At 43.5% G+C, this 288,358-nt stretch overlaps 4 protein-coding genes across 11 annotated transcripts in view; 1 reads left to right on the forward strand and 3 right to left on the reverse strand.

The window, feature by feature from the left end:
* Window positions 1-15,553, reverse strand: part of VMP1 (vacuole membrane protein 1) — a 229,023-nt gene extending 213,470 nt beyond the window's left edge. The window contains exons 1-2 of one of the 2 annotated variants that reach the window (XM_068268760.1): window positions 15,342-15,553; window positions 7,008-7,088 (exon numbers count right to left, since the gene is read on the reverse strand). The gene's annotated coding sequence lies outside the window, so the exon portion shown is untranslated. The remainder of the gene's footprint in view (window positions 1-7,007; window positions 7,089-15,341) is intronic. The other variant, XM_068268759.1, reaches the window with a different exon arrangement.
* On the forward strand, window positions 15,313-41,174 carry PTRH2 (peptidyl-tRNA hydrolase 2). Of its 2 annotated transcripts, none has more exons than XM_068268764.1 (2): window positions 15,313-15,671; window positions 40,564-41,174. In XM_068268764.1, the coding sequence occupies exon 2, from the start codon at window positions 40,623-40,625 to the stop codon at window positions 41,136-41,138; it is 516 nt and encodes a 171-aa protein (XP_068124865.1). In that variant the 5' UTR covers window positions 15,313-15,671; window positions 40,564-40,622; the 3' UTR covers window positions 41,139-41,174. The 2 variants fall into 2 exon arrangements, with proteins under 2 accessions (XP_068124865.1, XP_068124864.1); XM_068268763.1 differs by having other exon boundaries at window positions 15,315-15,682.
* A 25,382-nt stretch (window positions 41,175-66,556) lies between these two features.
* On the reverse strand, window positions 66,557-213,732 carry CLTC (clathrin heavy chain). 2 transcript variants are annotated; one of them, XM_068268765.1, is made up of 33 exons: window positions 213,233-213,732; window positions 151,872-152,079; window positions 140,512-140,780; window positions 136,605-136,766; window positions 133,418-133,531; window positions 130,969-131,142; window positions 130,423-130,620; window positions 129,574-129,774; window positions 128,385-128,537; window positions 123,113-123,235; window positions 122,169-122,306; window positions 121,891-122,055; window positions 120,934-121,114; window positions 120,030-120,193; window positions 116,434-116,559; window positions 114,029-114,171; window positions 112,144-112,378; window positions 110,897-111,019; window positions 110,500-110,645; window positions 110,137-110,320; window positions 109,868-110,060; window positions 107,846-108,003; window positions 106,759-106,923; window positions 104,476-104,583; window positions 104,188-104,355; window positions 103,926-104,075; window positions 103,531-103,662; window positions 103,268-103,378; window positions 102,271-102,441; window positions 99,798-100,019; window positions 85,184-85,204; window positions 69,506-69,581; window positions 66,557-67,753 (listed from the first exon to the last, which is right to left on the reverse strand). In XM_068268765.1, exons 1-33 carry the CDS (start codon window positions 213,272-213,274, stop codon window positions 67,626-67,628), a joined length of 5,052 nt encoding a protein of 1,683 aa, XP_068124866.1. In that variant the 5' UTR covers window positions 213,275-213,732; the 3' UTR covers window positions 66,557-67,625. The 2 variants fall into 2 exon arrangements, with proteins under 2 accessions (XP_068124866.1, XP_068124867.1); XM_068268766.1 differs by lacking the exon at window positions 85,184-85,204 and having other exon boundaries at window positions 213,233-213,731.
* A 38,034-nt stretch (window positions 213,733-251,766) lies between these two features.
* The window catches only part of DHX40 (DEAH-box helicase 40), a 96,358-nt gene continuing 59,766 nt past the window's right edge, over window positions 251,767-288,358 (reverse strand). For 4 of the 5 annotated variants that reach the window (XM_068268768.1, XM_068268769.1, XM_068268767.1 and 1 more), the window contains 5 exons: window positions 276,620-276,728; window positions 274,329-274,423; window positions 267,477-267,546; window positions 264,996-265,224; window positions 251,767-252,401 (listed from right to left, as the gene is read on the reverse strand). In XM_068268768.1, the coding sequence (XP_068124869.1) occupies window positions 252,274-252,401; window positions 264,996-265,224; window positions 267,477-267,546; window positions 274,329-274,423; window positions 276,620-276,728 (631 nt within the window). In that variant the 3' untranslated portion in view covers window positions 251,767-252,273. Of the gene's footprint in view, window positions 252,402-264,995; window positions 265,225-267,476; window positions 267,547-270,311; window positions 270,389-274,328; window positions 274,424-276,619; window positions 276,729-288,358 lie in introns of those variants that run through there. The other variant, XM_068268772.1, reaches the window with a different exon arrangement.

Below are 288,358 nucleotides of genomic sequence, written 5' to 3' on the forward strand. Positions count from 1 at the left end.
AACCAGGGCTGTGGAGTCGGAGTAATTTTGGGTGCCTGGAGTCGGGAAAAAAAATGCTCCGACTCCTAATGAATTTAAACTGAAAATATGATAAAATGTTCTATTTCTCAGATAATAGTCATTATAAATAATTTATACATACAGTAATAGCTGTGCTTAGTCCACAAACATGAAATAAACCAATCAAAATTAGTTACTTATTAGTTAATAAAGCAGTCCCCATATTTTTTAAAGTCAGATATACACATCTGATTGTGACTGTATATATGATGTGTACACAGGAATCTCTTACATATACGAAATAACATCTATGCTGTAAGTATAAAGGCTAAAGTGTAGCTGTGTCACTAATAGAGATGGTCAATGAGATGGAAAGAATTCTGTGTTGATTCTGATTTATGCAAATGTACGCACTTTCTTTGCTCATGAAATCAAATAATTTGATATGTTGTTAAAATTTGGTTTGGGGATTATGAATTAAATGGTACATGAGAAGGATGAAAAGTAAAGTTTTTTATACATACCTGGGGCTTATTCCAGCCCCCTTCAGGCTAATCAATCCCTCGCTGTCCACCTCCACCACCTGGATCTTCTGCTATGAGTCCCGGTAATTCAGCCAGTCAGCGTAGTTTGGCCGCGTGCCGCTTCCACAGCCAGGAGCTTCTGCACCTGCTCAATAGTGCTGCGCAGGTGTAGTACGCTCCCAGCAGCGGAGTGTGTGCATGCGCACTACGCCAGACTGGCTCAAGTACCTGGACTCATAGCAGAAAATCCAGGTGGCGGAGGAGGACAGCGAGGGACTGATTAGCCTGAAGGGGGCTGGAGTAAGCCCCAGGTATGTATAAAACTTTAATTTCATTTGTCTCAGGTTTACTTTGTTACACAGTAGTACTATACTCTACATATGCACTCTCCACAGAGCTGCAGGGAATCCACTGAGAATGTTGTGCACATTGAACACAGAGGTGTTGTCTATCACCCATAAACCTTGTTCAGATTGTACATGAAGAATGTGTAATAAAGAATCTCCTTATTCCCCTGCAGAGTACCTGCACATTATTGTTACATGTACCCACAGTTACATTGCCTAGGGCCTGATAGATGTTCTTTGATCCGGTCTGTACCTTTTACAAGTACTCTTACCAAGGACTAGTTTTAGTCTATGACTAAACTAAAGGGAATAAATATGGCAGTCTCTATATCCTTCTCACTTCAGTTGTCCTTTAAAATTCCTAAGCGTTGACAGTTAAGAGACGAATTTCATGTTACATACTTGCAATCAACAATATTGTAATATGCAAATTAGAGGAGTCTGAGTCGTGGAGTCGGAGGAATCCTAAACTGAGGAGTCGGAGTCGGTGGATTTTTGTACCGACTCCACAGCCCTGCTGGAAACAACATTAGACTTATGTCTCTGCTCCTAATGTTTTATTTCTTAGCTGTACTACACATACAAATCATCATAATTTTTTTTTTACGCTTCAGTGTCTCTTTAAGAGATGCATTTCACGCTACATACTTTCAATCAACAAGATTGTAATATGCAAATTAGAGGAGTCTGAGTCGAGGAGTCGGTGGAATCCAAGCCTAAGGAGTCGGAGGATTTTTGTACCGACTCCAAAGCCCTGGTAAATATCGAACACTTATGCTTAATTAACCAAATGCGTTAATCTTTGTAAATTGCAATTTCTTGACATTTCACATAAGTCCATAGTTTACCTCACTAGTGGGTAATTTTGCTTTTCAGTGCAGTAATATGTTAAGTGAATTGGCATTTGTCAAGTTGATCGGTAAAATCAGCTGTTTTGTGCATTACCGAATGTGGCTTTAAAGAAATGTCCTATTTGCTACTGTATTGCACTAACTGGTTCCTGAAGTCCATATTCCTGCTACACATTACATTTTGATTGCCCAATCACTGGCCAATTTTACCACCTGCATGAGGGCCAACCAATTTTGGACACTGAACAGATTGTGTAGGTAAGCTTGCAAACTACATGGAAGTGGTAAAATTATCCAATCAGAATTGGAGGTGTGTACCAAGCTTAAAGTGAACCTTAACTGAGTAAAATTATTTGAAACAAACACATGATGTACCTGCAAATGAATAATACGTTCTTACCTCGCCTTCAGTTCCTCTCAAAAGCTCAGCATTTTCTTCTTACTACGATTCCTTCCAGTTCTGACAATATTTTGTCAGAACTGAAATATATTAGTTGCTGTCAGTTATATACCAGTGGCATTCAGTTATAACTGAAAGCACAACTGATAAGCAAGGTAATGTCCATGTTTCCCTTTGGTTCAAGCGGGCAATATTACAGTATAATAGTGTGCTGACCAGGAAGCGGTTATGGGGTAATGGCCATTTTCAAAATGGAGGCCGGAAAATTATATTGACCACAGTGGACAAACAGGATGCAGGATAGGAGAAAGATTGAGGAGCAGATTACACGGGAGGCAAGTATGACGTGTGTATGTTTATTTTGACTTTTCATTTTCAGTTCAGGCTTGCTTTAACCACTTAGGACTCACCCTTTACCCCCCCCTTAACCTCCTGAGCGGTATGGACGAGCTCAGCTCGTCCATCACCGCCGGAGGCTGCCGCTCAGGCCCTGCTGGGCCGATTTTCTTCAAATAAAAAGCAGCACACGCAGCCGGCACTTTGCCAGCCGCGTGTGCTGCCTGATCGCCGCCGCTCTGCGGCGATCCGCCGCGAGCAGCGGCGAAAGAGGGTTCCCCCAGCCGCCCGAGCCCTGCGCAGCCGGACCAATCAGTTCCGGCCAGTGCTAAGGGCTGGATCGGAGGCGGCTGACGTCAGGACGTCGGCTGACGTCCATGACGTCACTCCGCTCGTCGCCATGGCGACGAGGAAAGCCAAACAAGTAAGGCTGCTCATTGCGGCCTTCCTTGTTTATTCTGGGCGCCGGAGGCGATCGGAAGAACGCCTCCGGAGCGCCCTCTAGTGGGCTTTCATGCAGCCAACTTTCAGTTGGCTGCATGAAATAGTTTTTTTTTCAATTAAAAAAAAACCCTCCCGCAGCCTCCCTGGCGATCTCAATAGAACGCCGGGGAGGTTAAGGACCAGCGCTGATTTCTAAGATCTGTTCTGGGTGGGCTCTACAGCCCCCAGCACAGATCAAATAAAAGGCAGAGCGACCAGATCGATGTGCTGGGGGGGTCTGATCGCTCCTGCATGCGTGTGGGTGGTGGGGGGGGCACCTCAAAGCCCCCTCCACCGCAGGATTCCCCCTCTCCCTCTTCTCCCTCCCTGCCCTGGAGATCGGAGGCTGCACAGGAACGGATCTGTCCTGTGCAGCCTCTAACAGGCTCCTGCCTGTCATGTGACAGCGATCCCCGTCCGCTGATTGGCCAGGGATCGCTGATCTAGTACAACGCTGTTAGCAGCGTTGTAAAAATGTAAACAAAGCGGATTATTTCTGCTAGTGTTTACATTTAGCCTGCGAGCCGCGATCGGCAGCCCGCAGGCTATTCACGGAGCCCCCCGCCGTGAATTGACAGGAAGCAGCCGCTCGCGCGAGCGGCTGTTTCCTGATTAATTAGCCTGCAGCCGGCGACGCAGATGTGCGTCGCTGGTCCTGCAGCTACCACTTTGCTGACGCGCGTTATGAGCGGGCGGTCGGCAAGTGGTTAAGGTCTCTTTTACACGGGAGGCTGAACTGCACGCTTGTCATTCAGTTCAGCCTCTTGACAGCCAGCTACCTGGTACCTTTCCAGCTTTAAGTTAATGCTGCTAAACTGCAGTGTTTGTAACCCCATGTGTGTCAAGTCACATTTGAGTGTGGCCACCTCTCCACTGCCCTTGTCAAACACTACTAAGCACACCCCCCCTGATGCAGGGAAGCAGCTGACAGGCGGTAAATTTACTGCCTTCAGCAACCCTTGTGAAAGAGGCCTTACTTTGGTGAACCACGCTTTCCTTCATCTGCAGCAGGCCCCAAGGGCAAGAATAGTGCCTGGTAGCTGGCTGTCAAAATGCAGGGCCTGCTCGAGCTATTAAAGCAGACACGTGTTGAGTTTAACTATGTAAAGAGTAATTGCTTTAAAAGCTTGTCTGGGATTAAAGGCCCATACAGACGTCGGATTTTTCCGGACGGGTCTTTTGAACGTCCCGTCGTTCAGTCGTCCGCACGACAAATCAGGCGTGTGTACAGACTGTCGTTTGCGTGATAAGACTGAGTTTGAGCCATCCGCCAGGCGGATCGTTTAAACTCAGTCTTATCACGCGAACAACAGTCTGTACACACACCTGATTTGGCGTGCGGACGACTGAACGACGGGACGTTCAAACGACCCGTCGTTCGGAAAAATCAGACGTCTGTATGGGCCTTTAGGATCACAAGTCAATATATTAATCTGTCCACATTTAAGGCTAAAGACTGTGAATTCACTGCCTGTCAGCTGCTCTCATGCCTCAGTCAGGCTTTCCAGATTCCTCTCACATGCCATGAAGATAATTTAATTGGTTCCCCCAAAAACTGGCTTAAAGTGAACCTTAAGCCAGAAAAAAAAATGAGTTTTACTCACCTGGGGCTTCTACCAGCCTCCTGCAGCAGTCCTGTGCCCTCGCAGTCACTCACTAATCCTCTGGTCCCCTGCTGCCAGCTAGTTTCGTTTTTGCCGACAGGCCCGTCAGGACTGGCCACACGTAGCTTTTTCTGCATTCCCGACTGTAATTAGCGCTATTGCGGGCCGCAACGCGTACAAAATATCTATGTGTGCGTAATGCGGCAACACGTATTTTTGTACGCGTTGCGGCCCGCAATAAAGCTAATTACAGTCGGGAATGCGGAAAAAGCTACGCGTGGCCAGTCCTGACGGGCCTGTCGGCAAAAACGAAACTAGCTGGCAGTGGGGGACCAGAGGATTAGTGAGTGGCTGCGAGGGCACAGGACTGCTGCAGGGGGCTGGTAGAAGCCACAGGAGAGAAAAACTCATTTTTTTTTTCTGGCTTAAGTGTCTCTTTAAGATGATGACAGGGTGATAGGGTGATTAGATGGTAGGCAGGAGTTACTGTGAGTTACTCTGAGGGACAGGTAGTGACAAGACGATATACCCTGTAAAGTGCTGCAGAATATGTCAGCACTGTATGAATACACAGTAATAACCATAGTAAATTTGATTTACTTGATTCAGGGAACGACTGATGCCATGAGCCTAACCACACAGGTTTTTAGTCTATGAAAGACGACTTAAAGAAGGGATTATGAAAGCTATATATATGCCAGATATATATTCTAAAATAACACTCATTTCCTAGATACCATCTGATCTTCTGTAGATATGGTCAATAAGACAGTAATAATTCCAGCTTGCATGCAGCTAGAATGTGAGCTAATCTACCGGTAAATCACCAGGAAGTGCATCCAGACAATATACTTTTCATATCATTTGTATGTGAGCTAGAACTAGCATCTCATTGAGCATCTCTGATCCTTTGGCTTTGTCATTTCAGCCACACTCCTTTAACAAGAACGAAGGTTTGGCATAAGTAATCATGAAAGTCTGAACAGGTGATTGGCATACTCATTCCAAGCCAGTGACTCAAAGTCCTCAAATTGGCATTGTTACACAAACCAGAGCATTTTAGGAGAACAATTCCATCGTTCATAGTCTCTCAGTATATGCCCTACAATGAAATGTTATCCTGAAAAAAGCAATTCCTGACCAGGTGTTCTAAACTAGCAATGACTGAACATAAAACTGGGCAGATTTATTACAGTCCTCTGCTCTTGAGATCAGAGAACATCCTACAAACCTGGCCTGGATATATTAACAAATGACGTCACATGTTAGCATCCCTCTTGTCACGTGTTTACAACCTTCTTTAAGAGATTAAGCTGGAAACACAATGGCTGCACTGTGGGACAGAGATAATCAATGAGATGCAAATATTTCAGGTTTGTAAGCAAAAAGCATCCAGCTTGAACGTGAGCCTCACAAACGCTACAGCTACTGAGCTCGTCAAGCAGCCCGCTTGCCGCGCGCAAACTCAGAATACATGATTCTCAAATATCATTACCACTGTAGGTGTGTGTATATAAATGTACAACCACCAATTCATTAGACTTTCAGGATCCCTCATAATGATCCAAAAAATAGTTTCATGTTTTTGCCCAAAGGATTTTTTATATTTTTGTCATTTCACAGATTTGTTTTTAATAAATCTAGGTTTTCACAACCACTTATATCCTCAAATGATCACCAGACATGTGAGAAAACAGAGGACTACCCTCCCAGTTTCTTCATACTGCATGTGAAAAGAAAAACAAACAAGTAACCTACATAGCTTAAGGAAGTGTCATGAATACCTTCATGTACGCCTCCTTATTTAATTCTATCAATTAAAGTTCTTGTGAGGTTTACCTACTTAGTAATAGAGTCAAGAGCAGAGTACAATAAGTGTGGCATACCAAGAATGACGACAGTAAGAACCGTATTTTAAAAATCATGATAGAATCTCGCAGGGTATGGGATATGACCTACTTCTAGAATCACTGCTCTAAAAACAGAACAGGTGCACTGGAATAAACAACCTAATCCCCAGCAATTCAGAGATAAATCAAATCAAATGTAGTAATGTAATATTTGACTAGACAGTTTGCCTTGCTCTACTCTGTGTGTGAACACCACTGGGCTGAACAGAGGACTAATCTGATTTGGAAATCTAATGACTGATAAATGTTATGTAATTGAATAGTTTCCAAATCTGAATAGACTCCGATTTCTGGCCACTATTCTGTTTCTTGTAAAGCAAAATACATAAACATAAAGACCTGAAGTCCGGTTTCAGCTCAATGCTTCTAAAATGTACAATGTTCATGGGGAAGATTTTCCACAACATGAACAGGAGAATGCGTGTATGTACAATAGAAGAAAACTTCCTACCACCAGCTGTGACACAACCCAGATACAGCATAAAAAGAGATTTATTAACTTAACATAACACTGCAGTGACCAAAGTTTTACATGAAAAGCAGAGTTAGTACCTGCTAACGATGTTTTCAACAATCCTTCAGGGCAAGGTGAGACGTCGCCCCTCCCAGACGCAGGAACAGACAGCACTTCCCCTATAAAAGAATCAAATGGTTAGTCCACCCTCAGTGCGTTTAGACAAGTACCCGACAGGTGAACAATCCACTAACCCACAATCAGTGCCACTATCTGACAAGACAACAACACCCGGGTGGGATCGTTGCCCTGAAGGATTGTTGAAAACATCGTTAGCAGGTACTAACTCTGCTTTTTCCCCACAATCCTTCAGGGCAAGGTGAGACGATAAACAAGTAATATAACCTTAGGGTGGGACCACTGCTTGAAGAATTTTTCTCCCAAACGCTTGGTCATGAGCAGATAATGCGTCAATCCGGTAGTGGCGAATGAACGTAGAAAACGTTGACCATGTCGCCGCCTTGCAAATTTGTTCAGGAGATGCCCCTGCTCTATTTGCCCATGAAGCCGCCATGGCCCTAGTCGAATGTGCCTTAAAGGAAGCTGGCGGATCAACATTCATAACCTTATAAGCCTCAATAATTGCTAATTTAATCCAATTAGCTATAGTCGATTTAGAAGCTGCCTGGCCTGAATTTTTACCTGTATGTAAAATGAATAATGCATCTGACTTTCTGATATCCGCCGTTCTGGCCAGATATTCTAATACACATCTTCTAACATCTAAGTAATGGAAACTCTGTTCTTTCTCATTCCTCGGATTCACACAAAAGGTTGGTAACACAATATCCTGGGACCTGTGAAATTTTGACATCACCTTAGGACAAAATTTTGGATCTGTCTGAAGTACCAACCTGTCCTGAAAATCTTGAAAGTAAGGACTTTTAATTGACAGGGACTGAATCTCACTAACTCGCCTCGCCGTAGTAATTGCTATTAAGAAAACTACCTTATAAGTAAGAACTTTAAGCGTACAATCTCTTAGTGGTTCAAAAGGAGCCTTGACTAGACCCTGCAGAACCACAGACAGATCCCAAGGAGACACGTATGGTTTGAAAACGGGAAGTTTTCTTGCAACTGCTTTCATAAATCTTACAATTAAAGGAGAGGTAGAAATAGGCACACCAGAGAACGCAGTAAGCGCTGCCATTTGTACTCTCAGAGTACTGACCGACACGTTCTTTTCCCAACCTTCCTGGAGAAAATCCAGAATTGCTGGGATAGACATGCTATCAAACTTAGAGTTTTTCAGCCAGACATGAAAAACTTTCCAATACTTTAAATAAATTTTCCTTGTTACCTCCTTGCGGCTTCCAATCAATGTTGAGGCTGCTTTATCTGACACCCCCATGCCCTTTAACAAAGTCAGTTCAGGATCCATACCGCCAGATTCAGTCGATCTGGATGTGGATGCCACAGATCTCCTTGGACCAACAAATCTGGTCTGAGGGGCAGTAACCACGGTTGTTCCACCGTGAACCTTTTCATTACCGCAAACCAAGATCTTCTTGGCCAAACAGGAGCTATCAGAATCATTTTCCTTCGGTCCTTCCTCCATTTCTCCAGCACTGCCGGGATCATGTTCAGGGGAGGAAAAACATAAATCAAGTCCCACTGGTAATTGAACGCATTTATCCCTAATGCATTGTCTGTTGGATTCAACGAGAAATAACTTTGTATCTGCGCATTCTCTTGAGACGCTAGCAGGTCTACTGACGGAACACCCCATCTTTCCGTGATCAGCAGAAAGACTTGTTTGTTCAGTGACCATTCTGAGGCTAGAATTTTGTTTCTGCTCAACTTGTCCGCATCTAAATTCAAAGTGCCCCTGAGATGAACCGCTCTCAAGGACAACACATTCTCTTCTGCCCAGAATAAAATCTCTGCCGCAGCTTCCTGTAATAACCGGGACCTCGTGCCTCCCTGTTTGTTTATGAATGCTACTGTCGTAACATTGTCTGACTGCACTAATACGTGTGTCTTGAATATTATCTCTTTTGCCTGAGTCAGTGCCAAACCCACAGCTTTCAATTCTCTCAAATTCGAAGAGCTCTGGGACTCCTGTCTTGACCATCTGCCCTGAAATGCTGCATGGTCCACATGAGCACCCCATCCCCACGAACTTGCGTCCGTGGTTAGAATCTTCTCTGTTGGATATTTCCACAGATTGCCTTTCAGTAGATTGGAGTCCTCCAACCACCACTGCAGCGATGACTTCACTAGTGTTGGAATGGACACCCTGAAGTCCAGACTCCGAGGTTGTCCATCCCAATTTTCCAACAGGAAATTTTGAAGCTTCCTGAGATGCGACAATGCCCACGGTACAGCCACCATTGTTGATGACATTATTCCCAACACCTGTGAAATCATTCTTAATGAAGGTCGCCATTCTTTTTGAAGGGTCAGAATTGCATTTTTTAATTTTTCCCCTTTTTCCTTTGGAAGATAGAACTTTTGATCCAGCGCATCTATCGAAATGCCCAAGAACAACATTCTTTGGTTTGGTAGTAGGCATGATTTTTCTTGATTTATTATCCAACCTAATGACTGCAGATGATCTGAAACCGCCTGCAGGTGATTCTTTAATTCTGCCACTGAATTGCCCATTATCAAAAGGTCGTCTAGATAAGGAATTACCATGATCGACCTTTCTCTTAAAGGAATCAAAGCTTCCCCCAGAATTTTTGTGAACATTCTTGGTGCGGAAGTGATCCCAAACGGGAGGCATAGGAATTGAAACTGCATCAGTATTCCATTTACCTGAAGGGCAAACCTTAAGAATTTTTGGGATCGTTTGTGAATTGGCACATGCCAATAAGCATCCCTGAGGTCTAATGAGACCATGAATGCCTCCGGAAATAATAGTTCCCTTATGGTGAATATTGATTCCATCCTGAACTTCTTCTTCCTGATAAACGGGTTCAGTTTCTTTAAATTTAGAATCAAACGAAATTTCCCTGATTGCTTTTTCACCAGAAAAATCGTTGAATAAAACCCCTCTCTTTGTTCCTTCTTTGGAACCCTGCCAATTACATTCTGCTTTAACATGTTCTCTATAATGTTCAACATTTCTGGAACTAAACTTAAGTCTTTTGGCGGTCTTGAGATCACAAACCTTGAGGGAGGGGGTGAGGCAAACTCGATTTGGTAACCAAATCTGATTGTTTGCCGAATAAATGGACTTTTCACCCACTTTGACCAAGTGTGGCAAAAATATTTTAGTCTTCCCCCGACCGCCTGATACGAGTCATTGTGGTTTTGACTGCCCCTCTGATGGCTTCGATCTGAATCCTCCTCTTGTGGATTTATCACTAAACCACCTTTTATTCCCTTTTTGATCTTTGTATGACCCTTTTTGGTTTGCCGCTGGCTTGCGAAAATATTTCTTATTAGACACTTTTTGTTTCTTTGGAAATGTCTTCTTCTTATTAGAAGTTCTTTCCAACGCTAGATCTAAATCTGGCCCAAATAACAGATCTCCTGAAAAGGGGACTCCACATAATCTATTTTTGGATGCTAAATTACCATCCCAAGTCTTGAGCCACAAGGCTCTCCGAGAAACATTTACCAGGGCAGTAGACCTGGCTGTAAATCTAATAGTCTCTGCGGAAGCATCCGCCAGATAATTTGCCGCCTTATTCAGAATCGTAATTGATTCCATCAGCTGCTCTACTGAAGCCCCTGCTAAAATATTTGCCTTGAGCTGGTTAATCCACAGCTCCAATGTTCTAGCCACACATGTTGAAGCTATAGCTGGTCTAAAGGTAGCCGCATTCGCTTCCCATGTTCTTTTAAGGTAGGCATCAATCTTTTTGTCTGCAGGATCTTTAAGATCCCCTAGATCCTCAAATGCCAAATCGCCCTGTTTCGACACCTGCGAAAAAGGAGAGTCCAATTTTGGACATTTGTCCCATAACGCCGAATCCTCACTCGTAAAAGGAAATCTGCGTTTCAATGCTTTGGAAATAAACAGCCTCTTTTCTGGATCCTTCCATTCTTTCAGAATTGTCTGTTTGATAGCATTATGCACCGGAAACGTGAGACCTTTCTTTTCCTCCATACCTTTATATAATTGGTCATGAAGGGATAAAGAAACCGCTGCCTCATTGTTTAATTCCAGTGTTTCATTAATCGCCGCGATCAGAGCTTCGGTATCTTCAACCCGAAACCTGAACCGGGAAGGCATATCAATTTCTACCTCTTTTGAATCTGAATCAGCTGAACTTTCATTCACATCCAACTGCTCCTGACTTTCCCCCTCAATCGCTGGAGTCACAGATACAGTACTCTGAGATGTAGAAGCTGCAGCTACAGACAAAGAGGATTTAAATGAAGCTAATGAAGAATTTATCTCTTCTCTAAAAGCTTGCAAGGTCTCTTGGACCGACGGCCCACCTTGTTCCCCCAAAATCTTATCAGTGCATTGCTGACATAAAGTTTTGGCATAGGGCAATGGCAATTTCACATTACATACAGGGCATCTCTTATAAGTAGGAGGAGGCCTCACTGCTTCAGTTGTTTTGGCCTGCAATAACATACAAAGCAGTATAAGATACAGATAGCCCAATAAATATGCATGCAATCCCCAGAAAGAGACCCTCTGCCTCACCTTCTGGGCGGCTAGATTACCCTCAGTCTTATCAGCGGCAGACATCATGCAACGATATCCTGCCCAAAGACTGCAGTCTGTCCACTGCAGAGTAACAAAAAAACGCCGCCACCAGCCTGCACGCGCTCTTTCCTTTAAACACTTCCGCCCACGGACGTCACGCAAGGCGGAACTGGAGCCGGAACCGGAAGTGACAGAAGACCCGGACCAACAGGCTCAAGAGGCAGCCTCCGGCATACCCGCCGGAAACTACGCCTCCACCAGCCTCATGCAAATCTACCTCCGCATCCAGCACACGTGACTCACCAGCGTCCGGTCCTCTCCCGCTCCGACTCCTCCATAGGCGGAAAGGAAAGCCGTGCCTTCCACTCTTGCTCCACCACATTCGGCTGAGAAAGGTAGGCAACCTCACAGACACAGCCCAGTGTGAGGTGAAGGCGAGACGACCTCAGTACCATCGTCTCCGCCACCCTAGGAAATAACACCTGCAGCCCAGCACACAGGCTTAATCCCAAGGGGAGATGCCGACCTGCCTGGACGCAGGAACAAACAGCACTGAGGGTGGACTAACCATTTGATTCTTTTATAGGGGAAGTGCTGTCTGTTCCTGCGTCTGGGAGGGGCGACGTCTCACCTTGCCCTGAAGGATTGTGGGGAAAACCTGAAGCCCGAGACACCTGGGATTTGCCATCTTTAAAAATGCCAGTTACTTGGCTGCCATGCTGATATTTTTGTTTTAGTAAAATCAAACCCTTGGGGCAGCCTTGCGGCCAGTGAAGTTGGAGTTGAGTTGTTCTGCCTAGATTAAGCATATTTGAACTGACATGACATGGGGACTGAAGTACATACTGGTGGCAATATTGGCAATCGCAGGCAACACACAGCACCAGCACCGTACCGCGCATTTAGCACAAACCGCAGTATTTGGGTTAAGCAACTATCGTAACGCATGCATTAATAATAATTGTGAAGAAACACCCTCTCATTTTCTAAACAACCAGTTTCTGGGAGTTAGATTGTAGAGTCTGTGCCCGTGCTCCCATTCATCTATCAGAAGACAGAATTTAAAAAAATGGTATCGATCAGAAAGCTCATGTCTGTCCTGGCGAAACTTTTGCATTACTTCAGCCAGATGGGCACAAGTAAATATCATAAATAGTTCTATCAACTTGCCATTCTTCTGTACTGGAAATGCAAGTTGGATTCTCTGGATGCTCCCCTATGACTGACATGTAAGAAGAAAAGTCTTGAATTGTTGAACACCTTTTTTTGAACCTTCAGTTTTGAATATCACTTCAAGATAAGATAACTCTGACCATGAATGCCAGTTTACAGAGCTGGGAAGCTCATGTCAAGTCAATAGTACTCAAGAATCATTGGGCCCCTCAAAAAGAACATTTATTCTCAAACCACAGAATATACTGTATGCTTAAAAAGCTCTTTAAGCAACACAGAATTTACTGAATGTAATGCAGGTGGAGAAGTGGTGCCTACATCTACATATATTTTCACAGATTAGTGCAAAGTGGGGACTACCATCAGATTGGTTTCCCAACAACATAAATGCTCGGGTGTCTGGATTCTTTTCACTGGGCATCTGATGGGTTTCAGAGACAGTGGATGCATTCTTCAAGGACTGGGGGTTGGGATTTGGCTTTGTCCTTCCTCCCCTCAATCAGAGGGGTTGTGAGAAAGATTGTTATCAATCAAACGAAGGCAATTCATAATGCCCGAATACTTCTTTTTCTGGCAGTGGGAAATCCAGAGACCATACCACAGCAAGAAGATCTGTTGTATGAAAAGCTGGTGTATCGTCCTAAAGTCAGTTGCCTGAGACTGAAAGCTCTGAGTTTGTATGGCAAGCCCTCTGAAATAGAGGATTATTAGAATAGCCTGTCAACATCCCACACAACAATTCAGAACATGTATGTGGCTTTAGTGTTAGCCTGGGCTGGTGGGTAGTTGAAATATTCCCCTGTGGCCAAACAGCCTTATATCTGCCACATCATTCAAAGTGAAAACTTTTTGCAGAATTTCACTTAGTAGGTAAGAGATTAATGTATTCTCATGTGCATACTTCAATACAGAAAACAACAGAAGAAAACCTATTCCAAAAGGAATAAAATAACAGGCTCTGTACTACTCACTCTCAGGTTCCTTTAGGCTCCATTAACAATGACTGTAGCTGGACTGTTTAACAAGCACTAGGAAAACCATGCACAGCACTGTTTGCAAGCGCCAGGAAAGGGGGCATGACGCTGTACAGGCATGTTACAAGTCTGCAGGTTAATGACGTGTGTGTGTGTGTGTGTGTGTGTGTGTGTGTGTGTGTGTGTGTGTGTGTGTGTGTGTGTGTGGTGGAGACAGAATGACAATGACTGGTGCACAACACAGTGACTTCTTGCGGGTGGGGCGAGTGTCCAGAAAATACGAATGAGGGCTGTTTGGGCATCGCTAAAGATCTGCCATGCAGCATCTTTAGGCAACCACTGTACACATGCTCGGCCACCACAGCAGAGTTAAACCTATCATGTGTATGTAGCTATGTGCTGGGTATACTGATTTGATTTTTGTCAGTCAACTGTAAGATGGAAAAACCGCTTGGAAATCTAATGCCTGGTACCCACCATGCAATTGTAGTCAAATAAATCGGTCAAATTATTTTATGACAGATCTAATCTGATTTCCGATCACTTCTATACAAAACCGATCAGAAAAAACATTTGTAAATCAGATTGGACCTGTCAGAAATGGTGTATTCGACCCATCTATCTGACAGAAAATTGCATGGTGTGTACTAGGCATAACGTTAGCAAATATGTTCCTCAATACAGCCGATAATTTTGTTAGTAATTGTCATGTTTGGTCACTAAAGACCAACCTCCATTGTTCTTTTATAATCTCATCAGCAGGGCACCTCTTGCTTGTAATCCTCCCATCCCCCTCCACAAAACAGCAGTGATTCTACTATGACTGTTCCCTGAACGCTCAGAAAATCTTTTCAGGCGAGAAATCCTGAAAGTGTATTTGCCCACACAGAAAAAATTGGAAAGCAACAACCAACCGTTACGCTTTTTGTGTTCATGATTAAATAATCCCATGAAATAACAACCAGGTGCTAAAACGTAAAAGAAAAAGACCAACTTAATGAGCTGGGAGATTAGAGACTATTCATTGATGTACTCATAGTCCTTACCAAGATTTGTGAATTTCCATGATCCGATTTCTTTACTGGCTGGCATGACGTCTTAAAGGTGCACATTACTGGTACAATTTTTAGTTAACGATCATATTTTCAATCAGTTTATTAAGATCCTATTGCATGAAGACAGTGAAGCTGATGGGGCCCATCAATTGATCCCGAACAATCACATTATCGATCGTTTCCTTATAGAACTAATCAATTCGCTTGGTGGACTTTTCAAATGATATGATCAGAACTGCAAGTTGGATTCGTTAGTGGTGTGGATCGATAAAATCCTTCCTTTCAGTCTGAATAATTGTATCAAAAATATGATCGTTCGCTAAAAATTGTACTGTTAATGGATACCTTTAGGAACCCTGACTATTAAATAGCTGATCACAGGCAACCCAGAGATATACATCGACCACAGGCTGTGTGTACAGCAGTTTTTGCCTGGCTGAAGGATGACGCAGCCCCTGTCTGCAGTACCACGATGGTAGACTCTCCACTACATGCCACCTCACAACGACCAATCCCTGATCAGCCTACTGTCACCCCGATACACCGGCATTCACTCACCTCTCCTCCTGCCTCCCGGCCGTCTCACTTGTGATCTGTCATACACACTCACACACCGGGTCACTCCGCCGGAAGCCGCGTCACCCAGACCTTCACCTCCCCCTGACGTCATCATCCACCGACATCTGTCAAGAACGAAGCGAAAAATGATTGTGATTTGCTCGGGTGTTACCGGAGTAACCGCATCAGTTAGTTTAGCTATGGGTTTCCTGAAACAAAGCGACAGTGTGCTCCGCGAAGGAGAGACGGAACAGGAACGTAGCGACAACTTGAACATGACGTCATCTGAGCCCGACACCTGAATCAGGAAGTAGTGAGAGAAGACAGCGTGTGAGTGCTGGGTGAGAGAGCTGCCCTACTGCCTCTGTCTATCTATATGACTTCTATTTTATTTGCATCCTTTATTCGCTTATACGTGTTACTATTATTATTTAGGTCTGAAAGGGGGAGCTTAGGAGTTTGGCATAGCGTATGGCCACGGGAGGGGAGGGGGTTGAGTAGCTAGAAATCACCGAGCTGTAGAATAGCAAACCTTTTCATCTCTTTGTATTTGTCTTCTTATTGTAACGTTTTAAATTTATAGTATATTGCTTACACAATTTTCTGAAGCACTTTATATTGTAAATGGAATTGTGTTGAACAGTCCTCATCCAGTGAGCATAATTGCATTACCTCTAAAACCCAGTTCACAGTCCACATTATTATTATTATTATTTATTGTAGTTATAAAGCGCCAACATATTACGCAGCGCTGAACATTAATTTAGGTTACAGACAATATTTAGGGGTGACATACAGCAATATGACAATACAGGAATAATAGAAAACCAGATCACACAGCACAGTATGAGTACAAGGTAATGCTTAGTCAGTCACTGGATTGAGCATGGAGATTAGGCAAGTTAGGTTCACTCAGATGCATAGCATGGGTTCACAGTAATGGAGGTGCATGATCAGGTAGGACACAAAAGGAGGAGGACCCTGCCCAAAGGCTTACAATCTAGAGGGAGAGGTAAGGACACGAACGGTAGGGGACCAGAGTTCAGCTGTAGGTTTAGAGCACTTGTGAGGGGTAGTAGGCCAGAGTGAAAAGGTGAGTTTTGAGGGCTTTCTTGAAGATGTTGAAGGAGGTAGGGAGTTCCATAGTGTTGGAGCAGCTCTTGAGAAGTCCTGGAGGCGTGCATGGGACTGGGTGATGCGGGGGGCGGTTAGGCGAAGTTCATTGGAAGAGCGGAGTGAGCGGCTAGGTGTGTACCTCTGAGTAAGATCGGAAATGTAGGTTGGACAGGTTTTGTGGACAGATTTGTAGGTCAGACACAGTATCTTGAATTTGATTCTGGACTGGATAGGAAGCCAGTGGAGGGATTCTAGGAGGGGATCTGCCGTGGTGGAGCGATGGGAGCAGTGGATAATTCTGGCTGCCGCATTCATGTTGGACTGCAGTGGGGCTGTTCGGGTCATAGGGAGACCAGACAGCAGGGCATTGCAGTAGTCAAGGCGGGAAATTATGAGGGCATGGATGAGGAGTTTGGTGGTGGCAGAGGTCAGGAAAGGGCGAATCTTACAGATGTTACGAAGGTGGAAGTTGCAGGACTTTGTGAGGATTTGGATGTGGGAAGTGAGGGAGAGTGCGGAGTCCAGGGTGACACCCAGACAACGGGCTTGAGAGGTAGGGCGAATGGTAGTGTGGTTAACAGTGACATGCACATCTGGGAGGTTCGTGGATGGCCGGGGTGGGAAGATCATAAATTCCGTTTTGTCTAGATTTAGTTTCAGGAACCTAGCGGACATCCAGGAGGAGATGGCTGATAGGCAGGAGGAGACCTTGTCCATGGTAGTGGTGGATATGTCAGGGGTGTGGAGGTAGATCTGGGTGTCATCTGCATACAGATGATAGTTAAAACCCATGGAGGAGATAACCTTGCCAATGGAGGATGTGTATAGGGTGAACAGTAGGGGGCCAAAGACCGAACCTTGGGGGACTCCCACCGAGAGGTGGTTGGGGTTGGACGAGGACTCATTGAAGGCGGTCGTGAAGGAGCGGTTGGAGAGGTAGGATGAAAGCCAGAACAGGGCGAGATCGTGAATGCCCAAGGACTGGAGGGACTGGAGGAGTAGGGGATGATCTACTGTGTCAAAAGCTGCTGAAAGGTCAAGGAGGAGGAGAATGGAGTATTTACCTTCAGCTTTAGCTAAGGCAAGGTCATTGACCACTTTGGTGAGAGCAGTTTCGGTTGAGTGGGCAGGCCGAAATCCAGATTGCAGTGGGTCTAGGATTGAGTTGGCATTGAGGTACTGGGTCAGGCGTTTGTGAACCAGACGCTCCAGGAGTTTTGAGGCAAAGGGGAGGAGGGAGATAGGACGGTAGTTGGAGGGTAGCGAGGGGTCGAGGGAGGGTTTCTTGAGCAGGGGTAGTACAGTGGCCTGCTTGAAGTCTGAGGGGAAGGTGCCTGTGGATAGGGAGAGGTTGAACAGGGTAGTGAGGACTGGGGCCAATTCCGTGAAGTGAGGCTGGAGTAAATCAGAAGGGATGGGGTCAAGGGGCAAAGTAGTGGTATGGGAAGTCTGCAGTAGGTGGTTGACTTCCGAGGTGGTAGTAGGAGTGAAGGTTGTGAGGGGAGGATAGGGTGGAGGAGGAGCTGGTTGGGAGGGGGTGGGAGGTGAAGATTGGATATTTCTTGGCGGATGGAGACAATTTTGTTGGTGAAGTGGGTGGCTAAATCTGTGGCAGAGAGGGAGGAAACTGAGGGTGGGGGGTGGGTTTAAGCAGGGAGTTGAAAGTGGCAAAAAGACGCCGGGGATTGGAAGCTTGTGCTCCGATGAGCTTGGTAAAGTATTCCTGCTTCGCATGAGCAAGGGCAGTGTGGAACTGCAGCAGGTTGGTCTTGTACTGTAGGAAATCCTGGTTAAGTCTAGTTTTTCTCCATTTCCGTTCAGTGGCGCGTGTTTTCCTCTGGAGGTTGCGAGTATGGGTAGTGCGCCAGGGCTGGGGGTTAGGGGGTCGGTGGCGGCGAAATATTGGTGGAGCAGCTTTCTCTAGGGCTGATGAGAGAGTTTGGTGATACTGAGCTGCAGCAAGATTTGGACAGGTTAGGGTGGGGAGAGTGGAGGAGAGGGCATGGAGGGGGTCAGCAAGGACGCTAGGGTTGAGCTTGCGTAGGTCTCGCTGCCATCGACCAGGTGGGAGGGTGGCTAATTTGGAGGTGCCTTTCCGTGAGGAGGTTGAAGGTGAGAAGGTGATGGTCTGAGGGTGGAAAGGGTGCGATGTCAAGGTCTGCAATGGTGGTAGATTTAGTGAATATAAGGTCGAGAGTATGACCTGCAGTGTGAGTGGGGGTGTTGGCGTGTTGTACTAGTCCAAGTGAGTTGGCAATGGTGAGTAGCCGGGTCACAGCGGAGCTCTGGGCTTCATCGATGGGAATATTGAAATCCCCAAGGATGATGGTGGGGAGGTCAGAGGAGAGGATGTGAGGGAGCCAGGAGGCAAGGTCATCGAGAAATTGTGGGGTGGAGCCCGGAGGGCGGTATAAGACCGCAACAATGGCAGGGAGGGGGTGGTAGAGGCGGATGGTGTGGGCCTCAAATTATGTGAATTGTAGAGAGGTAGGTGGGGTGAGGACACGGAAGGTGCAGGATGGTGAGAGGAGCAGACCCACCCCTCCCCCGGTCCTATTGTCTGGTCTGGGGGTGTGACTGAGGTGAAGCCCCCCGTAGGAGAGGGCAGCCTCTGCGGCAGAGTCAGAGGAGGTGAGCCATGTCTCAGTGAGTGCGAGGATGGTGAGGGATTTGGAGAGGAAAAGGTCGTGGACTGCTGTAAGTTTATTGCGGACGGATCTGGCATTCCAGAGACCGCAGGGTAGGGGGAGTATGTGTTTGTGGGTGGGATGGATGGAAATAAGGTTGGAGCGAGGATGGGTGTTGAGGTTATTTGTGGACAGAGGGCTGTGAAGTGTATGAAGCAGGTCAGCAGGGGATGCTTGTCTGGCAGCAGGCTGTGGCCCAGGATTGGGTGATATATCACCAGCTGCAAGTAAGAGTAGGAGGGAGAGAGTGAGCAAATGTGAATGGGATTTAAATGTTTGTGAGGTTTTTGAGCTGCTGGAGGGAGAGAGAGATTTCAGGAGAGCTAAGTAATGTTCATGAGAAGCTGAGTAATGTGAGGAAAGCAGAGCAGGTGAAATGAATATGGAGTGTGGTACACTGGGAGGGTGCATATTGCAATGCAACTTGTAGATGTTTGCAGACAGGCAGAACATAAGAAAAGGTGCAGTAAGCATGGTAATGGTCTCTGATCATAACCAGGAAGTTTCCAACCACTAAACAGTTTATATGAGTATGCAGTTAATGCAAGCAAACCTGTGTAAATAAAGAAGCAGAGTCTACTTGGCTGTGCAACATATGTCCAGCAGTGGCATTTGTAGCAATAGCATTGGAGGCAGTTGTGGATGCCGAGTAGTAGTTTCCAGCAGAGTCCTGTGGCTGTTGAATCCTGTTTGAATTCCTGGGTGAATGCTTGGTAAATTCTTAGTAAGTTGTAAAGCACTTTGTAATAAATGGCACTTCGGAATTAAATGGCACAAGTGACCTAGGCCACGAGTGACCAAGCTCCAGCACTTAAATAGGTATGGTAGCTGCTATGGCTGAATTAGAAGTGATTCTCAATTAGAAATTGGGAAAACCGTTCAGCTGAGGATGGGAGTGGCTACCAAAAACCAGGCCTGCTGCAATAAATAATTACTGCTCACTGGGCCGGAACACAAAGGATTCACAAATGTAATCTGGGAATTTACTAACACTGCTGAACTACTTAAATTTATATTTAACAATCTTAATAGCAGTGTATGTAGCAAGCATACCAATATACCACATAATGAGTTTCGTGTTTCTAAAGGCGCCCATTCATTACTCCAGGCAGCAATTCTTAATCTTTTTACCCTGGAGGAACCCTGCAAATAGCTTTTTGATCTCAAACCCTGCAAATGTTTTTGAGGATATGTGCACATTATTATTATAGCAGACCCAAATCAAACATTTTTTTTTAATTCAAAATATTTAGTTGCACCACTCTGACACATACAAAGATAAATAAACACTCCTTCAAGCCTATGGCCCGGTTTACATTAGCATTTTTTTGCGGAGCCGGTCATACTAATCTGGCCATCAGGATCAGGAAAAACTGTCCGTTTTTACAGCCAGTGTGCTGTAAACTGCCAGTGTTCTATTTGTTACTATGTAGCTGCAAAACCTTACGTTTCCGTTCCGTTGAGCAAAACAGTCTGGAAAATTAGGGCCTGCAGCATTTTTTTTGTCTGTTCAGAGGAACGGACCCCGGACCCGTACACAGGGCTGTGGAGTCGGAGTCGTGGAGTCGGGCAATTTTGGGTGCCTGGAGTCGGAGTCGGGAAAAAATGCACCGACCCCGACTCCGACTCCTAATGAATTTGTAACTGTAATTAAAATAGAAAATATGATAAAATGTTCTATTTCTCAGATAATAGTCATTACAAATAATGTATATATACACTATATATACACTAATAGCCGTGCTTAGTCCACAAAAATGAAATAAACCAATCAAAATTAGTTACTTGTGCTGCTTCAATAAAGCAGTCCCCGTATTTTTAAGGTCAGACATACATATCTGATTGTGACTGTATATATGATGTGTACACAGGAATCTCTTATATATACTAAATAACATCTATGCTGTAAGAATAAAGCCTGATGTGTAGCTGTGTCACTAATAGAGATGGTCAACGAGATGGAAATAATTCTGCATTGATGCTGATTTATGCAAATGTATGCACTCCCTTTGCTGATGAAATCAAATAATTTGATATGTTGTTAAAATTTGGTTTGGGGGCTACAAATTAAAGGGTACCTGAAACGGATGAAAAGTAAAGTTTTATACATACCTGGGGCTTCCTCCAGCCCCCTTCAGGCTAATCAGTCCCTCGCTGTCCTCCACCACCCGGATCTTCTGCTATGAGTCCTGGTAATTCAGCCAGTCAACGCTGTCCAGCCGCATGCCGATCCCACAGCCAGGAACATTCTGCACCTGCGCAATAGTACTGCACAGGTGTAGTATGCTCCTGGCGGCGGAGTGTGTGCATGCGCACTACGCCTGACTGGCTCAAGTACCTGGACTCATAGCAGAAGATCCAGGTGGTGGAGGAGGACAAAGAGGGACTGATTATCCTGAAGGCGGCTGGAGGAAGCCCCAGGTATGTATAAAACTTTAATTTCATCTGTCTCAGGTTTACTTTGTTACACAGTAGTACTATACTCTACATATGCACTCCCCACAGAGCTGCAGGGAATCCACTGAGAATGCTGTGCACATTGAACACAGGGGTGTTGTCTGTCACCCATAAACCTTGTTCAGATTGTGCATGAAGAATGTGTAATAGAGGAAGAATCTCCTCATTCCCCTGCAGAGCACCTGCACATCACTCTTACATGTACCCACAGTCACATTGCCTAGGGCCTGACAGATGTTCTTTGTTCCGGTCTGTACCTTTTACAAGTACTCTTACCAAGGACTAGTTTTAGTCTAAAGGGAATAAATATAGTAGTCTACATATCCTTCTCACTTCAGTTGTCTTGTAAAATTCCTAAGCGTTGGCAGTTAAGAGACGAATTTCATGTTACATACTTTTAATCAACAAAATTGTAATATGCAAATTAGAGGAGTCGGAGTCGAGGAGTCGGAGTCGGTGGAATCCTAAACTGAGGAGTCGGAGTCGGTGGATTTTTGGACCGACTCCACAGCCCTGCCCGTACAGCCGGTTCCGTTTGCAAATGCAGATGTGAACCGAGCCTATGAGTATTTCAGTGCATGCTTTTCACCCTTCTCTTTTCATAACTAGGGTTATACAGGGGGCAGCCATTAGCAATTCCTCCTTTGCCGGACACCACCTACTCCACCAGTCTGCTGGATTTTGTCCCGGCAATATGAAAGGAAGGGAGGGGTTCCTCCAATAAATGTAAAATATTTTATATTTGTCATCATGCAGCTGAAAAAAAGGCTGCTATTTATTATTATAATTTTAGAAAATAGATTTTATTTCTGAAATCTTGTATTTTTAATTTGGGTTTACTTTAATGCTTCATTTTACAGTACCCCCTATTATCTAGTATACTCTCTATTATACTTCCCCCAACTCCTACAATGGGAAAAATGCCAAGGAACCCCTGCAGAGTACTCAAGGAACCCTGGTTGAGAAAGCCTGCTCTGAGGCATCAGTATTCGTCAGATTCAGTCATAATGTTTGAATCTACCTGGTATTACGTGGCCACCCGATTGTAATATTGATTGATTTCCAGCCAGAAACTATCAATTCAGCATGCTGGAAAAAAATTACTTGGAAGGGATCAGTCTGGTGCGCTTCAGTAGCGGCATGTGTAATGTGTATCCTCCGGATCCATGGTGAGTGAGTATCCTCCATTGTCCCGTATCGTCTCTGCATAGCCACTGGGCGTCTACCATGTGACCTGAGGTACAGGCGTCACCGGCAGCAATAGAGAGAAAACACTGGGAAAGGCATGATGGTATATTGATGGGCTCCACTGCTTCCACACTCCCCATGGGCCAAGGAGTACATATTACATGGGGGGAGACCTGGGAGGCAGCTGTGCAGATTTCAAATAGATTTCATGCTAAAATTTGTTGCACTAAGCTGGCAGCAATAAATCCCTCTCCATTCACATTTGATTAGAGATAAATCTATTTGATGGTTGAAACTACTATCTTTCTGCCACTGTATGTACCTTAAGGCAGTGCAAATATACTACGGAGTGTAGAAATAATTTCCACTTGTGTGCAGAGGTGGCTCTGCTTAAAGGGACTCTGAGTAGTGCCTGTGGGTATACCTTTAAGCATACCCACAACAAATTAATTATATCCTCACACCTACCGGCATGATGTTTGTAATTGTATCCCCCTGGGTTCCTTGTATTTCATTGCATTGCACTGAATGGAGCTGCCGACACTGGGGAAAGTGTCGTCCTGCATAATACAAAACTGAATAAGGATCCCAAGATGGCAGCCACGAATTCGATCGCAAAAATAACGAAAACTAAAAGGTAGGGTGGCGGTTTATATATCATTGGAAAGAGGAGAAAGAGCGCTTCAAAATTAGGCATCTTTCCATAGTTACTGCACTGCTCGGAGTCCCTTTAATTTGAACTAACGATTTCTTAAATAAATCCTCTTCACACGTCATTTAATTCAGCTGAAGTAAGGTAACCACTTGTTTAAGGAGAAAATATCTAGTGTAGTTTTTTTCCTGTTGACAATTTCTATTAGATTTAAAGTGAATCTTAACCACTTCCTCCACTGCTACAGTATATCTACGTCAGCTGTGGCACCCTCCAAGCCACAATGACGTAGATATACTGACTTGTTTGCAGCCCTGCTGTGCACGATCGGGTGCGCTTCAGAGCGCACCCCCCCAGCACTGTCAGCTGCATTACTAATTGGCGAAAGGGAACATGTTCCCTTACAGCCAATTAGTCCACCCCCCTCCCATGAACGATCGCTGCAGTAGTCAACTGCAGCGATCCTTCATCTGTCCCCCTCCATGCATAAATAGTTAAAAAAAAAATCCTCCAGCAAGCAGCCTCCCTCACCTTACCTCATTCCTGCGACTATCCTGAAGCCCGAGCCTCCGATCCCCGCTCTGCAGTCAGCCCTGCTATGCCGAATATCTGGGTCCTGGCTTGATGACGGCATCTGGCTATCAATCCTGGGGGACATCTAGCTAACTGGGGGGGGGGGGAGTGTCTAATAGCAAGGCGCATCTGGTTACCCGGGGGGGGGGGGGAGATAATCTAAAACGGGGGGCACATTTGGCTATGATGGGGGGCCGGTGCTAATCCTGGGGGCACATCTGGCTATAATTAGGGGCGCATCTGACGATCTATGCTTGGGGTGGCAAATGCAGGGGACACATCTGTCTATACTGGGGAGGGGCTTATATTGGGTACATATCTGACTATCCTGGGGGGGGCTGATATTGGGGACACATCTGGCTATCTATTCTGGGGGACATAATACTAGTGGCATGGTTTTTATGACAGTAGCACTTTTTATTTTTTAGCTGGAACCGATAAAAACTGAGAAATCATGCATTTTTAATTTTTTTCCCTCTTTTTTTTTCCCATTAAAATGAATAGAAAAGAACTATTTTCTTAGTACAAAATACCCCCCAATAAAAGCCTAGTTTGTCTTGAAAAAAAAACTGTATATAGATCATTTAAGTGTCATGAGTAGGGATAAAGTTATTGCTGATTAACTAGGGTCATGGCTAAAACATCAAAACGGCTCTGGTTCATAAGGGGGAAACAAGGTCTGGATGCAATGTGGTCAAGCCCCATCTACACTATACGATTCTTTGTGGGATTCGATTACGATTCTATTTACGATCTGATTAAATCTGACATGTCCGATCGGGATTCTATTCATTTCGATTTGCCATTGTTTTGCAATGGCAAATTGAATCAAATCGAATCCCGATCGGAAATGTTGGATTTAATCGGATCGTAAATAGAATCATAATAGAATCGCACAAAGAATCGTATCATGTAGATTGGGCTTATGAATAAAGGGTTAAAAACACTTTTCCAGTCATATCAAAAACCATACCTTAAGGCTGTAGACACACTGGGTGCATTCTTTCTGACCATCAGAGCTTTGTGGGCGCTCTTTAAAAAATGCTCTCATTGACGTGCATTAAAATTGCAGTAAAATTGCCACGATTGCGATTTAAAAAAAGAAAATCACAATCACAGCAATTTCACTGTGATCTTACCACAATTTTAATGCAAGTCAATGAGAACAGTTTTTAACCATCTTAGCGGTATGGACGAGCTCAGCTCGTCCATCACCGCCGATGGCTGCCGCTCAGGCCCTGCTGGGCCGATTTTGTTGAAATAAAAAGCAGTACACGCAGCCGGCACGTTGCCAGCCGCGTGTGCTGCCTGATCGCCGCCGCTCTGCGGCGATCCGCCGCTATCAGCGGCGAAAGAGGGTCCCCCCAGCCGCCTGAGCCCTGCGCAGCCGGAACAAATAGTTCCGGCCAGCGCTAAGGGCTGGATCGGAGGCGGCTGACGTCCATGACGTCACTCCGCTCGTCGACATGGCGACGAAGTAAGCAAAACACGGAAGGCCGCTCATTGCGGCCTTCCGTGTTACTTCTGGCCGCCGGAGGCGATCAGAAGAACGCCTCCGGAGCGCCCTCTAGTGGGCTTTCATGCAGCCAACTTTCAGTTGGCTGCATGAAATAGTTTTTTTTTTATTTAAAAAAAACCCTCCCGCAGCCGCCCTGGCGATCTTAATAGAACGCCAGGGTGGTTAAAAAGCACCCACAAAGCTCTGATGGTCAGAAAAGCTCTCAGAAAGCGCTCTGAGGGCCCATTCACACTAGTGCAATTAGCGTGCGATTCCCGCTAATTGCCTAAGAGCTGGAGCCTTTTAAAACTGTAGTGCTATTCTAACTAATGGCAGTGATCTTACTGCCGCGATTGGCACAGATCGCAGGTGTTTTGCAATTAGCGCCAATCACAAAAAGCATTACCTGCAGCATTTTTGCCGCGATTCTGGATCGATCGCAGTACAGTGCTTAATAAAGCATTGCAGCATAGTGCTTCATAAAGCATTGCAGCACAGTGCTTCATAAAGCATTGCAGTACAGTGCTTCATAAAGCATTGCAGTACAGTGCTTCATAAAGCATTGCAGTACAGTGCTTCATAAAGCATTGCAGTACAGTGCTTCATAAAGCATCGCAGTACAGTGCTTCATAAAGCATCGCAGTACAGTGCTTCATAAAGCATCGCAGTACAGTGCTTCATAAAGCATCGCAGTACAGTGCTTCATAAAGCATCGCAGTACAGTGCTTCATAAAGCATCGCAGTACAGTGCTTCATAAAGCATCGCAGTACAGTGCTTCATAAAGTGATCGCGGAAGTGTACAGTGATTTTACCTCGCTAAGCGATAGCATTTTGCCTTTTTTAACTACTTCGCGACTGCTCCACGCCGATTGGCGTGAGCAGCGCGGCAGCCCCAGGACCACTCCACGCTGATTGGCGTGAATGCAGAGAATGCTGCAAAATCACTTAGTAAAATGTTTCAATACGCTAAGCGATTTTTAGCCCTTAAGGTGCCCCAAATTCTATGCATCTCCCGAAAAGGTAGCCATATAATGTAAATTATTTGAAAGAAACCATCCACATGCATTTAGTTATTGCTTCACTTCAACAGTAAAGGCCCGTTCACACGCTCAGTTAATGTTGCCTAAATACCTCGGCAGGGCCGAGGTGGTGCAGACACGTTGCCCGGTTCTTTTCTGTGTGGAGTTGGGGGGGGGGGGGGGGGGGGGAGGGGGGGGTTGGTAAATAGCTTGTTCCCGGAGGAGACCGCAATGGAGCACTATGACGATAAACTGTAAAATTTAAAAGGCATATGTACACTTATAAATGAAAATGCGTCTTAGTGTGAAAAATATTGCAAATAACTTTCTATGTAGCTGTGACTTATAATAAGTGTTATTAATTAGATGGCTCTGAATTCTGACCAACATGTTTTGATTTGTACTTGTCCATCTCCTTATGGGGGGTTCACAAGGTTCCTTAAAGTGAATGTTTACCACTTTAAAAATCAAAAAGTCAGATACTCACCTAAGGAGAGGGAAGGCTCGGTCCAAATGAGCCTTCCCTCTCCTCTCCCGGTGCCCGGTCCCGTGCAGGATCCCCCGTAGCAGTATTCAACCAGTTCGGTCAAATACTGCCACTTCTGCAGCCGAAGGGAGCTTTCGGAAGCCTTCGGGAGCACTCGGGCTCCCGAAGACGGGCCGCTCCATACTACGCATGCGCGAGCGCCCTCAATGACGCACTTGCGCGTGCGTAGTATGGAGCGGCCCGTCTTCGGAAGCCCGAGTGCTCCCGAAGACCTCCGAAGTCCCTGCGGCGGCGGACGCGAACGGGGGAGCCAGCGCAGCATTGAGGGCACCGGAAGAGGAGAGGGAAGGCTCATTAGGACCGAGCCTTCCCTCTCCTTAGGTGAGTATCTGACTTTTTGATTTTTAAAGTGGTGACCATTGGCTTTAAGGTTTTGCTTATTTTTAAAAGCACTTACTAAATGGCAGTTGCTCGGTTCAACTGCCAGAATTGTGCATAAGTTGGACTACGGTTATCAAAGACATGATCTGGTTTTGTTGTGAGCTCCATGTATGTCATACCAGTTATCTATTGTGCAGCGCTGCGTAATAAGCTGGCACTTTATAAATACAATAAATATATAAATAAATACATACATACACTTCAAACTTACGTCTTTGGTGCACACGGGAAGCTGAAGTGGCTTTAAAGGAGAACTGTAGAGAGAGGTGTATGGACGCTGCCATATTTATTTCCATTTAAGCTATACCAGTTACCTGGCTATCCTACTGATCCTCTGCCTCTAAAACTTTCAGCAATAGACCCTGGACAAGCATGCAGCAGATCAAGTTTTTCTGATAATTTTGACAGATACAAGATTAGCTGCATGCTTGTTTCTGGTGCGATTCAGCCACCACTTCAGCCAAATAGATCAGCAGGGCTGCCAGGCAACTGGTATTGCTTAAAAGGAAATAAATATGGCAGCCTCCATATACCTCTAACTACAGTTCTCCTTTAATGATAAGTGATATCCTTTAATTATGGAGGATGTGGAAGTTTAGTGCAACAAATAGGAGCTTATAACTCCTGAATCCCTTGGGACCTGATGCACTAAAAGGTGGTAAAGTTGCCGTGCACAGGAAGAGCGCATCAATCTTACCAGTACGAACGCCGGGGGAGCACTGCGCGTTAACCAATAGTCAAGGATATACAGTTAGCACATAATGCCTGGTACACGCTACTGTGGCGGAACGGTGGCATAGTGGTTAGCACTCTCACCTTGCATTGCTGGGTCCCAAGTTCAGACCCCAGCCAGGGCACTATCTGCATGAAGTTTGTATGTTCTTCTTGTGTCTGTGGGTTTCCTCAGGGCACTCCGGTTTCCTCCCACATACCAAAAACATACATATGTTAATTGGCTTCCCCTAAATTGGCCATAGTCTACAATACATACACTACAGGTTACATATTATGGTAGGGATTAGATTGTGAGCCCCTCTGAGAGATAGTTAAGTAACAAGACAATATATACTCTGCACAGCGCTGTGGAAGATGTCAGCGCTATATAAATACTAAATAATGATAATAAAAAAATGTACCCACAGCCAGCTTGATCGGGGATCTCCAACAACAAATGATTGTTCCCTGATCCACCTGGCCAAATCTGCAAGTGTCTTGGCGGAAATGAACAATTGTGGCAAATTACCGCAAAAGTCAATGGGGGTCAGAACGATATGCTCCAACATGGCGGTCATTTAAAAATGACCCTGGGTGTCCTGCACTGTGAAGAGTCGTTTAACAAATTTTCGTTACTGTCACATGATATAATGAAAAAAAAATTTGCTGCTGAAAAAATCGTATGAAATATCATTTCACGGGTGTGGACCTTTATAGAGAGCTGTGGTGAGTAAGGCACCATTTCCACTAGGGCAGAATCTGCAGTGTTTCCCCGCAGGTGAGTCGTACGGTGAAATGCTGCTTATGTGCCCAATAACTTGCCATCCAGATCACATGCCGTTGTGGATCTGGATGGCAAGTTGCTGATTTTTGCAGTACGTACCAGAATCCCTAGCCACGGCTAAATGATCTGGATGCGTACCATTGCTTCAAGTCCTGGAGTGTGTCTTGCAAGACGCATGCCGGCTATTGGAAACCAGCCCTCTCCTTTGATTATTCAGCAAAGACCCTTTGAATAAGGAAATTTCCATTTACTGGCTAACTCAATAGACTGAAGATGCAAGCTTGCAAAACCTCTTAGGTTTGTATATTTGATTAAAGCAGAACGACATTCAAAATTTCTCTCTATTACAATAAATTAACCACACTGTTATCAATTTTACAAACACTTAAAGAGACACTTAAGCCAGGAATAAAAAATTAGTTTTACTTGCCTGGGGCTTCTACCAGCCCCCTCCAGCCGTCCCGTGCCCTCGCAGTCACTCACTGAGCATCAGGTCCCCCGCCGCCAGCTAGTTTTGTTTTCACCGACAGGCCTGGCCATGAGTATTTTTCTTTGCTTTCCCGTCAGCAATAGTGTCCTGCACCTGTGCAGAACACTATTGAGGACGGGAACATGAAGAAGGATATGCGTGGGCAGGCCTGCGCAGAAAGCCCGCCGACTCCCTGTCAGTGAAAATGAATCTAGCTGGCGGCAGGGGACCGGAGGCTCCGTGAATGACTGCAAGGGCACGGGACGGCTGCAGGGGTCGGTAGAAGCCCCAGGTAAATTTTTTTTTATTCCTGGCTTAAGTGTCCTTTTAAAGTGGACCTGAACTCTTGCACAGGACTGAAGAAATACATAGAGAAATGCACCATGTATGTATTTAGAGAGTTTAGCCTGTTTAAGTCTCCCTCATTTGTGTTTAATAACAAGTTGTAATCTGATCTCTCCCTGTGTCACATGACTGCCTATGGCAGATAAGGCAATTTGAAAGTACAGCAGATTAACAATATGTCTGCTTGCATGAATCAGGAAGTAGAAACAGTGCAGATTTATTTTAGGATTTGTATCAGGTGTAACAAAGAAATGTTTTTTTATTAGGTTATTATACTTTTACATATCTTTTAGAGTAGAGAGGACGTTCTGAGTTCAGGTCCGCTTTAAAATATGCCTAAAAGGGTTAAAGGACAAATGAAGTGAGAGGAATATGGAGGCGGCCATATTTATTTCCTTTTAAACAATACCTGTTGCTTGGCAGCCCTGCTGATCTATTTGGCTGCAGTAGTGTCTGAATAACACCAGTAACAAGCATGCAGCTAATCTTGTCAGATCTGACAATAATGGCCTCAATTCACTAAGATCATGCTGGAGATAATAAGGCAAGAGAAAACTTACCTCCACACAGTAAGAGAGTTATCTTATCTCTTCATTCCTTACGTTACCTCTTCTGTAGTTAATTTACCTCCTCTGTAGTTGTTACCACCTAGTTATTTTCACACGCAGTTAATGAACAGCCTGCCTTTAACTCTGGAGTTATTTTAAGATTTAAAGAGTTAACTTAAAGACAGAAGAGTTAACTTTAGGTTTGCCTGAGGTAAAATACTACATGCCTTATCACCATGGTAACAACTCTAGAAGAGTTATTAAAGACAGGAGATAAGCCTAGTGAATTGAGGCCAATGTCAGAAACACCTGATTTGCTGCATGCTTGATCAGGGTCTAAGGCCACATACAGACATCAGACCATAGTCTTTGGAAAATGAAAGATCACAGACCAATCTTACCACCCTTCATGTAGTATGAGAGCCATACCTTCACAGTCTTTTCTATGGAGCTGAACTCCACATCAGAAAAAAATCATTGCAAGATGCTGCACACACAGATGCTGTACAGACACAAAAGATCAGTATCTGCAAAAGATCTGTTCCTGCCAAAAATCCATTCCTCCAAATTGCAATGATAGTCTATGAGATCTCCAGATCATCATACACACATGATTTAACTGACATTCATCTGCAGATCTGAAAATCCATCCTGGTGGATCTGATCTGCAAACTTTTTAACATCAGGAAACATACAGTAAATAGGAATAATGTAGGTTGCTGCCCTCTAGTGGTTTATCCTGAAGATGCATTGAGAATAGGTTGCTGCCAAACATCGAATCTGCACAGTGTACTCCCTGTATGTGGAACTTAATTAATAGCACTTTCTTTGACAGTTGTATTTTGACACATTAGTTAAGTTATACAATGGCCTCAATTCACCAGTGGTTACCGACCTATTTATCTCATGGGAGGTAATTTACCTCCTGTGATATCTCCAAATAGCAATCCTCCAGAAGTATAGGGTGAAATATCCACAGAGAGAAATCCATGCGATAAATGTTCAATCAATAGGCGATAGCTAGTCGTTATTTTTTTCTCAAAATCACAATTCACCAGGGAAAAAAGGGGGTGTGGCCATTCATTATTTTTTCATCTATTTATCCCCTGAATGTACCTGGAGATGTGTGGTTTTTCTCACAGCTGCTGCTGCAGCTAGTTTACTAGCAGCACACAGTAACAGCTTATACTGTACATATTTCAGGCACCAGAGAGCAGCCCATTTACACTATTTAGCATATTAAGCATTATTAACCTCCTTGGCGGTGCCAGGCAGCGCTAAGGGGTGGATCAGGACTCCCAGTGACGCCCCGACGTCGGTGATGTCATCTCGCCCTGTCGCCATGGCGACGGGGGAAGCCCTCCAGGAAATCCCGTTCTTTGATCGCTGAAGGCGATCGAAGCGGGCGGGGGAATTCCGCTGAGCAGCGGCTATCATGTAGCGAGCCCTGGGCTCGCTACATGATTTAAAAAAAGAAAACTGCTGCGCTGCCTCCTGGCGGAATTTTTTAGACCGCCAGGAGGGTTAAAGGGACTCCGAGCAGTGCAGAAACTATGGAAAGATGCATACCATTTTGAAGCTCTCTTTCTCCTCTTTCCAACGATATATAAACCGCCGCTCTACGCCTTTTAGTTTTTGCAATCAAAATCGCGGCCACCGCGAAAATATCGAAAACTAAGCTAGTAAGGAGTACCTTTAAGCATTTACAACATTAAGTGGATGAGTGAAACGAAGGAGGACTCTGGATACATTTTTCATCGGGAGGGAGTGTGAAAATGTATCCAAATACCTCCTCCGTTTTACCCATCCACTTAATATTGTAAATGCTTAATATTGCTTAGTATGCTTAATATGCAGAACGGAGGGAGGGATTTGTAATGGAAGGAGAGGGTCAAAAAACAGGGAGGGAAACCCTCTGCGGTCACATGCTGGTAATAACCTCCTCCTTCTACCCACAATCCTTTACTTACAGCATCCAGAGAGGCAGAGTATCACATGCAAATCACTAATGCCGCATAACTATCGACCGCTTATCGCACGGTTTTCGCATCCATATAGCTCCATTATCGCACCATTATCGGCTGCTACCGAACACTCCCCTCTCTATCCTCTCACAGTGGTGAATTGCAAACAAACTGTTAAAATACCGCATGAGATAAAATACCGACTTTTTATCTCTTACTAACTCTTCTCTGGTGAATTGAGGCCATTGTTGCTGTTATTTTCATTTGAAGGACCACTCAAACAAGTAGGCAGCTAAAAAGGTTTTGGACTAATCCATTGCCTCATGGGGGATTCTCAGGGTTTTCTTTGTTTTCAAAAGCATTTCCTGACCGGCTGTTGCTAAGTCTAACTGACAAAATAGTGTGCAAGTGAGTTGGGAGGCAGGCTGGTATCTTACTATTTTGGCATTTAAACTGCCATTCAGGAAATGCTTTTGAAAACAAAACCATGAGAATCCCCTATGAGGAGATAGACTTGTCGAAAACCTGTAGTTTCTGTCAGTCTGTAACGGCTTACTTTTTCCGCTGGAGTGGTCCTTTAAATTACAGTAATGCCTTCTTAAAGCCAAAAACCACCATTTGATAGTGTAGTGGGCAAGTACCTACAGTAAATCTAGCACTACTTGTGTAATGAAATGAAACTTTTGCAACTAAAAATTATATTCTAAAATTTGCGTAACCTGAAGTAGCCCAAAATAATGACTAGACAATCAGCTCAATGTGTACTACTCTTGCTTGGCTGCATTACGCTGCTGAGACTGCAGAGGGCAGGGCACAGAAAGAGGATTATGGTCAGAGACTATTGCAGTCTGCTGTTTGAAAGTCCAGGTTCTAGCCCAGGCATGGGCAAACTTTAGCCCTCCAGCTGTTAAGGAACTACAAGTCCCACAATGCATTGCAGGAGTCTGACAGCCACAGTCATGACTCATAAAGGCAAATGCATTTGTGGGACTTGTAGTTCTGTAAAGGCTGGAGGGCCGAGTTTGGCCATGCCTGTTCTAGCCCCATACACACGCTCAACAGCGGTCTTTCATGCAGCACAATTATCAAACAACTTTTGTTGTGTAACAAGTTGAACAACCAAAAAAAGTTGCTTGCTATTGTTCAAAGAACTGATAAGACGTCAATCCAACAGTTGGATGGGAGTTTTTTTAGACACTTTCTAGTGTACCATTGCTGTGGTTGTGGAGAGGTATCTTTTTGGATCATTTTGCAAGTATTGAAAGTCATAGCTGGGAGTAGTACTGGAAAGGTATTTTCTAATAACACTAAAGTGATAATCCATTCTCAATGGAAATACAACTGTTGGAATGAGAGCTAGGTAGCAAAATGGCTAAAGGTGACTTTCAGAAAAATTAATATTCAAATTTTAAGTGTGTTTCCATTGGCTACTTATCACACTAGCTTCTATTATCCTAGCTTTGTCAGTTATTTCAGCTGAGAATTCATAAGGGAGTCACGTTACAAGGAAATTGAAGAAACTTCCTTTTTTGCATTATGCTCTGATTTGATGCTTGGAAATGCACACACTATAACTGCATTGTTCTTTACTGTTCATCTCCCATTGTGGCCCACTGCAGAGCTCTGGTACAGGAAGAAAAAGCAAAGGGAGATGGCAATAAAACCTTAAAGGACAACTGTAGCCAGAGGGATATGGAGGCTGCCATATTATTTCCTTCTAAATAATACCAGTTACCTGGCTATCCTGCTGATCCTCTGCCTCTTACTTTTAGCCATAGACCTTGAACAAGCATGCAGCAGATCAGGTGTTTCTGACATTGTCAGATCTGACAAGATTAGCTGCATGCTTGTTTCTGGTGTGATTCAGATACTACTGCAGCCAAATAGATCAGCAGGGCTACCAGGCAACTGGTATTGTTTAAAAGGAAATAACTATAGCAGCCTCCATATTCTTCTCACTACAGTTGTCCTTTAAGGCTGGGTTTCTCAGTAGGACATTGTGGTGCTGCGTTATAAAGTCTTATAGTGCAGCTTATCGCACTGCAATAAAAAGTCTATGCGATGTTAGTGTCACAGTGTAGTGCAGTGCGTTACCTTTAAACGCACGTTACCAGGTACAGGAAAGCATACTTTTCATTGCCTGTATGCTTCACTGTACCTACTTAATGCAACGATAATGCAGCATTAACCACTTAACGACCGCCCACTGCACAGGGGCGGTCGGAAAGTGGATGCCGCAAGGACCAGCTCATGCACAGAGGCGGCGGTCCTTGTACGGGCATGGGCGGAGCAATCGCGTCATCCGTGACGCGATCCTCCGCCGGGGATCGATGGCCGGGGATTTAGCCTCCAGCCCGCCGGCCAATTAGCAGCGCCGGCGGGCGGAGGAATACAGAAATCCGCCAATGAATGCGTATAAGGCACTTTGTTAGGTAAACAAAGTGCCTTATACATGCTTCCTCCTCGCCTTGTGGTCTAAGGGCTCGTTCCCACTGTTGCGACGCGATTTCGCCGGCATTCCGACGCTTGTAAAAACGCATGCGGATGCGTTTCCACATGCGTTTTTACCCGCGATTTCGCGTGCGATTTCGCATGGCAGGGTGTCATGCGAAATTAACCATGACACTGCCAGGGCAAAATAAAATTAAAAAAGGTGCGAAATCGCACGCGAAATCGCGGGTAAAAATGCATGTAACAAATGCATGCGTTTTTACTATTAAATACATTAGCGGCGATTCGCACGGATTCCCGACGCAGGCAAAATCGTTGGCTCTTTTGTGCGTTTCTTTACCGCTGAAAAAAACGCACCTCAACAACGCTACAGTGGAAACAGGCCCATCCACTTGCATTACATGTGCGGATCTGCATGCGTTGGACGCATGCAGATTCGCGATAGTGGGAACGAGCCCTCATTGTTCCAGAGACCACCAGCGAGGAGGAAGCTATAGTGAGTATACACCACACTTTTATTTTTCAAGCAGCCCCCCTGATCTCCCACCCCAGCCTTAAGACCCCCCCTGATCACCCCTGCCAGCACCCTTGCACCCCTCTAAACCCCCCCCCCCCCACACCTGTCACTAACTATCGACGCTATCCCTTAGATTAGGTCCCTAACTGCCTCCTAATCACCCCTGATCCCCCCCCCCTACCTTTAGATCACCCCCAGACCCCATCCCAGACTACCCCCCTGTATACTGTATACATCTGTATACAGCTAGCTTACCCCCTGATCCCCCTCTGATCACCTGTCTATCACCTGTCCATCACCCCTCAGCACCCCCACCCATCAGAGCAGACCCTAACTGCCCCGCGGGGGCAACCGATCACCTGCCCAGACCCTCGATTGCCCTCAGACCCCCCTCCTGATTACATCCCCTGCGCATTGTTTACATCTGTCCACCCCAGCAATCACTAACTGATCTTCGATCAGTAACCCCCTGTGACTGCCTCTCATTAGATCAGGACTCAGTCTGCCCCGTGCGGGCTCCTGATCAACCCCCCACCCCCTCAAATCGCCCTCAGACCCCCCCCCCCCAATCACCTTCCGAGTGCATTGTATTTGAGTGTGCTGTGATTGTATTCGATTGTGCTGCAATTGTATTTGATTGTCCCGTGATCTGCTTCGTTTGTCCCATGATTGTTTGATTGCCTCTGAGACCCCACTTCCCGCCACCCCCAACTCCACCCTCCCCCCCACCACCTCCAACCACCACCTTCCGAGTGCATCAGATTTTCTTGTGCTGTGATTGGATTCGATTGTGCTGTAATTGTATTTGATTGTCCCGTGATCGGCTTTGATTGTCCCATGATTGTTTGATTGCCTCTGAGACCCCACTCGCCACCACCCCCAAACCCCCCCCCCCCCCCCCCCCCACCCCAGATCATCCCCCTGTTACTATCCTAGTGATCTAAAAACAGTGATCCGTGAAAACTGACACTTTTTTAGTATCACTAGTGTTAGCAGTTAGGCCAGTTAGCTAGGCCCTTTTGTTAGGGTCAGTTAGTGCCCAGCACACTGCACCGCATTCACCGATTAGTCGCCGATTAGCGCCATCACTGTCGCTAATCAGCATTGGTACTATATAGTATCTAGTGATCATTCCTGATCGCAGATAGATCTATAGCAGTACATTAGGGTCACCTTAGTGTAGGCTCCACTAAAAACGCAGTGTTTACCCGATCAGGCCTGATCGTTCGCCCGCACTTGCGTTCAGCCGCCCCACTGTAGTGACAGATTTTTTTTTTCTGATCACTGCAAAAACACTGTACACTAGCTGTGGCGCTGTAAAGATCAGTTTTGATTTTTTTTTTTTTTGTATCAAAACTCAGTGACCACAGCTTTCTACCTCTCAAATACTCCCTTTTGCTAGGTAGGTGCTCTTTTTTTCTGGGTAGTCTCGGAGGAAAACCCCATAAATTTAGCAGTCCACAATGGCAAGAAGGGGGATTGCCGATGAGGAGGTATACAGGTACATGGATAGTAAATAATTTGGGTTCAGCGCTCAGGAAGACAGTCTCTGATACAATCACTTGTAAACACATATAGGGGGAGTATGCCATGCACCGCTCCCCCTCAAGTTGAATAAACTCACCGGATCCGCTGGCCAGATTGGGCCCGTCAGCGCATGTGGGGTGTAGGCCACCCCTCAGCCACCTCGGCAACCTCAGCTGGGCACTTGTAATTCTGAGCGAGACACTGCTCTGTCCAGCGTTGGAATAATAGTCCAGTGAATTGAACCTGTACCTATATTCATTATATTGCGATTACAGCAGCTAGCCAGACAGTGGAAGACAGCCAAGGAGCCAGTGCAATTTATAATAGACCTGATAACGTGACTTCCGGTAGATGCAGCATTCCAGCCAGGACAAGGAAGATGTCCTGGCTGGAATGCTGCATCTACCGGAAGTCACGTTATCAGGTCTATTATAAATTGCACTGGCTCCGCAGTGTTCTCCCCAAGCTCTTTTAGCCGGGTGCTACACCCGGCTAGATTTGGTGACCACCCGGCTGTCATCGGCTCACCTCCTCACCACCTCCTATGCTGTAAGTAGAGTTGCCCTGCATTTTCATCTCGCCCCACCCGGCTAATTTTTCCTCCCACCCGGCTACTATTTCATGCCACCCGGCTGGAAAATAATTCTGGGGAGAACACTGGGCTCCTTGGCTGTCTTCCACTGTCTGGCTAGCTGCTGTAATCGCAATATAATGAATATAGGTACAGGTTCAATTCACTGGACTATTATTCCAACGCTGGACAGAGCAGTGTCTCGCTCAGAATTACAAGTGCCCAGCTGAGGTTGCCGAGGTGGCTGAGGGGTGGCCTACACCCCACATGCGCTGACGGGCCCAATCTGGCCAGCGGATCCGGTGAGTTTATTCAACTTGAGGGGGAGCGGTGCGTGGCATACTCCCCCTATATGTGTTTACAAGTGATTGTATCAGAGACTGTCTTCCTGAGCGCTGAACCCAAATTATTTACTATTCACGTTTGGCTTCCTACAGAAAGCAGGGAGCGCTCCACCTAATGAACTGGGTGTCTGATCAGTTTCATCAACTTTAATAACTGCTTTTGGTTCACCTGTGCAGTTTTGATCCTATCTAGGCTGTGTTCGAAGCAGCCACGTCCAGTGAGCGCTATTATATGTTTGTGGTTATAAAGGTACATGGACCAGTCAGATGAGAGTGTTTGGGAAGACTCAGCCGAAGAATCATCCGGGTCCGAATTTAAACCTGTGGAAAGCAGTGGTTCTCTGACCGAAAGTGATGAGGAGGTTTTGGTCCCGGCTAGAGCCAGGCGTACCAGACCCCATGTCGTTAGACCGCAGGTGGCGCAGAACCGCCTCAAGGGCAGCAGGGTGGTGCTAGTGATGATGAGAGTTTTCTTGGTAAAGCAGGCACCAGCAGCGCAGCATCTCCTGGACTTAGTACCAGTACTTCCGTAGACCCTGGTGAAGTGGTGAGCGCCAGCATGGAAGTTGAAACTGGTACGGTGGCACGTGCAGTAGTACCCCCGTCGCAGCCACCAAGAAGAAGACGGGCCCGTAGTACCCATAGACTCCCAGAGGTGCTGGCAAATCCAGATTGGCAATCCCCTGATTCCGCCGCACCCGTAGTGCCCCCTTTCACCGCCCAGTCTGGAGTCTAGATGGCGACCGCTCATCTAGGAACGGCCCTAGACTTTTTGCAGCTGTTCATCACCCAGGTTCTCTTGGACTTAATTGTGGTTGAGACCAACCGTAAAGCCACACAATTCATCACCGAGCACCCGGAGAGCAGCTATGCCAAGCCTTTCCCGTGGAAACCAGTCCAAGTCTCCGAACTTAAAAAATCTTTTTGGCCCTTATCCTTCACTTGGGACTAATGAAACAGAATGTATTGCGGTCGTTTTGCTAGCTGCGTGCAGTTTCCGATCGCCGCCGCCGATTCGCCGCTGCCCGCCGCGCCGCCCCCCTCCAGACCCCTTGCGCAGCCTGGCCAATCAGTGCCAGGCAGCGCTGAGGGGTGGATCGGGATTTCCCTCTGACGTCCATGACGTCGGTGACGTCATCCCGCCCGGTCGCCATGGCGACCGGGGAAGCCCAGCAGGAATGTACGTACTGGACATTAGATAGTCATATGTCCAGCAGTATTCTTTAAGTATGGTCGTTCATGCGCTCTGATGGTTATTTAATACGTCTATGTACTAATATTATCTTATAACATGACAGAGGCAGCCGCCGTGGGCCACTTTGTTGGACGAATTTTGGCTGCCTTAGCTGTTATGGGTTATATATATTTAACTTTAGTTTATATTTATTTATATGTTTTGTTGATTTATGTTTTTCGAAGATGTTATGAACTCCGCCTATCTCTGTCCCACCCCGCCCCTTCGGCCTCCCATTTGGGGGCGCATCACAGAGGGTACATGTCGGAAGAAACTTCTTCCGCCTTTGCCGAGATGGAGTGCATTTGCGCTCCTGTGGTGTGCGTCCAGGCGTCACCGCCCTCTTGCGCGGGATGCTGACGTGGGAGTATGTGGGGGGCATGGCCGGGATTTGAGACGAGTGCGGCCACTACAAGAACGCCGTTATGGCGTCTCCTAAGCATGCTCTCCGCTGTCTGCCTTTGAAAAGGCCGTTAGTGAACGGCGAAACATGTCAGGCCATTGAACAGCGTGCCAGCCCCACCAACGTGCCACTTGGGACCATCTACCATGATTGATTTTGCCAAACTACAGCAGGACTGGTAATTTATGCATTATAATCCATGATTTTGTGGCTGGATTTTGACTATAAGGTTTGGACCCTTTGCTGGCATAGCAGGACTTGCTATCTACAATTGCTTGCTACACTATCTTGCATATGCTTTGGATTGCCTCCATATTCTGCCATTGCTGCTATTGAGCACTGAATCTTTGCTGGACCTTCATTGCCTGGTGCAGAAGGCTACAGATGCTGCTGCCTGCATGTATAACCATCATTAACCTGAAGCTGTGAATACAACACGCACTAACAGCATGACCAGCTTTCTCTGCTGATAACATTGCTTTATTTACCTCTGCTGGTTTATCTGCCCCTGCGAGTGGGGGGTACAGCTTCATGAACTTTAAATAGCTGGACTAATCCTACATCTTGCTTACAGCTTCTGTTCTATCCATCATTCACCTATGGATGTTATAATTGCCCCTGTGAGTGAGGGGTTACATTTTGTGGCATATCTGGAGTTGTCATCTTGCATTGCACATTCATGAACTGACATTATTGCTGTGAATGGAGGATCTTTTTTGACAATGATTCCATGCATGTGTGTGTTCCTTTAACAAGAATCAGCCAGCTATAATTATTTAATGAAGATTTTTCCAGTTTTTCAGCTTCACAGTTTTTTGGGGACTGCAGCCCCTCAAATCATAACGGATAATTGAAGTCCTAGTGGCATGTTGTGGTGGAGTGGCTATGTATTTTAATAATTTGAGTGTCATAGGGTTTATATGGGTTTTGGTTTCGTTTTAGGATTTTGTATGTTATTATTAATAAATATATTTGTACATTTTTCATGCACCCAAGAGCCAATTCTTATATATATTGTTGGCAGGATGCATGAGAAGTTATTATTACACTGAGGATTATTGCTATTGTATTTATATATTTTTCCTATCGACTTTTAGTCTCCTTTTTGAGTAGTTTATATAGTACCTTTACTAATAACTGTATAGTGATATTAAAAAAATGTATACATGCAGACTTGGAAAATAAGTGTTGGGTTGGCTTTAATTCTCCATTTTTTTCCTTTCTTTGTTTAGCTTTCAGGGGTGCATTGCTTTTGGCTAGCATAACTGCCAGATAAAACCGATCATCAAGAATGGATTACATTAGTAACCCCGGCACACTGACACTGGCAGCAGGAATCGCATGCGGTGTTTTACTAGGCTGGAGCCTGCGGGGTCGCTATGGCCGTTCTGGGAACATTACAAGACTGGCAGCAAATGATGTGGGAAGTGAAGCAAGTGTGATGGGAGAGAGCGGCGAGTTCAAGATGGTACTGGTTGTCCGGAATGATCTGAAGATGGGAAAGGGAAAAGTTGCTGCCCAGTGTTCACATGCAGCAGTTTCAGCATACAAGCAGCTACATAAGAGAAATCCAGAATTGCTAAAGCAGTGGGAGTATTGTGGGCAGCCCAAGGTAGTGCTGAAAGCTCCAGATGAAGATGCATTGGTTGAGCTCCTCACTCATGCAAAGCAGCTGGGACTGACCATCAGCCTCATCCAGGATGCAGGCCGTACACAGATTGCACCCGGCTCAAGAACTGTCCTTGGTGTAGGGCCTGGACCAGGAGACTTAATTGATAAAGTCACTGGACACTTAAAACTTTATTGATGCTGCTGTCAAAATAAAAGTGTAATGACAGATTTATTATTGGCTGGCTGGTTTATAGCTTGTAATAAATACAAGACACATGGAGACAAAGGTTCATATGTAGTACATTCTACATGTCACAGTCTATGGACAGTTTCTTCTACCTTGGTTTGCCTCAAGATCTGTAGAATACAGTAGAATCCCTTTATAGTAAACTCCAAGGGACCTGGCCAAGTTATTTACTAAAGCAGAAGTTTACCATATCAGAATTGGTCATGCATTTTATATTTATATAGACTTATTTGCTGGGACCTGCCAAATTGCAGCATTTAGTATCACGGCCCATGTCACATTTGACACACTGCAGCACCACCTGCGTCTCATGTCGCGTCTGAAGACTGCAACCAACATGCTCAGATGCAACTTCGTGGGGGAGGGGGCAACCTGTGCAGCACTAGCAAGCTCCCTGGCCGGTTGAACAGGAGCAGCAGAATTCACTGCCTTCAGTTGTTCGCAGAAAGGTCTTAGCGGTATTTAACAACTTAAAGGAGCACTGCAGCTAACTTTAGGCTATTAGGATTTTCCTAGTAGCATGTTTCTCATAGAAAGCGCAAAACAGTGCTGTTTACAAAAGTCATCTGGATAAGATTTATAGTGCACATACTGCACTACATAGTGTATACACACGCACTACTAAAGAGAACGACGGGTCCGTCGGACCCTCGCGCTGGGCGGTCGTTCTCCCGATAGTAGTGCGTGTGTACAGTCTGTCTGCAGACTGATGAGGCTGTTTCCTGAACGATCCGCTGAAACAGCCTCGTCAGTCTGTAGACAGACTGTACACACGCACTACTGTCGGGAGAACGACCGCCCAGCGGGAGGGTCTGACGGACCAGTCGTTCTCTTTAGTAGTGCGTGTGTACGCACCTATACAGTCACCAAGACAAGGTATTCATTAGGCTGTGAGATAACAGCTATCTCCTCTTGTCAGCTCAAAGCCCAGTTATTGTAATGCTGTGAAAGGTGTTGGGTAAATAAACAGGCAACCTGCCTATTTACCTAGGACATTCTACAGCATGGTACTTGGTGCTGAATGAACTTGCTCTAAAGCAGAATAAAACCCAGCATTTCTTTGCTCTAAAACAGGGGTCTCGCTGGCAAAAGCTTCCTTCTAGTTCGCTTCAGTGCTCCCAAGTAATCCGCCGCATCCCCGCCGCTAAACAAGGGCTGCAGAGCCCCCAAATCGCCCGGGGGGCTATCCGCTGGCATTTCCTGGAAGGGGCAGAGCTTTCAGCTCTGCCCCTCCTGACGTCAATCGCCGCCTCTCCCCGCCCCTCTCAGTGAAGGAAGAGTGTGAGGGGCGGGCAGAGGCGGCGATGCGCCGCGATTGTGAAATTCCTTATGCGGCCCAGCCTCATCCTGACTTTGCCTCCTGCGGCCCCCAGGTAATTTGAGTTTGAGACCCCTGCTCTAAAAGATTATTTACAGCATATTATATACTAGCACCATTTTTTTTTTTTTTTTTTTTTTACTAGAACAGCAATCAACTGGTTAAACACAGGACTTACAAGCTCCCTGCAGGGAAAGCTGGACGCATAGGAACTGGAGATAACATTATCTTGTGTTTACTTAATTGTATCAAGTGAGGAATGTAAACAATTCTCTGACTGTGCTCTTGAACACAGACAGACACTCAGAAAGCATTTCTGGGGACATTACAACATGAATAAACCGGTTATGAATAAAATGCAAAGGCAGCTTTCAGAGCAAAAAAATTGTTCTTTGGGAACTTGTAATTCCTAAATGAATAATTATACTTCTGCACAAAAGCAAATATAAGCATATGGCATATAAAAAGTAGGAAAACATGTTTTTATTGAATATTATGTCAAGAGTATTATACCGCTTTAAGGTGGCCATAAACTTATAGAATTGCAGCAGATTCGACTATCCGATTTCTTTCAGATGCCTGTGAAGTCGAATCTGACGTGTGCCACACACTAGGAACAGATTTCATTCTGAAATCGATCTAAATGCATTATTGTACCATTAGATCCAATGCAACTCTATAGGCCATCGATTTGTTGCCAGTAGCAGATCGACCTAGATTTTCCATCCTGTCAGAAAAAAATCGATCAAAACTGTCCGCAAATTGATCGATTTGATAGAATAGATTTCTGATTGATTCCATAGAATTGCTCAATGGCTGAAATAGACCAGTGTATGGGTCCCTTTAGGAGAACCAGGCTTCGAGCTGACAGAGATGAGAAAGATATTAGCTGTTATCACACAGCTTAGCTTCCTTTGCCTTGGTGATGGCTGTATCTGCATCTGAGCTATAAATTATGCAGACGACCTTTGTAAACAAAAACACCATCTAATGTGTTGCTCTTTCTAATAGAAACATGCTACTAGGGAAATCCCCATAGCCTATATTTTGCTGTAGTGCCCCTTTAAGAAAAATGCTAGGGCAATGTAAACTCCATTGGTGTCAGTGAAACCAGTGCACTCTACAGACCTAGTGCTGGCCTCTCTAAAAATCCTGCATTGCAGTGGCAGAGACTAGTGATTTTATTTCTGTAGGAACATGCCAGTCAATGTCAGCTAAAAAGGCAAAGCAACTCCTGTAAAATTAACTACCATAAAAATGTCTTAATTTTAAGGACCCGTTCTCAGTTTTTATGTTTAGTTTTATATGGACATTTTGTTCAGAGCTACATTTACTAAGTGTAAAGGTGCGTACACACATGCGACTATAGTCGTTTGTAACGATCGTTCCCCGATCTTTACCAACGACAATCGTTACAAAAAACGAACCACCGACTATTAAGGCAAACGACGAACGAGCCAAATCGCTACAAAAGAAAGTTCTGTCTCGGCGGATTTTAACCAACGACGATCGTTTGCAAAAGTAGTACATCGTTGGAAACGATCGTTCGTACTAGGCTTGACATGCGCATTTCACTATTTCTCTGTGAAACTTCATTTTTATGCGCAGGCGCAATAGTTGCTTTACGTGATGTAACGTTCGTTCTAACGATCAGATCGTTACACACCTTTTAAAACTATCTTTATTTAGGTCGTTCTTTCATCAATTAAAAGTTCGTTCGTCGTTCTCAACGAACGATCGTTGTCGCATGTGTGTACGTAGCATTAGAGTGGCAACAAGCAATGTTTGGTGAAATCTTTCTAATACGTGTATTTGGAGTTTGCGCAGCATTTATCATTCATTGTGTTTCACAATGGAAGCTGAATGGCAGTTCCCAGTACTGAGTGAAGGACCAAAAAAAGGGGGGGGGGGCGAATCATCAGCAACCTCTGCCTGCTCTTCCCCTTCCAGTCTGCAGTCATGAATACTGCAGAGACAGGCAATGAGATGCTAATAATTCAAGTGTGAAAATTGTATGTAGCTTGGAATAGCGGCAGATTTGCTTTAAAATATACTCATACACACAAGATTTGGAGAACAATTAGAAACATTTAATTCTGATTGAAAAGTAATATTTAAAATAAAAATGTGTATTGTGTTTGTGGCCAGCTTTTAGGCTGGAATTGCAGAACTCACAGTAAAGGCTACAGAGTGTGTTTACAAGCTTATGTTCTCTACAGAAAGCTGTACCAGAATAGTGACTGACACACTGGTTTGAAAGGGGTGTTGGTTGTATCCTAGAGCATATAAAGCACCTGTGGGCACATACATTCAAAAATGGTGCTGGCATATTTGGGCACAGGATGAAGCCAAAGACAGATTACCTTGCTTTAGCCAAACTCCTGCCCGCACTAAATACCATTCCCTCACTGAGTTGTTGCATCTCAGGAGAAAATGTAATTCGGCCTCCAGCTATTTGCCAGCAGCTTAACTTTTTTTTTTTGCCAATTTAAGCTCCAGCTATCACCAGAATTAGTCACTGAGCTCCACTATAGATGTAGAGACTAGAGGGATTATTTTGCTTGTAAAGTCTTTTATCAATTAAGTGTTACATAAGTAATTTATGAGAAGTTTTGTGAATAGAGCCCATTGTCATTAGGGGCAAATAGAAAAATATTTTAACTTAACCACTTGAGGACCGTGGGCCTAAAGGGGCTCATTGGACTTTGGGCCCCTTAGCGCAGTTAGGCTGCAAAAAAGTGCCATACATGTGGTATTGCCGTACTCAGGAGAAGTAGTATAATGTGTTTTGGGGTGTATTTTTACACATACCCATGCTGGGTGGGAGAAATACCTCTGTAAATGACAATTGTTTGATTTTTTTTTTTTTTACACACAATTGTCCATTTACAGAGAGATTTCTCCCACCCAGCATGGGTATGTGTAAAAATACACCCCAAAACACATTATACTACTACTCCTGAGTACGGCGATACCACATGTGTGGCACTTTTTTGCACCCTAACTGCGCTAAGGGGCCCAAAGTCCAATGAGTACCTTTAGGATTTCACAGATCATTTTTGTTTCAAGACTACTCCTCACGGTTTAGGGCCCCTAAAATGCCAGGGCAGTATAGGAACCCCACTAATGACCCCATTTTAGAAAGAAGACATCCCAAGGTATTCCGTTAGGAGTATGGTGAGTTCATAGAAGATTTTTTTTTTTTGTCACAAGTTAGTGGAAATTGATTTTAATAGTTTTTTTTCACAAAGTGTCATTTTCCGCTAACTTGTGACAAAAAATAAAATCTTCTATGAACTCACCATACTCCTAACGGAATACCTTTGGGTGTCTTCTTCTAGAATGGGGTCATTTGTGGGGTTCCTATGCTGTCCTGACATTTTAGGGGCCCTTAACCGTGAGGAGTAGTCTTGAAACCAAATGTCGCAAAATGACCTGTGAAATCCTAAAGGTACTCATTGGACTTTAAGCCCATTAGCGTACTTAGGGTGTAAAAAAGTGCCACACATGTGGTACCGCCGTACTCAGGAGAAGTAGTATAATGTGTTTTGGGGTGTATTTTTACACATACCCATGCTGGGTGGGAGAAATATCTCTGTAAATGACAATTGTTTGATTTTTTTTTTTTTTTACACACAATTGTCCATTTACAGAGAGATTTCTCCCACCCAGCATGGGTATGTGTAAAAATACACCCCAAAAAACATTATACTACTTTTCCTGAGTACGGCAGTACCACATGTGTGCCACTTTTTTGCAGCCTAGGTGCGCTAAGGGGCCCAACGTCCTATTCACAGGTCATTTCGAGGCATTTGTTTTCTAGACTACTCCTCACGGTTTAGGCCCCCTAAAATGCCAGGGCAGTATAGGAACCCCACAAGTGACCCCATTTTAAGAAGAAGACACCCCAAGGTATTCCGTTAGGTGTATGGCGAGTTCATAGAAGATTTTATTTTTTGTCACAAGTTAGTGAAAATGACACTTTGTGGAAAAAAACCCAATAAAAATCAATTTCCGCTAACTTTTGACAAAAAAATCTTCTATGAACTCGTCATACACCTAACAGAATACATTGGGGTGTCTTTTTTTCTAAAATGGGTAAGAAAAAATGGCCACAAGCTCAAACTGCAATGCTTGTATATACCAGGGAGTCGACCAGTCTGCACCTGGATCCAGACGAGGTACAAAGATTCAATATGAAAAGAAGGAAGTGACTGGGTCTCCACCTGAATTTAAGCCGCAATGGCTATGTTTATTTAATCCATAGTTGATAAAACACACACGACGTTTCGGCCTGCGGCCTTTATCAACACTTGATAAAGGCCGTAGGCCGAAACGTCGTGTGTGTTTTATCAACTATGGATTAAATAAACATAGCCATTGCGGCTTAAATCCAGGTGGAGACCCAGTCACTTCCTTCTTTTCATATTTTTTCTAAAATGGGGTCACTTTGTGGGGTTCCTATACCACCCTGGCATTTTACGGGCCCAAAAACGTGAATAGTCTGGAAACCAAATGTCTCAAAATGACTGTTCAGGGGTATAAGCATCTGCAAATTTTGATGACAGGTGGTCTATGAGGGGGCGAATTTTGTGGAACCGGTCATAAGCAGGGTGGCCTTTTAGATGACAGGTTGTATTGGGCCTGATCTGATGGATAGGAGTGCTAGGGGGGTGACAGGAGGTGATTGATGGGTGTCTCAGGGGGTGGTTAGAGGGGAAAATAGATGCAATCAATGCACTGGGGAGGTGATCGGAAGGGGGTCTGAGGGGGATCTGAGGGTTTGGCTGAGTGATCAGGAGCCCACACGGGGCAAATTAGGGCCTGATCTGATGGGTAGGTGTGCTAGGGGGTGACAGGAGGTGATTGATGGGTGTCTCAAGGTGTGATTAGAGGGGGGAATAGATGCAAGCAATGCACTGGCGAGGTGATCAGGGCTGGGGTCTGAGGGTGTGGGCGGGTGATTGAGTGCCTTAGGGGCAGATAGGGGTTTAATCTGATAGGTAACAGTGACAGGGGGTGATTGATGGGTAATTAGTGGGTGTTTAGGGTAGAGAACAGATGTAAACACTGCACTTGGGAGGTGATCTGACGTCGGATCTGCAGGCGATCTATTGGTGTGGGTGGGTGATCAGATTGCCCGCAAGGGGCAGGTTAGGGGCTGATTGATGGGTGGCAGTGACAGGGGGTGATTGATGGGTGATTGACAGGTGATCAGGGGGATAGATGCAAACAGTACACAGGGGGGGGGGGTCTGGGGAGAATCTGAGGGGTGATCAGGAGGGGGCAGGGGGGGGGGGGATAAAAAAAAAATAGCGTTGACAGATAGTGACAGGGAGTGATTGATGGGTGATTGGGTGCAAACAGGGGTCTGGGGGGTGGGCAGGGGGGGGGGTCTGAGGGGTGCTGTGGGCGATCTGGGGGGGAAATCAGTGTGCTTGGGTGCGACACCGGGTGGCTGCAGCCTGCCCTGGTGGTCCCTCGGACATTGGGACCACCAGGGCAGGAGGCAGCCTGTATAATACACTTTGTAAACATTGCAAAGTGTATTATACACTTTGTATGCGGCGATCCGGGTGCTAGTAACCCGCCGGCGCTTCCGAACGGCCGGCGGGTTACAGCGCGAGGTGGGCGGAGCCAGTCCCCGGCGGCCGATCGCGTCACGAATGACCCATGCCCCTATAAGGACCGCCGCCATTTGTCAATACGGCGGTCCTTGCGGGGTCCACTTCCCGGCCGCCAATTGTCTATACGGCGGTCGGGAAGTGGTTAAGCTGCACTATTATTGTGCCATTGTCCCTTTACCCATATGTTACTGGGCAACAAGAAACCATCTTTTCTAATGCCAGTGTCGCATTCAAATGTCTGCAAACACCAAATATGTGCAGATGACAGGCAGATATGAGGGCTCGTTTCCACTATTGCGGTGCGGAATCGCCTGGATTCCACCGCTGATGAAATAGCATGCGGATGCGATTCCCCATGCGTTTTTGCCGCGAATTCGCATAGGTGAGGGTATATGTGATTTTACCCATGTCACTGCCTGTGTGAATTTACATTGGTACCTATGAGAATTCGTAGCAAAAAACGCATGGGGAAATTGCATGCGATTCGCATGCATTCCACTCGCAGGCGAATTCTGCGGCTTTTTTTCGTTTTTTTCACCGCTGAAAAAACGCACCTCAACAAAGCTACAGTGGAAACAGGCCCATCCACTTGCATTACATGTGTGAATCCACATGCGTGCGGATTCATGATAGTGGAAACGAGCCCTGAATGATGTCCAGATATTAATAACGATATGCAGATATGATGTTTTTGTGCTACATCTTTTTTTTATGAGATTCAAGAAAAGCTGATTTTATTTTGGGCATGTTGCAGACTTTTTTTTGGGGTGAAATTTCTCAGATCCGTTGACCCCGTCTCCTGCACTGCCCTCATTCAGGTAGTTTTGTATGTTGAGTCAGGTGCTTTTCTCCTCATTGGGAAGGCAGATGCTGATGACATGCAGCTATTGCCAATAATAGGAAAATAATGATATGCAGATATTACCAATGATTCCCATACTGATGACATGCAGACAAAATAGGCAGATATCACCAATGACAGGAGAGAATACTAAAAATAAACATGTCAATAACCTGCAGATATTACCAATGACAAGGTGTCAATCACAGGCATAAATACTGGTGAAAGACAGTTTCCAGTGGAAAGCAGGTAATGATCAGTGGGTTCTAGTGGCAGGAAATTAGTGATTATTAGTTACAGTTAGCAGGTTGATTGATTTTAAAGGCAGGTAGTAGGAGGCAAATACTGACTGAGTATGCTTATTAGCCTCTACTTCTCAACCCACTCATTGTCATTGGGCATGATTCACAAAGCATTGCTCACCTTATCTAGGTTACTTTTGTAATCTCCCAAAGAGCAAAAATCAGGAGGGTGCTCAAGCACCCCCTGGCGTGAACTGACTTCAGGCGTCTAAGAGGCGCCGAGTCAGTTCACAGCGGCAGCTCGAAGTGGCAGAGTAGGGCTACGGTAAGATGGCTTCCGAAAGCCCTGCTCTGCAGACTTCAAGTCTGCAGTGCAGGGCTTCGGGCGGCTATTTTCCCGTAGCCCTGCTCTCAGCATGCAGGCAGGCAGGAAGGAAGGAAGTCATGTCGGGAAGAAAGAGGATCGTGGGAGCTGCGCGCCACAAGGTCGGGACAGGAGGTCTTCTGACTGTAGGTGAGTAAATGGGTTTTTCTTTTTCAACAGGTGGTGCTGCTGATTGGGGTCAGATCTGCTGAGGATTGTGCATATTGGGGTCAGATCTGCTGAGGATTGTGCATATTGGGGTCACATCTGCTAAGGATTGTGCATATTGGGGCAGATCTGCCAAATTATTGAACGTGTTTTTGTTCAAATCTGCTAACATTACATTATTTTCTTGAGAAAACCTGCACAATTATTTGAATTTTCTCAGGAAAGGGTCACCAAAACTTGGGCCCTCTCTTTGTGTTGCACCTTTAAAGTGAACCCGAGGTGAGAATAATGTTGAGGCTGCCATATTTATCTCCTTTTAAGCAATACCAGCTGCCTGCCTGCCGTGTTGGTCCTCTGTCTCTAATTCTTTTAACCATAGACCCTGAATAAACATGCAGCAGGTCAGGGGTTTCTGACAATTGTCAGAACTGACAAGATTAGATGCATGCTTGTTTCTGGTGTAATTCAGTTCACTACTGCAGCCAAGTAGATCAGCAGGGCTGCCAGGACACTAGAATTGTTTAAAAGGAAATAAATATGGCAGCCTCCATATCACTTTCACCCCAAGTTCACTTTAAAGGAGAACTGTAGTGAGAGGGATATGGAGGCTGCCATATTTATTTCCTTTTAAGCAATACCAGTTGCCTGGCAGCCCTGATGGTCTATTTGCCTAAAGAAGTGTCTGAATCACACCAGAAACAAGCATGCAGCTAATCTTGTCATATCGGTCTAAATTTGTCAGAAACACCTGATCTGCTGCATGCTTGTTCAGGGCCTATGGCTGAAAGTATTAGAGGCAGAGGATTAGCTGAATAGCCAGACAACTGGTATTGCTTAAAAGGAAATAAATATGGCAGCCTCCATATACCTCTCACTACAGTTCTCCTTTAACCAATTAGCATTCCTGGACGTGAGTTTCACGTCATGCTCTGTCCCTGCCTGCATTCCCAGACGTGAAACTCACGTCCTGCAGTCTAAGCAGCGCTGTGCGCGCCCGCGCGATCCTCTCATTGGTGCATGTGAACAGAAGTTCACAGAACCAATGAGATCGTTTTTACTGTGAATGACAGCTGCCATAGCCAATGGCAGCTCTCATTCACACTGTGACAATGTAAACATTACATTGTTGCCACCTAAAGCTGCTGAAGCCTCAGATCTCTCGTCAGTGTGAGATCTGAGGTGGAGCAGCTTGTGTGCAGAGCTGTGTGAGCTGTGTGATCCACTAGTGAAAATAAATTATATTTGATTGCTGTTTTTAACCCCTTCCCAGCCTAACTATCCCTTGTGTGTTCAGTACACTGTACTGATCACACTGTACTAATCTAGCTGATCTAGCTGTCCTAGGCCCTTTTTATACTGCCCCCCTCCCCCCCCCCCCTATTAGTGTTTTAGTTTGCTGACCCCTTATTGATCAGTTGATCGTCATATGATCATCTGATCTTCTGATCTCATCTCTCTCCCCCTCACATCACCGTCCTCTCTTCTACTTCCATCTCCAGCACTTTCCTCATCCTCATTTAACCTGCTGGGCGGTCTGGACGAGCTCAGCTCGTCCAGTACCGCCGGAGCCTGCCGCTCAGGCCCTGCTGGGCCGATTTGGCTGAAATAAAAAGCAGCACACGCAGCCGGCACTTTGCCAGCCGCGTGTGCTGCCTGATCGCCGCCGCTCTGCGGCGATCCGCCGCGAGCAGCGGCGAAAGAGGGTCCCCCCAGCCGCCTGAGCCCAGCGTAGCCGGAACAAAAAGTTCCGGCCAGCGCTAAGGGCTGGATCGGAGGCGGCTGACGTCAGGACGTCGGCTGACGTCGATGACGTCACTCCGCTCGTCGCTATGGCGACGATGTAAGCAAAACAAGGAAGGCCGCTCATTGCGGCCTTCCTTGTTTATTCTGGGCGCCGGAGGCGATCGGAAGAACGCCTCCGGAGCGCCCTCTAGTGGGCTTTCATGCAGCCAACTTTCAGTTGGCTGCATGAAATAGTTTTTTTTTTATTAAAAAAAAACCCTCCCGCAGCCTGCCTGGCGATCTTAATAGAACGCCAGGCAGGTTAAAAAAAAATAAAAAATCTTTCTATCTATTATCTCTTTATCTTGTTCTGTACCCTATTTATAAAAAATGGCAAAGAGGCGATACACAGAACAGGAGATCGTTGCCTTGATGGAAATCAGCGGCAGCGACGAAGAATCTGACGGCGAAGAATGGCTGCCGGTTGAACATTCCGACCCGCTGTCAGACGGCGACTCCAGCTCTGATGAAGGTGAAGGGCCATCAGAGCAGGCAAGAGTTGCTACTGTGCATCCTGTTGTCACTGCATCAGTTCCCAGTGGCAGCGACTCTGAGACACAGGCGTCATCAGATCGCAGAGGAGGGAGCACAGCAGGCACTAGTGCTCCAGCGGCAGGCAGCCAGCAGCAGAGTCCTCAGGAACCCATGGACATTTTAGATGGCACTAGTGCTCCAGGGGCTAGCAGCCAGCAGCAAAGTCAGCAGGTACCACTGGACATGTCACACCTACTGTGGGTACCGCCAAACATGCAAGCACCCCAAATCCCTGCTTTCATTGCAAACAGTGGCTTAATGGTTGACATGACAGGGAATATGTCACCAGTCGATGTTTTCCAGCAATTCGTCAATGACGATTTTTTGCAATTTATTGTCGAGCAGACAAATTTGTATGCCGCTCAATTCATTGAGTCCCACCCCAGGTCCACTTATACCCGGAAATGGACACCAACAAACTTGTCGGAGTTGAAAGTGTTTCTAGGCCTAACTTTCAACATGGGGCTAACAAAAAAAAAAAAAATCGCAACTCGCAATGTACTGGAGTACAAATCCCATACACCACACCCCTCTGTACTCATCAACTATGCCAAAGCTGCGTTATCAGATGATCATGAGATTTCTGCATTTCAATGACAATAGTCAAAACAAGAGTCCAGACAATGCAGGCAGAGACTGGCTTTTTAAATTAAGGCGGCTTATAAATCACCTTAATTTAAAATTCAGTGAAATTTGTGTGCCTGGAAGAGAAATTGCAATTGACGAATCTCTAATGCCATTTCATGGCCGGCTTGGATTCAAACAGTTCATCCCCAGTAAACGAGCCAGGTATGGGGTAAAGCTCTATAAGCTTTGCGAAAGCGGATCAGGGTACACCTTTGCATTTCGCATCTATGAGGGGCGAGATAGCATGCTACAGCCAGAGGGGTGCCCAGCAGATATGGGAGCCAATGGAAAAATTGTGGTGGACCTCATGACCCCCTTACTAAATAAGGGGTATCATCTATTTGTAGACAATTTCTACACCAGCTTGCCACTTTTTAAATTTCTTTTTTCGGCTGACACCGTTGCCTGTGGTACCATCAGGGCAAACCGAAAAGGCTTTCCGCAAGAAGTCCTGAAAAAAAAATTGAAAAAGGGGGAGACTTGTAGTCTGCGCAGCAATGAAGTCCTGGCACTAAAATACAAGGACAAAAAAAGATGTGCTTATGCTTTCCACCATGCACACAGAGGGCACAGTGTTAGTGACGTCTCGCCGATCAGAGACTGTCAAGCCTATTGCGATTGATGACTACAACAAGCATATGGGAGCAGTGGATCTGTCCGACCAGATGTTGGCCCCATATTTGGTAGCTAGAAAAACTAAATCCTGGTACAAGAAGGTAGGGATTTATTTGCTACAAATGGCAATGTTCAACGCCCATGTGGCATACAGAAAAGCAGGCAATACCGGGTCATACCTGCAGTTCCAGGAACAGATCATTGCATCTTTCCTTTTTGGATCTGGCACAACACCAGTACGCAGTGACCAATCCCAATGCGAAGACATCATCAGACTCTGCGACAGGCACTTTATGGAAGCACTCCCTCCTAATCCCCTGAAAAAATATCCTCAGAAGAGGTGCAAAGTGTGTGCCAAACATCAAATAAGAAAGGACACAAGATATTACTGTCCAGATTGTCCCTCCAACCCAGGCCTCTGCTTTACTCCGTGTTATAAAATATACCATACGGTCACCAATTATTAGAACCATGCCTATCTCCAAAAAAAAATTCTGTAGGCACCAGCTCTATTTGAAAAAAAAAAATGTTTCCAAAAATAAAGAAAATAGACCAGGGGCAGCCTAAGGCATGTGCCATTAATTAAGGGCCACCATTCCCAGCGGGCCACCACATTATATTCTTATTTTTACAGTTGGTCATTGTTTATGACTGTATTTTGTTCATGTTTTTTTTTTTATGTTGCAGTTATACACATAAATGAATATCACACAATAAAAAAAGTGTAAAAGAAAAGTAAAAAGACAAAAAAAGTAAAAAAAAAAAAAAAGAGCTAGGCATTGCTGCTACCTCCACGTGGTGCCTGGTGGAAACAGCGAAAGCTGGCAAAATGCAGTGGATATTTCATTTCATTTTATATTTGATTTATCAGCACTTAGTGGCTATGCAGTCTCTGCGGTGGATGTTGCCATTTGCCCTGCATAGGATACTATATGGACAATGGCGGATGAAGGGGCCACAAATTTTCTGCTGCTCCTGCACAGGCTGAATATAATGGTTAACCACTTCCCGACCGCCCACTACACAGGGGCGGCGGGGAAGTGGAGCCCTTCAGGACGGCCTCACCCACAGAGGCGGCGGTCCATTTAAGGGCATGGGCGGAGCGATCGCGTCATCCGTGACGCGATCCTCCGCCGGCGCCTGTCACCGCTCGCTCGCCGCAACATCCCGCCGGCTATACGGAAGCGCCGGCGGGATGTTAACCCAGCGATCGCCGCATACAAAGTGTATAATACACTTTGTAATGTTTACAAAGTGTATTATACAGGCTGCCTCCTGCCCTGGTGGTCCCAGTGTCCGAGGGACCACCAGGGCAGGCTGCAGCCACCCTAGTCTGCACCCAAGCACACTGATTTCTCCCTCCCCTGCCCCAGATCGCCCACAGCACCCATCAGACCCCCCCCTGCCCACCCCCCAGACCCCTGTTTGCACCCAATCACCCCCCTAATCACCCATCAATCACTCCCTGTCACTATCTGTCAACGCTATTTTTTTTTTTATCCCCCCCCCCTGCTCCCTGCCCCCTCCTGATCACCCCCCACCCCTCAGATTCTCCCCAGACCACCCCCCCCGTTTACTGTATGCATCTATCCCCCTGATCACCTGTCAATCACCCGTCAATCACCCCCTGTCACTGCCACCCATCAGCCAGCCCCTAACCTGCCCCTTGCGGGCAATCTGATCACCCCCCCACACCAATAGATCGCCCGCAGATCCGACATCAGATCACCACCCAAGCGCAGTGTTTCCATCTATTCTCTCCTCTAAACACCCACTAATTACCCATCAATCACCCATCAATCACCCCCTATCACCACCTGTCACTGTTACCTATCAGATCAGACCCTAATCTGCCCCTTGCGGGCACCCAATCACCTGCCTACACGCTCAGATTGCCCTCAGACCCCCCCTTATCAATTCGCCAGTGCATTAATTACATCTGTTATTCCCTGTAATAACCCACTGATCACCTGTCAATCACCTGCCAATCACCTATCACCCATCAATCACCCCCTGTCACTGCCACCCATCAATCAGCCCCTAACCTGCCCCTTGCGGGCAATCTGATCACCCACCCACACCATTAGATCGCCCGCAAACCCGCCGTCAGATTACCTCCCAAATGTATCGTTTACATCTGTTATCTTCTCTAAACACCCACTAATTACCCATCAATCACCCATCAATCACCCCCTATCACTTTTACCTATCAGATCAGACCCTAATCTGCCCCTTGCGGGCACCCAATCACCCTCCCACACGCTCAGATTGCCCTCTGACCCCCCCCCCCTTATCAATTCGCCAGTGCATTAATTACATCTGTCCTTCCCTGTAATAACCCACTGATCACCTGTCAATCACCTGCCAATCACCTATCACCCATCAATCACCCCGTCACTGCCACCCAACAATCAGCCCCTAACCTGCCCCTTGCGGGCAAACTGATCACCCACCCACACCAATAGATCGCCCGCAGATCCGACATCAGATCACCACCCAAGCGCAGTGTTTCCATCTATTCTCTCCTCTAAACACCCACTAATTACCCATCAATCACCCATCAATCACCCCCTATCACCACCTGTCACTGTTACCCATCAGATCAGACCCTAATCTGCCCCTTGCGGGCACCCAATCGCCCGCCTACAATCTCAGATTGCCCTCAGACCCCCCCTTATCAATTCGCCAGTGCAATATTTACATCTGTTCTCCCCTGTAATAACCCACTGATTACCTGTCAATCACCTATCAATCACCCATCAATCACCCCCTGTCACTGACACCCATCAATCACCCGCTGTCACTGACACCCATCAATCAGCCCCTAACCTGCCCCTTGCGGGCAAACTGATCACCCACCCACACCAATAGATCGCCCGCAGATCCGACAACAGATCACCACCCAAGCGCAGTGTTTCCATCTATTCTCTACCCTAAACACCCACTAATTACCCATCAATCACCCCCTGTCACTGCTACCTATCAGATTAGACCCCTATCTGCCCCTAGGGCACTCAATCACCCGCCCACACCCTCAGAATGCCCTCAGACCCCAGCCCTGATCACCTCGCCAGTGCATTGCTTGCATCTATTCTCCCCTCTAATCACACCTTGAGACACCCATCAATCACCTCCTGTCACCCCCTAGCACACCTACCCATCAGATCAGGCCCCAATTTGCCCCGTGTGGGCTCCTGATCACTCGGCCAAACCCTCAGACCCCCTTCCGATCACCTCCCCAGTGCATTGATTGCATCTATTTTCCCCTCTAACCACCCCCTGAGACACCCATCAATCACCTCCTGTCACCCCCCTAGCACTCCTATCCATCAGATCAGGCCCAATACAACCTGTCATCTAAAAGGCCACCCTGCTTATGACCGGTTCCACAAAATTCACCCCCTCATAGACCACCTGTCATCAAAATTTGCAGATGCTTATACCCCTGAACAGTCATTTTGAGACATTTGGTTTCCAGACTACTCACGGTTTTGGGCCTGTAAAATGCCAGGGCGGTATAGGAACCCCACAAGTGACCCCATTTTAGAAAAAAAAGACACCCCAAGGTATTATGTTAGGTGTATGACGAGTTCATAGAAGATTTTATTTTTTGTCAAAAGTTAGCGGAAAATAATTTTTATTGGGTTTTTTTCACAAAGTGTCATTTTTCACTAACTTGTGACAAAAAATAAAATCTTCTATGAACTTGCCATACACCTAACGGAATACCTTGGGGTGTCTTCTTTCTAAAATGGGGTCACTTGTGGGGTTCCTATACTGCCCTGGCATTTTAGGGGCCCTAAACCGCGAGGAGTAGTCTAGAAAACAAATGCTTCAAAATGACCTGTGAATAGGACATTGGGCCCCTTAGCACACCTAGGCTGCAAAAAAGTGTCACACATGTGGTACCGCCGTACTCAGGAAAAGTAGTATAATGTGTTTTGGGGTGTATTTTTACACATACCCATGCTGGGTGGGAGAAATTTCTATGTAAATGGACAATTGTGTGTAAAAAAATCAAACAATTGTCATTTACAGAGATATTTCTCCCACTTAGCATGGGTATGTGTAAAAATACACCCCAAAACGCATTATACTACTTCTCCTGAGTACAGCGGTACCACATGTGTGGCACTTTTTTACACCCTAAGTACGCTAAGGGGCCCAAAGTCCAATGAGTACCTTTAGGATTTCACAGGTCATTTTGCGACATTTGGTTTCAAGACTACTCCTCACGGTTTAGGGCCCCTAAAATGCCAGGGCAGTATAGGAACCCCACAAATGACCCCATTCTAGAAAGAAGACACCCAAAGGTATTCCGTACGGAGTATGGTGAGTTCATAGAAGATTTTATTTTTTGTCACAAGTTAGCGGAAAATGACACTTTGTGAAAAAAAACTATTAAAATCAATTTCCGCTAACTTGTGACAAAAAAATAAAAACTTCTATGAACTCACCATACTCCTAACGGAATACCTTGGGGTGTCTTCTTTCTAAAATGGGGTCATTAGTGGGGTTCCTATACTGCCCTGGCATTTTAGGGGCCCTAAACCGTGAGGAGTAGTCTTGAAACAAAAATGACCTGTGAAATCCTAAAGGTACTCATTGGACTTTATGCCCCTTAGTGCAGTTAGGGTGCAAAAAAGTGCCACACATGTGGTATCGCCGTACTCAGGAGAAGTAGTATAATGTGTTTTGGGGTGTATTTTTACACATACCCATGCTGGGTGGGAGAAATACCTCTGTAAATGACAATCTTTTGATTTTTTTACACACAATTGTCCATTTACAGAGGTATTTCTCCCACCCAGCATGGGTATGTGTAAAAATACACCTCAAAACACATTGTACTGCTTCTCCCGAGTATGGCGATACCACATGTGTGGCACTTTTTTGCACCCTAACTGCGCTAAAGGGCCCAAAGTCCAATGAGTACCTTTAGGATTTCACAGGTCATTTTGAGAAATTTCGTTTCAAGACTACTCCTCACGGTTTAGGGCCCCTAAAATGCCAGGGCAGTATAGGAACCCCACAAATGACCCCATTTTAGAAAGAAGACACCCCAAGGTATTCCGTTAGGAGTATGGTGAGTTCATAGAAGTTTTTATTTTTTGTCAAAAGTTAGCGGAAATTGATTTTAATTGTGTTTTTTCACAAAGTGTCATTTTCCGCTAACTTGTGACAAAAAATAAAATCTTGAACTCGCCATACTACTAACGGAATACCTTGGGGTGTCTTCTTTCTAAAATGGGGTCATTTGTGGGGTTCCTATACTGCCCTGGCATTTTAGGGGCCCTAAACCGTGAGGAGTAGTCTTGAAACAAATTTCTCAAAATGACCTGTGAAATCCTAAAGGTACTCATTGGACTTTGGGCCCTTTAGCGCAGTTAGGGTGCAAAAAAGTGCCACACATGTGGTATCGCCGTACTCAGGAGAAGTAGTATAATGTGTTTTGTGGTGTATTTTTACACATACCCATGCTGAGTGGGAGAAATATCTCTGTAAATGGACAATTGTGTGTAAAAAATATTAACAAATTGTCATTTACAGAGATATTTCTCCCACCCAGCATGGGTATGTGTAAAAATACACCCCAAAACACATTATACTACTTCTCCTGAGTATGGCAATACCACATGTGTGGCACTTTTTTGCAGCCTAACTGCGCTAAGGGGTCCAAAGTCCAATGAGCACCTTTAGGCTTTACAGGGGTGCTTACAATTTAGCACCCCCCAAAATGTCAGGACAGTAAACACACCCCACAAATGATCCCATTTTGGAAAGTAGACCCTTCAAGGTATTCAGAGAGGGGCATGGTGAGTCCGTGGCAGATTTCATTTTTTTTTGTCGCAAGTTAGAAGAAATGGAAACTTTTTTTTTTTTTTTTTTTTCTCACAAAGTGTCATTTTCCGCTTACTTGTGACAAAAAATAATATCTTCTATGAACTCACTATGCCTCTCAGTGAATACTTTGGGATGTCTTCTTTCCAAAATGGGGTCATTTGGGGGGTATTTATACTATCCTGGAATTCTAGCCCCTCATGAAACATGACAGGGGGTCAGAAAAGTCAGAGATGCTTGAAAATGGGAAAATTCACTTTTTGCACCATAGTTTGTAAACGCTATAACTTTTACCCAAACCAATAAATATACACTGAATGGTTTTTTTTTTATCAAAAACATGTTTGTCCACATTTTTCGCGCTGCATGTATACAGAAATTTTACTTTATTTGAAAAATGTCAGCACAGAAAGTTAAAAAAATCATTTTTTTGCCAAAATTCATGTCTTTTTTGATGAATATAATAAAAAGTAAAAATCGCAGGAGCAATCAAATAGCCCCAAAAGAAAGCTGTATTAGTGACAAGAAAAGGAGCCAAAATTCATTTAGGTGGTAGGTTGTATGAGCGAGCAATAAACCGTGAAAGCTGCAGTGGTCTGAATGGAAAAAAAGTGGCCGGTCCTTAAGGGGTAGAAAGCCCTAGGTCCTAAAGTGGTTAACTACATGATCATCTAGTAACAAAATAAGGCCTATGGCACATCATTTTCATCGTGAGAAGCTGAAGAATACATTTTCCAGTGTTTTATTTTAGTGGCACCTGTCACTTTCAAAATGCTTAGCGACAAACTGTCACCAACAGTCAAAAAAATATTTATTTTCAAACAAGTGGTCACACTTGTGCAATTTTCAGCAAAACCACAAAAATGTAACGGACACAATATACCCATCTTTGTATAGCCCTGGATCTCTACTTTTCAAAATGGTGGCACTTGTAGTACTTATTTTCTGTTCTGACACACATAGGACTCTGTGAAGGAAGCGTGACGCTATAAAAAGGAAAGCAAAAAAAATGCCCTTCAAAAATCCAAATACGCAGGTCTCTTATAAAGGCCCACTACGTGGTCAGCTAGTAACAAAATAAGGCCTGTGGCACATCATTTTAACCAGGAAGGGCCAAAGAACATTTTTTGAAGTGTTTTATATCAAAATCACTTGTCATGTGAAAATTAGGCAGGGTGAAAAGTGACAAAAATGTATATTTTCTGCTTTTACATCTGTTTTTCCTTGTCATATGCATATGAAATAAAATAATTGCTTGGAAACAATATTACCGAGAGATAGCCTAGATTGTCCTGAAAAAAACACCACGTTTCAATTAGATAGCATAAGTAATTAAAAAGTTATTACTGTATTAAAAGCAACACAGCTGAGTATCAAAATTGTCAGGAATCTGAAGGGGGTAAAAACCCAGGAATGCGAAGTGGTTAAATTACAGTTAGCCCCACCTTCATCTGGTCATGACCATATCCATTTTTGCCACAGCACGCCGCAGGTTGTAGCCACACCCATTCATCAGCTACCCCAGGAAATTGGTCCAGCACCTGCATAGCACCCCCTAAAAAAAAATTCCTGGAGCCGCCACTGGCAAAAATATAATTAAAGGTAAAAGTAATATTTAAATGAAATTAATGAGGAACTTTGAATGATTATTTTGGGCTTGTAAATGAGCAGAAAAGTTATCTTTATCATTTAGGTGATCAGTCATTTATGAGCATTGTAAATAGAGCCCATTGTCCTTGGTGGTGGTAGTGGGCTGGATTATGCAGTAGGAAACAGCACCTGTTACATTATCTTACTGGCCACCCTCCTCTTATGCACCATCCTCCCTTTGGGCCTGTTTCCACTACACGCAGATTGGATGCAGAAAAACTGAGTACAATGAATGCCTATGGAAAATCTGCATCAGAAAAATCGCGTTTAGTGGAAACAGGTCCATAGACATTCATTGGAGTCAGTTTTTCTGCATCCAATCTGCGTGTAGTGGAAACAGGCCCTTAGGCTTAGCCACACTACAAGCACTTTTCTGAGCGCTTGTGGTTGCTTTCTGAGCGCTTTTTTAAAAATCGTTCCCATTCACTTTAGTAAAAAAAAAAAATCACAATTTTACACAATCACATCGATTTTTACCACGATTTTGATGAAAGTGAATGGGAGCAATTTTTAGAAAGCGCTAATCAATCACAAGCGCTTAGTGTGGCTGAGCCATTATTCCTGTCAGGGAGGGTACAGGCCTGGATGGCTTTAGGCTACAAATAGCCCCGGGTCAAATAGTATATTTTATGGCTATACCTCTAATATATTTTATGGCGGTGCCTCACCCACAATTGACATTCAGAAGACATGAATTTGTATCAACATAAATATATAGCTTGAAAAGACTAAGAGCACTATAGTAATTTGCTAGCAAAAAGAACTTGGGATCATGCAACAGATTAGACTCCATAGCAACCCAGTCTTAACATATCTAGGCGAGTATAGGAACACTGGCAAAGACTGAAAGCTAGTTCATGGTGCTCAGTTGCATTTCAGAATAATTCTCCATGTCAACTCACTGCCCATACAATTCTGAGACTGTTCACAGTACTGTGTTGTAATATATTGCATTCTAATCTGCTGCATGATGGCTTTGTATTAACCACTTGAGGACCCACCCTTTACCCCCCCCCCCCTTAAAGAACAGCGTTGAATTCTGTGATCTGTGCTGGGTGGGCTCTACAGCCCCCAGCACAGATCAAACACCAGGCAGAGAGATCAGATCACCCCCCTTTTTTCCCCACTAGGGGGATGATGTGCTGGGGGGGTCTGATCTCTCCTGCCTGCGTGTGGCTGGCGGGGGGGGCACCTCAAAGCCCCCCTCTGCGGCGAAATTCCGCTTCCTCCTCTCCTACCTGGCCCCCTGGTGATCGGGGCTGCACAGGACGCTATCCGTCCTGTGCAGCCTGTGACAGGACGTCCCCTGTCACATGGCGGCGATCCCCGGCCGCTGATTGGCCGGGGATCGCCGATCTGCCTTACGGCGCTGCTGCGCAGCAGCGCCGTACAATGTAAACAAAGCGGATTATTTCCGCTTGTGTTTATATTTAGCCTGCGAGCCGCGATCGCGGTCCGCAGGCTATTCACGGAGCCCCCCGCCGTGAATTGACAGGAAGCGGCTGCTTCCTGATTAATTAGCCTGCAGCCGGCGACTCAGAACTGCGTCGCTGGTCCTGCAGCTGCCACTTTGCCGACGCGCGGTAGGCAAGTGGTTAAAGTCAATGTCCAGTCTCCATTGCAGTTCACACTCCTAACATGTGCATTCTGCAACTGACCACTGTGAACCTAGCCTGAAGTATATAGGATACCCAAAGCCTGCAACTAATTTGTGGCATAGTCTACAGAATGTTTAAGTACCTTACAAAATGTGTACAAGTGTAACCAAGACAACTTCTGCTGTTTTGTTTTTTATACTTTATGAATTAAAAAATTTCAAGAGTGGCAAATGGTGTCAAAAAACCAATTTTTCTCAAATTTTATGTTAACCTTTTCCAAGCCTATGAAGCCTGTGTTTCTACTATACAGGGAGTGCAGAATTATTAGGCAAATGAGTATTTTGACCACATCATCCTCTTTATGCATGTTGTCTTACTCCAAGCTGTATAGGCTCGAAAGCCTACTACCAATTAAGCATATTAGGTGATGTGCATCTCTGTAATGAGAAGGGGTGTGGTCTAATGACATCAACACCCTAGATCAGGTGTGCATAATTATTAGGCAACTTACTTTCCTTTGGCAAAATGGGTCAAAAGAAGGACTTGACAGGCTCAGAAAAGTCAAAAATAGTGAGATATCTTGCAGAGGGATGCAGCACTCTTAAAATTGCAAAGCTTCTGAAGCATGATCACCGAACAATCAAGCGTTTCATTCAAAATAGTCAACAGGGTCGCAAGAAGCATGTGGAAAAACCAAGGCGCAAAATAACTGCCCATGAACTGAGAAAAGTCAAGCGTGCAGCTGCCAAGATGCCACTTGCCACCAGTTTGGCCAGATTTCAGAGCTGCAACCTCACTGGAGTGCCCAAAAGCACAAGGTGTGCAATACTCAGAGACATGGCCAAGGTAAGAAAGGCTGAAAGATGACCACCACTGAACAAGACACACAAGCTGAAACGTCAAGACTGGGCCAAGAAATATCTCAAGACTGATTTTTCTAAGGTTTTATGGACTGATGAAATGAGAGTGAGTCTTGATGGGCCAGATGGATGGGCCCGTGGCTGGATTGGTAAAGGGCAGTAAGCTCCAGTCCGACTCTACTGGTTTGGGCTGGTATCATCAAAGATGAGCTTGTGGGGCCTTTTTGGGTTGAGGATGGAGTCAAGCTCAACTCCCAGTCCTACTGCCAGTTTCTGGAAGACACCTTCTTCAAGCAGTGGTACAGGAAGAAGTCTGCATCCTTCAAGAAAAACATGATTTTCATGCAGGACAATGCTCCATCACATGCGTCCAAGTACTCCACAGCGTGGCTGGCAAGAAAGGGTATAAAAGAAGAAAAACTAATGACATGGCCTCCTTGTTCACCTGATCTGAACCCCATTGAGAACCTGTGGTCAATCATAAAATGTGAGATTTACAAGGAGGGAAACCAGTACACCTCTCTGAACAGTGTCTGGGAGGCTGTGGTTGCTGCTGCACGCAATGTTGATGGTGAACAGATCAAAAACACTGGCAGAATCCATGGATGGCAGGCTTTTGAGTGTCCTTGCAAAGCAAGGTGGCTATATTGGTCACTGATTTGTTTTTGAATGTCAGAAATGTATATTTGTGAATGTTGAGATGTTATATTGGTTTCACTGATAAAAATAAATAATTGAAATATGTATATATTTGTTTTTGTTAAGTTGCCTGATAATTATGCACAGTAATAGCCAACTGCACACACAGATATCCCCCTAAAAAAGCTAAAACTAAAAACTACTTTCAAAAATATTCAGCTATGATATTAATGTTTTTTAGGTTCATGAAGAACATGGTTGTTCAATAATAAAATTATTCCTCAAAAATACAACTTGCCTAATAATTCTGCACTCCCTGTATACTTGGCCTTAAGATGTGTGCGCACCTCTAATGACTGCCACCTGTGGTGATCAGAGATGATTGCTAGGGCAACAGTTCGGTGTCCCAATGCTGTACAGATTTATCGCTCTGCCATTGCCTAGTAATGCATCTGTACAGTATCAGGGGCCCCTGAACTGTCATACTAGTGATCAGATCTACTTGCTACAGAAGCGCAGTCTGTGGATAATGGTCCGCTTCATTCCCAACTAGTAATGCATCAAGGCGTATGCAGTATCATTTTAACCAGGAAGAGCAAAGGAATATATTTTGAGGTGTTTTATAGCAGTAGTATGTGTTACGTAAATACTGAAGGGAGAAATATGAAGAATTTTTTTTCCACATTGTCCATTTTCCACTGTAAAATGGCTATAAAATACAATACATTTAGGGGAAAAGATTACCAGAAATAAAAAAACAACAACCTAGGAATGCATAGTGGTTAATACATCCATAACATTAATTTGAAAACAACCCACACTTTACATCACTTTTTCACCAGTGTGTAATACTTGAATAAAAGTGAAAAGTATTATTACGCACACAGTATTGTATATAACTAACTGCAGTGAAAACATTCTGATGTTCACGTTAATTAAAAAGTCACTTCATAAAATACAACTACAGAAGTGACAGCTATGGCCAACAATGCTCTCCACATTCAACAATGGCTTTTATCAATTTCGGGTTAATGTGTACAGAAGCAGTGATATAGTCACAGTTTTCACCCAGATCAGATGCTTGTTGCATTATTACTAATGCTTCTATAAAAAGTTCTCGCCTACTGGTTTTACTTGTTGAGTTGCATTTGAAGCACAACTTTACTGTGTTTCATAGAATTGGATAATCGAGAAGAACAGTCCTAATGTATGCCACCATTAAGACAGCCAACATACACAGGTTTCAGAAATCTCTTTGCATTCAGTGCATATCCATGCATTGATTTGCAGCATTATACCTGCAAAGCAAACTCATCAGCTGATGGCAGACTAAAGTCAAAGCCTATGCACATAATACAGAAAGGAAATAATTTAAAATGAAATAGCTCCTATTAAATGTGTATCACAGATACTCTGCCTAAGCATGCTTCCGATCCTTATGTAGCATTTTCCTAAAATTTAGAAACATGAATTACAAAAACTTTATTTCTAATGTGTTGATCTGCTGCTGCTGGAAGGAAGTCTCCATGAGCAAAGTCAACAGACCTGGTGACTGGTAACTTAGTCCCAAGTTTTCTCCAAGGTGTGACCATCTGTTTTTTTTTATGCATTGCAGCAAAATAAGGACCTCATTGTAATTCCAAAGCTTGTCTATAAAACCAAGCAAACTATTTACTTTGTTGTACAGTATTTATATTTCACTAACTAAAAGCTAAATTTTAGTACTAAATGCATATCACAAACGTTAAAATGATCACTGCATTCTTTTTAATGCATTACAGAGTTCTACTTTCAGGGTAACCTGGATAGTGATGGTTACGCCTAGGAGAGGGATACACCTAGGGCTGAGGTCCTCACACATTTTTGCCACCGCTTAAATTAATTGATGGGACTGAATCAGAAAAGGTGTGGTCCATCAGGTAGAACTCAAATCTCCATTTCTCTGTCCATCTTAAACACTGGCCTGGATCTGGTCATCAAGGCCTAGAGTTCAACACCTGTGGCCTAGGAGAACCTCATGGAGAAGCATGCGATTGGTTCATCAATTCATCAGTAGATAGATTTCTAAGGCCCATATGCAAATAACTTTTTCACCTTCGATATCTCCTAGTAGACAATTTTCATCTTCTCTTTAAACTACGTTTTCAGCATTTTACAGTTAAAAAAGCACCCAAAAGTTGATGAAAAAGTGCTATCTAATTTATTTTGAGAATTTTCTTGCTTGCTGGTGGCTTAAAAGGCATTTTATGACAAAGTGTGAAAATATCACCTAGGAGAAAACTCGAATTGCATATGGGCCCAAGTCTCTTATTTGCTAGTCATGATCATGTGCTAAAGCAGGATATGATCACAGCAAATCAGAGCTTTGCAAATCTATCACCTGAACAAATTGATTGCCGCTCTATGACTTCTCCTAAATGTGACCATCATTAACCCTGGAGTAAATGGGCTGCCATATTTTAAATAGACATAATAGCACCTTTCATGGTCACATTATTTAACATTAAATTAAAAGCAATAGCAAAGCTTTTTATTATACATGACCTAAATCAGTCCTAAAACCAGCAGTCTGTCCAGTACCTGGGTTTTAGAGGTCCTGAGAATGAATAACAGAACGAGAATCCTTCTGTGGCAATAACAAAAGAGACATGACAACTAATATTGTATAATATGTCCACAGTTCAGTATTTTTATTTCATGTATTTTTTTAATCTGTCATCTCAAATTGCACAAACAAAACTGAACAGCATTTTATTTTATTTTTTTAATGTTGTTGCTTAAATTCTCTCCTCTGTACACTCAAAACAGTGACCTAAGAACACCACAATATCCAACATACACAAACCGCGGGGAGAAGAAGGGTAGTACACAGACTGGAATTATGGTGCCTTTTTTCGTTCCTGAATGAAATGGTCCCACAAAAAAAGCACAGGATACAGCACAACATAGGGCCATCTGTTCATCATGGAGTGAGCTACACACACTAGCATTATCTATATGCGCAAATGAATATTCCCTTACGTGATGCAATGTTGTTCTGTATGTTGCAAAAATTAATCTTTTTAAGAGTCGCACAAGAAAAGTGGTATAGAATATGGAGATTAGTGTTCTTTTGTCATCGGCAGTCTTGCATGTGGAAATAGAAACTTTTTTTCTTCAGAATATACAAGTAGATTTATATGCATTTAGATAAGACAGTACTTAAGCTGCTTACATACATCAATTCTGAGAGATTTAATATTAACTTTTCTAACACTACAGAGTGCAAATCAGAGATTTCTTCACAATAGATTGTTAGCTCTGTTAACCCCTTTGCTGCCAGTGTTTCCACACCATATATTTTTTAGAAGGTATTGCAGGTCCTGGTAGGGGTTCAGAGGATTGCATTAACCTCTACAATAGCCAAGGCTTCCAAAGCTACACTAAGCACACGTGGCCCCAAATACTGAAGAGGTTACAAGCAGCCCTCAATAAAAGAAAAATAAAAAAAAAATAGAAAGCCCACTTAAAGCATTGAAATACTATGCCCATCAAAATAAAAAAAAATCAAATGTGAAAAATATGGAATGCGAACGAAATAAGTAAAGGTGGTATGATCCAAATGCTGTAGAAAATAAAACGGTCCTTCATGAAACAAAGGGATTCTGGCGCCTTTCCTGCTATGGGTCAAGAGGTGGAAGGACGGTGGAATTTCATTAAGAAAATAGCCCAGGTTCAGAGGTTCCAATTTTTACATGCCATATCCAAATCCAGGTTGGGGTGGCGCATAGGCAGGTGCAGCAGTATAGCCGTAGCCAAATGCAGCTTGTGGAGGTACGGCAACACTGGGGCCTGCTGTTAACATTAGCTGGGGCTGGCCTACAGAGAGAATGAGGAAAAGAAAATTAAGCAGTGCATCACTATACCCATATCTTGCATTCTAAGCAACCATATATCTAAGTTAAAAGTACTACCATAGTGAAAAATGCAGAATGCAATCTAATTTTTTTTCTATGTAGCTGTCACAGTGTGTAAGAATCTGACAACTCTGACAGGTACTGTAATAGTCCATCTTCTCACAGATTCAAAGAATACCCCACGAGGAGAATGACTAGTCCAAAACCTGCTAGATTTTTACTACCTACTGCAAGTAGCAACAAAACTTAAAGGGAATGTCCAAGCAAAATAAAAAAATGAGTTTCACTTACCTGGGGCTTCTACCAGCCCCATGCAGCCATCCTGTGCCCTCGTAGTCACTCACTGCTGCTCCAGTCCCCCGCTGGCAGCTTGCCGATCTCGGAGGTCGGCGGGACGCATTGCGTACATTTTTATGCATTCCCGCTAGTCCAGGAACATTAACACATACATTTTTACGCATTACTGGTTCAATGCGTAAAACTTTACGCATTGAACTAGTAACGCGTAAAAATGTATGTGTTAATGTTCCTGCACTAGCGGGAATGCGTAAAAATGTATGCAATGTGGCCTGCCGACCTCCTAGGTCGGCAAGCTGCCAGTGGGGGACTGGAGCAGCAGTGAGTGACTACGAGGGCACAGGATGGCTGCATGGGGCTGGTAGAAGACCCAGGTAAGTGAAACTCATTTTTTTATTTTGCTTGAACCTTCCCTTTAAGGGAACCTGAAATGAGAGGTATATGTAAGCAGCCATATTTATTTCCTTTTAAACAATACCAGTTACCCAACTGCCCTGCTTTTCATTCTGGCATCAGCAGGGTTTTAATCAAACACCTGAAACTAGTATGCAATTAATGTCAATTTTTTGTCAGAAACACCGGATCTGCTGCATGCTTGTGAGTCTATGGCTAAAAGTATTAAAGAGGCAGAGGATCAACAGGACTTCAAGGTAACTGGTATTGTAAAAAATGAAATGTCAGCCTCCATATCCCTCTTACCTCAGGTTCTCTTTAAGTTATGGGCAACCAGAACCACCAAGAGTTTATGTAGCAGACTAAAATGAAACTAATAGCATTCTCCTAAAACACTACAAAGTGCAGTATTGATTTAAGATAAACAGTAATTACATGTTATTACAATAAAAACCCCAAATGCATCACTTCAGCCCAGTGCGACTGCATGGTTCTGCACAATGAGTGTTGCCAGTAGTTTCAGTGAATGGCTTTTATGCTTGGCATACACGGTACGTTTATTCCCACTAAATCGAGCCGCTGGCTTGATTCCGGCAGGTCCTCGCGGGCGCCTGGATTGATTCCCGCTCGTCCCCGCGGGCGCTTCTTATCTTCTGCTCGTTTTCTTCTATTGTCCTGCCCGCAGTATCTAGCAGGGAATCGATCCAGCGGGTGATCGGGCATGTCTGATTTTATCAGCGGCTCGATTCAGCGGGAATAAATGTACCGTGTATTCCCAGTATTAGGTTTATACATACACACAAAAATAAGTGTTCTGGGACTACAAAAAAAGTTAAGTGGGTACCCTTTAATCCTGCTCTAGAGCACATATACCCCAAGTGTGGCACTAGAATCACTTACGTGGCTCTCAATCCTCTTGGCTAATACACAATGGCCCAATAAATGTGTGCTAAGCAGTGGGGGTCTATTAGACATCTACAAAGAGGTCCATAGGGTTCTGATTATCAATTCAAGAATAAATTACCATAAACAATGGGCTGTGTCTCTGTTGCTTGCTCCTCTTCTTTTCTTAATGATTCAGAGGCATCTAGCTTGTCGACCTTGAGAAAAATAGGGGGTAAAAAAAAGACAAACATAAAAATCATATTAGCAAAAAAGTAACAAAAGTAACTAAATTGTGGAAAAGCCTTACATATTCCCCTCATGAAGAGAATGTCATTTTCTACCTATAATATGCTGCCATACAAGGCATTAAATACCAGTGCTTAACAATATCACTTATGAAATAAGTGTATGTACATCATTTGAGAAATTTGCTAAAGTCACTTGCAATTTACTAACAAAAAAACCTTACCAGTTTTTAACTTGCATGTTAACATTTAATGTATACAATACTGTACACCGACTGGATTGCTGTATAATGTAAACATGGGGACAAACTGTTGCTAGCTTATTCATGCATTATTTCATACAGAAAGATTTAGTGGGACATCTGGGCTGTAGTTCTCTCTACTACTAACAACTAACCAAGCACTGCAAAGCTGTCATATGTATGTGCAAGAGTTTCCAGGTATGTGTACTCCTACTGCTCTGCAGTAATAAAGTGAGTAAAAGCTGGAGTGACCTGCAAGTGATTCTCAAATACTGTACAGTCATGTTAATAGTTTAAATCACAGCAGGACAAGGATAATCTTAAAAGCATTGTAAACAAGGATAAACCATTTTATGAAAACAAGAAAATGGCAAGTTGCAGTTATTAAAAAAAAGTGCTCCCTGACCTCTGTCCAAAGTCAAATTCTTCATTATGCCTGGTCATGCCTCATGTATGCTCCACTGTGATGCTTGAAATGAACCAAGTCAGCAGAATTCCCCAGACAAGAATTCACCACAAGAACTAGAACACTGGGCCCTCAGAATGAGGCAGGTAAAGGTGTTATGAGTCAAAGTGCGTTCTCTTCATAGCTGGCTGACCATTGTCTGACTCCAGTATGGTGATGAGGAAGAATTGTAATTGCAAAAGTGCTGGAAGACTCCACCTAAACAATTTGTGTACGTGTTCCTGCACCATATGCAGGCAGAGAAGTCTACTCAGCTGTTAGCATGTTATGGAGGTTAATGATAATCATACCATAAAACAATGCTGGACTATCACACTACAGCAGCCTGTACCTCTTGACTAGAAATGGCCCAGCAGGATGCAAACATAAGGCTATGCTGCAAAAGGTCATGCTACAAAATTTCAACATGCTTATTTGTAGGACAAGCATTTTGCAGAACAAAATTTGCTACTGAAAGCCATATCCACACATTTACTGAATACTGGGCAAAGCTTGGTTAGTTCTTTACTGTTCACATGAGTCAAACCAACACTTATTTCATTACACAATATTTAGAGTCCAAGGTTGGTTAGCATACCAGAGAATTTGCAGGAGTATTTTTTCCTCAATGCATGTGTCAACACAGAATTTACACATGCATTGAGGAATAAATACTCCTGCAAATTGTCTCTGGTGTGCTAGCCAATCTTGGGCTGTTTACTTTACTGGATGTTGCTTTGCATCCTGGCTACCCACCCAACTACTGACGGCAAGGCATGCTTCTTCCAAACCCTCTACTTCATTACATTCAGTATTGTGCAATATTCTTTTTTACACTGGACTTTTACTCAAATTTAATCCACTTTACCTTAAAATTCAGGAAAAAAAAAGTATGGAAACACTTAAAATATATAAATAACTACAACCATGGCTTCCTCCAACAGGAGTTGAGGTGACCAATGCCAAGGCAGTGTACATGTGGTCCTCTTGTAGGATTTAGGTCCATGGTTTATAGGCAACTTTGTTGTGGTGACTAGTTACTGCAGCTGGTTATTAGCAGCTGGGACATTAGCTATGGATAGTAATTTATCAGCAAAAGTGGTTGCAGGCTGCCTGGAGGTAGAATCTCTACAGGATAGATAAATATGTCAAATTTTGTTTATGTGACAAGCCACAGCAGCAAGTGTCGCCCAGGCATGGACATTAAAGTGAGCCGGATTGCAGAACCTGTGAAGTAAATCTATAAAATTAGTATACATGTTGCCATCTTAGGATTGCTCTATTTCTGACTTCTGTTTAATTGTACCGTGACTTTAATGTAAGTCAATGGGAGCATTTTTTTTTTAAAAGCTCCCAGAAAGCGATCATGTCTAAAAAGCGCTTATAGTGTGTCTGAGCCCTTAGGCCTGAGATATGTGAATGATTTCTGCCTCTTCCTCAAAGCTGCTCCTATTGGCCAACTGTCCAATTTCTAGTTTTGCACTATGGGATTAGTGGCCACCAGACTTCAATTAACCTAGAATGGCTTTTTTGTGTGAGTGAGAAAACTGCACCTCTGAGCCTAGGAGGGGGACTTTTTGCCCATAGTAACCAGTCATATTTCTTAAAGAGACTCCGTAACAAAAATTGCATCCTGTTTTTTTATCATCCTACAAGTTCCAAAAGCTATTCTAATGTGTTCTGGCTTACTGCAGCACTTTCTACTATCACAGTCTCTGTAATAAATCAATGCATCTTTCCCCTGTCAGACTTGTCGGCCTGTGTCTGGAAGGCTGCCAAGTTCTTCAGTATTGTGGTTCTGCTATGAACTCCCCTTTCCAGGCCACTCTATGCACACTGCCTGTGTATTTTTTTTAGATTAGGGCAGCTTCTCCCTTCTCTCTTATCTTTTACAAGCTGGATAAATCATCCTCTGAGCTGACTGGGCTTTCACATACTGAGGAATTACAGACAAAGGCAAAGCTGTTTGCAGGAAGAAAGGAGCAGCCTGAAACTTCAGTGCATGAGAGCTGAAGGGGGAAAGAAACACACAAATGATCTCTTGAGATTCAAAAGAAAGGGTGTATACAGCCTGCTTGTGTATGGATGTATTTTCTATGTGTGGACATACTGTACATCAACCTACTTCCTGTTTTGGTGGCCATTTTGTTTGTTTATAAACAAATAAACTTTTTAAAACGGTTTTTAACCACTTTTAATGTGGCGGGGAGCAGCGAAATTGTGACAGAGGGTAATAGGAGATGTCCCCTAACGCACTGGTATGTTTATTTTTGTGCGATTTTAACAATACAGATTCTCTTTAAAGGAATACTATCGATTGAAACGACTTTTTTTTTAAATACTCTATATTAGTGTACACATTACCACTAGTGCTAGGGGCACTTTATTTATTCACCCAGGTCTCTCTCGCTATCCCTGCTTAAAAATTCATTTCTCACACAGCTCATACCGGTAGTAGTTTGGGTCACCCTGAGCTGCTTGGTTACTCTGTCACACAGCTCACAAATATATTTCACTGTGTCACTCACAGCATGCAGGAGACATGAGGAGAAATAGGCTGATCTGAGGTGGTAACAGGTAACTAAATGAGCTGGAATATTGCTGGAATATAACTAGCTATACCACGAGTCTGTGTTTACACTCAGACTGGCTGCCTGCTTGAGGTGATTCACTCCAGGCTGCATCCACTTTACAAGCTGCTGAGAGAGGCAGACCACTGTCTGCAATTAGCATTATTATTATCTTTATTAGTCAAGAGAAGCAAAGATAATAAACACACATTGCTAGAATCGTTAACCCCTTACCACCATAATAAGATTCTTTCAGCAAGGTGATAATTAAACTATAAATTGAGGAGTTGATAGCAACTCCCCTGTGCAGAGATATGGTCTAGCCCTCTGGGAGCTCAGTATTAGATACATTTTGTATCCAACACTGACGCCAAAACTGACGGAGGATTTTACAGCTGAGAGGAACAGCTGTGTGAGGAATCAAATTGCTCCTAGTACTTGCCCTAATGTGTGCTACAACATACAACATTTAAAAATAAATGCATACATCGATAGTATTCCTTTAAGTCAGTCCTGAGAGTTCAAAGCAGGACAAACATTTTAAAGGGGGCAAACAGATGTTCTCATATATAGGGAGAAGGTAAACGCAGTGCAGAGAGCCATAGACTTCCTGTCCTACCACGAAAACCATGAATTAAAACAAAATGTACTATAAACAAGAACTTGGCAAATACTAGGCAAATCCTTATGATTGTGCGCTATATCTATATGCATTCAGTTTAACCTGATGCTTGACACAGGTTTGCTTTAAAAGGGCACACAGTCCGTCACTTCAGTGGAATAGGTCACTGTTACAACCCCATAAATCATTTTTCAGCCGTTTCATAAATTATAGCTGAATTTTAAGATAAAGCTGCATTTAGAACCCAACTTAAGCCCATACTTTAACAGCATTCAGGAGTAGAGCTACATTCTACATAACATGGTAGATGCAGATAATTTCTTGTTTCTGTCACATGTCACTGCGAACAGGACAGAAAAGGAGAGAAAATCTGAGGTAAAAGAGCCATAAAGAAGCCTGATGCTCTACAATGAGGAATATGCAAAACCTCTGTCAAGCTTCTATATAACCAAATAACCTGGTTGGAGACATTACAGTCAACAGATGCATCCTCATTGGTGTCCTAAAACACATTAGACGTGATGGGGTAATGTGGGCAGAATTTCAAAATTCCAATTTCACCATAATCACAGATTTACAAGGGGGAATATGGTAATGGTGCAGTGACTAGTGGGACATGAGCCTCAAACACTGCTGATCACTTAACTCATGAGCTGTCTAATAATAAGGTAAGAAGTTTCCTCTTCAGATTATTTCCTTCCTTTTCTAGGGAAATTTGCATATTTCACAACATTTTTAATACCATAGAATATTGTACTTGTTGCCTGTGTTTCCAAAGGAGAGCCATCTCCTCTCTATTATCCAAAAAAAAAACCAAATCACTCAAATATTCAGTTTGAATTTTACAGGAGCAGCCTTTCAAAACACATTGAGGGGACCATTTATAAAGTGGTGAAACATACATCACTGCCATTCCCACCACATTGCAAACTGATCACATTTCAAAGTTCAGCCCATTTATGAAGCTAGGCACTTTGAAATGCAAAATGCACAGCAGTGGTAATTCCACCTCTAGATACAGCTGTGATATTCATGGGGCTAGAAATGCAGAGTTTGATCAACGTTTCTCACACAGGAGTCTCCCTGATAATGATTGTACAGTCTGCAGGATTTCAAGGACCTGTGTACTACACACATCCTAGCTGAATACTACCAGTAATATAGCACCCTACATTCAGGATGATTGCCATAGTAATGTGTAAACACTCTGGCCCAGCTTTCAGTTTTAGTTACGGTCCTGCCAAAAGTGTTTACATGTTATGTTGGCATCCCTCCTGCTTTGGAAGGTCAGAGTGTTTTATATTATAGGCTTTATTTTGGAAAACTGCATGCCGCATACAAAGCTATACAAATATGCAGGTACCTGCAAACTAGCAGTATGTGTAAGGAGAGAGATATATAGGAACTTTATTCATCTCTTGTAAAGGTTGTCTGACAGTTTTGCATTGTTGTCAATTGTATTTATGCATGTGAAAACCACATTCTAGTGTGTACTAGCCCATTGATTAGCATTAGTTGCAGTTTTCCTGTGCTGAAAAGGCACAGAAAAACTGATAAGTGGAGACAGGCCCTAACTGTGCATTAAATGTGCATAAAAATTAGGCCTGAAAGATAAATCGAATTTTAATCGAAATCGTGATTACCAATTTCAGGTTCGTCAAAGTGGCAATTTCTGCGATGACGTTATTTCCACATGGGTAAAGTTTGAAGAAGTGGCTTCAAACTTCCCTTAAGTCTCAGTGCGTGCAGCCCGCAGAATCGGCAGCGATGGACATACCTTTTGGCAGGAGTCGAATGCTTTCCATCCTCTCTCGCCGTCTGCCAAGCTCTTGTGCACGGCATACTTCCTGGTTCCTGTAGGTCACATGACATACAGGAAGTATGCCGTGCATTAGAGCCTGCAGGAGGCTAAGTTGATAGACGGGCAATGCTGGACTAGTGCTGGAAGGTATGCTCAGCACAGCTGAAGATTGGGGGACAGGGGGCACAGAGAGACCCAGAGGGTGCACAAAGAGAGAAAGGGGGACAGAGAGGCACAGAGGGGAACAAAGCTTGATTTGAAGGAAATTGTAAATCGAATCAAAGTCGTAATTTCAGACAGAAATGGCTCAATTAAATTTTTTCCTAAAATCATTCAGGCCTAATACAAACACCACCTTTCCATTTACTTAAGAAGTATAGTACTATTTCTCATCGATTTAAAGGTGCACAATTACAGTGACCCTGTAGTAAAGAGGAGTTTGGAGGTTGTCATATTTATTTCCTTTAAGTAATGATGTTACCTAGCTTTCTTGTTGACCTTTTAAAAAGAAATAAATATGGCAGTTTCCATATCCTTCTCACCACCGGGTCATTATAACTTAACACTGTGCACTGAATATATACAGGATCTTCTAAAAAAAATTAGCATATTGTGATAAAGTTCATTATTTTCTGTAATGTACTGATGACTTTCAAATATTTTGGATTCATTACACACAACTGAAGTAGTTCAAGCCTTTTATGGTTTTTCTTATTGATGATTTTGGCATACAGCTCATAAAAACCCAAATTTCCTATCTCAAAAAATTAGCATATTTCATCCGACCAATAAAAGAAAAAAAAGAGTTATTAAAACAAAAAAAGTCAACCTTCAAATAATTATGTTCAGTTATGCACTCAATACTTGGTCGGGAATCCTTTTGCAGAAATGACTGCTTCAATGCGGCATGGCATGGAGGCAATCAGCCTGTGGCACTACTCAGGTGTTATGGAGGCCCAGGATGCTTCGATAGCAGCCTTAAGCTCATCCAGAGTGTTGGGTCTTGCGTCTCAACTTTCTCTTCACAATCTCCCACAGATTCTCTATGGGGTTCAGGTCAGGAGAGTTGGCAGGCCAATTGAGCACAGTAATACCATGGTCAGTAAACCATTTACCAGTGGTTTTGGCACTGTGAGCAGGTGCCAGGTCATGTTGAAAAATGAAATCATCTCCATAAAGCTTTTCAGCAGATGGAAGCATGAAGTGCTCCAAAATCTGATAGCTAGCTGCATTGACCCTGCCCTTGATAAAACACAGTGGACCAACACCAGCAGTTGACATGGCACCCCAGACCATCACTGACTGTGGGTACTTGACACTGGACTTCAGGCATTTTGGCATTACCCTCTCCCCAGTCTTCCTCCAGACTCTGGCACCTTGATTTCCGAATGACATGTAAAAGTTGCTTTCATCCGAAAAAAAGTACTTTGGACCACTGAGCAACAGTCCAGTGCGGCTTCTCTGTAGCCCAGGTCAGGCGCTTCTGCCGCTATTTCTGGTTCAAAAGTGGGTTCATGCTTCCATCTGCTGAAAAGCTTTATGGAGATGAAGATTTCATTTTTCAGCATGACCTGGCACCTGCTCACAGTGCCAAAACCACTGGTAAATGGTTTACGGACCATGGTATTACTGTGCTCAATTGGCCTGCCAACTCTCCTGACCTGAACCCCATAGAGAATCTGTGGGATATTGTGAAGAGAAAGTTGAGAGATGCAAGACCCAACACTCTGGATGAGCTTAAGGCCACTATCAAAGCATCCTGGGCCTCCATAACACCTGAGCAGTGCCACAGGCTGATTGCCTCCATGCCACGCCGCATTGAAGCAGTCATTTCTGCAAAAGGATTCCCGACCAAGTATTGAGTGCATAACTGAACATAATTATTTGAAGGTTGACTTTTTTTTTTTTGTTTTAAAAACTTTTCTTTTATTGGTCGGATGAAATATGCTAATTTTTTAAGATAGGAAATTTGGGTTTTCAGGAGCTGTATGCCAAAATCATCAATATTAAAACAATAAAAGGCTTGAACTACTTCAGTTGTGTGTAATGAATCTAAAATATATGAAAGTCTAATGTTTAGCAGTACATTACAGAAAATAATGAACTTAATCACAATATGCTAATTTTTTTAGAAATATATATATATATATATATATATATATATATATATATAATGTATATATGTATGCATGTGTATGCATGCATGTATGTGTATGCATGCATGTATGTGTATGCATGCATGTATGTGTATGTATGCATGTATGTGTATGTATGCATGCATGCATGCATGCATGCATGCATGCATGTATGTATGCATGCATGCATGCATGTATGCATGCATGCATGTATGTATATGCGTGTGTGTGTGTGTGTGTGTGTGTGTGTGTGTGTGTGTGTGTGTGTGTGTGTGTGTGTGTGTGTGTGTGTGTGTGTGTGTGTGTGTGTGTGTGTGTGTGTGTGTGTGTGTGTGTGTGTGTGTGTGTGTGTGTATCTTCTCATTAAAATATTTTATATATAAAAGAAAATGCAAGGAAAATGTTCCTTCCTAACTGCAGTTTCATAAATAACTAGTGCTATTTGTATTTAATTTTTATAAGCAAAACCAATAAAAACAAGGATGCATTTGCTTTGTACATTTTTATGATGCTTTATAAATAGGTCCCTCTGTCATTTTGGCTGCTGTTGGGTTTCCATTTATTAGAATATATTCATGAATAATAGAGGTGTACTTAGACCGGGCATTATTTATGCAGGGTACATACAGTATACTGCTAAAATATAAGGTCATCATAAAATGTATGAACAATAAAGAACTGTATTGAAATCTCAGACTTTAACCATATTTGATCAAAGGACAACTGAAGCGAGAGGGATATGGAGGCTGCCATATTTCCTTTTAAACAAATACCAGGACCCATATGCAATTCACTTTTCCTCCCGAGTTATCTCCTAGGTGAGATTTTGAAACTTCTCAAAATGTCTTCTAAATCATCAGCACGCAAAAAAATGCTCAAAATTATTTTGCTAGTACCTTTTTCACCTACTTTTTCGAACTCTTTCCATTGGAAAGTGCTGAAATTGTATTCTAAATTGAAGATGAAAAATGATCTCCTAGGAGAAAACTCAGGTGAAAAAGTTAATTGCATATGGGCCCAGTTGCCTGCCAGCCCTGCTGATCTATTTGGCTGCAGTAGTGTCCCAATAAAACCAGAAAAAAGCATGCAGCTAATCTTGTCATAACTGATAATGTCAAAAGCATCTAACCTGCTACATGGTTGTTCAGGGTCCATGGCTAAAAGTAGTAGAGGCATAGGGTCAGCAGGGCAGCCAGACAACTGGTATTGCTACTTAAAAGGAAATAAATATGGCAGCCTCCATATCCCTATCACTTTAAGGTCATGCCTAGCAGAAGTGTGATGGACAATGTGCATTGGGGATAGTTTGACAGATCCCCCATAGTAATATAATTAATTAGAATTAAAAAGGAAAGGGAAACGTGTAAAAATACAAGTGTATAAGAGACATATGCATAGCCTTAGGTAGAAAAATATAATCAAGATGAATATTGCATAACAAACTTTTCTATTGTACATCAAAATAATTGTCAAGCCCCACTTGTAAATTAGCTTGGCAAGAGTTTCAGTCTTCCACCACTTCCTCACTCTCTACAGTGCTGTACATAAGAATGCATACATCTGATGAACAAGGAGCAGCTTGGATCATGAGTAGGGACGGAGGGGCTGGTGCACAACAGAGTGGTTCTGGAGCGTTTTTTAAAACCGCTTGGCTAATGAAAGTGAATGGGATGGCGCACACCACAGCAGGTCGTTTTTTCCACAAACGCAAAATCGGGGGCTGCAGCATTTTTTAGATTTCTGAGGCGTTTCTGCCTCAATGTTTAAAGTGGTCTAACACCCAGCATTTCAACTTTGCTTTAAAAGATTGCTTACAGCTTATAAACTATTATGCCAGATTTTTTTTTAGCAGAAATTCACTGAATGGATTAAACATGACATTTTAGTGCTGCATTTAGCTAGAAATCCTTCTCCGTGCTTGCTTGTTTAGTTACAAATGTATCTATCTACAATGTAACAAACAAACACTGCTCTGAGAGAACAAAGAGGGCTTCCCCGGCAGGCTTTTCAAAGGTCTATTTGTATAACAAATAAAGATACATTTGTAACTAAAAGATAAGTACGGATGCGGATTCCTAGTTAAATCCAACACTAAAATGTCATGTTTAACCCATTCAGTGAATTTCTGCTTAAAAAAAATCTGGCATAATAGTTTGTAAGCTGTAAGCAATCTTTTAAAGCAAAGTTGTAATGCTGGGTGTTAAACCGCTTTAAGTAAAAGAAAGTAGAAAGCCGCTCTGAAAAACGCTAGATCAGAGCGGTTTTCCAGGCGTTTTTGTTACAGTAGCTGTTCAGTAACCACTTTACTGTAACAATATCTGATATCTGCTACACAAAAACGCTAGGCATGATTAGAAAATGTCTCTAAACATGCCTAGAATTGCTCTGAAATCTGCTTCAAAAACCTCTAGCGGTTTTGAGGATGTGCTAGAGGTCTTTGGTGTGCACTGGGCCTAAGAAAGACGGAGAAGGCCATCTATGAGGTAGCTATGAACATTACCATCACTTCATATCAATGTTTAGGCAGTATAAATTTCATTGGAGTTAAAGGTTACCAAGCAGCATTTTTTTCTGCAGTTTGTCCTAGTTTCTAATAGCTGTAGGAGCTGCCATTTTTTATGCAATGCGCCACATTGTCAGCATGCATTTTTAATGTGCTATTGAGATGTCTCTAAAAGTGGTGCAAACCCTTGATGCATGTGTCAGGCTAAACTGTTAAGAGTTGCCTGACAATTTTCTTGATGTTATGCACAAATGTTAGTAATAGAATATTCATCTTGATTATTTTTTCAGTTAGATTTCATGCTTGTAAAGAGTCCATTGCAAACCCACATTTTTGTACTTTTTCCATTAGTCAGGAGGACCTATATTGCAGCGGAGGTGGTTTGTCAGAAAAATCTCCCAAATGCACATTGTTACAAACATATTTGTGTCTGGCTTGATTGTCAAACATCTACGGTATGTAGTTGACATTTAAGAGATTTAAAGGGCAACTGAAGTGAGAGGTATGTGGAGGCTGCCATATTTATTTCCTTTTATACAATACCAGTTGCTTGGCAGTCCTACTGGTCTATTAGGATGCATGTGGAAAGATCAAAAAAATTGAAAAAAATCGGCACTTAATGCTGGAATGGCAGAGTCTTTGAGGGGTCCTTGGCCTTACTCACTGTGCCTCAGGTAAAGACTTCAGCTATACAATAGGAAGGACAACAGGCCGGGCACCAACTGAGTTACTATGCCAATTTATTTCATCCCATCCAGTGAAAGATACAGTGCTTGCTGCCTCAGCTTGCGAAACGGCTGTTAGGCCTGCTACCTGATTTTTTTCTGTATCTGTCATTGGATGGGATGAAATAAATTGGCATAGTAACTCAGTTGGTGCCCGGCCTGTTGTCTTTCCTATTCTATTAGGATGCAGTAGTGTCTGAATAATACCAGAGACAAGCATGAAACTAATCTTTCACATTTGACAATGTCAGAAACACTTGATCTGCTGCATGCTTGTTCAGGGTTTATGGCTAAATGTATTAGAGGTAGAGGATTAGCAGGATAGCCAGGCAACTGGTATTGCTTAAAAGGAAAATTCATATGGCAGCCTCCATATCCCTCTCGCTTCAGTTGCCCTTTAAACAATTCTGTACAGTTCATACATTTTATGACAAATCAAAATTAATAAGGTTTGGATACTATCAATATATGCGTGTTGCAAGATTAGTTATTGGTCTAGGCCATTGATGGCTAACCTTGCCACTCCAGCTGTGGTGGAACTACAAGTCCCATGAGGCATTGCAATACAGCTCTAAGCATAACTCGGGGAGGCAGAGGCATGATGGGATTTGTAGCTTTGTCACAGCTGAAGTGCCAAAGTTAGCCATCACTGGTCTAGGCCATTCCTTTAAAGCAATTACTGTATATTCTTTGCAAACCTGATTTTCTAGGGGTTTTTTTTACACAGGGGAGAGGGTATTTACTGAGTATTATACAGCTTATACTAAAGAATGTCTAAACTAATTACAGTAGTTGCATATTCATCAATACTAATACAATTAAAAGTTGGATTCTCGGTAGCAAGGATGGAGGGGACATTTTTATGCCCTATTTTTCTTAAAAACGGAATTTCCCCTCTTCAGTAGTGCCTATCCAGCATGCAAGTCCTGTGTAAACATTATCAGGTCCCATTCTCACTACAGCAGCACAGCTGGCCAAGTTGCCTTATAGCATTAACAATGTTCTGTAGTTTTGGGGAAAATTACCATATGAAGTATAAAATGGAAACAAAGCGCCCACTTTCTGGTATAGCACATTCAAAATAAAGCCTACATGTGTATTTTTGCCAAATGGTGTATTCTAATTTGACACACAAATTGTTAAATGATGGAACACCCTGCTATCTTCACTGTTAGGCCAATGCATCACTCATTGGCCCTCCCCTTCACCCCCCACATCCAAAACATCTCTAGGGCTTGCAGTTTCTATTTACGCAACACCTCCAAGATCTGGCCCTTCATGACGCCAGACACTGCCAAACTCCTTGTCCATGCCCTTATCTCCTGCTTGGACTATTGCAACAGCCTCCTGCCCCCCCCCCCTCCCCGGCATGAATGCAGCAGCCATGCCAATTTACTCCGCCCACCATTCTGTCTCCATAGCCCCCCTATGCAAATCCCTTCACTGACTCAATCCGCTTCAAAATCAGCTTTAAGATCCCATGTTTGGCCTACAAATCTATCCACAAGTCCTGCCTGACCTACATTTCCGACCTGGTCAGCAGATACACAGCTGGTCACCCTCTTCGCTCCTCTAACAACCTCCTCCAACCACCCCACGCATCTCACACTCCCATGCACAACTACATCCTGTGGCATTCTCTCCCACTGCCCACCAGGCTTGCCCCCGCCTTCAACACCTTCAAACAAGCCCTCAAAACTCACCTCTTCAACGAGGCCTACCCCACTTCAACACTGCTCTAACTTTCTCTGCAGAGAACCTCTCGATACAGCCCCTCCTTTCATGTCACCTCCTAGATTGAAAGCCTTTGGCAGGGCCTTATCTCCTTGTGCATCATACTTCATTGTGCACTCTACCCAGAATAATGTGAACTTGTATTATTGGGACTACCAATCTAGTGTATGATCTTATTGCTTATTACCTGTACTGTGCTGTCGGTCACCCCTGTTATCGTCTGTAATCTTATATATTATACAGCACTGCGTAATATGTTGGCACTATATAAATCCAAATAATAATAGGTAACTGTGGCTTTGTTCATTTTATGTGCGGTACAAAGAGCACATATGCCAGCTGGACTGGTAAACTGCTGTATTTAGCCACAGTCTTATGCACTGTCCCTATAGGTCTGTTATAATATAGGGGAAAATATCAACTTATCAGGCTAGGAAAATATTACAAAACCTCAACAGGAGCCATCATATATCTGCAGGGAAAAAGCAAACAAAAAAACCACACAATGCAAACTTATTAAAGAGCAAAATAAAATAGTCTGCACATCTAAAAATGACTCTTCTCCATCCCTTTAAGGAGAAACCTGGCATGTTTTCGAAGTTGTCCATATAAATCGGATCCCAGCACAAGTTTGTGAACATGCTCTGTAAAAGGCTTTACCACAGAGGCTGCAGAGTGAAGGCCTGGTAAAACATGCACTTGATGTTTGCATGTTATGTGTAAAACTGTGCAGGAAAAGAAAAGGCAACAAAACAAGCGAAAAGTGGGGTCTGACCATGGATTTTGCCATACATGTTTCTAACATCACAAGCCCACAGCAATGCTGGTTCCAAGCTGCAAAAACATAGCAACGCATCTGCAAAGCAGTCAAACATGCTCAGTAGTGCAATACAAATACAGTCCAGTGTCTGTATTGTTTCACACAAGCACACCTCACACTTTAATTTAGGATGGTCAGACACAGAAGGACATTTTTCCTGATGTACTTCAAATAGTTATTTTCCCGCAGATCTGAACAATTGCCTTTACAGTACACCTGAACTGAGATGGCTATGGAGGTAGCTAGATTTATTTCCTTTTAAACGATGCACATTGCCTGGCTGTCCTGCTGATCCTCTGTCTCGGTTACCTATAGTCATAGACCCTGAACAAACATGCAGATCAGGTTCTCTGACTGAAGTCTGACTGGATTAGCCACATGCTTGTTTCAGGTGTGTGACTCAGACACTACGGATGCCAGAAAGATCTGTAGGGCTGCAAGGCAACTGGTATTATTTAAAAGGAAATAAATATGGCAGCCTCTCTATCCCTCTAAGTCCAGGTGTCCTGAGGTCTAAAAAGGTTTTAAATCAAATTCCAAACGCTCAGTAAATCACAATGTAGAAAAAAATCATCTAAATAAGTTTACAGTGGTGAAGCTTTGTACCCCAAGTGTTAAAAGGAATAGGTTAACAGCTGCTGCACGATCAAACAGGACTGGAAAAAAATACCCATCATGCCTTAATTTGTCAGCAGCGTAGTTGTGTGTAACCTGGATATCTGGTGTTTGGGCAACTATTAACATTGCTAATAAACAATGCATGAAATTGAACAATTCTCTGCTAAAGGGATAAGTGTACAGTCGACCCTACACCACAGTTGGCAACATACAAACATATGCACTGTGCTAAGGACAAGGGTTTCAGATATTAAACGTCTTTACATTTACAAAATGTGTTTAAGGAGAATTTGACTGGAGCCTCCATGATCCAAACCTTCCAAATTGTAAACAGAAAGTACATCATAAAATGACCTTCACCAATAAAACTTCTGACACAAAGTACACTAACAAGAATTTTTCAACAACAGCAGGAAAAAAATCACTTCTGTGACTATTTTTACCTACTGTCAGCAAATTAGTAAGACAAAAATATTAGGAAATGGATCACAGTTTAATGTCAGACTATAAAATTGGCCTCTCTGAAGGATATTTATATTTAAAGGAAAATCCAGAAATATGGAAAAACAGACAAACTGAACAAAAATAGTGGCCCTTTAGGTAGGTAAGGCAGTAATAAAATGTTTAATTCATAACCCTGCTAGTAGCAAAATTATTCTGTGTCTTCTTTCAGAATAAATGTTTTGTCTTACCCTTAAAGGTGAATGGGGAGGAAAAGGAAAAAAACAGTGGTAAAGATCATCTGATCCAGTGCTTCAGCAAGTCCTTAGAGTGGCATAACCCAGGTAAACAAAATTGTAGTGCGACTCACTACTCCATGTGTTAGCAAGACAAGACAATATTCTTTCGTAAAATGTATCTACTGCTATATATAAAAACACTATATCCAAATATTGGAAGCGTGCTGCACTTATGTAAAATGGTTGTATAAGGGTCACTTTTTAAAACAAAAGAAAGAATTGATACAGTCTTGATCTATTATGTTCTAACAGCTCTCAAACATACGTAAGCCTTTGTTGGGACTTGGTCCTACACAACTAAATCCTTTTTATCCTTCAGATCAGATAAAAGAAAAAAAAAGAGAGAGACCAGTTTTACATTAGGAACTGTGAACCAATGCCTTATACCTTTCCTCAATATAGATTAGCTGATTAGTAGTAAAACACTAAGAAACCTAGTACTAACTATTTTAGTTCTGCTATTAAATGCCAGCAGCGGCTCTTAGTGAATGCAGGTCAGGAAAGGAGGAAAGTAGCAGCAGTAGTAATAATTAAGGAAAGGGAAGTGGGAAACGCATGCAGATTCTTTAGACTTAGTCTTCCAGGTTTAAAGATGGAATACAAGAATCAACTTTCACCTTTTCCTTTAATGCATCAACCTGCAAAGGAATTCAGAGGGTGTAGCTTAGAAAATCAAATTTCACATTCAGCATAAAAAGGAAGAATAAGCAAAGAAAACAAACAAAAATTGTGGCGGTTAGAAAAGAGGGGGAAAAGTAAAAAATAAATAAAAACAAAACAACCAGAAAAAAAAAAGGAATAGAAATAAGTAAAACCCAGTACATAAATCAGTGGCTGCCTGGATATGTCAGTGAGGCCGACACATCAGACTAATGTTTTTTCATTCCCCAGGCTGAAGGCATGCATCATCGGGACAATACAAAAGCAGCTACATTTTGAATTTTACACAATCCCAGAGTACTGTACTGGATGGTGCACAAGGCTTGCAGGAAGGATTTCTGAGCCCAGATTTCTTTGCAGCCATCACATAAACCTTGCTGCTCTCAGTGAGGACATCATTTTACACCACTCACCAAGTATGGTCTTCATCTGACAGTCATAAAACTTCTATGGCACTTGATAGGATAGCACGCGAAACCTAAGAAAATATCTTGACCCAGGACGTGTTATCCAATTACTCTTTTAGTCACAGAACCACTTTGGGCTTATTATACAGCTGACCACCCAGGACTGTGGAGTTGGAGTAATTTTTGGGAACCTGTCTGAGATTTCATAAACTGAGGAGTCAGTCGGAGTATTTTTGTGCCGATTCCATAGCCCTGACAGGGCAGTTTTATTTTGCAGCCAAACACTGGTTCTTCAGGGGTAGCTGCATGTGCTTAGAATTTTCAGAAGTGGTCTATTTTAGAAGTGGGCCATATATCATTGTATGGATTTCTTCTATGTCATGTGACTTTGTAGTCTCTATCAAATCTGTATTGGCAACTAAGTTTTCATGCATAGAGGTAGGTTTATTATTAAAAGGACATATTTCACTCTACCTTTTGGCGCACTGGACCTCCACACTGTAGGAGCTTGCTTTGGGTTTGGTGATCAGTCTCTCTCTGCAGGCTCTGGTGCCGTACTAATAGTGCATTACATATGTAAAGCCTGGAACCCACTACAAATCACTATCGCTAATCACAATCGCTAGCATTTTGTATAAGCATTTTGGAAGCGATTTCATGAGCGATTTTGGTAAAGTTTTTAAAAAGTGTCAGCTTTTTTCCAGCAATTGTGTAGCGATCAGCGTTTTTATTTCTGATTGGTCCTTTCAATTAATTTCCTTTTTTTTTTACAGTGTGCAGTCATTTCAAACTGCTAGCAAAACCGCTCTGTGCAGGTTTTGATGAGCAATTATGCCAGCGTGTATATACTTTATATTGCAGAAACGCTAACGCTAACTGCTAAAAATGCTGCATGCCCTGCATTTTGGTAATCGCAATCGCTCCAGTGGAATTTGGCCCATCCATTAACATTAGCTGAGTATTTAGGGAAATCGCCCGCAGTTTGAATCGCTACCTAAACGCTCAGAAAATCACTCTAGTGGGTTCCAGCCCTAATACTGTTTTTGGAATATTGCTTGTACCACAAACAGTAATGCTCAACAGAAGATGCTGGCTATAGATAATTCTATTAAAATAACTACAAATAAAGTCTGTGTCTGAGCTACAGAGGTTGTGTTTATTTCTATTAACATTCTGATTTATTTAGTTACTATAAATTGCAGACTCAAAGGTATATTTGCAATAATACAAGTTCAGTGTACTTAAGCTTCCGTTTATAGTTGTACCAGAATAAAAGGTTTATCAACCAGTGGCTTCAGATGACGGACATGAATCCAGGGCCTACATAGAATGTTGAGATCCCCAGAGACCGTGATTATAGAAGCCCTGCTAGTTTTCCTGGAACCCCAATACTTTATTTGAGAATTTCTTCCAGTGCAGCACAGACACAGCTGAAAAGAAGTTACAGTTATGTAGACAACTGTATCTATTAATCCTCCACATTCCTCCTAAGCAGTAGAGCACGGCATTTTGATGGCTGCAAGATATCAATAAGGGCCTAGTCCTCAAGTTTATGCAAGTTCATGGCAAGTCATTGGAACTTACAGTTCACTCCTCTAGGAAAACTAATATTTAAGTAATAGAAACTTCGCTTAATTCTGAGCTATACAAAATCAACCTTCAATTTAAAGCGGACCTGAACTCAGAATGTCCTCTCTGCTCTAAAAGATACACAGCAGCATAATAACTTTTAAACAGAAAAAATTCTTTGTTACAGCTGATACAAATCCTAAAATAAATCTGCACTGTTTCTACTTCCTGATTCATGGAAGCAGACATATTGTTCACAGCCTGTGCTTTCAAATAAGCTTATCTGCCATAGGCAGTCATGTGACACAGGGGAGAGATCAGATTACAACTAGTGATTAGACACAAAGGAAGGGGGATTAGACAGGCTAAAACTCACTAAATACATACAGTGTGCATTTCTCTAGGTATTCCTTTTGTCCAGTGCAAGAGTTCAGGTCCACTTTAATGTTCTCTAAAGTGCTGCTGAAACTAGTGTTCATCAGCAGTGTGTAAGTTGAAAAAAAAATACACTCCCTCAGGCTAAAATCATGCACACAAGCAGGACTGCCACTGTGTGGCTAAAGACACTCCCTGACACCTGGGGAGTGACGCTCTACAATAAAAGAAGTTACATTGTGGACAGCAGTTTACGTATTTGTTTATGAAATTAAACATGACATCAGAAAGGAGATTCACCTTTACAATTTGTATAATTTCTTACAATAAGCTCAATTCACAACCAATGTATAGGCAAGCACAGTGGCCTTGTAGTTCACACTCTTGCAGTAATAGAATCTTGGTTTGGTTTTGCTACTCTTCGAGGACACTAGCTGGATGTTCTCATTTGTGTGAGATTCCTTAATTTAAAGGATACCCGAGGTGACATGTGACAGACATGGGTGTGTACAGTGCCTAGCACACAAAACTATGCAGTGTTCCTTTTTTTCTTTCTCTGCCTGAAAGAGTTAAACATCAGGTATGTAAGTGGCAGTTCCTGTCTGAGTCAGGATTGGGTCAGACTACAGTGTGACCCTCACTGATAAGAAATTACAACTTTAAAACACTTTCGTAGCAGAAAATGGCTTCTGAGAGCAAGAAAGTTTAGATACTTTACACAGCAAATCTGGCTACACACAGCTTCAACAGTTTATGATGATTTAATCCTGTGATACAATGAGAGCAGCCATGTTTGTCATCATTACACAGGTAATCTGTAACTGCACCTCCACCCCTCAACCTGTGAAAAATTCACTCCCCCCTCCCCTTTGCCTCTGAAATCTCTGACTAGTATCCTCCTACTGCCCAGACTGAGCTCCCATAAGCCCTTGCTACATGGGTCTGAGTGCCGTGGCGTTTTGCAGACGCTGTGTTTAGTTTATAGAAAATCTACATTATTAAAACAAAACAAAACCAAGTATTTGGCTTGAGGAATGCCCTATAATCTATATGGAAGGAACAATTATGTAATGAATAAAACTTTATCTCGGATCCACTTTAAAAAGTCATTTTTAGGAGAAGGAGGATAAATACAATTGTTTATTTCATTAATTTTCACCTCGGGTGTCCTTTAACTCCCCCATCCAAGAAATATATACTTATTGGTTACTTTGCCTTCCCCAAACTGGCCTTACAGTGTTGCCAAAAACCACATAATACCTTTGAAAACCAAGATATGTAAACTGCCCCATATACAGTACTGTGTAATATGTTAGCATCCCAGGAAATTACTTGAGGTATTTGAATTTTTTCTATTTTTTTGTCCTGGCAAAGAAGCAGTGCTGGATGTAAAAGTCCCAGCTTTTAAGATCACTTGCTCTCTGCAAGCAGGGAGGTTTCCTACCTCTCTAAAAGAAGGAATCATCAAGCCCCTTCTTAAAAAACCTTCCACGGATCCAGATGCTATGAGCAGCTACAGACCTGTCTCCAACCTCCCCTTCTTAGGTAAAGTTATTGAAAAGGCTGTCTATCTGCAACTTGAAACCAGGCTGTCAGTAAACAACATCCTGGACCCTCTACAATCTGGCTTTAAGAAACACCACAGCTGTGAAACAGCCCTCATCCAAGTCTGCAACGATCTGCTCATGGCAAGGGACAGAGGGGAATGCTCCATCCTAATCCTGTTGGATCTCTCAGCTGCTTTTGATACAGTTGACCATGAAATCCTGCTTAACAGACTGCAGGAGTACTGTGGCATCAGTGGATCAGTCCTCCAGTGGTTCAGATCATTCCTGACTGACAGAACACAGAGAGTATGCCTAGGACCTATAATGTCCAAACCTGCACCTCTACAATTCGGAGTGCCACAAGGATCAATCCTATCCCCTCTGCTGTTTGCAATCTACATGTTGCCACTCGGTACACTTATCCAACGACATGGCCTGACGTACCACTGCTACGCCGATGACACACAGCTATACCTGTCCTTTAAACCTGGTGGAACAGACCCTACCCCAAAAATAAACTCTTGCTTAGCTGAGCTTCAGGCATGGATGAATGATAACTGGTTGAAACTGAATGCTGACAAAACTGAGGTCCTGTTTGTCCAAAGCCAGTGCCCGCCATCAAAACAGCTCTATCCTAAAGCAACACCAATCAGGATTGGGAATTCAGACATAAACAGCTCCAACCTTGTGCGCAGCCTTGGCGTACTAATCGATGGGGAATTGAGTTTCAGAAACCAAATTTCATCTGTAGTTAAATCTTCCTTCTTTCATCTGAAGAACATTGCAAAGATTAAACATCTGATTCCCCCAGAGGATCTTCAAACCCTAGTCCACGCCTTCATCACATCACGGCTGGACTACTGCAATGCCCTTTATGCTGGCCTCCCCAAAAAGGACCTGCGTCGCCTGCAATTAGTGCAGAATGCTGCTGCCAGATTGCTAACAAACCAGCCTCGCCACTGTCACATTACACCGATCCTTCGCTCACTGCACTGGCTACCAGTAGAATGGAGAATACTCTTCAAGATTGGACTGCTGACATTCAAATCCCTGCACAATCTGGGCCCTGGATACATGAAGGACTTGCTGAAGCTGCACCACACCTCTCACAACCTCAGATCAGCAAGTTCTATAAACTTGGTCACTCCCAGAGTGCACCTCAAAAAATCTGGAGACAGAGCCTTCTGTCATGCTGCCCCTACTCTTTGGAACTCCCTACCACACCCAGTAAAGACAGCACCATCCCTGGAGCTATTCAAATCCAGACTGAAAAGCCACCTGTTTAGCCTGGCATTTCCAGATTTATAAAATTCTTCCTCTGTACCACGATGGTCAGAGCCATGCTTATGCGCTTTGAGTCCCACGGGAGAAAAGCGCTTTAAAAATGTTATTTGTTGTTGTTGTTGTTGTTGTTAGTCTAGTGGGGCTTTCAGGAGGCTGAGAGGGACAATCTGGATAACTGTACATTAGAAGTGCAGTTAGCCTTCTATACGATGACATGGGTGGAGGTGTGTGTTTGTGCGAGATTCATACATATACACATACATACATATACATACATACATATACACATACATACATACATATACACATACATACATACATACATATACACATACATACATACATACATATACACATACATACATATACACATACATACATACATACATATAGACATACATACATACATACATACATACATACATACATACATACATTGTACAGGACTCCAGGGATGGGTCCTGGACGGAAGATACATTTCCCCTATTTTTGGTTTTGGCTCCCTTTAGACAGGCAGTTGGGGAAGGAGTCCGGGGTAGTTTGCAACCCAGGGTTGCATGTTCTTTCATTTGTTAGGGCCCGGACTCTGGAATGGAAGGGAAATGGTTGGGCGGGCTCTTCCATTCCACCCCAGGGCTTGTCTGGAGATAGGCTTGATAAAATTAATGCCAGTACAGCAGGGGTTAACCTATTGCAGGAAGCAATATCTGCAAGGAGCTCTGGGAAAGGAGTGTGTGATTTTCCTGAGCAGGTGTGCATTGCTGATGAGCTGTGCAGGCTGCAGACAGTGTGTGTGTGGATCAGAGCTCCTGGCTGGACTTCCCAGTGTTACAAGGAAGGTAACCCTTTTGCTAAAAAGAAAAGAAATACGGAGGTGTGTCAGAAATTGAACTGTGTTTCTTGCAAAGACTTTTAAGTTTGGGTTGCTGAAGAAAGATGGACTTTTCCCTTATGTTGAATTGAACAATGAACTGCATAGTTTTGTTGGCTGAGTGAAGCTGCACTTTATTTTCTGTTTTTCTGGCGGATGCCTAACTTGTGTTGCAAGAACAAAACTGTTGTTTTTTTTCAACTTTATGGCTGCCTAAACTATGTGAAACTTGATCCCAGATCCCCTGAATATCACAATTGGTGTTTTTCGGATGCGGGCAGCAGCCATCACAGAGAAGTACATGTACTGTTTTCTAATTTAACATTTAAAGGCCTAGTGTGGTGCACACAATGGAGGAATTAGTGCGCCAATTAGCTCTGGCTACAGTGCAGATGCAGCAGAGTATGGCAGTGCAACAGCAAGCCACTGAGGCCCAACTGACAGCCCTGCGTGAATCTACCGCAGCGCAAGCGAATGCCTTGCGAGAGTCTACAGAGGCACAGTCTAAAATGTTGTCCGAGGCAGTGCAGCAGCTCGCTCAGGGGCGTGAAACAGCTGCTGTTACCCCTAGCAACCAGGCAACCATTCGGGCCAGTCATTTTTTGCAAAAACTGACACCCTCAGATGACACTGAAGCATTTCTTACCACGTTTGAGAGAACTGCAGAGCGAGAGGGATGGCCAAGAGAGCAATGGGCTGGCCTTATTGCACCTTTCTTAACAGGAGATCCACAAAAAGCATATTTTGATCTGCCTTCAGAGAAAGCTAAACGTTATGATGACTTAAAAGCAGAGATATTAGCCCGCCTTGGTGTTACTACAGCTGTCAGAGCGCAGAGAGTGCATAGCTGGAGGTACCAACCTGATCTACCCCCTAGGTCACAGATGCATGACCTTATACAGCTGGTGAGGAAGTGGTTGCAGCCGGAGACCTTGACAGGACCACAGATAGTGGAACGCATCGTCCTGGACCGGTATTTAAGGGCCCTTCCTGGACCGTTACAGCGCTGGGTGAGCCATGGGGACCCCAAGACTGCGGACCAGCTTGTAGATATGGTGGAAAGGTTCACTGTTGTAGAGGATCTGCTAGGACCTTCAAGGCCTAGGAACTACCCGGCTAACAGAGTGACAAAGACCTCCTCAGTGTCGGAAGGAGGAGCTACACGTTTTCCTGGCTCAAGCAGGGGATCTAGCAATAACAGCCCCCCTAAAGAGGGTGTTGTGTCCCGGAAGGCTGGCTTAACACAGTGCTGGAAGTGCCAAGCCTGGGGGCATGTGAGGGCACAATGCCCGTTGCAAGAAGAGCCAATGGAATGTGGAACTGTCCGTCGAGTATCATTTCATGCTCAAATAAATTGCACCGCACGCCCTGAGAATAAGGGGCAATTTGAATGCAGGGTTAATGTAAATGGTTTTCCTGCTCATGCTTTACTAGATTCAGGAAGCATGGTGACTCTGGTGCATACCCGGGTGGTGGGACAGGTCGATCCAATGGTACCCACCTTGCGGGTTATTTGTGTACATGGGGACACTAGGGCATATCCCTTGGTGGCTGTCTCCATTTCTACCATGTGTGGAACTATGACACAATGTGGGGGTGGTACCCTCCCTAATGTATGATGTTATAATAGGATGTGACTTCCCATTGTTTTCAGAGTTATGGAGCTTGATGCAGCATGATTCAACTATGGTGTTAAAAGAAGTAGAAATGAATGGTGATCCACTTGTACCTATGTCAGAAGGAGATCAAGTGGAATTACCCCTGCTAGAGTTGACAAACGAGTCTGAGTTAACCTCTAAGGGGGGGGGGGGAATATCCCCATTACAAGTTATGCTTGGGGAGGATGAAGGAGACCCCTCCACTGATACTGTTTATCCAGATTTGGAAGTGGGGAAAGGAGCTTTTGGTACAGCTCAAGTACAAGACCCCACTTTAGTACATGCCCGTCAGCAGGTAACTGTAATAAATGGGGTGCCTCAAGAACCTGGGGCTGAGAACAGATATCCCTATTTTTCAATGAATGATAATTTGCTGTATCGGGTAGCCAAGGTACGCTCTGATGTAATAGAGCAGCTTTTGGTTCCCCAACCTTACAGGCGAATGGTGTTGGATATGGCCCACAATGAGATTTTGGGAGGACACCTGGGTGCTGAAAAAACGGAGGCGCGGATTATGGACCGGTTTTACTGGCCAGGGCTTAAGGCAGATGTAAAAAAATACTGTAGTTCCTGCCCCATATGTCAGTTAACCGCTCCGGCTCCACACTTCCGAAGTCCCTTGGTGCCCCTACCCATAATCGAAGTTCCCTTTGAGCGGATTGCCATGGACTTAGTAGGCCCTCTAGTGAAATCAGCCAGGGGACACCAATACATACTAGTAGTACTAGATTATGCTACCAGATACCCAGAGGCCATCCCTTTAAGAAACCCTACTTCGAAAATCATTGCACGGGAACTGTTTCAGATGTTCTCAAGAACTTGTTTTCCTAAGGAGATCCTTACCGACCAGGGCACCCCATTTATGTCGAGGGTGATGGCAGACCTCTGCAAACTGTTTCAGATTAAGCAGTTGCGGACCTCTGTCTATCACCCCCAGACAGATGGGCTGGTCGAAAGGTTCAATAAAACCCTGAAGTCCATGCTAAAGAGGGTAGTACAACAGGACGGTAAAGATTGGGACTGTCTGCTACCTGCATTGATGTTTGCTTTCAGGGAGGTTCCTCAGGCATCCACGGGCTTCTCACCATTTGAGTTAGTGTATGGTCGGAGGCCACGTGGGTTGCTTGATCTTGTCAAAGAAACCTGGGAAAGTGAGGCCACGCCTCATAAAACAGTGGTTGAACATATCTCCCAAATGAGAGACAGAATCGATAAGGTGATGCCCTTGGTCCGGGAACATCTCCAGAGTGCTCAGGAAGCACAGAGAAAAGTGTACAATCGGTCAGCAAAGGTTAGACAGTTTCAAGTGGGTGATCGAGTGGCAGTCTTAATACCTACCATGGAAAGCAAGTTCCTGGCTAAATGGCAAGGGCCATTTGAAGTGGTGGAAAAAGTGGGAGACGTAAATTACAAAGTGTACCAACCTGGGAAAAGGAAGCCATATCAGATCTACCATGTAAACTTGTTAAAACCCTGGAGAGACCGGGAACCAGCACTGGCATTGGTAGGCCTAAGCCCTGAACCCCACAAAGGGATTGAGCATGTGAAAATATCCCCCACGTTGTCAGGGGCACAGTCCCAACAGGTGAGAGAGTTCTTGCAGAGAAACAAAGAAGTGTTTTCAGAACTGCCAGGCCTTACCCACGTTATAGAACATGACATTATCACTGAGCCTGGAGTCAAAGTACGTGTCAGGCCATACCGCATTCCCGAGGCCCGCAGGAAAGCAGTTTCAGACGAGGTTAAAAAAATGTTGGAAATGGATATAATTGAGGAATCGCAGAGTGACTGGTCGAGTCCCATCGTGCTGGTCCCAAAGCCCAATGGAACTCTGCGGTTTTGCAATGACTTCAGAAAATTGAATGAGGTGTCAAAATTTGATGCTTACCCCATGCCTCGAGTAGATGAGTTGATAGAAAGGCTAGGCCCAGCCCGGTTTATTACCACTCTGGATCTGACAAAGGGGTACTGGCAGATACCTCTATCCAAAAGTGCCAGGGAGAAAACCGCGTTCTCCACTCCAGATGGTCAGTTCCAGTACAAAAAAATGCCCTTTGGTCTTCACACTGCTCCCGCCACCTTTCAGAGAGCTATGGACAGGTTGCTTCGGCCTCATCAACGTTACACCTCTGTGTATCTTGATGATATTGTGATTTTTAGTAAGGACTGGGATTCCCATCTTCCCCGGGTGCAAGCTGTGTTAGACTCACTAAGAGAGGGAGGCTTCACAGTGAACCCTGAAAAGTGTGCCATTGGGATGGAGGAGGCTAAGTACCTGGGGTACATTGTGGGTAGAGGTTTGGTAAAACCCCAACTCAATAAAGTAGAGGCGATAAAAGACTGGCCCCGCCCCATTACAAAAAGACAGGTAAGGGCATTCCTTGGCATAGTTGGGTATTACCGGCGGTTTATACCCAACTTTTCCACTCTAGCAGCACCACTGACTGATCTGACTAAGGGTCGGAAGTCAGTCATGGTGAGCTGGAACACAGATGCAGAAAAGGCCTTTCTGGAGCTAAAGGCCACTTTGTGTCAGCACCCGATATTGGTTGCTGCAGATTTTTCAAGAGAATTTGTGGTACAGACTGATGCATCAGATGTTGGGCTGGGGGCTGTCCTGTCACAAATAGTGGGTGGTGAGGAGCATCCTGTGCTGTTTCTGAGTAGGAAGTTAACAGCAGCTGAAAGAAGGTATGCTGTGGTCGAATGGGAATGTTTGGCTATCAAGTGGGCCCTTGACTCGTTACGCTACTTTTTTATTAGGTAGGAAATTCCGGTTAGTTTCAGACCATGCTCCTTTGACTTGGATGATGAGAAACAAGGAAACCAATGCCAGGGTGACAAGGTGGTTCCTGTCCCTACAGGAATTTTCGTTTGTGGTAGAGCACAGACCCGGGAGACTGCATCAAAATGCTGATGCCCTCTCCCGAGTCCACTGTATGGTGTCTAGTGATGCCTCCACCTCCTCCGGGTTGAGGCAAAGGGGGGGGATATGTACAGGACTCCAGGGATGGGTCCTGGACGGAAGATACATTTCCCCTATTTTTGGTTTTGGCTCCCTTTAGACAGGCAGTTGGGGAAGGAGTCCGGGGTAGTTTGCAACCCAGGGTTGCATGTTCTTTCATTTGTTAGGGCCCGGACTCTGGAATGGAAGGGAAATGGTTGGGCGGGCTCTTCCATTCCACCCCAGGGCTTGTCTGGAGATAGGCTTGATAAAATTAATGCCAGTACAGCAGGGGTTAACCTATTGCAGGAAGCAATATCTGCAAGGAGCTCTGGGAAAGGAGTGTGTGATTTTCCTGAGCAGGTGTGCATTGCTGATGAGCTGTGCAGGCTGCAGACAGTGTGTGTGTGGATCAGAGCTCCTGGCTGGACTTCCCAGTGTTACAAGGAAGGTAACCCTCTTGCTAAAAAGAAAAGAAATACGGAGGTGTGTCAGAAATTGAACTGCGTTTCTTGCAAAGACTTTTAAGTTTGGGTTGCTGAAGAAAGATGGACTTTTCCCTTATGTTGAATTGAACAATGAACTGCATAGTTTTGTTGGCTGAGTGAAGCTGCACTTTATTTTCTGGTTTTCTGGCGGATGCCTAACTTGTGTTGCAAGAATAAACAAAACTGTTGTTTTTTTTCAACTTTATGGCTGCCTAAACTATGTGAAACTTGATCCCAGATCCCCTGAATATCACAACATATATACATACATACATATATACATACATACATACATATATATATATATATATATATATATATACATATACACACACACACACATATATATATATACGTACGTACGTACGTACGTACGTACGTACGTACGTGGGAACATTAGAGAAAACACATACCCTGCTCTCCGCTTCATCCTTCACTGCTCAGCCTGCTTGTTATCAGCCCTGATAAAATCCCCGACTGAGCATTCAGTCTGGCTTTGCTGAGGAATTTTTTATAGCCAAGTCATTAAAGCAGAGCCAGGCTTGGGCTCGAAAAGACAGAGAAGACAGACTCCGCTATGACTCCTGAGCAAAGCCAGACTGAATGCTCAGTCGGGGATTTCATCGGGGCGGGTAAAAAGCAAGCTGAAGAATGAAACAAAGCAGGGTAGGTGTTTTCTCTAATGTTCCCACTGATATATATGGTAAAATACATGAGGGTTCTTCATCTCTGGTTCACTTCAAGGCTGCTTGTCCTTTGCTGTCTCCCTGGGTGGCTCCGGCCCCCCGTATTTCTGCCCGAAAGACTAGCAGAGTCACGCTTCATCATGCATGCGTGGCCCGGCCAGGCACAGAACGCTCCCAACCTCTGGATCGTAACAAGAGAGTGTGCCTGGCTGAGCGTGCGCAACAAGTCCAGGCTTTCAGGCTGAATTACGGGGGAACCGGAGGCACCCAGGGAGGAAGCAAGGGACGAGCGGCCTTAAAGGGGCTTAAGGATGCTCCAGGTATGGTACCTGAGAAATTTCTCTTCTCAGGTACACTAAAGAGGATGTATGTTTTATTATATTCTGTATAAATGAAGTAGCGAACAACTTTTAACCAAATAGTTATGGAATATGTAATTATTTAATATTCTGCTGTGAGCAGGTGAAGTTTCAAACAAATCCTGACAAGAATTTCAAATTTAACTTTTTCAATGTACTGCTTTAGATTACTTTATAGTGAGCCAATACATTATTATGGATATTATAATAAACTTGTGCCATGTGTACAGTCGGGCAGAATTCAAGATTTTTTTATCCCTTGTTCTAAACAATAAAGAACTCCACCTGCTGCATGTAAACAGTACACAAGAATGATTTATGTCCAATACTACACAATTTGCTGGATGAAAACCTTTTTTAAAATTTTCTAAACAACATTTAAAGCACTAAATATATATATATATATATATATATATATATATATATATATATATATATATATATATATATATATATATATATATATATATATATATATATATATATATATATATATATATATATATATATATATATATCAAAGTTAAACTTTGCTTTGGAAGCTCTAAGAATGGGAAATGGCATGTACCAGTTCAGATAGACATATGAGAAGCGGATTCTAAAAAACAAATCCCAGGCTTGGTTCAAATTGAGCTGGACCACAAATGGTTTGTTTGGAGTGGAAAGTGCAGTGTCTGGTTTGAGTCCAGAGCAGATGCGTTTCCACCACGGCTTCTGTTGGAAAGGAGTCTGCTGTCCGGAAAAATTGTGGAGGTCGGATTTTTGTGTTACATTTATCGGAACAAATCAAACCGAACCCATTAACAACATAGGAACCCTTTACTGTTATTTTTTTTCCAATCTGTTGCAATCCAGAAAAAAGGGGTATTTTGTGTCGCAGTGTGAACCAGGCCTAAACCTTTGGAGTACTTTCTGAAACGGAGTATAATGCAGAAGCAATTTAGGCTGGATCCACACTTTTTTGCACGAGTTGTCTGACAGTTTTGCATTGCTGTCAAGTGTTTTTCTGCATGTTAAAAACGCATTCAAGTGTGAACTAGCCCACTGATTAGCATTGGTTCTCAGTGTTCCTGTGCAGAAAATGCACAGAAAAACTGACGAGTGGAGACAGGTCCTAAACGTGTACGGCTAAAAAAAAAAACTTCCAAAAGCCTTTCACACTAAAGCTAAATAGGTAAATGAGGCGCAAACAATTATGAGTCTACATCGAATTATGCAAATTTTGAATGCAATTTTAAGCAGATTGAATGAACTATCAAATTCCACCTTGGCCAGATTTGATTGGACAGTTTTGAAGCTCCATAAATGTGTATAATACATCAACTTGAAATATGCATCTCACTAAAGAGCCCTATAGCTCATCTGTTATATTTTTCAAAAAGTGAATTTAACAGGCAAGGTTGCACACTATGGTGCCTTATTTACCTTGCAAGTTTTTGATAAAAAAAAACAAAAACAAAAAGGTGCAGGGATTCCTGTCAGATACTGCTGCACCAGGACACCCCAATTTAAAAGAATGACTACCATATTTTCGCACCTGACCATAAGACGTATCTTGGCCAAATCCAGGGGAAAAAGAAAAAAAAAAACATTCTTAGCCTAGTGAGTCTTCAGGGACATCTTGTGGAACGTCTCTCCTCAAGCTGCCTACCTTCCTTACCAAACAGTGCTCCCCCCCGGCCACCCCAAAGGCCCTGTAGCTGCAGCCAGCACCAGGTCTTTTCCCCCTAGCACAACACTGCATACCCGTGGGGACCAGTAGCAGCAGATTTAGCCAGGTCTCTTGTCTCTCTTCCTCTCCCTTGCAAATTAACTGCAATCCCTACAACCCCTACAGAATATACACTGCGGAGCCCTCACAGCTCCAGAGTCCTCTCTGTCGTATGTCCTATCTCCTTGCTAGCACCCTCTAACACCGTGACCTCGGGAGCACATGAGAGTGCGCCACTAGAAAGGACAGTTTCAAAAGCTTCATTAATCTGTCCAAAACATTAAAATATTTAGACAGAAAGGTTTTTGTTTTTATTGCTACAACTCAATATAAACATGTTTTCACTTATTAGTTGGTCAGTGCAGACACTACCAGTTGCTGTGTGAATCATGCTCTCTGTTCATTTATCCTGAGTTTCAATCTAATCTTTCATGCCAAAGAAAATTCATTCACTCAAGTTAAAGAATAGTACTCCAATACATTGACAGCTATTTTCATTGCCATTCTCAGTTGTGTATGATGTGAGGGATTGTCTGCTTTTATAGTAAAGTGAAAATACTCAACTCTTATTTCTAAAGTAGTAGTGCAAATGAAGACCATCCCGTTACAATTTCTTCATGAAGCTTCTGGTCATGATTTTATTTTTTGGTAGGAAATGAGTTTACTACGTACCTTGCTTAAATATTCCCTCATAACTTGAATGAAGTAGGGCATAGCAAAGTCCATTATGTTATGTCTCCATGCGGTTTCCAGTACAACATCTGGCCGCAGCAGGTCATAGCATGTGAAGAGGCAAGCAGCAAAGCATTCTCTCTTCCCTTCCACTAAGAACCACTGCAGAAGCTCCTCTGCCAATTCTGTGTCTTTGGATTCGGAGGCATACTGCATAGCATCCTAAGAGAGAAAAACATTGGACACATTAGAAGAGGTAGACCGAAAGGGGGGGGGGGGGGGGGGACCCACACACACACCACACATCACAGCTGTAACATACTGCAGAATCCTCATCACTACACTACAAGTAGAGAAATATGTATATAAGATACTCATCAATAAAAATTCCAAAACACTTACATTAACAAATCCTACCCCTATGTATGTTGGGTACTAGGTAGTATGGTCTAATCAGTTATAAGAAATGATGGTAAAGCAGCTTCAAGAAACCTAATACTCTTTAAGGCTCATGTCCCACCAGTGACTTTGAAGCAAATAGCTGAAGGTCTGTACAATCACTGGGCATGAGCACATATGGTGCCATGAGCAAGTCACAAAATTCAGCCCCACACCCATATGACACCATAGAGCCTTGTACTTCCAAAGCTACCAGATTTTGTGAGGGCTTAGAATTGTAGATTTCTACTTGGGGAAAAAAATTCTGCAGGTAGAAGATGGCATTGCACATTGAGTGCAAAACACTAATTTAACCATTTTACTTTTCATTAGTTAGATTTTCAATGGTTAGATTCCAGTTAAATTAATGGATTCACCAGTTGTGTTTTTACTAGACATGCTATAGGCATTGTATGGTTTTAGGTAGTGGGAAAGTGTTAGAACATTATTATGATTATTAACCCATTCAGGTTCCGTCGTTTTCACGTGAGAAATGTTCACCTCCCATTCATTAGCCTATAACTTTATCACTACTTATCACAATGCACTGATCTATATCTTGTTTTTTCCGCCACCAATTAGGCTTTCTTTGGGGGGTACATTTTGCTAAGAGCCACTTTACTGTAAATGCATTTTAACAGGAAGAAGAAGAAAAAAATGGAAAAATTAATTATTTCTCAGTTTTCAGCCATTATAGTTTTAAAATAATACATGCCTCCATAATTAAAACTTGCGTATTGTATTTGTCCATATGTCCCGGTTATTACACCGTTAAAATTATGTCCCTATCACAATGTATGGCGACAATATTTTATTTGGAAATAAAGGTGCATTTTTTCCATTTTGCATCTATCACTATTTACAAGTTTAAAATAAAAAAATATAGAAATATTTCATCTTTACATTGATATTTAAAAAGTTTAGACCCTTAGGTAAATATTTACATGTTTTTTTTTATTGTAATGTTTTTTTTTTTTATACTAAACATTTTATTTGGGTACTTTTGGGAGGGTGGGAGGTAAACAATAGATTTATAATGTAAATGTGTGTTAATTCTGTTTTTTTTTTCAGGTGTAGTATTACTTTTTGGCCACAAGATGGCGGCCATGAGTTTGTTTACATGATGTCACTCTAAGCGTAGAAGGCGGCCAGAAAAGGCGCAGCTTCCGAGAGAAGCTGTCGCTTTTTCAGCGGGGGAGAGGAATCAATGATCGGGCTCCGTAGCCCGATACATTGATTCCTTGGCTACCGAATCCGCGGCCGGGAGTGCGCGTGCACGATCGGGGCGCGCGGTAGCGCGCATGGTTCCTGGACGTAGAAACTACGTCCAGGAACCAAAATAGGTTAATATAGCGCCAACATCACAGCTCTGTAGATTGTGTTGCCACTTAACTGTCCCTCAAAAGGGCTCACAATCTTATGTAAAGTTTTACACAACTGTCTGTGCACCCATTCAGAAGCATACTTTTTGCTTCATTATAGATGGGATTTCAATAGCTGGATAGACAAACTAAAAAGGAAGGGAGTTGAAAAACTGGATAATAACTTAACAGACGGAACAGTGGACAACCTATGAGCCTGCAATGTTACAATTCTGTGCTGTTATTAATCATTACTACATGGTAATGTACTTTACATAGTAGGGAACCCTTTTATTCATCTGTTCAGAGATAGTAATGAGAACACACATTTAGTAGATCACACAACTCCCGTTTGATATATGGCTAAGCTTGTAATCGTTTCAGGACTGTTCAGTGTCATTTTTTCTTTTTGCAATTGAAGCTACTACACTACCAATGAAATGCTGTACAGAAGATCAAGTGTACCAGCATAACATCTTCAGGCACTTGTGCAAAGTTGAAGTCGCTACCATAGAACAAATTATACTTCCTAAACTACAACTAATCAGGGCAGCAACAGCTTCAGTGACAAAGATGGTGGGCAAAAGATCAACATACAAATGTTCAACCATACTTAAAATTCAAGATATGCGATTTTTAAAATAGCACTGTAGCTCACAGTGTTAGGAACCCACCTTGTATAGTCTGTCCTTCTTGCATAGCTCCACACTCTGTTTCCAGCGATTGTTACCCTTGAAGAGGTATGCAGCAATCCTTCTGAATTCAATAAGCTCATGTTTCTCCAAGCGTTGAGCAAGGGAAATATTGTCAAAGTTGTCATATGCATCTATGGATGTGCGAAGTGCCTTAAAAATAAAATATTAATATTCAAGTGGAAATAGTCTGCCAATTAAAATACAATCTGGAATTATTGTGGTGAATAGGTGTTTGCATGTCAATTCTGGCACACTTCCGATAATGTGCATATGAAATGTTAGAATTTTGTAATTAAGGTCTCCAGTCACCAACCTCACCCTTCAATGAGCCTAACACCAGCCTAAAAGTTACTGGTTTAGGAAGAAATTACTTGTAGGAAGTAAAGCAGATATTAACCTCCCTAGAATTTCCACTGTTCCTCAGTGTCCTTCATTATTTTTCATGTGTGTTCTCCACCTGCACTATTGTGAGGTTTTGGTGATTGCTTGCAGCATCATCAAAAACCATTCATCCTGCTATTTTCAGTCACTGATACGATTGGGAATTGGCAGAGGGTAGCAGGTCTGTCAAAGTAGGAAAACCCTACCTTTACATTGTGCCAGCTTCAGAAAGAGGCAGGATTTTGGGACTATCTTTGAGGAAGTGACTGGACAAACTTCACCGAAGCAATAATGGCACAAAGGAGGAACTTGTGGCAGAAAAGAGAAGTAAACACCAGCAGGAAGGTCATTATGTGGCTTTCCCCATTTACGTTCACATAAGTTCAGCATTGCACTTAGGCCCCTTTAGTATCCCCAGCACTAGGCATCACATTAAACCTCCCTTTACACCAACCCTCCTAACTTATAGGGACAGTTCTATATCAGTGCCTAAAAATTACTTGATAAAAAGGACCACTAAAAAGTTAACCATGGCAAAAAACAAAACCAAAAAAAACCTGCCCTTAAAACTCTTCTATTGGCGAGGCTGTCTTACCTGGTAGTCCTCTTCTGTGATGAATAGGTTGTTCAGAGACTCATTCACTGATTTGTTATTATGGTTCTGTACTGAGCGAAGATATGGTTTTACCAGAGGAAGCTGTTTCACCTTAAACAAAGAACAGAACGTTAAATACAAACATTCTCAAAATCACTTTGAAAAACTTACTAAGCATTAAGCAAAAAAAAAAAAAGTAAAAAGTAAAATGCGCCTCTAGGTGGCAGCGCAATCAATAAGGAGTCAATGCCAGTGTGAATTACCTTGGAGAAGTAGTTGACAGCACGGGTGTGATCTAGTCTTGGGGACAGCACCATCAGGAGATCATTCAATAGCAATGGCTTAAATTCCAAGTAAAACTGTATTGCTCTGTAATACAGCTCAACATTGGCCACCTGTAAACAAGAACAAGCACATATTAGAGCAAATTGCCAGCCCAGTGAAATTATTTCATGCAGAGTAAGTGCTTCTAGCTCCTTCAGGCAATAAAGTTACCAAAATGTCTTAAAGAAAAATATCAATGTTTTCTGGATGAGGAAGACATACTATGTAGTAGGATTATAAACAAAATAAAGTCTTTACCCTTAGACTACATGGACAATAAGTAAACACTGATTATGACAATGTTAATACAGAAACCAGTAAAAGCGATACATACCTTAGTTATGATATCTTTAAATTGCCCTTCTTTCCATGCATCTGTAGGGTGGCTCATCATTGTGATAATAGCATTATCATACTCTTCGTATTTATCATATAAAAATACCAGTTCTGACCACAGGTGTGCTTGTTCAGCTGCCCTCAGCACCTGGAAATACAAGATTAACAATTATTACAAAAATTCAGGGTAAGGAATATGGTTTTCAATGACATTTCTATGAAGTATAAATTAGCAGGGCATATATAACAAGATTTATTACCTTGGGAATGTTGACTCTTGACCAGAATAGCTCCAAATGCTCCCTCATTTTCTGTGGCTTGAATTTAGAATACAGAATGGCCAGCTCTGTAAACATGCCCATGTGTGCACGCTCCAAGCCCAGGGCTGCTTCCAGCATTGTGATGAGCTCTTCAAAATAGCCACGATCCTAGGAGTAAAAAACAAACAATTGCTGAAAAAGCTGTAAGATGAAGAACCAACATAAAAATCACATTCAGATGGAAAGAAAGTCATAGGTTTATTAGGAATTGGTATAAATCATATTTACCTGATAGTAGTTTATAAGCTCCTCCAGTTCATCAGCATGTACCACAATGTGAAGACCACACATCTGAGCAAGACGGAACTCTTTACCATCAACGCAAGCAAAGCAAACCTGAAAGAGGAAAATAAAATTGAAAGTACTGAGCTTCTCACAATATTAATGCCATAAGCTATAAAATCACAACAAAATCAATGGGGAATTCAGGAACTGTCTGACTACATGTTCAAAAATAAGGAGCTTGACAGCTACACTGACCAGTACTAGTTATTGCTCCCGTTATTGCCTGATGAATCAGGTTTGATCCTGTGAAACGCGCTGCATTGTGGAGTGTATAAATACATTTCATTGTTGACTATTAAATCGACCAATTCGGTGTCTACTTACTCGGGAGTTAAGTCCACCACTACCTCCTTTTTTAAAGCGTTTATTAACGGTTTTACCCTGTTATTATAGACAATAAAAATAGTATTGTTCCACCCCTAAATATTTCAGCAAAACCGTTCCAAACACACAAACAATGGGGTTTTTATTGAACCAATATCTTATTTATTCTTCATTCACAGTGTCTTCCAATTGTGGACAAGACATATGGGTACAAATTCAGAGTTCCAATTCACATAAAAGACTGCCTGTAATTGGTGCCTCTTTTTCCTCCTTGCTACATTCTTGAGTCCACCCTTGGTGGAGGGGTGTTACCCATTTTCTCCTATCTACAGAGAACTATTTAATAACCTGAGTGGGGTCAGGTCCTAATGCTCCTCGCCAGCCTATACAGTGGTTGCCTTTGATGTAATCCACAGTTGTGAGTATAAGAGCAAACATTTTGTCTTTCTCCATAACCTGGTTATACTACATACTACACTATATTGGGCTCTATGTGTCCCTTTCTGTTTTCATCCTACAAATGTTAAAATAACTTCTTTAAGTGAGCCAGAGGTCTCTGAAAGGAAGGGGGGGAGGGGGGGGGGGGCAGCCACTATAAATTTCTGCCTGCAGTCTGAACTGATTTAGTAGGGTGTATGGATTTATGGTAAAGATCTGTTATAGGTCCACAGTGCCCGTGGGCAACTAACATTTGTTCATTATTGCAGGCATATTTGAAAAGGCTTTATAATCCTCATAACTTGTAAATTGCCTTTGCACATTTCGATTGCATTATTTAACATACACGCCAAAACATTTAGCCCACAAAAATGTATGGGCATTCTTATGGTTAAATGGATCTATGCTTAGCTATACATTGTTAAAGCGGTATTGTCACCATAAAAATCAAATTTCAACAGCAACTGGTCTAAGTGTATTAAGTGATAAAGATGCTAATCCTGCATTCAAAACTTTTTCTCTGTTATGGTTTGTAGTTATCACATACTTTAGGAGCACTGGCCCTAGTGCCAAACCGTGCCAAAAAGTTGAATGCTGGGAGTTCTTTTTATCTATAATATATTCCTCCTCTTCCATTTATTTCCCTGCCTAGCTGATCACTTGTTTTTACAAGCAAGGCTGAGGTGACTCAGTGATTGGATGTGTAAATAATAATAATAATAATAAAAAAAAAAAGACTCTGGGAGGAGGGCAGCTAATAAATACACAATGAGCAAGAGAAGGGGGGGGGGGGGGTACAAGAGTCAGGGAGGATATGATGTCAGCATTAAAGAGGAACTCCAGTGAAAATAATTTAATAAAAAAAGTGCTTCATTTTTACAATTATGTATAAATGATTTAGTCAGTGTTTGCTCATTGTAAAATCTTTCCTCTCCCAGATTCACATTCTGACATGTATTACATGGTGACATTGTTACTGTGGGCAAGTTATGTAGCTGTTTCTAGCTGCTCTGGCTGTTACAGACAGCTTTAAACAGCCATTTCCTGTCTGTGAACATTGTTACATTGTGGCAGTTTGCCAGGAGTACCGCGGTATTCAGAGCCTCTTGTGGGAGGGGTTTCAGCACAAAAATCAGTCACACAGCGCCCCCTGATGGTCTGTTTGTGAAAATCATTCTATTTCTCATGTAAAAGGGGGTATCAGCTACTGATTGGGATAAAGTTCAATTCTTGGTTGGAGTTTCTCTTTAAGCTTGGCAAGATGGCCACTGCCTAGAGTAGGATTCTCTGCTTTTCCTTTATAAAATTCACAGGAATAATTACGTGGATAGCACAATACATCTGTTATGTAAGTAGAAGTAGTATTTATCTAATTATATATGTGTTTTTTATTTCTAGGTTAGCATGGGTGTCGCTTGTTCTTTAACATTAATTGTAATGCATAGTGTATAAATTTGTTGTCACCTCTTTCCAAGTACGAGTGCTGTTCGCCTTTCTTGCACCATCCACAGCAGCCTGATATTCTCCCAGGTGAACAAGTGTTGATGCTAAGCGACCAAAATTGGAAACGTTGTTGTACAGGAGCTTAGCAGCATCATACATTTTTTCGTCGTAGCAGCGGTCACCAACCTAAAAAACATATGAAATGTCAAACACTTCAGTGCTGATATTAGCAAAGAAAAAAAATCCACAAGTCAGTATGGAGGAGAGCAAACTGAAGTAAAGCGAGAAACCACATCCATTCAATCCACTATACCTGTGATCCCTAAGTAGTCAACTCTCTTATAAAGTGAAGTCTGAAGCCAACACTATCAAGTTCATAATAGAAGTAAAGAACATCCCGTAAACTTAAATAATTCACTTTTTTGGACAGATTCTATGGGCTCTATTCACTAAGGGCAGGTTGGTAAAATCCTTTTGGTCAGTAAACAAATTTGTTATTTCACACTTTTTTTCCAAATTTACTAAATATTGTCTGCATGAGGCAGAGGTTCGGCAATTTACCGAACAAACATGCCTCAATTCGCTAAGCCCTGCTCAGTAAGTGTCACTAGACGAGTAGCAGGTCAGCGGTGAGGCAGGGATCTGTGTGTATGACTTGGGGGTTTTCTTTCCAGTGCATCTCTGACATCACTTTAGATGTGCTGCACCCACCAGGGGGAGCTCTTCTGTAAGCCAGAATACAGATTTTCACATGTAAAGGGATGCAGAAAAGCCTCCAAAAAGTTGACCTTCCTCCGCTCTTATACAGTGAAAGACCTCCAGAATCCCTATTGCATCAAATCAACTGAGAAGCAGTGCTGTACGACTCTTCCTATTGGCTGCCTGGCTGTCCATAAAGGCTGTCTATCAAGTTACCGCACAGAGAGCATGGAAAAAGTCAGTCATCGGCTGCTATGAGCTGGCAAAAAATATCAATCGCTTTTGCCCGATTTACTGAATGGGTTAATCTTTGTGAAATGCAATTTCTTGACTTTTCCTGAGGCAATTACCGCACAAGTCTGTAAAAACCCCTCCCCCCCCCCCCCAAAAAAAAACCGCCACAACTTACTTGTTGAATGTGTGCGTTGTTTGGTCCATTGATAAACTCCTCAAGCTCTGTGAGACGGTTGGTTTTAGCAAGAGCAAAGATGAGCTCTGTTTCCACGTAAGATTCCCTTGCCTTCTTCCTGGCCATCTGCAGATATTTAACCAGTTCTTCCCAATTTCCTACAACACATCAAAAAAAAATTACAGGTATTTCCAGTGAAGGTTAACTTAATGTGTGCATATGTATACATACATTCACCTAATCTAGCACAGACAACAAATATATTAGGACTGGCAGACCCAAGGCCGTTTGAAAACGGGCTCTAGGGTCTGTTTCTCGCCGCCGCATGTTACTGCACGCACACACCCACCGCACACCCAGCCGCCCGCTCACACGCCCGCCCGGCTCCCTGGCCCCGTCCTCCTGTCTCTGTTAAGCTGAGTCCGTGCTGCGCACATGCGCAGTAGCAAAAACCACAGTCCAAGCTACACAAGGACAGCGTGACGCAGGGAAACAGGGGTTTTATTATAGAGGATGCTTTGTGAATGAGAAAAATGCATGGTTGAGATAGAGCATTAAAGTAGCCACATATTGGACCACTACCCCCCCCCCCCCCAACTTGCAGTAAGGCTATACATATACATAGCACACAATCTTACTATCTCTGCTGCAGCACTGACTGTTTTCAGTAATGGGACTTGTCGAGGGCCATTGTGTTTTAGCTTGACTTTCTAGTTTGGAAGCAACACCATTTCCACCATGGTATCTAGCATGTCTCTGCCTATCCTTTAAAAGTCCCCTACCTGTGCCCTGGTGATACAATCTGGCCTCTGTACAACTGCTGCAGAAAGCCATCAATTACATCGAGGTGGGGTTTGGGGGATAACAGTCATGTCCATAGTCTGATTCGATTATGGTGACTTGCTAGGGCTCAAAGCCTAGTTTGTGACAGACAGGACTGCTGAGGTAATGAGGCTCCATTCTATACTTCCTTACAGTCAGACAAATAGTGACCCTACTTCAGAACAACAAAGTGTCATTCCAGAGAAAATTAAGCTTTGATCCCTCACTCTACATTTATACAATTCTGTATACAGTAAAAGCCCTTATATGCAGCATTCAGGCAAATTACACTCTCCCAACCAGATTACCTGGGTGCCATGGGGTTGTGTAATTAAACTCTCTCCTCATCAGCTATGCAGAGCAGCAGTGACTTACTAGAAAACCAGATGCTGCTCTCCTCTATGCTTCTTACAGCTGCTGGCCGGCAGTTCTGCTACATCCTCCGTTGGCTCCCGATGCAGGGAGCCTACGGAGAATGCAGCAGCACAGCTGGGGCTGTAAGAAGCAGAGAGGAGTATGGCATCCAGTTCTCTATTAAAGGGAAGGTTCAGGGTGGCTCTTAAAAAAATAAAAATGCCCATCCACTTACCTGGGGCTTCCTCCAGCCGTGGGCAGCCAGGACGTGCCCTCGGCGCCGCTCCGCAGGCTCCCGGTCCCCTCCGGTGGCCTACCCGACCTGGCCAGGCCGGCTGCCAGGTCGGGCTCTTCTGCGTTTCAAAATGCGCCTCACGGGGGCGCGCTGACGTCATCGGACGTCCTCCGGGCTGTACTGCGCAGGCGCAGTAGTTCTGCGCCTGCGCAGTACAGCCCGGAGGACGTCCGATGACGTCAGCGCGCCCCCGTGAGGCGCATTTTGAAACGCAGAAGAGCCCGACCTGGCAGCCGGCCTGGCCAGGTCGGCCACCGGAGGGGACCGGGAGCCTGCGGAGCGGCGCCGAGGGCACGTCCTGGCTGCCCACGGCTGGAGGAAGCCCCAGGTAAGTGGATGGGCATTTTTATTTTTTTTAAGAGCCACCCTGAACCTTCCCTTTAAGTTGCTCTGCATAGCTGGGAAAGGGGTTCTCACGCAACCAGAAGGTACAGTTATCTGGTATCAGGCAGTCTTGGATGTTGGGAGTTCATACAATTACTGTAATGTAGTGAAATAACTCATTCAGCTACAACAGTATAAACAAACTGAAAACAGGGAGTTTAACTTACCACTGGCATTGGCAGCCTGCACCACTTCCATATATGAAGAAGGATCATCGGCTTTAATATAGGAGTCAATAGCTTCTTTAACCATTCCTTTCTGCAGCTGTGCCTTAGCCAGTTGGCTCCAAACAGCTGGCTCATTGCAACGTTCAGCAAACTCATAAGCACGGTCCAGGTTTCCAATGTGCTCAATCAAGACCTAAGGAACAAGCAACGCTTATAAAAATGCATGAATATAAGAAACTAGGTTAAAGGAACAGTGGGTTGGTGCGTACCTGTACAGCAGATGTATTCACATCAAATTTCCTGAAAATGGCAAAAGCCTCCTCAAACAGTTCATTACTGATGGCAATGTTTGCAATGTCAGGAGCATCATAATTATCCAAGCGGTTAATGTATTCCATGACTCTAGTACGGTCAGCTTTTATGGCAGTCAGGATGAGCAGATTCTGAAGGTTTCTGTGAATGATGCCAGATTAATATAACATTAACCTCAGAAACCTCAATAGCAGCAATAACATAAGTGTTAAAAAGGAGTTTATCATGTACCTCAATCTCAATAGAAGAAAGTCACATTATAAAAAGGTTTGTAGTGCTGGCTTTCTCCACATAAACCTTTTTATTTTAAACCTTATTACCTATGTTCACTGAAGACAGAGTTGTCCAAAACAATCTTCTCCAAGAGCTCAATCAGCTCATTTGGTAAATCTGCTGTCATGAATGCTTTCACAGAGACTGACACCTCTTCTGGATCTTGGGTTTCTGGCAATGCTGTCTGTACAACCTGAATGAGAGGAGAATATAGTACATAAAATAGGGCACTTCTTCATGCAGGACTGACTCACTAATGGCCCCCATTAACTATACACACAGTCAAACCTGATTAGGAAGGCCTTTTTTATTTTCAGTGTTTTTTTTATTATTTAATCAATCATTAAATCTACTAAAACATCTAAAGGTGTATGGTATTTTTAAAACAAGCTCCCAGCCCAGCATCTTCCCCCTGCTTCCCAACCCTTTCATAACAGTACAAACCTGGTCAATCAGAGGCCTTCTGTATGGGTTGCTTTCTAATAGTACACTGCCCCACAATTCTGCATCTTTACGGCGTACCAGATACCTTGACAGGCTTTTGAAAAGGGAATTTTCATTGCAAACCTGTAGAGAAATCGTCCCGTTAGTTTACAACAAACATACAAGTTAGTATACGTGAATAAAAAGGAAAAAAAATAATGCCCTACCAAAATCCCAACTTTAGCTAAAACTTATTACATTTAGCTTTCTATAGATTGGAAGAATAAAAGGTCGCCCCATTAGGCCCAATAAATGGAGATTTCATTTATGGCCTCTCCTAGAAAAAACTAAATGGTTATAGAAGAGCTCTAGACGTGAGAAATTCCTCCATCAAGAGTCCACTAGAAGCCCTCTAATCTATCCAAAATAAATTATCTGGAGTTAGAGAACAATTACAGAAAAACAAAATCTGCAATTTCGGGCTCATATTTCCAGATATTACAGATCTTCTAGGTGTTCACGTGACGCTTCCAACTTTGCCCTCATCTTTACTAATGCCCGCTCAATGTTGGTATGGTGTCAGCTGTCCATAATCTTCCAAGAATGGATGTGGCTATGGATATCAATAGAAATGCTTGTCTTGTAACACTCACTCTTCTGAGATGACCTGCACAAATAATCCCCATCTCAACAGGATTGCCTGTAACAAGAGGAACAAAACACTGTGCAAAGGGATGTCCATATTAACATCCTTAATCACACTGTACAGCAGCACATACTGTATATAGGAACATCTGCCCAATTATAAACGTGACTAGATTTAGCTGTAAAGGAAACTACAAGTTGATAATATAAGGGAGTCTGCAATCTATTTCCTTTTAAAAACTTTCTGCAAATTGGGCACTTATACATGCCCTATTCGTGCAGCTTTTGTGCAAAGAGTTTATAAAAATCCAACGTTTGGACTAAATTGCACACAAGCATGGATTTGAACCCTTCAGCCCAAGGCATGAAGAGGTTAAAATACAAGCTGCCTGGCCGCTATGATGATCTTCACGCTCATTAAGTTTTAGCCCCACACCTGGAACAAGTAGGTAGCCAGTGAAATCAGAACCACCGATCTAAAGTTAGGGATTTGAAAGGCAAAATATCAGAAAGACTGCTATGCAAGTAGCAGTTCTAAAGAGAACCAGTAATGGCTCCTTTCATAATCCTCTTGGTTCTACACAAAAAAAAAAAAAACTAACAGAAACGGTCAATAAACATACATTGATTAGTTCCTGATCACACTGTCCTCGTTCATATGATACACAAGCCAGATGAGGATCTCTCTTTTCACAATACTTTCCGACAACCCGACTGTCATAATATGGGTTTTCTCGTAGGAAACGTTCTGGATTATTGTTGCTGTCTATGTAGATCTTTGCCAATGCATTGTGGGTGGCTGGCTCCTCACAACCCTCATGGATTCGGGATTCCAACCATGGCAGAAGCAGCTTCAACCTGCAAACACACAAAAGATTAAATAGATCATATGACTTTTGGCATGATCCTGTAGACTTATGCACATGCAATATTCTGTAATACAGGTGTTTAATAAAAGCATGGTATAAATCTTCTTTCATCTAACCCAGCCACATGAAACTGAGTTTTCATATGGCTGGAAGAGACAATAAAAAGGATAAGCAATAATGACTTTCTGAAACACTTGTTTCATGATACAGCACTGGGTTCATCAGCACGGGGCCACTATTAACACCATTTTCAACTTACATTTAAAGCAAGCCTACACTGAGGCCTGGGACCCACTAGCAGCACTTTTCTAAGCGCTTGTGATTTGAAAAGCTCTTGCTAATGTAATGCTATGGGCACAATCCCACTAGAGGTTTGTGATTTTCTAAAAATACCCCGTAGCATTACATTAGCAAGAGCTTTTCAAATCACAAAACGCTTAAAAAAGCACTGCTTGTGCTTTTCAGTCCCGATTGAAAATAAGCAGCCATTGCTGATCTCATTCCAAAAAAGTCAGTTGTCTGTCTGTCATGCTAGCCTTCTAGTTGAAAGAATGTCAACTGGGAACAACTGAATCTATAGTGGCAATACTAAATAGGTCTTTCCTAGAATCCCAAGGTTTTATTTTTGTACTTAAAGGTTAAAAAAAAAAAAAGGTTAAAATGTAAGACACAAAAAAAATACCCTACCATGTACCCTGAACAGCAAAACTTTGATGTTATTTAGCTCCCATAAAGACATAGCTTGAACTTTAAAACTTGCCATCTGTTACATGGTATTCCATGTGTGTATTTCTGTGCCAGAGAAATATTTGCAACCTGTAGTGAGGTGACCTACATTGCAGTAGCTCTGTTACATTGCAGTAATTGATTGTTTAAATGACAATTCTTAAATGACAACAAAAGAGAGAGGGATATGGAGGTTGCCATATTAGTTTCCTTTTTAACAATACCAGTTGCATGGCTGTCCTACTGATCCTCTGCCTCTAATACTTATAGCCACAGACCCTGAACAAGCATGCAGCAGATCAGGTGTTACTAACATTATTGTCAGATCTGACAAGATTAGCTGCATGCTTGTTTCTGGTGTTATTTTAGACACTGCTGCAGCAAATAGATCAGCAGGACAGCCATGCACTGGTATGGTTTTAAAGGAAATAAATATGGTAGCCTCTATATTCTTTTCACTTGTCTTAACCCTTACAATTGGAAAAAGGGAATACAGACAAGTTCTATATAGGCTCAGGGTTGTACATATACGTTTATCTCATGTCAACTGTCATTTCCAGTTTAAGTACACCAGAATTAAGAGATATGGCGGCCATTTCCTTTTAAACAATGCAAATTGCCTGGCTGTCCTGTTGATCTTTATGGCTTCAGTAGTGTGACTCACACAAACAAATCCAGTCAGACTTCAGTAAGAAACATGCAATCTGCATGCATGTTAAAGGTCCATAATTAAAAGTATTAAAGGCAGAAGATTAGCAGGACCGCCAGGAAATTTGCATTGTTTTAAAGGAAATAAATATGGCAGCCACCATATCCCTCTCACTTCAGGTGTCTTGAGTAGTTTATGAACCAGGCTCTAGTGCATCAAATCTTGCATAAAATGTGAAAAATGAATCAAATTGCTATAACGTACCGATTTCGTTTTTCTACCTCAGCAACAAGCTCATCAGTAGAGAATTGTCCCCTCACCACCAGGATAAGATTCTTGATCACATCTTCTGAGCAATCTACATCTAGGAGGCCACCAATAACCACAGGCAACCGACTTGGATTAACCTTTTAGAAAGCAGATTTTGTCAGCATATTACACTCTTAAACTTTGATTCTTTTTAAAATTCAATCAGCCTGGTTTGTTTAAAGAGCCTCTGAAGTCTCTGTTTTACTTTCTTTTTTTTTTTAAATCCTGTTCAGCTTTATATTTCAAATGGATTTGCCGCATTCCCACATCAGAACGAGTGTTTTATATCAGAGAAGTAGCCCAGCAAAGTTCCTGGGCTCTGCAGATCTCATTTCCGGGTAGAGGCAGAGCTTTACGCTGTAGCTCTGCAGAACTTTGCAGGTCTATTTCTCTGGTTTAAAACCCTCATTCTGCTGCGGGAATGCAGCAAATCCACTTGGAATATAATGCTGAACAGGATTAAATAAAAAAAGACAGGTAAAAAAACAACAAGACTTCAGAGTCTCTTTAACCCTATAGTGATAGTATAACTTTGATATTGAAAGAAATAAAACGCTCAAGATTGCATTAGCCGTTTAAAAAGGGAATTCCACATTTAACAGATTAAGTTAAAAATCACTATATGGAGGACTAATACTATTTACTGATGGGATACTACAGGTATACACCCCCGATTTTTTACCACAGTAACTTTATTATGGTATGTCAAGATCTTCAGCTTTTTTTCAGTGAAAGTCTACATTTGGAAACTGAAATGAAAAACCGGAGGTGCTTCAAGAGAGTTTACTAAACTTTCATTACAATGCCAATATGTTAATAATGCACAATTTTGTAAGTAAATGTATTTAAAAACTTGCATTTCCATTTACCTTGCAATCAGCTAGGATTCTGTAGACCGGTCAAATGATTGAAATGTAGTGTTTATTTTCAACCATGACAGTACAACATTTGGTTAACAGAAAGCCATATTTCCCATTCTCTGCTTGACTGAATAGACAATGTAGATTGTTTTTCAGTTACTGCCTCATTTATGGGCCTGGCGAGTATGCTTATGCACGAGTGTCTTATTATAAAGTTCTGTTTCATGAGGCTAAGATTTATTCTCTTTAGCGCCCTTTCACTCATAGCGCAGTCTGTTGTGCCACATAAAACTACCGCATGCCGTCACATAAGCTCTATGGTGCTATCACATTGAGCACAGCGAGTCCAGTCATGACGACGCAAGAGTATGTGCGTCACCCGCAAGTGTGAAAAAGTATGAAAGGTATGCCTCAATGTATGGTCGCACCTCAGCAGTAATGTGCGATACGGCCTTTCAGGACCGTTGCGGTGTGATGTATAATAACCGCACCACAAGGGAATGCATAAAATGTGGCGTCTTAAGGCTTATACACACATCAGACCATAGTCTTTGGAAAATAAAAGATCACAGACCAATTTTACCCCCTTCCATGTAGTATGAGAGCCATACCAACACAGTCTATTCTATGGAGCTGAACTCCCCATCAGATAGAATTCTTTGCAAGATGCTGCACACTAAGATGCTGTAGACATTCAAAAGATCAGTATCTGCAAAAGATCTGTTCCTGCAAAATGCCTTCATAGTCTATGATATCTGCAGATCTCATACACACCTTGTTTAACTGACATTCATCTACAGATCAGATCCACCAGAATGGATTTTCAGATCCACCAGGATGGATTTTCAGATCTGCAGATGATTGTCTGATCTGCAGATGAATGTTAGTTAAACAAGGTGTGTATGATGATCTGCAGATCTCATAGACTATCATTGCAATTTGCAGGAATGGATTTTTGGCAGGAACAGATCTTTTGCAGATACTGATCTTTTGTGTCTGTACAGCATCTGTGTGTGCAGCATCTTGCAAAGATTTTTTTCTGATGGGGAGTTCAGCTCCATAGAAAAGACTGTGAAGGTATGGCTCTCTTACTACATGAAGGGTGGTAAGATTGGTCTGTGATCTTTCATTTTCCAAAGACTATAGTCTGATGTGTATGAGTCTTTAGTCTAAAATCCCCTTTTAATATTTCATAGCACCAGCTGGTCAGTCACTTGTCCATGCTCTCACAGAGTGACAGACAAAAGGTAAGAATGATAAAGTTTGATAAAACCTGCAGTGTAAATAGCAACTGAAGGTTTGCATAACCTTTAACTAGTGTATCAGTGTGGCGTATCATCTGTAAAAGGTAGCTGAGCATTAGTGATAATTCAAATTAGGTGGTATTGCACATTTTTTTTTAAAAAAGCACAGCCTGTCGATTTGGCTTCTTAAAATTCATTTCTAATAGACAGTGTGAGAACTGGCACAGGATACATTTAAATTTGCATAAACACTTACCTTCTGTACATAGATCTCAATGTACTTCTGCAGATTGTTTCGGTACAGATACAACACCAGGTCATGGACAAAGTCAAAGCGGTCACACACAATAATGAGAGGGAGTTGGTCTGTAAGTTTGGCTTCCTAAAATGAGATCCAAACAAATCAAATGTAAAGAAAATCAGAACAGTCATTACCAAATACTAACCTAAATAAAATAACATTCATCTGGATGATACAATAAACTATAATAGTTTCTGTAAATTAGAACTAATTTTACAGTACATGTCTACTACCAATGCATGCTGTTAAAATGACTAGGTTTACCAGATGAATTTTTAGACTGGGGTTAGGCCTGAAATATTGTATGTTGGGACACACCACTAGCACTGCAACAATAGCATTGCACTCCGTAAAAAATAAAAAAAACCTGGCAAAATAAGCTTCCACATGACAATCCTACATACACAAATTACACCAAAAATACAGGCAAAAAGCCTGTATAATTTACCTTGTAAATGTCCTGCTCATTCCACAGGAAAAGCACAAAAAATAATAACTTCCATCAGGAAATTGTTGAAATACAGGAGGTTTCGAAATGGGCTGCTATAACTCGGTCTCAGAAAATTCCAAGCATTTTCTTTTTAAAAATGTATACAGTAACAGAGATCAATGTGCAGTACTAGTTATAGAGGGGCTCATGTAAGAATTCCAAAGCATTCCACTGTAGGGTATTTGTGGACAAGGACTGGCTAAGCAGCAGAAAACTTCTTCACCAGCTCTACCAAAGTATTTTAAAGGACAATTGTAGTGAGAAGAATATGGAGACTGCCATATTTATTTCCTCTAAAACAATACCAGTTTCCTGGCAGCCCTGCTGATCTATTTGGCTGAAGTAGTGTTGAATAAAACCAAAAACAGTGGCTAATCCTGTCAAATCTGCCAATAATGTCAAAAACACCTGATCTGCCACATGCTTGTTCAGAGTCTATGGCTAAAAGTATTAGAGGATCAGCAGGACAGCCAGGCAACTGGTATTATGGCAGACTCCATATCGCTCTCAAAGTTGTCTTTTAAAGGCAACCTGAGGTGAGAGAATTATTGAGGCTTAACTATATCCTTTTAAACAATGCAGATTAGCTGGCAGTCCTGCTGATCCTCTGCCTCTAAAGGTGCATACACGCACTACCAGCGGCAATGACTGGTCCGCCGGACTCTCCTGCTGGGCGTACTTTTAGCCGACAGTAGCGCGGGTGTAAACGCTGTTGGCGGACTGATAAGGCGGTTTCTGAATGATCCGCTCAGCAAATCGTTCAGATACAGCCATATTAGTCCGCCGACAGCGCGTACTCACGCACTACTGTCGGCTGAATGTCAGCCTACGGGAGGGCCCAGCGGACCCGGCGTTGCCACTGGTAGTGCGTGTGTGCGCATGCGCACCTTAGTGCCATAGACCCTGAAAAAGCATGCAAATCAGTCGCTCTGACTGAAGTCTGACTGGATTAGCTGCAGGCTCATCTCAAAAATAGGCGAAAATAGCCGATCTCAGTTGGGTTCGTTCTACTGCGCAGGAGACTTGCGCCTGCACAGTAGAGCAGACCCAACTGGTATCGGCTATTTCCGAGCGGAGAGCTGCTACTGCGCCTGTGTTGAAGCCGGGAAGGTAAATATTTTCATCCCTGCCATTCGGGGAGCTTTATCACTGCCGCCATGGGACACAGGAGGACTCCCAAGGTGAGTACCCCAGGGGCATTTTTTTTTTATCATTACAGGTCCGCTTTAAGCCACCCAGAGAAAAATCTCAAACTTGCCGTATAAAAGTATTGTGTCCCTACCTTTGCCCCGGCACCTCCATGGAGCTTTGTGGATTTTAATTTAAAAACTGGTACTCTAGGTGACAGATGAGGGCTAATGCAATAAAAATGCTTACTCCTCACACCTATAAAGAGGTTTTTCTTTGTTACTGTCCTGATTGACATTCCTGAGACACATACGGTTACGTCTATCTTGTCCTCACAGTAACTTGCAGTATGGTGAGTGAACAGATTATAGTATATCATTTCATAGTAAAATAAGCTGCTATTAAATTTAATAATGGTCAGAATTTCAATTATGATGGTTAATACTGTTTTTAGTTTGAATGGTAATTAATGTTACTATTCTGAAAACTGAAGAAAGAAAACTACAGATAAATGACTACACCCCTCTCGACAGAATCTATGACTGCTATATTCTTGATTTGCTACTGGGGAAAGATCAGTCAATTTCCATTTCCTTTGTAAAGGTGCATACACACATCAGACTATAGTCTTTGGAAAATGAAAGATCACAGACCAATCTTACCACCCTTCATGTAGTATGAGAGCCATACCTTCACAGTCTATTCTATGGAGCTGCACTCCCCATCAGAAAAAAAAAATCTTTGCAAGATGCTGCACACAAAGATGCTGTACACATGCAACAGATCAGTATCTGCAAAAGATCTGTTCCTACCAAAAATCCATTCCTGCAAATTGCAATGATAGTCTATGGGATCTGCAGATCATCATACACACATGATTCAACTGACATTCATCTGCAGATCAGATCCACCAGGATGGATTTTCAGATCTGCGGATGATTGCTTGATCTGCAGATGAATGTCAGTTAAATCATGTGTGTATGATGATCTGCAGATCTCAGACTATCGTTGCATTTTGCAGGAATGGATTTTTCATCTTTTGCAGATACTGATCTTTTGTGTCTGTACAGCATCTGTGTGTGAAGCATCTTGCAAAGATTTTTTTTCTGATAGGTAGTTCAGCTCCATAGAAAAGACTGTGTAGAGTATGGCTCTCATACTACATGAAGGGTGGTAAGATTGGTCTGTGATCTTTCATTTTCCAAAGACTATAGTCTGATGTGTGAATGCACCCTAAGGCCCCATACACACATCAGACCATAGTCTTTTGAAAATGAAAGATCACAGACCAATCTTACCACCCTTCATGTAGTATGAGAGCCATACCTTCACAGTCTTTTCTATGGAGCTGAACTCCACATCAGAAAAAAAATCATTGCAAGATGCTGCACACACAGATGCTGTACAGACACAAAAGATCAGTATCTGCAAAAGATCTGTTCCTGCCAAAAATCCATTCCTGCAAATTGCAATGATAGTCTATGAGATCTGCAGATCATCATACACACATGATTTAACTGACATTCATCTGCAGATCAGATCCACCAGGATGGATTTTCAGATCTGCAGATCTGCAGATGAATGTCAGATAAATCATGTGTGTATGATGATCTGCAGATCTCATAGACTATCATTGCAATTTGCAGGAATGGATTTTTGGCAGGAACAGATCTGTTGCAGATACTGATCTTTTGTGTCTGTACAGCATCTGTGTGTGCAGCATCTTGCAATGATTTTTTTCTGATGTGGAGTTCAGCTCCATAGAAAAGACTGTGTAGAGTATGGCTCTCATACTACATGAAGGGTGGTAAGATTGGTCTGTGATCTTTCATTTTCCAAAGACTATGGTCTGATGTCTGTATGTGGCCTTAGTATCCATGAGGCCAATTACAATTTCAACAATTTTAGTCAATTACTCATCAATATTAAATACCTTCAGGAAGTTCTTCACTCTCTCGGGATCATAACAATTGCTTTCTCTGCAGATTCTTTCAACTTCTTTGATTTGTCCAGTTTTGCAAGCTGCTTGAATGTATTTGAAGTGAACATCTGGGTCCTGGCTAAAGTTTACAATAGAACCCAAGAAATAGAAAAGACCTGGGAAGAGAAAATGTATTAAAAATATTTTAAAAAAGGAACCATACATTTATTTTAATTAAGTAAAGTTGATGTGCAGAAGTTAACAGCCAAATTAGGTTTTACAACAAAATTCATTCAGAAAGGACTGATGTCTTTTCTATAAATACAATGACTGAATATTGTGTCAGGCAGCAGGCTAAGAAAGCGGTTTACAAGAAGCTGCAAAATTCAGTGAATTTTCCCTTTATCTGTGCTATGTGCTGATATAACCAGCAAAATGGAGGAGGTAAACAAGTGGGAAACGAGAGGAGTAACCATGCAAACATACTCTATTGAGCAGGTCAGTAACTTCAAGTGGCTGATAATGACACAGCTGCTTGAAATATATTTGAAAGTTTGCTTGAGACAAAAATAATTAAAGCATTTATACTTACCTACGGGTTCCTTCTGCCCCTCACCAAGGGCTGTGGGTTCCCTTCACCTTCTTATCAGGATGCCCCAATCCTCCCCTGGCACCCCTGCCCCAAATCCCCCCCCCCCCCCCCATCGCCCCCTGCTTTCACGGTAATCTATTGTTACACCACCCTTAACATCTATTAGATCAGTCTATTTTTAAGTTTGGTTATATATACAGAGAGTTATCAAAAATGTAAGTGCTTCCCAAACAAGCCCTTTGAGACAAGTAAAAATGTGGACCTGCGTGTATAGTTGTTAAAATGAATTCCCTAGTTAAGGATAACATAAAATACCTCACATACCTTCAAAGCTCTTAAAGGACTCAAACAATTCAATGAGAGACAGAGTAGAAAGCTGTTCATGGTATTTGGAGGCTACTTGGACACAGATCTGTAGGTTTTGCCGAATGTTTGCAGACAACATTGCACGCAAGCACTCTAGAGAGTCTTCAACAGACAGGGAGCCAAAATAGTTCACAAGCCACTGGGAAGAAAAAAAAAAAAAGTTTGCTTAATTCATGGTGCTACTATTTTATTCAACTTTCAGTACAACATTGAGATATTTCCTTTTCACAACATTACCAAATGTCATAGTAGCAATTCACACAAGTGTGAGATTTTACATAAAGCTTGATTTAGAAAGAGATAAACGCATCAGAACACCTGATATGGTTACTATGCTTCAATCAGTGTCTGACCAAATTATCATCCATCAGCAAACCTGTGTTGCCACTGCTCCAACATTGCTGTGCCCTTTCCTGCCATGTCCACTCTACATAATGGAGGGAGATCTGTAGCTATGGTAAGTTTTATTTTCATCAAAATTAAGAAAAAAACAAACAATATCCACAAGATATCAATGGAATGTAACAGAGGTAAATGGGTACCCATAATAAACTGTAAACATACTTTAGTATATAGCCATTTACAGCACAATTGCCGCAGACCGGTGACCCTATAGGAGTGTATAGATTTCAACCCCTATTCTCCCCAGCCTATCTTCTCTGTAATCCAGACATACACTGTGCTCTCATAGACCTTTCCTATAAGTACAATGACCTGCATCCCAAACCACAACTTCAATTTTTCGGACAATTGCTGCACTACTAATTAAGCTTTGACCCATTACATAGAGGGGCATTTATTTGCAATGCTTGTTAGTTGGAAATCTTTAACTCAGCTTAAGATCGATCATGCTTACAAATGATCATTCACCAATGCAGTTTAGATTTTTCTATTTGAAATGGCATCGAGCCTTACCTCTGGATTGAGAAGATGAGTGTGGACAACAGCCCGTTTGATATCATACAGATCTGTGAAGTGTTCTAAAGCCCTCTGCAGCAGACCAGCCTTTTCACAAAGTTGGGCAATGTGAGCACGGTCGTAATGTGTAAACATTTGGTTGCCTAGTATAGCATCTGCTACCTAAAGAATGAGAAACATGATGAGAATTACTCAATCGCAACCGAAAAAAATGACAGTGTAAGCGATTCAAGTCCTAAAGGTTTATTGTACGGTTGACCTCTAGAGATGCATACCTGAGGAGCATGCATCAGGTTCATTTCAAGCAGGCGTGTCTGCAAAGGTCCTTCACTGGGACGGTTGTTTTTCAGGGCATCTAATAAAAATGCAGTGCACTGCTGAATAAGGTTGTATTCCATAAACACATCCACAATCTGTTAAGAGAAAAGATAAAGAATATCACACTTTATACTTCAATGACAGTCACTTTCAAAACGCTACAGCTTCACCACCCATTCAAGTCAACAATGATGTGAAAAAAAAAATCCTAAGATTTTAACTGAAAAATGCAAATATGACATTATCTTCAGCAATACTATATAGTTACAAACATGTATTTCATTCATAATTTAAAAAGGTTCATTTATCTAAAAACTACCCCACCCATGAACATTAAAATACATGTCTAATATTTAGAGGAAGTTAACACACTAACCAAGGTTTGTTGGGGAAAAAAAAGTAATTGAATAGGTGGAGGGTTAGGGCTTGTTCAGACTATACATGCTGCTGTGCGCATTTTGGCAGCATGTATAGTGTGCGACACGCAAGAACGGTAGAAGGGCATAGACAGCCCTTCTTCCGTTCCCATCATATGTGCTGCACAGAAGTGCAATGCGCTATCGCACTGCTGCATGCATTTTCGGGAATCGCAGCGCAGATCCCATTCACTGTAGCGAATGGGATCTGCAGCGCATAGTAGCGCAGTTGGCGTGCAATTATATGCGTTGCGATCGCACAGCCATCTGCGCTGAATGATGCGAATGAGGCCTTAGGGGAGGGACACAATGAATGTTGCGCTATGACTGATAAGTTGTTTCAATAGTTTCTAAATCATGGCTCCCTCTTTCTATTAAAAAAACAGATGCACTCATCCAGGTCACCTGTACCTATTTATAGGCCAGATGGCACTGTAATGTGCTTTCTTTAGATAAGTCTTAAGGTAGCTTTACAAAATACTTACTTGAGTGATATCTGCTAGAGGTTCCTCATCCTGCACTAACATTTGAGCAAACTGTTGTCCTTGGTCTGGGTTTATTCTCATGACATTTCTTAGAAGGAAAATCCAGTCAGGAGTGTAGCCAACCTGTAGGACAAATATATATATAAAAAAATGTTTAAAATAATGGACATGTTTGTTAACATTATATAATATGCAATACAAATGCAGAGCTAAAAAAAGCCATATCAATGAAAAAAGTGAAAAAAGTGAAAAACGAAGAGCAGCCTCTCAGATTATGAAAAAAAAAATCTGAGTTGCGCAATAAGTGACCAGTATCCGTTACATTTTTTCATGTATGAGATATATACAGACCTTTGAAACTTCTGATAAACTAAATGTCTGCTGAAATGAAGTCAATGTAGGCCCCACTGCAGTTTGCAGTCAGCTTAGTTTTTCCTGTTTCCATCGGAGCTCAGGCTAGAGCCAAAATGCAACCAGATCTCGAAACACCATACAGACATAGACCTACAATTATTGCCACGCTCTACAGAATTTGTACTTTTTAAAAGAAACCTGAAATCATAAAACAAGTCTCCTGTGCCACAGCAGATATCCATGGTGATAACACCAGTGGCTGGACTGTCCAGGGAGCTAGAGTGGAGAGACTTGGAGGGATTATGGAACTCAAATAATCAAAATTACTCAGGTAATATTTGAGGGCTTGGTTTATATTTGAATTAAATCTATCCATCCATCCATCCAATACAGTTTGTTATATACTCAGATTTATAGAGCTCAAGCTTACTTGAGAGTCCATACGTTTATTAGAACAGCATTTTGGTAGCAGATACAATAGTGCAAATTAAGGCAGAAATTAACCACTTGAGGACCGTGGGCTTTACTCCCTTAAGGACCAGACCCTTTTTTCCCATTCAGACCGCTGCAGCTTTCACGGTTTATTGCTCGCTCATACAACCTACCACCTAAATGAATTTTGGCTCCTTTTCTGGTAACTAATAAAGCTTTCTTTTGGTGCTATTTGATTGCTGCTGCGATTTTTACTTATTATATTCATCAAAAAAACACATGAATTTTGTCAAAAAAATGATTTTTTTAACTTTCTGTGCTGACATTTTTCAAATAAAGTAAAATTTCTGTATACATGCAGCACGAAAAATGTGGACAAACATGTTTTTGATAAAAAAAAAAAAAAACCCATTCAGCCTATATTTATTGGTTTGGGTAAAAGTTATAGCGTTTACAAACTATGGTGCAAAAAGTGAATTTTCCCATTTTGTAGCATCTATGACTCTTCTGACCACCTGTCATGTTTCATGAGGGGCTAGAATTCCAGGATAGTATAAATACCCCCCAAATGACCCCATTTTGGAAAGAAGACATCCCAAAGTATTCACTGAGAGGCATAGTGAGTTCATAGAAGATATTTTTTGTCACAAGTTAGCGGGAAATGACAGTTTGTGACAAGAAAAAAAAAGTTTCCATTTCTGCTAACTTGTGACCAAAAAAAAAAAAAAAAAAGAAATCTGCCACGGACTCACCATGCCCCTCTCTGAATACCTTGAAGTGTCTACTTTCCAAAATGGGGTCATTTGTGGGGTGTGTTTACTGTCCTGGCATTTTGGGGGTGCTAATTTGTAAGCACCCCTGTAAAGCCTAAAGGTGCTCATTGGACTTTGGGCCCCTTAGCGCAGTTAGGATGCAAAAAAGTGCCACACATGTGGTATTGCCGTACTCAGGAGAAGTAGTATAATGTGTTTTGGGGTGTATTTTTACACATACCTATGCTGGGTGGGAGAAATATCTCTGTAAATGACAATTGTTTGATTTTTTTTTACACACAATTGTCCATTTCCAGAGAGATTTCTCCCACCCAGCATGGGTATGTGTAAAAATACACCCCAAAACACATTATACTACTTCTCCTGAGTACGGCGATACCACATGTGTGGCACTTTTTTGCACCCTAACTGCGCTAAGGGGCCCAAAGTCCAATGAGTACCTTTAGGATTTCACAGGTCATTTTTGTTTCAAGACTACTCCTCACGGTTTAGGGCCCCTAAAAAGCCAGGGCAGTATAATTACCCCACTAATGACCCCATTTTAGAAAGAAGACACCCCAAGGTATTCCGTTAGGAGTATGGTGAGTTCATAGAAGATTTTATTTTTTATCACAAGTTAGCGGAAATTGATTTTAATTGTTTTTCACAAAGTGTCATTTTCCGCTAACTTGTGACAAAAAATAAAATCTTCTATGAACTCACCACACTCCTAACGGAATACCTTTGGGTGTCTTCTTTCTAGAATGGGGTCATTTGTGGGGTTCCTATACTGCCCTGGCATTTTAGGGGCCCTAAACCGTGAGGAGTAGTCTTGAAATCAAATGTCGCAAAATGACCTGTGAAATCCTAAAGGTACTCATTGGACTTTGGGCCCCTTAGCGCAGTTAGGGTGTAAAAAAGTGCCACACGTGGTACCGCCGTACTCCGGAGAAGTAGTATAATGTGTTTTGGGGTGTATTTTTACACATACCCATGCTGGGTGGAAGAAATATCTCTGTAAATGACAATTGTTTGATTTTTTTTTTTTACACACAATTGTCCATTTACAGAGAGATTTCTCCCACCCAGCATGGGTATGTGTAAAAATACACCCCAAAACACATATTACTTTTCCTGAGTACGGCAGTACCACGTGTGACACTTTTTTGCAGCCTAGGTGCGCTAAGGGGCCCAACGTCCTATTCACAGGTCATTTTGAGGCATTTGTTTTCTAGACTACTCCTCACGGTTTAGGGCCCCTAAAATGCCAGGGCAGTATAGGAACCCCCACAAGTGACCCCATTTTAGAAAGAAGACACCCCAAGGTATTCTGTTAGGTGTATGGCGAGTTCATAGAAGATTTTATTTTTTGTCACAAGTTAGTGAAAAATGACACTTTGTGAAAAAAAAATAAAAATAAAAATCAATTTCCGCTAACTTTTGACAAAAAATAAAATCTTCTATGAACTCGTCATAGACCTAACAGAATACCTTGGAGTGTCTTTTTTCTAAAATGGGGTCACTTGTGGGGTTCCTATACCGCCTTGGCATTTTACGGGCCCAAAACCGTGAGTAGTCTGGAAACCAAATGTCTCAAAATGACTGTTCAGGGGTATAAGCATCTGCAAATTTTGATGACAGGTGGTCTATGAGGGGGCAAATTTTGTGGAACCGGTCATAAGTAGGGTGGCCTTTTAGATGACAGGTTGTATTGGGCCTGATCTGATGGATAGGAGTGCTAGGGGGTGACAGGAGGTGATTGATGGGTGTCTCAGGGCGGTGGTTAGAGGGGAAAATAGATGCAATCAATGCACTGGGGAGGTGATCGGAAGGGGGTCTGAGGGGGATCTGAGGGTTTGGCCGAGTGATCAGGAGCCCACACGGGGCAAATTAGGGCCTGATCTGATGGGTAGGTGTGCTAGGGGGTGACAGGAGGTGATTGATGGGTGTCTCAAGGTGTGATTAGAGGGGGGAATAGATGCAAGCAATGCACTGGTGAGGTGATCAGGGCTGGGGTCTGAGGGCGTTCTGAGGGTGTGGGCGGGTGATTGAGTGCCCTAGGGGCAGATAGGGGTCTAATCTGATAGGTAGCAGTGACAGGGGGTGATTGATGGGTAATTAGTGGGTGTTTAGGGTAGAGAACAGATGTAAACAATGCACTTGGGAGATGATCTGACGTCGGATCTGCGAGTGATCTATTGGTGTGGGTGATCAGATTGCCCGCAGGGGGCAGGTTAGGGGCTGATTGATGGGTGGCAGTGACAGGGGGTGATTGACAGGTGATTGACAGGTGATCAGTGCATTATTACAGGGAAGAACAGATGTAAATATTGCACTGGCGAATTGATAAGAGGAGGTCTGAGGGCAATCTGAGCGTGTAGGCGGGTGATTGGGTGCCCGCAAGGGGCAGATTAGGGTCTGATCTGATGGGTAACAGTGACAGGTGGTGATAGGGGGTGATTGATGGGTGATTGACAGGTGATCAGGGGATAGATGCATACAGTACACAAGGGGGGGGGTCTGGGGAGAATCTGAGGGGTGGGGGTAATCAGGAGGGAGCAGGGGGCAGTTTAGGGCAGAAAAAAAAATAGCGTTGACAGATAGTGACAAGGAGTGATTGATGGGTGATTAGGGGGGTGATTGGGTGCAAACAGTGGTCTGGGCAGGGGTGGGTCTGAGGGGTGCTGTGGACGATCAGGGGCCCGGGGGGGGGGAACCAGTGTGCTTGGGTGCAGACTAGGGTGGCTGCAGCCTGCCCTGGTGGTCCCTTTGGACAAAAGGGACCACCAGGGCAGGAGGCAGCCTGTATAATACACTTTGTATACATTACAAAGTGTATTATACACTTTGTATGCGGCGATCCGGGTGCTAGTAACCCGCCGGCGCTTCCGAACGGCCGGCGGGTTACAGCGCGAGGGGGTCGGAGCCAGTCCCCGGCGGAGGATCGCGTCACAAATGACGCGATCACTCCGCCCATGACCGTACAAGGATCGCCGCCATTTGTACATGCGGCGGTCCTTGCGGGGTCCACTTCCCGGCCGCCATTTGTACATGCGGCGGTCCTTGCGGGGTCCACTTCCCGGCCGCCATTTGTACATGCGGCGGTCCTTGCGGGGTCCACTTCCCGGCCGCCATTTGTACATGCGGCGGTCCTTGCGGGGTCCACTTCCCGGCCGCCATTTGTACATGCGGCGGTCGGGAAGTGGTTAAGGGGGAAAAAAACCCAAATGTGGCCCCTTTTACAACTTAGCTGTGCAGCAATTGCACAGCAAGGGAGCCAGCCGCCACATCACTGCACAAATCTGTACTCATATGACCCTGGCACCACGGTGTCATATGCATAGCACTGCCCCTGGCTAAAGACATACTCCCTACAGGGCAGGAATTACATCGCTGGGATTCCTGTTGGTATGTGCATGGGCACCACGTTGCACTGCACTCCTGTTTTCCCTTACTGCATCACTCATTGACTTGCATTGCTGCATAATCTGTGCGGTGGGCACGGATCATGTGGCACCACGCTGCAGCGTTTGCGTCAGAATTGCAGCAGTATGGATACTTCCAGCGCACCGTGTCACATTGTGTGAAGTGTGCAAGTCTCCATAGACCTGCAACGCGCAAATGTAAAAGGGGCCTAACACTTGTTTTGGCTCTGTTAGCTATATATACATGCAGTGAGATATTGCTATAATTATTTCACTCTAGCATTGGCAAAAAGTAGCAACACAACTCACCTTCTTTGCATACAGAACAATTTTCTGAACCTGTCCAGTTTCTGCAAAGCACTGTATGACCTTGTTTGGAACATTGGCCCTCAGGTAAACACTTAAAGCAAGTGTAGGGTCCACAGATTTCACTAGATCTCCAAGTTCTTCTGAACACTCCAGCTGAATTATAAAACAGAAAGAAATTCAGAATACAGAACCAAGACACCCAAATATAAAAAATGTAATACAAACAAAGCTACTACATTTACGTTTGTAAATCGCAGCATTAGGAGTTTCAAATTTGCATACCAATACAGCAAAGACCATCATCCACATTAAAACAAATCTGTCATAACTTAACTGCATCAGTAATATATACTTATGTATAAGAGAAAACAACACTTTTTGGAGTATGATATAACAATGCAATGCTTTCTTCGTTTGAAACACCTGTGCATACATGAAAAACTATTTGACTAAAACAAATCTTTCAGGCAGAAGAAGAAAACCTCTAGCTCAATCCTAGACCTCTACTCTACCCAGTCTTTAGGTTACAAGAGCTAATTGCAGGCCAATAGTAATAGGGAGGAAATGGTAGAGCCTCTGAAAATTTGCTGTTGTAAAACAAAGTATTGCAGTAGCCGTTGTCAATCAATAACATTTCATTTCCTTTTCCTAAGGATATCCCTATAATAGGATATCCTTATTACTAAGGATAAATGTAAGAGCTTGGTTACAAGCACATAATAGGAATTTATAACAGAATGTGTAGAATATATCAGTCTGTAAAGTGTGGGATGAGTACCATTGGTCAGAAGGAACGTAAACGGGTTATGCCCAAAATATTGTGCTAGCTGGACAATGTAGTCTGTACCATTATGCTAAAAAAAAGTACAAGGAAAGAATTCTGAAGCGTTGAGTTTCAGATTGTACTTTGCAATTGGTGATCTAACTGGGATTGTAGATACTGTACTGTATAATCCAACAGAATTAGGTGTGAAGACATATCACCATTTGCATATTACTCACATGCATTAGATGTCCCATGTAGATAAATAAGCTGACAAAGTATTTAAATCTGCCCTTTCTAGTTTTTCAATATCTACTAAAGAAAACATTCACTAGCAACTTAAGTTGTTGAGTACCTTCTATTTTCCATATGAGTGGTAAAGCCTGATGGCAACAGACAAAAACACAGAACACTGCTGGTGAATACCTTGTCTTCCTTCAGCCACTTCTCCAGAAGCTGTTTGCGACCCTGTTGAAGCACAGGCCTACATAACTCCAGTGACTCATATTTATTCAGCTGACCCTGATCCAACAGAATGCCAAAGTACTGCAACAGTGGGGAGGTCTGGCCTGGCTGCGCTGGAACACTCTGAAATCGACGAATTGTGTCTGGAGTACGAAGAATGCCCTAAGGGGAAAAAAAAATGGAGTAAAAAAAAAAAAAAAAAAAAGTGGTCATATGGTCTATAACAAAACTATCAAAACAGGGTGGAAAAGATCTACTGATGATATTAAACTACATTTTTTTCAGTCAACAACTTAACTCTGAGGGGCTGTTCACACTAATTAGAATTGCAATTTCCTGTTCATTGCACATCTAATGTATTGCAACGGCATCACATCTGACATACATTTGTTATGTTTAGTGCATTTTGTGATTTTTCTAGGCATTTTTACATTACGTGGCAGTGATGCTTTTTTCCCTCAGTGTATGGTTTAAGTGTAAATTAACTTCATTGGTATGAACAGAAAACCAGCAATCTGAAAAACTGCATACAAAATGCCTACATCATATGCAAAATCACGGAGGGAGGGGTCTAGGGAAATTGCAGGACAAAACCGAAAAATCGTAAAATGCAGGACTGGACGTGCAGAAAGACCAATATGGAGTTTGCATGGATAAGTGTACATTCTAGTACTACACAAACCTCAAGTTGTATAAATCACAGAGCAAGACTTCTACAGTATTGTTTCCCAGAGTATCAGTCATTTGTTTTCATCAACATTTGTAAACTAAGGTGGAATGTAAACATTTCAAATCCAACAATCCCGTTACCTTTGGTGCATTTGCTGCCACCTTTGCTGCTTCTGAATAATTGCCCTGTGCAAACAGAGCATTAAATTTGCGAGCAAACAATTCTTCAGCTCCAGCCAGGTTGTTGCGGACAGCCATACGTAAAGCTAGATCAGGGTTCTGGAGAACATTGGTGATGTAGGGTATTATATTTTCCTCTTCTACACAAACAGAAAGAACCTGGAAGACATATTCATGAACTGCAAGTAAGTAAGAGTTATAACAATCCATTTTGTTACATTTAAAAAAAAGATCCATCAGCCACAATAACCTTCAGAAGGAAACATAAAATTTGCATCTCAAATCTAAAAACAATTCCTGACCATCTGTAACTAACTCACATGAGGAAAAGGAGACCAGAACATATACAAGGCCATACATATTAGTCTTGTCATTTCTTGCCAACTCGCAACAAAAATTTAACTTGCAGCATATTACCAAAACAAAAAAAACAAAAATCATGCTGAAAGGAATACTAGATGGCTTGTGCCTTGACAAAAAGTTACTATATACAGGATAAGATGTTACCTGTCCTTTACGGTTTACTCCTATAATCCCAGCTGTGGCTTCATGAGGTGCAGTGACAAATATGGTCTCTCCACTGATTCTGTTCATATAGATGCATGTGCCAGTTTCAAGGTCATAAAGATGAATGTATCCATATTTTGTAATCAAGAACACCACATCATGTTTCCCACTGATCTATAATAGAAGATGTACAGCTATGAGTATCCATTTACATTTAGAAGCAGAAAAAAAAAAAAAAAAAAAACTGCTACACAGTGTTTGGTTACAGCTTCTGAATTTGAGTATTCAACCACAATGCATTCAGAAACTGGAATCATTATTCAAGCCTGTCAAAAAATCAAGACAAACAAGTAAATATGCGTGCTAATGTAATAAACAAGAAAGCTGGAAAATATAGATTGCTGGAAAAACAGAAAAAAAATCTACCATATATACTCATGTATTAGCTGACCCACGTATAAAGCCAAGGTATCCACTTTCCCTCAGAAATCAGGAAAAAGTGATTGAGGGTAGGAAATGTAGTGGCAGCAATAACACCCACGTGAATTTCAACAACCACCCCTATGTGCAAGGCAAAAATCACTCCAGTATGGAACAGAATACTATACTGGTAATTTTATCTACAAGAGCACAAGCGCAGTTTTGAGGCTAACAGGTTGCTGCAAGCACACACAACTGATGTCACGCCTAGTTGCTCCCAGCACTGAGCTTACACAGACACAGGACAGTTGTCCCACCTTTTACTTTTGCCCTGCTCTCACAGCTGTCCCACCTACTTGATTCACCTAGCCAATGGGCGCAGCAGACATGGGACGATGCGTGAATGGAGGATGCAGTGATGCGCAAATGGAGAAGCACACATTGTTTAATATGGTTGAGCCCTCGCTCTCCTTTAATCCGATATGTAATGCATCCTGGCCACCCACGTGCAGGGGAAAGTGGGACCCGCAAGTGGCTGGATGCATGAGTTTAAGAGATCCTGTTCTGCTCTCCAGCCCAATCTCCAGAAGTGTGACTGCATGCCTGGCGTCCGATCCTGAACATAGGCTGCATCAGGAGTCAGGCTTGTCACTGGGGTGCACAAAACAGATGAGCCTGCACACAGAAACAGCCATACAGGAGTTGGTGACTCGCGTTTAAAGAGACTTTTGGGCACTTTTTTTGCTCTAAAATGTGGCTTATAAGCCAGTCTATAAAGTATATTCTACAATTCTCTCAGCCTTTTCATGAATATAAAAGTAAACATTTTTTTAAATGGGCTACCAAAAGAAATCTATGTTTGTCTCCATACACGGTGTGTATAGACAAAATAACTTCTAGAATTCATTTTCTGAATGAACCCATAATTGCTCCCTCAATAAAATACAGTTAGAGGAACTCTAGTGAAAATAATGTAATAAAAAAAATGTGCTTCATTTTTACAATAATTATGTATAAATGATTTAGTCAGTGTTTGCCCATTGTAAAATCTTTTAAATCCCTGATTTACATTCTGACACTTAGCATATGGTGACATTTTTACTGTTGGCAGGTGTTGTAGCTGCTGCTTGCTTTTTTGGCAGTTGGAAACCGCTGTAAACAGCTATTTCCTACAATGCAGCAAGGTTCACAGACAGAAAACTGCCAGGAGTACCACGGTCCTCAGAGTTTCTTGTGGGAGGGGTTTCACCACAATATCAGTCATACAGCGCACCCGGATGGTCTGTTTGTGAAAAGGATATAGATTTCTCATGTAAAAGGGGGTATCAGCTACTGATTGGGAGAAAGTTCAATTCTTGGTCGGAGTTTCTCTTTAAGTTTTACTCCCATGCAGAGATTCAAGCTCCTAGTCAACTGCCAATGGCTTAAAACATTTTTTCCCCATCAACGGTAGGCTGTACACCATAATTCAGGAGTGCCATAGCTGCTACAAGCTTGCCCTGCCTCTCTCTGATATACAAACTCCCCACCCATAGGGTTCTAATCATTACTTACACATCTGTGGCCTGTAATCTACTCATCAGTATAATTATGATCCCAGAAATATACTTCCTTACTGTCTATGCCCAGATCACAGCACAACATGCAGATAGGTCAATCATAGATTATAGGATTCAGATCACAGATCAGCATGTAAAGCTTAGAAATTTAGCATTTAGATTGACCCATGATTAACACTGCAATTTTGAGTTCACAGTTGCGTAGTGGATACCACTCTTGCCTTGAAGCACTGGGATAATTTAATTGGCCTACTCCGAAAACTGGCCTTTGGACTATGATGGAACTAAGACTATGGTATGGATTAGATTGCGAGCTCATGTGAGGGACAATAGCGCTACAGAAGAGGTCAGCGCTAACTAAACACAAAATACATACATAGATTTACATTGCAGAATGGCAACCCTTGCTCTGGTTATAAAGGTATGAAACAGCCACAGTTTTGAAGGCGTTCTATAAGAAAAGAACATACCTGCATTGCTACAGGAAAGTCATTCTGGGCTTCTGGCGGAAAGAACACATCTACAGCTTTCTTTGGGAAAGGCTGGTTTCCAGTAGGTGGGGTTCCAACTTCAATAATATGCAACTGGAAGTTAAGAGAAATTAGACAATTATACAACACTTAGATAAACTTCAGAAAACCAGTTCATATGTGTATGAAGAAAGCCATCTTAGCCCCATTTAGACATACAAGTAATAATTTACTATCTGCAAGATATCAATTCTTTGTTAGCTTCTACAATGTACTGAAAACAGCAACCTGAACTGTACATAGGGGAAAAGTAGATTATTGGGGAATAGAGGACTTCTTTCCACTTCTCTGTAATTGCGTGTGTATGAATGTGATGAAAACCCAGCCACCGTCCCTCCCAAATGTGATATGTGCCCCTCGGTGCCCGTGAATTAAAATACTTTACCACCTGTTAGTGTTTGCTGTACGTCCGCATTTGGGTTTCCTGTGACAACCTGCATATAGCACGTGGGGCACATGTATGGAGTCACGCACACGCCCCATGTACTATAAGTCCGGCAGCAATGTTGGCACCAATGCGCAGTTGGGGGGGGCAGCATCACAAAATTGATGAGGAATTTCTATGAAGTGTATGGGCGGTCGATAGAACTGTCTGTTGGTCGATTGCCCACCAAATCTTTTGATGTATTGCCACCTTAAATCAAACAATAGACTACAGGAGACAGGACTATCTAGATATGCTCAAGTTAAAGAGAACCTGTACTGAGTAAAAATATTTAAAATAAACACGAGGTAACTTCAAATGAAAATTACAGAGTTACCTTGTCATCAGTTCCTCTCAGAAGCTCACTATTTTCTTCTGACAATAATCCCTTCCAGTTCTGACAATATTTTGTCAGATCTGAAATATATCAGTTGCTGTCAGTAAAATATCAGTTGCTGTCAGTTATAGCTGAGAGGAAAACTGATGTACCAGGCAATGTCCATGTTTCCCTATGGCTCAAGTGGGCGATGTTACAGTTTAACTGTGTGCTGACCAGAAAGCTGTTATGGGTAATGGCTATTTTCAAAATGGAGGACGGAAAATTCCCTTGATCATAGTGAACAAATAGGCCACAGGACAGGAGAAAGACACTGAGGAGTAGACTACATGGAAGGTAAGTATGACTTGTGTATGCCTATTTTGAATTTTATTTTCAGTACAGGTTTTCTTTAAGCATACACTGATCAGTTGGTGATAAGCAAACTACATCTACCCGATACTGTTTACTTGCCAGGTCTACCACCTTGCAAGATTAGATGTTAGAAACAAGATAAATTATGCTATAAAAAAAAAAAAAAAAAAAAAAAAAAAAAAGATTTCAGAAGACTCCAATATTTATAGCACCACTGCAGCCATTAGCTCCGTACGGATATACTTTGCATGGTGTTACTACACTGTGCTACCTTTTCCATCACTCTTTTTGATATTTTGATCAAATATTGATTGTAGATTCCCTCTGTTTTCATACAATTTGCTTTTTACATTTTTACTGAATCAAGCATCTACAATAATTTACTCACAAACATGTACAGCATATACCTAACTGGAACTTCCAGCTAGCAAAAGCTTTTGTAGCTTCACAGAGATGAGCTTACTGTATATGCTCCTGTAACACACATTTGACACGTATGCTGTCAGAGTTGTGTACCAGAGCTACAGAAACAAAGCACTAGCTGGGCAGTTTTCTCAAATGCTTGCTGTCCTCAGCCTTACATTTAGTCATGTATGGACACACCTTTCTTTCAAAGCAGCCTTTAAGTGAATTCATGCTGTAACAAAATTACACACTGAAGTGGAGACTAAATTAAGATCTGAAATTATGATCTTACTTTGTTTAGATCTACAAATATGATAGCGAGTCTAGGTACTTACCATCACATTTGTAGATAAAAGTGTGGGCATCACCTACATGCATAATTCAAATGTCTTCTTGTTGCTGTGCTTAACAGTTTACATTTGAAATGATTTGCATAGTATATATTTGCCAAGCAGGCAAAATAAACATTGGAAAAGTAAGAGGACGTCATCTTCTACAAGTTGGTCATATGCATACTGCAATGCAACTGCTATAGTAATGTAAAAATAATAATGCTAAAAGTATATTCTGTTCTTTATATATGCCTTTAAAGGGAAGGTTCAGGGAGGGTGGGGAAAAAATAAAAATCAATTTCCACTTACCTGGGGCTTCCTCCAGCCCGTGGCAGGCAGGAGGTGCCCTCGCCGCCGCTCCGCAGGCTCCCGGTGGTCTCCGGTGGCCGACCCGACCTGGCCAGGCCGGCTGCCAGGCCGGGCTCTTCTGCGCTCCAAGTCCTTGTACTTCTGCGTCCCACGCCGGCGCTCTGACGTCATCGGACGTCCGCCGGGCTGTACTGCGCATGCGCAGAACTACTGCGCATGCGCAGTACAGCCCGGCGGACGTCCGATGACGTCAGAGCGCCGGCGTGGGACGCAGAAGTACAAGGACTTGGAGCGCAGAAGAGCCCGACCTGGCAGCCGGCCTGGCCAGGTCGGGTCGGCCACCGGAGACCACCGGGAGCCTGCGGAGCGGCGGCGAGGGCACCTCCTGCCTGCCACGGGCTGGAGGAAGCCCCAGGTAAGTGGAAATTGATTTTTATTTTTTCCCCACCCTCCCTGAACCTTCCCTTTAAAGAGTACCAGAGACCTCGTACATCAAAGATTTGACACTTACCCGGGGCTTCCTCCCGCGGTCTGCCGTTCAGTTGCGATCAGCCCCAGTAACAGGCTCAGTCGGGTCCAGTCTGGGTGTTCTGCGCATGTTTGGACCTCTCAAACATGCGCAGTAAACCTGGACTGACATGACTTAGCCAGTTACCAGGGCTGATCACGGCTGAACGGCAGACCACGGGAGTACGGCGTGGGACTCAGAAGTATTTATAGGACGGGAGGAAGCCCCATGTAAGTATCAAATCTTTATGTACGAGGTCTCTGGTTTCCTTGAAAAGTGAACCCATTACTAAAATTCACACTTCAAATCAACCAACAAAGCACTTGTTAAGAGTGACTGTAACCATCTTTTCTGGCTGCATAAGATCTGTTTAATTTGCATCTTCTTTCATAACCTTGAGCTGAATAAATTCATGCTGATTTTTTGTGATGAGTTTGCCAAAGTTAGATAGAAATTACCTTTCCTCCAGCTTGTCCTCTAACTGCAAAGCAGAACAGGGTAGATTCTTCAGCATTCCCCTCCATTTTGAACTGAGCGAAACTGGCTGCATGTCCTTCAATAGGCTGAGACACTTTTCTGTCCACAGAGTACAGCTGCATCGCTCCAACTACACGGTTTTGCTACAAAACGGGGAAAAAAAATACAAATGGTCAGTCATTTTTCTGCATGAAAAATAGTTATATAATATATGGATTAGAAATTATTCAAACTCTAGATTTGATCGAAAAAACAAAGATAAACACTGGAAGTTGCAGAGATTTGGTAAAAAGCCATACCTTCTGCAACTGGGAAATTTTCTGACAACAAAAGAGGACACAGAGAGGAACTTGTGAACACCAGAGGTTGTTTTAAAATGTTTTTAAAAAGTCTGCTCTACAAAAGAACTAAAGGGAACTAACATAGTATTGTATATCAGTTAACATACCCAAGAAGAAAAGTTGAATGAAAAATAAGTGTAAAGCTCCCAGTTTATTGCGGACACAAAAAGCACCAGGGAAGAAAAAGCTGGATCTGTTACTAGTGGGTGGCTGTGGCAAGGGCAATGATGCAGCCTCTATGAGATGGCTAGAAGTGGAGCCTGGAAAGTGGCACAGCTTTGGTTTGAGAAATGGAGTAAGAGCATCCAGAAGTCCTCAAGATGGAGGGTACCATTTTTAGGCCTCAGTGAAGTGAGGCAGAAAATATTTGGAGTGCATAAATAAGACCTAGTTTATATCAGGGCTGTGAAGTTGGAGAAAGGCAATTTTGGGTACCTGGAGTCGGAGGTTTCAAAAACTGAGGAATCGGATGATTTTTGTACCACAGCCCTGGACATTAATCAAATGTTTAATCATCTTTAAAACACTGAGGCAAATTCCCCATTTATGGTAATGTGGGTTGGCACACATATATGCACTGTTTTATATGGGGAAATTGTCTAGACATGCAATAATGGGGAAACTGTACAGAAATGTGTGCAAACATCCAAATGAGCGGAGACCTCTAGTTCAGTAATCCATAACTGGCTACAGTAAGATTTTAAAACTCCTGGATAAACACCTACAAATGCTGCTTTGAACCATTTTTAAAAACATCCATGCAAACTAGGCTCAAGGACCTTCTGTCTTTTTGAACTAAGTCTTTTGCAAACTACTATAAGCACACTTAAAAGCATTTGAGTGCGTTTGTGTGGGGCAGGAGTTTGTGTATAGTGTAACACTAATAACCCCACACATATCATAGGTACATTTTCACACTTCCCTTAGTCTAGTTATTTAGTTATTTTAGGTCTCTTCCACACAAGAGACTACTAAACAGCGAGTTTGTCATGCAGTTCAGCCTCCCATCTTTGGGCCAAGGAGCACGTTCTGGCTGCAATATGTTGCAGATGAATAGGAGTTTGTAACCTCATGGATGTCAGCTTTTGACAGGCAGTGCAGTTATTCGGCAGTAAAAAAAAACAAAAAACAAAAAAACTGCATCATACCACACAGTGACGTAACTAAGAAGCTTGGGGTTCCGGCATAAGTTTTACATGGGGCCCCAAGCACTTGAATACTATGGACCCCCAAAACCTACCAAGGACAGCTGCAGTGTCAGAAGTGTAATCAGAGTAAGTAACCGGTTTGTTAAGGATTACCATTATTCAATGCACATATAGAGGAGTTAATTACCAGCATAGCACCAATAAACAGGTAATAAGATGAGCCAGAGGGGCCCTCCATCCAAGAACCCCGCTGCGGTGCCCATCTCTGCATCCCCTATTGCTACGCCACTGATGCCACACTCAAATGTGACTGAATGCTGTGACTGCCGCAGCACTACCTGTGCCAATTGCTATCAAACGCCCACGCTGTGTGCTGCAGCAGCTGACAGACTGCATTCACCACCTTCTGCCTCCCATGTGAAAAGGCTTAGGAAACCTTTACTTCAGTTCAACAGAATTCCAGTCATTTTTAATTCTGTATAATGTGGGGATGATTTAGAGCGGTAAGAGCATATATAGGGGAACACAGTAGCTTTGCATTATACAGAAATATATAGCCACCACACTTCTATCTGTTGAAGCTTTGACCCCCATTCAATTCAACTGAAATGGGCAGCACTGAGTGTACAGCATAATGTATACTGCTGTGCGATAACACACTGACCAGCAACACAATACTTTGGAATTAAAGAGAAACCGTAACCAAGAATTAAACTTCATCCCAATCAGTAGCTGATACCCCTTTTACATGAGAAATCTATTCCTTTTCACAAACTGATCATCAGAGGGTCTGTATGGCTGATATTGTGGCGAAACCCCTCCCACAGTGTGATGTCAGGACCATGGTTCTGACATCACACTGCGGGAGCCTTGTAGCACTGTGGGAAATAACAGCTGTTTACAGGTGTTTCCAACTGCCAAAAAGCAAGCAGCTTCTCCTTCCAGTGACATCACCTGCCAGCAGTAAAAATGTCACCAGGTGATCAATGTCAGAATGTAAATCAGGGAGAGGAAACATTTTACAATGGGCAAACTGACAAAATCATTTAAACATAATTATTGTAAAAATAAGCTAATTTTTTATTACATTATTTTCCCTGGAGTTCCTCTTTAAGATTAAAGATGCAGACAACAACCTTTTTAACATCTCTGCAGATCACACACCATACGTGGTGTGAACAGTAGTGGACTGCACTCTGCACTGCATATGTTGTGAACAAGCCCTAAAGGCAGGGAGGACATGTTAGAATGGTGCATGTTTCTCCTCACACGAAAAACACGCCATTCAGCACTGGCCATTGCATTCAACGGCCCGCTCAGGAATTGCAGGTAGTTTGCATTAGCATTTGTGGTAACTAATTAAAATCGCAAAGCAGTTTGCTTTCTCCTGCATGAAGCAGTGTTTCCAAATCTAATACATTATGCAATTTGAAAAATAACACACGACAGGCAGGCAGAAGTGACAGGCAGAAACCGCAAACACAGAACAAATCCAGAGTGCTGTAAAATTTAACCAGATTTCGGTTCTTGGTGACTGACAGGTGATCTCACCAGTTGGAATACAGATAATGCAAGTACCTCATTGGGCCACTTAAAATTTGTGAAAGAAACCCTACAGTTTGAAAACTACTTCCTAGAAACCACAAATACAGGAAGCCAGTACATGGGCACTATAACGGTTTACTTTTAATTGTAATCTCTAAAAAAAAAAACCTCTTCGCAATGTGCTATAACACTTTTCAGTGTATGTTATTTTTACCAGTTCATAAATATGTCGATATAGGTTGGACATGCATATATACTTGCAATCACGGAAACATTAGCAAATACATTTGTCCATGCTAATTCAGCAACGATTGTGAATATTACACAGTGTTCATGTTTTTATCTTGGACTATTTATAAACTGATGAGAATCAGTTGTGGATATACCAAAATGGGCACGTATAAAATTAGGCACAATAAGCATCTTTTAAGCACTGCTAGTACTGAAACCTGATGGATCCTAACAATTCCCACACTCTCCAAACTATATAAAAAAAATCTGGAGCTCCCCTTTAACATGTACATCTAGCACAGGCTTTTATCTCAAGCAGTGTTAAGCCACATTACAAATTGCATCAACTTGCTCTCAAGTATTGATGTGTCAAACACCCACATCCCTCCCTCTATGGCAAGATGAGTCATTCTGACATCCATGCTGAGAGGAGACGCAACATTAATGTAATGAAAGACCTTCCAACTGGAAGAGAGCATGCAGAGGCCCCGCATGACAAGGCTTTCTGCATCACTCCATAGATGTGGAGGAATACTGGCAATTTAAGCATTTATACCTTCCCAAGTTACACCGCAAGCATTGAACTAGAGAAATCATTACATGGGCATTCACAGTATGCTTACCTGAGCAGATATTCCGGTGAGAAGCAGCCACTTCTGCTTAGCATCAGTTCGGTAATTGATAATCTGGCATCCTGCCAGGCTGGAATGCCGGTCAAACATCTTTACTGGCTGGGACTCCCCTTCCATGCTCCAGTGATAGACAGCATTGTCAGTAACTAAAGCAACAGTGTTCAAAGAGATCCACTTCCAAAACGTGACATCATCGGTCATGGTATGGGCCTTCATTTTACTCTTCATTTCAATATTAAAGATCTGAAGGGTTTTCCCGGCTGCAAACCAGAACACGTTTAAATTATTTGTTTCCTTTTCATTTCGTAAGATTTAAAAATGAAAAAAATAAATTGGGTGTATGTGGCAGCCATTTTAAATATGTGCTTATATTTGTAACCCTTTATCACAAGGGCAGAGCATTCAGAAGAGATGATAGATGTCCAGGTTACTGTCCTACTTAAACTGCACACTGTGGCTGTCAGTGATGATGTAAATACTAATTAGGGAAGAGCACAGGTATTTTCAGTGCAAGTGGGTTGTTGCTATACCTACATTTTTTATTCTAGTGATCAGGTTTGCAAATGACAGAAAACAAACAGGAGTAAAGGTGCTTACACATATCAGACCATAGTCTTTGGAAAATGAAAGATCACAGACCAATCTTACCACCCTTCATGTAGTATGAGAGCCATACCTTCACAGTCTTTTCTATGGAGCTGAACTCCCCATCAGAAAAAAATCTTTGCAAGATGCTGCACACACAGATGCTGTACAGACACAAAAGACCAGTATCTGCAAAAGATCTGTTCCTGCCAAAAATCCATTCCTGCAAATTGCAATGATACTCTAGGAGATCTGCAGATCATCATACACACATGATTTAACTGACATTCATCTGCAGATCAAGCAATCATCCGCAGATCTGAAAATCCATCCTGGTGGATCTGATCTGCAGATGATTGTCAGTTAAATCATGTGTGTATGATGATCTGCAGATCTCAGACTATCATTGCAATTTGCAGGAATGGATTTTTGGCAAAAACAGATCTTTTGCAGCTACAGATCTTTTGAGTGTGTGCAGCATGTTTGTGTGCAGCATCTTGCAAAGATTTTTTTTTTCTGATGGGGAGTGCAGCTCCATAGAATAGACTGTGAAGGTATGGCTCTCATACTACATGAAGGGTGGTAAGATTGGTCTGTGATCTTTCATTTTCCAAAGACTATAGTCTGATGTGTGTATGCACCTTAAGGATGTACTTAGCCGAAATACTAATGCACAGTGGATATAAAAAGTGCACAAACCCGTTAAGTGTGTTTTTATTAAAAAAAAATAAAAAAAAAAAATTAATAAATTATAGACCACGATCAATCATTTCAAAAAACTTTTCCCACATTTAATGAGACCAATAACCTGTATTGTAATGCACTTAAAACAACAAATTTGTTCGGGAAAAAAAAAAATTACACAAGTGTGCACATTAAAGAGAAACCCTTTACAATTATTACAATATTCATTTCAAAATTAGTCAGTAGCTATAGGAAGTACTTTTGATGCTTAAAACTGGAAAATTAACATAATGAGTATCCTGAATAATTTACTACATTCTATGTCACTAGTAGTTCTGAGCCTGCACAGTAAAGCCCGGAGGACGTCCGATGACGTCAGCACGCCGCCGTGAGGCGCATTTTGGAACGCAGAAGAAGCCTGGCCTGGCCAGGTCGGGTCGGCCACTGGGAGCCTGCGGAGCGGCGCCGAGGGCACCTCCTGCTTGCCACAGGCTGGAGGAAGCCCCAGGTAAGTGGATGCGGATTTTTATTTTTATTCAACTGTCCCTGAACCTTCCCTTTAATAAACCCCAAACCAAGTTCAGCTGTCCTAACAGGATTTTCATGGCGTTTGGTATGCTATCACAGTTGCATTGCAGAATAATCCTGCATGTCAACTCACTGCCCATATAATTCTATGGGCCTATTCACATCTCTGTGTCGGAACGGATTGTTTTATTTTAACTTGCTATATGCAGGCTTGGACTTAACATGTATGGTGTGTGTCCACTGCAGTTGAATACAGTGTAAATCCAGCCTTACTCAGTTGCCTGTTACAGCAAAAGCCAAGGTTACAAAACTTCAAAAGGATCTCACTGTTAAAAGGTAGCAGTGAGAAAGGGTACAAAAAAAATGTCCACAGCATTGATTATACCAAGGAACATAGTAAAGACAGTCAAAATAAAAAAACATAACAAACATAGGTCAAAGACATCGCAAAGAACTGGACTGTCCCTACAAACTGCTGAAAAGACAAGACAAAAAAAAAACAAAAAAACAACAACTGGTCAGGGAGGCTACCTACAATACTAATGAAGAAACTGCAGGAGTGTACTACATGAGTCAACCTCCCACATCTTCTGTATTATGGAGTAGGGTTGCTATACAGAAACATTTTCTCATAAAGAAAACCATCAAAGTCCAGCAAAAAATTAGCATGTGAGATAAAGCGTTATGTGATCAGGCCAAAACAATTTTTTGGTCACAATTCCAAACGTACATTTGATGCGATTAATGGACACTTCGTATAAAAAAAAAACAAAAACAAAAAAAAAACACTATACTAATTATGAAGCATGGTGGTGGCAATATAATGATTTGGGGTTGCTTTACTTCCACTAGAGATTCAGTAAAACTGGAGGGAATTATAACCATTTCCAAATACCAATCAATTTTGATCCAATGCTTTTGCTAGATAGCTGAAGATAAAGATGAATTTCACATTTCAACACAATGGCTATAATTCGCAAAGCATTACCGCATGCGGTAATGCTGAAAACAGCTGACTTTCCCGAGCACTCAGCAATATGTAAATTCATAAAAGCTGTTACCGCGTGAAAAGCTCAAATTACTGAGCAGTGAGGTAAATTATTGCCTTGTGCGGTGATTATCTCAACACATGTCACTAAATGTCAATTCATAAAGATTAGAGCAGGCGGAGAAGAACGCTGGCTTGGAAAAGGTGATAAGCATGCGGATAAGAGAAAAGTAGGCTGTGCAGGGAGCCGAAGTCTCTGCGAGTCTGTGCAGGGAGCTGAAGTCTGTGTCAGTCAGTCTGTTCGAGTCTGTAAAGGGAACCGAAGTCTGTGTGAGTTTGTGCAGGGAACCATAATTACAGCTTGTAACAAAAGAGATAACCACACTTCTGCTGGGCTGCTGAATGGGCTGCAGTAATTTACCGAACTTCAAAGGCAGCTGTGAAAATGTTTATGAATTAGCACACAAAGGTCTAAAATACCGAATGCGGTATTTTTATGAATGATAGCCAATGACCCCAAACATACACTTAAAGAGAACCTAAGACGAAAAGCGTCTCAGGTACCATGCTTACGTGGGGCTTCCTTAAGCCACCTTGAGGCAGCTCGTCCCTCGTTGTCTCGGGAGCTTCCTGTCAGCAGCAACAGTGCCCAAAAGCCTAGCTGAGTCGCACATACCTGGCATACTCCTGCGGCTGGGAGTTGTCGACACTTGCAGGCGCAGAACACTTCCAGCGATGAGAACTCAATAGGGGATCGCGCCTGGCCAGGCCACGCATACAAAGCGTGACTCAGACAGGCTTTCGGGTACTATTGCGGGGGACAGTAGCCATCCGGGGAGATGGCGAGGGACATGTGACCTCAGGGGGTTTAAGGAAGCCTCAGGTAAGTATGGAACCTGAGACGCATCTAGTCTCAGGTTGTCTTTAAACATAAGAAGGGCTCCAGAAGAAAATTGAAGTTTTTAAATGGTTAAGCCCTAATAGAGACCTAAATCAAATTAAAAAATAGATAAAAAATCTGAGTTGACAAGAAGAGGGCTGTGCACATGAGATGGCCGCACAATTTGACAGATCTGGAGCACTTTTGCGAGGAAGAATTGGCAAATACTGCAAAGCAAGGTGAGCCATGTTGAAAACTCATACCCAAGAAGACTGAATGCTGCAATTACCGTAAATCAAAAGGTGCCTCAACAAAGTGTTATTTTAAAAGATGTGTACTCTTATGTAACCAGCTAATTGAACTTTGTTTTTTGTATTTTTTCCCGACAAATTTGTTGGTTTTACAACCAAATTATAGCGCTTTTTACACTGCAAATTTCAAAAAGCAATGCAGTTTCAATGCAATTTTCACTGGATACTAGGAACACAAGGAGAAACAAACAAAAGCAGCATGCAGGACCTTGCAACCAGGCAAAATCGCATCGCAATCGTATTGCGCTAGTATAAAAGGGTTCCTGTGATTATTATTTTGCTAATGTCCTTGTGGTTTTTTTGCATGCGATTGGAAAACATCAAATTCATGTGCCGTAACAAAAAAAAAAAAATAATTAAAAAAAAAAATCAATAAATCCCTTATACAGGTTACAGGTCACATTAAAAGGTGTGAAAACTTTTGAAATGGTTTAAATGTGCATTTATTTTTTTTTACATGTGGGAAATTGCCAAATAATTATGATGTTGAGCAGGAAAGTCTAAATCTGTGGCAACTAAAAACATAACAGTATTACACTGTAGCAAGTACCACTCACTGCTGTTGCATTCATTTAAGCTCACTAAGTGTTGTATCCAAACATGTAAATTTTACCAGGCATTGCACAATTTGTTATACACACAATGCATAGGTTACTTGTATAACATACGTGTTGGTTGTGTAATGCCCGGTAAAATTGACACGAGTTGTCTGCGCACATGAATTTACCAATACTTCGTGAGTACACCCCTATATGCTTGCAAACAGCTTCAACAGCCAGCTAAATGTTCTATTTAAAAGAGACCCTGAGCGGTGGCTAATAATAAAAAAAATACATATTAAACCGGGACTTACCTGAGGCTTCCTCCAGCCCACCAGGTCCCCAGCATACTCTTCTTCCCTTTCCTGGTCCACCTGGCGGCTCAGGTAATCCAGCAACTTCGACCGGTCGCCGTAAGAGTCCGGCGCAGTTCAGTCTTTAGAGACCCATGCATGTGCAGGACTCTAGCGGTGACCGACGTGATGACGTGCCAGGGGGCATGCACACGGAAAGGAAAGGAGAAGAAGTTGGGGACCTCAGGCTGTGGGCTGGAGAAAGCCCCAGGTAAGTGCCAACTTTATTTTTTAGCCACTGCTCAGGGTCTCTCTATAAAAAAAAAAAAAAAAACCTCAATGGAAGCTGGTATTTGAATAAGCATACTTTCCCCCTCCCCCAGAGCTCACGAATAATTGGTCACATTAAGCATCACTAAGTAGAATCCGTACAGGAGGTATATTTAAGCTCCAGTCAGGCAGTCTGTGCTGCTATATTTCTGGGACATGCAAGAAAGCTGTATAGGCATAATTAGTGTGTAAAGGTATATTAAGGCAATAAATGGTATCTGCTATAATGCAATACAGTATTCTGAAGAGCATTCTACTGCTCAAAGACTCACTAGGTACTATTCACAAACAGTATAAACTCAGAAACTAGGTCTTGAATGAATAGTGATTTAAGAAGAGAAGTCTTTTCAAGTTCATCAGTTTGACACATGGATCATCATTTTAAGTGGTAGACACCAGTGGAGCCCATCATAAAACAAAATGGACAAAAGATGTAGTATACGGATTTTAGAACATTGTAATTTCCATGTTGAATAATAAGTGATGAGGAGTTATAAAGTATTTCTCCTTTTAATATAGCTACCAAAATGACACTAAATCTAAAAATAGAATTTCACACATCCATTTCCTGACACTGGAAGACAACTACCACTTTGCATGGAAATTACAGTCCATGATGCTTGTAGATAGCACAGCATCAGAAAATGCACAGGGGCAAAGCAAGTCCTAATCCCTTCCATCCCCATATTTAAAATGGCAAAATAATGCATGGCTGTTTCACTTTGAAAGACACTGACAGGCTATTTTTGAAACCTATAGAAGGCCTAAATCTGTACATCTAAAGCAACTATACTTTATACTTACAATGTTCTGGGGCATTTTCCACAGAGACTGCTTCAAAAGGAATTGAAAACATTGCAAATCATTGTACTAACAAGTTGGCACATATATTTGGCCATTAACATGATACAAATTTTTAAACCGCCAATTTTTATGAATAAAAACTTTAGGGCCTTATTTGCTTATAAGCCTAATTGTAGAGTTTAAAAACACGTGGATGGTTACGCATTGGCCTCAATTCACAGAGCTTTATCAAACACTTTTATCAAACGTTTGATAATTTTCCTCATGGGTAAAATCTAATTTTGAATTCACTAAGGTGTTATAGATTTATCGAATATTTTATCAATGAAATGATCAATAAATATATAACACCTTAGTGAATTCAAAATTAGATTTTACCCATGAGGAAAATTATCAAACGTTTGATAAAGCTCCGTGAATTGAGGCCATTGAGATTTTCACACACAAAATACAAAATAAATATGGAACTGTCCAGAATATTGCAACCATTAGCCAAAGGTAGACTTGCTACATGATCAACAAAAATTATGAACTTTGCTTAACCGGTAGGGACAACTGTAAGTAGCACGCAGCATCTGTGGTTCTCTAATTCTAATGCGGCATAGATTCTATGATGCGGCTCACCTCGGTCCTGAGCCGGTCGCTGCTCCAAGGGTAAGTAAACTCTGCTGTCCTATGACAGCGATTTCTGAAGTGGTTAAGCCCGGTACACCTACCCAATTTTTATATTGGTCAATGACTGGCCAATTTAACAATCTCTATGTAGTACAACAGAGCTTGGATACTGTGAACAAATTGTGTAGGTAAGCTCTAATACTACATGGAAGTGGTACAATCATTGGCCGCAGATTAACCAATCGAAATGGGATGTGTGTACCTAGCTTCATCTGTGTAGGACTTTGTGCCCACCCATTTAATTACACAGGTAAGATTGTCAGCCTTTGCACTCCTCTCTCTATTAATCCTGGGTTATCTCTGCCCTTTAGGTCCTAACGTTAAGGCAGAAGTCAAAGCAAGATTTTTCTTTTATTCTTTTTATTTAAAAAAAAATCCCACTGTGGAAATCCTCACAAGACTCCGCCAACACAGCTGCCACTTTTAGCTATTCCGTCTATGTTCACTATGACTCAAGCGATGGCTGCAAGCTTTAACTGCAGATTCCTCCTATCTAGCCTTAAGTCATGTTATTCACAAACATACAGTTGTTTTTTATACTTCATTTGTTATTTACCTACTGAGCCTGGATACCAAGCAGGAACAGCATTAAAAATTACCCCTTTTATTGGGCTTTCAAACTTTAACAGCATGGACACACATCAGATTTATTGAGGGTTAATAGCGTCCCAAGACGGGAAAAAGAAAAAAACACAACTGTGGAAAAGCATGCAGTTGTAATAAAAACATAATTAAACTGATGCAAACGTTCCATTTTAGAATCGCATCAGTTTACTCATGATCTAAAAAGATCATACTCCACAGCCCTGCTACACACACTTTCAAAACAGGTCTGAAATACATCTGACACGGGTGATGTACAAACATGCAAGGCTGGGTTCACACTTCCATTAAACTCATTCAGTTTTCCACATCAGAGGACAGCTGATAAACTGACAGGTTGAAGGATCCTATGTTAAATGTAGGACCTGTTCATACATGTCCATTGTCAGCGGATCCACTGCCACCAATGCGGTGAGCAGGATGCACAATTCTGTAGTCCAAGACAATTCCCAGACCTTGGACATCTCATACATAGCATGCAGTGGCAATCTGCTCAAGGGGTTTGCGCTGCGGATGGTGTCAGCACATACGCTGTCACTGGGAAGGAATCAGCTGGCATGTGAACCCAGCCTAAGGGTTTGTGAAAGCTCACATTTCAAGGGTCATATTGTACAGAAAAAAAAAATGAATGGAAACCAGTATTGCTAAAATAAATGCAGCTATAGACCACCTCTGCCAAGAATCTTGTGCAAGAATGGCAGCCCTCGACCCTCACCGATGTATTGGTGAGAGATCCAGCCTGCCAGGACTGTAAATCCCTTTGTTACTATGGTAACCCATCAACACATATGCAGTGGGTCCAGAATGGATCTCGTAGTCTTATATACAGACTGGAGGGATCACTAACAGATCTAATAAAAGTAGTTTAAGGGATTAACAATTTCTATGGTTACTTCAAAACAGCCCTCAATCACCTTGTCAAAACACAAATATTAGGCAAGGATACACAACAAATTCTAAACACAAATATTAGGCGAGGATCCACAACAAATTCTATTAAGGAGTATACTAAACAGGTCAGCAATCACTAAAAATTTAAGTAAGGGTGGAACTATGCTGTATCCTTTTAATGGAACCTCTGACTTAATTCAACAGACCTAACTGCATTATGTCTACAACTCTATAAAGGAAAGCAAAAAATTTATAGTGGAAAGAGGCTGGTTTATTACAACAACCAACACTCAGGTCTGCTTACAAAAGCAGACTGGCTAATGCTACTTTGTCTTTAATGGTGTACACCCTAGGTTCTCAACACGTGGTACTTGTACCCCAAGGGGTACTTATGTTGGTTCTAGGGGGTACTCAGGTTTGATATACTTAACCAAGAATAACAAATGTAGAGTTTTATAAAATGATAAATCTTATTTAAACACCAAATTCGTTTTTTAGCTAATTAAAAAGCAATAGTAAATGCTTGGAAATTTTTTAGAACCACATATGTACTATGATTAAATATATATTTGTCAAGGGGTACTTGTGATAATGTTTACTATGCTAGGGGGTACTTGGTGAATACAGGGTTTTCCAGGGGGTACATACCAATAAATATTGAGAAACACTGGTCTACATCACAACACAATGCCAGTTAAGCAGTAAGTTAGAGCACAGGAGGTTAATGTGGGGGCAGCAATTTAACTTGAAACAGGAAAAAAAAAATGCTGAAAAGGTAGCGTAAGGTTTTATTGTATGCATCTCCTGCCATATTAAAAAACAGGACCGGTCATTTGTATACTGCGGTAACGACTGATATTTAGTACCAATCATAGAATCAAACAGCCGTATGATTTCATCAGGAGGCGGTCAGGGCAGACATTCTAGCAAAGGCAGTCCTATTTTAAAAGCCCTAGGTCAGCTTTTTTTTTTTTTTTTTTTTTTTTTTTATGCATAGTGTGTGGAATACACACACTAGTGTGTGGAAAACGTATACATTTTTCTGCATTGCACATTAGCCATTTAAAAAAAAAAATACCTGGTTAGCTGGGTTTGCAATGCTGGTGTCCTGTAGCTACTGTCAAGTGCAGCTTGATTAGACTGAACAGCACAGGGTATAAACAATCCAGACTCCTCCCCTACCATCACATACAGGAGGTAAACCGGGAGGAGCTGGGAGGGGCCACCAGTCAGTCTCTAACAGCGCTTTTCCTCCCACCACTTCTCAGCTACATAGAAGGGAACAAAGGGAGGCAGAGGAACAAACACTCACTCTGCTGGATAATCACTTTAACTACCCAGAAAAAAAAGAAACCATTGTCATTTTGGGTACAGTGGATAGGGGTTGGAAAGTCTTGTGGCATTTTATTACTTCCAGTGAAATTATTTCCCTCGTTTCTACACACAGATGTAGCATTAAAAAAAGGAACCATTTTCATCGAATGGGGGGGAATAAACTTAAATTTGTATTACTGTGCATATACTTTCCTTGATTCATATTAAAGCAATCCAAGTCCCAGGTGGTCCCAGGTACAGGAAATGATGTAAAATCCCCAGTAGAGAAAGACCGTAGTAAAAATTCAAAATATCTCCTAACCCCTTTCCACTCCATTTGTCCTGGAGTTAGGCTTTAAGGCAGTCATTTCTTGTTTCACCTAAACCACCTGAACAAACAGCAACTGATATGGACATGTACTCAGCACTGTAGCCTGATCGAAACAGCACTACAGTATGACAATACCAACATTTTAAACATAAGAAAAAACATTATTTCTATACCTCCAGTCACTAAGTAATCAAGTACAGAATCTGTAGAATCTTAAGCTCACATGCAAAAAATGGCAAAAGGTTATTTTAGAGTCTAAACTAAGGGATGATTTATTGCAATATATTAACACACAAACACTCAATCTCTGATTTCTTTGACTATGTAAAAGCACCTTTAAAATTAAATTCTTGATCTTATTACTAAAAATATGTAAACGAGGTAGGGAAGAGAATGTAAAGCACACCAAAATGGGTACATTAAAAATAAAAATCAGACATTGCCAAAGCAATTGTACAGCTAATAAAAAGCTTAAGTGCTTCTGATCTCATCTCTACTCTTTAAAAAGTAACGACTACATTTTAAATTATATGTTTAAAACTATACATATGGCAGCAAAAGGGTTTGTTCCACTATTGTAAAGTGAATGCAACTCTCCAAAATGAGCAGCAGCGCACCACTAAATGCTGGCCCAGGCACAATGTGCTATAGGAAATGCCTGGATGCTGTTCAGCTTTTTCAGGGGAAAAGCATTGCAGAACCCACAAAAGCAAACCAGGTTGTACTTGCACCATCAACCAAATCAAAATAATTAGAACCCCAGTAAAGACTACTACAAATGGAAAGGCATTTCAAACGAATTGTAAAAGTGGAAAATTAAAAAAAAAACTGCACACATTTCATTAAAACACAAAGAACAATTCCAAGAATCACTAAGCTTTTTATAAATGCAGTACAATGACTAATAAAGTCTAAGTAAAATAACTCACCATCTGCATACATGCAAGAAGCATTAAGAAAGTGACAAAAAAAGTAATGCAACATTAAAGGTCATCATTGCAAAAGAAAAGAATAACACTCAAATACTGGAACAAAAAAAGAACAAGCATATATGAAATTGTAAGGGTTTGCCTGCATAACAAAATTGTACTAATGAAAGAAATTGTATAAAAAAAATAAAAACAAAACAAACAAGATAGCAGAAATAGCCGCAGAAAACATCATAAGGTTGACAACTACATTTACAGAGACGTCAGTGACTAAGGGTCACTTATAGTCTACTAAACTCTGATGCTGCTACATATAATAAAGGTAAGGGGGTGAAACTAGATCATGCGCTCTATTTCTATATGCTATGTAACTTACATACAGCAAAACTTTACATTGTTGGAGTATCTGCACATATTCTGTCAACCTTCCTGCCTCTATGAAGACAGGAGGCTGCAGCAAAGGAAAGCCCTTAATTAAAATCATGCAATCAACATTGAAACACTACTTTGAAATACTAATTTGTAAAGGTTAACTTGGCAGTTAATGTACAGAATTAAGTTAAACTAAACTTCAATAGTGCAACATATTTGAAGGCATCAAGCCTTATATTAGATTATTTAAGCTTAGTAAAAACAGTGCAAGACAAATGATTAATAATAAAGTACCTTTCAAGGCTATGACTTTGCTGGCTGGATTCATGATTGCGTTGTCTGCTGAAATTGGCCTGCGGATGGGATTGGTTGCGTCATTCATGTCAATGATCACCACCTGGGCTTGTTCTCCAACTTTCTCTCTGATACAGATGAACTTGTCAGACTCCATGGTAAGGGTACTAAAGCCGATGTTAGCTGGATTAATACCCAAGTTTTGGAGCTGTAGAGGAAAAAATAAAAAGGTTTAATAAGTGAATTGAAGGGCACTTATATACATCCATATACAGTAAAACCCCCGTTATCCATACTATATAAAGTAAACTTCTGCTGTTATTACAAGAAAAAAAAAATCAGTTTGGAGCCATACGATACAAGGATAAATGGCACACAGTTTTTCAGCTGTATTACCGTACATTGTTACTGCGTACATATGAAACTAGAGAAGTCCATAGTTCTAACACACTGAAACACAGGAGTATTGGAGACTGCCAAACAGTGTAGTCCGTGTGTTGACAAATGAGCAACAAATATTCTTGCCTTGTACAGCTAATTACTCAAGATGGCGGGAATTACTAGGGAGTCTCATAGCAACTGTACTCTAATGTTAAGTACACACCATGCAATTTCCCCTCAGATTTAAAGTTCGAGTCAATCATTTCAGACATGTCCGATCTGCTCTGGATTGATACAGAGGTCTATTTTGTGCAGTGTTGATCTAAAAATAGATCCGATTAACAATCAGGAGCAGATCGGACAAGTCAGAAATATATTGATTTGACCCGTTGATCTGATGGGAAATTGCACGTACCTAGCATTAGAATACTGAGAGTACTGTTACCAAAGTTGAAAATGAGCAATAAGTGCTTAAGCTCAGATTTTGCATATTCTTAGCTATCTGCAGACTAAAATGGAATGAATGTATAACTATCAAATTACAAAGACTTGCTCAGCCCATCCTAGGTTTATGACAATTTTAAAAGCAAAGAGCTTCAAAGTATACTTGGGCCCAATTTCCACTGGCTGCACTTGTGTTATGCTCTGCTTTGCAAAACATTCTCATTCACTTGAATGACAAAATGCACCAATCTGTCAACAGCTCCTCAAAAAATGCTAAATATGCATAACCAGGCTCCCTACCTCCCTTCATCCTCGACAGCAGCATGAGGGCTCGCTTAAAAAAAAAGTATGGCATGCGATCATAGCATCTAGCAGAAGAAGGGGAAATTGTGGCAATGGAAAGTGCGATTTCATGACTGCCATCCGATGTCAATGTTCCTTTTCTTTGTTCTGAAGCTACCTTGAGAGCCCTTTTCCACTGGCTGCAAGATTGCAACCATTTTGTAGATCACTAGAGCACCGTGATTTACATGTAAATTGCAGCGCTCATTTCACAATATTGCGCATTGTTTTTTCCCTGTACGCAAATGTTGGGCTGCAAAATTCTCACTGCAATTGCACTTGGTTCCCGATGGGTAAACAGCGCAATTACAACTAGTGGAAATTGCTGTTTGTGCGTATGTACTGCAGCACGATCGCAGGCAGGAGCGCAGGCAGCAGTGGAAAAGGGCCCTTAGTCATACATCCTTAAAGTGAGACTCAGTCCTGAGCATAAATGGACAATATTTTGTATATGGTTTGGGCTTGAATGCAAATGAAATGCAGTTTGGAACTGGGACAATCAAATTCAGTCAAAAGTGCATTTGATCGGCCACAATTTCAAACCGCAAACAGCATTAGATCTGCAATTATTTGCATCTCTAGTCCTGAGTTGCAAGTTGTGTTCACCTCTTACTACCTCAATATGTTGTTCCTACTGCTCAACTGCATCTAGTCATGTGATACTGGTGACAGGTTTAGTGGGCACTGGTATGCCATTACTACGAACAGCTTTTCTCCTGAGAGGGAACTTTAGCCTAGCCATAGAGCCTCACATGTGGAAAGCATTTGTGCTCGCTGCGAACAGCAGACAGATTTCTTATTTCAATGTATATAGTAGGCAGCTTAGGGCAGAGACCATCAACATCCCATACAAAAACCTAAACCAATCTTGAAGAGAGAAAAATATGGCAGCTGCTATAGTTCGTTATATATTTTAAAAGGTCAGTTGCCAGCCATACATCATGTTTTTCATAGGAGTCTGAGTCACATACCTGTAACAAGCATTAAACCAATGAAATCAGATATGAATCAGACTGCTCCAACTGTATATGTGCTCTGGTCAGTAGAGGCAGATTGGAATGTGCCTTGGTGCTGAACATCCTCTAGGGATGTGCTCATGAGTAATTAATTACAAGTAGCTAGCTACTCGAATTTGTGATTCTAATGAGGCTACATTGCCTCAGGTGTGTGGCTGGGAGAGAGGGGGTTAATTAACCAGCTGCCCGCCACTTCTATGCATATCACAGCCTCGCACGCATCCAATGGGACTCGTTCCACGACTAATACCGCGCACTTCCTCCTTCCAGCCGAAGGAGGAAGTGCACGGTACTGAGTCAAGGAACGCGTCCCAATGGACACGTGAGGCTGTGATACGTATAGAAGCTGCGGGCAGCTGAATAATTAACTCCCTCTCTCCCAGCTGCACACCTGAGGCAATTAAGCCTCATTAGAATCACAAATTCGAGTAGCTAGCTACTTGTAATTAATTACTCATGAGCACATCCCTAGAGGATGTTCAGCACCAAGGCCAGGAAAGCAACACGGTAATAAAAATGTTAGCCTTCATAACGATCACAATAGGTTTGAAATATAGTAGAGAGGAGGCACTCCTTCCTTTGTAAGAGACGACGTGCCCAGGCAATCCGTTGACCACACGGAAGTAATTCTATAGAAGATTAAGCCGGCACCATCCATATGCCATTTATGCTCTTTTATTAAATCATCAAAGGTAAAGCCTGTCACACAAAGTGCGACGTTTCGGGGGACATCCCCTTTATCAGGCAAGTGACAGTCACTTGCTTGATAAAGGGGATGTCCCCCGAAACGTCGCACTTTGTGTGACAGGCTGTACCTTTGATGATTTAATAAAAGAGCATAAATAGCATATGGATGGTGCCGGCTTCATCTTCTATTGGATTACACTAGGTTTCTTATAAGTAGAATTTCAGAATTCAAACATTTGCACATTGTATTTTAAAGGGGTTCTCTTGGTAGGTTTTTAAAATAAAAAACGACACTTAGCTGGGGCTTCTACCAGCCCCCTGAAGCTGTAATGTCCCACCTACAATCCTCGGTTCCCCCGCAGCCAGTCCCGGTAATATAGTCTACCAAGACAAATAATGCTCGCTCCCATGCGCATCGGGAAATTACTGTGCAGGCGCATTATGAAGTTTTCTTGCACTGCACCTGCGCAGTAAGCTCCCGATGACGTGCACGGCCACACAGCTGCAGTGACTGTCAGATGCCGATCAGACCGGGACAACGGACAAGACAGATCGTTGAGGACGGCACGGGACATTACAGCTTCAGGGGGACGGTAGAAGCCCCGGGTAAGTGTCAGATTTTATTTTAAACCCCCCCCCCCCCCCCCCCCCCCCAAGATCTCCTTTAAAATGACAAAAACTCACCATTTTTGTCCAGCCATGCTATAAATATTGCAAACCATTCTAAGATACATTAAGTAATTATTGGTTTCGGGGTCAGGAGAGCAAGTAAAAAAAAAAAAAAAAAAAAAGGAGTCTGAATGCAAGGAGGGTTGAGGTATGATAAAAATAAATATGCCTGCATTTCTTCTTTTTGCATGTTAATAAAAAAAAAAAAAAAAGTTAGGGCTTCTCGGCTCGCCGTACACTTTGCATCTGCTTGCAGCCATCTGCTTCGATCCACCACTCACTTGTCCATTCAGTTCCGCTGGCAATGACTGCTCTGCTCGGTTCCTCGTACACAGACTGGAGCATGGGGGTTCTCATAGGAGACAATAGCCTAATTTTCACTAGCAATAGGGAGAATTTTCATTGGTCCACCATGAACCAATGAGAGTCGTCCTGTTGCTGAGGATTCCTACTGGTCTTTAGCAACCCTATGGAGATCCAGATGCTTCTGCCCAATACCGATCTGTGTCTCAGGACCAAGCAGAGGATTCAACAGCATTGAAAACAGGGAGACTCGTGAGTATTTGTGTGCTGGCAGAGATCGAAGCGGGTGTGGTGATCAGCCTAGTGAGAAAGGACACTGTCTGTTCTCATAAGCTTTTACTGTGTACATTTTTCTTGCTGTTGCGGAAAAATGCAGCAAGTTCAGACTCTGAACCGTTTACCATAACAAGGCAAACTGATTTTTTTTTTTTTTTAACAAGGGGAAGCAGATCTAATTTTTAACATTAGGATCCTCTTCCTGCTCAGAGCTTATCTGTACTCTAAAATTCTTACAATAAAAAGCATACCATTCTATTCATCATGTTATGGGCCCCTCTGTGCTGTTTCTGCCACTCCCTGCTGCAATCCTGGCTTGTAATTGCCAGTTTTAGGCAGGGTTACAAACAAAAGACATGGCATGTGATAGGCTGAGAGGAGCTCAGTCTGTGACTCATACAGAGCCTGCAGGGGGCGTGGAGAGGGTGTGTATAGCTTAGATTATATAACAGAGATAATATAGCCACTGTGCAACTAGGAAAGGCTGCAGTAAGACAGACCGCATTAGAACAGGTATAGGAACTTATAGGATAGAAGAAATAAGGCTGAACATTTTGTTAGAGTCGCTTTAAAAAAAAAAAGAAAAAAAATGTAATGGTTTTTTTAAACAGGTGGGAACCAGCCCTTAGGGCTCTTTCACATCAGACCACGCGTGCAGGAGCCGTACTCCTGCACGCGTCGATAGCCTGCGGCGTGTCGTCGGGTATCTGCGGTGCGACGCACTCAGCGGCGGTAGCCATTAATTGAACCCGACGGAAAACGCCGGCTCCCGGGTGCGTTTGACTAAAAACTGCGCCTGGGTGCGTCGGAACCGCAACGTACCGAAACGCAGCGCCGGGTGTGAAAGGTAAAATGAAAGTCTATGGACTTTCATTTTACCTTAGTTAACGCAAACTTTAGCGTTGGGTCAAAATGCTCAAAGTTTGCGCAGATGTGAAAGAGCCCTTAGTTATCACCTGCTCCTTCCTGGCATCAGCCATTGGCATTCAGAACTGCCATGTGTATAACCAGTTATGAAGTGGGGCTTGAGTATACTTGCATGCGTCTGAATTTTTCAGCAATGCGTGTCACTCAGTCTGTAATATTGATGTGTTACTGTAAAAAGCACAGAAGTTAAGAAGTGTGCTCAGGCCCTCATTAAAGGAATTATAAGAAATGCACGGGGGGCGGGAATAGGCCAAAGAGGGGTCCTCAACAGAATACCCATGTAGAGTAGGAAATACGACTAAGGACCCAGGAGGGTCGGAAAAGCGTCGGCTCTTGCGCTGCCATGTACCACTGTTGTACCTTTTAATGATGATCGAATAAAGATATGGATTTTTAATATGATGGAGTGCGGACAATTTTACTTCATATGGTCATTAGGAGTGGTGTTCCTGTCTCCTGCACCCTTCTACACACAGCACAGCGATATGTGGTGAGGTGGAGCAGCTTCTTTTTCTTTTTCCCTACAGTAGGAAATACTTTTTTTCTTAAAGGTCACCTAAATTGAAGTCATGTGGAGGCTGCCATGTTTATTTCCTTTTAAACAGTGCAAATTGCTTGCCTTTCCTGATGAGCCTCTGCCTGTAAACAGAGTCACACTGGCCATGCATTTCCTCCTTGCACCCCACCTGGCTACTTTGCCATGTCACCCAGCTAAAAAAAATTCTGGGGAGAACACTGCACTTAGACCCTCCAGACTAAAAATGTACTCAGCAGCACTGAAAAGGCTTGGTGTTTAACAGTTTCACAGCATCAAAACTTTGTTTTTCTTACCCAAGCCTCATTTTTAGCTGCACAGAAGCTAAGCTCTGCCCCATCAAAGAAATCTGCCCGGGCACATTTCCCCTGATGCTGTGCAAAGCATGATGAGATTTCAGATGTTCTTGTGCTGTTTTGGCACACATTTTTTTTTTTGAATTTGAGATTTGAAGCCTAGCGCACAGTTGGGAGGGGTGATCAGGACACATGACAGTTGGAACTGGGTCTCATTGCTCTCTGTCACCTGCTTTCAACCAAGAAGATGGTTGCCCCCATGGAATCACAAACATTTGCCTGTTCTTTTAAAACAGGGTGGGTAAGAGATTATATCACCTATCTATTTGAATGAACCTAACTAATGTAACTTAATGACAGTATGTTTGTTTAGGATGAAGTTCCCTAACACAGACTCCTCTAATTTGCATATTACAATTTTGTTGATTGAAAGGATGCAACATAAAAGACATCACTGCCAAAGCTTATAAATATACATCAGGCTCTACGCAAACTGGGTACATCTGAAAAAAAAAAAAAAGTTGTGCAGGTATTCTGCAGCACATTCTTCATATACAATCTGAGACCTTTTGCACACTACATGCGATTCCGATTTTTAAACGTTACTGCACGCTGCGTTTTTTCAGCATTTTTCTTTTGATAGCATCAAGGGAAAAATCGGAATCGCAAATCAGATTTTCAGTGTGCAGGGAGCCTGAACCAGATTTATGGGTGATAAGCAACACCTCTGATCAGTGTGTACAATATTCTCAGTGGATTCACAACAGCTCTGCCAGGAGTGCATACAGTATGTACTACTGTGTAACTTAATTAGTAGTCACCAAACCCAGGTTTAACAACATACCAAATTAATTTCATGAACAAAGGGAGTACACACATTTGCATACAAAATTTGCTTAAACCTGTATCAATGCAGATTTGCATCTCCTTGATGATCCGTATTATGCTGCATACACACTTGAGATAAAAAAGTCTTTGGAAAAGGCAAGTTCACAGACCAATTTTACCCCATTCCATGTAGTATGAGAGCCATACTCTACACAGTCTATTCTGTGGAGCTGCACTCCCCATCAGATAAAATCTTTGCAAGATGCTGCACACAAAGATGCCCGTACACATTCAAAAGATTATCTACAAAAGATCTCTTCCTGCTAAATGCATTCATAGTCTATGAGATCTGCAGATCCTCTTAAGCCTCATCTACACGGGGAGATGTGGTGATCCGGCGGCTCTATTAGCTGCTGGATCGCCTCTTCCGCGTCCCCGCACGTGCCCGCCGCATTCGATTCCCCGCTTATCTTCCACTCGATTCCCTGCCATTGTCCCCTCGCGGGGAGCAAGCAGGGAATCGGCGGAAGCAAGATCTGTCCTGTCGGATCTTATCAATCGAGCCGCATCATTGATAAGGAGAATCGCTATACACACCTTGTTTAACAGGCAATCATCTGCAGATCAGATCCACCAGGATGGATTTTCAGATCTGCAGATGATTGCCAGATATGCAGATGAAGTCTGTTAAACAAGGTGTGTATGAGGATCTGCAGATCTCAGACTATGAATGCATTTTGCAGGAACGGATCTTTTGCAGGAACAGATCTTTTGCAGATACTGATCTGTTGAATGTGTACAGCATCTTTGTGTGCAGCATCTTGCAAAGATTTTATCTGATGGGGAGTGCAGCTCCATAGAATAGACTGTAGAGTATGGCTCTCATACTACATGGAATGGGGTAAAATTGGTCTGTGATCTTGCATTTTCCAAAGACTTTTATCTCAAGTGTGTATGCAGCATTAGTGACAACTACACATTAGGCTTTATTCTTACAGAAGAGATAGAATAAATAATATAGATAGATATATAGATATAGATAGATAGATAGATAGATATATTCTTGTGCAAACATCAGATATACACAGTCACAATCAGATAAGTGTATCTGACTTTAAAGGGAAGGTCCAAGCAAAAAAAAAAAAATGAGTTTAACTTACCTGGGGCTTCTACCAGCCCCATGTAGCCATCCTGTGCCCTCGTAGTCACTCACTGCTGCTCCAGTCCCTCGCTGGCAGCTTTCTGACCTCGGAGGTCAGGGCCGCATTGCATACATTTTTACGCATTCCAGCTAGTGCAGGAACAAAAATGTATGCGTTGCACCACTAACGCGTAAAAATGTATATGTTAATGTTCCTGCACTAGCGGGAATGCGTAAAAATGTATGCAATGCGGCCCTGACCTCCGAGGTCAGAAAGCTGCCAGCGGGGGACTGGAGCAGCAGTGAGTGACTATGAGGGCACAGGATGGCTACATGGGGCTGGTAGAAGCCCCAGGTAAGTTAAACTCATTTTTTTTTTTTGCTTGGACCTTCCCTTTAAAAATATAGCTAATGCTTTTATTGCAGCAGCAGTTATTTATGATGACTATTATCGGATCTGTGAAATATAATATATCATCATATTTCCTCTTAATTACAGTTTAAAATTAAGAATCTGAGCATTTTTTTCCCTACTCCCGACCGGAACAAAGAACATCTATCAGGCCCTAGGCAATGTAACTGTGGGTACATGTAAGAGTGATGTGCAGGTACTCTGCAGGGGAATGAGGAGATTCTTCCTCTATTACACATTCTTCATGCACAATCTGAACCAGGTTTATGGGTGATATACAACACCTCTGTGTTCAATATGCACAACATTCTCAGTGGATTCCCTGCAGCTCTGTGGGGAGTGCATATGTAGAGTATAGTACTACTGTGTAACAAAGTAAACCCGAGACAGATGAAATTAAAAGTTGGATACATACCTGGGGCTTCCTCCAGCCCCCTTCAGGCTATATCAGTCCCTTACTGTCCTCCTCCGCCACCTGGATCTTCTGCTAGGAGTCCATACATACATAAGTGTTGCCAACTCATCCCTTTAATTACTGACACATCTAAGTTATACAGGTTCTGGGGCTATTTGCACATAATCAGTGCTTTAACTGCATCTACCTAGCCCCAAAACCTGTATAATTCATATGTGTCAGTAATTAAAGGGATGAGTTGGCAACACTGACATACATACATACATACATACAGTACAGTCACAATCACATAATCAGATATGTATATCTGACTTTAAAAATACAAGGACTGCTTTATTGAAGCAGCACAAGTAAGTTATTTTGGGGTGCGTGCAAATTATTTATGATGACCATTATCTGAGAAATAGAACATTTTATCATATTTTCTATTTTAAAGAGAACCCGAGGTGTGTTTAACCCATTCAGGTTCCGTGGTTTTCACGAGAGAAATGTTCACCTCCCATTCATTAGCCTATAACTTTATCACTACTTATCACAATGAACTGATCTATATCTTGTTTTTTCCGCCACCAATTAGGCTTTCTTTGGGGGGTACATTTTGCTAAGAGCCACTTTACTGTAAACGCATTTTAACAGGAAGAATAAGAAAAAAATGGAAAAATTCATTATTTCTCAGTTTTCAGCCATTATAGTTTTAAAATAATACATGCCTCCATAATTAAAACTCACGTATTGTATATGCCCATATGTCCGGTTATTACACCGTTAAAATTATGTCCCTATCACAATGTATGGCGACAATATTTTATTTGGAAATAAAGGTGCATTTTTTCCATTTTGCATCGATCACTATTAACAAGTTTAAAATAAAAAAAAATATAGAAATATTTCATCTTTACATTGATATTTAAAAAGTTTAGACCCTTAGGTAAATATTTACATGTTTTTTTTGTTTTTTTTTATTGTAATGGTTTTTTTTATTTATAGTAAACATTTTATTTGGGTAGTTTTGGGAGGGTGGGGGGTAAACAATAGATTTATAATGTAAATGTGTGTTGATTTTAATTTATTTTCATTTTCAGGTGTAGTATTACTTTTTGGCCACAAGATGGCGGCCATGAGTTTGTTTACATGACGTCACTCAGCGTAACACACGCTTAAAGTGGCGCATCAGGAAGGGAACGGCCAGAAAAGGCGCAGCTTCCGAGAGAAGCTGACGCTTTTTCAGCGGGGGAGAGGAATCAGTGATCGGGCTTCATAGCCCGATATATTGATTCCCTGACTACCGAATCCGCGGCCGGGAGTGCGCGCGCGCGATCGGCCGCGGGGGGCGCGCGGTAGCGCACATGGTTTCTGGACGTAGTTTCTACGTCCAGAAACCAAAATAGGTTAAAGAATGTTATCTGCATACAGAGGCTGGATCTGCCTATACAGCCCAGCCTCTGTTGCTATCTCAAACCCCACTAAGGTCCCCCTGCACTCCCTCATAAATCACAGCCATGCTGTGAGGCTGTGTTTACATCTGTAGTGTCACTCAGCTGCTCCCCCGCCTCCTGCATAGCTCCGGTCCCTGCCCCCGTCCCTTCCCTCCAATCAGCAGGGAGGGAAGGGATGCAGGCGGGGACTGGAGTTCTGCAGGAGGTGGGGAGAGCAGCAGACTGACACTATAGAGATAAACACAGCCAGCTCTGACAAGCTGTTTGTCAGCAGCGTGGCTGTGATTTATGAGGGATTGCAGAGTGCAGGGGGACCTTAGGGGGGTTTGGGATAGCAACAGAGGCTGGGCTGTATAGGCAGATCCTGCCTCTGTATGCAGATAATATTCTTCAAACCCACCTCGGGTTCTCTTTAATTACAGTTTAAATTCATTAGGAGCATTTTTTTTCCCGACTGACTCCAGGCACCCAAAATTACTCAGACTCCACAGCCCTGTTTTCTACTATGTGCTATGGAAAACGCATATGCGATTCTGTATAGTGTGTTCCTACCCAGTGTCAGATTTCAGGCTCACTTGTGAACTCCAGCCTGCAGAAGCTTAGTCCAACTGGCAGAACAGAAAATACATCATATGCAATTCAATAAACATCTGCACTTGAATGACCTCTCCCCACCCACATTTGACTTCTATACTGCTTCTGCAAGTTGGAGATACTAAAATAAAGGGTGTGTTTACTTAATGTTTTAACTAATTCATAAACTACACATTATCAGTTTATTTAAAAACAGTTATAGGCCTGGTGCACACCAGAGGAGTTTTTCTGAGCATTTTGAGTTTTTAAATCTGCTGCTAATGTTATCCTATGTGTCTGTGCACACTGGAGCAATGAGGTTTTGTAAAAAAAAACCCATAGCATTACATTTGGAAGAGCTTTTGAAACCTCTAGCATTTGGGCGCTAGAGGTTTCAAAAGCTCTTCCCAATGTAATGCTATGGAGTTTTTTTTTACAAAACCTCATTGCTCCAGTGTGCACACACATAGGATAACATTAGCAGCAGATTTAAAAACTCAAAACGCTCAGAAAAACTCCTCTGGTGTGCACCAGGCCATAGTGTGAAGCACACTGCAATAGGCAGGAAAAGGATTGTGCCGAAATATCAAGAATAAGATTCATATTCAGGAGCCAGACAAAGAATGGCCAAAGCAATAGGCCATTAATAAGTCATAAAGAAGCCAAAAAGTTAATAAGCCAGGTGTCAGGAACACCGAAACAGAATTGGACAACAGATATGACTGATGGTTGGCCATCTGGTGTTCTGCATTTATCCAGTTCTGAGAACAGCAGAGTGGTTACTGGCAAAGTAATGCCCATCTTAAAATGTCAAAACTGGGTCCACATGAGAAAAGAAAAAACAAACTACTGTATGTACCATATTTGCCGCTGCATAAGAAGCACTTTTTTCTCCCGCCAAAAGTCCCTGCGTCTTATATGGCAAGTGCAGGGAATCCCCAATTTACAAACGCCCGGCAAAACGGTGGGGACTCCCTGCCTCGTCTCAGTGTGTCCTCTCTGTCCCCAGTGTTGGTCTGCTCCTATTCCCCCAGTATAAGTAGAAGTGTAGCTGCAGCATGTCTTACCTAATCCATGGCTTCTGCTGAGATTGAAGACCTCTCCTGTGCTGCACGGCTCCCCCTAATGACAGCTTTTGCTGATGACGTGTTCAGCAGAAGCAGTTACTAGGAGAAGCGTGGGAGATGAGAGGTCTGTGATCCCCGTGGGAGCCATGGATCAGGTAAGACACACTGCCACTACACTTCTGCTTATACAGGGGGAAGGGACACACAGGGAGCGCAAGGGACACACAGGGAGCGCAAGGGACACACAGGGAGCGCAAGGGACACACAGGGAGCGCAAGGGACACACAGGGAGCGCAAGGGGCGGACAGGAGGACACAGGGGAGAACATCTACAGGATGCTCTTGGAACATGGATGCACACCAGGTTTAGTATATCAATTTTTTTCCACTGGTTTTTGCCCTCTAAACCCAGGTACGCCTTACATTCCAGAGTATAAAAAAAAAAAAAAAAAGAAACCAATAGAAGCAGCACCAGACCACTCAAAGGTAATTCAAAAAATACATATTCTTTATTGGTAAACTGTAAACAAATTTACATATATATATATTTAAAAATCACCAAAAGGTGACTGCAGCGGTGTATACATAAATATAAATAATTCAATAGTCAAAAAGTATACAAAACCTCACAAAAGACCTCTTTACAGCGCCATATTAGTATTAATAATCCTCAATATCTTCATATCTCAAGTAATATGTCAAAAATTCCTAAGGATACGTGACAATATGCCTTTAAGAAATACTAAAGCAGACCAGGAGGCCTCCTCTTGAAGCGGGTAGCGCCCGCGCGATGCATTAAGGCGAGCGGCGGCATTCACACGGTCCTCCAAGCCTCTGCCATGTAAGTCCTGAGCCTTCTCTCTTACACTGCTCTATTTCTTTTGACACGACCTCCCTGCGGGTCCAACCTTGGCCCACTTGCTATTTACACTTGTTGTAAAAAAAAATTTCTTTTATTTCCAAATTTGGTATTGTCGCCATACATTGTGATAGGGACATAATTTAAACGGTGAAATAACCGTGACAAATGGGCAATTACAATACGTGGATTTTAATTATGGAGGCATGTATTATTTTAAAACTATAATGGCCAAAAACAGAAATTAATTTTTTCCGTTTTTTCTTATTATTACTGTTAAAATGCATTTACAGTAAAGTAGCTCTTAGCAAAATATACCCCCCAAAGAAAGCCTAATTGGTGGCGGAAAGTTCATTGTGATAAGTAGTGATAAAGTTATAGGCCAATGAATGGGAGGTGAACATTGCTCGGATGCATAAAGTGAAAATGACTGAGGGCTTAAAGTGAACGTCCGGATTAAAAATCGACTCAGCAGCACTGAAAAGGCCTGGTGTTTCTTTAACAGTTTCACAGCATCAGAACTTTGTTTCTCTTATCCAAGCCTCATTTTTAGCTGCATAGAAGAAAACTGCCCGGGCTTTTTTCCCCTGATGCTGTGCAAAGCATGATGCGATTTCTGATGTTGTTGCTCTCGTTCTGCGGTTTTGGTGCAAATTTTTCTTTTTTTACATTTTGAATTTGACATTTAACCACTTCAGCCTACAGCTTCGAAAATCTTATGCATCCAAGCAATGTTCACCTCCCATTCATTCGCTAATAACTTTATCGCTACTTATCAAAATTAATTGATCTATATCTCGTTTTTTCCGCCACTAATTAGGCTTTCTTTAGGTAGTACATTTTGCTAAGAGCCACTTTACTGTAAATACATTTTAACAGGAAGATTAAGATAGAAATGGAAAAAAAACATTATTTCTCAGTTTTTGGCCATTATAGTTTAAAATTAATACATGCTACAGTAATTAAAACCCATGCATTTTATGTGCCCATGTGTCCCGCTTATTACACCATTTAAATTACGTCCCTATCACAATTTATGGCGCCGATATTTTATTTAGAAATAAAGGTGCATTTTTTCAATTTGCGTCGATCACTATTTACAAGCTTATAATTTAAAAAAATGTAATAAGATACTCTCTTGACATGTATATTTAAAAAGTTCAGACCCTTAGGTAACTATTTATGTAGTTTTTTTTTTTTTATATTGTAATTTTTTTTATTATTTTTTTTAATACAAAAATGTATTTGGGTAATTTTAGTTTGGGAGGTAAATAGCCAATTTTAGATGTAAAATAATGTATTTTTTATTCAATACAGGTATGTGGGTGCAGTTTACTATTTGGCCACAAGATGGCCACATTCAAAAAGTTCCTAGATGCGAACGATGTCGCATCTAGGAGCTAAAATGAAGAGAAGTTGTTTCCTGGGGGCAGAAATACCACGCTCTCTGATGAGAAAGCGTCGGTATTTCTGCCGGGGACTTGGATCGGTGAATGGGAATTATATTCCCATTCACTGATCGGGGGGGCAGCGGGAGGGAGCGGGGGCGCGCGCGGGCGCGCGCCCGATCGCGCGCACCACACGGCTGCAGCACCACTGCCTATCTGGACGGATATATGCGTCCAGATATGGCGAAGTGGTTAAAGCCTAGCGTGTGCAGATGGGAGGGGTTATAAGGACACAGGACAGTTGGAACTGTGTTTCCTGCTCCTTGTCACCTCCTTTCAACCAAAAAGATGGCTGCCCCCATGACAAAGATGGCAGCCCCCATGAATCACAAACATTTGCCTGTTCTTTTAAAACAGGGTGGGTAAGAGATTATATTACCTATCTATTCTAATTAACATAACTAATGTAACTTAATGACAGTATGTTTGTTTAGGCTGAAGTTCCCCTTTAAGTGGTTAAAGAATATTCTAAAGGTGGATGTAACGATGGTTTACGAACACAGCAGAAGTGCCAATCTGAATTTGTTGAAGCACTTTGAATGGTAACTTGACATGCACTCCCCCTTCCCTAAGGGACTCTTTATTGCACTTAGCACCCTACTAAAAACAAACCCAGTTTCTCATAATTAATAAGCAGTCCTGACCTCACTGGAGGACAGGTCTTTTATCTGAGAGTGCTAAACATATAGATAAAGGTGGTCCCCATCCGGCCTCCTAAGGTTAATGAAGGATGGTAGACTTCCTTTCTGTTATATCCCTGGAGATCATTCTGTTTAATTTTCAGCGTTAGACGCTCTTGATATGGATTAATGATACTTCGATGGGAGCTATATTTTATTAAGGAGACCTTTTGCTACTGTGACTGTTTGGAAAATTTTAGTTGGTGTGATATTCCACTTCATTGCTATTTTTAGAATTGATTGTTCTGCAATAAGTCTAGTACTTTTCATTGCCGCTGTGTTTGTACTTGACTGTAAGCAAGGTTGTGTGTACCACTGTTTTCCTTTATTACAAAACTTTCAATAAAAACAATTGAAATAAAGAATATTCTTAGACAAAATAAAACAAAAAAAACACGCAACTCTAAACTGCCTTTAATTTTCACAGTGAAAAAATAAATCTGCAAAATTGATTTTTGTACAAGGCGGCTCAGGGATTGTAATTTTTGTTTACCATTTACAGAAATGGTTTCCATGTGCCTTTAAGCATCCTGATGTTAAAAGGATAAGCAGTGTTACAGTAGGAAATGCACAAAGGCATTTTCTACAAAATAAGAAGCCTCATACTGTCTTTACAATTTCTCCACAGGATATAATAACGGCTGGGCGTTCAAAAGGTCTGCTAAAGTGTATTATCAGAGCAATACCTGTGGAAAATAACTGTTCTATCTTGATCTTGCAGTTTACTCTTGTATCTAAGGAAATAAGCAACGGTATCAAGCAGCCAAGTAGGGCAAAGAAAACTAAAGTTAAACTGCATTACACTCTAATCAGCCAGTAGTCTTCCAGAAGATTGCTGCTTTTACAAGGGGATAAACAACCGAACTCTCAGACCGATCTATTCAAAGCTTGTGAAACTCGGGTGAGCATGTCTAATGTCATATCAATGCTCCCCTTGTTTAGTTAACCTTCCTAGCATTTCTGCAGGATTTCTGTGCAAAAAGTGGTTCAATTAATTTTCATGAAATTTTTGCTTGCAACTTACTGAACTCAGTCAAGCAAAGGTCTAGTATCCATTTTGAGTATAATAATAAAAAAAAGTTTCAAAACAAAATCATGTCAAAAAATGTAATTAAAATTTCTAAAATAAACTTTTTAATCACGAATAGAAAAATCTTCCTCAAATATGGATGAAGAAATAAATCTACAGATGCAGAAATAAATACTGTCCAGTGTTTACCTAAAACATCTCCCTTGCGTGGTACAACAACTAAGGGCCAGTTCACACGCACACTTGCATGTCATTTACCGCTGTTTATGCAAAAGCAGCATTTTGATCTTTATTTTTCCCACTGTCTGAAAGCAGCAGGGTTTGGTTGTTCTGGGATCCATTAGTGCAGCACTCTTATGTCCCACTGCGGGATGAAAAATTACGATTGCTGAGAATTGCTGCTGAAAGTCGACAAATGCTTTTCTGCACGCTTGGGGAAAAGCATTTGGATGAGACTCTGGGCAGGCGATTGAGACATCTGCCTGAACCAAGGTCCATACAACATGCTGGTCTGAACTCTTGAGTGGTGCACCATAACTACTGCCATGGCGGGGGTGGTCATTATGGTCAAACGATTGCATGAAGATCTGGCGTGTTCGATTTTCAGCAATGCCTGAGCACAGCACAATAGCATTGTTCTGACTGCTCCTACCACCAGAAACGTACACACGCTCATCATTTCTCTGCTCCCCCCTGCATAGCAAGAGACACATCGTGTGCAAAGGCCGATGACACTTCTGTACAGTATTAGTGCACTGTTGCCTTTGGCTGATGACGCCTCTGTTGCGAAGCGCAGCAGGCAAAGGGACGACAAGCGCATTTGACTTAGCGGCTTCCAGCGGGTGGGGAGGTGCCAAGAACAATAACCTTGGGTCATGCTTAGGTATAGCTAAAGGTCTGACATGACAGATCTTTAGGGATCATCACTGGGTCACTGTACACACTCTGGTCTGCTGCACAACTCTAGTGGTCGTTATAGTGGTTGTAATAGTCCGTCATGGCCAAGTTCAGACCAGTGTGGCAATACGTGTCATTCTCTGTACAATATACAATATGGTATAAGATCCCAGAAGTTTTCTGTAATGCTGTAATATGTGCCTACTGCCATTAGGTGGTGCACATACACCATTAAAACTCTTTCCAGGTCAGTTTTCAGCATGGACGAAGCTAACTCGTCTATAGCAATTTTTTTTTTAACGAATCAGCCTCGTCCTTACCATCAGGGAGACTACAAAGGAAGTCTAGACAGCGTTCACACTTGAGGAGATTGCACGACATTTCCCTGCAATTGATGTGACAGCCCATGTAATTCAAGGAGCTCATTGGCATCTAAGGCTCCATACACACATCCAATTTAACCATTTCAGTTTGCAGGTATTTTTCACCTTCTGGAGAAGAGGAATTTTCACATTTCAGCGCTCCTCCCTTTCATTCCCCAATAGCTTTATCACTACTTATTACAACAAAATGATCTATACCTTGTTTTTTCCGCCACCAATTAGGCTTCCTTTGGGTGGTACATAATGCTATTATTTTATTCTAAATACATTATAATAGGAATAAGAAAAAAAAATGGAAAAAATTCAGCCATTATAGTTTTAAAATAATACATGCTACCATAATTAAAATCCCCACATTTGGCCATTTGTCCCGGTTATTGCAATGTTAAAATTATATCCCTAGTATAATGTATGGTGATAATATTTTATTTTTTAATAAAAAGGTGCATTTTTTTCAGTTTTACATCCACCACTAATTTTTATCCCATAATTTAATAATATGCCCTTTTGACATACAGATTAAAAAAAAAAAAAAAAAAAAGTTATTCCCCAGTCAGTAGGTGTAATTTTACGATTTGGCCACAAGATGTCTCCAATGAGTACTTCCTATTCATGTACAATAAGTACACAATAGGAAGTAATGTGTTGCTACATTGTAACTAGGGAAGTGATGCAGGCATCAATGGAAGCCTGCATCACGGGTGGCATAGATGGGAGATTAATGAGCGAATAGTGAACTTTGTTCCCATTCATTAATCTAATGACTGGCGGCGGGAGGTAGCGTGGTGGCTCTATTTAAGAATGAACACGGTTTTTGAACTCAGCAGACATGTACAGATTGGCTCAGAAACTTTTGACCCCCCCCCCGGTAACAGCGCGATCGTGGGCATCTGCCCTCCAAACTGCAGGGACATGACTAGCGCGCATCCCTGCGGCTGTAGCAGCTGCCGCTGCGGACGTGAGGCTTATGTCCCAGCGGCCGAATCGATTAATCTACATACGACTGGCCAATTTTACCATTGCCATGTGGTATGAGGCCAACAAATTGTGCATACTATGAAGAGATTATGCAGGTATGTGCTCATATTACATGGAAGTGGTAAAATTAACCAGTCATCTGCAGATAAAAATTTGATGTGTGTACGGTCCTTAAAGTGGGGATACTGCGTGGGGGAGAGCAATTGCCCACAGAAAGCCCGTCGTTTTGAGGTTGCGAAGGAGGATTTACACTTTGAACCTTGTATTTCTATTGACGATATTGTATTGGTGGTTTTAATATACAACCTACAGCGCTCTAACCTTCCAGATACCAACCCAATCATAAACTCAGATCTGCACATGACCTGCTGTTGTATATGTGAATGCGAGGCGGTAAATCTAGGACAAGATTTTGCATGCGCTTCTCCCCTCCTCTGAAATGCCCTCCCACAATACATCAGTTACTCTCCAACCTTCATTGCCTTTAAACGCTCTCTGAAAACACACTCAAGTTGCACTCCTACTAGATATCCTATAACACACTGCCTCTAGATGTTTATCGTATACTGCCCCACCTCTCGTTTCCCCCCCTATTCCTTTAGATTGTAAACTCGCAAGGGCAGGGCTCTCTCCCCCTTTTGTGTCTTCGAATTCATTATCTTGTACATTTTATTCATCATATTACTTTTGTTGCTGTCGTTACCAATTCTGTATTTTGTATCGATTATTTTGTCACCAATTATGTATTTTGCAAATTGGTGTATTCAATTTGTCTGTATTATGTACCCTGTTTATGTCTAACTTTGTACAGCGCCAAGGAATATGTTGGTGCTTTATAGATCAATAATAATAACACCACACACATCACAAACAGTCTGGTGACAGCAGCTGACTGTGGGCTATGGAAATCTCACACAGTGTGCATATTTATGCTGCAGGCTGCAAGTTTTTCCTCCACATGCAGGACCCGCATTCAGATGTGAACAAGCTCATAGATAAACATTGGTTATCACATCTGGTGCGATTCTGCATGAGGGAAAACAGAATGCAATCCCATCAAATGTGAATCTTACCTGAACCCTCCCTTTTTTTATATGTGCTGCACGCATCACAACATTTCTTATGTCAAGTCACCATGAGCTTGCTGGTTAGTCTGTACCTCTCGGTGTTACAAGCCCTACTCCATAGAGCCAAATTAATCCATGCCATGCACTGATGAGGATCAAACAATCCGAAACAGTCTGTATGCATGTTGATTATTATGGCTCTGTACAAATTAACAAGCTGACATTGTATTCCAGCGGTTCTGGAGGTGTGTTTAGCTGCTAAGGGTACAATGGTTAATTTGCATTTATTCAGCAGTGATGCAATGGGAGACATCTCAAGCTCACTCCAACCTGAATTATCGCAAATTCTTTCTGTTTTAAGAAAGCAAACTTTTGTTTTTCTTTATGTCAAGTAGGACTTTATAATTTGAAAGCACAGAATATTTTTCCCCTTTTCCTAAAGCTACTGTGGACAGCAGGTGGTGCTCCATGATCTTTTGAAATGCTAGGCTTAACCATTACTGTATCTAAGCAACTTACACTGAAGACAGATTTACCTTAAATAATCATGACCACACAAATAGAACCATCTGCTAACCGCAAGAGGAAGCATCCAAATCAGGTACAACAATACAGCAAGTAGTACTGCTTGAGAAGCTTGCCACGTATGCAGACATTTCACTTCTTATGGGACCTTGCATGACTGGGAAAAATAAATATTTTTCTACTGTTCTAGAAGAGATGACATTCCAACGTGGTTTCATTTTTAGCACTTGACTGATTTTTTAAAGTAAAGCTAATCAGTTTCATACATTTTCATACTGAATGCAAAACTACTCTCCAACACACGGGAATGAAATCTAGGAAGTGAGAGCCAATAGCGGCAATTGAATTCACTGGAAGTTAGTTAATACACCATCCGATGGCAGCTTTTGTTAGTTTTTTTCCTCTTCCTCTGCCTGTAGAGAGTTGCATGTCAGGAAAATTTTTTGCTCAGTACTGCGGTCCTTTTGCAGTGCTGGTTTGTTAGGAAACTTTAGTTACGCTTGAATGGTCCCGTGTCCAGAATAAATTGAAATATCAGTTTTGATTAGATTATCACTTAAAAATAAAGGCTATATATTCCATTTAAAAAGTGGTCCTCAGGGAAGTGCTGACAAAAGCTCTTCAACTGTTTTCCTATAAGTGGTCAGCAGATCCATGCGCTGTACTGCACTCTGTAAGGAAGGACACAGAACTGCTGATCAAGCTGCATTCTTTAGACTGAATTCTCAACAACAGGATATCAACCATTGTTCTCAACGGATTTCCCAGAGTATATGCATCTAAGAAAAAAAATACTCAACCTGAAATGCACTTATTTGGAAGGATGTGTAAGCAAATTTCATTCTTTAAAGAACCACTATTGCAAAAAAAACGTAAAATATAAAATACATGTACATAAGTACTAAGTCTCTTCCAGATTAAAATGAGCCATAAATTACTTTCCAGCAGAATTGTGCAGAGAAGTGCTGGCCCAGCATTTTCTCATTTCGCCCCACCCGGTTACTTTTTCATGCCACCCTGCTAATTTTTCCTGCCACCTTGCTGGGAAAAAAAGGCCGGGGAAAACACTGAAGAGTATCTATATAAAGATGCTGGCCGGGAGCGCATGCGCGCAGCTGACTGAGATGGACGCCTAGTCTCAGCCCTGCGTGAGTCCCGGGAGATAAAAAGCATATATCGCCACTTGCCCGGCTCGACCATTCCTCCAAAAAACGCAAGAAGCCCAGCGGGAACATTCAGGGCAGCCGCCAGAGGATGGCTTCTAGCACCCGAGCCAGAACAGGATCTAAAAATACGCCGACAAGCTCCTCGGCGGGATCTCCCAAGATGGCGCCCGGAGCAGACCGAGAGGCAGACCAGCACTCGTAGCACAGCCAAGATCTGTTTACTAACGATGACATCCCAGACGCACCTGCCAGATCACCTTCTCTGCCAGAACAGCTCACACTGGATGAACTGTGAAGCATTATCCGCCAAGAGATTGTTGGCGCGAATAAGCAGCTGGGCTGTGAATTACTACATGAGATCAGGCAGGTCGGGCAGAGGACCTCAGCAAATGAGGGAAGACTAGATAATGTTACTATCGTGCTGGAGGGGCATGAGGAAGAGATCGCCTCACTGAAAGCAGAAGTCAGCACACTACACAGCAAACTAGAGGATTCTGAAAACAGGTCACGGCGGGAGAACCTCAGAATCCGGGGGATCCCCGAAAATGTGCAAGATGTGAGAGGATTCACTACAGCCTTATTCCAGGAACTTCTTCCCAACTTGCCAGTGGATCAGTTAGAGATGGATCGAGTGCACAGAGCCCTCACTCGCCCACCCATCAACGGCCAGCCACGTGACATTATACTGAAAATGCACCATTACCTTACCAAAGAAAAACTACTACAAGCTTCCCGCAACAAACCCGACCTGTCTTTCCAAGGACACATATCAACTGTATGCAGACCTAGCCCCTGGCACTCTGGCTAAACGCAAAGAACTGCGACCATACCTTACAACGCTGAAAGACAAGGGCATCCGTTATAGATGGGGTTTCCCCTTCCAGCTAATCTTCCAATGGCAAGAGAAACAACAAATCATCCACAATACCGATGAAGCCAGAGAATGTTTCCGATCGCTGGAATTCCCCTTACCTCCGCAGCCTTCGCAGTCACAGAGCCCCGCACGCCGGTCCTCTGATTCGCAGCCACGGCCTGCCCAGGCGCCTGTATCACCCAAAGAACAGCGACCCGCCAAAAACCGCTCCCAGGCGCTGAAAGAGCTTTCCTCGCAAGTGTTCCAGAGAGTACCCTGACCATCCAGATAAGTACTTTGGTTGTCTGTCCCACTTTGGCCCGGGGGAGCCCACCGACTGCAATTTCAGTAGTCCAAGTACTCTATACTCCTGCCTACGTGCCTCCACGAGGACATTAATCCTCCTATTTCTGCGTTGGCCCAGGTTTACGCAGGACTCACATTTAAACCCACAGGCTCATACGCCATTTTTGTTCTTTGGCCTGTCGGCTCATGCTGGCGGCCCTGACTTAATCCCACGTTGGAAGTTTAGCCCTAACCCCTTGCACTATGACAATGTTTACCGATGGGACTTATAGGTCAATCGCAAGCCTCTTGGCTTTTATGTTGTTATATGTGAACGACCTGTTGAATAACCGTTTAACATCCAGATTTCAGGTTCGACTATGTTAACTTTTCCTTCTAGGCGAATACAAGTTATAGTTCTGGACTAATAAGTATATATATATAAAAACGGTTGAAGGCCCTACAATACGCACTATGTTTATTGACCTACAGGTTTTATAGATCTACGCTTTCAATTTGTTCATTTAGACATACTTGAATGTCAAACCTCAGCTATGTCGCTTAAGGTCACTTAGACTTGCTTCTGGGGGCGCGGCCGTCTCGCCTGCCTCCGATGGCGCCCATGACGGTTATATGTTACGCATGCCGTCCCGGTCGCCCTGGGGTGACCGGGTCCGCCACTGCGACATTCTCCCTCGTGGGGTCCCTCGGGGAGCTGGCGGGGCGGAGCGCCTGGTGAACGATGGCTGAGCCACGAGAGGTCTACATATAAGAGCACCCATACTGTGATCTGATTGATCCCCGGATAAATGCATGTTCAGAGCATACGGGTAGTCTAGCACTAAGTACGCTGATTTGCGTTTCTCTGCTTACACAGAAACTTATCTTTCGCTAGGCCCTCCAGGTGTATCTATGTATGATTTGGGTGGTGGCGGATGGGAGGGTGTGTGGGTGATTTGGGCCGTGGGCGCGGCCGCCCCCCTGCCCCCGAGGGTCGTCTGCACCGGGGCGATGTTACGCATGCCGTCCTGGCCATGTAGTTTTGGCCGGGTCCGCCACTGCGGCATCTCCCCTTGCGGGTCGTCCTCTGGGGGCTGGGGTTGCGGCCGTGGGCCCCGGCTGCTCCCTGGCCGAGGAAAGAGCACTGCCTCTATACACACCAAACACTAAATACGCTGGCTTGGGGTTCTCTGCTTGCGCAGAAAACACCCCCACTTGCTTAATTTATTAGGAGTATGCATATAACAAAGAAGCACGGGGGAGTGTGCAGAAAGCCTGGGCCTCGGGCGCTGGGGGGGCGTGGCCGCCCCCTGCCCCCTGGGGCCGACTGCGCCGGAGCAATGTTAAGCAAGCCGTCCTGACCATATAGTTCTGGCCGGGTCCGCCACTGCGGCATTTCCCCTGCGGGTCGTCCTCTGGGGGCTGGGACTGCGGCCGCGGGCCCCGGTGGCCTCCAGGCCAAGAAATAAACGAGCCAAACACACTGGAACTGACACAGGCGAAAATTATGTTATGGTCCCCTGGTAACCTGGTGATGCCCTTTTTCTCACATTACATTTCGCCACTCCCGAACCACTATGCGCTCCCACAAGCTCCCGACGAGTGTCAAATGATTGGCACCCCACGGGCGCAATTTGATGCTTCACAGCATCATTCTACAATACTGAGGTTGTCAGCTCTCTTGACAACCTCTCTCTCCTTATTCTATACTATCTGTATCTTTCTGTTCCTCTCCCATTCCCTCTCTTGCCGAGCTGCTCCGCCCCACCTTCTGAATGTACACCTGGAAGCATATTTGCATTACCTTAACATATTAAACCATGGCAATTAACATCTTATCCCTGAATGTTCAGGGCCTCAACTCCACAGTGAAGCGGACTAAAGCATTTTCAGCCTTCCGAACAGCGCATGTAGATATAGTGTGTTTGCAAGAGACGCATTTCCCCTCAAACTATACCCCCAAATAGCTTCATAATACATTCCCACAATTTTATGTCGCCAGCGCCAAAACAAAGCAAAGAGGAATATTAATAGCATTTAGAAAATCGGTTAACTTTATTTGTAAGAAAGAAATTAGAGACTCAGAGGGCAGATACCTCATCTTGCTAGGAACCATACAAGACATAGAAGTGACCATAGCCTCATACTACGCACCTAATACTGACCAACTTCCGTTCCTGCAACACATACTGGGCCTGCTTGATACGCACTCAGTTGGAGCATTAATCCTATGCGGTGACTCTAATCTCACTTTGAGACCTCACCTGGACAGAGACAACCCTTCACAACCGCATCCATCCTCTTCCGATTTTCGTAAAGCTAAACAATTCAGCGACCTCCTACAAACGCACCATATGGTAGATGGCTGGAGGGAGTTGCACCCTGTTAAGAAGGGATTCACCTTCTTCTCTCATCCACATAACACACAAACCCGAATTGATCACTGCTTTACTCACTCTAACCTATTACCTAACTTGGTGAACGCCAAAATACTGCCTATCCCCTGGTCCAACCACAATGCGGTGTTCATCACATTATCCTCCATGATTACTAAGCCACCGGAACCCCGATGGTCCCTAAACCAGTCCCTGCTATCCGACCCAGCCATAGTCACCACCGTAGAGTCCCATATTAAAGATTACTTTCATCTCAACCCAAGCAACAATGAAGTATCAGAATACATTATTTGGTAGGCCCATAAGGCGGTCCTACGTGGACACCTCATAGCTATCGCATCCAACAGGAAAAAGAGAAGAGCGCAAGAACAAACATAACTAGAGAAGACATATGATGAAACCCTTGATAATTACAACGCTAACCCCTCAGCCTCTAGCAGACAAGCCTGGTTTAAAGCTGAAGAAGCTTTGAACCTCTGTCTCTCTGATAGAGCTGAGAAGCACTTGAGATGGAGCAAATATAGGCTATCAGTTGGTTGCAATAAACCCACATCAATGTTTGCCCGTCGACTTAAACGAGCAGACCCTCACTTTAAGGCACTCAAATTGAGCCTAGGAAACGGCGCCTACACGAGTAACCCGGAAAAAATAGTCGATATTTTTCATCGAGGATTAGCTAAACTATATCAACCATCCACAAATGTCAACAAAGTGCTTTTGAATAATATACTTAAAACTATTCCCCTACCCCCTATCGACGAATCCTTTAAGCTTACGCTAGAACAACCTATTACAACAGAAGAAGTCACGCAGGCTATCAACTCTTTCAAAATTAATAAACCGCCAGGCCCAGACGGCTTTCCCGCACTTTACTATAAAAAATTCTCAAGTATCCTAGCTTTGCCGCTAACAAATGCATTTAATACTACAAGGGGTTAAACCAGGCACCGATTCCCTGCTTGCATGCATAAGCATGATCCCAAAACCAGACACTGACCACACTCTCTGGTCTAACTTCAGACCTATATCCTTATTAAACAACGATATTAAAATACTGGCAAAAATATTAGCCACGAGGCTTAGCAGGGGCATAGAGGACCTAATCGGAAGGGATCAAGTGGGTTTTGTACCACGCCGTCAAGCAAGTGATAATATTAGGAGACTCCTTCACAAGGGTCTGTGCTTCAGAGCTTGTGGTCAAAAAGGCACCTTCCTCCACACATGGTGGTCATGCCCAAAAGTGCGTAGATTCTGGGGTAGGGTATACCAAGTTATATATTCCGCAGTCAGATCACAAATCCCTAAACTCCCTGAAGTAGCTTTGCTAGGTATAAAACCCCTAGGCATATCTAATTCACAATATAAACTACTAGCGCACATTTGTCTGGCTGCTAAGCGTGTAATTGCCCGATCTTGGAGAACCCCCGCACTCCCTCTACAAATTTTCAAATCCAATCTTAGTCATGCCCTCTGTTTTGACAGAATGAAAGCCATGATAAATGACACCCTCCCTCAGTTCAAAAAAGTTTGGGAACCGTACTTTATATATTATTCCCACTGGCTTCCTGTGTCCCTCACGGCAGTATAGAGTAATATAACTTAAATGATCTCACCTAGGCACTTCTATATCTTCCGACTCCATCACTACAATAGGGTCGGTAGCAGCTCGGCACTATCTTCCTTTTACTTCCCCCTCCCCCCACTACTCTCTTTCCCACTACTTTTTCTTCTCTTTTCTCTCTTACCTCTTCCCTGATGGCTTCTGTCCCATCAGAATGAGGCAATTTATAACAAAAAGCTACTCACATAATGGTGACTAAATTTATAGTGTAGCCCATGGATTGGTCTGTGATCACATTAATCAGTGCTCCTGCGACCTCTGGTCTACACAGAAACCTATATGGTATGAACTGTCAAGATCATTAAACCGCCGACACTGCGTGGTTGTTTCTCCTTCCCTAGTACTTTTTATACTAGTTTGATGTTGACTTGGGATGTCAGTAATTGACGCCTTCGAGCTGCTGACATCCAAAATGTTTCCACGTGTAATATAATCTGCCTTTGCAGATTTTGTTGTACCTTACTTATGATGCATATAAATTTGCAATAAGCTGTTGATTGTAAAATGCACTTTGATATTACACTGTTGAGCTGTTATTTTATATCCAAAACCAATAAAACTTTTTGAAATAAGATGCTGGCCAGCCCCCCTGCTCGTTGCACACTTTTTAAGCAGTTGGACAGAGCAACTACCATTCTCTAAGGGCCCTTTTCCACTAGCAATCGCTAGCGTTCACGCTGAACGCTAGCGATTGCTGAATCGCAATTACCGGCGATTCCCCGACGTTCGTGGCCGCGATTTTGCTATGCTATGCACTGCATAGCAAAATCGCGGCAAATATCGCTCCGCCGCGCGTTCGCGTTCCCGGCAAAAACGAATCGCGGTAGTGGAAATGACCTACCGCGATTCCTATGTTAAAAAGCAAACCGTAGCGTTTTTGTGATTCAGTTTGCGCTGGTGGAAAAGGGCCCTAAGGCTGGTTTCACACCAGGACGTTGCGTTTTAGGGGACGTTATGGTCGCACAACGTGCCCCTAACGCAACGCCTGGTGCTCTCTGCTTTGGACTTCAGAGTGAGCCACGTTGTGCAGCTCACTCTGGCGTCCGTGATGCGCACTCTTGGGCGCATGCGGCATCACGTGGTCCCGCCGGCCAATCGCCGCACAGAGCGGGCGCTCCAGGAAGTAAACACTGCACGTCACTGAGTGCAGTGAATATTAATTAGCCATGTGCCTGGCCGCTCTCCGCTCCTCCCCAACAATACTGAGCATGTGCAAACAGTCTAATGCGGCTCTGCCGCTTACAAAGTACTGCATGCAGTACGTTATATTATGGCGCAGCGTTACACTGTAACGCAACGTGGGCACTGTGAACAGCCCATTGATTTTTCATTGCTGTGCGGTGGGGTGCGTTACAGGCTGCTCTAACGTGCGCCTGTAACGTCCCACTGTGAAACCAGCCTAAGTGGATTTTTTTCGTTTTTTTTTTTTTAAATAAAGAAAACCCTGAGAATCCCCCACGAGAAGATGAGGTGGTCCAAAACCTGTCGGTTCTGTCAGATTTTTACTACCTACTAAAAGTGACAGGAATATAGGAGCCTTTCGTATCACCACCCCTCCCTCTAGATTGTAAGCCTTTGGCAAGGCCCTCTCCCCTTGTGTATCACTTGATTGTAGACTCTACCCAGAATATGTGAACTTGTATTATTAGCACTATCACTCCAATGATCTGGCATTGTATTACTACCTGTATTGTGTTGTCTATTTTATTGCTTTTTTTATTACCTGTATTGTTGTAGCTATTGTCTATTAACTGTATTGAGCTGTCAGTCACCCCTGTTATTGTCTGTAATCCTATGTATTGTACAGTGCTACATAATATGTTGGCGCTATATAAATCCATGAATAAATGACTCAATTTACTCTGGAAGAAATGTACTTATCTATATTTACATGTATTTTAATAAATTGTACAGTTTTCGCGATAGTGGTCACTGGTCCTATACTAATATCAAATACTAATATCAAAGCCTCAGGCAATGTCTATTTCCAAGCACCTGATGCTGTACATTGATTAATCTCATAGCAGGTGATGCTGGACCAAACACATCATCTGCCCCATAAGGATCATGAGATCAGTCATCGTAAAATTTGCATATAGGGACAACCCAGACGACCAGTCCCACCCAGTGTTTAGGAAGTTGACCTAAGACCAGGTGTGCTATTAAGTTGCAACCCTCACATGGGATAATAGCAAAGGTTGCTGAAAGGTTAGTACATCAGCATTTGCACTATGGCTGTTAAATACACTCACTTGTAACAACTTATTTTAAAAGAGCATAAGACTTAGGTGGTTCTGAATCTGAAATATTTTCCTGTGGTTAAAGGCAATATGGCTTTTATACCCTTTCAGCAACCCTCTTTATTGCATAATAAATACCCAGCAGGGGAATGCAAATTTTACCACCCAAACACAAAATCAAAGAAAGGTCTCACTATGTTATTTGAGAATCCATTGTTCAGCAGCTTAAAGGGAACCTAAACTGAGAAGGATATGAGTTTTTCCATTTAAAATAATTCCAGTTGCCTGACTCTCCTGATCCTGTGTCGCTAATACTTTGACACAGCCCCTGAAACAAGCATACCGATCAGGTGCTCTGACTGAAGTCAGACTGGATTAGCTGCATGCTTTTTTCAGGTGTGTGGTTCAGCCACTACTGCAGTCTAAAGGTGCGTACACACATGCGACGATAGTCGTTTGTAACGATCGTTCCCCGATCTTTACCAACGACGATCGTTACAAAAAACGAGCCACCGACTATTAAGGCAAACGACGAACGAGCCAAATCGCTACAAAAGAAAGTTCTGTCTCGGCGGATTTTAACCAACGACGATCGTTTGCAAAAGTAGTACATCGTTGGAAACGGTCGTTCGTACTAGGCTTGACATGCGCATTTCACTATTTCTCCGTGAAACTTCTCATTTTTATGCGCAGGCGCAATAGTTGCTTTACGTGATGTAACGTTCGTTCTAACGATCAGATCGTTACACACCTTTTAAAACTAACTTTACTTAGGTCGTTCTTTCATCAATTAAAAGTTCGTTCGTCGTTCTCAACGAACGATCGTTGTCGCATGTGTGAACGTAGCATAAGAGATTAGTAGGACTGCCAAGCAACTGGTATTGTTTAAAAGGAAACATCCATATCCCTGTCAGTTTAGGTTCCCTTTAAAGTAAGTAAATTAGGCCATATGACTGGATAAAAAGGATAAAGGGGTTCAGGGTGTAAGCAGTAAAAAAAAAAAAAAAAGCAATCCTGCACCTTTACCGCATGAAACCAGGTACACACATCTAACAATACAAGCTAAAGTTTTAACAGATTGAGACTAGCACTGTCACCTTACAGCACTAGAGTCCAGGGTTCAGCTCAGACACCATCTGCATGGAGTTTGTATATTCCCCCAAAGCCTGCAAGGGTTTCCTCCCACATCCTAATATGCAGATTTACTGTCCGATCAATTTTCTCATCGTTTTTCCATTCACTTCTATGAGAAAATAGATCAGAATCAGACCGGATCCGACGGAAATTATTTATCGAGCCATCTGCTGAAAAAAACTCATGGTGTATTCCTAGCATTAAACAGATTTGCAAATCTATGCAACTATTATTCAAGCTTAATTTGTGTGAATGAGCTCAGTATAGTTTATATCAAGAGGCTTTTGATACCTCTCTGTAAGGGCCTGAGCCAACTAATGAAGTTGTGTCCGCTTCTGTCCTCTTTTCAGCATCTGTAACATTGAAGTGTAACTGAAAAGCGGACATAACTGCATCAGTGGGCCCAGGCCCTAATACACATTGTATACATTAAAGGGGCACTACGGCGAAAAATTGTAAAATTTAACCACTTCAGCCTACAGCGCGGAAAATCTCATGCATCCGAGCAACGTGGTTATTCGCCAATAACTTTATCGCTACTAATCACAATTAATTGATCTATATCTTGTTTTTTCCACCACTAATTAGGCTTTCTTTAGGTAGTACATTTTGCTAAGAATTATTGTTTTCTAAATCCATTTTAACAGGAAGATAAAGAAAGAAATGGGAAAAAAAAATTATTTCTCAGTTTTTGGCCATTGTAGTTTAAAATTAATACATGCTACCGTAATTAAAACACATGTATTTTATTTGCGTATTTGTCCTGCTTATTACGCCTTTTAAATTATGTCCCTATCACAATTTATGGTGCCGATATTTTATTTAGGAATAAAAGGTGTATTTTTTTCAATTTGCGTTCATCACTATTTACAAGCTTATAATTTTTTTAAAAATGAATAAGATGCTCTCTTAACATGTATATTTAAAGTTTAGATCCTTAGGTAACTATGTAATTTTTTTTTATTTTTTTTTATTAAAAAAAAATGTATGTGGGTGATTTTAGCTTGGGAGGTAAACAGCAATTTTTAGATGTAATATAATGTTATTCTTTATTTAAAAAATTTATGTGGGTGCAGTTTACTATTTGACAGTCAAAAAAGTTCCTGGAGCGTACAATCACGCTGCCAGGAACTATTAGGAGGCTGCAAGCAATTTTTCCGAGCAGAAATACTGTGCTCTCTGCTTAGAAAGCGTCGGTATTTCTCCGGGGGGCTTAGATCGGTGAATGGGAATTATATTCCCATTCACTGATCGGGGGGCTAGCGGCAGGCAGCGGGAGCACGCCCGATCGCGCGCACCACGCTGCAGGAGCAGCACAGTCTATCTGGACGGATATATCCGTCCAGACAGGGTGAAGTGGTTAAAATATATGCAAACATATACAAAAAAGAAGTACATTTTTCCAGAGTAAAATGAGACATAAATTACTTTTCTCCTATGTTGCTGCCACTTACAGCAGGTAGTATAAATCTGACAGAAGCGACAGGTTTTGGACTAGTCTATCTCTTCATAGGGGATTCTCAGGGATTTATTTATTTTCAAAAGCACTTAGGGCCCGTTCTCACCTGAGCGGGAATCGCGCGATTCCCGCTCATGGCAAAACAATGTAGCGAGTGGCAGTGTTCTCGTTGCCGCGGTTGCGGTTAGCGGTAACCGCAAACCGTGCTGCATGTAGCGGTTTGCCGGTGACGAGCGTTCCGCAATTAGCGATCGTGATTAGCTAACCGCGATCGCTCCAAAACCGCCGCAGTGTCCAGTGATATTTTTTTTGCGTTAATCGCGGGAAAATCATCTCGCAATCGCCGGCGTTTTGCGATTATAAGTGTGAATGGGCCCTTAGTGAATGGCAGTTGCTCTGTCCAACTGCCAAAAAACTATGTAGGGAACAGGGAAGCTGCCCAGCTTCATTGTTTCAATCCTTTTTATGGAATATCTTTATAAAGAATAAAAGCCTTGCTTAGAATCCCCTATGAAGAGATGGACTAGTCCAAAACCTGTCACTTCTGCCAGATTTCTACTATCTACTGTAAGTGACAGCAACATAGAAGAAAAGTCATTTATGGCTCATTTTACTCTGTAAATAACGTACTTCTTTGTTTGCACACATTTTAAATTGTACAGTTTTTCACCATAGTGCCCCTTTAAACAGGGTGTTAAACAGTGGGACAATCATAGCAACAGCAAAAGCAGCAAACAACCTGAACAACATTCTTTCAAATACACACAGCACAAGTGAAATGATCTGCTCCGTGTTAGACATAGATCACCTCTTGTGTGTTAACACTGGAGATTACTCTACTATTGCAATGATCTAGCTCGGCTAAATGTGCTATTTTTAAACTAGGATTTAAAAGATTTTCTAGTATGGTGTAGGCCAGTATGTGATTACAATACATTTTGGAAAGTTCTGACATTCTAGTGACATTATGCTACAGATAAATCAGAGAAAAACATGACCAAACATCTCATAAATGCCCATTTAATAACTTTATTCATTAAAGTATCTGTTCATGATTAATGTCATGAAAAACAAACTCCAGTAAACTGGACAACTGCTCAGAAACAGCCTTATCAGTCTGCCGACAGACTTTACACACGGCACTACTGTCGGCAGAACGCCTGCCCAGCGGGAAGGTCTGACGGACCCGTCATTCATTACAGTAGTGCGTGTGTACGCACCTGTAAAATAGGAAATATATATTATATACACACATATATTAATCAGATGCGTTTAACCTGCTGGCAAGATTTACCTCCTTTTCAGAACAAGTAAGAAAACATGGGGAGACAAACAAAAGCATTTTTTAGTAAAATACAGCGTAAGCGTATTAGAACCATTGTTACGTTTTTATTACTGTCCCACAGCCCTGTCAATGAAGCTAATTGAATTTGGATCTATGGCTGCACAATGTCAGTATTTCCATTATGTTGCTTATACATTACAAGATGTGCGAGTACAAGACCACAACTCACAATTTCCTGATAGTGCAGCAGAACATAAAATACATGCATCATCTTTTGTTGCACTGTAACTGTTGCCCTTTGACAAGACTTTCAGACATGTCATTTGAGCAGGCATCTGAGAGGTAGAGATGGGAAGTCCGGATCCTTTCAATGATTCAGGTGATTCAAATCGGATCATTTAAAAGATCCGGATCTTTGAACCGAATCTTCGAATCTTTTGACTAGGGAAGCATTCTGGGGGTGAAATGACTAACAGGACAGGACTTTCCCTGCAGTGGACAGAGAAGGGGAGGGGGGTGGACAGACAGAGAAGGGGAGAAGATGGACAGAGAACGGCAGGGAGTGGACGAAGAGGGGTGAGCAGAGAGCAGAAATGTTTTTTTGCACACATTAACCACATGTTGCAATCATATGCTTTAAATATATTTCACCTATATGTTCATCTGTATACTTTGAATGCAAACGTCTCACAGTGAAAGAAAGCATTCCCCAATGTGTCCTTTTCTCACCTCGAACACTCATCATAAATTTAGGGAGAAGTTAAGTGCAGCTGTTTAGAGCAGAGTGCAGGAGGATCATATTGCACTGCAATCACAGTGCCTGTCCTGTCATTCTAGCCCAACACGCTGTCTGCAAAGTAACTGAGCTGTGCTTCTGAGCCAAGTCTCCCATTTGTTCACTATGCACCAGGGCTGTGGAGTCGGAGTCGGACAATTTTGGGTGCCTGGAGTCGGAGTCGGGAAAAAATGCACCGACTCCGACTGCTAATGAATTTGTAACTGTAATTAAAATAGAAAATATGATAAAATGTTCTATTTCTCAGATAATAGTCATTAAAAATAATGTATATATACAGTATATATACAGTAATAACTGTGCTTAGTCCACAAAAATGAAATAAACCAATCAAAATTAGTTACTTGTGCTGCTTCAATAAAGCAGTCCCCGTATTTTTAAGGTCAGATATACATATCTGATTGTGACTGTATATATGATGTGTACACAGGAATCTCTTATATATGTTACGGCCAGAACCCGAAGTGTGGCCACTTCTAGTTCTGGCCGGCCACTTCGGGTTCTGGCCGGCCAATGCGCGAAGTGGCCGCAGCGCTGCGGCCAATGTGAGAAATGTTTTGTTGACGCCGTCTCGCCGCGGCCAAATTGATGACAAACTTGCTTAATTTTAATGAAATGTAGCCGGCGGCAATGTCATAGATGAAGCCGCCGGCTTTCGCGCACTGCCTCTCCCCGATCCCCCCTCCCTCCTCTCCCCGCCTCCCATTACAATACATAGCAGCCGGGCGGGGACATGCAGCCGGAGAGTCGTTCGTCGCGGCAGGGGAATGCAGAGCGGGTGCTGGCAGAAGCGATGTCTGCAGCCTCCCCCGCTCTGCTGCCCCTGCTGCGACGAACGACTCTCCGGCTGCATGTCCCCGCCCGGCTGCTACGTATTGTAATGGGAGGCGGCGAGAGGAGGGAGGGGGGATCGGGGAGAGGCAGTGCGCGAAAGCCGGCGGCTTCATCTATTCTATGACATTGCCGCCGGCTACATTTCATTAAATTAAGCAAGTTTGTCATCAATTTGGCCGGGCGAGACGGCTGTAAACATTCCATTTCTCACATTGGCCGCAGCGCTGCGGCCACTTCGCATATTGGCCGGCCAGAACCCGAAGTGGCCGGCCAGAACTAGAAGTGGCCACACTTCGGGTTCTGGCCGTAACATATATACTAAATAACATCTATGCTGTAAGAATAAAGCCTGATGTGTAGCTGTGTCACTAATAGAGATGGTCAACGAGATGGAAATAATTCTGCATTGATGCGGATTTATGCAAATGTATGCACTCCCTTTGCTGATGAAATCAAATAATTTGATATGTTGTTAAAATTTGGTTTGGTGACTACAAATTAAAGGGTAACTGAGACGGATGAAAAGTAAAGTTTTATACATACCTGGGGCTTCCTCCAGCCCCCTTCAGGCTAATTAGTCCCTTGCTGTCCTCCACCACCCGGATCTTCTGCTATGAGTCCTGGTACTTCAGCCAGTCAGCGCTGTCCGGACGCATGCCGCTCCCACAGCCAGGAACATTCTGCACCTGCGCAATAGTGCTGCACAGGTGTAGTATGCTCCTGGCGGCGGAGTGTGTGCATGCGCACTATGCCCGACTGGCTCAAGTACCTGGACTCATAGCAGAAGATCCAGGTGGTGGAGGAGGACAACGAGGGACTGATTATCCTGAAGGCGGCTGGAGGAAGCCCCAGGTATGTATAAAACTTTAATTTCATCTGTCTCAGGTTTACTTTGTTACACAGTAGTACTATACTCTACATATGCACTCCCCACAGAGCTGCAGGGAATCCACTGAGAATGCTGTGCACATTAACACAGAGGTGGTCTGTTTACAATCTCCTCATTCCCCTGCAGAGTACCTGCACATCATTCTTACATGTACCCACAGTTACATTGCCTAGGGCCTGATAGATGTTCTTTGTTCCGGTTTGTACCTTTTACAAGTACTCTTACCAAGGACTAGTTTTAGTCTAAAGGGAATAAATATAGTAGTCTACATATCCTTCTCACTTCAGTTGTCTTGTAAAATTCCTAAGCGTTGGCAGTTAAGAGACGAATTTCATGTTACATACTTTTAATCAACAGAATTGTAATATGCAAATTAGAGGAGTCGGAGTCGGTGGAATCCTAAACTGAGGAGTCGGAGTCGGTGGATTTTTGGACCGACTCCACAGCCCTGCTATGCACAACTACGAAACAGACAGCCTAAAATCAGCAGCACATTACAGCAAGTAGGTGTGCTCTACACATATCTGGCAGTGGCACCCATGTCCCCTCTCTCTCATCTATCTGTCCCTGCAAGGCTGGCTCCCCTCCAACTGAGCGATCCATCTCTGCTCTGCTTCCCTGAGGGGGGCACCACCCCCTTTGTGAACCGAATCGTTCATTTTGATGATCCGACTCACAAAAAAGCTCCGGATCAAAGATCCGAATCGTTCATGATCCGGAAAACACTACTGAGAGGTAGTGGTAGATACAAGCACTGCACATAATCAGTTGTGAAACAGAAATGCACAATATCTGGCATCCTTTTCTATGAACATCCTTCCACCCCATACAAAGGAAACACTCACTGTAGAACACCTAAAATTCTGCCTAGGGGTGCAAAAATGTACTTCCTGCTCTGTGTGGACATTCATAAAGGCAGTTCCACGGAAATTTGAGGGAGTTCTCATTGTCAGTGTATTACTGCCAGAGCTCTGAAGAAAGTGAACTAAGAACTTCCTATAAATCCAAATCTAGCTACACCAACAAGTTTGTGAAGCAAAGTCATTTTTGTATGAAGGTTTTCAACCAAGCTGAATTCAAACTTCAAAACTGAATCGTCAGAGACCCCAACTCTAAAAGCAGACCTAGCTAGATTTCAGAGAAACTTGAAAAACAGAATGCTGTATCTGTTCTACAGCCAGCAATCCTGTTTTAAAAATGTGGTCATGTCACTTAAAATAGGCCAGGTGAAAAGGTTAGTGGCAGAATCCATGGCTAGGGCTGCTGCTTGGCTCAGAATGGTCACTCAGAATGCAAAAAGGGGTGGGGGTAGACAGACAGACCGATAAGATTAGGGCAATACCTCTGACATAGCCGGGCCTTTGACCTGAGCGACTCGAGCGGTCGCTCAGGGTGCTGGCTTCCAAGGGGGCACCTAGAGCTGGCTATCTAACAGAGAGAGGGCACCTACTCCTGGCTACCTATACTGGAGGCACTGACGCCTAGCTACCTATGGGGGGGGGGGGGAACCTACACCTGACTTCCTATACTGGGGGCACCTATGCTTGGCTGCCTATATTGAGGGCACCTACACATGAGATCCTATACTGGGGCACTTATACCTGGCCACCTACCGTGTGTCCCCTATAAGACATCCCCCAAAAATAAGGCCTACCTTATATTCCAAGCATGCTTGAAATATAAGTCCTACCCCGAAAATAAGACCTAGCTGGGACCCTTTGTGTACTCTTACCACACCTCCCTCGTGGCTGCGTCCCGCTCCGTTCCAAGTAATTTCTCCGGTGGTGGCGGCGGCATAGTATCCAAGCTGTGAGGGCACCCTCTGACTCTCACGCTGACGCTACACGCAGTACGCTAGGTCGGCTCTGCGCTGGCGCACATTTCATGCGCCTGGGACGCATCAGCGCACATAATTATGATAGGAAGGGAGCGCCAGCGCAGAGCCGGCAAAATGTACTGCGTGCGTCAGCGTGAGGGTCAAAGTGCGCCCTCACAGTTTGAATACTATGCTGCCGCCGCAACCGGCCGGAGAAATTGCTTGGAACGGAGGTGGATGCAGCCACAAGGGAGTTGCAGTAAGAGCCTCCCCATACACTAAGTGTCTAGCTCCCCCCCCCCTTCCCACCCGAAAATAAGCCCTAGCAAGTATTTCTCCCCGCAAAATAATAAAATATAAGAAAGAGAGTCTTATATTTGGGAAGAGGAGCGCAGCCACAATCTTCACTCCAACAAGCTTTTGTCTGATTTCTTCAAAGTGTTTGCACTTTGCAACAGTGGACCAGAGGATAGCATGGGAAGTCTTTACTATCTTTGCTTACCATCTGTGTTGAGGATTTCTGTAAATGTAAATAAAGTCAGATGCACAACTAAAGAACCCATTTCAATGGTTTATGGTAAATGTGTGCGCTACCCTATGAAGCATACACTACATTTCAAAACCAGGAAGAAGAAAAAAAAAAAAAAAAAAAGTCTCTGGCAACAGAACTGTTCAGGCAATACTACTAGTAGCTCATAACCTTTTTTCCATTAGTACAGAGAACTTGAGAGACTGGTCTGGCTTCCTGAATGCAGAATGCCTAATTAAGCTTCCCACACCCTTGAGATGTCACAGTTCACTTTACAAGCATGTACCAGTAATGGCTTCCTAAATGCAGAATTACACTCAATGGTTTTTCTTTTAATACATCAGACTGGTGTACTCATTCCAACCACCCAGACAATTCACCAACAGAACAGAAACTGAAGTAAAAAAGAGCCTCTAGAGCAGAGTTCCCCAACCCTGTCCTCAATGCCCACCAACAGCACATGTTTTGCAGAAAACCACACATAATCACAGGTGAGGTAATTAGTGTCTCAGCAGAGCTGATTACCTGTGTGGATTTCCACAAAACATGCACTGTTGGTGGGCCTTGAGGACAGGGTTGGGGAAAACTGCTCTAGAGCACAAGTTAAATTCCTCAATGAGGCATCTCCACGTGTGGCCATACATTACACGATTACTACTAGATTGTTGCAGACTCACCTATCCACCATATAGGCCCCGTATCTTCTCTCCATCACCATGGGCATCTGTGCCCCATGACCCCACCACATCTACCTGCGTCACATACGTGCAGCGGGAAAAGATACAAGACGCACCAGCACACTGGTGAGTCTGCAACAATCACTACAGGCCCAATGGGGGCACAATACATACCAGGGTAAGGGTTCTGGCTGAGCGTCTGATCATTTGAAAATGAAGCTTTGCCACCAAACACCGGTTTTACCTTCAGGACTCCTACCCTGGGTATCGATACCACAATGAGTTTGTGGCTGAACCCCTGGAATTCATTTTGGGTTCTAACTTTTTCCTTTGATGGATTTTTTTTACCATCAGACACTGGAGTGGTGTGTGCTCCTGCCTATGCAAATTTACATCTAGGATATTGGGAATGTACGGTGGTGTATAAACATCCACTTTGGCAGGAGCACACCCCCTTATAGATAAGGTATATAGATGACATCTCGATGGTGTGGACAGGAACTGCGAAAGAACTCCATGTATTCCTTCGAGATCTAAATGATAACTTATTTAATATCAAACTTACCCATGTGGGGAATGATACGAGTTAGAACTTTTTGGATCTTCAAGTGAATATATTGGAAGGGAAATTAATCTCCTCCAGTTATAGGAAACCCACAGTCGGTGATACGGTTCTCCACACCACCAGTAGCCATCGCCAGTGTCAGATAAGATCCATTACTATTGGAGAGTTCCAACATTTGAGGAGAAATTGTAGTTATGATAAATCCTTCGAGAGAGTCCCAAGATATGTACTCCCGTTTAGAGAGAGGCTATTCCCACAAAGTATTTTTAAAGAAGCCCTTAAAAGGGCCTGGTCCATAGATAGAGCTGATCTGTTGGGTATTGGAGGAAATGGAGCCCCCCATCCTAAGAAGTTAGAGGGGAGCAGAATCCTGAGAATTCCCACAACCTATGGCAGTTATTGGGAGTCACTTAGAGAAATTCTCACATGTCATTGGACAGTTCTCACAGCTTCCCCGGAAATGAAAACCCTTGTTGGAGATTATCCACATCTAACTGCAAAGAGAGCAGTGTCTCTGAAAAAGTAGTTAGTCCAAAATGAGTTTCAAAGAAGTTCTCCAACCACTTGGTTGGGAAGGTCCATCCCCAACGGTATGCATCGGTGTGGGAATTGTCAGGTCTGTCCATTAGTGGATCGCACTAAAGAATTTCCAGATTCTCTTGGCCAAAGATCCTACCGGACGCAATCCATTAACTGTATCTGAGGGAGTTGTGTATATGGTCACCTGTCCATGTGGCATGCACTATATAGGGAAACCTACGCGTCCCTTGCAGGCTAGGATAGATGAGCATATGCAAAATTCTAAAGATAAGGAATACACAACCCCTCTTGCTCAACACTACAAAGATTTCCATGGAGGTGATCTGGCAGGTTCAAAGGTCAAGGAATATATAAACTGAATATCTCTTTGCGAAGAGGAGATTTTGATAGGATCCTGAGGCAGGAGTGTAGTTGGATCTACAAACTCTGTACGCTGTCCCCTATGGAACATAATGTGTACTTTGGGCTACAATGTTTTCTTTGAACTTATGGTTAGGTGGGAATGTCTTATTACTTTCCCCTCGCTTTTCCCTTATAATAAAAATCAAACACACAGCTGACAATATAGTTATGGGGGATCCTTAGTATGTTGGGTGAGAATCCGGTTTACAGTCCCAAATACCTTATATAGCTTTACCAGTAACCAGAAGATTTTTGAACCAATGATTTTTATGAGAGCCAATTATGTTCCTCTTTTTTCTGTGGTCACCTGTCTCTGGCCTCTCCAATTGGATATGGCGGCGCCTGGTGCTCTGACGTCCTTCATGTAAACATATCCGCCCGTTGGGCGGAGTTCTAGGGACTGACAGCATAAATGCCTTAGTACACAGCGTTTAAGCCACACCCTGAGGAAGCGTGAAACTGGTCGGAGCCAGGAGACTCTACATCACACGCGATGCTATGCAGAAACTGAACTCTGAGCATTGTCTCCCTCCCGCTTACAAACCAACTGTCATTCAAGATGTTTGAGCTTTGTTGCTGATCTGCTTACCTCCGCATAACAACTTTCCTCTGCTCACTAACTCCTTTGCTTACTACGTGCCCGATACTGGAGAAAAGTCTGCGAGTGGGACTTATGCTACGTACACACATGCGACAACGATCGTTCGTTGAGGACGACGAACGAACTTTTAATTGACGAAAAAACGACCGAAGTAAAGTTAGTTCTAAAAAGTGTGTAACGATCACATCGTTAGAACGAACGTTACACCACGTAAAAGCACTTAATGCGCCTACGCATAAAATTGTAAAGTTCCTTGGAGAAAAAGTGAAATACGCATGTCCAGCCTGGTACGAACGATCGTTTCCAACGATGTACCACTTTTGCTAACGATCGTCGGTGGTAAAAATCCGCCAAGACAGAACTTTGTTTTGTAGCGATTTGCCTCGTTCGTCTTAATAGTCGTTGGTTCGTTTTTTGTAACGATCGTCGTTGGTAAAGATCGGGGAACGATCGTTACAAACGACTATAGTCGCATGTGTGTACGCACCTATACTCTATTGCTGCAACCTATCATGTCAAGTCTGCAATTGGGACTGTTTTTGATCTAATTGGTTGCCAATAGGGCTGCTGGAGTCTGAGTTTTGAATCTTCACTACTAGTGTATTTTTGGAGGTTGATCCTTATGGTTGAACCTTTTGAGCTGGCAAGTAATTTATAACCACATTGATGTGTGGCATCTGTATTATACGAGAGACTCTGCTCCATGGGTTTTAATGTATTAATCTTTGTCAGTGGGTGGGTTCATATTGGCTGTTTGACATCCATTTTTTTTTTTAGATTTAGAGTTTTGTATAATAAAGTGAATCTTTTTGCACCAATTAATACTCTTTTGAAAAGTTATTGGTCCAACTCTGATTTGCACCCAAACTTTTATGACATCATTAAACACCTGACTGAGCACTTTCAGATCTTTCAGTATGCCAGATCAATTGTTTCAATCGATTTTACCCAAAAGGTAGAACATTTTCTGTGTTTGGGGAGATCTCCAACTACTTATAGGGAGTCTGCGAAGGAAGTGTGGACATTTTTCCCGAAGAGGTAAAAATACAAAAAAATAAAAAAAAAGGTAAAAATCTTGCCAGAGGCTCTCTGTAACTATCCAATTAACCAGACAAAGGCAATCAAAATGTAAGAAAATGACAGGAATCTAGGCTATGTTACCAGAATGACTTATCTTACAAAATGAAAACCTAGCAATCAATACCAGATGTCATTTGAACATAGTAATTCATAATTCAGCAGGACCATCAGTACCAGAAGACAACATATCCATTACCTATCTGTGTGCTTGTACAATGATAACTCTTGCAGATCTTATATGTCTACATTTGAGGTGTGCGTGTGCGTGCAAGTTATAGTTTTTTCCCATTCTTTAAAAGCATCACAAAAACTAAGTGAATCCTTCACTGCTACAGCGCCAGTATCTGGGAGAATATATCAAGGTGCAATCACCACATGAAGAAAAAACAATGACTATAAACAATCCTGACAAGCTGAAACATCGCTGTGTAAAAATTAAGCTGTAGACAAAAAAAAAAAAAAAAAAAGTCTATTTAAAACATGACAGCTTTCTACACAGATTAGTGAATGCTGAATGTCAAAATAAGCCAACAGACACTGTTTATAAATAAGGACAATTTGCAATTCAAATTTCTTGAGGCACAGTATACACATATGTCAACCGATAGAAACGTGCACATTCAATGCAAATCGGAAACTACAGTATGCAAACCAATAGCTTTTAATGATTTGTAATGGTTAGCTTGATTAAAAATAAAAACTCAATGGTTAGCAGTCACTTAAGGTGCGTACACACGCACTACAAAAGGAAACAATAGGTCCGCCAGACCCTCCCGCTGGGCGGTCTTTAGCAGACAGTATGCGCGTGTACGCGCTGTCGGCAGACTGATAAGGCTGTTACTGAACGATCCGCTGCCATATTTATTCCCTTTAGTCATAGACTAAAATTAGTCCTTGGTAAGAGTACTTGTAAAATGTACAGAACGGAACAAAGAACATTATCAGGCCCTAGGCAATGTAAGTGTGGGTACATGCAAGAGTGATGTGCAGGTATTCTGCAGGGGAATAAGGAGATTCTTCCTCTAGATCCTCTGTGAGGAGTGCATATGTAGTGCACTGTGTAACAAAGTAAACCTGAGACAGATGAAATTAAAGTTTTATACATACCTGGGGCTTCCTCCAGCCCCCTTCAGGCTAATCAGTCCCTAGCTGGCCTCCACCACCACCTGGATCTTCTGCTATGAGTCCAGGTACTTGAGCCAGTTTGACGTAGTGTGCATGCACATACTTCGCCGCCGGCAGCGTACTACACCTGCGCAGGTTTTATTGTTACACACATACGTACTACACTATTGCGCAGGTGGCTGTAGGAGCGGCACGTGGCTGGAGTGCGCTGACTGACTGAATTACCGGGACTCATAGCAGAAGATGCAGGTCTTGGAGGTGAACAGCGAGGGACTGATTGGCCTGAAGGGGGCTGGAAGAAGCCCCAGGTATGTATAAAAAAAAATATATATATATTTTCATCCGTCTCAGGTACCCTTTAATTCGTAGTCACCAAACCAAATTTTAACAACATATCAAATTATTTGATTTCATGAGCAAAGAGTGCATATATTTGCATAAATCATTTTCCATCTCACTGACCATCTCTATTAGTGACACGGCTACACATCAGGCTTTCTTCTTACAGCATAGATGTTAATTAGTATATATAAGAGATTCCTGTGTACACATATATACTGTACAGTCACAATCAGATATGTATATCTGATTTTAAAAATACGGTGACTGCTTTATTGAAGCAGCACAAGTTAACCATTTTTGATTGGTTTATTTCATTTTTGTGGACTAAGCACAGCTATTACTGTATGTCTAAATTATTTATGATGACTATTATCTGAGAAATAGAAATTTATCATGTTTTCTATTTTAGTTATACTTTAAATTCATTAGGAGTCAGAGTATTTTTTCCCCGACTGAGCACCCAAAATTAACCTGACTCAGACTCCACAGCCCTGGTTTATCCCCTCAGATAATTTAAATATATATAAATATATCTCTCTGTTTACCTGCCGTATGCATCACCATTCTGTTAGTCTGATGGGTAAATGGGAAGGTGTGATCCCAAAGCCAAAGTGTTGGCTATGAATGATCGCCGGCATCAAACGAGATGCCTGTGGTCATTCATAAAAGGAAAGTTAAAACACAGACTACTTACGGTGTATTGCTCACAGCACAAATTTATTTTTTGCAGCTTCCGGGATGCGGTTGATAGGCGAGTGGTTAGGGAGGGGACCAAGTGGTGGTTGTCCCTGCTAACATAAACCGAAGCCTTCCACCTGAATGCTGCTAAATTTATGCAACTTCTGCTAGATTTGATACGGCAGACAAAGGGTGTATACCACTACACCTGATTGACTGACAGGCTGCTTGCTGATCAGATAAAGGTAGGAATGTGCGTTTTTCCTATTTTACTGTACAGTACACAGGATACAGTGTTGGGACATCCAGCAGACAAAAAGTTAAAATGAATACCCCAACATTAACCCCTTCTAACACCGCTCCGGTCCACATGGCGGTGATTGACAGCGCAACTTGCGCAGGCGCAGTACAGGCCGACCCGGAGGTCGGCCTGACGTAATCGCCGGGGACCAGGACGGAGCTGCGGCGAACGGCTGCGGCGAGGGACATGCTGGGAGCTTGGGGCTGGAGAAAGCCCCGGGTAAGTAGTGCTTATTTTGTTAAATTTGCCTGATAACTCCTTTAAGTGATCGGCTTGTGATGATGAAATCATCACACGTCGATCATTAGAGCAAACTGCGCGGATGTGAAGGTGGTCTGCAATCTCCGCGGGCACAGTGGACAGGTAAGCCAGCTGCCGCTAAACACCCGTGGAGGAGGGGGGGGGGGGACATAAGGGAGGGGAGTGGAGGCACATTGGGGGAAGTCTGACACACTGCGCAAACGCGGTGGCACAAAAGGACACATGGGGCAGACATGGGGGACACAGGAGGAAACATGGGGTACCATTTGGAGGAGAACATGTGCAAAACACTCATGGAACATGGACACATCAGGTTTAGTATATATATTTTTTTCCTGGTTTTCGCCCTCGAAAACCAGGTGCATTTTTTATTCCGCCATCTAATACGGCGTAAAATACGGTAGATCATTTTGATGTGAGAAGTAGGAATATTATATTATAAGGTATTAGCATGGATGGAAAGCGCAGAATATGTGAAAATTGCTGTGGTTTTTTATAGGGGAAATAACCTGTGGTAAGGAAGTAGTTAAGGTCTAGACCAGGCATGGGCAAACTTGGCCCTCCAGCTGTTAAGGAACTACAAGTCCCACAATGCATTTGCCTTTATGAGTCATGACTGTGGCTGTAAGACTCCTGCAATGCATTGTGGGACTTGTAGTGCCTTAAAAGCTGAAGGGCCAAGTTTGCCCATGCCTGGTCTAGACCTAGATTTAAAACCAGGGCTGTGGAGTCGGTCCAAAAATCCACTGACTCCGACTCCTCAGTTTAGGATTCCACCGACTCCGACTCCTCGACTCCGACTCCTCCAATTTGCATATTACAATTTTGTTGATTAAAAGTATGTAACGTGAAATTCGTCTCTTAACTGCCAACGCTTAGGAATTTTACAAGACAACTGAAGTGAGAAGGATATGTAGACTACTATATTTATTCCCTTTAGACTAAAACTAGTCCTTGGTAAGAGTACTTGTAAAAGGTACAAACCGGAACAAAGAACATCTATCAGGCCCTAGGCAATGTAAGTGTGGGTACATGTAAGAGTGATGTGCGGGTGCTCTGCAGGGGAATGAGGAGATTCTTCCTCTATTACACATTCTTCATGCACAATCTGAACAAGGTTTATGGGTGACAGACAACACCTCTGTGTTCAATGTGCACAGCATTCTCAGTGGATTCCCTGCAGCTCTGTGGGGAGTGCATATGTAGAGTATAGTACTACTGTGTAACAAAGTAAACCTGAGACAGATGAAATTAAAGTTTTATACATACCTGGGGCTTCCTCCAGCCGCCTTCAGGATAATCAGTCCCTCGTTGTCCTCCTCCACCACCTGGATCTTCTGCTATGAGTCCAGGTACTTGAGCCAGTCAGGCATAGTGCGCATGCACACACTCTGCCGCCAGGAGCATACTACACCTGTGCAGCACTATTGCGCAGGTGCAGAATGTTCCTGGCTGTGAGAGCGGCATGCGGCCGGACAGCGCTGACTGGCTGAATTACCAGGACTCATAGCAGAAGATCCGGGTGGTGGAGGACAGCGAGGGACTGATTAGCCTGAAGGGGGCTGGAGGAAGCCCCAGGTATGTATAAAACTTTACTTTTCATCCGTCTCAGGTACCCTTTAATTTGTAGTCACCAAACCAAATTTTAACAACATATCAAATTATTTGATTTCATCAGCAAAGGGAGTGCGTACATTTGCATAAATCAGCATCAGTGCAGAATTATTTCCATCTCATTGACCATCTCTATTTGTGACACAGCTACACATCAGGCTTTATTCTTACAGCATAGATCAGTGTTCTCCCCAGAGCTTATTAGCAGGGCGCGCCGCCCGGGTAAGATTGGCAGCCGCCCAGGTAAAATTCAGCCACCCGTACACCAGAGACCCGATTCCGCCGTTTTATTACATGCATGCGGTTAGGTCCCGGGTAGCTGAAGGCTCTCTTTCCTTCCTTCTCTTCAATCAGCCAGTCAGCATGTTTACTCCTTGGTGCCTCCCCCCAGCCAGTAACAACAGAGAGGAAGCGTGTGCTCCCCGCCCCTCACAAGTCCGTCTAGCCAGCAGTAGCAGCTGTCGTCACACCAGGGAGGAGAGATCATTCTTGCTCCTCACACAGAACGCACTGGCAGAGTGCAGGGCAGCGTGACGTTACACAGTGACAGCTAAGTCACTCCAGCACCCTGTACTGCAGAGGACCTCTAATTAACTCTTTCAACTTCACAAGACATCCAGGTAATTAGCTTCCAGCAAAAGAAAAACAAACAAGTAGCACACGGACTACAGTATACCACTTCTGAGTAATTTAAAGAGAGGTCACTAAAGGAATGTGGCACCTTAATGGGGAGAAGTGTGTATCCATGCAAAGTCATGAATGTCAAAAAAGTGCCAACTTATCACTGTTCAATAAAAGTGACAGTCTCATAATAATACCTTAAAGGACATTTGCACTGGGGGGAAGAGATTAGATCTACTTAGCTAGGGCTTCTTCCAGCCCCTAGCAGTCTTATCTGGTCCCTTTCTGTGGTTTTGCTGCCCTTCAGGCTGCTGCTGTCCCCTCCAAATGATCCCCAACTACAGCTGGTTGCATGCAAAGCCTCATCTGTGCACCTCTGTCGCTCATGCTCCTGTAGTCTGGAGAATTCTGCGTTTGTGTAGTTAATAGCGATAACATGCAATTCGCAGTGCTCATTTCCCACTATTATACTTTTTTTTTTTTTCCCGAACTGCAATCATCGGGCGATTGTGCTCTGTTTCCGGCAGCTATACAGCACAGTCACAGGTAGTGGAAATTGTAGGTTGCGTTATCAGCGCAATTGCAATCACGTTTCCTGGTGGAAAAGGGCGCTTACTTCTCCACCCGGCTACCTTTTCATGCCACCCGGCTGAAAAAAATTTCTGGGGAGAACACTGTAGATGTTATTTAGTATATATAAGAGATTCCTGTGTACACATCATATATACAGTCACAATCAGATATATATATCTGACCTTAAAAATACGGGGACTTGTGAAGTGAAGCAGCACAAGTTACTAATTTTGATTGGTTTATTTCATTTTTGTGGACTAAGCACAGCTATTACTGTATATATACATTATTTTTAATGACTATTATCTGAGAAATAGAACATTTTATCATATTTTCTATTTTAATTACAATTACAAATTCATTAGGAGTCGGAGTCGGTGCATTTTTCCCCGACTCCGACTCCAGGCACCCAAAATTACCCGACTCCACGACTCCAACTCCAACTTCACAGCCCTGTTTAAAACACTTATTTGTTGTCCAAGGCAAAAGAAAAGTCTGCATTAATCAACATGGAGATATTAAAGTAATCTTGTAGTGAGAGGAATGTAAAGGCTGCCTTTTTTCCTTTTAAACTATGCCATTTTCCAGGCTGTCCTGCAAAGCCTGTGTCTAAGGCTAAGTTCACACTGACACGTTGCGGTACATTGCGTTGGACAATAACTTATATTGTAATGGTACATTCACATTGGCACGTAAAGCAAACCAGTGAGGTCTGCTAAGGCCACATAGATACTTATTTCAGGAGAGGGTAGCCTCTAAATCCTATAAAAAAAAAGGCTTCCCCCATTCTCGTCCATCAGCCCGTTCCAGCACTGGAAAACCCTGAAGTGTGGCCTCCCTGTGCATGTGCACCATCGTGCTTGGGCTTCGGTGGAAATAGAAGAGCCTTACTGGGTCCGTACTACTGTGAAGGTAGCTCGAGTCTGTGCAAACTGCTACTGCATGGACTCGATCCAGATCGGCTTTTTCCAGAGAATGCGGAGCAGGGTGGTGTCAGTGAGCGCGCAGGAGCCTTCAACAAGCTCTTTTTCAGCCGTCCCAGCTCTGGGATTGGGCTGCTGAGGAAGACGAGGGAAGCATCTTTAGGATCCAGAGGCTTCCCCATCCCGAAATAAGTTTTCACTTTTTGTCACTTCACGGCCCCTTTAAGCAGTACGGTGGAATCAGTCTAAACTTGAAGCATGCTGTGAGTTACCAGACAACATGTGCGTTTACAGTTGTGGTGAAGCACTGTATGTTTCACTGTGTCACATGGCTCACAATGCGACTTTACCCCTGCATTGCGATCCTGGTTTTTACAGGGTACGCAACACCCTATTGTGAGCTTCGCCTAATACTTTTAGTCACCGACCCACAATGAGCATAAACATCAGGTGATAAAAGTCTGGCCAAACTGCCTGCATGTTTCTTTCAGGTGTGCGATTCAGAAACTACTGCAGCCAGAAGGATCACCTTGACTGGCAGGCAACTGACTTTTTTTTAAAGAAAATAAATATGGCAGTCTCCATATCCCCCTCACTAGAGGATCCTCTTACAAGACTGTGCAATAGGCAAATGGATCTAACAACAATAGAAGACTTTACACGAGCATCATCCCTTATCTGGAACTCTCTTCCACAGCCTGTATGTCATGCTCCAAACCTGGATTTCTTCAAACGCACTCTTAAAACACACCTTTTCAGACAAGCCTATAACATTCTATAGCCCTTATTTACTTATCTGACAATGTAATCAGAGGCAAAAGGTCACTGCCTCCTCCATCCTCCACCCCCTTACCTAGTGTGTCCCCCACTACCCATTAGATTGTAAGCTCGCAAGGGCAGGGTCCTCCTCCTAATGTTTACTGGTTTTGTCACAATATTTGTGCTGCTTGGAACTCTGCTGTACATTTTTTAGGGCTTGTTTCCACTGTTGCGACGCGATTTCGGCCGCATTCCGACGCTTGTAAAAACGCATGCGGATGTGTTTCCACATGCGTTTTTACCCGCGATTTCGCCTGCGATTTCGCATGGCAGGGTGCCATGCGAAATTAACCATGACACTGCCAGGGCTAAATAAAATTGAAAAAGGTGCGAAATCGCACGCGAAATCGCGGGTAAAAACGCATGTAACAAACGCATGCGTTTTTACTATTAAATACATTAGCGGCGATTCGCACGGATTCCCGACGCAGGCGAAATCGTTGGCTCTTTTGTGCGTTTTTTTCACGCTGAAAAAAACGCACCTCAACAACGCTACAGTGGAAACAGGCCCATCCACTTGTATTACATGTGCGGATCTGCATGCGTTGGACGCATGCAGATTCGCGATAGTGGAAACGAGCCCTTAGTGTATCTATGTTCCCCTTGTCTTATTGTGCTTTGTAAAGCGCTGCGGAATATGTTGGCGCTATATTAATAAAAAATAATAATAATAATAATAATAATAATAAAAGGGGTTGAATACGAAGTAAGAAAAAAAAACCTCAAAGAAGGTCACAGCACAGCCTCTTATCAAGGTCATGTTTTGCTCATATTAGTGTGTGCACCGCAGGGAATAAACCCATGTGATCAGCTAAAGACTGCATCCAAGGAAATTGTCAGGGTACTTTATGGATAATGCCTTAGAACAGGAGCAGGATAAAATTCGAACACATTTCATGTGTTAGAAATACGCTCAGGCCCCGTTCACACTGCACGCGTTTCCAGCCGCGTTTTGGAAACGCCTGCAGGTGGCCGACACGCACGACATCAGACATTGCATAGAGTGCAATGTCTGATGTTCACACTGCATGCGTTCCGGACCTGTGCGGTCCGGGAACGCATGCTGCGCGCATTTGTTGTAAAAACGCGTGGCTGTCCCATTCACTTTTCAGTGATGGGATCAGCCACGCAACGCACACAAACGCGTATGGCGTGCATTCGCATGCGTTGCGTTCCGAAAGCATGGCCATCCGCGTTTGATGTGAACGGGGCCTTACTCATTGAAAATTGGCTCAGAAATCTGGGAGATGACCATACACTGGCAGTCTTCATTAATCAAGCCATTTATTTACAGTAATGTAAGAGTGCTATTTGTGAGAATCTCAGATCTCTCCTTGAGCAATATAAGAATAACTTATGGATTCAAATCATATTGAACTGGACAGCTATAAAATGCCAAAGAGCAATAACAAACAAGGGCTAAACTACTCATTCCATTCAATATTGCCACACTCTGCAGCTGAGCGTCAATAAAAACTGCAATGAGTACTCTAACCACCTGATGGGGGGGGGGGGGGGAGAAAGAGATTGGAGAGGACAGAGCATGGCCCCTTCTTCCAACTGGATTTAGTCAAAGCTTGGAGGGGCACAGAAGAGATCCCAGTTATGGCCACTGTGTTTTTAAATTAGTTTATGTGCAGGTTTTACACTTGATTTTTGCATTGTGGTGTGGTGGTCCTGCACATCCCCCCACAACACAAAAATTGACAAGCATAGGACATGTGGCAGAGTGTGCCAACAGGGTCATATGCATAGCGCCGCCCGCATTTAGTGACTTCCTGCCCAGCAGGCAGTACATCACAGAACGGGGGCAGCGCTATGTATATCCTCTGTGTAAGGGTGCATGCACATGGAGGCCTTCCTGGTGTTTTTCTGCCTTGCTTCAAAAGCCAGGAAAACATCTGCAAAAAGTGTCCTATATGTTGGAGGTAGATTTTTCTGGCAATTTACACTAGCCAGAAAAACCCCTGCATGAATTGGCCTAAAGATGGCACTCACTTAGCTTGAGCAGTGCTTGATGATCTCACTCCTATATTTGTTCTGCAGTTTCTATTGAAGTACAACACCCACAATAATCATTCTAGCAGACTATGTATGGTAATCTCTAGGCCTCGTAACAGTAGATTAAATGACCATTCTGCAAATGCATTATTTAGATAAGGCAACAGTGAAACTTCACATAAAGTACTATTTTAGTGATCTGTATACCCCTTAATCCAAAAAATTCATAATCCCAAGAAACTTTAACCATCAGTCTTGGCTGTCACAAGAAAGAAAAAAGTTGTGAAAGTATACCCAAGGTGAACTTTTTGAAAAATCGAGGCTCCAGACATGTATGGGCACGAGTCCTCATGCCTATCACTCCTCCCGTTCACTTCCGCCCCCTCTGTTCTGCTGTAATAACCCCCGTAAAGTCACCACCAGGTCACGCACTACTGTGCAAGTGCTGTTCCGGCAGCGGGTGTCGTAATTGCGCTCCAGTGGCTGAGAGTGCTCTGCACATGCGCACTATGGAATTGTGAGATCAAGGACATCAGCCGCCAAGCCAGCACAGTACAGCACAACCTAGCAGCAACTTACGGGAGGCATAACAGAATGGAGGAGGACAGATGTGAATGGGGGAGCGGTGGGCATGAGGACTGGTGCCTATACATGCCCAGAGCCTCGAATTAAAAAAAAAAGTTTGCCTCAGGTATCCTGTAATCATTTCAGCAGCATGAACGTGCACTTCACATCCGCAGCTGGTGCTGCTGTAGCCGCAGGGACGCGAAGCTCATGTCCGTGCAGTCTGCAGGGCTGCGCGTGCAAATGGTCAGGCCGGACCCCCACAATCTCGATCGTCCCAGAAGCGGGGGGGGGGGGGGGTGATTGGTGTCAGGGGACAGAAGTACCGAGGCAATCCGTGCAGGTCTGCCGAGAATGATGCCTCACGCTCGTTCAATTCCGCCGCTCCCACCGCCGATCATTAGATTAATGAATGGGAGCAGGAATGAAAGTTCCCATTCATTAATCTCCCCTCTAGGTCCACGTGATCACAGGCATCAATGAAATGCCTGCCCCACTTCCGAAGTTACACATTACTTCCTTGTTAGCTTACTTATTGTACGTGAATAGGAAATAATGTGTAAGGACATCTTGTGGCCAAATAGTAAGATTACATCTATAGACTTTTGGGAATACTTTTTTTTTTTAAATGCATGTCAAGAGGGTATTTTATTAAATTATGGGCTTGTGATTAGTGATAGATGTAAAACTAAAAACGAAATGCACCTTTATTTCCAAATAAAATATGTTCACCATACATTGTAATAGGGCTATAGGGATATAATTTAAACATTGCAAAAACCAGAACAAACGGGCAAATAAAATGTGTGGATTTTAATTATGGAAGCATGTATTATTTTAAAACTAATGGTCAAAAAATGAGAAATGATTTTTTTTGTTGTGATAAGTAGTGATAAAGTTATTGGGGAATGAATGGGAGAAGTGCTGAAGTGTGAAAATTCCGCTCATCTATAAGGCGAAAACAACCCGTGGGCTGAAATGGTTAAAGTACACTTGAACAGATTGATATGGAGGACAAGAGTTAATTCCTTTTAGGGCTTGTTCACACTACAAGAACTTCTAGTGATTTTGAAAAGCTCTTGCTAATGCAATGCTATGGGTGATTTTTACTAAATCACATCGCTCCAGTGTGAACACTCACATAGGATAACATTAGCAAGAGCTTTTTAAAATCACAAAGAGCTTAGAAAACCTCTTGCAGTGTGAACAAGCCCTTAGGCTGGGAGCACACATTTTCATGTGCATTTTCTGCATAGAAAATTGAGAACCAAGGTTAATCCATGGGTTTATTAAAACTTAAGCCCAATCTACACGATACGATTCTTTGTACGATTCAACTTAGAATCCGATTAAATCCGACATGTCCGATCGGACATGTCGACTGGCAAATTGAATTGAATCGAATCCCGATCGGACATGTCTGATTTAATCGTATCGTAAATAGAATCGTAATCGAATCCTACAAAGAATCGTATCGTGTAGATTGGGCTTTAAAGGCATGCGGCACTGTGTGCATTTGCCATCAATTACAATAGCTGCTGTGAAAAAAAAGTGTGCTTTTTACCCACATACAAACACATATGGTGTGCAGAAAACTGATACAGAAAAATGCACACATAAAACTGACAAGTGTGCTCCCAGCAATGCAAATTGCCTGGCTCCCCTACTGAGCCTCTGTTTCTGAAGGTTTTTAGCTGATGGGGAGTTCAGCTCAATAGAAGAGACTGTGTAGAGTATGGCTCTCATACTACATGGAAGGGGTAAAATTGGTCTGTGATCTTTCATTTTCCAAAGACTTATCTGATGTGTGTACCCACCTTAATAGTCTAAGCCAGTGATAGGCAAACTTGGCTCTTTAGCTTTAAATACAAAATGGGTCAAAACGAAACACTGGGACCAAATCACGGGCCAACCTCAATGGTCAATGGCTACCTTCCTCCCTTATGTTTCCTGGTGTCTAATGCCTCCCTTTCTCCCCTATACAGTTCCCTGGTGTTTTGTGGTCCCTCCCCATACAATTCCCTGGTGTCTAGCGGCCAGCCCCCTCCCCAACAGTTCCCTGGTGTCTGGAGGCACCCCTTCACATTTCCCTGGTGTTTAGTGGTCCTCTCTTCCCTATACAGTACCCTGGTGTCTAGTGGCAACTAGGCCTGAACGATTTTAGGAAAAAAATTGAATTGAGCGATTTCTGTCCGAAATTGTGATTTCGATTAGATTCACGATTTCCTTCAAATCAAGCTTTGCTCCCCCCCCCCCCTCTGTTCCTGTTTCTTCTCCCTCTGTCCCCCATCTTTGTGCCCCTTTGCCTCTTTATGCCTCCTCTGAGTCTCTCTCTTGACCCCTTTGTGTCGCTGTTCCCGCTCTGTGTCTCTTTGTGCCCACTCTGTGTCTGTGTGCCTCCTCTGTGCCCCCTCGGTCCCCCAAGACGCAGCAGAGTCCAGCGATGCCCGTCTATCCACTTTGCCTCCTGCAGGCTCTAATGCACGGAATACTTCCTGTATGTCATGTGACATACAGGAACCCAGAATTTTGCCAAGCACAAGAGCCGGCAGACGGCAATAGAGGACGGACAGCTTTGGACTTGTGCGGAAGGTATGTCCAGCGCTGCGGACCGCACACGCCGGGACCTTGGTGAAGTTTGAAGCCGCTTCTTTAAACTTTCCCCACATGGAAATTATGTGATCGCAATAATCACCACTTTGACGATTCCGAAATTGTGATCTTGGTGATCGCGATTTCGGTTTAAATTTGATTTATCTTTCAGGCCTAGCCGCAACCACGCTCCCCTATACAGCTCCCTAGTGTCTAGTGCTTTCCCCCTCCCATATGGCTTCCCTGGTGAACTAAGGCTTTAACTCCAATATAACCGCCCTGGTGAGCTAGAGTGGGCCAAACAGTATTCTCCCCAGAATTTTTTCCCTGCTGGGTGGTATGAAAAAGTATCCGCGTGTGACGAGATGGGGAAATACAGGGCCAGTTCTTACAAATAGGCAAACTGGGTAATTGCCCAGAGCCCCATAGCTGGCTGATGCTGGGAAGCCTCGTACCCCCCAGACGGCTACCGATGCTTGTCTGGAGTTGTACAGTGGTACAAGGCTTCACAGCATCAGTTGAAAGTGAGGGAGGATCATGGACCCAGCCACCGCTAGGAGAGGTAAATTTACAAGCTTAAGGTGCGTACACACATCTGATTTTTCCAAACAACCTGTCGTTCAGACCGGTTATTTGGACGTCAAATCGGGTGTGCATAAAACGATCGTTCAGCTGATAATGCTGGTTTTGACGGATCGTTTGGAAAAATTAGACTCGTGTATGTACCTATAAAGAGCCTGGGAAAAACACTGCCAAACATAATGCAAAGTGGGGAGGTACTTGCGGGCCAATTTGATACGTTTTTCTGACCAGATTTTGCCCACGGGCTGGAGTTTGACATGCATGCCATACCCCTGAACAAGCACACAGGTCAGGTGTTTGACAAGTCTGCCTGGATTAGGGCCAGTTTACACTAGGTGCAAATTTGTCCATATTTTTTTTAACAAAAATTAGCACACGAATGAATTCCTATGAGCCAGTTTCCATTAGATTTTAAACTCACATCCAGGAGAGAAAAAAAAAACACCACATCAGCAAGGTTACCATTTTTCGGACACCTCAGACGCATGATCAATAAGGTCAATGAGAATGCGCATCTGAATTTACATAAAAAAAATATGAAAAAAAAAAAAAACATATGCTTCTAGCAGATATGTAAATTCATAAGCTTGTTTCAGGTGTGCAATTCAAATACTACTGCAGCGAAAAAGATCAGCAGGATTGCCAGAACACTGGTATTATTTAAGAGGCAATAAATATGGCAGCCACTATATTCCCCTCAGTTCAGATCTACTTTAAAACCCTACAAGTCAATGCGAGATTTCCCAACCCAGTCCACGAGTACCACCAGTACATCCCAAACATTCATAGGTGGGGGTAATTAGTGTCCCAGCAGATCAGATTACTTTTTTTTTTTTTTATTTATGACCCGCACTTACTGGGAATTCCTCGTTCATGGGAAATAAGTGATTTATTACTTCTGAATTTCCACAAAACACGCACCACTGGTGGAAAGGGTTGCTCTAGTTGAGGACAGATTTGCCAATGTACACACGTCTGAAGTCAGCTGAGGCGCAACCGATGCCCAGCGATATTGGCAGGTGACAAAGGTGTGTACGCACCTTAAGCCAGACTGCCTTATAGGATTCTGTGCGGTTTGTCCAAATGTATTATGCAGTGCAAAACTGCCACTTCAGCTTTTGGCTTGCTATATTGCAGTGATGCACAATATCATATTAACCACTTTACCCCCAGCGGTACGAATTTCTCCGCCCCTTTTTTCCCTCCTAAAAAACCAGGGACGGAGAAATCCGTACCTTCCGCGCTACCGCCGCTGTCCGCGCTCCCGCCGCTCGTGCGCGCGCACCTGCCGCTCGTGCACGTCGCCGCCCGAAGATCAATGAACGGGAAAATCCATTCCCGTTCGTTGATCTAGCCCCCGCAATGATCTGCTGCTTCTTTCAGAAACAGCGAGATCATTGTGCGTCTCCCAGCCTCCTACTGCTTCCTGTAAGCGTCCTTCCGGACGCTTACAGGTCGCATGTAAACAAACACTCTGTGGCCATCTTGTGGCCAAATAGTAAACTACACCCTAAAAGCATTTTACATATACAAACATTACATTTACACAATAAATTAACTCATTACCTCCCACACTCCCCAATTTTTTTTTTTTTTGTAATTAAAAAAAAAAATACAATAAAAAAAAAAAAACATAAATAGTTACCTTAGGGACTGAACTTTTTAAATATTTATGTCAAGAGGGTATAACACTGTTACTTTATAAACTGCGGGCTTGTAATTAGGGATGGATGCAAAACTGAAAAAAATGCACCTTTATTTCCAAATAAAATATTGTCGCCAAACATTGTGATAGGGACATAATTTAAATGGTTTTATAACCGGGACATATGGGTTAATACATTTCATGGGTTTTAATTACAGTAGCATGCTTTATTTAAAAACTAATGGCCGAAAACTGAAAAATAATAATTTTTTCCCACATTTTTTCCTATTTCCCCATTAAAACACATTTAGAATAAAATAATTCTTGGCATAATGTCCCACCTAAAGAAAGCCTAATTGGTGGCAAAAAAAACAAGATATAGTTCATTTCATTGGGATAAGTAATAATAAAGTTATAGACGAATGAATGGAAGGAGCGCTGAAAGGTGAAAATTGCTCTGGTGGTCAGGGGGTAAAACCCCTCAGTGTTGAAGTGGTTAATACTGCTATGATAACATTGATGCTATTTTTGCAATATAGTGTTCAGTTTTGTCCTGGTGGCTACCAATTGGCTCATGTTGCTCATCTATTGTCAAACTCTAAACCATCATCACGTGACCTAGTTCAATGGGAATTCTCCTGCCCTCATTCAAATAAATGCATTACAGACTACCCAACAAACTCATGGTGAACCAAAACTCGTGTGTGTGTGTGTGTGTGTGTGTGTGTGTGTGTGTGTGTGTGTGTGTGTGTGTGTGTGTGTGTGTGTGTGTGTGTGTGTGTGTGTGTGTGTGTGTGTGTGTGTGTGTGTGTGTGTGTGTGTGTGTGTGTGTGTGTGTGTGTGTGTGTGTGTGTGTGTGTGTGTGTGTGTGTGTGTGTGTGTGTGTGTGTGTACAAATGACCAAAAAGCCCTCTTACTTGTTAAGCAAAACAAAAGTTTGCAAATAAATGCCACGAAAGAGATAGATTGAAGATGTACTATTTATATAAATACGCTATGGTGAGGTGAAATTTGTGAAAATAGACAATCTTATCGACTGCATTTTTGTGTCACACTACAGTATCCTTTCTCAAGGTACAGGGACACAGATAAGTAGTGCAACAGCTACTCAAACTTTGCACTCACTTCCAATAGGACAAAACGTTGCCTTATCTTATAATACTAAGCATGCCGGTAATTAGGGCAAGACAAATGCGGACAATTCTATCCATCTTACTCCAACCCACTTTAATAGAAAAAAAATATGTATATTGACTGTAAAATACAGGAAAATAAAGCCAAAATGTCTTATTTTACAAGACTTAAGCCCAATCTACACGATACGATTCTTTGTGCGATTCGATTACGATTCTATTTACGATCTGATTAAATCCGACATGTCCGATCGGGATTCGATTTAATTCGCCATTGTTTTGCAATGGCAAATCAAATTGAATCTAATCGAATCCCGATCGGACATGCCGGATTTAATCGGATCGTAAATAGAATCGTAATCGAATCGCACAAAGAATCGTATCGTGTAGATTGGGCTTCAGAATAGTTTATTTTCACATATGACATTTTAGCTAAATTTAATAAAATGCGTGGTTTAGGATCAGCTCTTGACCAGAGATTAGGTAACCAATTTGTCACTGACAACAATCATTAATGAATCAACACCATGTAAATGACCCACCTTCTATTAAAGTTAGAGACCACAAATGTACAGGACCTTGCACTGCAGATTAGCATATATTATTGCTATATATTAATTCTGAATGATTTTATTCAAAAATAGCTCAATTTGTATTGATCCATGTTCAGAAGTACTGTACTAGGCCAGGTTCACACTATGCAGGATGCACATCAGTGTGCTCCCAGCATATCCTGTGCAGATATACGGAGTTTGTCACAGTGTTTGTCACCTTGTTCACATTGCTTTCCATTGTGTATCTGCCGCCATTGAAGACAAGTGACAATACCAATGGAAGCCCCAGCAGCTTCCAATTGGATTGAAAAAGGCAAATAGGAACCCTCACCAGGGAGGATTTCTATTGGTCGGTTTCAATTCACTGGGTTGCTGCCAGGGTTTCAATCCATATTGAAATGCTTGTGGCAGACTCAATAAGAAGTGATGCAGAAGGTGACAAGACAGAAGATGACACAAGAAGAAGTTGATAGAAGAAGCAAACAGATACAAACAGCCTAGTGAGAATGGACACTTACCATACGTATCTGCAGCTTCTGCAATGTCTCCTATAGATAGCATAGGATCCACGTTTTTAAGTGTAGTGTGAACTTAGCCTAATAGCATTCCATGACAAAGTAGCTTGTTCACACACAAAAGATTTCAACATTTTCACTTGACATATTCCCGTTCTTAGAGAGGCTACTTTTTTAGCATTACCGTAAACTACAATGTAGCGTTTTCAAATACTGGTCAATATACGATACTAACAGTTTAGTTTTAAAGGACAACTGAAGAGAGAGGGATATGGAGGCTGCCATATTTATTTCCTTTTAAGCAATACTAGTTGCCTGCCTATCCTGCTGATCCTCTGTCCCTAATACATTTAGCCATAGACCCTGAACAAGCATGCAGCAGATTAGGTGCTTGACATTATCGTCAGATCTGACAAGATAAGGCGCATGCTTGTTTCTGGTGTTATTCAGACACTACTGCAGCAAAATAGATCAGCAGGGCTGCCAGGTTACTGATATTGTTTAAAAGAAAGTAAATATGGCAGCATCCATATTCTTCTCCCTTCAGTTGTTTTTTAAGTATTTGTAATGCTGGGAATACACAGCTCGATTTTGAGCCATTTAGATGGCTCGATTGATAACTTCCGACATGTCCGATTTCCCAATCGATTCTGCGCTCGATTTTGCATTGGGAACAATAAGAATAGATAATAAAAACAAATGGAAGCTAAGAAAATTGCCCACACAATCGAGCGCAGAAAACGATCGGGGGCGAAATTAAGCAAAATCGACCCGTGTATTTCCAGCAGAATACTCTGTCCTTTGGTAGACAAAAGGATTTATTATCAAGTTCCCAATGGTACAAATGGTCTCAACTGGTATTAATGTGCTCATCTTTTGGTTGAGGTGAGCCAGCATGAAAGTACATAGTGAACAGTTCTTTAACCACTTGCTGACCGCACCACACCGATTGGCATGAACGCGGCGGCTCCCCAATAACCGCGTAACGCTAATTGTCATGAAGTCCTGGGGGTCTATTTTGCAGGAAATCACACGCGCCTATGCACGCGCATCTCCGCTCAGTCATCAGTCTCCCAGCGGCAATCGTCTCTAGGAGATTGTTAGACGGCCGTCTATTTACACTGTATGTAAGGGGAGATCAAAAATGTACATTGTACAGCACTGCGATCTACAGCAGCGATGTACTGGGGACAGCCGTGTGACACAGCTGTCACCCTAGGAGCGATTAGCTGTCATAGGCTGATGCCTATAACAGCCGATCGATGTCATTGGCTGGTGGGGAGAGGGAGGGTGGTGAAAAAAATAAAATAGGCAAATTTAAAAAAAAAAAAAATTGCAGGAGATATCAGAGCCCACCAACAGAAAGCTCTGTTGGTGGGCAGAAAGGGGGGGGGGGAAATCACTTGTGTGCAGAGTTGTAAGGCCCTGTAGCGAGCCTTCAAACCTGCACCTACTACAACCTATCTGAAACCTAGCAATTCAAGAAGGTGCTGTTAACCCAATCACATTAACGGAAATGGAGCTAGTATGGTTGAGGTGAACCAAGGCCAATTCCTGCTTTATGGCAAAATGGCCACAACCACAGATTTGTAAAAAAAAAAAAAAAAAAAAAAAAAAAGGGACCAAGGGGGAAGCACCAACACTAAAATTGCACACCAAAGGAATCTGAGGCGTGAGGCCTATGGTAACTGCCATATTCATTTCCTTTTAAACAATGCGTTGCCTGGTGGCCATGCTGGTCAGTAGGGCCTAAATTACACACCTGAAACAGGCATGCAGCTAATCTTGTCAGATTTGTCATAGGCATCTGCTCTGCACGCTTGTTCAGGGTCTATCAGGGGTCTCAATTTACCTGGGGGCCGCAGGAGGCAAAGTCAGGACGAGGCTGGGCCGCATAAGGGAATCAATCAATCAGCACCCCCACCTCCCCCCCTTCCCTGCCCCTTGCATTGATTTTTATTTCAAAATCAAATTCACACTGAAGCTAACTATTTTGTCTATTTTACCTTATAGTTCGCTTCAGTGCTCCCATTACAAGTAATCCGCTGTGTCCCCGCCGCAAAACGAGGGCTGCAGAGCCCCCAAATCGCCCGGGGGGCAATCCGCCGGCATTTCCTGGAAGGGGCAGAGCTTTCAGCTCTGCCCCTCCTGACGTCAATTGCGGCGCATCCCCGCCTCTGCCCGCCCCTCTCACTCTTCCTTCACAGAGAGGGGCGGGCAGAGGCGGCGATGCACCGCAATTGACGTCAGGAGGCAATTGACGTCAGGAGGGGCAGAGCTTTCAGCTCTGCCCCTTCCAGGAAATGCCGGCGGATTGCCCCCCCGGGCGATTTGGGGGCTCTGCAGCCCTCGTTTAGCGGTGGGGATGCAGCGGATTACTTGGGAGCACTGAAGAGAACTATAAGGAAGCTTTTGCCGGCGCGGGCCACAAAATATTGTATTGAGGGCCGCAAATGGCCCGCGAGTTTGAGACCCCTGGTCTATATGGAGGCAGAGGATCAATAGGAAAGCAATGTGCATTATTTAAAAGGAAGAAACAGGTCAGCCTCTATATCCCTCTCACCTTGGGTTACCTTTAAGGCATGGTGCTAACTTTGGCTACCGCCTCCACTCACACAGCTTCACTACACCTTATTTGGTTGGTGGCATGGATAGGGGTTCCTGCAGGGCCCCCCCCCCCATTTCTTATAAATTAGTGGTTATGACAAGGTTGCTGCGAACAGGAAGCAGGTGAGGGTATAGGTTTACAGTTAGCTCACCTTAACCATACTAGCTCCACAGAATCTCTATGGACTTTCGCACTGGCTCACCTCAACCATACTAGCACCCATCTTTTTTGCTCAATCTTACCATTTCAATGTAATGTGAGAGACTACATAAATAGATTTGTTAAAATTGGACAAAAAAATGGGGGGGGGGGGTTGTATTAGAAGGCACCATTGCAATTAAACTAGCATACTACCTATGAAAAGAAAAAAACTAGAGCAGCTTCCACAATCAGCAGGGGTAATCAATGAAACAGATTCACAATGTATATGTGTAATTGCCTAGTAGGGAAGGATCTTTGCACTTTCCAGCACTCATTCATTCGTCACTGCACCCACATTACACAATGCCTGCCTGTCACACTGACACTCCCTATAGTCCACGCATGAAACCTCTAATGCACCTGCTGGAAAGCTCCCTTTCATGTATACACCTAGATTGAGTAACACGCAAGTGTCTCTTCCGCCTTCAGCTGTATGACCTAAGTAGGAAATGGGCTAGAAGGCCTGTGTGTATCCAATACAAGAGCGGCCAGGACTGTGTGTGTGTATAACTGCAGCACAGGCCGCCAGCGCTCAGAGGTCAAGGTGATCAGGACCGCACTCTGCCGAGGCACTGCTACCATGTCACAGGCAGGCTGTAGTCACCATGAATTGGAGAGCAGAGATGTCAGGCAGGCTGCAGGCAGGAAGAGTGACCTCCACCCCTCCCGCTCCCATCAGCTGGGGTGAGGGGACACAGAGGGTACCCCAGTGATGGGGAGGAGGATGCAGGCTGCTGCTGCACGGAGAGTTGGATGGTTAGCAGGATGCTGGGGAGCGTTGGCAGCAGGCCGTATGCAGATGAATGGGGAAGGTCGATTCATTCTACCGGGCGGCCTGGCGCTGCTGCACTGGAAGAGAGCGGGGGAGCGGGCACCTTGGCCTGTACGGGGCCTCCTGGGAACGGGCGGATAGGCGGCGAGCCGTACCTGCAGGTGCTCCTGGAAGCGGATGGGTAGGATCTGAGCCATGACGGTTGTTAGCGCTGCTGCCTCCTCTCTTTCTCACGCTCTTCTCCCCGGGTGTCACCTCCTCCCGCCGGCTTCCTCTCTATCTGTGGGCAGGTGTGTGCAATGTCCTGGCTCGGCCTCCTGTCACTGAGAGCGCGTCCTCCGGCTGTTCCTGACTGTCTCTCTCGGGCAGGAGCCGCAATGGCGGAAACGGGGGAGCTGCCTCTGCAATCCGGAACGACAGCTTCACCCTCACTCTGCGCCCCGCCCCCTCAACGCGCACGAATACCGCCTGACCTAATCCCTGACGCCCGGCGGAGGGATACTAACTTGGTCTATGTATTATTTAGCTGTACAACTCGGAGGAGGTGATTGCATTTTCTATCTGTTTAACAGCGCGCAGGTTCCGAAGTAATATGGTTAGATTGAATTAGTCGATATAGCTAATGACTTTTCGTACAGAATATGAGAAATATGTTCCCCTCCTTCCTTTTTAATTTTGCCACATCATGCGACTCGATGACGTGATGTCATTTCCGGAAGTTCTGTACCTTGGCCTTGGATTGCTGGTCACATGATACTAGATGCTGCCTGATGCTGTTGATAGTTACGGGGACAAGAGTGCTGCTACCTGATAGTCTCCGGCGCTTTTCCCCTACTGCCTGATGCTTCCTCCATCCTGCAAACTGCCTGTAGCCTCTCAGCATACAACCATCAGCATCCAGACATGTTTTTAACCTTGGTTTTAGTTTTGCCAGATTTCCGAAAACAGAAAAACAATTGTAACTTTAATTGTAAAACTCCTTGGTTAGGCATTAGCTCCTTGATAGCATATTTTCACTCCGACGTTAAAGTTGGAAGTGTACATATAACTTTGAGTGCTTAAAGAACAACTTAAGTGAAAGGTATATGGAGGCTTCCATATTTGTTTCCTTTTAAAGGAATCATCAGGCAAAAAAAGAAAAAATTACTCACCTGCGGCTTTCTCCAGCCCCTTGCAGCCGACTGTCCCTCACCGACCGCTCCGCCGCCGTCCCGGGTTCCCCGCACGGTGCAGAGGACGACCCCCGAGGTCGTCCTTACTGCACCTGCGTGAAGCGCCGCTGTCAATCATGGCCACGTTGTCCGCGGCACACAACGTAGCCGCAGGTGAGTAACTCTGATTTTTTTGCCTGATGATTCCTTTAAAGCCAGTGTTTACCATTTTAAAAATAAAAAAGTCGGATACTCACCTAAGGAGAGGGAAGGCTCGGTCCTAATGAGCCTTCCCTCTCCTCTCTCGGTGCTGCGCTGGCTCCCCTGTTCGCATCCGCCGCCGCAGGGACTTCGGAGGTCTTCGGGAGCACTCGGGCTTCCGAAGACGGGCCGTTCCATACTACGCACGCGCTAGTGCGTCATAGAGGGCGCTCGCGCATGCGTAGTATGGAGTGGCCCGTCTTCGGGAGCCCGAGTGCTCCCAAAGGCTTCCGAAAGCTCCCTTCGGCATGCGGAAGTGGCAGTATTTGACCGAACTGGTCAAATACTACCACGGGGGATCCTGCGCGGGACCGGGAGAGGAGAGGGAAGGCTCATTAGGACCGAGCCTTCCTTCTCCTTAGGTGAGTATCCGACTTTTTTATTTTTAAAATGGTAAACACTCACTTTAAACAATACCAGTGTCCTGTCAGCCCTGCCGATCTATTCGGCTGCAGCTGTGTCTGAATCACACCAGAAACAAGCATGTAGCTAATCTTGTCAGATATGACAATAATGTCAGAAACACCTGATCTGCTGTATACTTGTTCAGGGTCTAGGGCTAAAAGTATTAGAGGTAGAAGATTAGCAGGGCTACCAGGCAACTGGTATTGCTTAAAGAGACTAACAAAAAGAAGTTCCCCTGGGGGGTACTCACCTCGGGAGGGGGAAGGCTCTGGGTCCCTTCCCCCTCCCCTGTAGCTGCAGGCAATCCAGTGCTGGCTCCCCCGAAGCATCCCGCAATCCTGGTCTGACAAGGCTTGATATACAGGTCCTTCTCAAAAAAATTTGCATATTGTGATAAAGTTCATTATTTTCTGTAATGTACTGATAAACATTAGACTTTCATATATTTTAGATTCATTACATACAACTGAAGTAGTTCAAGCCTTTTGTTTTAATATTGAGGATTTTGGCATACAGCTCATGAAAACCCAAAGTTCCTATCTCAAAAAATTAGCATATTTCATCCGACCAATAAAAGAAAAGTGTTTTTAAAACCAAAAAAGTCATCAGGGACTTTGGGTCGATTGGCAGTAGGAGACTAATAGACTGGACCTAAATAAACATCCCAATTCAAAAGAAAAGAACTATAGTCAACGTCACAAGATTTGATATGGACACTAACAAGGAGTGACCCTGGGGTGGGGGAGGGAGGGGGGAGGAAGGGAGGGTATGGGAGAGGGGAGGGAAACAAACAGGGATGTTGAAGTAAAATGAGCGTTCATATTGTAAAATATGTATCATATGCCTGTAAAGTTTAAAGTTTCAAAACTAATAAAAACATTTAAAAAAAAAAAAAAGTCAACCTTCAAATAATTATGTTCAGTTATGCACTCAATACTTGGTCGGGAATCCTTTTGCAGAAATGACTGCTTCAATGCGGTGTGGCATGGAGGCAATCAGCCTGTGGCACCGCTCAGGTGTTATGGAGGCCCAGGATGCTTCGATAGCGGCCTTAAAGGGAAACTTAAGTCAACTATAAAAAATGAGATTGCTGCACCATAATTCGTGGTCTATCAAAAAATATAAAAAAACTCTCACCAGACACCTGGTCAATGCGGCCAGGGCCCTGGTCGCTAGGAATTGGAAATCTACCACTCCCCCTCAGATCAAAGATTGGCTTCGGGAGGTTAACTGGGTTTGCCTAATGGAGGATCTCACAGCGACTATGCAGGGTAGGCACGAACAGTTCTGGAAAACATGGTTCGGGTGGTTCGAGTTCAAAGAAACCCCACGTTATGAATCTCTAAAGTCTGGTATCTAGCACACATGCTGGAAAGTGAGGTATGTTCAAAATATGATTCTTGACGGCCCTGAGACAAGCCCCCTGGTGAGAAGGGATCCCTTTAAACTTATTACTTCTGCGGTGGTCTCCTCGGCCCCTCCTGGGCGCGGTCCGATGCCTTATCCCCATTTCATTTTTCCTTGATCTTTTTTCACTATCTTAGTCGTTTTGTCTTATGTTCTTGTTAGGTTTATGTTATATGTCTAAACCGCTAGTCCAATACCATAACGGTATATCTATATTGGAATTGCATAGATCCCACTTAAGCTACAAGCACAGTTGGGGATGTCTACCAGAAGGTCACATGAGTTCTCCTATACTAGTAAGCATCAGTTATGGGGTGTCCTGGTGTATGTTCCCTAAGGGCCCAGGAACGCCCAGCAATCCTAATCAGAAAGTATCTGAGAGAACGTACATATATACATGTGAGATGTTAGCGTTGCCGGGTTGTGATTTCGCACGCGACAACATTTATACTTTAGATTACGCTACCCCATTAAAATACTATTAAGTACATCCCCCATTTCCAGTTAATAAGGACGCAACAGTTAGCATCCAGTAAATAATTCTACGGATATATCCCGGGGAAGAAACAATGTATAAATTTATACCGTTTTGTTCTTTTTATATGATGCTTGATATGCAATTTATCTGCAAACCACTGCGTTGGTTAATTGGATTCCTGTTCATTGTATTTGATAGATGTCTGTTTCTTGTTGTTGTTTTACTATGTCAAAAATTCTAAAATAAAAGAATCTTTAAAAAAAAAAAAAATGAGATTTACTCACCTGGGGCTTCCCTCAGCCCCCAGCAGCCGATCGATGCCCTCGCAGCCCCGCTCTGACGCTCCTGGACCCGCCGGCTGTTAGGTCCTGGTTAGGTTTCTCTTCAGTCCCTGTTGACCCTCCCACGAAGGAAGAGGCGTTACCCAGTAGTGGAGTCTAGGTGACCACGGGTCTTCACCCACACCCCCTTGAGGGGAGTGCAGGACCACAACCCCAGGAGGGGGAAGTGGAACTTAGCTGCCTAGTGCCCTACCAGGTCACTACTGGGATAGCCTCAGCGAGTGGTCAGGAGAACAGGTGACACTAATTGTGGAGTATGCTGGGTCAAACGATGATTGTAAATCCAGGCCAGGCAGAGTGCAACAGAGGTCGAGGTCACAAGCCAAAGGTCAGGGCAGGCGGGTATCAGCGGTATCGGGTACACAGGCCAAAGGTCGGGGCAGGCGGCAGACAGCGGGAATCCAGGAACAAGCCAGAGGTCAGGGCAGGCAGAGATCAGCGGAAGTCGGGGTCACAGGCCAAGGTCACAACAGGGAATCAATCAGAATCAGAAATGCAGGAACACGGTTCACCAAACAGGCTAGCCAAACTGTCAGAACGAGCAGCACTGCAGTAAAGGGCAGTGCTGCTTATATAGTTGAAATTGGCGCCGAAATTAACGCCCTGCGCATGCGCGTGACGTGCGCAGTGCTCTGCGCATGCGCACGCGTACACGCGCGCAGCGGCACACACGCATGCGCGCGCAACTTCATGCGCGCGCAATACTTTGCGCGCATGCGCACTGCGCGCCGCGCCGCGCGCCGCAGCTGAAGTGAACACAGGACAGCGAATGAGCCCCTGTGCGTGCGCACCAGGGAAGGCATTCCCGAATGTCGTGACCGGCCGCCATGGTGAGTGTGACATTGCCCCCCCCCCCAGGGGCAACCTCCGGGTGCCCCTAGGACCTGGCCTATCAGGGAATCTTAAATGGTACCTTCTCACCAGTCCAGGAGCATGTACATTGTTTGCAGGTTCCCAGGAATTCTCCTCCATTCCATACCCTTTCCATTTAATGAGATATTGAAGGGAATTTCTCACTCTCCTGCTGTCCAGAATCTTTTCTATCTCGAATTCTTCTGAGCCATCAACTAGAACTGGCGGAGGAGGAAGAGAAGACCGGCCCGGGAAGCTATTAGGCACCACCTTCTTCAGGCAGGAAACGTGAAAGACCGGGTGAATTCGTAAGGATGCGGGAAGAGATATCTTGAATGCCACCGGATTAATTTGCTGCAGGATAGGAAATGGACCGATGAATTTTGGTGCTAACTTTTTAGAGGGGCAGTGAAGTTTGAGATTGATAGTCGATAACCAGACTAGATCCCCCGGGATAAGAGCTGGAGTTTCTCTTCTGCGTCTGTCAGCAAATCTTTTTCCGCTCTCTTGTGCTGCTTTCAGAGCTTGGTGAACAATATCAAAGTTCTTTTGGAGCGATGAGAGCCTCTCCTGTACCCCAGGACAGGGTGAGGAAATATCCAACCCAGGCAAGAACGAAGGATGGAAGCCATAGTTGATAAAGAATGGAGACTTATGCGTGGATGCATGTGCGGAATTATTAAAGGCAAATTCAGCCGACGCCAACAGCGGAAACCAATCGTCTTGGGAGGCGGAGGTAAAGCACCTGATGTATTGCTCCAAGGTCTGGTTTGTCCGCTCCGTTTGCCCATTGGACTGAGGATGATACCCAGATGAGAGGGAAAGATTAATTCCCAGGCCCTTGCAGAGTTCTTGCCAAAACTTAGAGGTGAACTGCGACCCACGATCGGAAACAATATCCGACGGCAATCCGTGGAGACGGACAATTTCTCGGATGAACACCTGAGCAGTCTCTGCGGCAGAGGGAATCTGTTTGAAAGGTAAGAAATGGGCCATCTTTGAGAACCGGTCTACGACCACCAGGATAGTGGTAAACCCTTCAGAAGGAGGCAATTCCACCACAAAATCCAAGGCAATGTCCTTCCATGGTCGAGTTGGAACAGGCAAGGGATTCAAAAGGCCCCAGGGTCGAGTACGGGTGCTCTTGGAACGGGCACAGATCTCACATGAAGAAACAAAGGAGTTGCAATCCTTGGAAAGTTCCGGCCACCAGAAATTTCTCTGGAGAAGTTCTCGAGTTCGAGTGACCCCAAAGTGTCCGGCTAGACGGTTATCGTGACAGGATTGAAGAACAGCCAAACGAGCGTCAGCGGGCACATAGATCTTGTCCTGGAAGTAGTAAAGCCCCTCCTTTAGCGGTAACTCTGGAACCGTGCTGAGACAGGAGGAGACTTGTCTGAGATGATCCAGCAAGCTAGACTGCAGGAGAAGAAAATGTTGAGAGGACAAGATGTTCTCAGGAGTGGGATCAGCAGTAGCTTCTGGTTGGTACATTCTGGACAGGGCATCAGGTTTAGAGTTCTTAGCCCCAGGACGATAAGTCAGATGAAAGTTAAATCTGGAGAAGAAGAGGGACCACCGGGCTTGTCGGGGTCTCAACCTCTTCGCAGTCCGGAGATACTCCAGGTTCTTGTGATCGGTGAGTATCAGAATAGGTTGCTCCGCACCCTCCAGGAGATAACGCCACTCCTCGAGAGCTGCTTTAATCGCCAAGAGTTCCCGGTCAGCCACATCATAGTTCTTTTCAGCTGTGCTCAACTTCCTAGAAAAGAAAGCTACTGGATGAAGAACAGCCTTCGGGCCGAAACGCTGGGACAGGATAGCACCCACGGCCACTTCAGAGGCGTCCACCTCCAACACAAAGGCTTTGGAGGGATCAGGGTGTTTCAGTATGGGTGCGGAGGTAAAGCGGGCTTTCAGCTTCTCAAACGCGGATTGAGCTTCAGGAGTCCACCGAAAGGTCTGACGAGTACTGGTCAGCTGAGTGATAGGAGCTACTATCCGTGAGAAGTTCTGGATGAATTTTCTGTAAAAATTGGCAAAGCCAATAAAACGCTGTACAGACCTTCGATCCACGGGGACAGGCCAATCGAGGATAGCTGAGACCTTCTGAGGGTCCATCTCCACTCCTCCCGGGGATATCTTGAGGCCTAGAAACTGAATATTCTCCCTATTAAATTCGCACTTTTCAGGCTTGGCATAGAGTCCGTGCGTGCGAAGACGACTTAAAACTTTCCTCACATGCTTCTGGTGTTCTTCTTGGGATGGAGAAAAGATCAGGATGTCGTCTAAATAGACTACCATGAAATTATCGATATAGTCTCTGAAAATATCGTTTACAAAGTGTTGGAAAGTTGCCGGGGCGTTGCACAGCCCAAAGGGCATCACCAAGTACTCAAAATGCCCAAACCGGGACCGGAAGGCAGTTTTCCACTCATCTCCCTCGCGGATTCGGATCAAGTTGTAGGCTCCTCGCAAGTCCAACTTAGAGAAGATGCAAGCGGAACGGAGTCTCTGAAACAAGTCAGGCATGAGAGGTAGAGGGTACCGGTTCTTGATGGTAATCTTGTTGAGTTCCCGGTAATCTATACACGGTCGAAGGGAGCCATCTTTTTTCTCAACAAAGAAGATTCCAGCCCCAGCAGGAGAAGTAGATGGCCGAATGAATCCCTTCCTAAGATTCTCTTCAATATAGTCTTTAAGTACTAGAGTCTCAGGTTCCGAGAGTGGATATGTTCTTCCGTAAGGAATGGGAGCTCCCGGTTGGAGTTCGACAGGACAATCGTACGGACGATGAGGAGGAAGAGAGTCTGCTTTAGATTTGTCAAAGACATCCAAGAAATCATGGTATGCTGCGGGGATGATGTCTTTCTTAGGAGAGTTTAAACAGAACAGAGTCCCCGCTCGTGGAAAGCAAGAGCGTCGGCAGTAGTCAGAGGGAAAGGATACCTCGTGAGAAACCCAATCGATGGTAGGATTATGGGTCTTTAACCAGGGCATGCCTAGGATCGCAGGAAACAAAGGAGAGGGCAGCAGATCAAAGCTTAGATATTCCTGATGCTCCCCTTGGATGGTGACCAGAAGTGGCAAAGTTTCCATAGTGATAGGGCCGGAGCCGATAGCTGATCCATCTGCCAGCTGGATGGCTAGAGGTAGGCGTTTCCGGCAAGTGGGAAGCATAAGTTGTTGAGCCACTTGACAGTCCAGAAAACAAGAACAGGCTCCTGAGTCCACGATGGCCTTAATCGTAACGGTTCTTCCTTGCGGGCCCTGTAACGAGAGGGTGAGTGGTATATGAGAGGAAATAAGCGGAGGAGAAGGAAAACCACTAGCACATATTAGAATCTCAGGCTCACCAGTGGGTCTGACCGGGCAGTTGATGCGGAAGTGACCGGACGCCCCGCAGTATAAGCATAGATTGGACGACCTCCGGCGTTGTCTTTCTTCCTGTGAAATGGCCGGGCGAGCCAGGCCTATCTGCATTGGTTCAGGTTCGTCTTGGACTGTAGGAGTAAAAGGCACAGGGGCAGAAGATACTTTAGGAGCAGGCAGGCTCCAGGCTGGTCTGACAGCTCCTGATCTCTCGGCCCTTCTCTCCCTTAGACGCCTGTCTATCTGGATAGATAACTGGATCAGATCCTTTAACGATTCAGGAACTCCGACCCTGGCAAGCTCATCCTTGAGTGTATCTGAGAGGCCTTGGCGAAACTGGAATCGGAGCGCGGAGTCGTTCCAGGTGGTGTCTGCTTCCCAGCGGCGGAAATCCATAACATACTCTTCCACCGGTCTCCTGCCTTGCTTCAGAGATTGAAGAGCAGTCTCAGCCGAAGCTGCCCTCCCAGGGTCGTCATAAATCTCCGCCATAGTTTCAAAAAAGGTATTGAGACTGCTGAGAGAAGGATGACGTTGCTCCACCAACCGAAGGGCCCAAGCTTGGGGTTCCCCTTGGAGAAGTGAAATGACAGCTCCAACTTTTATCTCCTCATTCGCGTAGGTACGAGGCATCAGTGAGAAATGGAGACGACAGGCGCTCTGAAACCACCTGAACTTGGAGCGATCTCCCGAGAACCGCTCAGGTAAAGGTAGTCTGGGTTCGGGCAGAAGGACAGCAGCCCCCTCTACTGGGGCTGTCCCATCACCGGCTGGAGGAAGCATCGCAGGAGCAGGGACAGGGGCCGAGGCAGGAGCCGACGCTCCGTCAGCAGCGGGAAGAGTGCCGCGAAGTTGGTCCCGGATCTCCTGATAACCCTTCTGGACTTCATCGATGGAGACGCGCAGTTGCGTGACCAGTTCATACAAAATCTCCACAGGAGAACGAGCTCCACTAGTGTCCATCCTGGCTGCTCGTTACTGTTAGGTCCTGGTTAGGTTTCTCTTCAGTCCCTGTTGACCCTCCCACGAAGGAAGAGGCGTTACCCAGTAGTGGAGTCTAGGTGACCACGGGTCTTCACCCACACCCCCTTGAGGGGAGTGCAGGACCACAACCCCAGGAGGGGGAAGTGGAACTTAGCTGCCTAGTGCCCTACCAGGTCACTACTGGGATAGCCTCAGCGAGTGGTCAGGAGAACAGGTGACACTAATTGTGGAGTATGCTGGGTCAAACGATGATTGTAAATCCAGGCCAGGCAGAGTGCAACAGAGGTCGAGGTCACAAGCCAAAGGTCAGGGCAGGCGGGTATCAGCGGTATCGGGTACACAGGCCAAAGGTCGGGGCAGGCGGCAGACAGCGGGAATCCAGGAACAAGCCAGAGGTCAGGGCAGGCAGAGATCAGCGGAAGTCGGGGTCACAGGCCAAGGTCACAACAGGGAATCAATCAGAATCAGAAATGCAGGAACACGGTTCACCAAACAGGCTAGCCAAACTGTCAGAACGAGCAGCACTGCAGTAAAGGGCAGTGCTGCTTATATAGTTGAAATTGGCGCCGAAATTAACGCCCTGCGCATGCGCGTGACGTGCGCAGTGCTCTGCGCATGCGCATGCGCACGCGTACACGCGCGCAGCGGCACACACGCATGCGCGCGCAACTTCATGCGCGCGCAATACTTTGCGCGCATGCGCACTGCGCGCCGCGCCGCGCGCCGCAGCTGAAGTGAACACAGGACAGCGAATGAGCCCCTGTGCGTGCGCACCAGGGAAGGCATTCCCGAATGTCGTGACCGGCCGCCATGGTGAGTGTGACACCGGCGAACACTTCCGGTTAGGCCGTCACCGGCCGACAGGCATGGGAACGCGAGTGATTCTTCGCGTTCCCAGCCTGTATATCGCCCCCTATGCTGCTATTGCGACCAGCTGGTCGCAATAGCCGCATAGTAAATCTCATTTTTTTATAGTTGACTTAAGTTTCACTTTAAGCTCATCCAGAGTGTTGGGTCTTGCATCTCTCAACTTTCTCTTCACAATATCCCACAGATTCTCTATGGGGTTCAGGTCAGGAGAGTTGGCAGGCCAATTGAGCACAGTAATACCATGGTCAGTAAACCATTTACCAGTGGTTTTGGCACTGTGGGCAGGTGCCAGGTTGTGCTGAAAAATGAAATCTTCATCTCCATAAAGCTTTTCAGCAGATGGAAGCATGAAGTGCTCCAAAATCTCCTGATAGCTAGCTGCATTGACCCTGCCCTTGATAAAACACAGTGGACCAACACCAGCAGCTGACATGGCACCCCAGACCATCCCTGACTGTGGGTACTTGACACTGGACTTCAGGCATTTTGGCATATCCCTCTCCCCAGCCTTCCTCCAGACTCTGGCACCTTGATTTCCGAATGACATGCAAAAGTTGCTTTCATCCGGTCCTTCTCCACAATCTTCCTCAGGGTCCGGTCACCTCTTCTCGTTGTGCAGTGTTTTCTGCCACACTTTTTCCTTCCCACAGACTTCCCACTGAGGTGCCTTGATACAGCACTTTGGGAACAGCCTATTCGTTCAGAAATTTCTTTCTGTGTCTTACCCTCCTGCTTGAGGGTGTCAATGATGGCCTTCTGGACAGCAGTCAGGTCGGCAGTCTTACCCATGATTACAGTTTTGAGTAATGAACCAGGCTGGGAGTTTTTAAAAGCCTCTGGAATTTTTTGCAGGTGTTTAGAGTTAATTAGTTGATTCAGATGATTAGGTTAATAGCTCCTTTAGAGAACCTTTTCATGATATGCTAATTTTTTGAGATAGGAATTTTGGATTTTTATGATCTGTATGCCAAAATCATCAATATTAAAACAATAAAAGGCTTGAACTACTTCAGTTGTGTGTAATGAATCTAAAATATATGTAAGTCTAATGTTTATCAGTACATTACAGAAAATAATGAACTTTATCACAATATGCTAATTTTTTGAGAAGGACCTGTATTTACCTTCCCTGGCTCCAGCGGGGGTGCTGTTGTGGCTCTCAGCACGGAGATAGGCGGAGAAAGCCGATCTCTGTTGGGTCCGCTCTACTATGCAGGCGCAGGAGACTTGCACCTGTGCAGTAGAGTGAACCAACAGCTATCAGCTGGCTATTTCCACCTATCTCCGAGCGGAGAGCCGATACTGCGCCTGCACTGGAGTCGGGAAGGTAAATATTTTCTTCCCTGCTGTTTGGAGGGGCACAGTGAGACTGCCATGGGACACAGGAGGACGGGGGAAGCCTCCGGATCCTATCGAGGCTGAGTACCCCCAGGGGAACTTTTTTTAGTTACAGGTTTTCTTTAAAAGGAAATCATTAGGGCAACCTCCATATCTCTCTTACTTCAGTTGTCCTTTAAACAACTTAAAACGAAGTGACTGATCGTAATTACTTGCAATCTTTATTTTAAAAATGTATGAGGCAAGGTTAATTGAAATCATCAATGAGTTGCAAATAATTCCAAGTTGATGCAGCATTATGTAAAATTTCTATGCAAACTTATGCAGCATGAAAATGAACTATGGTTTATTTTGATTGGTCCATTTTCAAACCACGATTATTTGCATGATCTTGCATCAACTCAGAATTATGTGCATCACATTAACCATCTCTAAAAGTTTTTTTGTTTTTTTCTTTTGTAACACGACTTGTTGCATACCCAAGGTTAATCAAAAGATGATTCACATTCCGTGCAACTTTTTAGTTTGGGTTGTATACACGGTAAAAACACGGTACAGTTGCATCATTTCAGACAATGGCTACCATTCAGAAGTGTGTTTGGTAAAAAAAATTTGGGCAGGAAAATACCGCATTCGGTATTTTAGACCTTTGTGCTAATTCATAAACATTTTCACAGCTGCCTTTGAAGTTCGGTAAATTACCACAGCCCATTGAGTGATACAGCAGAAGTGTCGTTATCTCTCTTTTGTTACAAGCTGTAATTATGGTTCCCTGCACAGACTCGAACAGACTGACTCACACAGACTTGGCTCCCTGCACAGACTCGCAGAGACTTCGGCTCCCTGCACAGCCTACTTTGCTCTTATCCGCATGCTTATCGCCTCCTCCAAGCAAGCGGTATTCTCTGTCCAAATACCACCTGCTCTAATCTTTATGAATTGACATTTAGTGACATGTGTTGAGATAGTCACCGCACAAGGCGGTAATTTACTTACCTCACTGCTCGGTAATTTGAGCTTTTCATGCGGTAACAGCTTTTATGAATTTACATTTTGCTAAGTGCTCGGTAAAGTCAGCTGTTACCGCATGCGGTAATGCTTTATGAATGATAGCTATAGTGTACGTTCTGGTTTTTCCATTGTGCTTTGGAAAAAAGGGAACATATATTGACATAGCAACATGCTGTCTGAAAAAATGTGTGAATGTAGCCTAAACTGCGATTCTAGAACTGTACTACTAGAACTATAAACAAGCTACAGTATTTAGCGCACGGCATGAATTACCGGACCACCTAGTAGATGATCCAGGTGGCCTGGGAGGACAGCGAGGGACTGATGCGCCTGAAGGGGGCTGGAAGAAGCCCCAGGTATGTATATTTTTTTTCTTCTAGATCTCAGTTTTCGTTTACCGTATATACTCGAGTATAAGCCGATCCGAGTATAAGCTGACCCCCTTTTTCCTTTAAAAATTAGGAAAAAATTATTGACCCGAGTATATGCCGAGGATAGAAAATGCAGCATCATTTATGGTAAGGGGACCTTGCTTTGATTGTGTTTTTACTACCTCAGGAGTCACTGGACTACAATTCACAGGCGGGTTGTGATTTTGGCAAGGAGATGGGACTAATTGTGGACTAGCTCCCTTCCACCTCATCACTGATCAATGACCTCTGCACTCCCAAAACTTACACACAAACAGCTGCACACGCTACACAGCCACACATTAGCAAAGTCAGAAAATGTTATCTGCCTTTTGAAAGTGTTTGTTGCCCAGTAAATGAGATTCCCCCTGTGTCGCCATCTGTTGTCTCCTGTCCTCACCTCCACAGCCCATTCTCACAGTAGTAACATCTGATTCCCCGTTATTTCCTCCACGAGTGTCCATGGAGTATGTTTATTTATATTACCTAGTTTACTATCCCTCTCTGATCCTCCAGCATGTGCCCCCCTCCCCCCTTGTTTACCTTCTCCCTTGGCATGTACCTGGCCCGGTGTTCCTAGTTTACCTTTCCTCTGCACTGATCCCCCAGCATGTGGTCTACCCCCCTCCAGAGCAGTATTCCTAGTTTACCTCCCCCCCTCCTTTGATCCCCGGCATGTTGGCGGCGCACCCAGCCCCGCTAGAGCGGTATTCCTGGTTTAACTTACTTCCTCTCTTAACCCCCCGGCATGTGCCCAGTCCCTGCCAGAACGGGATGCGCGGTTTCCTCCACGAGTGTCCCCTGAATATGCAAATCCTTACACCGCGCAGTGTTCAGTCACCGGCGCTGACAGGATTCATCTTCAGCTCTATCACTGGCTCATCTCTGTGACGCTATGCAGTAGTGCATGTAATTGGGATGAGCCAGTGATAGAGTTGAAGATGAATCTTGTCAGTGGTAACTGAACGCTGCATAGTGTAGGGATTTGCAAATTCCGGGGACACTCGTGGAGCAAACCGCGCATCGGGTTCTGGCAGGGACAGGGCACATGCCGGGGAGGTTAAGAGAGGAAGTAAGTTAAACTAGTAATACCGCTGTAGCGGGGCAGGGTGAGCCGACAACATGCGGGAGGGGGGGGGAGGTAAACTAGAAATACCGATCTAGCGGTGGGTCTGGCACATACCGGAGGAACAGAGAGGAGGAATGGAAACTAGAAATACTGAGTGGGGGGGGGGGGGGACACACCACATGCTGGGAGATGGGTCAAGACAGCACCTCTATGACTCGAGTATAAGCCGAGACCCCCACTTTTGGGCCACTTTTTTTTGTCCCAAAAACTCGGCTTATACTTGAGTATATATGGTAAATCCATCAGGATGAAAGACGCCTTTTTGACAGAGGCATCTTATTCGTCCTTCCCGATTTAACCCCTTCCGTACCAGCAGTCTCGCTTACTGATATCTTGCCACACTGACCCGCTGCTACCATTCATGCCAATGTCCCATCGCTGTAGCCCACTCGCACTGCCATCCCTATGATGGCAGAGCTCGAGCCAGTCAGTCAGTCATTGGCTCCTTACCCTGTCATCAATGTGAGTCAATGTGATTGGCTCATAGTGATCACGGGGTCAGGAGCCAATTAAATCGTCTCCTGACCGGATCAGGGAGCTCTGCCGCCATACCAACGGCAGAGCGAGTGGGATGCAGCGATGTGTGCGGCTTAGAGGATTGTAATCTACGCCCTGGCAGAGATAACGGGTGCAAAAAGGGCGTACATTTAACCACTTGAGGACCACAGTCTTTCTACCCTTTAAGGACCAGAGCCTTTTTTTCCATTCAGACCACTGCAGCTTTCACGGTTTATTGCTCGGTCATACAACCTACTATCTGAATGAATTTTACCTCCTTTTCTTGTCACTAATACAGCTTTCCTGCAGTATTCATGGCAGCATACGAATGGGTAGTCCTGCCCCCAACATACAGGTCTGTTAGCTATAAATTAAAGACTCTCCCCTTCCTCCTCGCTTTTTTATTTCCTGTCCACACTACAGGTCTGTCCCTTTCATGGGAATCATTTTTTCTTTTTTGCCCTTATTGTGGTGATATATTGAGGTGCTGATGATATTAGGGAGTACAGGAACATATCTCTGTCATTTTTCTGTCCGCTATATCTCACATGTGTATTCTGCTTTGAAGCGATGGTCATCTGGCTGTACTACATTTGCATCTAAAGGGGACTTCAGTGAATGGAGCTTGGGTAATCAGACAATGGCAGAAGTGAAGTGTGGAAGTCATTGACACTTAAAACATTTACACTTCTGTTGAGGAAGAGCCTCCTGTGTGTTAAACACTATTTCGTTGTGAGGAAATTAAATTATTGGTGGAGGTGCAAACTATATCCTTATCTTTGATCAGCTAGGAAATACTGTCAACATTGGGGTTGTCACCTGTAACGTGGACTAGGGAAGTCTTTTCATGTATGTGCTAAAATACACTTTAACCTAGGAAGTAATGTTGAGTAAGCCTTTTGATGTCTGGTAGGATACAATCTTACCTATTGAATTCTGCAATCTTCAAGAAGCTAAAACAGGAACCCTTTGACGTTTGCATATCACAGGAAGATTATGACAAGCGTTCGGTGATGTCACAAACGGGGAAATTGCATTAGTTCCTGGGGGCTGGACATTAAATGCCCCAGGTGACACTTCAGAGTATAAAAAGAAGAGCCAGATACCTAGAAAGAATCTTCTCTTGGAGGTAGCGCCTAAGCTAGGGATGATCGCGACTCCTGGTCGAAACGGCGTCCTCCCGTCAAACAACGTTCTAACCTAAGCTGGTAACGTTCTTTTTTCCCCCGTTTATTTTTACGCAAATATCCGTGTGTGTATTTTTGTAACTTGTATTATTGTAACTTTTATCTTGTAACATTTTTACTTTGTTTTTTTTTGTGATCGTTTGTATATATTAAGTTCTGCATTGTTCCACGTTTTCATGGAATATTAAATCATTATTTAATAAGCTTGACTTCTGCTGTACTAAACCGGTAACACTCATAGCCTAGAAGAGACTGAAGTGTAACCGTGTATAAGTTCATGCCTAATTGTACGCTTGAGCAACACTACCGTATGAGATTGTAATTGCATTGTGTGAATGGGGCACTTCTGCGCTCGACAGCCGAGTGGGAAGTCTAACAGTATCGTTCGGAACGACTGTTAGTGGTTTTGCTTCATTACAGTGTAAGATTGCAACTGTGTGTGTGTGCGTGGCGTTCTCGTTTTCGGCCTAAGCGCAAAGCTGACCCAAATACGAAAATGCGGAGTGCATGTTGAGCACTCGACAGCTGAGTGAACGTGTCTAGCAACGGCTAGTGGTGGCAGTGGGAAGTGTTTGAGGGGTCCCAGCCTTGTTTTTAGCTTAAATAAAGCTGTTCCGCGCTTGATCAGGTCAAACCCGCAGTCGGGAACCGTATACACAGGCGTGCCACGGGCCGGTTCCTGACACTTATCTAGCTGCCTTCTTGCAGCAGTCCAGGCAGGTTCAGCCTCTCCTGCTCTGAAGCCCCCCAGAATACCTAATTGTAGAGTAGTAGCAGTAGGGTATTGTACCGTGTTAGCCATCAGTAAAAGCAAGAAGTTTTATATCAGGATGATACCATTTATTGGCTAACTAAAATTAAATAAAAATAAGCAAGCTTTCGGCCTTGCAGCCTTCGTCTGGCTTATATCCTGTTAGTTTGCAAACTGGTGGTACAGACAGCTTATATACATGCAACATCAAAAGGGAAAACAGATATATTTTCAAGCATAAATGTCATTAAGATGCCTTAATTCACACAGTCCATCGACCTGGGGTTAGAGGTTGTAAGCTAAGATCAGGATCCTTGTTTACTCCCTGCTCACATACCTGGGAGTTGGACTGACACAGAGGTATCGTAAATTCTTAGTTCACAAGTTCAGCTATAATGGCTGAGAAAAGTTCAAATATCATCAGTCTCATACCAATATAGAAAGTTGTTGTCCTTATTCAAACCGTTCTGAACAGCTTTGAACCAATTTATAAATTTTGTTTCTGCTATTAAACGATCATTTGACGTTTTGAAGCCACCCTTCAGGGCAGTGACACGAAGATCATCCATGCTGTGTCCGTGTAGCAACTGGGAGTCCAGATTTGGTATCTTTAAAGAGAATCTGTATTGTAAAAATCGCACAAAAGTAAACATACCAGTGCGTTAGGGGACATCTCCTATTACCCTCTGTCACAATTTCGCCGCTCCTCGCCACATTAAAAGTGGTTAAAAACAGTTTTAAAAAGTTTGTTTATAAACAAACAAAATGGCCACCAAAACAGGAAGTAGGTTGATGTACTGTATGTCCACACATAGAAAATACAACCATACACAAGCAGGCTGTATACAGCCTTCCTTTTGAATGTCAAGAGATCATTTGTGTGTTTCTTTCTCCCTGCAGTTCTCATGCACTGAAGTTTCAGGCTGCTCTTTTTTCTCCTGCAAACAGCTTTGCCCTTGTCTATAATTCTTCAGTATGTGAAAGCCCAGCCAGCTCAGAGGACGATTTATCCAGCTTGTAAAAGATAAGAGAGAAGAGAGAAGCTGCTCTAATCTAAATAATACACAGGCAGTGTGCATAGAGGGGCCTGGAAGGGGGAATTCATAGCAGAACCACAACACTGAAGAACTTGGCAGCCTTCCAGACACAGGCTGACAAGTCTGACAAGGGAAAGATACATTGATTTATTACAGAGACTGTGATAGCAGAAAGTGCTGCAGTAAGCCAGAACACATTAGAATAGCTTTTGGAACTTGTAGGATGATAAAAAACAGGATGCAATTTTTGTTACGGAGTCTCTTTAATAGTGTGCCTGTGTCCATTCATACGTTTGCGCAGAGTTTGTCCAGTTTCTCCCACGTACATAACATTGGGGCATTTAGCACACATGATCAGATATACCAGATTGGTGGAACCACAGGAAAATGTACCTTGTACTCTGTACTCCTGTTGTGAACCTGGTATCGTTACCCTGTCAGTGGAGTAAATGTGTCTGCAGGTCCCACATATTTTTTGTTGGCAGGGTGATGTTCCGTTTTGTTAAGAACACTTTCATTAAACAAGGTTACAGTCCTCCTATGGCTGAGGCCCAAATTAGGAAAGCCAGCAACATCCCCAGGACTGAACTCCTGAAATATAAGCAAAACCAGAAAGGAGGAACGTGTCCCTTTGGTTGTCACCTACAACCCACACCTGGAAATCTTAAGGAGGATTGCTAAGGAACTACATCCCATTTTACACAAGGATCACAGACTGAGAACGATATTCCCTAAACCTCCACTCGTCATATCGGCAACCACACAATCTAAAACAGATGATTGTCAGGAGTTCTTTGAATAGGCCTCAACAAAACGGAACATCACCCTGCCGACAAAAAATATGTGGGACCTGCAGACACATTTACTCCACTGACAGGGTAACGATACCAGGTTCACAACAGGAGTACAGAGTACAAGGTACATTTTCCTGTGGTTCCACCAATCTGGTATATCTGATCATGTGTGCTAAATGCCCCAATGTTATGTACGTGGGAGAAACTGGACAAACTCTGCGCAAACATATGAATGGACACAGGCACACTATTAAAGATACCAAATCTGGACTCCCAGTTGCTACACACTTTCGGTCCAACGGACACAGCATGGATGATCTTCGTGTCACTGCCCTGAAGGGTGGCTTCAAAACGTCAAATGATTGTTTAATAGCAGAAACAAAATTTATAAATTGGTTCAAAGATGTGCAGAACGGTTTGAATAAAGGACAACAACTTTCTATATTGGTATGAGACTGATGATATTTGAACTTTTCTCAGCCATTATAGCTGAACTTGTGAACTAAGAATTTACGATACCTCTATGTCAGTCCAACTCCCAGGTATGTGAGCAGGGAGTAAACAAGGATCCTGATCTTAGCTTACAACCTCTAACCCCAGGTCGATGGTCTGTGTGAATTAAGGCATCTTAATGACATGTATTTATGCTTGAAAAAATATCTGTTTTCCCTTTTGATGTTGCATGTATATAAGCTGTCTGTACCACCAGTTTGCAAACTAACAGGATATAAGCCAGACGAAGGCTGCAAGGTCGAAAGCTTGCTTATTTTTATTCATTTTTAGTTAGCCAATAAATGGTATCATCTTGATATAAAACTTCTTAATTGTAGAGTGCCTGTGGGGGACCCCTGTGCTGGGGGGGGGGGGGGGGGGGGGGGTAGTGTGAGCTCTGTCTCCACATGCAATTATTTGCTTCCAAACATTTGTTTTACCTGGGCTCTGATGGCTGTGCAGGCAGGGAGCTGTGTCCTTCTGCACTATGATTTGCAGTTTCAGCTTTCTTCCTGAGCTCTACAGGCAGGAAGTGATGCAGGGCTGCCCTCCAGGAAGTGTAACATGATGAAGATTTTCTCTTCCAAGCTGGATTCTAGTTGGGAGGATGTTCTGTTGCTCTGTCGCTTGCTCTCTGCTGCTACTGGAAACAGGTAACATGACATGCATAATGCTTTGGGGATGTTTAGCTTGTTTTTTTTTTTTGCCTGCTTCCTCTCAGGCATGTTTCTATCATTATTTTGCAATGCTGCTGTCTGTGGAAACGTGCTTATATTGGCTGGAATGTCAGTTTGTTTTGCAGATGTTGGTTTTGCCTGGAGGTAATTTACTTTTGCCTGCACACATCTATGCTCAATGGTTTCTCTGCAGCTGTTAGTTGCTGAGACATGGAGTCAGAGGCCCTGGAATATAGCCAGCATTTGTCGGATGGATAAGGGTGTGATTATGTCACACATGTTTAGGTATTTGTTTCTTTTTAAAAGAGTGCATCAATATAGCAAAAGTAATTGCTTTGCTTTGTCTCTGCAGCTCCTCTACTTCTAGAGAGAGCAAAGACAAATCCTACAATAATGCAGATGATTCATGCTCTGGGTCCAAATCAACCAGCAAGACTAAACATATTAACCTCCCTGACAAAAATACCTGCTGGGCTTGTGGAGACTATGCATTACCTGACAAACTTGTGTGCGCAAATTGCTTGTATTCATTACCTATTTATGAAGAGGAGGAATTGCCTGACATTCAGACTATTGTTAAACAAGCTGTTCAGGAATTCCTGAAGGGCCCTTTTCCATAAGCGGCGATTACGATGCTGAATCACAAAATTGCAAACCAGTATTGATTTTTAAATCACTAGGGTTTGCCTAATAACATAGTAATCGCAGTAAGTAATTTCCACTACCGCAATTCGTTATTTACTTAAACGCAATCGCGCTGCAGATCGATTTTTGCCGCAATTTTGCTATGCAGTGCATTGCATACCAAAATCGCAATCTCCGGGAAAAGTTTGAAAAGATGAGTGGTCAAAACGGGATAAAAAGCCACAACTTGCAAGTAGATTCTCTAAATTGTACCCTTTGGAAGGAGAACTTCCTGCAAACTTGGAGTCACCACCTACAGTGGATGCATCTTTAGTCACATTTGCCAGACATGCAATGCTTCCACTAGAGGATTCTGTATCTTTTAAGGATGCATTAGAAAGAAATATGGATATTGATTTAAAGAGAGCTTAGTCCACTATAGGTTCAGCTTGCAAACGTGGCGCTGCGCTAACGTCCATAGATAAGGCTCTAAAGTCATGGACAGATAATATTGAGACTGGTATAAGGGAAGAATACAATAAAGATATTCTCATTGCTGCACTAGAAAAGTTCAGATTGGCAGCAGATTTCATAGGTAAAGCCGTTATCGATGTGGCGTGGTGCACATTCAGATCTATGTTACACACTGTTACAGATAAAAGGGGCTATGTGGTTGAGACATTGGTCAGCCAACAGTAACTCCAAGGTTACATGGTGCAAGATTCCATTTGATGGAAAACACTTGGCAGGGTGGAAATCTAGGTCAATCTGTTGAGATTGCTTATCATTTTGCATTGTCCCTAATAGAAATCTGATGGCGCAAAAAAAAAAAAAAAAAATGCCATCAGATCGATTTTCAATAGATTTCAAACTGAAATCTATTGGAATTCTAATCCTAGTAAAAAATGTTCCTAAACACATCAGATAGATAAGAAATCTATCTGATGATCGATCTGCTGCTAATCTAACGAGTGTATGGCCACCTTTATTCGGAGAAGTCATGGATACAGCTATTTCCAGGGTCACTGGTGGTAAAAGTGGTCTGATACCTCAGGACAGAAGGGTTAAAAGACAACAGGGAACATCAGATAGAAGGTCATTTTCGTTACATATATCGGAAATTTCTGCACTGACTGATATAAGATGGGCCGCACATCCACTAATCATACAATTCTTTAGAGCAGTTAATAAGATAAGACCTCCAAAGAGGAATACTATTTTTTTTTTTTAATGGGAACTACCCCTGGTGCTTAAAGCTTTAACTAAAAAAACAAAACAAAAAGAAAAACATTCAAAACTGTACATGAATGTACTTTGCTGGATCTCACATACAAAGGGTTAATTTTTGTAGCTGTAGTATCGGCTAGAGGAGTATCCGAAATACAGGCTCTAGGATATAAAAGTCCTTATCTTACACTGTTTGCCAGGGCAGTATAGGAACCCCACAAATGACCCCATTTTAGAAAGAAGACACCCCAAGGTATTCTGTTAGGAGTATGGTGAGTTCATAGAAGATTTTATTTTTTGTCACAAGTTAGCGGAAATAGATTTTTACTTTTTTTTTTCACAAAGTGTCATTTTCCGCTAACTTGTGACAAAAAATAAAATCTTCTATGAACTCACCATACTCCTAACAGAATACCTTGGGGTGTCTTCGTTCTAAAATGGGGTAATTTGTTGGGTTCCTATACTGCCCTGGCATTTTAGGGGCCCTAAAGCGTGAGGAGTAGTCTAGAAACCAAATGCTTCAAAATGACCTGTAAAATCCTAAAGGTACTCATTGGACTTTGGGCCCCTTAGCGCACCTAGGCTGCAAAAAAAGTGTCACAAATGTGATATCCCCATACTCAGGAGAAGTAGAATGTGTTTTGTAGTGTATTTTTACATATACCCATGCTGGGTGGGAGAAATATCTCTGTAAATAACAATTTTTTGATTTTTTTTTTTACACACAGTTGTCCATTTACAGAGATATTTCTCCCACCCAGCATGGGTATGTGTAAAAATACACCTCAAAACACATTATACTTCTTCTCCTGAGTATGGCGATACCACATGTGTGGCACTTTTTTGCAGCCTAGGTGCGCTAAGGGGCCCAAAGTCCAATGAGTACCTTTAGGATTTCACAGTGCATTTTGAAGCATTTGGTTTCTAGACTGCTCCTCACGCTTTAGGGCCCCTTAAATGCCATGGCAGTATAGGAACCCCATAAGTGACCCCATTTTAGAAAGAAGACACCCCAAGGTATTCCGTTAGTTGTATGGTGAGTTCATAGAAGATTTTATTTTTTGTCACACGTTAGCGGAAATTGACTTTTATTGTTTTTTTTTTCCACAAAGAGTCATTTTCCACTAACTTGTGACAAAAAATAAAATCTTCTATGAACTCACCATACAACTAACGGAATACCTTGGGGTGTCTTCTTTCTAAAATGGGGTCACTTATGGGGTTCCTATACTGCCATGGCATTTTAGGGGCCCTAAAGCGTGAGGAGTAGTCTAGAAACCAAATGCCTAAAAATGACCTGTGAATAGGACGTTGGGCCCCTTAGCGCACCTAGACTGCAAAAAAGTGTCACTTGTGTGGTATCGCCGTACTCAGGAGAAGTAGTATAATGTGTTTTGGGGTGTATTTTTACACATACCCATGCTGGGTGGGAGAAATCTCTCTGTAAATGGACAATTGTATGTAAAAAATAAATAAAAAAAAATTGTCATTTACAGAGATATTTCTCCCACCCAGCATGGGTATGTGTAAAAATACACCCCAAAACACATTATACTACTTCTTCTGAGTACGGCGATACCACATGTGTGACACTTTTTTGCAGCTTAGGTGCGCTAAGGGTCCCAACGTCCTATTCACAGGTCATTTTGAGGCATTTGGTTTCTAGACTACTAACGGTTTAGGGCCCCTAAAATGCCAGGACAGTATAGGAACCCCACAAGTGACCCCATATTAGAAAGAAGACACCCCAAGGTATACTGTTAGGAGTATGGTGAGTTCATAGAAGATTTTATTTTTTGTCGCATGTTAGCGGAAATTTTTATTTTTTACAAAGTGTCATTTATACACTAACTTGTGACAAAAAATAAAATCTTCTATGAACTCATTATACACCTAACGGAATACCTTGGGGGGTCTTCTTTCTAAAATGGGGCAGATTAGGGCCTGATCTGATGGATAGGAGTGCTGGGGGGGGGGGGGGTGACAGGAGGTGATTGATGGGTGTCTCAAGGTGTGATTAGAGGGGGGATAATATGCAAGCAATGCACTGGCGAGTTGATCAGAGGGGGTCTGGGGGGCTATCTGAGGGTGTGGGCAGGTGATTGGTTGCCCGCAAGGGGCAGATTAGGGTCTGATCTGATGGGTAGCAGTGACAGGGGGTGATTGATGGGTGATAAGTGGGTGATTAGAGGGAAGAACAGATGTAAACAATGCACTTTGGTGGTGATATGACGGTGGGTCTGCGGCAATCTGATAGTGTGGGGGTGATCAGATGCCCGCAAGAGGCAGGTTAGGGTCTGATCAGATGGGTGGCAGTGAAAGGTGGTGACAGGATGATTGATGGGTTATTGACAGGGGAGAATAGATGTATACAGTACACAGGGGGCGTCTGGGGTGGATCTGAGGGTAGGGGGGGGGGTGATCAGGAGCCCCCAGAGGGCAGTTAGGGGCCTAATCTGTAAAATAGCGCTGACAGATATTGACAGGGAGTGATTCATGGGTAATTAGGGGGTGATTAGAGGGAAGAACAGATGTGAACAATGCACTTTGGTGGTGATATGACGGTGTGTCTGCGGGCGATCTGAGGGTGTGGACGGGTGTTTGGGTGCCCGCAGGGGGCAGTTTAGGGTCCGATCTCTGATAGGTGGCAGTGACGGGGTGATTGATAGGTGACCATTGGGTGATTATAGGGGAGGATAGATGTATACAGTACACAGGGGGGGGGGGGGGAGGTCTGGGGAGGATCTAAGGGGTGGGGTTGATCAGGAGCCCCCAGGGGGCAGATTAGGAGCTAATCAAAAAATAGCGCTGACAGGGATTGATGGGTGATTAGGGGGGTGATTGGGTGCAAACAGGGGGGTGGGGGGGTCTGAGGTGTGCTGTGGGCGATCAGAGGGCAGGGGGGGGGGGTAGATCAGTGTGTCTGGTGCAGACATGGAGGGCTGCAGCCTGCCCTGGTGGTCCCTCGATCACTGGGACCACCAGGGCAGGAGGCAGCCAGTAGAATACACTTTGTATACATTACAAAGTGTATTATACACTTTGTATGCGGCGATCGAGCGGGTAACATCCCGCCGGCGCTTACTACCGGACGGCGGGATGACGTCGCGGGTGGGTGGAGCCTGTTGCCAGGGGCAGCGTGTGTCACCAGTGACGCGATCGCAGCCCCTACGAGCCGAAAGGAACCGCCGCCGTTCGGCGTATTGCGGTCCTTTCGGCGTCCACTTTGCCGCCTCCCATCGGCTGTGGGCGGTCGGCAAGTAGTTAAATCAGTGAGGTCTGCATGTGGTAAAAGTTGCTCCTTTATGTATTTGCCTGAGAGAGCAGGCTGTAGAGCCGCGAAACGCGTTGCAGCAATTTTTTGGTATAAGAAATATGCAATTGTTCTTAACTGATTCAAATCTTTTGAGTCTTCCATGGGGAGATAATAAGACCACTACACCGCCCCCCCCCCCCTTTTTTTCCCATATATTTTATACTATACTGGTGCCTCTGTTTCCACAACATAAGTCTATCCACCCTGATGGAAGGGTTTTTGCCTGTCTTTCTACGGAGCACGACATTTAGCCTCTGTGGGGACAGGATATTTTTCCCACCTGCCTATACAGTGGTTGCATTGGAGATAAAGTATCCTTGTGAGTTGTTTCTCATACTATACACAATACATCCTATTCTAAACATATTGCACTATAGTGGGCTCTCAATTGTCTCCCCACTTTTTTTGTTCCTATCAGCATAGTGAGAAAGTAAGAGGGCCATAAAATACCCAGATAAAAAAAAAGAAAAGGGAAATATGAAGAAAATGAGCCAGAGAAAAAAAACAGTGCTCCAGAGGGCTGGACGTTGTAGTATGCATATTTGTTTTGACACAGGTAGCATGTTTTCAGCTAAGTGGCTGCATTTTGTTATCCATGTGCAAAACCCAGGTGATACGTAACCCATATGGTAAATCTGTTTCTTGTGCAAAGCCTAACTTTCCTGCATCTCCTTTTCTCATGTAAAACATGCAGCCAGCTATCAATTTCCAGAACTGACAGTAATCTAAAACTGCTATTCTTGGCATCCTAGGCAATATAATCCTGTATACTTTCTTTGGAGTAATTTTGCTGTTTACAAAAAAGGTAGTGCTGGTAGGTATTGTAAGCTGATCTTGCAAAACAAATTTTTATTTCAAAACACTGTTTAAATGTACACTTACATTGCTAATTTGCATAATAAAATTATTCAAAATAAGACCTTCTCATTTATGTATTCTATTCATTTCACAAAAGTGCCCTTCAATAAAAAATGGTGCCAGCACACATAAAAAAGGAAGGAAACAAAATAATGGAAACTCCAAGTCCAATAAAATTTCCACCTCAAATACTTCCATTTTACATTCAGTAATTGTTGTGTTGCGTTCCCTGTCACAGCAATGGATCGGGTAACCAGCACCTCTTAGTACTCAGGGATCGCGGAAGGTGAGTTTGTATCTACGCTAATCCCCCTCACCACTCCGCCCCCCTCCTTCCGCTCAATCTGGCGCCCCGGCGATTGCACTGGGACCCTACTAAGCAGGGGCCCTTGGTCTATGCCCGAGTGCCTTAATGGTCTGTCTGTCCGGGAATGGGTCCCATATAAAGTATTGGTATAGACCTCCATTTGTAATGAGAATGGTGTCAGAAAATACTGTTTATTGCACTGTCCCCGATAAAGATGCTTGAAAGTACTTAGTCTTTACAGCAGATACAAATAATTTGCAAGAAGACCTGTTGCGAGCATCTTTATCAGGGACAGTGCAATATGCACACACCATTATCATCACAAAGTGAGGTTTATACTTACACTTTATATGGTATTTTGAGTCTTCTGGTAAAGCATGGTGGCGGTGGCATAGTGGTTAGCACTCTTACCTTGCAACGCTGGGGCCTGGTTCGAATCCCAGCCAGGTCAACGTGGGTGTCTGTGTGGGTTTTCTCCGGGCACTCCAGTTTCCTCCCACATCCCCAAAACATACAGATAAGTTAATTTACTGGAAATCACATTTATGCATAGTTTGGTGCAGTTTGTATTCTTAGGTGAGTTTTCTCTGGGTGCCCTTACAATAAGAGAAACAATACTGGTAACTTAAAATGGCAATGAACAATGCATATTCTACTCCATAATGTAGTGCTGGTGCAGGAAGGAGGCAGTGTTCATATTTTATACTTACCCAGATGATGTTCTTTTTCGTGTAAGCTGTACTACATGGCTACACAGCTACTTCTCTGGCAAAGTCCTATGGTCATGTGCTCAGCACCCCCCCTTTTCCCTTGCATTAATCTCCAAGCCCTCAGACTAGTGTAGAAGGTTGTGTGGAAGTACTTGAGCAATGTGGCATTACATAACACGACATCACTGCATGCATGCAACGAAGGAGATAATCGCCCAAAGGAATTGGACAATAAGTGGCCTGTGTGAAAGTAACAGGAGGAAGAGACGGCCAGTGATTTTCACTTGGGCCTTACTGAAAGTGCAGCAACACTGGTACAGTCCACTTTAATTTTCACCATCATCCCCACAGAAACTTCATAGGAACTATGGAATACGAAATCGCAGATATTGGTAACTTTAATCTAGGAGCGCACTTAAGTGCGTTTGTGTGGGTTTCCAGATGTTAATGATGATTTAAAATGACAACTCATTTTAATTAATAAGCTTGCTCACATTTAAATACGTTGATTACATGCTGGAAAAATCTACCTACTTGCAGGCTTCTTCCAGACACCATGGGCCATATGCAATTCACTTTGTCTCCTGAGTTTTTTCCAAGGTGAAACATTTTCATTTTCTCTTTAAAATATTTTTTCTGAATTTTGTAATTAAAAAAAAAGTACCAAAAGTAGTAGAAAAATGTACTATCAAAATAATGTTATGTTTTTTATTGCTTGCTGGTGGCTTAAAAGGGATTTTATGACAAGGTATGAAAATGTCAACTTGAAGAAAGCTAAGGAGAAAAAGTGAATTGCATATGGGCCCATGTGTGTTTTACTGTTTTATTACATAGCATCTGAGAAAAGTTGTGGATGTTTTTGGTAGTAAAAACATATATAGTGTGCCGAAAATGTATTGGAACAAAATATTCTTGTTCTTGCATACCTCAAGTATGCTCCCGCCCTTAGGGCTGGGACTCACTAGTGCATTTTTGGTAGTGTTTTGAGATCGCCGGCGATTCCAAAAGACGCTTTGCTAGTGTATCTAACTGGGGCTGAACCCACTAGTGCGATTGTGATTAGGGTTAATCATAAGCTCAAGATGCCAAGTATAGAAGCACTGCAAAATCAATTTGAAAAGCGACTTTGCAGCGATTTGGGGGGCGAGCAATTGTACATTGAAATAAAGTTATTTATACATACCACATGTCCCAATGTCTGGACTTTGCACATATCTTTGGTTACCTTAGCTCTTAAAGAGGAACTTCAGCCTAAACAAACATACTGTCATTAAGTTACATTAATTAAAATAGATAGGATGGGTAAGAGATTATATTACCTGTTTTAAAAGAACAAGCAAATGTTTGATTTCATGGGGGCAGCCTTCTTTTTGGTTGAAAGGAGGTGACAGGGAGCATGAGACACAATTCCAACTGTCCTGTGCCCTGATCACCCCTCCCAGCTGCGTGCGCTAGGCAACAAGAACACCACCACCAGAAATCCTGCCATGCTTTGCACAGCATCAAAAGAAAAATGCCCGGGCAGCTTTCTTTGATGGGCGGAGCTTAGCTTTTGTGCAGCTATAAATGAGGCTTGTGTAAGAAAAACAAAGTTCTGATGCCGTGAAACTGTTAAAGAAACCCCAAACCTTTTCAGTGCTGCTGAGTAGATTTTTAGTCTGGAGGTTCACTTTAACCACTTCGCGTCCCTGGGCTTTTCCCCCTAAAAATTCCAAGCAATTTTCAACATTTCACACACTTCCCATTCATTAGCCAATAACTTTATCAGCCCTTATCACACATAAATGATCTATACCTTGTTTTTCCCCACCAACGAGGCTTTCTTTGGGTGGTACATTTTGCTAAGAATTTTTATTTTGCATGCATTTTAAAAGGAATAAGGAGAATAAAAAAATGAAAAAGTCATTATTTATCAGTTTTCAACACTTACAGTTTGAAAATAAAAAGTTTTACTGTAGATCAAACCCACACATTTTATTTGCCCATGTGTCCTGTTTATTTCAACAATTAATTTATGTTCCTAGTACAATGTATGGCAACAATATATTACTTGTAAATAAAGGTGTATTTTTAAAAATTTTTTGCATTGCACTTTATCAGTAATCACAAGCTGTATTTGCCGAAATAACTGTAATATACGCTGAAGGCATACATATATTAAAAAAAACTAAGCCCATTTATTAGCTCCCAACCCCGTAGTTAGCCAGATGTGCCCCTCCATAGATAGCCACTTGTGCCCCTTTACTCCCCCACCCCCCATGGATAGCCAGGTGTGCCCCTTTTATCTCCCCCAGTATAGATAGCCAGATGTGCCCATTATTAGCCCCTCCCCTATATAAAAAGGCCAGATGTGCCCCTCTGTTAGCCAGATATGCCCCTTTATACCCCACCCCCATTGTCAGCTAGGTTTCCCCTTTGTTCTCCCCCCTCCAATAGACAGCCAGATGTACCTATCTATTCCCCCCACCCCCTATGGATAGCCAGGTGTGCCCCTTTAACCCCCCCAGTATAGCCAAATGTGCCTCTATTAGCCCCGTCCCATATAAAATGCTACGTGTCCTTTTGACCCCACCCCCCCAAAAAAATTGCCAGATGGGCTGCTCAATCCCCCCATAGATACCCAGATGTGCAGCATTATTCCCCCCTCCCCATAGATAGCCAGACCATTTGCGCCCTCCCCATAGATAGCAAAGTGTGCCTCGGCCCCCTCCCCTGCCCTATAGATAGCCATGCGCCGCCGCCACCCCCCCCCCCCCCCCCCAGATAGCCGTGTGTGGTGAAATGCTGACACCCCCCTCTTCTTCCCCCATGCTGCAATGCAGGATCAGCATGAAAACCATACCTCACCTCGTTCCAGCACGATCAGCCTCCCCTCCGTGCATGACCGCTGCCTGTGTCTTAATGCCGAACGGATCGGGTCCCGGCTTGATGACGTCATCAAGCCGGGACCCGATCCGTTCGGCATAATGACACAGGCAGCGGTGATGCACGGATGGGAGGCTGATCGCACGCTGGAACGAGGTGAGGTATGTTGTTTTCATGCTTATCCTGCATTGCAGCATGGGGGAAGAAGGGGGGGGATGCTGAAATAAACGGGATCGAGCAGGGGGTGGGAAGATCGGACCCCCGGGAGGGAATCCTTAGTTAGTGTAGTTAGAGGGAGGGGGGTAAATGAGCCCAGGCGCGTGCCAGCACGCACGCTGTGCTCATTAAAGTTAAGTGACTTATAATCACATCGTGTGGCTTTCGTGAGCCACTTACGACGTGATTATACTGTAGTTAGGATGTGAACTGGTTAAAGATACATTTCTCTGCACTCTTTATTGCACCTTATACTTCCTACCTCACGTTGGTTTATAATCTGCACTAGTACTTTTTCTAGGCGTTTTATCATCTGGTATTATCATTCTCGGCATCTACCCCTTATTGCACCTTCACCTTTTTATTCCTACTCTTGTCCATATTGCGGCAGATTGGTTTTGATTTATATTTTTTGGGGGGATTGAGTTATTTAGATACAAATATATGCATCTTTTGTGATATTACCATTTACGCACCAGTGCTTTCATTGTTATTTTTAATGGTGTTTTAATGCTGACCTTGTTATATGGTATACCAATAAAGCTCATTTGTTTATTTACTTGTGTGGTGCGGTACTATGGGATCTACTGCCCTTCTCTGGTTTCTTATTTATCAAATAGATCACTGTCAGTTCACAACTGATCAGAGAAGGATCTATCACTGCCACACACTAGGCATAGATTTTTTTTTTAATAGATTTCAGCATGGAATCTACAGCATTAAAATCAAACTGCAGTGTAGCACTGTTCAATGTGGTGCAAGACTATAAGGCGTCCACCTACCAACACTCCCAACCCACTGCTAATTATTCAATATCTTCCATTTAGCGCAATTGACCAATTCAATTAATTTGGGCCGAAAATCAATTGGACGATTGATAGGGCTGCCTGCAGCATTGATTTCTAGTAGATTCGATCAATGATCCTATCTGCCAGATATCGATGGGGGAAAAAAAATGATATGTTAATGGCCATCTGCCATCTGTATCTTTCTAGAATAACAATCTCAGAAAATCTGTATGGGGAAGATCTACAAATCTTATGTCATGAATTCTCTCCTTACCCATTTGATTCTTACCTCAGTAACTACATTTCAGTAGTTTCTGTGATTTAAAAAGCGTAAACACAGTTTGACAATAAATGGCTTCAGCCAACCACCAATCATGAGTGAAAGAAAAGTTTTTGTGTTATTGTTCATATTCTATGAAGAATGGTTAAGAAATCATAAATTCTGCCAGGGAATAAAAAATTATGAGCAGAATTGTAGTTCCGAAAAGCTACTCATCCCAGTGGTCCGAATAGCTTCACCGGAGGAAAGCACTGGAACTATTCGCTGGACAAAAAGTAAAGTAAAGGCTCTATAAAATTCAGAGCCTTCACTAAGGCACCTGAAGTGAGTTTTCACAATGTAAATTGAGGACTTGCTGGGGTGTCTGCATTCTGAGAAATATAGTCATCAGTTTGTATGAACATCTTCTGATTGCATAATATCACATTGCAGTTTCAATCATTCATTTTTATACAGCACTGAAATCCTACTAAGGGATGGGACAGGTTTCCATTGTGCCACACTACAGCTGCATTTATGCAAGAATAACAACCTAGTCCTCAATGCTGCAAAGACTGTTGAGCTGACTGTTGATTTCAGGAGGAACCCTCCCACTCTCCCACCAGTCTACATAGGCGACAATGAAGTCTCCAGAGTAGCATCAGTCTGGTTCCTTGGCACAACTTTATCCACCGACCTAAGATGGGGGCAGAACACCACCAAAATTCAGAAGGCACAACAAAGGCTATTTTTCCTGCGCCAACTTAAAAAATTTGGAATGCCTCGGGAGCTGCTGACCAGTTTCTACACTGCCACCACGGAGTCTATACTCTGCTCTTCAGTAATCGTCTGGTATGCCGGCGCAACGGCCAGCGACAGACAGACTGCAAAGAGTCATTAGTGAGTCAGAGAGGATCATTGGATCGCCCCTACCACCTCTGGATCTCCTCCACACGGCTAGGATGAGGAAGAGGGCCACCAGGATCTACTGCGACCCCTCCCACCCTGGCAGCCGCTTCTTTGAGCCTCTCCCATCTGGCCGGCGCTTCCGAACCATCCAATCCAAGACCACCAGGCGCAGGAACTCCTTTCCCCAGGCTGTTCTACTGCTCAACAACACTGACGCCTGACTATTTCCTCCTAGCCCGCAATCAGCATGCTTGCCCCAGGTGCTGCACTCCGGCCTTAATGTCTGCATCCAACTCTCACTAGCACAATGATCCATGATGTCATCGTACCTGTTAAGGCTGCTTGGACTCTGTCAAGGTTATCTTACTAACGCAGCAGCATGTATAATGGTAGAAATTGCAGACGTATAATGTAAAATGTACTGTAAGCCTTTTAGTTTAGTCTGTGTATTTGTTTTTGTACTCGTAACCATATAAGTAAGATAGACAACTGTCAAAGTGCATTTTGCCTTTGCCATGTATACCACAAGCAATTCCGAGTACGGTACCCCCGCACTTGGCGAATAAATCCATCTTGTATCTTGTTTATACATTCAGCACAAGGACTGCATAAGGAATAGAATCACAACTTCACTCAGTTGTGGAATGGAGTGTGGATCTGTATGAATAAATTCCTACAAGCAACAGAAAGGATACTTTCCTAAGACTACGTTCACAGTGGCCACTGTGCTCCCTGTAACGGAAGGAATGCAATGAATCGGAAGAGCAATGTACGTAGCTTTAGAGTTTACCATATAGAATATATGAATTGGCTTTAAAAACTATGAAGATTCCTATCATGCATATTAATGACAACACATAAGAAAAGACAAATTACCATTCTTTTATTTATACAAAAGCTGAATAGCGAACCTCTAAAATATATTCTGGTATAACATTTTGGACATCATCTTTGTATTTTCTTTTATTTATAAATGTAATATGCTACATGAGCTTATACCTATATTGTACGTTAAACTTATACCATAAGAATATTCTTTATACAATTTTCTTTTACCTATAGACAATGTTTTTGAAGGAAGGATGAACTACAGACAAATATTAAACACTCAGGTTCAGTTTCATTAAAACATAATTAAATATATTGTTTTTAACCACTTCATGCCATAGGTTGAAGGGTTAAATTGTGTGCACACATGCACTTCAGTAGAATGGACAGTTATCTAAATGTCCTATTTACAGTCGGAGCACAGTTGTGACTGCACTCAGATCTGACTTCATAGGGGAGGGACGTCTATCTAGTGCCAGTACTGAGCTCTAACAACCGCCCGCCTGGTTGTTAGCCCTGTCAGTTGCCCATGTGAAAGGGGCCTAAAAGTTTCTCCATCTCACCTATAGTGTTATCTTTGAAGGGTCACATTTATCCAGGTCACGATGTAGCTTCAACATGCACACCTTTGTTTTGCAGTTCAATTAAGCAGATTTTACATCAGACTGTCCTGGGTGCCGTTTAGAATAGTCTTAAAAATGTACATACATGATCTTCAAGTTTTCTTGTATGTACCTGTGGCTTCTTCCAGCCCTAGGAAACGGGGACACGAGACTATGGGGGGCTGAGGGAAGCCTTAGGTAAGTAAAAGACAACTTTTGCTCGTGTCTAATGTTTACATGATACTGAAAATAAAAATATACAAGACCAGCTTAGGGGAAAACAAAACCATTGGCCCTTTGGAAAGAGTGATGGAGAAGGAGTGCTGAAAAAAGTGGGTGATGCCACAAGTGTTAGATATAGCGTGGAAAAATTCCAGTGACTTATTTTTTCAGTGCTCACCAGTGTTTTTCCAGCTTTTCAGAACCCTATTGAGTCTAAAACACCACCAGAATGTTCTACAGAGTTCTAGTTTAATCCATGGTATGTCCTCAGGTTTGTAGTACCTGCTAACCACTAGTGGAGGCAGGACTCACATCTGACAGATTATTGCCACCTATGACTTCCGGCAGAGATTGGGAGCCATTAACAATGGGAGGGGGGGGGGGGGGGAATGATTATTTGATCAGTTTGCCCACTTACAAAGAAATGAACAGTCTTAATTTCATGGTACAGTAGTTTCACTGTAATGGTGAGACATAATTTCAACCAAAAATCCAGAAACAACACTTTACATGAAAGTTATAAACTGATTTATAGGTCACTGAGTGAAAGAAGTATTTGATCCCCAAGCAAAACCTGACTCAGCGTTATTAAACCTATGCTGGCCGGCACAGCAGTAAAACATATTTACAAATCTTTTAGGTTTCTTGGCAATGTGAAGCTTCAGCTCCCTTCACAAATTTTCTATAGGACTGAGAATTTGGAGACAGCCAGGCCGATCTGTGACCTCAATGTGCTTCTTCTTAGTTCCCTTGGAACACTGTACGTTTTGGGTCATTGTCAAGATCCATCTTCATTGTTTTGCCTGAGGGAAGAAGATTCTCATCCCAAACTTTTGGCCGCTCAATGCAGTGTGTCCTGCAGTTGTCCCATACCCTTAGAAGAAAAACAGCAGCAAAATGTTTCCACTTCCATGCTTGACTGTGCGGATGGGGTTCTTTGAGTTATATTCAGTATGTTCCTTCCTCTAAACATGTTTGTTCAATGTAGAGAAGGGTCCAAAGGACACAGTGAGGCCTGGTGCACACCAAAACCCGCTAGCAGATCCGCAAAATGCTAGCAGATTTTGAAACGCTTTTTCTTATTTTTCTGTAGCGTTTCAGCTAGCAGTTTGCGGTTTTGTCTCCCGGTTTTGGTGTAGTAGATTTCATATATTGTTACAGTAAAGCTGTTACTGAACAGCTTCTGTAACAAAAACGCCGGCAAAACCGCTTTGAACAGGCGTTTTTCCTATACTTAACATTGAGGCAGAAACGCACCCGCAATCTGGTGTGAACCACCCCATTGAGATACATTGACCAAGCGGATCCGCAGCCGCAAGCGGCTGCAGAAACGCTGAAAAAGCAGCTCGGTGTGCACCAGCCCTTAGATGGGATTGGATATACCAAACCTAATGTGACCATACTAGGAAATTGATTCCCAGACAGAAAAAGGTGTCCCCCCTCAATTAGAAAACACTGCATACAGAATCATCTGAGTCTAAAAAAAAAAATCTAAGTTTCTGATAAAACAATACCCAATAATAAAGTAAGAAAATAGTAAATAAATGTATGTCTATATTACAAAACAAAAGATGCCCCCTTCTAATATTAAAATTTAAGATCACCCTGCTAAGACAACCTCCTAGGTTGCACTGTATTTATTTACAGTGGGTTGCAAAAGTATTCAGCCCCCTTTAAGTTTTCCACATTTTGTCATATTACTGCCACAAACATGAATCAATTTTATTGGGATTCCACATGAAAGACCAACACAAAGTGGTGTACACGTGAGAAGTGTAACGAAAATCATACATGATTCCAAACATTTTTTACAAATAAATAACTGCAAAGTGGTGTGTGCATAATTATTCGGCCCCCTTTGATCTGAGTGCAGTCAGTTGCCTATAGACATTGCCTGATGAGTGCTAATGACTAAATAGAGTGCACCTGTGTGTAATCTAATGTCAGTACAAATACAGCTGCTCTGTGAGGGCCTCAGAGGTTGTCTAAGAGAATATTGGGAGCAACAATACCGTGAAGTCCAAAGAACACACAAGACAGGTCAGGGATCAAGTTATTGAGACATTTAAAGCAGGTTTAGGCTACAAAAAGATTTCCAAAGCCTTGAACATCCCACGGAGCACTGTTCAAGCGATCATTCAAATGGAAGCGGTATGGCACAACTGTACACCTACCAAGACAAGGCCATCCACCTAAACTCACAGGCCGAACAAGGAGAGCGCTGATCAGAAATGCAGTCAAGAGGCCCATGGTGACTCTGGACGAGCTGCAGAGATCTACAGCTCAGGTGGGAGACTCTGTCCATTGGACAACTATCAGTCATGCACTGTACAAAGTTGGCCTTTATGAAAGAGTGGCAAGAAGAAAGGCATTGTTAACAGAAAGCATAAGAAGTCCCGTTTGCAGTTTGCCACAAGCCATGTGGGGGACACAGCAACCATGTGGAAGAAGGTGCTCTAGTCAGATGAGACCAAAATTGAACTTTTTGGCCAAAATGCAAAACGCTATGTGTGGCAGAAAACTAACACTGCACATCACTCTGAACACACCATCCCCACTGTCAAATATGGTGGTGGCAGCATCATGCTCGGGAGGTGCATCTCTTCAGCAGGGACAGGGAAGCTGGTCAGAGTTGATGGGAAGATGGATGGAGCCAAATACAGGGCAAACTTGGAAGAAAACCTCTTGGAGACTGCAAAAGGCGTGAGACTGGGGCAGAGGTTCACCTTCCAGCAGGACAATGACCCTAAACATAAAGCCAGGGCAACAATGGAATGATTTAAAACAAAACATATCTATGTGTTAGAATGGCCCAGTCAAAGTCCAGATCTAAATCCAATCAAGAATCTGTGGCAAGATATGAAAACTGCTGTTCACAAACGCTGTCCATCTAATCTGACTGAGCTGGAGCGGTTTTGCAAAGAAGAATGGGCAAGGATTTCAGTCTCTAGATGTGCAAAGCTGGTAGAGACATACCCTAAAAGACTGGCAGCTGTAATTGCAGAAAAAGGTGGTTCTACAAAGTATTGACTCAGGGGGCCGAATAATTACGCACACCCCACTTTGCAGTTATTTATTTGTAAAAAATGTTTGGAATGATGTATGATTTTCGATCCACTTCTCACATGTACACCACTTTGTATTGGTCTTTCACGTGGAATTCCAATAAAATTGATGCATGTTTGTGGCAGTAATGTGACAAAATGTGGAAAACTTCAAGGGGGCTGAATACTTTTGCAACCCACTGTAACAGTAGGGGAGTATAGTAGATAAAATCAAAAGGAAAAACCCAAAATCCAGTCAGTCATTTAGTTTCTGTGCTGAGTCATCTGTCAGAACACTCTGTGCTGTACGTACAGTACAGAGATTTCAGGCTTTGGTCTAATTAGCATACTGCTAAGATTATTCATGGCAGAAAGATTGTACAGTGGTGTGAAAAACTATTTGCCCCCTTCCTGATTTCTTATTCTTTTGCATGTTTGTCACACTTAAATGTTTCTGCTCATCAAAAACTGTTAACTATTAGTCAAAGATAACCCAATTGAACACAAAATGCAGTTTCAAATAATGGTTTTTATTATTTAGTGAGAAAAAAAAAACTCCAAATCTACATGGCCCTGTGTGAAAAAGTGATTGCCCCCCCTTGTTAAAAAATAACTTAAAGGTGGTTTATTAGTCACCCCCAAGCCTGATTACTGCCACACCTGTTTCAATCAAGAAATCACTTATATAGGAGCTATCTGACACAGAGAAGTAGATCAAAAGCACCTCAAAAGCTAGACATCATGCCAAGATCCAAAGAAATTCAGGAACAAATGAAAACAAAAGTACTGTAATTGAAATCTATCAGTCTGGTAAAGGTTATAAAGCCATTTCTAAAGCTTTGGGACTCCAGCAAACCACAGTGAAAGCCATTATCCACAAATGGCAAACACATGGAACAGTGATGAACCTTCCCAGGAGTGGCCGACCGACCAAAATTACCCCAAGAGCGCAGAGAAAACTCATCTGAGAGGCCACAAAAGACCCCAGGACAACATCTAAAGAACTGCAGGCCTCACTTGCCTCAATTAACCTCCCTGGCGGTAAGCCCGTGCTGAGCACGGGCTATGCCGCTGGGAGGCACCGCTCAGGCCCCGCTGGGCCGATTTGCATAATTTTTTTTTTGCTGCACGCAGCTAGCACTTTGCTAGCTGCGTGCAGTGCCCGATCGCCGCCGCTACCCGCCGATCCGCCGCTATACGCGTTGCCGCAGCCGCCCCCCCCCCAGACCCCGTGCGCTGCCTGGCCAATCAGTGCCAGGCAGCGCCGTGGGGTGGATCGGAGTCCCCTTTGACGTCACGACGTCGATGACGTCATCCCGCCCCGTCGCCATGGCGACGGGGGAAGCCCTCCAGGAGATCCCGTTCTTTGAACGGGATCTCCTGATCTCCGACGGCGATCGGAGGGGCTGGGGGGATGCCGCTGAGCAGCGGCTATCATGTAGCGAGACCTCGTCTCGCTACATGAAAAAAAAAAAACGTATTTGCTGCCCCCTGGCGGATTTTGCCAAACCGCCAGGAGGGTTAAGGTCAGTGTTCACGACTCCACCATAAGAAAGAGACTGGGCAAAAACGGCCTGCATGGAAGATATCCAAGGCGCAAACCACTTTCAACAAAAAGAACTCTTTTCTTAAGGCTCGTCTCAATTTTGCTAAAAAAACATCTCAATGATTGCCAAGACTTTTGGGAAAATACCTTGTGGACCGACGAGACAAAAGTTGAACTTTTTGGAAGGTGCGTGTCCCGTTACATCTGGCATAGAAGTAACACAGCATTTCAGCAGAAGAACAACATACCAACAGTAAAATATGGTGGTGGTAGTGTGATGGTCTGGGATTGTTTTGCTGCTTCAGGGCCTGGAAGGCATGCTGTGATAGATGGAACCATGAATTCTACTGTCTGCCAAAAAATCCTGAAGGAGAATGTCCGGCCATCTGTTCGTCAACTCAAGCTGAAGCGATCTTGGGTGCTGCAGCAGGACTATGACCCCAAACACACCAGCAAATTCACCTCTGAATGGCTGAAGAAAAACAAAATGAAGACTTTGGAGAGGCCTAGTCAAAGTCCTGACCTGAATCCTATTGAGATGTTGTGGCATGACCTTAAAAAGGCGGTTCATGCTAGAAAACCCTCAAATACAGCTGAATTACAACAATTCTGCAAAGATGAGTGGGCCAAAATTCCTCCAAAGCACTGTAAAAGACTTGTTGCAAGTTATCGCAAATGCTTGATTGCAGTTATTGCTGCTAAGGGTGGCCCAACCAGTTATTAGGTTCAGGGGGCAATTTATTTTTCACACAGGGCCATGTAGGTTTTGAGGTTTTTTTCTCACTCAATAATTAAAAACATCATTTCAAACTGCATTTTGTGTTCAATTCTGTTATCTTTGACTAATAGTTAACGGTCTTTGATGAGCAGAAACATTTAAGTGTGACAAACATGCAAAAGAATAAGAAATCAGGAAGGGGGCAAATAGTTTTTCACACCACTGTATATTACAGTACATATTTAATAAAATGGTTTAGTTACTAGTTTTGTCTGGAGATCCACTTAACAGAAAGGTGGGATATCATTTTGTATACTATTAGATCTAAACTTCCATTTCATTTATTCTATTGCAAAACATTATTGCCTCCATGTTGAAGTCAAAACATAAAATTAAGTGAGTTGTCAGTGGATGGTCCTAAAACTCATTTCAAGGATTCTGTTAAAACCAATTTCCTTCCTTTGTCCCCAGCTATAACCTCACATGAAGCCTGTATTAGCTATAACCAGTAAACCCCAGATTTTCAAAAGAATTACACACCACAACCGTCCCAGAGTTCCCACCGCCCAAAGCCTGAGCATCTTTATAAAGTAGCCCTGGTTATGAGCTTTAGGTAAGCAGCGATTTATCAGTGGAGTCACATATACCATCAGGTAACATAAATTGTTATATTATTTTAGGTAGCTGATGCACCATCAGCATCACATCCCTGTCAGCTTTTGTCCATATGTACATTCTGATTCTTCTGCTGTTTACGTTGAAGGAAGCGGGTTCTTGCATCAGAAATGGACTGATCATCATTTCTTTTCTGCATTTTCTTCAGTGAGACTTCCAAGTGATCTGTCAATAAAAACATTGATACTCTTAATGCTCTAATTCAGGCTTAAGTTTTATTAATGCATACTTTGTGGAATATAATTAATCCTTAGTGCATTAAACATAAAACATTTTGTTTTTTATTTTATTACCTGGGTGACTGGGTTTGCAATGATAAACATGCTCTTCCAATGGGAGATTCTGCTTTGCTGCTCTGAAAAGCAGTCTATGCCAACTACACTGGTTAGTTTTTCCACTACAAACACTGAGCAGATCACCTTACCATACCCTCCTCCATCTCCTGCAGCTGAAAGGATAGCTCTTTGTGGCCAGCACTGTAGCTACAGCTGTGCAATCTTGTTAAATCCTGTCTAGTTCTTCCCTGCTCATTGTGTAATAAAGCATTTATCCTCCTCCCCAGTGTGTTTACAAAAAAAATAAGAGCAGAGAGAAACTTTTTATTTATTGCAGTAGCAGAGCAGTAGAGGTTGCTTTTACAACAAAACTGAGGAGAAAAAAAAGGTTAGAGGCTTTATTACAAAATGTTGCAGCATTGTACCTTTAGTAATTGCCACAAAGAGTTCTTTCTCAGCAGGGGAAGGGGTGGAGGTGGGAGGGGTCAAGTGATTAGCTCTGAGCTAGCTACTTTGCACAAAGAATTCTCTGCATTAAAGATGGCTGCAGTAAATTTGAAACTGTGCGAGAAATGGGCCATTATTCACCTTTACTAAAATTAACTGTGGGAGGATGAACTAGAGCTCTAACACAACATACTGTATGTACTAAAACAATGGCGTTTTAAAATAGAAGCAGTCGATGAGTATTCACCAAAACTTTTACCAGCAAATTTTCAGGCATTTAAAAAAACACCACTAATCTCTGCGGAGTAGGGAAAGGCAAATATAAGGGCCCCTGCACACTATGTCCGATTTTCGATTCCGATTTAGATTTTGAAAAACGCAAATCGCATTAGCACAGTATACCTAATGGTATACTGCACTCCATGCCGTTTTTGAAAATCGTTACTGCTGCTGCGTTTTTCATCCGATTCCGATTCAATGCAAAGTATAGGAATCGGATCGGAAATCGGTTCAACAAGTGTAGCAAACGCATGTAAATACGTTTGCGATTACGATTCTCGCCGGCTGTATTGTTCCCGCGCACACAGACCTAAGAGCAGAGAGATGATTGGCCAGCATTTGAAGTAAGGAAGTGATGTCACGTGTTGTACGCGTCACTTCCTCCATCCGAGGCAAGAGGGAAAGTGTGCGGCGTTCGTGGTGGAGAGAGTAAGGAGCGCTTAAGGACATGCGGCTATTTATTTTTTATACTAATTCCCCTCCAGAGGACCCAACTCGGACCCCTTCCTCTCTCCCTCACCTCGGGGCACCTCTACTGTCAAGTGCGTGGGCGGCAGCTGAAGATTCAGTTACAGGCTCCGGCAGATGATAGAGCTCCAGCCGCCTGGTCCAAGCTGTCTCCTCTTTTGCAGTCTGCAATGTTGTTCGCCAGCGGCTGGAGGTCTGTCATCTGCTGGAGCCCGGAGCCTGTAGAAGAATCTTCCGCAGCTGCTGACAAGAGGAGGAGTGCCGGAGGTGAGGGAGAGGGGAAAGTAATCACCACCCCCGGCATGCATTTGCATATAGGCCACCAGGCAATGGCATATAGCCCACCCTCCCCACCCACCAGGCAATGGCATATAGCCCACCCTCCCCACCCACCAGGCAATGGCATATAACCCACCCTCCCCACCCACCAGGCAATGGCATATAACCCACCCTCCCCACCCACCAGGCAATGGCATATAACCCACCCTCCCCACCCACCAGGCAATGGCATATAACCCACCCTCCCCACCAGGCAATGGCATATAGCCCACCCACCAGGCAATGGCATATAGCCCACCCACCAGGCAATGGCATATAGCCCACCCTGGCCACCCACCCACCCGGCAATGGCATATAGCCCACCCTGGCCACCCACCCACCAGGCAATGGCATATAGCCCACCCTGGCCACCCACCCACCAGGCAATGGCATATAGCCCACCCTACCCACCCACCAGGCAATGGCATATAGCCCACCCACCAGGCAATGGCATATAGCCCGCCCTGCCCACCAGGCAATGGCATATAGCCCGCCCTGCCCACCAGGCAATAACATATAGCCCGCCCTGCCCACCAGGCAATGGCATATAGCCCGGCCACCAGGCAATGGCATATAGCCCGCCCGGCCACCAGGCAATAGCATATAGCCCGCCCTCCCCACCCGGCAATGGCATATAGCCCGCCCTCCCTACCAGGTAATGGCATATTAGGGCTGGTTCAGACGGACGTTTTTGCGGCGTTAAACGCGGGCTTTCAAACGCGACGTTTTTTTGGATCTACCGCCGTCTCATTCAAGTGAATGGGAGCGTTTATGGCTGGCTTTTGCAAGCTTTCATAAACGCCTGGCGGTTGATCCCGGCGTCGCGTCTAGTCCTGAAAGCAACATGCAGCTTCTGGAAGGCGGTTGCGTCTGGCCGCGTAGCGTTCGAACGTGCTCGAACGCCAGTGAAAGCTAGTGAAAGTCTGCAAAGGCGTCTGGAGGAGGGGACAGAACAGGAAGGAGAACCATAATTCCATGCGAAAGGAAGTGATGATGTGAAAGGAAGTGATGAGACAGGCTAGAGCGATGGCGACAGCAGCAGAGCGCAATGTGGAGCTGGGAGAGCTGGTTGAGCAGGTACATGGCCGCCCTGCCATTTGGGACAGTACCTGCAGGGAATACAGCAACAATGTACGGAAGGCACGCGCTTGGGAGGAAGTTTGCAAACATTTTTTTGAGCTGTATCCGGAGTATAGTGCATCTACTAGAGACAACATTTGTAAGTACATGATGCGGCTCACTGTATGATCTTATAATACATTGTACCTCCCACTGAATGCATTGTACCTCCCCACGGGCCCACTGAATGCATTGTACCTCCCCACGGGCCCACTAAATGCATTGTACCTCCCCACGGGCACAGTGAATGCATTGTACCTCCCCACTGGCACAGTGAATGCATTGTACCTCCCCACGGGCACAGTGAATGCATTGTACCTCCCCACGGGCCCACCCAATGCATTGTACCTCCCCACCTTACAATCAGGATAAGTAATTGAAAGCATATTTTTTTTTTTGTACGGAACCGATGTGAAAGTTACACATATTTGATCAAGTTTCTCTGCCTTTGTTTTCCAGTAAAAATGCTTAAAAAAAAATGGTAAGGTGTGTGCTATTTTTGTTTACACCATGTGTGGTTGAGGGGGAGATGGTCCATCTCCTCATGGTAGGACCTTCTGTCTGTGGCTTTGGTAGGCTGCTTAGCTACCCCCCAGGCCACAGGCAGAGGGTCCCCCATGAGGTGATGGACTTTCTCTCCATCAGCCACAAACCTTGGCCCTCTCAGGCTCTCCTCCTGTGCCTCCTACTGTGTGAGCTACTGTTGTAGCACAGCATACACATTTATGTGCTCCCACTGTAAACACCATGTGTGGTTGAGGGGGAGATGGTCCATCTCCTCATGGTAGGACCTTCTGTCTGTGGCTTTGGGAGGCTGCTTAGCTTCCCCCAGGCCACAGGCAGAGGGTCCCCCATGAGGTGATGGACTTTCTCTCCATCAGCCACAAACCTTGGCCCTCTCAGGCTCTCCTCCTGTGCCTCCTACTGTGTGAGCTACTGTTGTAGCACAGCATACACATTTATGTGCTCCCACTGTAAACACCATGTGTGGTTGAGGGGGAGATGGTCCATCTCCTCATGGTAGGACCTTCTGTCTGTGGCTTTGGTAGGCTGCTTAGCTACCCCCCAGGCCACAGGCAGAGGGTCCCCCATGAGGTGATGGACTTTCTCTCCATCAGCCACAAACCTTGGCCCTCTCAGGCTCTCCTCCTGTGCCTGTTGTTAGCACATCAAGGCTTTGTAAATATTTTTTGTACATACAGTTACATATAGTTCATATATGAATAATATTGAAACGGAGAATGTTTTCTGTTAAATTTTTTTTATTAAAAAGAAATAATTCAGAAAAACAATGTCAGTTTTTACTTTATTCAATGTGTATTGTTCCCCCAGGATTTTTCCGGGAAGTGGCAAGTGGCTATTGCTTCCCAATGCTACCCGCCCCACCACCCTTTACAAAGCGAGTAAAAGTAAGCATCACAATATGGACCAGCATGCCATATTTTGCTGCTTCCCCAAGGGTCACTATAACCGCATGCTTGTTCCCAAGGATTTTTCCGGGAAGTGGCAAGTGGCTATTGCTTCCCAATGCTACCCGCCCCACCACCCTTTACAAAGCGAGTAAAAGTAAGCATCACAATATGGACCAGCATGCCATATTTTGCTGCTTCCCCAAGGGTCACTATAACCGCATGCTTGTTCCCAAGGATTTTTCCGGGAAGTGGCAAGTGGCTATTGCTTCCCAATGCTACCCGCCCCACCACCCTTTACAAAGCGAGTAAAAGTAAGCATCACAATATGGACCAGCATGCCATATTTTGCTGCTTCCCCAAGGGTCACTATAACCGCATGCTTGTTCCCAAGGATTTTTCCGGGAAGTGGCAAGTGGCTATTGCTTCCCAATGCTACCCGCCCCACCACCCTTTACAAAGCGAGTAAAAGTAAGCATCACAATATGGACCAGCATGCCATATTTTGCTGCTTCCCCAAGGGTCACTATAACCGCATGCTTGTTCCCAAGGATTTTTCCGGGAAGTGGCAAGTGGCTATTGCTTCCCAATGCTACCCGCCCCACCACCCTTTACAAAGCGAGTAAAAGTAAGCATCACAATATGGACCAGCATGCCATATTTTGCTGCTTCCCCAAGGGTCACTATAACCGCATGCTTGTTCCCAAGGATTTTTCCGGGAAGTGGCAAGTGGCTATTGCTTCCCAATGCTACCCGCCCCACCACCCTTTACAAAGCGAGTAAAAGTAAGCATCACAATATGGACCAGCATGCCATATTTTGCTGCTTCCCCAAGGGTCACTATAACCGCATGCTTGTTCCCAAGGATTTTTCCGGGAAGTGGCAAGTGGCTATTGCTTCCCAATGCTACCCGCCCCACCACCCTTTACAAAGCGAGTAAGTAAGCATCACAATATGGACCAGCATGCCATATTTTGCTGCTTCCCCAAGGCCCACTATAACCGCATGCTTGTTCCCAAAGATTTTTCCAGGAAGTGGCATGCGGTTATTACAGGCAACATGCAGTAAGAAAACATACAACCATACAATTCACAGGGGAAAAAAAAAAAAAGGAATTTTTTTTTTAAATTAAATCTGGCTATATTGAAAGGGGTCTTCTCCCACAGAAGATACAAAATAGTTTGCAAATTTGTCACGGACAGTTCCAGCTGCTGAGGTGTGACGTACGAAGCTGCCAGTGTGATCTGTGAAGGCCGCATCCACAATTTCATCGTAATTCACACCTTCCTTTTCACGCACAAAGTTGTGCAGTACACATGCTGCTTTTACAACATTGTCTACATGGTCAGGGGTCATCACCAGAGTGCTGTGGAAAACCCGCCATTTGTTAGACAACACTCCAAACACACACTCCACAAAACGGCGGGCTTTGGTGAGACGGTAATTAAACACCTTCTTCTTTGTGTCCAGATCTCTCTTTGGGTATGGCTTCATCAAATTGACATGAAGTGCAAAGGCTTCATCTCCGACCATCACATGTGGCATTGGTTCCCCATGTTCCTGGATTGGTTTAGGCCCCGGGAGGTTCAAAGTACCATTGTACAACCGGCTGCCAATGAGAGACGATCGGAAGATGTTGGAATCTGCAGTACTGCCATAGGATCCTACATCAATCGTCAGAAACTTATAGTTGGCATCGACAACTGCCATGAGCACCACTGAAAAGTACTTCTTATAGTTGTAGTACCGTGATCCAGAACCACTTGGAAGTTGTATCCGAATATGTTTTCCATCCACGGCACCAACACAATTTGGAAACTTGGCCTTTTTAAGGAAGGAGTCTGCAGCATCCTTCCACAACTGCTCAGTCGGTGAAGGCATGAAGATTGGCTGCAAGACTTCCCATATCTTCTGGCACGTGTCGTGAACAATCCCTTGCACTGTTGATCTACCCAAACGAAACTGGTAGTGTAAGGAGGCAAAAGTCTCACCCGTAGCAAGGAATCTAGAAAAATGGGGAAAAAAAATTAGCCTTCACAAACACAAAAAAACACTTGTAACACACAGCGAATAAACTACATACATTAGGTGTACTCACCGCAGTGTCACCAGGAGACGCTCAGCAGGACTCACTGGTGAACGCATGTTGGTATGCTGCCTGTGAAGGGAAGGAGATAGCAGGACCAACAGCTCGTCAAAGGAATCCACGGTCATCCGCACGTAGCCAAAGAAACGAGCAGGATGTCTTCTGAGATCGTGGTAAAGGGACATAAATGCACCTCTACTGGATCTCTCTGCAACAATAGGATGAACCCACAGCCTCCCAGCACTCACCCTGTGACCCGTCGGAGGCCTCGACAGAAGCGCCCTGAGAGTCACAAGCTTCAGCTGAACAAGGCACGCTTGAATCTCATCCATATCTCCAGCAAGAAAAACGCAATTCACAATACAAACCAGAGCTCTGGGCAAAGTATGTCACCAGCACTCGGAGTACAGGAAGTACAAAGGTATTTCCGCTTCCTGCAGACACATAACCAAGCCCTTTCCCTTTAAAAACGCCCACTTCCTGTAAAAGCCAGCAAAAGCCAAGAAAACGCAACGCTAGCAAACGCTACTACATGAAAGCTAATAAAAGCCTGTAAACGCTTAGCAGTTAAACGCTAGCGTTCTTGAAAAAAAAACGCGGGCGTTTGAACGCGGCGTTTAAAAACGCTCCGCAGACGTCCGTCTGAACCAGCCCTTAAGTTTCTAAGTGGGTGTACACTTTCTATTTGTGCAGCCAATGAAATTCAATGTTTTGCCTGGGGGAAAAAAACTATGCCCTAGTCAACAACTAATCTGCACTGTAGCTAAGCACAGTTGAACGGAATCGGAATCGGATATAAAAAAAAAAAATCGCACTGCAAAACAAAAAACAGATTCAGATTAAAAATCTGAATCGGAATCTGAATCGGATGTGCAGTGTGCAAGCAAAACTGTTTCAGATTAAAAATCGGAATCGGATTTTGGAAAGCGGAATCTGAATCTGAATCGGATGTGCAGTGTGCAAGAGGCCTAACAATGGTAATTACAGTTACAGTCACTGCTCCCACACAACAGGCCTAAACAGGCCCCCCAGCCACGCCATCAGGGCTGCTGCAGAGGTTCCATCGCAGCATCTCCCGCGGGACCCTTTCCAGGCCAGCAAGATATCAGTGCCATGGGCAGATAAACACAGCCAGGAGGCTGTCAGGAAACTGCAGTGTCGCCCCCCCATCATCTGACCCACCTCGCCGGACTAGGCCGCAAGCCTGAAGCTGGATTTCCGTACGCAGCCAGAGAGGTCCCTCCCAGCCATGCCACCAGCCAGCAGGTCACTGCCACAGCACCAGGACTAACTTCTCTCTCTGCACTATTTCTTCCTCTGGCGTAATGCGGGCATCCGAAATGCTGCAGAGCAGTGAGCGCCGCAAGTAAGTGTGGCAGCTCCACTCAAATAGCACTCGGATGGCCACGCTAGTACTTCTCTACTATGCTTCATGTCTGCTCTGTGCAACTTAAATGTATGTTTTTATTACTCTATGCTGTATGTTACTATGTGTACCACTCTATGTATATTACTAAGTGTCCACTGTACTGTACCTCCACCGACCATGTATGTGCCAAAAATAATTCCGGGTACAACCCCCCTTGTACTTGGCGACAGGGGCGTAGCAATCACGATAGCAACCATAGCGATTGCTATGGGGCCCGCGGTAGCCCTACGCCACAGGGGGCCCGTAGCTCAGAGCATTTTGTTAAAAAATTTATTATCATGCTGGTCCGGGTCTGCCCGCCCCCGACAATTGTAGAAGAGCGGGCCCGCTCAGCCCCCCTCATCTGTTAAGGTGGCTGGTGTAATGAGGGGGACTACTTCGCGCATTGACACACTCCCTGGCGGCCGGCCCGACACTTACTCTATAGTTCCGGCTTCCGGCCAGCCAGGGAGGAAGAAGGAGGACTCGGAGGAGTGGCGTCACTCGCGACGGAGGGAGCGGACCGCGGACTGGCTGCCTCTCCTCAGACCGACTGTCTGTACTGGAGCCGGAGCTGAGGAGCGTGCCCTGGAGCCAAAGGCCACCCGTGCGTCACCCGAGGAGGAACGGTGCGACCCGACCAGTCACCCGACCCCACGCAAGCTGCAGCATTGTTGTAAGTATATATGTATATGTTGTGCCTGGTGCTGGCTCCAGGGGGGGGGGGGGGGGTTAGAATGGGGGCCAAGGGGAAATCTGCTGCCAATAAGATTGCATTTGTGGGGAAATCTGCTGCCAATAACATTGCATTTGTGGGGAATTCTGCTGCCAATAACATTGCAATTTGTGGGGGGGAATTCTGCTGCCAATAAGATTGCATTTTGTGGGGAATTCTGCTGCTAATAAGAATGCATTTTGTGGGGAAATCTGCTGCCAATAAGATTTCATTTTGTGGGGAAATCCGCTGCCAATAAGATTTCATTTTGTGGGGAAATCTACTGCCAATAAGATTGCATTTTGTGGTTGGCCGGCCCTCCACCATGTGGTCTGGGGAAAAAAAATGGCCCTCCATGCCCGCGAAGTTGGACAGCACACTGCTAAGGTCTTGTATATTTGGCCCCACCCATGACCACGCCCATGTGATCGTCCTCTTTTTTGGAAATCAAAATATGGTCACCCTAGGCTAACCTATATGCTGGGGGGCAGTGGCACCCATGTCTGGCTAACCTATATGCTGGGGGGCAGTGGCACCCATGTCTGGCTAACCTATATGCTGGGGGGCAGTGGCACCCATGTCTGGCTAACCTATATGCTGGGGAGAGGGGTAGTGGCATCCATGTCTGGCTAAAGTATATGCTGGGGGGGGGGGCAGTGGCACCCATGTCTGGCTAACCTATATGCTGAGGGGGCAGTGGCACCCATATCTGGCTAACCTATATGCTGGGGTGGCAGTGGCACCCATGTCTGGCTAACATATGTTGGGGGGCAGTGGCACCCATGTCTGGCTAACCTATGCGCTTTGTAGGGTTGGAAGGTCGTGGGGGGGCCCATACAAATTGTTTACTATGGGGCCCAGTCATTTCTAGCTACACCCCTGCTTGGTGAAATAAATTATTCCGATTCTCTGTGCTGTCAAGCTCTAAAATGCATTTCCTAGCACATGCCAAGCCAATCTTACTTTACTGGTTTGTCAGGTGCATTAATGTCTAAATGAATTTCCCTTCTTTTTGGAAGACTGAAAAGTAAAGGCCTGTACACACGATAACCGTACACACGATAACGACCGCCTCTGATGAGTATCCAGTGTGTGTACAGCAGCCACTGACCTGGTCAGCCAAGAGCATTGTTCTTCCCACTCACCCAGCTCCCACGTGATGTCACTCCAGTGCCGCTGTGTTTGCCCTCCGCCTACCCTGCATAGCAACAGAACATGTCACTAGCCTGCAGGTCCTACAATGTTGCACGAAGGATCGAGTACCAATCCCCACCGGCCGACATTCCTCATATATGTGTACAAGGCTTGGATCTACAACTGGGAAGTGGAGATCTATGTCAAAGAGGATTGCCTGCTAGATCCTCATTTCTGGACCCAGCGGGGCATTATGTTTCAAGGCCAAATAGTAATTCAGGGCAAGCTACCTCCGTTTGAATTCCTGGTTCAAGAGCATCCAGGCCTTGCTAAACATTACTTCCGATACCTACAACTAGCACATGCCGTTTGTGGTCAGTTAGGCAGTCTATCCATTCCAATCGTCTCCTCTCCTATCGTGGAATTGATTCAGTCTGGCCCCACCAAGCATCTGACTGGTCATCTATACAAATCCATGACAGAACATGAGGCACTCAAACGCATTATGCAGTCCATGAATTAATGGACCATTGCCGACGTTGATCTCAACGCTGAGGACTCGGAAGACTCATTAACAGTAGTTAATAAAACGTCTACAAGTGTGCAGGAGCGTGTCACTCAACTGTACCTTGTGCGCCTGGCATATCTGACTCCCTCTGAAGTAACCAAATATAACTCATTGACCAGTGACCACTGTCCTAGTTCACCACCTTTATACATTTAATATGAAAATGCCCTGTTGTAAAGTCATACTGGACACAAGTTGTTAAATTCATGCATGATAGAATGGGAACCCCTGTGAAAGCAGACCCACTTTTTTGCCTCTTGGGCATTATAAATGATAAGGACCTTCACTCCAAAACGTTCATGTCAGAAGCATTATTTGGGTCTAGACAGAAGGTGACCTTAAAGTGGCTTTCCTCTACCCCCCTACTCTTGAGGCATAGTGTAAGAGGGTAGATAGGCATATAACTCTGAAAAAAACTTACATACACCATGACACAGAAACATCATGTTCTGCAACTGTAGCCAGTAAGGAGGAATAACACTGAGCAGAAGTAAAATCATGTTACTTTGATGTGATGTACATGGTTTAAATAGGTTCAGGCACAGGAATATTAGTTCAGGCTTTAAAGAGGTATTGTCACCATAAAAATCAAATTTCAACAGCAACTGGTCTGAGTGTATTAAGTGATAAAGATGCTAATCCTGCATTCAAAACTTGCAAAACGTTTTCTGCGGTTATGGTTTGGAGTCATCACATACTTTAGGAGCACTGGCCCTAGTGCCAAACAGTTGAATGCTGGGAGTTCTTTTTATCTATGATATATTCCTCCTCTTCCATTTATTTCCCTGCCTAGCTGCTTATCAGAAACACCCTCTGATCACTTGTGTTTACAAGACAGTGAAGTTGCTAGTGTACACCACAGTGGAAGTGTCTGAAGACTCTGGGAGGAGGGCAGCTAATGAATACACAACAAGCAAGATAAGGGAGGGGGGAAAACAGGAGTCAGGGAGGATATGATGTCAGCGTTAGCTTGGCAAGATGGCCACTATCTAGAATAGGATTTTCCGCTTTTTCCTTTATAAAATTCACAGGAATCATTACGTGGATAGCACATCTGTTATGTAAGTAGAAGTAGTATTTATCTACTTACAGATGTGTTTTTTATTTCTAGGTTAGCATGGGTGTCGCTTGTTCTTTAAGTTGGGCTTTTCCCATGCATCACAAAACCTGTAAAGTCTTGCTTACATGACCCAGGTGGCCTTTTAACTGATATCAGCCACAAGGGACAAGTATGGCTTTTACCCTAAGAGCTATACAAAGAACAAGAAGACATCAAGTGCATACAGAGACAGAAAATGAGATTTTACCATCAGTGTATAGCAAGAGGTACTTTACAGTAAATTTTCAATGAATAAGTGACAAATAGTTTGAAATGTGACAGACTTGTCCTAACTGTCTTTATACATCACTGATTAAAGAAGAAGATTTGAAAAGGCATATCTTGCTTAAAGGGACACCTAAGCCAGGAATAAAAAAAAATTAGCTTTACTTGCCTGGGGCTTCTATCAGTCCCCTGCAGCCGACCCGAGCCCTCGCAGTCACTCACGGAGCCTCCGGTTCCCCGCCGCTAGCTAGTTTCATTTTCACTGACAGGCCCAGCAGGCCTGGCCACACATTTTTCTTCACGTTCCTGTCCTCAATAGAGTCCTGCACCTGTGCAGGTCGCTATTGAGGACGGGAACATGAAGAAGGATACGCGTGGCCAGGCCTGCGCAGGCGCAGACAAAAGCCTGCTGACTCCGTCAGAACCTGTCAGTAAAAACAAAACTAGCTGGTGGCAGGGGACTGGAGGCTCCATGAGTGACTGCGAGGGCACAGGACGGCTGCAGGGGACTGGTAGAAGCCCCAGGCAAGTAAAAAAAAAATTTTTTTTTTTATTCCTGGCTTAAGTGTCCCTTTAAGCAGGAAATGCCCTTTAAACGAAAGGTTGTAAGGCTGCAAGACTAAAAGTGCCCATTAATGATACAATCTATTCTACATTGTACAATTTCATCAAATCTATGTAGTTTAAGGATAAACTGAGTGAATATAATCTGAATATAACTTTAGGTAGTTCCGCATAATACATAAAAGTGGTAAGACTATCATTAGTAAGCACATTAAAGGAAATCTAAAGGCAAAAAAAAAAAAATCAGTTTTACTTACCTGGGGCTTCTTGCAGCACCCTGGAGTCATCCTGTGCCCACACCGAACTTCTGAGACCCTACGGGCAGCAGCGGCAACCCCTGCAAAGCTGGCAGGCCACATGCCTTCCTGCATGGTCCCTGTTGCCCGGAACGTTCTGCACATGCGCAGTATGCAAAAATCACTACTGTGCATGCACAGAGCACTCCCAGCAATGGCAGCACGACCAGGCAGCGCTACCAGCCAGCTTTCAGGGGGCTGTGCTGCTTGCTGGAGAATTGAGGAATGACAGCGCAGGCACATGATAACTCCAGGGGGCTGGAATCCATGCATGGAATCAATGTCCTATGGCAGAGTTCTATTATGACACATACAGATTGCAACAATGGGTTAGTGCAAGTTATCTCACCCTTGGGTTGTTGTGCTTGTTCTCTAGATTTCCACTTGGCTATTTCCTCTTCCGTCACTTCTTCTCTGGCCACACTGCTCAGTTCATAAGCATCTATATCATGCAATTTTGGCAACAAGTCTTTAACCCATTCATAGCGGATGGAACACAACGTTCGGACAAATATCTTTGATGTCACCAAGACACTATGGAACAAAATCCACTCTAAGGTGGCTTCCTGTCCATGCAACTGAAATGTAGAAAGTAAAAGAATTTAAAGTTTAAAGGCATCAGCAAATAAACCTATTTTCCCACCCTAATGAAAATGCAGCAAAATGGCCCCAAATGACAAGGGCTGTAACAGCCCACAAATGACAAGTGCACCAACAATATATTTATTTCTTTTTAAAGAATGCATATTTCCTGGCAGAGGATGTAACTACGAATCACGGGTGCCCCCAGAAAAATGTTGATGGGGCCACCCAAAGTTCATACCCTTTTCCTTGCCTACCCCTGGTGACCCCTTACAGCCTGAGGCCCTATCTTGCAAGGGTCAGGGCCGGTTCTAGACTGTTTGCTGCCTGGAGGTAAACATGTGAGGATGCGGATCCACCCCCCCCCCCCCCATTTGAAATGATCGCTCAGCACCCGACAATTTACTCTGCTTCATTTAATGTTCTCACATGACATGCTGCAGCTCAACAATAGCACGCTGGCTGGCTGTGAGTCTGTCACAAGCAAACTGCTCACCCTCAGCCACCCCATTCCACCTCAGGAAGGTACACACAGTACAAAAATGCTATCCCTGAAATCTCTGCGCCTAATGCAAATGTTTCACCTTGCAACATGAGAGAACCGGCCCTGGCAAGGGTCATAAAACATGCGTGGACATTGCAATCATCACACCAATAACAAGTATAGTCACAAAAACACCTGATCTGAAGGAAGGACTTTACAAAGGGAGTGAAGTAGTAGATGGGGCCCCCTTTACAGTAAATGGGACCCCCCCCTCCCGCAGTCGCAAGGGCTGCTCCCCTGTAGTTACGTCCCTGTTTCCTTGGTGTCCTGCTAATCTTTTATAAAACTGTATTGTCTGAATCACGCACCTGTACCAAGCATGTGGCAAACATAGCACCACATGCTGATTTAATATCTACATTAATATATTGGCACCTTGGCAGCTGCACCATTGTACTCCAGAAGCAGTGAGACACTGAGATTTAGGGGAGAGGGGAGATTTATCAACGGATTACAGACAGTTTTTTCTTCTTAATCTGTTCTAACCAGCAGGGAGAATGGTTCTGCATGATAATAAGAACCTTCTTAAATCCTAGGTAATAGTGGCAATTTAGCATGAATTTCTAGAGCTGCACTACAGTTAAGAGAAGTGCAAATCCATCCCTAAACTGGCGCAGATTAAGAAGTGCTTGATAGCAGTTCTACAGAACTGCGGGATAGACATGATTGCAGAGTGCAGACTAGACATGATTGCAGAGTGCAGACTAGACATGATTTGTGATGTGCTCCTCCCGCCAGCTGAATTCCTCTGCAGAGCCTGCTGCTATCAATACAGCAGGTGTGTTGGTTACCTCAGCAACAGCAATTCCCCTCACACACTGCACTGTCTGAGAGACCTTCCTATCTCCTCCTATTTTAGAAGGAATCTGCACTATCTAATGATTTCTTAAGATGCCTGAAACAGTTCTGCATGGATTTCTAAAAACCTACCAATATTTTGTCTCAGACACTCTTGATAAATCTGGCCCACTGACTCTTGCATCTTCATGTGTAGGTCTTCTAATGAACTGAGGAATAGTCTCCACTCACATGTATGGCATCAGGATCTGGTGTATGCACACACAGTGGTTTGTGCTTAAACCAGGAATGGGCAAACTTGTCCCTCCAGCTGTTAAGGAACTACAAGTCCCACAATGCATTGCAGGAGTCTGACAGCCACAGTCATGACTCATAAAGGTAAATGCATTGTAGGACTTGTAGTTCCGTAACAGCTGGAGGGCCAAGTTTGCCCATGCCTGGCTTAAACGGAGTGTGAACTGTGTGTGGTTTTTAATTAGTATTATTTTGCTGCGTTTGTCTGATATTCATACTTGGCTGGTAAATAAAACGATTTTCATATACATGAAATATACTCTAAAGTGGTATCAGTATGGTGTTTTGAAGAAAAAATTCCCAATAAAAGCTAAAGCTATATGGGCCTATTTATAAAAGTTGTGATCTGAGAAAAAGAAGATGTCCACTTTTTCTTCTTCACTTTTGAAAGCCAGACTGACATATGGATAACTCAATTTTCATATAAATGCCAGGAAGTTAAAGTCTCAGTATTTTTCTAGTGAACAGGCTGTTTGCCCCTTTATAGATAGATAGGCCCTATGATCTACCAACCACACCTTCTAGTACGTATGTGCAAGCCTGCTTTCCTTGAGGAAGTAAAGCCAATGATAAAACTCGGCAAAAATACCTACACACATTTGAAATACTCACAGCTGATGAAGGGTGGATGTGTACCACACTGCCATTTCCATCCATTGTGCAGAATGTTCTTCCTACTGACCTACACATTCAAATGTAAACAAAGTCATTATAACCTCTCGCTGTTACGTGGTGATCATACATTGCAAATGGCAGTTACAAAGTGTAATGTGCACTAACTATTAGACACAGACTGATCAGTTCAACATTCGTATCAGGATATCATTAGTAGACAGCATGGTGGCATTATGGCTGGCACTCTTGCAGCACTTTAAGACACTATCTGCATAGAGTTTGAAAAATCTCTCACATCCCCAAAACATACTGGTAAGTTAACTGGTCCCCTATGTGCACATTACAGATGTGCTCGTCTTTGGAAATATCGACAGATCCCAGTAATTCCGAAGTTTGCATAAGCACTGTCGAAGAGCTGTTTGACCTAGCAGGTCAGATAACTTCAATTGGGGATAGCACAGAAACGACGGGACGGATTGAGGATTGGGAAGGCTCTATGGCAACGCTGGGCAAACTACGGCTCAGTCCTCTCCTTCCTCCCTCGCTGCAGAGTCATGGGTGGGAGGAAAAAGGGGGACTTAAAACTCACTGCATCGCCGAATCCAGTATCAGTTCTCCATAGCAAAGGGCATCACATGACACGTTGTGACGTGCCAGCATGTAAAATTAAGGAATGTAGTCTGCAGCAAGCGGCGCCAAGCCGCGCAAAGTTTGCCCAGCCTTGCTCTATGGTATGCAGTACCTTCCCTCTACATAGGTATGTATAAAAACTGAATGTTTTTTTGGGCTCCAGATGTCCTTTAAAGGGAGGCCTTTTGAGGTTTTAAATTAATCACTGGAAAGCTCAATTTTGCAATACACAATCAACCTTAGGTCATGCAATTCCACCTAAAACTTTTATTTTTTAGATCAAAACACACAAACTGACCTGGCAGAGGTTATAAACCTTTCGTACAATATCTAAGACTTAAAGGACACCTGAACTGAGAGGAATACAGAGGCTGCCATATTTATTTCCTTTTTAACAATGCCAGTTGCCTGGCATCCATTTAATCTTCAGGCATCAGTCTCCATATCCTCTCACTTCAGGTGTCCTTTAAAAACAATGGCGGGAGTTTTACTTTAAGGCATAGGCCATCTCTGGTAATAAACCTAAAATGTTTATTTTGTCTTATTCCTATGCACTGAAGTATAAACAGAATTAATGTGGTGACGTTAACTTCTTTAATACTAAACGTAAAACAGGAAACGTGAACTGCTTCTAATATATTAAATAAAGACAAGACCACCAATTGCAGATCAGAGACTTCTGTACAAAAAAAAAGTGTTTCTGAAACCTGGTCTCTGGTTCCACCAACCATTCATGTTTTATGCATATGCACAAAGGTAGTTAAATTCAGGAGATAAACGAAATAGTATCTGAAAACCACACGTGGGTGAGCCTGAGAAACTTTAGAATCACAGAGGCCGATAGCTCAACAGTTAAACTCAAACAAGTCCAGAGGGAAGAACGCTTTCAGTTCCATTGCTGTGTGCAAACTAGCATCCACAGCTTTCCTCTAGGGGCATTTGCGCTTTCCTCTAAGAAACTGGGTTTTACCATTATGTGCTTGATTCAAATAACTCAGGACACAAGGTCTTGTGTCTGAAGAAATCTACTTGTGTTAGTTTTTTTTTTTGCATGACATGGATTTTCAGCTGTGACTGCTGGGGGTGAGGTCAGCGGCAAAGCATACTGAGGGCGGTATTACTATGCCTCCGGGATATACAGCATCTAAGCAGTAAATCCTTACAGATACTGCAGTGTTCAGAAGCATCACTTATGTTTGTAAAGCATGTTACATGTGGATCCATGGACACCATGGTCCGTATGGTACTCCTTATTAAAAATAAAGTAGTTAAAGAAGGGCTATATGGGTGACTTGATTATGTTTGAATAGGGCGTTTTGCCCAGGGAAACCGTGTGCTTTCTCTTATGCTAGGAATGCATGATGATTTTTTTCAGCAGATTTACCGCCCAATCGATTTTCCGATCGTTTTTCTGATCAATTTCCATTCAATTCTATGAGAAAATCGATCAGAAAAAAAGATCTGAACCAAATCCAACCTGTCGGAAATTATCTATCGAGTTATCTATCTGCCAAAAAAAAAACTCATGGGGTATTCCCAGCATTAAAGTGGGATGAAACACTGCTTTAAAAATTAATATAAATTTAAATGCATTTAACCCCCCCCCCTTCCACCCAAATAAATAACAATTGCATCACATTCAACAGTATGTATACCAGATTGATCCTGCTGACCAATGCCAGTTAGGTGGAAATTGAAGGATGCTTACCGAGGATGAATATAAAGAAAAGCCAGGCTTCAGTCACAAGAATATAGATCATTCAGTACATTTATTGGGAGGATGCCAAATATAGTTTTATTTTCTAATTCTATACATAGGGTTTCTACTCCCTTCAACACTATCAGTTGCCTAGTAGTCCTGCTGATCTCATTTGGCTGCAGTAGTGTCTGGATCACACACCTGAAACAAGCATTCAGCTAATCCAGTTAGACTTCAGTCAGAGCACCTGATCTGCATGCATGTTCAGGCTCTATGGATAAAAGTATTAGGGGCAGAGGATCAGTAGGACTGCCAGGCAACTGGTATTAAAAGGAAATACATATAACAGCCACCAAATCTTTCTCACTTCAGGATCTTTTTAAGGAAGAACTTGTGTGCACCAATTCTCTGCACCTCTTGTACCTTTGGTATACTTGCTAGTATGTGTCAGTATATGGACTTTGGTTTTATCGACTGTTAACTGCAACTAGTAAAAGTTTTGTGTTTTATGGTAGATGGATTGCCAGTGTGGATTTATGTTGACATTTTCCAGACTGGATGACTTTATGTGCTTGATTTCCTGTGAAGTACAACATAGCCAAAAGTCATTAATGCAGTGCACCATTTATTCAGTTGGATACATTGTCAATGGCTGCATTTCAAACAGTCAAATGATAGGCAGCTTAAAGTGAATGTTTACCATTTAAAAAATCAAAAAAAGTCAGATACTCACCTAAGGAGAGGGAAGGCTCGGTCGGTCCTAATGAGCCTTCCCTCTACTCTCCCGGTGCCCGGTCCCGCGCAGGATCCCCCGTGGCAGTATTCAACCAGTTCGGTCAAATACTGCCGCTTCCGCAGCCGAAGAGAGCTTTCGGGAGCACTCGGGCTCCCGAAGACGGGCCGCTCCATACTACGCATGCGACAGCGCCCTCTATGACGCACTCGCGCGTGCGTAGTATGGAGCGGCCCGTCTTCGGAAGCCCGAGTGCTCCCGAAGACCTCCGAAGTCCCTGCGGCGGCGGACGCGTATGGGGGAGCCAGCGCAGCACCGAGGGCACCGGGAGAGGAGAGGGAAGGCTCATTAGGACCGAGCCTTCCCTCTCCTTAGGTGAGTATCTGACTTTTTGATTTTTAAACTGGTACCCACTGGCTTTAAAGAGAGTCTGAAGCGAGAATTAACTCGCTTCAGACCTCATAGATAGCAGGGGCACATGTGCCCCTGCTAAACCGCCGCTATCCGGCGGCTTAACGGGGGTCCCTTCACCCCCAAACCCCCCACTGCGACACTTGGTCGCAGACTTGGTCGCTCCTGGAGGCAGGGCTAACGGCTGCAGCCCTGCCTCCAGTCGCGTCTATCAGCAGCGCATCGCCGCCTCTCCCCCGCCCCTCTCAGTGAAGGAAGACAGAGGGGCGGGGGAGAGGCGGAGATAGGCGCTGACAGACGCGCGTGGGGCAGGGCTGCGGCGGTTAGCCCTGCCCCAACCAGGAAGCGCTCCCCCGCTGAAACGAGGGGATTTGGGGGTGAAGGGACCCCCGTTAAGCCCGCCGGATAGCGGCAGTTTAGCAGGGGCACATGTGCCCCTGCTATCTATGAGGTCTGAAGCGAGATTTATTCTCGCTTCAGACGCTCTTTAAAGGGATACTGTAGGGGGGGGTCAGGGGAAAATGAGTTGAACTTACCCGGGGCTTCTAATGGTCCCCCACAGACATCCTGTGCCCGCGCAGCCACTCACCGATGCTCCGGCCCCGCCTCCGGTTCACTTCTGGAATTTCAGACTTTAAAGTCTAAAAACCACTGCGCCTGCGTTGCCGTGTCCTTGATCCCGCTGATGTCACCAAGAGCGCACAGCGCAGGCCCAGTATGGTCTGTGTCTGAGCAGTACACTCCTGGTGACATCAGCGGGAGTGAGGACATGGCAACGCAGGCGCAGTGGTTTTCTGACTTTAAAGTCAGAAATTCCAGAAGTGAACTGGAGGCGGGGCCGGAGCATCGGTGAGTGGCTGCGCCAACACAGGATGTCTGCGGGGGACCATTAGAAGCCCCAGGTAAGTTCAACTCATTTTCCCCCGACCCCCGTACAGTATCCCTTTAAAGCAGACCAGCTACTTTCTTCATGATACAAATGATTCACTGAGCAAACCTACTACATGTCATAGTATTAGGTGTCTAATGTGTCAGTCAAATCAGTTTTCAAATGACAAATCAATAAGATGTTGCATTCTGAGTTAAAATTTCTCCTTCATTGTTCCCAGCAGACAAGTATATTCAGGCAAAATTTGGCCATCAGGTGCTTTATAACAGGGCTATCCATATTCAGGTCCTTTCACACTTTTAATGTCACGTCGTGGTACTGTCCCTGACACAGTGGCCATTACTATTTATGAGACAGGCCCCAGTAACCGCAATGTGACGGGAGTGGTCCGGCCGACACAGTAGCTGCAGCCCATTGGCGAGCAGTGCACGACTCCATGGAAGTCACTGGCCCCGCAATCAATCTTTATACATTTTTGCGGTGCGGTGACCATGCACAAATCGGGGGAATTGCCATGACATACTTCCTGTACAACAGTAAGGTTGGCACAGTCTGCTGCAGGGACTTGTAATGGTGCGGTGCATTGCACTGTGGATGACAATTATGCCACGCTCAAATTACACCGCACCTTGGGCTTGATTCACTAAGACAAATACCATGGCTTATCCAAGTTAATACTCATTATCAGAGATAACACGCCTTTTTAAAGTTAACACAGCTTATCAGAGTAGCATAGCGAGCATTACGAACCCGCAAGGGCTCAGGTCAGGACGAGTGGAGCTCTCGTCATTGCCAATTAGCAGGCATAAGTTCGTAGCGCTCGCTATGCTACTCTGATAAGGCATCTTACATTTGATAAGGCGTGTTATCTCTGATAAGGAGTGTTAACTCAGATAAGGGGATTTTATCTGATTGCCATCTGGACTCGTAAGGGTTTTTCGCCTTCCTCTGGATCAATGGGGATATAGGAGGCTGGTTGAGCAGACTGGTGTTGTACTTTGTTCTCTGGTTGAACTCGATGGATATATGTCTTTTTTCAACCCAAATAACTATGTAACTATGTAAGGGGTGTTAACTCGGATAAGCCGTGTCAACTCGGATAAGGCATGCTATTTATCTTAGTGAATCAAGCCCCATGTGCGCAACCACCCACAAAGGTGTCTAAAAGTGCCTTTGCTGAACTGAAGAACACTAGCTGGATGTTTTAGAGCCAAACTTTAGGCCCACAATAGAGGACAAGATGCCTATCCTACCCATCTGAGTCTTCCACGGACAAATGAGGGCACCTCAGTCTTCTCAATGGTTTGTGGATAGCAAGAAGGTATGGGACGGATTAGGAAGTGGCAAGTTGTTTTTTTTTATACAGCAAAAACAAGCCTTTTTTGAAATATTTTAAAGGACTACTGTAGAGTGGTAGGGGAAAAAAAAAAAAAGTTGAACTTACCCAGGGCTTCTAATGGTCCCCCGCAAACGTCCTGTGCCCACGCAGCCACTCACCGATGCTCCGGTCCCCACCGCCGGTTTACTTCTGGAATTTCCGACTTTAACGTCAGAAAACCACTACTCCTGCGCAGGCTCAGACCGTACTGGGCCTCCACAATACACTCCTGGTGACTTCAGTGGAAGCTCGGGCGCTGCCGTGCAGGCGCAGTGATTTTCCGACTTTAAAGTCGGAAATTCCAGAAGTTAACCTGAGACCGGGATCAGAGCATCGGTGAGTGGCAGCGCGGTAACAGGACGTCTGCGGAGGACCATTAGAAACCCCAGGTAAGTTCAACTCTTTTTTCCCCCTACAGTACTCCTTTAAAGGGACTCCGAGCAGTGCAGAAACTATGGAAAGATGCATATCATTTTAAAGCTCTCTTTCTCCTCTTTCCAATGATATATAAATCAAAGCCCTACGCCTTTTAGTTTTCGCTATTTTTGCGATTGAAATTGCAGCGGCTGCGATTTCGATCACGAAAATAGAGAAAACTAAAAGGCGTAGGGCGACGATTTAGGGGTCGTCAGAAAGAGGCGAAAGAGAGCTTTAAAATGATATCCATCTTTCCATAGTTACATTGTATTACACAGGGCGACTTTTTCCTAAAGTCAGCAGCGCCATTCTGCTGAACCTTCCATTCTGAGGGTGGCGGTTTATATATCATTGGAAAGAGGAGAAAGAGAGCTTTAAAATGATATGCATCTTTCCATAGTTTTTGCACTGCTCGGAGTCCCTTTAAATGCATAATTTTTTATAATGATAAATGAACCTGAACTACATCTGGAGTAAACCATGTGGCTCAGGTATTTTAATGCTAGAGTTTTTGGGAAACTGGCCTCTCTTTTAATTACAACACTACCAACAGTGGCTGCCCAAACACAGGTATTGAATAATGTACAGTCCAGTGCAGGGGCCTACAACTAGCAAAACATGCATTCAATTAAAGGTTTATGATGCCTATGACATAGGGACAAAACATAAAACAGTTAACATAGCAGGCTTACCTTCTGGCAACATTGGAGAAGAAACCAGCACAAAGACAACGTACAAGGACTGTATGTCCAGGCATGTCCATCTTTTCCTTGGGAAAGTCTTTCATCTGAATTGATAAACAAGAATTGAATTGATGTGCAGATGTGTCATTTACATTACATTCTTTTGCACTATTGGCCATGCATACACAGAGCAACTTGCTAGTATCTTATATACAGCTCTTTCATTACAAAAGTATACAATAATGTTAAAGTGCTAGGAAACTGAAAAATACATCTTGCTCTAAATCATTCAATACAACAAAAAACAAAACAGAAAACAGTAAAATCCTGGTGATATGTCACTGGAAGGCTTATATTACACTTCATTTAAGTTGATTTATAATATTGGTAGGTTGCAGGACAAGTTATCCACTTGTCTTTTAATATAGTATGCAGTAGGGGCAGTTTATAGTTACACATAGTGTAAGTAGTGTTGAGTACCAGTACTTTAAATATATTAATAATTTGTAGGTGATGTAGCATGTAGTATATAATGTAAAAGTACTGTACAGGGCATTGTATAAAGTTAGTTAGATAAAGGCAGGGAACACACTTGACTGTTTTCGTGCGCATTTTCTGCACTGAGAACTCATATTAATCAATGGGCTAGTTCACACTTAACCTCCCTGCTGAGCACGGGCTATGCCGCCGGGAGGCACCGCTCAGGCCCCGCTGGGCCGATTTGCATAATTTTTTTTTTGCTGCACGCAGCTAGCACTTTGCTAGCTGCGTGCAGTGCCTGATCGCCGCCGCTACCCGCCGATCCGCCGCTATACGCGTCGCCGCAGCCGCACCCCCCCCCAGACCCCGTGCGCTGCCTGGCCAATCAGTGCCAGGCAGCGCTGTGAGGTGGATCGGAGTCCCCTTTGACGTCACGACGTCGATGACATCATCCCGCCCCATCGCCATGGCGACGGGGGAAGCCCTCCAGGAGATCCCATTCTTTGAACGGGATCTCTTGATCTCCGATCGCCGGCGGCGATCGGAGGGACTGGGGGGATGCCGCTACATGAAGAAAAAAAAAAAACAAAAAAAAAAAAAAACGTATTTGCTGCCCCCTGGCGGATTTTGACAAACCGCCAGGAGGGTTAAAGGAGTTGTCAGGTAAAATTAACAAAATGAGGTTTACTCACCTGGGGCTTTCTCCAGCCCCTTGCAGCCAACTGTCCCACGCCGACCGCTCCACTCTCCGCCACCGTCCCGGGCTCCCCACACGGTGCAGAGGCCGACCGCGGAGTCGGACTTACTGCACCTGCGCGAAATGCTGCTGTCAATCATGGCCACGTGGTCCGCAGCATACTATGCAGGCACAGAACTACTGCGCCTGCGCAGTGCACCGCGGACCGTGTGGGGAGCCCGGGACGGCGGGGGAGAGTGGAGATGTCGGCGTGGGACAGTCGGCTGCAAGGGGCTGGAGAAAGCCCCAGGTGAGTAAACCTCATTTTGTTAATTTTGCCTGATGATTCTTTAATGGGCTTGATTCACTAATAGCGTGCCTTATCAAAGTTAACACAGCAAACTTATGCCTGCTAACTGGCAATGACGAGAGCTCCACTCATCCTGCCCTGAGCCCCTGCGGGTTCGTAGCGCTCGCTTTGCTACTCTGATAAGGCGTGTTAACTTTAATAAGGCATGCCATTTGTCTTCGTGAATCAAGCCCAATATGTTTTTCGTGCGTAGAAAAAAACCTGACATTCTGCATGATGACTCTGCACATTTTGTCAGTTTTCTCTATCAATTACATCAGCTGCTGTGAAAAAACGTGTGCGTTTTCCTGCATAGAAACACTTAGTGTGCAGAAAAAGTACGCAGAAAAATGAGCGCAGAAAACTGAAAGACAAGTGTTTTACCTGCCAAAGACAATAAATACAGTAGGTGATGTAGTATCAACTATACATTGTAATATACCAGTTGTCGTTCGTAGTTCATTGTACAGTATATAAGTATAAGTGTGTAGTGTTGGGTATATTTAATTTACAGTAAGTGTACTTTGTATTTATTATTTATAGAATCATATACAGTATATAAGTTTATTTTTATATTGAGTTTATATAAGACTGCGTTTGCTGCTGTATAAATTTTTCAGTCTTATTTACGTAAAAAAAAAAAACCACAACAGCATAGGACTGGTCAGTCACTGACAATTTTTTAACAGTTAAAAGTTAACAGTCACTGACAATTTTACAGAATTCCACTAAAGCAAACTATTAGCATCCTTCCTGAAACTGAAGGAATTTAAAACGAAATACAAAAGAACCTACCCTTGTTAACTTATTTGTAATATCTCTTAACTGTTTCTCTACATTAAATGCGTTTTTTACAGCTCTCCAGTGAATGGCATTTTTGTGACACCACGCAGAAGGATTTTCACTATCAAAGTAAAACATAAAAGAAAAATCATAAATTGTCCAAAAACAACAGATTTAATAACCTTAACAAACAAATGTATTTCCACACAAACAACAGCAACAATACTTTTATGCCAGTTATGCACCACAATATATGCCAGTTACACACTGCAGTATATGCAGTATCTCATAAAGGAGCAGATTTTATTTAAAGAGAATCTGTAATCTAAAATTCTTACAATAAAAAGCCATACCATTCTATTCATTATGTTCTCCTGGGCCCCTCTGTGCTGTTTCTGCCACTCCCTGCTGCAATCCTGGCTTGTAATTGCCAGTTTTAGGCAGTGTTTACAAACAAAAGACAGAGTGTGATAGGCTGAGAGTAGCTCAGTGTGAGTCATGCAGAGACTGCAGGGGGCCTGGAGAGGGTGTGTATAGCTTCTATCCAATCACAAGCAGAGCTGCACATTCCAGCCTGAGTCCGACAGAGGAAAAAAGATTAGATCATATAACAGAGATAATACAGCCACTGTGCAACTAGGAAAGGCTGCAGTAAGACAGAGCACATTAGAACAGGAATAGGAACTTATAGGATAGAAGAACTAAGGCTGAATTTTTTTTATTAAGATAGGGCAGAGAGAATTGAAGAAAATCTAGTGCAGGAGTGGAGCAGCAGAGGAATAGAGTGTCCAATCAGGATCCTTGATCCAAGCATCTGCTCCATTTTTGCACCAGTTCTGCTGCAGTTTTTCCTTGCACTAGTTTTGATAAAACTCCTCTTGCGTACTACATACTAGGCATGGTCAATGAAAAACCAATAATTCAAAGTTGATAGAGGATTATGCAAATTTTGTATAATCCTCTATCAATTTAGTAGCTTGTAAACTGATCAAATTGGAAAGATTTATTGGTCCATTTTCAAGCTGCATAAAATTTGCATACAAAATGTGCACAATCCTGCATGAACAATCCCTACAAAATGTATTTGCCTGTTGCCCATTTCATGCTCCATTTCTATAGAAATAACACCCTTTTCCTGGTGACCAAGTTGGTCTCTAACTTAGAATAAAAGTAATGATTTTACGCTTAATTGTATCATTTTGTGCCATTTACAATGAACATCCATTCACTTTATAGTTAAGCCTTAAAGGGGACCTAAACCTTCTAACACAACTCTATTTCTAGGTGTAGGGCAACAAAAAAAGAACGGCATAGAACCTGCTCACAGGAATCTAAAGTGTACCTTTGTTGCTTTCTGGTTCTAATGGAGCCCAGTGATGTGATCATTCTGGCTAATGATTCCCTATTCCATTGGTTGATGGTGAATCATCTGCAGCCTAACGTTTTCTGCTCACTTTAGCCAAATGCTTCGGCTTACATTTCAAAGCATACATGTAGGACTCTTATGGATCCTTAGCGGATTTCCCCAGTCTCTGTGTGTGCTTTCAAATGCGTTCGATTTGTGTGCTAGAGTAAGCAGAAGAATATGGGAGGCTACAGGTAATTTTCCATCAACCAATGGAGTAGTAAATAATCAGTCGGCCTGATCACGTGACAGGCGTTACAAACCCAACAGGACAAGCATAATGTAGGTGATCACTGTTTGCAGCAGGATATAACAAGGCAGGATACATAAATAAGCAAGTGGTGTTTATTAACCACTTGTGTAACAGCAGTCTCTGGTCCCTTAAAAGAGTCATCAGGCAAAAAAATGGGTCCCCTGCTCTACTTACTCTGGGCTTCCTCCAGCCCCTTGCAGATGACACGTCCCATGCCGCAGCTCAATTTTCGGCCCAGGATCCCCTGCTAGTGCAGACGGCAACCTCCTCTAGTGTGCCTGCAATCAAGTCCACATTGTCCGCGGTTTACTGCACAGGCGTCAAAGTCAACAATTGTCAAAGTCAACAATTCTTAATTGAAGGTCTTCTGAGAGCTCTTTTGTGTGAGGCAGCATTGACAACAGGCAATGCTTCTTGGGAAATGCAAACCCAAAACTGGTGAGTGTTTTTACAGGGCAGGGCAGCTGTAACCAACACCTCTAATCTCATCTCATTAATTGGACTCCAGCTGCCTGACACCTCACTCCAATTACCGTATTTTTCGGAATATAAGACGCTCCGGCATATAAGACGAACCTAGATTTAGAGGGCAAAAATCAGGAAAAAAAAACTAAACTAAACCTAGGTGCGTCTATGGTGCAGGGGCTTCTTATGGACCTCTAACTCCCCCAAAACTGTCTTTATCTAAGCTACACTGCCCATCTATACTAACACCTGCTACACTACACTTCACTTTACCCCTGCTGCCCCCATCAACTACACATTACTTCACTAACCCCTACTACAACTACACTACACTACACTACACTACAGTATACTACACTTCCCTCACTAACATCTGCAGCCAACCCAAACTACACTACACTTCACTAAGTAACCCCTTCAGCCAACCCAAACAACACTACACTACACCCCTGCTGCATCTCACCTGATCCTGTCGCCGCGATCCTCCCCTCCTCCATCTGCCTGTCATCACCCGAGAGTCGCAGCAGCCGTCATCTGAGGGTCCCATTAGGTGTCATCAGAGGGTCCAGCAATCCCATCCAGTATCCCCGCTCTTTAAGTGTCCAGGTTGCCGGATCCTCTTCGCTGCAGTCATGCTTGTATGCAGCCCCGGGGTGATCACGCGGTGATTACGCGCTGCCGGGGCCGCCTTCCTCCATAGTTACAGCGTCCTCTTCTTAGATACAGTGCCCCGTTCTGCGTGACGAGCGGCGCACGTGCGCCTGACGTCATGCGTGACCCCGGCGCACATGCGCCGCTCGTCACACAGAAGGGGGCACTGTATCTAAGAAGAGGACGCCGTAACTATGGAGGAAGGCGGCCCCGGCAGCGCGTAATCACCGCGAGCCTGCATACAAGCATGACTGCAGTGAATTGGAGCCGGCGACTTGGACACTTAAAGAGCGGGGATCAGTCGGGGATACTGGATGGGATTGCTGGACCCTCTGATGACGGCTGCTGCGACATTGGATGACGGCGGACAGACGAAGGAGGCTAGGATTGCGGCGGCAGGATCCGGTAAGTATGTTATGGGGCGAAAATACCGTACCTTTGGAATATAAGACGCACCCACTTTTCCCCCCCAGTTTTGGGGAAGAAAAAGTGCGTCTTATATTCCGAAAAATACGGTAGCTCTAGATGTCTTTAGTCTAGGGGTTCACATACTTTTTCAACCTGCACGGTGAATGTTTACATGGTGTGTTCAATAAAAACATGGAAACGTTTAATTATTTGTGTGGTATTAGTTTAAGCAGACTGTGATTGTCTATAGTTGTGACTTAGATGAAGATCAGACCACATTGTATGACCAATTTGTGCAGAAATCCATATAATTCCATACATTCACATACTTTTTCTTGCTACTGTATATATATCAGAACACAGTACAAGATCACAAAGCAGAGACAAGGTCAAAGGCTAACCAATAATCAGATACCAAATAATCGGATAACAGAACAGGACCAGGAATACAGGAGACCAGAGTTCAGCAAGCACAGGGGAAGCTATGTGATGTTCTGGCACCTCCTGTAATGAGAGCTGGTGTTGTATAGGGGGAGTGATGGGTGTATCAGCAGATAGGTATACAAAGTCTTATGCTGGATACACACCATGCGTTTCCGCGTCGAATGCGTCCGTCGATACGCGTCGATTCGAATATTTCCGAGCATTTCCGAACGCATTTCGATGATTTTTTGGTCGATTGCCATGTAAAGTATGGCAAATCGACCTAATGATCCATCGAAATGTGAATCGGACATGTCGGAAATAATCAACTCGATGCGTATCGACGGACGCAACGAACGCGGAAACGCATGGTGTGTATCCAGCATTAAGCAGGCTGACATCTGCTGGCAGGAGTTGGAAGTCCCAGAAACTCCAAAAGTCTAATGCCATTTGCAGGTGAGATTGTAGATTGGAAGTTAATCCAAAAGTAGTGCACAGCCCTTTGCTGGTAGATATAGGAAGTACATCAGTCCTGCACACCAGCAGGTAAAGCAAGTCCTGAATGGGCTCCTAACAGCAGGACTCCATAAACAAGTTTATTTTTATTTCATTTTGAAGGCCTACCTGTGCTGACTGATCCAGGAAAGCTGCAGTGGGAATTATGTTGTTTCTCTCTCCCCTGCAGAGGAACAAACATAACTGCCAATCATGCAGTGGTGGATGTGATGTTTAGGTCATCCTTGGCATATCTACCTTAATGCACCATACTAAGTCCTAGGTCTATGTAGGACAGGCACTGACAAAATAACTACCAGGGTACACGATAGTCAACAGGAAAACAGCCATCATGTTTTGTGTAAGTTTGCATCCTATTTGAGGTTAATAACTCAATAAGAGGCATGAACAGCATTCTGAAGTGTAATGCGTTTCTGCTGAGAAGTATTGGTTTACACTTTCCATGCACCTAGATGCAGAACCACTGTTACAGTGTGTTCTTGTTTATGACTGTTAATCGTGGTGATCCCTTGTTAGGGCTGGTACACACAGGCGTTTTTGTGGTGTTTTTTTGTGATCTACCGCCATCCTATTCAAGTGAATGGGAACGTTTAGCGTTGGCTTTTGCAGGCTTTCATAAAAGCCTGGCGGTAGGATCCCGCCATTGCGTCTCGCCTTGAAAGCAACATGTTGCTTTCAGAGGCGGTAAACGCCAGGAAACAATTGCAGAGACCCAAACTGCTAGTCTTGAAGGCTTCCTAAAAGCCTTCAAAACCTAGCGTCTAAACGCCGGCATTTGAACGTGAAGCTGAGTGAAAGCTTGGCAGAAGCCTGAGTGAACCAGCCCTTAGTGACAAATCTTGTGAGTAATATATTAGGAAGGCAGGAATTTGTATGTAAAGCCTTGCCTGTTCATCACTATTTATCCCTCTATAAGTTGGCGCCTGCAGTGTTTGTAGACAGCTCCCCTTTCCCTTAGATAAGGGCGAAAAATGAAAGCTTAGCAATGTGTTTTCATTAGTAGAATGGCCCCGACACTTGCATGTCTGCATATATTAAAGCAAAAAGAAAAAAAATACCACCTCCTAACCTTCAAGTGTCATCCCAAAATTCTAGGGTAACCTCTTATAAAGATATCAGAAAGCTGTAATGATTCAGGATCAACTGCTGCTTCCATTCGAGGGAAACCTGCTTTCAGTAGAAACATTACGCTGACATTCCATGGAGTTCTATCAGTCAGTACCGAATTCACCCGTAAATTTACATAAAATCAGGAAGTACATACTAGTTTCTTATCTGGGAGCTGCAGTGTTTTCTGCACAATGAATGCTCCAGATCTCTGAACAATAAGCAAAAGCAACTTACACCAATCAAAGGAAATGGGAGAGAGAGGATTTAGTGTTGAATCAAAGTGCATTGTGAGCAAAGCGGTCAGAACCACAAGGAGCAGGAGATTTATTATGGCTATTGTTGTTATTTTTATTTACAAATAATTCATAGTGCACATTTATGATAGGCTTCAATTCAGGTTACAGGTAGCCATATTTTTTAGCAAAGAAATTAACGGATATCTGGTCGCTAGATGTGTATAGAGTGCTACTTTTCTTAATTGTATATAGATTCAATGGATCACTAACTTAGTGCAGCCGTGGATAGTCAATATCTAAACAACTTTAACAAATTGGTCTATGCACATCTTTTTTTAGGTGATCCAGAAGTGAAAAAAAAATGTATTGCACATAATCTCAGTGTTTTTAAATAACACTTTACTGCTACTATGCTGAAAGATACCGCAATGTACCGCACATTCCTGGAACTGAAAAAAGACCTAAAGAAACTTGCACAGCTGGACAGCGACATCTTTTTCTTGACTACATGCAAAAAGGAGAACCTTATACCACAAGGACTGAGGATACAGAATCCCACCCTGCATACATACAATAGCAGGTTTGCAGAACAAATCTGCAGGAGGAGCTCAGAGAGAGTACGAAACAACCTAATAAAAATCTGCTATAACATGAAGAGGATTGTAAAGGACCATATACAAAGTCTGAAATCATCTTTAACTGATGACCCCACAGGACCATGGGTACAGCTACAGACCTTTTATAGGAAATTGCAGAGGATCTTAATTAAAAACAAGAAGAAAAAACTTCAGAGACTCAAAATAAAGAGTGGACACTTGGATACCGCAGCAGCAGAGAAAGAGCAACCCACAGGTGTCATTAACCTTTCCTCTTATCAGGCCACTGAAGCTGAAATGGCAGTACTGTCCAAAGGCCTGTCATTTTGCCCTGCAAAGCCCATAGACAAGATTGCACTCTGTGGTGATATGGAACAATTCTTCAGGAAGCTACGTCTCAAGGAACACTACTATGACAAGGAATCTTGCAACACTACTGATAATGAGCCAACACACACCAGATCCACAAAAAAACGCGGATGGACCCCTGTAGCTAGAAAAAATCCTACCCTGGACAAATACATCAACAAATTTAGACGCCAAATCTCTGGCAGGGTTCTGAATAAAAGAAAAAAACACTGGCTCATAACATAACATTGCAAGAGCAACAAGCTATCACATTCCTTAAGGAGAACAAGGACATTATTATTAAACCAGCGGATAAAGGGGTGCCATAGTCATCATGAACACCAGTGACTATATCCAGGAGGCACAAAGACAGTTGTCTAACACCATGCACTATGCCAAATTACAGGAGGACCCAACAAAAAGGTACAGGATGGCACTCAATAGGATGGTAAAGAAATTGCCCGTAAACACCAGGCTTCATGTACAGACTCTTATCCCGGAAAAGCCGAGAACTGCCTGCTTTTACATGCTTCCCAAAGTCCACAAAGAGGGGAACCCAGGCAGGCCCATAATCTCAGTGAATGGAACTCTCACAGAGAATATCTCAGGGTGGTTGGAAAACATTTTGAAGCCTCTAATCTGTAAAAGACCCAGCTACATACAGGATACTACACACCTCCTGAACCAACTGGCAGCCATTGGCCCAGTGCCTGGAGGCACCATTCTTGCCACTATGGATGTAGAGTCTCTGTACACCAACATTCCCCACAATGATGGTATTGCGGCCTGTCGCAAATATCTTCAAGGTTTGGGCACACCTATAAACTCAATTGCTGGACTAATGAGATTCGTTCTCACCTACAATTATTTCACTTTTGGGGAGGACCTCTATTTACAGCAAATGGGAGTGGCAATGGGCTCACGGTTTGCACCGCAGTATGCAAATTTCTTCATGGCAAAGATTGAAGAAGAATACCTGAATACTTGTCATATAAAACCCATGGCCTACTTCCGTTTTATCGACGACATCTTGATCATCTGGTCTGCAAGTGAGGAGGATCTTATCCAATTTCACAGGAACTTCAATGCCTTCCATCCCACAATCAAACTGAAATTGAGCTACTCTCACAGGGAGATTAACTTTCTTGACAACACCATATACAACAGAGAGAACAGCTTACAAACGTTCATGTACCGCAAACCGACGGATCGTCCCACATACCTCAGGTATGACAGTTTCCACCCCAAACATATAAAGAATTCCATAATTTACAGCCAGGCAATAAGATGCAATCGGATCTGTTCTGACAAGGATGACAAACACCTGGATTACCTGAAGAAGAATTTCATAAAACAGGGATACAATCCTCTAATGGCTGAGACCTAAATCAAGAAAGCTAACAACATCCCTAGGACTCAGCTCCTGGAGTACAAGCAGAGCCAGGAAGAGAGCCGTGTCCCACTGGTAGTAACCTACAACCCACGCCTGGAAATCTTAAGAAAGATTGCAAAAGAACTTCATCCTGTTCTACACAAGGATCAGAGACTGAAAAAGATATTCCCTGAACCTCCCCTCCTAGCGTTCAGACAGCCACCCAATCTTAAGCAGATGATAGTGAGGAGTGCCTTAAATAGGCAAGAACAGAATGGAACATTCCCCTGCCGAGGGAAAAAGTGTGGGACCTGTAAACACATCCATTCCACTGACAGGATACTAATACCAGGTACACAACAGGAATACAAAGTACAAGGCACCTTTTTCTGCGACTCATCTAATGTGGTATACGTGATCATGTGTGCAAAATGCCCCAAAGGAATTTATGTGGGAGAAACAAGTCAACCACTGCGTGATCGCATGACACACCACAGATCCACTATTAACAGCAGGAAAAAGGATATTGCAAAATATACTGATCTCCCAATACCAACACACTTTTGTTTACCTGGACACAGTTTAAGCGATTTTCGCGTCACTGTATTAATGGGTGGCTTCAAATCGGGAAACATGAGACTAACACAAGAAACTAAGTTTATACATTGGTTCAAAATTGTAGAAGATGGTTTAAACAAGGACTCTTCTTGTGCTGGTACGATGGGTTTTAAATGCCACAATTCTTTTAATTTAAATTTTTCTATCTTTTCATTCATTTTTATGCCATATGCTGTGTAAGATGGAATTCACTGTCACTATTCATTTTATTTGCTTTCAGGTGCTGGCTTTAAATGCCACAATTGTCTTAAGCTTAGAATTAATGGTGCATGTAACCAGGCCAGTTACCATTTGAATTCGGAATTTACGATGTCTCTTCATCACTAGAGTCTGCTTTATGTCATGTTGAGGATTCTATTGATCTTATCACTTTAGATAGGATGCCTGGGAAAGCCTCCTCAGTAACAGTTAAGGCATCTAATTACATTTATGTTTGCTAAAGAATGTTTCTCCTCTGTATGTCAGTGTATATAAGCTGTGTTTTTCAGTTTTGGTCAGGAACCAGTCCGACGAAGGCTTTTTATAAGTCGAAAGCTCACTGTTTATCCATCTCTAAGTTAGCCAATAAATGGTATCATCCTGATTCAAAACTTCTTGCTTTTACTCATGGCTAACACGGTACAACACTTTACTGCTCCTTTTTTTAAATAGCAAAGAGCCAAAAACGCGTGGACGGCCAGGCGGGTCATGTGCTTACACGCACAGAACTTAGGGGCCCCTCCTACCTATGCGTTTTGCGTCATCTGACGCCCTGAGGAAGCGTCAGATGACGCGAAATGCGTAGGTAGGAGGAGCCACTAAGTTCCGTGCGTGTAAGCACGTGACCCGCCAGGCCGTCCACGCATCGATGCCAGGTTCGGCGCGGTAGAACCACAGCTTTGCATCGTAGCGGTATGCTGACTGTTTGCACAGAGACCAGAACAGCCCAGTGGTGAGTGACTATAGCACCCGCATAGCAGAAAGGAGATATCGCTGCTGTAACACTGTGGAAATGGTCTGTGAGGCACTTAAATTGAGGAGAAGTCACCGTGATGTTGAAGAACGCAAGTATATCTTTACCCTACCAATTGCTACTGTGGCCTAACCTGCTGTGCTAAAAAACGCTGTGCTGCCATTGTCTAACAAGCATGCTAATACTTGGACTGGTGATACAGAGGGATTGAAAGTCTGCTCTGCCGGCCAACTATATATGCAATCTTTTGCAACAGCTTATGGACTTTATCCGTCTTATAGGGAGGCAGCTGCTGTATGTTTGTTGTAGCATAGATGACTGCATGTGTGATCAGCAGGTGGTTGCTTGACTGCAGCGACGAACTGAGTCAGTATGACCGCCGTCCCTGAAAACAAGTAAAGCCATTTAAAAAGTTGTGATTTAATGGCCCCTATGTGGGTTTAAAGATTTTCTGTGCAGAAAAAGATTTTAGATATTTGTACTGTTTTTGGCTCTTTGCCATTTAAAAACACTAAGATTAAGTATGTGCAATAATTTTTTTCACTTCTGGATCACCTAAAAAAGATGTGCATAGACCAATTTGTTAAAGTTGTTTAGATATTAGCCATATTTTTTTAACCTTTTTTCTTTTTTCCATAGTACATCCACCAACATACACACACACACACACACACACACACACACACACACACACACAAACAAGCTTCAAACTTTACATATATTTTATTGACATTGTGCCATACGCTCCTTAGCCTTATTTTAGGAGATATTTTTTCATCTCCTGCTTAAAATAACTTTTTAGCACTCTTGAATAAAAAAATAAATAAATAAAAAAAAAAACTTTGAAGCTTGCTGGTAGCTTAAAATGTATTTTATTGATAAGGTGTGAAAATATCACCCAGGAGAAAAAGAGAATTGCATATGGCTCAGTATATGGCCAACATTCTGGACTAGTAATAGCCCTAGGCACCTACGGTAACTTTAGCACGTGTTTACACTTTTCCTATGGCCACCTTATGTCACAGCATAAACCAGCTAACAGTAGCCAGTGTCAGGCAAATAGTAGTCTGCTCTCAGATAACTATTCAGCCTGTAGGAGGCCAGTGACAACATCCACTGTACTGCCTGGGAAAGGGAGTGGGGCTGTGTGCAAGCTGTCATCACTGTCTTCTGGCATGAACTAAATCGTTTTCTGGTCTGAAAAGGAAGCATTTTACACACAACTTTGTGAGAAGAGAGCAAGCAGATGCAGCAAGCCGCTGCAATAGGGAAATAAGAAAAAAATGCAGCACAAATGATCACACCACAGTGAGATACCAATATGCCAACAAATGTAGAATGTGCCCAGCCCCATTATATTCCTGCATATTGCACCAAGTTCAAATGCACAACACGAAAGGAGGTTTGTAGGGAAGATGTTCCTGTCACAAAGAACTGAGGTCCTACCTAAATATTGTGACCACTGAAACTGACAAAAAGAAGGGATAGACAATCAATTTCAATATAAAATTCAGGTAAGGTTACACTATGCACATTGTGGTAGAATGTAAATTTGAACCTATGCATTCCGTTTTAGTACTGCACCTGTTTCGCCTGCATTTTAAATAGCGGTTGATGAGTTACCATGCACTTTGACATGTGATTGGCGGCCGTTTTGAAATCTGTCACAATATGCCACATGTGCCTCACGACAGACCTAGCGAACACTTTGCTTTAGAGCAACAATTTATATGGTGGTTTGTTTATAGCAAGTCAGCAACCAATGGGACTATATAGTGGTGCAGTACTTTTCATACTACAGTATGGTTTTAAATGAAAAGAAAAAAAATACCAACCAAGTCATAACTAGATGTAGATGTGCCAAAGAGAACTGACAGGTAAAGCTTCATACTCAAACAAGTTAATGAATAGTGTTACACAGACAGACTGTTGTGGCACATTAACTTTGCTCTATTCTAATGTCCAGGATACTTGAGGTCAGCGGGGATGCTTAAAAACGGTCAGCTTCGGCTGTGCAGAATGATTGTAGTAGGGAACTGCATGACATTTTTATCCCTAACTGCAGCCTGTGTGCATTGTAGCCTAGTATACAGCTTCCCATATCAGGTACAGTATGTTCACCCAGACACCCATGTTGATTATTTTCTTATACAACTAAAAGATAAAACATCTTCCACTGACTGCTCAGTGGGAAACACATGACACTTTATGACATTAAAAACACTGCTGCTGAGTACTGTAAAAAGCAGTCCTTTTGTTTTTAGTAAGATTCTAGAGAAGAGCTTGCAAGTTGCAACACATCACATTTCGTCAGAAGCAAAGATATTACAAAATGAAGAAACACCATTCCTGTATTCACGCAGTGCTATTTTTACCACGTTTTAGAGTAGTGTGTATG

Source organism: Hyperolius riggenbachi, chromosome 2 (assembly GCF_040937935.1).
Source record: "Hyperolius riggenbachi isolate aHypRig1 chromosome 2, aHypRig1.pri, whole genome shotgun sequence".
NCBI classification, from domain to species: Eukaryota; Metazoa; Chordata; class Amphibia; order Anura; family Hyperoliidae; genus Hyperolius; species Hyperolius riggenbachi.

Bases quoted from the DNA above. Each gene is read 5' to 3' on its own strand.
- PTRH2 (XM_068268764.1), top strand. From the start codon at position 40,623: ATGGATTACATTAGTAACCCCGGCACACTGACACTGGCAGCAGGAATC.
- CLTC (XM_068268765.1), bottom strand. From the start codon at position 213,274: ATGGCTCAGATCCTACCCATCCGCTTCCAGGAGCACCTGCAG. The intron at 114,172-116,433 runs GTAAGTGTTTAT...GCTTTCTAAAAG, and splicing joins TTGAGATCTATGTACAGAAG to GTTAATCCAAGTCGGTTGCC. The intron at 85,205-99,797 runs GTACGTAGTAAA...ATTCCTTTGCAG, and splicing joins TGAGGGAATATTTAAGCAAG to GTTGATGCATTAAAGGAAAA.